The 286,352-nt window shown below is 41.7% G+C and overlaps 1 protein-coding gene across 3 annotated transcripts; it reads left to right on the top strand.

The window, feature by feature from the left end:
- Positions 1-92,541: 92,541 nt before the first annotated feature.
- Positions 92,542-278,569, top strand: TMEM131 (transmembrane protein 131). Of its 3 annotated transcripts, none has more exons than XM_070798242.1 (41): positions 92,542-93,280; positions 150,463-150,524; positions 161,256-161,296; positions 174,154-174,222; positions 199,891-200,014; positions 211,843-211,959; positions 214,547-214,669; positions 219,425-219,505; positions 221,966-222,116; positions 222,208-222,264; positions 223,167-223,228; positions 232,112-232,220; positions 235,613-235,721; positions 236,554-236,707; positions 236,797-236,967; positions 237,953-238,063; positions 238,165-238,299; positions 241,294-241,398; positions 242,673-242,759; positions 244,367-244,519; positions 244,619-244,694; positions 244,851-244,968; positions 246,969-247,107; positions 247,218-247,327; positions 248,517-248,583; positions 253,250-253,401; positions 253,805-253,947; positions 254,386-254,572; positions 255,949-256,134; positions 256,935-257,093; positions 257,704-258,284; positions 263,173-263,348; positions 266,454-266,581; positions 270,877-271,001; positions 271,191-271,340; positions 273,561-273,681; positions 274,342-274,463; positions 274,566-274,662; positions 275,439-275,536; positions 276,112-276,272; positions 277,516-278,569. In XM_070798242.1, exons 1-41 carry the CDS (start codon positions 93,097-93,099, stop codon positions 277,798-277,800), a joined length of 5,586 nt encoding a protein of 1,861 aa, XP_070654343.1. In that variant the 5' UTR covers positions 92,542-93,096; the 3' UTR covers positions 277,801-278,569. The 3 variants fall into 3 exon arrangements, with proteins under 3 accessions (XP_070654343.1, XP_070654342.1, XP_070654344.1); XM_070798241.1 differs by having other exon boundaries at positions 92,543-93,280; positions 273,516-273,681; XM_070798243.1 differs by lacking the exons at positions 92,542-93,280; positions 150,463-150,524 and adding an exon at positions 158,655-159,753 and having other exon boundaries at positions 273,516-273,681.
- Positions 278,570-286,352: the final 7,783 nt, after the last annotated feature.

Below are 286,352 nucleotides of genomic sequence, written 5' to 3'. Positions count from 1 at the left end.
AGCCCTCAGTCTAACATCTTTCATGAGGAACAGAGATTTTAAGCATAACTGTCAAAGCCCTTTGACAATTGCTAGGCTGAGAGCCAAAGAATTGATGCTTTTGAACTGTGGTGTTGGAGAAGACTCTTCAGAGTCCCTGAGACTGCAAGGAGATCAAACCAGTCAGTCCTAAAGGAAATCAACCCTGAATATTCATTGGAAGGACTGATGCTGAAGCTGAAGCTCCAATACTTCGGCCACCTGATATGAAGCACCAACTCATTGGAGAAGACCCTGATGCTGGGAAATATCAAAGGTGGGAGGAGAAGGGGACGACAGAGGATGAGATGGTTGGATGGCATCACTGACTCAGTGGACATGAGTCTGAGCAAACTCTGGGAGATAGTGTAGAACAGGGAAGCCTGGCGTACTGGAGTCCATGGGGTCACAAAAAGTCAGACACAACTTAGCAACTGAACAACAATGTTCAGTGTTAATCAACATTTAAAAATAATAGCTAGAATTTCTTGAAATCCAAGCAATGCTCTAAGCACTATTAATATGTCACTTCATTCAGTACTTACAAAGGCTCCAGGAGGAAGATACCATGATTATCCCCATTTGACAGACAAGTAAACTGAGACATAAGCCCAAGCAGCTTCTCCAAATTCCTCAGCAAGTAAATAGTGGCCCAAGAATTTGAACCCAGGCAATCTGCTTCAACGCCCCACCCTCTTAATTATGTGGTGTGAGGATCAGTTATTGGCTTTAGTTTTCTCCATAAGAAATGTTCTTTCGTCTTGGTTGTACAGTGTTCATTTAGAACTGGATATTAGTGCCACAGTGAAAACCTCACTGGACTTGAATGGGCTTTTAACAGAACACATTTCAGTTTTAAATGGAATGAAACACATCCATTTTCTAATCACCCCTCCTTCCCACACTTCCTATTAATCAACCCCTTTGCAATGCAGTGTTGCTTTTCAATAAACTAGATGCCTTTAAGTCTACAGTCATATCCCAATTGCTGAATTAAGACTTAGATAAATATTTTATCTAAACAAGAAGTCCCAAACACCTGAACATTTTAAATCACTCTTCAAAATAGATACTTATACCAAAAACTGGCAAAACCAACACTCCTGGAATGAGACTTTGATCATATGCAAAAATCTTCAGGAATGGGTCTGAATATTGCCTTGGCTGGGACATGCTCTTCTCGTGGTTCCTAAGGATCAGAGTAGACACAGTGAACAATGGCAACAGGAAATAAGACATTTCCTCATTTAAGGGAGTGGCTTAGTAGTAAAGAATCTGCCTGCCAAGCAGGGGAGGTGGGTTTGATCCTTGGGTCAGGAAGATGCTCTGGAGAAGGAAATGGCAACCTACTCCAGTATTCTTGCCCGGGAAATCCCACAAACAGAGGAACCTGGCAGGCTACAGTCCATGGGGTTACAAAAGAGCTGGACACGATTTAGCAACTAAACACTGCATGAACCCAAGGCAGGGTGAACTACAGGGCACAGGACTCGGGCACAGGTCTAGGGTCTCTCCTTCAAAGCTCAGGTCTCTCCTCCAGATCCTTGCCAAGCCTGGAGGGGCAAACGTGTGACACTGCTAATGTGGGAGGAAGAGAGAAGAGTGTTTGCCCACCAGAAGATGTAAGTTCTGGTTTGGCTGCCCTCTTGTCCCTTTTGTGAAACAGCTAAGTGCCAGAGGGAGAAACACACCTGATGGACATAAACTTAGCCCCATCAGCATCCTGAAGTCTGATCCGATTAGGCCAGTACTCACACTTCCCGAGGAGTGAAGGGAAGAGACGAAAGAGAGGAAGAGGATAACATTAGGCCACTTGGAGCATTCTCACTGATGAATCTAATTGTAAAATTCCCAGGTAAAATAGCAGCAAATGAATTTAATAGAATATTTTTAAATCATTTTTTAATTGTAAACATATATACCTTTCTACCTAGCCATTCCACTTTTTGATGTCCTTGAGAATATATAAAAGTGTTTTTATCATAGCAAAATAATAGAAATCTAAGTGTCCATGAGTGAAGGAGTAGTAGAAATTATGATGGGCTTCCCAGGTGATGCTAGTGGTAAAGAACCTGTCTGCCAATGCAGAAGATGCAGGAGACACAGATTCGATCCCTGGGTTGGGACGATCCCCTGAGCAGGAAATGGCAACCCACTTCAGTATTCTTCCCTGGAGAATTCCATGGAGAGAGGAGCCTGGCAGGCTATAGTCCATGGGGTTGCAAAGAATTAGACACGATTGAAGCGACTTAGCACGTACACTCACTCCAGTACTCTTGCCTGGAAAATCCCATGGACGAAGGAGCCTGGTAGGCTGCAGTCCATGGGGTCGCAAAGAGTCGGACAAGACTCAGCGACTTCACTTTCACTTTTCACTTTCATGCGTTGGAGAAGGAAATGGCAACCCACTCCAGTGTTCTTGCCTGGAGAATCCCAGGGACGGGGGAGCCTGGTGGGCTGCCGTCTCTGGGGTCGCACAGAGTCGGACACGACTGAAGCGACTTAGCAGCAGCAGCAGCAGCACGCACACAATGCAGAAATTATGGTATATTCTCATGGTAATATGATAGCATTACAAAGTTTATTTGTAATAATGCAGAACAGTTTCCAAGGTATGTTACTGATTTACCTTTTAAACAAGTTGCAAAACAAATGCAAACATTTTATGTACATGCACACACACAATTATACTGATGTAGTCGTGTTTGCATCCACTCACAGCCCACTGGCCAGAGCAAGTCACATGGCCCCACCTCATCGGTAGGAGATGAGGAACTATGGGGACCCCAGGCTAACCAGTGGGCAGTAGGAATTTCTCTCTGCCATATAAACCAAGGCTTGGGCTTTTGGAGAATAAAGAGTTGCAGGCTGTGGTTTGGGCTTCCCAAGTGGTGCTAGTGGTAAACAACCCACCTACCAATGCAAGTACAAAAAGGAAGTTTTGAAGGTACAGGAATCAGAGGTAATGGGTCAAGGGGCCCAGGCACTGATTAAACACACCCACTAGCCGTGTGACCTTAGTCAGGTTAATTATACTCTTTGATCATTTTTCTCAGGGGTCATAAAACATTCATGCCTTCATACCCCCTGGAATGTTTTAATGTGCAAATGTGAAAGAAAACAAACTACCCTTCTCAAATACCATACATCAAATAACATTGTGTATCTGAACTTGAATTCCTAGGGCAGGAGTCAGATGAACATGTGTGCGCGTGAATGGGCCTTTAATGGCAGCTCATTCAAGAGAACTCATTCAAGAAACTCATTTCAAGAAAGGGAGTTTCACAGGGAGGAGAAGGAGGCAGGAGCCTTCTTTCTGGGCCCAGACCAATGAGTGTGGCTGCAGAGGAGGAGAGAGAAAACTGTGAATAATGCATAAGCTTGTATTCGATACAGAGAGCCCTGAATGACTGACCCAGAGCGCAAAGCACGGGGAAATACACATGGAAGGAAATTAGCACCTGGAGGAAAGGGGATGAAGAGAGGTGATAAAGAAATTCGGGGAACTCTCCTGGTGCTCCAGTGGTTAAGACTCAAAGCTCCCAAAGCAAGGGGTCCAGGTTCAATCCCTGGTCAAGGAACTAGATCCCATATGCCACAGCCAAAGATCCTACATGCCACAATGAAGATGGAAAATCCCAAGTCCCGCAACCAAGAACTGCCATAGCCAAGTAAATAAATATTTAAATAAGAAAGAAATTTGGGGAAGGGTCTGGTCAGTCTGGGTTTCCTGTGGGTGTCTGTCAAGCTGATCCAACATAGACACAGAAGGATCCTGGCTTTGAACCAGAGGATGGAATGCAAATAGACTAAAGGAAGCCCCCAGCCTGACAAATAGGGTGAAGATAGCCAAATGGATGAATGCCGGCAGTGGGGGCCCAATGGAGCCAACTCTGCAGGGGCTGCACCGGACACCAGACTCCCCGAGAAGCTCAGAATCCCTCTCACTGTGGCCAGGTCTCCCTTGGATGTAGCCAAGATGTTGGTTCAGTGGGCAAAAGGGGAAGCGAGCAGCCATGCTTGAGGCCCATTCGTTGAAGAAATCTGGGATTCTCCAGGCAAGAATACTGGAGTGGGTTGGCACGCTCTCCTCCAGCGGATCTTCCCGGCCCGGGGGTCTAACTCATGTCTGTTATATCTACCTGCATTGGCAGGCAGGTTCTTTACCACTAGCACCACCTGGGAAGCTTTGAACTCTTAAATCAACAGAAATTATGAGAGGCCGGTAGTCAGACAAGGCTCTCTTGGGACTCGTGCAACAGGAAGGAGAGAAAACAAATAACATGTGTCCTTACTAGCTCCTCCAGGGGTGGGGTGGGGGGGTAGTGAGCTGGCTCCTTAAATGCTCTGAGCGTGGAAGGGTGGGAGCGAATCTGTGGATCCTACTGGAGGGGTGGCTTATGTGGTCTGTGCGCCCCCTTGGTGGTTCTGTGTGCAGGGATCCTGGGCAGGGGGATTCTGCTTTTGCTCCCAGCTCCTCAGAAGCTGCAGTTAGTTTGTTGACTTTTTGTATCTTGTACATAATTTGCACCAACTGCTCATGCCTGCAGTTGTTTTAAGTCCCTTATAGTTTGAATCTACTGCTGGAAGAGATATTTGTCCAGGTGCAAGCACTGCAGCAAAGGGTTCCAGGTCCCAGCCCATCTCAAAAAAAAAGTTCTAATTTCTGTGAAATTTTGGATGAATGCTTTGGAAGTCCTAGATAAAGGTGAGTCACTAAATAACATTGCTATGGAATTAGAAATGGGTTAAACCCACCCTGGGGGCACATAACGAGGGGAAGGGACAACAGTTATGCAAATCTAGAAGTATTCAGCTTGTTGATCTTTAAGCTCTATTTCCACATTACAGAGAGTGAAACTAAATTGTTGTTGTCCGTGACATTTTATGAGTGTGATTTTTGAAAAAAATAAAAAGGAGAGAAGCAGCTCTCAGCAGTGGAGAAATAGTCAAAGGAAATAGCCTTGACCTAAAAGAAGATAAAATCATGACTCTCATTCAGGTATAAAAATGAATGCATATTAAGATTATATTAATGCGTCAAAGGGAAGAACCAGGCAGATTAGTGCTTCATAGTAAAGTTTTTAAAAATTATATGGAGTAATTTTGAATTGACTATGTAAATAGACACAGACTGGCGTTTCCACAGGGAACAGGAAGCTGACTTTACCAAATAGAACAGAATTTGCATGTCTGTCAGTTACACTACCTATCTGATCATTTTCCATTGAGGTACAAAATTTTTTTTCTACAACACTATACCAAAAGATTGATGTTCTATCTTTACATGAGCCAAATTAAAAATGAGGTATCTCAGGGGACTTCCCCAATGCAGGCAGCATGGGTTTGATCCCTGGTCGGAGAACTAAGATGCCACATGCTGCACAATTCGGCCAAACAAACAAATGAGGTACCTAAGATTTGTGTATCATTGTTTTATAGTTCCAAGATTTTTCAGTGAACTGGTTAATAATTAGCCCCAATCTCTTGAAAAGGAGAGTCTCAGGTATAGTAGATTTTCTTTCACTAGATGAAAGGACTTAAAGAAAAGCTTCAATATTTCCTAGTTTAAAAAAATGCAGAAATTATCTTTTCCAAATGTTGCAACCTAACAAATGAACTTTATAGTAAGCACTGGGAGAAACTGGGTGAAAGGTACTAAGGACTCCTCTGTACTTTTTTGGAACTTTCTGTGAATCTATAATTATTTCCCCCCAAAAAAGTTAAAAAGCAAAAGACCATTCAAGTACGGGCTTCCCAGGTGGCTCAATAGTAAAGAATCTGACTGCCAGTGCAGGAGATGCAAGAGACGCTTGTTCTATCCTTGGGTTGAGGAAATCCCCTGGAGTAGGAAATGGCAACCCACTCCAGTACTCTTGCCTGGAGAATTCCATGGACAGAGGAGCCTAGCGGGCTACAGTCCATGGGGTTGCAAATAGTTGAACGTGATTGAGCAACTCAGTGTGCACACACACACAGACACGTTCAAGTACAGCACCAAAAAAGACCCCTCTCCCCCAAAGATTGCAGCTTCTCTTTCTGGTAGAATGATGGAAAACTCTTTTGGCCACAGAGAGCAAGGAACAAGGGCGGCCTGCTCTGTGTATTCAAGATGAGGAATTACGTGAACCGCATTTCTCTGCCCAAAGAACGCTTGGTTATTACAAAGTCAAAGAAGCCTGAGCAGGGTGAAGTGTGGAGAACTTAAACCTGGCAGTAGCAGATCTTATTAGGAGACAGGATTCATTCATTTTCTTAGGTTTAAGGACTTCTGGTTCTTACGCTGTCAGATGTCAAAAAGAATAGTGAGAACAGCACCAATGTCAATGTCAATTTCCTGGCTTTGATACAGTTATGCAAGATATCCACACTGGAAGGCAAGGGAAAGGCTACAGGGAATTCTCAGCACTACTTTTACAACTTCCTGTGAGTCTATATAATTATTTAAAAAGAAAAGTTAAAGAATGGTGGCATATATTTCAAAATTGATGGAGCTGACTGTATGAACTTGCACTGACAGAGGCAGGACTGTAATTTCCCTGTTGTGTGGGATCTATTGTAAGTCAGATCACATTTGGGGTAACCATGCGCCAAGTTCAGGTTAGAAGTGTCATTCTGGTATTCCTAGAGCTTTCTCTATCAGTATCTTAAGGTTCATCATTAAAAAGTTAAGAAGTGGAGATATTTTTTTTTAATATCTTCAGAGAAAGACAGACCGAAGAAAGAACTTCCTTCTGCTCAGAATGGTCAAACATCTAGTTGCTAGAGAAGAAGAAGAAAAAAAGGCTCTGATTGTTTCTCTTCTCTCTCTGTAAATATTTTCAAAGATTTGCAAGGGATTTCTTTTCACATGCTCAAAGGTAAACCTAGACGTGGGTCCAACTGTGCCTATTTCCCTTGAGAAAAGCTTGGCATTGGGTGCCCAGTGCCTTTGTCTTTGACACTGTTGTTATCACTGGGCACTCAGCGTTCCTGGTCTTCGTGGATGTTTTTTATGGTCAGGGAAGGGCTTTGTCAGTACAAGGGTGGGCAGTCTCTGGACATTCTTTTTAACTTGCAATGTTAACCTTTGGCTGAATAACCAGTGGAACTTCCGTGACACCCTCTTCTATCTGTCCTCCTCCTTTCCTTGTCTGTCCTTTGTCCTGGAAGCATCCCATTTTTGTTCCCAGTGTGGAAACTCATAGTGAGGGATGGGGAAGGTTTCTTTGCAGACTGAACTAACTGAAAAGGGTCTGTTGTCTGACTTAGAAAAGTAAACAAGACCACCATTGTCTACTAACCATCTTCTTTTAAAACAAGAGCTTTCCTGAGGAACAGGGTATTGTTTTGAGAAAGTAGCTTTTTGTAAAATGTGAAATGGCATTGTCTTATAGTCACTTGTGAGGAGTGTTTTGTGTAATGTTTTCAGCTGGTGTGGGTGCCTTGCTGTTGTCATTGGTTAGTTGCTAACTCGTGTCTGACTCTCTGTGACCCCATGGACTATAGCCCACCAGGCTCCTCTGTCCATGGAATTTTCCAGGCAAGAATACTGGAGTGGGTTGCTATTTCCTACTCCAGGGGATCTTCCCAATCCAGGGGTTGAACCAGCGTCTCTTGCATTGGAAAGTGGAAGAGATCAAACCGAGGCCCCCTCCATTGGGAGCGCGAAATCTTAGCCACTCCACCACCAGGAAGTACCACAGTTCTTCTTCATTTTTTTTTTGGAGAAAATAGAAAGCCAGCAGAGGGGAAGAACACAATAAGCTTATGTCTCAAGACCTGTGTCCCCATTCCATGAGGAATCTGGGGTATTATATAAGATGAGGGCTCCCAGTCAGGAGTAGGTGAAGAGGAATGTAAGGATCTTGTATTCTTTCTGTTGCATTGTTTCAAAAACAGTCATAGGCTGGGATCAGGTAGCCCAGGAATTGGGTCTGGCAGCCCTATAGCCCGGGACTTGGGTCCATTGTCTTTTGTGTATTGTACTGTGGCCTTCTTTCAGCTAATGTTTGGAAATGCCCTGGAGGGTTGAAAATGTGCTGAACCATTTTGACTTCTTCAGTGAAGTCAGATTCAACACCTAAGGATTTTCCTGTACCTCCCAGCCTTATGCTTCTGTGGTTGGGGGAAGGTTGGCCTGCTAGTGCCAGAGGGTCTCCCGTGGAGGCGTGGGTCAGCAGTGGCCAACCCTAGGGATGAGGGTACCGCCAGCAGCAGTCCTGGAAGGTGCCCCCTGATGTAAACCCCCACAATTCTTTTTATGCAAGAAAATAAATCTTCGGTGTGTCTTTAACAGGATTTGTAGTCATAGATGAAAGAATGTCTTCCAGTTTTCCAAAAAGCAACCTATATGAGACATCAGAAAACTAATCTTTTCTGATGTTTCATTTCACTTAGATGAATCTTTTTTGAGGTTTAATTTCACTTCAAATTGCATTTTTGTTGCCAATTTGGATCTTTAATAGTTAAATTCATGCAGCCAGTCACTGTGCTGTAGGCAGATAACTAATCAAGACAAGCACAGTTTTCCCTTAGGGAACTTGCGCCTAAATTTCCAAGCGCTCAATAAAGACTAAATATATATCAAGTGAAGGTTTATAATGGTGCAAAATTATAATCAACTTGATTTTCAAACAAGAGGTCTTGGTAAATAAATCATAGTATACACAAACAAGCCATTGAAAACAGTGTGTAGAAGGCATATTTAATGACTTGGAAAGGGTGAAACACGATTTTTAAGTGAAAACAAAAAGATCTCAATGTAAAATACTATGATATCACCTGAAAGTACAAGGAAGTATAAATCATTGTGGATCAGCAGAGGTTATCTCCAAACGGTATGATGAGGGGCAATTTTCATTTTTTTTCCTTTTTATAGTTTCTAGATTTTCTATAATAAATCTGTATTACTTTAGAATTTGAAAAACTAATGACCATTTCCCCCTTAATTGAAAGGAAATACATTCCTGATGTTCTCTACAATATGAAAATATGAAGCTAGTAAATTATTTTCTTTAAAAATATATATTTGGGGACTTCCCCACTGGTGGTCCAGTGGTTAAGACTTCGCCTTCCAATGCAGGGGGTACAGGTTCAATCCCTGGTTGGGGGGCTAAGATCCCACGTGCCTCAAGGCCAAAAAAACAAAACAAAAAACAGAAGCAATCATGTATCAAATTCAATAGGACTTTAAAAAAATCTTTAAAATAATAATATATATGATGGCTTATCTGTGCACAAATTATCTCTGGAAGGAGACCAAGACTGCAATATTGGTTGCCTCCAGGAAGAGGAAATGAGAGGTTAGGGACACCAGTGGAAAGAAGATATTTCACTAAATATTGTTTTATGTATTCTGAATGTTATAGTGTATAAATATATAATTTATTCAGAAATGAAAGTTTGAAATTTAAGAATTTAATCATATTAGCTTAAAGCAATCTTTAGAAACCTTAATCAAGTCCTTACATTAATGTCATTGGCAATGCCCGGGATCACAACCAATATACCAAGGACTTTTCCCGACTCACTTACTACAGAGTAACTCATAAGAGCATTGTGCATTCCTAAAACACAGTCATGGCTACTCTTCCCAGGAACCTGATTGCTGTGGGTAGAATATTAAACCTAATATGATCTAATGTGGTCTGAGGGCTACAGCTGCCAAAGCAACCTGTCAGTTAATTCTGCTTACTGCACACTTGGTGATTCACTGGGTAGAGAGAAAGGGTGAAGGAAAGTCATGGATTTAATTAACTGGGTAAAATATGTTGACCTCAATGATCAAAATGGAGAGTAGCCCTTAGTAGCATCATTACTTTGATGGCCATACCAGATCTTCCTGTGTGTGATGTTTCTCCATCAGTCCTGGGATGCCCTGAGCCCCCTTTCATGGACCGCTCTTTGGGACACATGTCACTGCAGGGTTGGCTTCTGTTCTGTACTGTTTGCCTAAAGCTCCGTTCAGCTGCCCCTCCCATGAAGCTCCTTCTCATTGCTCTGCTCCTGGGCCTTTCAGGCCACTTGACACTCATGTTGCACCCTGCAGTCTCAAATGAACTGATTGCTAGTGTCCTCTCCCCAGCCACCTCATCTTTCCCTTTTGAACACAGCCCTTAGCCATGTCTAAACATGAAAGAAACCAGTTAGTTTTTTAAATGCATCAGAGAATAGCCAATAACAATGTTTCTCAAACTGGACTCTCAACCCTATATTCCTGAAATTTGTTTTTGGATGTCTGTAAATGTTCTGTGGACATGTATTAATGTTGTTTTCATTTCCATTATTCATCTTTAAAAATACATAGCTATTTCTTGATGAATTCGTATATCTTTGAATGATGTCCTGTCAATCAGTGGGATTTGAAGTGACCATGTTTACCTGTGCTTATTGATGTGTTGCTGTAGCAATAAATGCCTCAAATAAGAAGACAAGAACTGGGAGAATAGCATAATTATGAAATGATGCATTCTGCCCAGTAAAGGCCAAATGATTGTCAAAGTTACCTCTATGCAAATAACTTTCACTGTGGTTTGATAGAGACCAGTGATGGGGAAAGAGAGCCTTCGTGTTGAATCCAGTAGTGAACACTGTACAGGGAACAGGCAAGCCGTAACCTCACTCACAAGAGCACCATATCCTAAGAGATATCAACTTGAATTATACTGGGTTTGGTCCCTTTTTCATGTTTATTTTATAAATTTCTTTTGGTTTCACAATTGTATGTGTGCCATAAGCCCAAGGATTGTTGTTGTTGTTGTTTAGTCACGAAGTTATGTCTGACTCTTTGCGACCCCTTGGACTATAGCCCGCCAGGCTCCTCTGTCCATGGGATTTCCCAGGCAAGAATACTGGGGTGGATTAATTTGTATTGTAAGGCAATAGTGGCTGTTTTCTTTTCTTTCAAGTGAGTCCACATGTTCCTCAAGAAACTCTGGCTGTTGAGAGTCTGTCTTTGGAATGTCCCAGAGGCTAAGACTTTGCATTTCCAATGTAGGGGGCCCGATTTCGATCCCTGATCAGGGAATTAGATCCCACATGCTGCAACTAGACCGAGTACTGCCAGATAAATAAATACACAAATATTTAAGAGTCTGTCTTTGACAGAAAACAAACTTATGGTTACCAAAGGGGGAAGTTGGGGAAATGGGATGAAGGATAAATTAGGAGTTTGGTATTAACAGATACACACTAATATTAATATGTATAAAACAGGGAAACAACAAGGGCCTGCTTGAAACCAATTGATGTCGTTTCAAGGGGGCGTCTGAAGGGCTCTGGTACCATAGTCCTTTATGTCTCGTCGCAGAGAAGAATTCCAGGAGAGCAAGGTGATGGATAAGCAGTGATTGCTTAGAATATAATGCTTGTGAGGCTTATAAGTGGGCGAGAAATGCTGTGCCCCAAGAACTTACTGGGCTACAGTTTCATAATCAAAGGAAAAAGTGTGGAGGGGGAGAAGAACTTCATTGTCTTTCTTGACTAGACATCATGTTTTTATCATCAATTCTTCCTCCAGGTTGAGCAGGGGAGTTTTCTTATCCCCACGTGGTCAAGCTAGGTCTACAAACTATGGTTTTTCCTGTGTGCAGAGAGAATGTCCTAGGGATCATTAACTTACTGAGCTCACTGGCCGTTATGTGGGTCTTGGGCCACCATGGTTTTATTGTTTGGGGGCATGTCCCATGCTTCTATTGCACGATTTTGTTGCTAAGCAAGCCGCTTGGTTTTGTGATTAAGCAAACCTGCTTTCTTGAGTAATCATTAACTTACAAGAGTGTCCCATATTTTTCTAGTTATCAACTAATAAGTCATTTATTTTGTCCCTTCGTTTTGTCCCTATCATACTATATATAGCACAGGGTGCTATATTCAATATCTTGTAATAACCTATAAAGAAAAAGAAGCTGGAAAAGAATAGATATAAATATATAACATTATATAACCGAATATGTAACTGAATCACTTTGCTATACATCTGAAACTAACACAACATTGTAGTTCAGCTATACTTTAGGTTTTTTTAGAGTCTGTCTCCAGACTTGTCTACCATATGCACTGATGTTCTAAAAGTTAGTGACTGTATTTGGTTGGTTTCCTTTCTATATCACCTACTATGGTAGCTAGCAATGTCTATAATCATTATAGACATTATGACAGACAGTAAGTGTTACGTTAGTATTGCCCTTTTACAGTATTTCAGACACCGTGGCAAGTTTCACGTTGGTGTTTTTCAGTGAACCTATCTTCAAGTCCCACATCATCAAAACTATTCCAGAGCATCATTATCCTTTATAAAATCTCTTGTCTTGGTTGGAAAAATCTTAACTGGTATCTTGGCCCTTGGTGATAATTATTCCAATAAATACTCTCTGAGAGAAAATTTTATGGTGCATGCTTTTTATAAATATATGTGTAGGCAGATGGGTCCCTCATCCCCTATTCTCAGCACACACATTATCTCGCTAAGGGCCTCGAGACATCCATTGTCTGATGCCTACCAGCATGTGGTACCAAGCCTGGTGGACCCACCAGACGAAACCAAAGAAAATCAAATAATGAGTGAAGGAGGAGGAATAGCCCAAGAAACCCCCCAAACAGATCTACCTACCAGTTCACGTTCCTTTAGTAGGTTAATTATATTTCCTCACTTTTGCAGCTAAAGAAAGAATTCTCAATTTTGACAAGAATTTGATGAATTTACTCGTATATGGTAGTTCAGAATATGTCTTCTTAAATGTTCTACTGCTCAAAGCAGGTATGGTCAAAATGGCATTCCTTTGTACTCATCAATTTTCAGCTCCTCATTAATTTTGTCATCATTATTCTTGATGATATGATCTTCACTATTACATGGATATGAACCACTTGCTCATGTGTTCTAAGCTCAAAACACAACAGAACAACCTACTTCTTTACTCTTTTTCTCAAGACAAGAAGGAGTTGGCAGTTTCAGTCTCCTGAAACTGAGATCCAGTACTGTTCAGAGTAAACCCAAGGAAAGGGGAAGTGAAATGAACGCTCTTTGTGGCCAAAAGAACTTACTAACATTTGCTCTCATCACTAAAATCTTAGTGAACATAAGTGAGTTCCCAAAATTTCCCTGTTCAGGCGATCTGGCCCACTCCTCTATGCTTCTCTCTCTCCATCCAAAAAGCTGTCATACTCAAGAAAGCTACAACCGTTATCATTTAGGTGCTGAAAATTAAAACTAGCTGTAAGCCATGTACAATCACCACAGTTGTGTGAAAATGCACTAAAATTAGATTAACCAGGACAAACCTTTAGAAATGACCACTTCTTCCAATCAAACTTGTGCTTCAGGGTAGTATGGATTATTAAGATAGTATGGATTATTAAGGTAGTATGGATTATCAGCAATAGCTGAACAAGTTGAAGAGAAACAGTTAATTCTACAGAGGTCTTTTATGACATTTATGTATAATTTCCATAAAAGAGCAGTTCTCAAAATGTGAGCCATGAAACCCTAGGGGTTCCGGAGAACTTTAGTAACTCAGATGGTAAAGCATCTGCCTGCAACGCAGAAGCCCCGGGTTTGATCCTGGAGAATTCCATGGACAGAGGAGCCTGGCAGGCTACAGTCCATGGGGTCACAAAGAGTCGGACACAACTAAATGACTAATATACACACACAAATTTAAAGCTATTTTTATAGTAATATTAAGATTGTCTTCATCACTGTGTTGACATTATTATTGATGTCACAAAAGCAGCAGTAGCTAAAACTGTTAGCATGTTAGCAGGGAGCCATGCAGTGGCTCCACGTTGTACTGGAAGTCATTATATTCTTCTGCACTCTACACAAGCTCCAATACTTTGGCCACCTAATGTGAAGAGCTGACTCATTGGAAAAGACTCTAACGCTGGGAGAGATTGAAGGCAGGAGGAGAGGGGATGACAAAGGATGAGACGGGTGGATGGAATCACCGACTCAATGGACATGAGTTTGAGCAAACTCCGAGAGACCTGAAGGGAAGGGAAGCCTGGCGTGCTGCAGTCCATGGGGTTGCAAAGAGTCAGACACGACTTAGCAGCTGAACAACTACGTACAAGGGGGAAAAAAGACAATTTCACTTGTTTTGTCTTTTTTTGGCTGCACTTTGTACTATGTGAGATCTTAGTTCCTTCGCCAGGGACCAAAACTATGCCCCTTGCATTGGAATTTTGGAGTCTTAACCACTGAACTCCTAGGGAAGTCCCAAAGACAATTTCATTTAAGAATGCCCTTTATGGGCAGTAAATTTATTTGCCTTTTTAAATTTCAACTTTTGAGTTATTTTCAAATTAAAATTATTTATTTTATTAAAACATGTATCATGACAAAATAGGAAGTACATTGCTGTATACCAAAGTAACAATGCCTTTCCGCCCCCCAAAAAATTAATTGAGAGAGTGTGTTGTGAATTGAACTTTTTTCCATAGAACATAGCCACTTTTTTCCCAGAACACCACTTTTACCCAAAAGAACCACTGATAGACAAACTGTGATTATTCAAGATTGGGTATTTGGTTGATGTTTTCTTGGAAGTGAGTAAAATGAGCCTGTCACTTTAAGAATACTACTGACAGTACTTGTTACTCATGATAAAATTTATGATCTCAAATGAAAATCAGAATTTTAGAGGATTACTGTCCACCACCATGAACATGACAGCTTTTCAACATCTAAATATTTTTCTGATGACATTGATTATAACATTAACAGCTATGATTGCTTTAAATATTATCTGCTGAATTATGTCACTATTTGAAATCTCTGTATAACTCCATGAACCAATGTTTTCCGAATGACCAACACATGATATTATAAAATTATGGGTGGTCAAAAGAGACCATTCAAAGGCAGACCAATGAATTTAATATAACCCAGAACAACATTGCTATAGTATTTGATTTCATATTACAAAATCAAATGGAATTTACCCTAGGAATGCAACTTTGGTTCAATGTAATATACTTTATTAATAGAATAAAAGACAAAACCCACATGATTATCTCAATAAATTCAGAGAAGCACGTCACAAAACCCAACATCCTTGTGTGATAAAAACACAACAAACTAGAAATAGAAGGGGATTTTCTCAACCTGATAAAAAGCATTGATGAAAAACCCACAGCTAACATCAGACCATATTGAAAGACTGACTACTTTCTCCTATATCAGGAACAAGACAAGGATATCTGCTTTGGCACTTATATTCAATATTATACTGGCAGTTCCAGCCAAGTCAATAGGCAAATTCATGGAGACAGAATGTATAATAGATTGGCAGTTGCTTAGAGTAGGGCCTTGAGGGTGAAAGATAAGGGGAATTAGGAGTGAATGCTACTGGCTTCCCAGGTTACGCTACTGGTAAAGAACCCATCTGAGAATGCAGGAGACATAAGAGACCCAGGTTCAATCCCTGGGTTGGGAAGATCCCCTGGAGGAGGGAATGGCAACACTCAGTATTCTTGCCTGGAGAATCCTCATGGACAGAGGAGCCTGGCAGGCTATAGTACATAGGGTCGCAAAGAATTGGACATGACTGAAGCAACTTAGCATGCATATTAATGGGTACAAAGTTTCTTCTCAGGGTAATGAAACTGTTCTAAAATTAATTGTGATGGTTATGCAACTCTGTGAACATACTGAAAACTGTTGAATTATTTACTTTAAATAGGTAAACGGTATGATATGTGAATTATATCTCATCTACTTTTGTTTGAAAAAGCAAGAGAGCTCCAGAAAAACATCTATTTCTGCTTTATTGACTATGCCAAAGCCTTTGATTGTGTGGATCACAATAAACTGGAAAATTCTGAAAGAGATGGGAATACCAGACCACTTGACCTGCCTCTTGAGAAACCTATATGCAGGTCAGGAAGCGACAGTTAGAACTGGACATGGAACAACAGACTGGTTCCAAATAGGTAAAGGAGTACGACGAGGCTGTATATGGCCACCCTGCTTATTTAACTTATATGCAGAGTACATTATGAGAAACGCTGGGCTGGAGGAAGCACAAGCTGGAGTCAAGATTGCCAGGAGAAATATCAATAACCTCAGAGATGCAGATGACACCACCCTTATGGCAGAAAGTGAAGAATAACTAAAGAGCCTCTTGATGAAAGTGAAAGAGGAGAGTGAAAAAGTTGGCTTAAAGCTCAACATTCAAAAATGAAGATCATGGCCTCCGGTCCCATCACTTCATGGGAAATAGATGGGGAAACAGTGGAAACAGTGTCAGACTTCACTTTTCTGGGCTCCAAAATCACTGCAGATGGTGACTGAAGCCATAAAATTAAAAGATGCTTACTCCTTGGAAGGAAAGTTATGACCAATCTAGATAGCATATTCAAAAGCAGAGACATTACTTTGTCAACAAAGGTCCATCTACTCAAGGCTATGGTTTTTCCAGTGGTCATGTATGGATGTGAGAGTTGGACTATAAAGAAAGCTGAGTGCCGAAGAATTGATGCTTTTGAACTGTGGTGTTGGAGAAGACTCTTGAGAGTCCCTCGGACTGCAAGGAGATCCAACCAGTCCATCCTAAAGGAGATCAGTCCTGGGTGTTCATTGGAAGGACTGATGCTAAAGCTGAAACTCCAGTACTTGGGCCACCTGATGCAAAGAGTTGACTCATTTGAAAAGACCCTGATGCTGGGAAAGATTGAGGGCGGGGGGAGAAGGGGATGACAGAGGATGAGATGGTTGGATGGTGTCACCAACTCAATGGACATGGGTCTGGGGGACTCCGGGAGTTGGTGATGGACCGGGAGGCCTGGCGTGCTGCAGTTCATGGGATCGCAAAGAGTCGGACATGACTGAGCAAGTGAACTGAACTGAACTTTTGTTCTTAATTACTTCTTTTGGGGTATTCTGGGTCTTCAGACTTCTCAGGTGGCTCAGTGGGTAAAGAATCCACCTGGAATGCAGGAGACATAGGAGACATGGGTTCAGTCCCTGGATTGAGAAGATCCCCTGGAGGAGGGCATGGCAACCCACTCCAGCGTTCTTGCCTGGAGAATCCTATAGACAGAGGAACCTGGCTAGAGTCCATGGGGTCACAAAGAGTCAGACATGACTGAGGCGACTTAGCATGCACGCATGCATGCTGGGTCTTCATTGCTGTGCAGCTTTTTTCTAGTTGCAGTGATCAGGGGTTTCTCATCTCTTATTGGGGAGCATGGACTGTAGGCACATGGGCTTCAGTAGTTGCAGCCCATGGACTCAGTGGTTGTGGCCACCTGGTCTCTAAAGCACAGGCTCAGTAGTTATGGTATGGGCTTAGTCGCTGGGCATCTGGGATCTTCCCAGACTAGGAATAGAACCCATGCATTGGCAGGTGGATTCTTTAATGAGCCACCAGGGAGACCCTCTCATATCATCTTTTAATAAATTTATTTATTTTTAACTGAAGGATAATTGCTTTACAATATTGATTTGATTTCTGCCATACATCAACATGAATTAGCCATAGATGTACATATGTCCCCTCCCTCTTGAACATCCCTCCCACCTCCCACCCTTTCCTACCCTTCCAGGTTGTTACAGAGCCCTAGTTTGAGTTTTCTGAGTCACACAGCAAATTCCCATCGGCTGTCTGTTTTACATATGGTAGTACGTATGTGTCAATGCTACTCTGTCCATTCATCTCACCCTCTCCTTCCTACCGCCTGCCCTTGTCCATAAGTTTGTTCTCTGTGTCTATATCTCCATTGCTGCTCTGCATACAGGTTCATTAGAACCATCTTCCTAGATTTCATATATATATATATGTTATCTGTTTTTCTCTTTCTGACTTACTTCACTCTGTATAATAGGCTCTAGGTTCATCCACCTCATTAGAACTGACTCAAATGCAAAAGTAGATATGAGAATCTAAATGCTTTCTGTTGAGACAGTCATTCAAGAGATTGGCAAAAATGTAAAACAATGCCACGCTTCTCACTAAAATTTTTGTTTTAGAAACTACCCTTATTTTTCTTAAAAATATCTTGTTTATGTTAGCATGTAATGTTTACTGTTGTTTTTAAATGAATGGAATATTTAAAATGTTTTTAGCTTTAACTTGACATATGGTAAATATCAGTAAGTGTAAGATACATAAACTATAATAAGCATGTGAGATAATAAATGAGGCCATGATATGAAAATGTATAGAGAAAGTGAAATGAATTGAATAAAGAAATTCCAAGGTAAGAACATTTAGCATTTACCTACTTGTAATTGTTTTTGTTGTTTAGTCGCTAAGTGGTATCTGACTCTTTCTCGACCCTCTGGATTGTAGCCCACCAGGCTCCTCTGTCCATAGGCTTTTCCAGGCAAGAATAGTGGAATGGATTGCCATTTCCTTCTCCAGGGGATCTTCCCAACCCAGGAATCAAGGCCACATCTCCTGTATTGCAAGCCGATTCTTTACCACTGAGCCACCTTGGGAAGCCCTATATTAGTAGTAGGTACTATCAAAAGAAAAAAAAAATACTGATAAAAAAATTGTTTTCAATTTTTGCCTTCCTTTTATGTCAGTATTCTTTTTATCCCCCAATATTGTATTTTTATTGTAATATAATTGCTTTACAATGTTGTGTTAGTTTCTGCTGTATGATGAAGAGAATCATCCATGTGAGTACATACATCCCCTCCCTCTTGCAAATGCTTGGAACTTTATTTAAAAACAACAAACAAACAAATGCCCTTTTCCATTATTTGAAAAAACATATACTCTCAAAATTTAAAGTATATTTAGAATAACTATAGATTCGTTTAGAAAAAGCCTAACAAAATGAATGTGCCTCTTTTTGTGTATTTTAAGGCTAAATTGTATTCTCCAAGGTATCTTTAAAACTATTTTCATCTCGTGGGGCTTTAGTTAGCTGGTGATGTAATAATAGCCGTGCCATGAAGGAGAACGTCAGTGATGTCCATCGGTCGATGCCAGATCCAACAAATGGTTGCTGTTAGGACAACAGGGCCCAAGTGGACCGTGCCCAAAAGAATCAAGTTTCCAGGCATTCAGTGGACATTTTAGTTTGTTTCTGTTTGCACTGAAAGTTAGCAACCGCCCACAGCAACTCTCCAGGAATTAGAAACAAAGGTCCCTAGGCTTGTCAAACATTCTCCATGGTTATCGAAGCCTTCTTGCTAATGAAGCGTGTGTGACTTCAGTTGACAAAGTCGGCGTACTGGGTGTTCTTTCTCTGGAAAGCTGTGCTGTTCTCCTGCTCCTCCCTAACCCCTGACTCCCAGCCCCTCCTGGCCATCTGCATGGCCACCTGCTCCTCTTTCGTTATATGATGAGTTAAGAGCTGAATACGGCTGACCTTTCAAAGTCAGAGCACAGAACCTCCCCACACACCAGGCTTTCACTAAAAGGTGTGAATTGGGTAGAACTGGGATTGGAAAAGGATTGAATAAAATAAAGGAACAGGCCAATTCAAAGGGACAGAAATTAAACTAATGGCACTCAGGACCTGAGGACGGAAAGAATGGGAAGTGACTGCTAACGGGTTTCTTTTCTGGGAGATGAAAATGTCCTGGAATTCGATAGTGGTGACGGTGACACAATGCTGTAAATATGCTAAAAAACCACTGAATGATACACTTTTTTTTCTTTTTAGTTTTTTTTTTTTTTGGGTGAAGGGGAGGGAATAACGTCTTTCTTGAATCTGTTACAATACTGCTTTTGTTCTGTGTTTCTGGTTTCTTGGCCAAGAGGCATGGGGGATCTGAGCTCCCAGACCAGGGATCGAACCCACACCTCCTGCATTAGAAGGCAAAGTCTTAACGACTGGACCACCAGGGAAGTCCCTACACGGTACACTTTAAAGAGATGGATTTTATAGTATATGTATTAAATCCCAGTCAGTCAATAAATAAGCGTTGGTTCACTGGCCAGAAATAGTGGAGGGAAAAGGGCAGTTGAGTAACATGAAGGGCTTGTTCACAGGGATTTTGGCTGCAGTTTTTTCTTCAACTGAAAACTTGATTTGGGGGCAGGACTAGGTAGTTTAAAAAATCTTTCATGTGAGATAGTTTCTCTCTCTGAAATGGAGGAGAAGGCAGAGAGCTATTTTTCTGATGTTTGAAGATTAGATTACATGTGTATAGATTTATACAGGTTAATACTTGACTTTAGTCTGGGGAAACTATTGAAAGATTGGGTGACTCTTAGGACTGCTCTAATGTAATTTTAAAGCCTATATAGTCTTTTAAAGGCTGTGTGTGTGTGTTTGTGTGTGTGTTAGTCCCTTAGTCATGTCCAACTCTTTACGACCTCATGGACTATAGCCTGCCAGGCTCATCTGTCCCTGGAAATCTCCAGGCAAATATACTGGAATAAGTTGCCATTTCCTTCTTCAGAGGATCTTCCTCACCCAAGGATCGAACCTGGGTCTCCTGCATTGCAGGAGGATTCTTAACCGTCTAAGCCACCAGGGAAGCCCTACTTTAGTGGCTATCTAGATAGCCTTTTGGAGAAGGAAATGGCAACCCACTCAAGTATTCTTGCCTGGAGAATCCCAGGGATGGGGGAGCCTGGTGGGCTGCTGTCTATGGGGTCGCACAGAGTCAGACACGACTGAAGCAACTTAGCAGCAGCAGCAGATAGCCTTTTAAATAGCCTTTAAAATAAAATAAATGGATATGTATTTTAAAGGATATGAATATATTGGGAGCAGAAGTAGACTTCAGGACACATCTCTAGGCAAGAGCAGGAGGCAGAGTTCTCAGTGGAAGGAAGGATTGTTTGGGCCATTTATTCAGAGCCAAACATGAAGGAAATTGGGGCTTCAGCAGCGAGGAGCTCCAACCAACGAGATGTCCCTGCCCCTCAGATTGCCCATCCTCCACCATCCTTCCTTGAGTGTCCAAATCAGGGAAGTAAGAAGATCAAAAGCTCAAAGCATTTTCTAAAACAAGTGTCTGTACCCTAATCTAGTTTGACTTCTCCAGTAAATAGGCTGTTGTGTTGATAAAGAAGAGGGTTCTAAGGGGACCCTGGCCACTACCAGGAAGTAGACCAGAGGGAGGGCTAGCAAACCCACTGGGTGGACTTGCATTCATCCTGGTAGAAGCTGTCCTGGGGAGGGAATTCACCCTGAAGAAGAAGGAGACACAGCAATGTGGAACCAGCATAGATGTTGCCTGTGAATTTGATCCCTGCCGTGCCTTTCCTGGAGAAGGAAATGGCAATCCACTCCAGTGTTCTTGCCTGGAGAATCCCAGGGATGGGGGAGCCTGGTGGGCTGCCGTCTATGGGGTCACACAGAGTTGGACACGACTGAAGTGACTTAGCAGCACCTTTCCTGGACTTCAGTTTGATCTTCAGGAATAGAAGGGGCAATGAGTAAATATCTAGGGAGATATTTGTGAGATAGGGGCAGCTCTAGCTGAATGTAATGCAAAAAGGGGAGTGGCATTCTGATTTCAACGAAGCTAAGCTCACCCCGAGGACCAACACCTGTACTGCTATTTCGGGTATCTCTAGGCTCTGCCAGTTGGACGTGGGTGGCTGCTATGTATTTCCTACCTCACAACTTCACAACCAGATGGTACCTAACGATCGGTGCTAGGCTTAGACCAGATTCTGCCACATGTACAAACTGCATTAGCCAACTAGGCTCCAAAAGTCACACAACCGGTTTTGTGACCTCAGTGAGGTTTCCTTCTCTGTGTCATTTGCTCTGATACACACTGAGTTTGTTTCTTAGGGCTGCGCTAACAAAATACCACAGCCTTGGTGGTTTGAAACAGCAGAAATGTATTCTCTCATAGTTCTGGAGGCTAGAAGTCTGAAACCAGGGTGTGAGCAGGGTCCCCTTCTCTCTGAGATGCTGGATAGGACCCTTCCTTTCCTTTCTTGGCTTCCAGAGGTGGCCAGCAATCTTGGTGCAACCGGGCTTGCAGCTGCATCACTCCCATCTCTGCCTCCATCATCACATGGTCTTCTCCCTGCGTGACTCTTCTCTTCTTACAAGAACACCCACCAGTAATATCAGGTTAGACTCCAGGATGACTTCATCTTAATTTGATTCCATCTGCAAAGGCCTTATTTCCAAAGAGGTCATATTCACAAGTATCAGGGGTTGAGAATGTCAACTAGTCTGGAGGACACAATTCAATCATGACCCACAATTTGGAGAAAGGGTCACTCCAGAACGGACACAATGATGTCCTGACTACACGGCCAGCCAGGCTGCTGGTTAAGCCACATGAAAATGTCCTTGGTATAAGGGAGACCAAGCAGGGTCCTAGATCTTGGTCTAACTGGCAAGTGGTAAGACAGTGGCGTCTTCTGATTTTGTGCCCCCGTTATGCAACAACCAAACTCATAACTTGAGCAGCTTCGATTACCTGGGAGAAAAATAATTTCTAACATCCCTTATATTAATTAACCCTCTAGGGTAGTATTTCTTAAGTATTTTGCATGTGGACCCCTTTGGCAATCCGGAAAAACCATGGACCCCTTCTTAGGAAAAAAAATAGCTTTCAAATGAATAAAATAAAATACATAAGATTATAAAGGAAACCAATTCTATTAAAATACAGTTCTCAATTTTTTTTAAGTTTGTGTAACACTTGATGATCATGTATGATAGTCAGAAGTGAGTGAAGTAAGTCAGAAAGAGAAAAACAAATATTTTACATTAACACATATATGTGGAATCTAGAAAAAATTGGTACAGATGAACCCATTTGCAAAACAGAAATAGAGACACAGACCCAGAGAACAAACATATGGACACCGAGGGGAGAAATGGCGAATGGGATGAACTAGAAGATTGTGATTGACACAAATACAGTATTGATGCTATGTATACAATAAATAACTAATGAGAACCTACTGTACAGCACAGGGAGCACCACTCAGTGCTCTGTGGTGACCTAAATGGGAAGGAAATCCAAAAAAAATTAGGGGATATTTGTATTTGTATAGCTAATTCCCTTTGCTGTACAGCAGAAACTAATACAATATTGTAAAGCAACTATACTCCAATAAATTTTTTTAAAATAAACCAGAAAAAGAAATGAGATCGATGGTTATTAGAAAGGAGGAAATACTTTCAAGACTAGTAATTGAGTACTTAAAAAATAGAAAAATAGGTAACAAGATCTAGTGGCACGTCTAATAATTACTGTGATTTTAAGGTAGGAATGAGTATAAACAATATTTGGTGGTGTCTGAAACCATTGTAACATCAATGCAAATACCTGAGATATTTGCTGGGGCAGATTTGGCACTTTCCTTCTACTGCTGTTTGATGCCTACTTTTACAGTGAAAGTGCAAGTCACTCAGTCATGTCCGACTTTTTGTGACCTCCATGGACTACACAGTCCATGGAATTCTCCAGGCCAGAATACTGGAGTGAGTAGCCTTTCCTTCCTCCAGGGGATCTTCCCAACCCAAGGATCGAACCCAGGTCTCCCACATTGCAAGCAGATTCTTTACCAGCTGAGCCACCAGAGAAGCCCAAGAATACTGAAGTGGGTTGCCTTTCCCTTCTCCAGCAGATCTTCCTGACCCAGGAATTGAACCGGGATCTCCTGCATTGCAGGTAGATTCTTTATCAACTGAGCTATCAGGGAAGCCCTGATAGAAGGGAAATGCAATTTTTCAGTTTGAGGAGAGTGAAAGTGAAGATGTAATTTCCTTCCCATCCAAATTCACAGACTTGATGAATGCTATCCTTAGCCTCCTGGGAGGTCAATGGACTTCAAGTGAAGCAGTCCTGACCCCAGTGGGTACAGAGAGTTTATAGTCCTGATCAGAAAGCTTCAAAAGTTAACCAACAGCCCCGAGGGAGGAAAAAGTTAATGCCATTGCATTGTCTTCCCTGAATCATTTTAATGTGCATGCTCATTCACTCACTTGTGTCCGACCCTTTGCGACCCTATGGACCTGTAGCTCTCTAGGCTCCTTTGTCCATGGAATTTTCCAGGCAAGAATACTGGTGTGAGTTGCCATTTCCTCCTCCAGGGGACCTTCTTGACCCAGGGATCAAATCCATGTATTCTTTGTCTCCTGCATTCTTTATGATTGATTGGGTGGATTCTTTACAATTGCATCACCTTAGGTTATAAATCCTTTAATTTAATAGAATTTTAGGAGGTGAAGCCAGGCAGAAGCTGCAGATGCAGGAGTCCTGGCCAAAATAGGAGGAGTGGGGGTCTCAGAGAAACAGTAGCATTGCCTGCAGGAAGCAAGGCAGAAGTGGACCTAAAAACAGCTGGGAAGTGTAGGAGATGGGCCTGACCAGTAGACAGGGCTGCACTGAAAAATTAAAACTGTAGACATAGTCAACACCATTTGGTAATTGACTAGATGTGTATATAAACTCTTGGAAAATACCCCTGGGCACTCTAGAAATTACCTGAGGACATTCCTATATCACTTGGTGTTTAGCTAAAATCAACGAAGTGTACATTATATTAGAATATTTCAGGTGGGTTTCATCTACAAATAGCACAGTTTCAAAGCTTGAAAGCCTGTCATTTGACAATCTACTCGAGGTTTTTAAAAAACTTAAATTTCAGAATATATCAGCTTGCTTCACTGATGATGCCCTCAGAGAAGTAGGGTTTTTTTTTTTGTTTTTTTTTAAGCAGAAGAGAACCTTTCAGCAAAGAATTATGTGTGGTGTGTGCTCAGTCGCTCAGTCATGTCTGACTCTTTGTGACTCCATGGACTGTAGCCCCCCTAGCTCCTCTATCCATGGGATTCTCCAGGCAAGAATACTGAAACAGATTGCCCTTTTCTCCTCCAGGGGATCTTCCCAACCCAGGGATCAAACCCACGTCTCCTGCACCTCCTGCATCAGCAGGTGGATTCTTTACCACTGAGCCACCTGGGAAATCCAGAGAACCACGGAGTAACTCATTTTCTATTACATTTAATCTGTGGCACCCATTCAGAAATGTTCAAAATAGCCCTTTAGCACATCTTTTGTCATATTCTGCACTTACTCAAGTGTGATGGAGGCTGAGTAAATGGTATTGCTGGCCTTGGTGGGTGGGGCCTGATGGCCAATCTAGTCTCTAAATTTCTTGTTTTTCAATTTTGTCTGGTCCTCTGTTGGCATAGTCTCTGAGGCAGGGGCCTTGTAAAATAGCAAGTAAAGCATCCAGCCTCTGTTTTAGGGAAGATTTCTCCATCCAACCATCTGGGGCTTAATAATCCACTGTCCAGGATCACTTTTCTGAACAGCCGTGCCTTGGAAGACGGCCCAGGCTGGACACCAGGAGACCTGATGTTATAACAGCCTTGCTGGGGATTAGCTATCTGACCTTGGAAAAGTCCTTTAATCTCTTGGGGTTTAAGTTTCCTCTCTACTAAATCACTGAAGAACTTAATCAAAATAGTACTTAAAAATGGAAACTTGGAACTAGATAGAAACTCTTTATGCACATCATTTTAGAGACTTGAAATAAAACAACATATCCAATAGAATTTTAACCAATATGCGTTATTATTAAATTTCAATTACTTTTATTCATTAATAATTGACAGTATTATTTCAATATCATGGCTAATACTGCTTTGCTGGACATAAATTGTTGCTTACAACTGGGATGTAATTTTCCAGAGCACTGCCTCTACCACTGTGTTCGCTTTGATGACTCTGTTCTCCCATCATTCTCTTCTTTTGAACTATTGTGAAACTTTCTTCAAAGCCATGGCGTCATTTGGACTTGACTTTGGAAGAATGCACTGTTTACGTATTATGTTCTCCTTTCTCTTTTCTGCTGAGCCTGCAATTATTAAAGTAAAACAGTATGGCACCAAACGACACTGCGCTCAATGACCATATCTTCACAAGGAGTTGTCCAGATAATCCCAAATGTGTTTGCAGTAGTATTTTTAGTGGGTATTATTAGGTTACCATTGAAATAAAAACCACACAAGCATTTTTTTTTTTGAAATTTTTATTTTGTATTGGGGTATAGCTGATTAACAATGTTGTGATGGTGTCAGGTAAACAGTGAAAAGGCTCAGCCATACATATATTAATACGTGTATCCATTCTCCCCCAAAACTCCCCTCCTATCCAGGCTGCCATGTAACAGAGTTCCCTGTGCTACACAGTAGGTCCTTGTCAGTTATCCATTCTAAATATAGCAGTGTGTACATGTTGATCCCAAACTCCCCAGCTCTCCCTCTCCCACAGCCTTAAATCTGTCCTGCTAGTCTGTGAGTGTTTCTGTTTTGTGTGTGTGCTCAAATGCTTCAGCCGTGTCTGGCTCTTTGTGACTCCGTGGACGGTAGCCCACCAGACTCCTCTTGTCCACGGGGTTATCCCAGCAAGAATACTGGAGTGGGCTGCCTTTTCCTCCTCCAGATCTTCCTGACTCAGATCAAACCCATGTCTCCAGTGGCTCCTGCATTGGCAGGTGGATTCTTCACCACTGAGCCACGTGGAACACCACTTGGGGTGTGTTTTAAGTAATTCATTTGAAAACACAAGCGTTTTAAATTTCTTAAAAATTCACAATTCCCTGCGGTCTCAGTTTGAGAAATTGTTGCATCAGGACTTTATAGTGGCCTTGGCAGAATCTTCCTCTAATGCCTGCATGATACCTCTCAGGAGAACATAACACATACATTAGGCCCTCAGTCCTTCTGAAGTGTTTCTGGAAATCAAGATATGGAACTCATGATCCAGTAGGTTTCCAAATGTCAAGAGACACAAGGTAATGCCCAGAAAAGAAATGCCCGTGTCCTCTCTTACAGAACTCCAATCCCCATTCCCTGCTTTCCAAAAAATATTTAAGAAAGAAAAATAGAGGGACTTCCCTGGTGGTCCAGTGGCTAAGACTCTGCACTTCCAATGCGGGGAGCCTGGTGAGGGAACTAGATCCCACATGCCACAACTAAGAAATGGCCCAGCCAAATAGATAAATAAATGTTTTTTAAAAAGGAAAGAAAGAAAATAGATCAGTAGGGTCCAGAGACCAAAAGGAGTTACTACAGTGAAGAAAAAAAAAAAAGTATGGTATGAAACTTACCTCTTGGCCTCCGGATATGTGATACTCCCTGGAGTTGGGCACAGCAACCCACTCCAGTATTCTTGCCTGGAGAATCCTATGGAGAGAGGAGCCTGGCAGGCTACCATCCATGGGATCACAAAGAGTCGGACATGACGGAAGTGACTTAGCACGCACATCATAGCAAAAGCTCATGAGACTCACAAAGAGAAGCTCATGGTGGCCATTCTGAAGTGTGCTCATGGATGAGAGAGCAGCCTTCACAACAGAGCTGAAGGGCTGCAACCTCTGGAAACAGCTTACAGTACACGAGAAAGCCATCAGCACCTCCAAGGTAGGGCTGACCTTCGGAGTGCAGCCCTGAGGCTCATACCTCAGCGTGAAAACAAGGTGAAGGCGTTGCTCTCAGGCTCAGGCTCAGGAAGGTGCGCTCGGCATCAGAAGGGTTATGACAGGGAAGCCAGCTGCCGCACAGGAAGTGCAGAGTCCACTGGCGGCCTGGCAGGGCGTGTGGATCCTGAGTGACACTGTCAGCCTCGGTAGGAGGTTGGCCACTGTCACAGAGAAGCAGAGGATGTGCCTGTCCCTGAGCTGGGGGAGGAGGACCCAGAGGGCCAGGCCATTCAGTGGCAAAGCAGCTGCCAGCACCAGCGGTAGCAGGAACTCTGGCAAAGTCCAGCCACTCTCAGATTTTATGGAGCACTAAATACCTGGGAAGCATTGGGGTGGGTTGGTTTGTTTGCTTCTCACGGATACACTTCTTGGGACTTTCCTGGCGGTCCAGTGGTTAGTAGCTAAGATCTCATGTGTCGTTGTTCAGTGCCTAAGTCGTGTCCAGCTCTTTAGGACCCCGTGAACTGCAGCACTCCAGGCTTCTCTGTCCCTCACTATCTCCTGGGTTTGCTTAAACTCAGGTCCATTGAGTCAGTGATGCCATCCAACCATCTCATTCTCTGTCGCCCTCTTCTCCTTCTTCCTTCAATCTTTCTCAGCTTCAGGGTCTTTTCCAGTGAGTCAGCTCTTCACATCAGGTGGCCAAAGTATGGGGACTTCAGCTTCAGCATCAGTCCTTTCAGTGAATATTCAGGGTTGATTTCCTTTAGGATTGACTGGTTTGACCTCACCTACTTCATGGCCAAAAACCAAAACATAAAACAGAAGCAATATTGTAACAACTTAAAGACTTTAAAAAATGGTCCACATAAAAAATTCTTTAAAAAACTAAACAAAAAGGGTAGACTTCTTTCTTCTTAAAAAAAAAATTATTTATTTATTTTAATTGAAGGTTAATTACTTGACAATATTGTGGTGGTTTTTGCCATACATGGATATGAATCAGCCATGGGTGTACATGTGTCCCTCCATCCTGAACCCCACTCCCACATCCCTCCCACCTCCCTCCCCGTCCCATCCCTCTGGATTGTCCCAGAGCACCAGCTTTAGGCCTATGAGGACAATTGCTGAGTTGCTTAGTATGTTTAGTCTTTTAAGAAACTGTCACAAAGTCTTTCTGCTGTACCATTTTACATTTCCATCAGCAAGGTGTAAGTGTTATTCTGAGATGTGTAAGGAAAGGAAAAGGAACTGGATGTCTAAAACAATTTGAGAAAGAAGAGTACACTAGGAATGTTTTACAGTTTTCAGTATATAAGGCCTGAATATGTGTTAGATTTACACTTGTTTCTCTTTCTTTAATGATTGTAAATGATAGTGCATTTAAATGTTTAGGTTCCATGTGTTTGCTGTTAGTATCCAAATATACTACTGATTTTTTTTCGGCTGCGTTGGATCTTCTTTGTTGCAAGCAGTCTTTCTCTAGTTGTGCCAAGCGGGGGCTACTCTCTAGTCGCAGTGCGCAGCTCTCTCATTTTGGTGTCTTCTCTCGTTGCAGAGCACAGGCTCTAGGCACGCAGGCTTCAGTAGCTGCAGCTTCTGGGCTATACAGCACAGGCTGAGTAATTGCGCTGCACGGCTTAGTTGCCCCACAGCATGTGGAAGCTTCCTGGGCCAGGGATACAACTGGTGTTCCCTGCATTGGCAGGTGGATTCTTAACCACTGGACCACCAGGGAAATCTTACAGTTGATTTTTGCATATTGATCTGCATCCTGCAATTTTGCTTAACTCACTTATTAGTTATAATTTTTTTGTCTTCTGGTTTCGGTAGGTTCCCTGCAGTTTCCTTGTAGACAAGCATGTCCTCTGCAAATAGGGACAACTTTAGTTCTTTCTCTCTGATCTGTATGCCTTTAACTTCTTTTTCTTGCCTCATTATACTGACCTTCCAGCACTATGCTGAATAAGAGTGGTGAGAAAGGACATTCTTGCTTTATTACTGATCTCAGGGGGACAGCAGTCTTTCACCATTTAGTACAATCTAAGGTATAAGGTTTTGTAAATGTTCTTTACTCCGGAGAAGGCAATGGCACCCGACTCCAGTACTCTTGCCTGGAAAATCCCATGGACGGAGGAGCCTGGTGGGCTGCAGTCCATGGGGTTGCTAAGGGTCAGACACGACTGAGCGACTTCACTTTCACTTTTCATTTTCATGCATTGGAGAAGGAAATGGCAACCCACTCCAGTACTCTTGCTGGAAAATCCCATGGACGGAGGACCCCGGTGGGCTTCAGTCCGTGGGGTTGCTAAGGGTCAGACACGACGGAGAGACTTCACTTTTTACTTCCATGCATTGGAGAAGGAAATGGCCACCCACTCCAGTGTTCTTGCCTGGAGAATCCCAGAGACGGGGGAGCCTGGTGGGCTGCCGTCTATGGGGTCGAACCGAGTCAGACACGACTGAAGCGACTTAGCAGCAGCAGCAGCAGCAGTAAGGTATAAGGTTTTATAGATGTTCTTTACCCAATTGAGGAAGTTTCCCCATAATTCAGTTTTCTGAGAGAGTTCTTATTGGATGCTAAACTTCTTTTCTTCTTCTTTCATTGGTATGATCATGTGGTTTTTGTTCTTTAGTCTGATATTCTAGTAGACTACTATAATTGATTTTTTTATAATTAAGCAGTCTTGCAGTCATTTGGATAACTGAGCAGTCTTGCATCCCTAGAATAAATCCTACTTGTTGTGTCATATGCTTCTTTTTATATATTGTTGAGTTCTATTTGTTAATCTTATGTGAAGGATTTTTGCATTTACATTCATGAAGGATATTGGTATAAACTTTTCTTTTTGAATGTCTTTGTCTGGCTTAGTAGCAGAGTCCCTTGGACTGCAAGGAGTTAAAGCTGGTCAATCCTAAAGGAAATTAACCCTGAATATTCACTGGAAAGACTGAAGTTTCCGTACTTCAGCCACCGGATGCCAAGAGCCAATTCACTGGAAACGACCCCGATACTGAGAGAGATAGAAGGCAAAAAGAGAAGGGGGTGGCAGAGGATGAGATGGTTAGATAGCATCACTGACTCAATGGGCATGAATTTGAGCAAATTCTGGGAGATAGAGAAGGACAGGAAAGCCTGACGTGCTTCAGTCCATGGGGTCACAAAGAGTTGGACTCGACTTTGTGACTGAAAAACAATACTAGCTTCATAAAACAAGTTAGAATGTGTTCCCTCCTCTTCTACTTTCCAGCATAAATTGTGTAGAATCGGTGTACAATCTCTAACCTCTTGGTAGAATTTTTGAAGACTAGTTTTTTCTTTGCAGGGGAATTTTTAAATTATAAATTTAATCTCATAATATTAATAGGGCTAATCGAGTGAGCTGATTCATAAATGTGAGTTGCGGTAGTTTGTGTATTTTGAGGACTTGGCACATCCTATCAACTTCTGTGAGTAGAGTTGTTTGTCGTGTTCTTTTATTATTTTTTGAATATGGAGAGGGTCTGTAATGACAGCCACTGTTTAATTTATGACAATGGTAGTTTGTGTCTTATTTCTTTTTTTTCCCCTTGTCAGTCTTGCCAGAGGTTTTAAATTTTATTGATTTTTTCAAAGAAACAGCTTTTTACTTCATTGATTTTCTCTATTTTTTCTATTTCATTTTCATTAATTTATGCTCTGATAGTTATTAATTACTTACTTCTGTTTGCTTCAGGTTTATTTTTTTCTTATTTTTCTAGGTCCTTGAGGTGGGAACTTAGGCTGTTGATTAGAAGCATTTCATCTTTTCTAATGTTTCCTTTTAGTGCTATAAATCTCCCTCTCAGTACTGTTTTAGTTGTGTCCCATAATTTTGAGTTGTATTTTCTTTCAGTCCAGTGTATTTTTTAATTGTCCTTAATATTTTTTGTCTCTTTAGTTTTTATTTTTGAAATTATGAAAGTATGATAACACATTTACAGGAGACTTGGAAAACACAGAACAAGGTTACATATAGTTCCACTATACATGACAATTATTTTAACTAGATAAATTAAGTTTTTAGTTGAAGTTTCAATATCAAACTCTCAAAAATTAATAGAATGAATATACAGAGAAGTAGAAGGTTATAGTCGGAGAAGGCAATGGCCACTCCAGTACTCTTGTCTAGAAAATCCCATGGACGGAGGAGCCTGGTGGGCTGCAGTCCGTGGGGTCGCTAAGAGTTGGACACGACTGAGTGACTTCACTTTCACTTTTCACTTTCATGCATTGGAGAAGGAAATGGCAACCCACTCCAGCGTTCTTGTCTGGGTAATCCCAGGGACGGGGGAGCCTGGTGGGCTGCCGTCTATGGGGTCGCACAGAGTCGGACACGACTGAAGCGATTTAGCAGCAGCAGAAGGTTATAATAGACCTGAAAAGCACTATGAACCAATACAGTTTTCACACAACAGTAGGGTACAAATTCTATTCAAGTTCCCATAAGCTATAAACTAAGAGACACTGGAACATATCCAGGTACAAGGCATAAAAGTTTCATGGTCTGTTGAAATCATACAGAATCTGTTCTCTTATCACTGTGGATTTATGTTAGAAATCAATATTAAAAGATACTTGAAAATAACCCATGTATTTTCAAGTACAATGTGACATTTACCAAAAGAGACCTTTGACTTAGCCATTGATAGCCTCAATAAAGTTAGAAGGCTGAAAAGACACAGAGGATGATTGCAGTCCAGTATATATTTTTTTAATTTCCCTTGAGAGTTCCTCTTTTATCTACAGATTAATTAAAAGTGTGTTGTTCAGTTTCCAGGTGTTTGACCTTAGCATCTATTGTCTTTTTTTTTTAACTCAGTTTGAGACCTTTCTGATTCTTGGTATCATGAGTGATTTGTTTGTTGACTCCTGGACATTGCAAGCATTGCTATGAGACTCTGGATCTTACTTAAACCTTCTGTTTTAGTTAACTTCTTTTGACAGCATTCCAGCAGCAGTGAGGTTGCCACCTTCTTACGACAGGTGAGGGTAGAGTCCAGCCTCCCAGCTGGCCTCCTTTGACACTCGAGGGTGATGGGACTCTTCATTACTGCTGGGTGGGGTGAAAATTCTGGCTCCTGACCAAGATGCACCGCCCTGGCTGGGAGAAGTAGGAGTCTGTCATGAATTGCTTTCCACTGACACCATCTGGGAATGGCCTAGTTATTGCTGGGCAATAGCCAACACCCTAATTCTCCACTTGCCTTCTGAAACTACATAGGTAGAGGAATTGGGGCACCTGTTTATACCCGGTCAGGTGGGGGTCTAGGCTTCCCACTCAGCCTTTGCTGGAACAGGTGGGAGTGGTCCACGGGCTTTTCTGTAGTCTTCAGCTGGAGGAGAACAATTAGTGTCTAATGGTTTCCGGTCCTGTAGGCGGTTCCTTTCCTGGTCTGCTGAGGTTTTTATTTTGTCCACAGTATTGGCATTTCCAGGCTTCCAGCTTCTTCTACTCTAAACCTGAAATGTAAAAGGCAAACAACAACAACAAAAATCTGGGGAGCTCACTGCCACGGTCATTTCTTGAATCCCAACGCCTAAGCTAGTCTGCCTCCTCCTCTCCACCTTCAGAGTCTCCTTTAGTTTGTTTTGCATATAATGTCAATGTCATTTAGTTACACTTAGTAGGAGGACTTGCACCCACTCTGTCTCCAAGAGGTTCACTGGTGTATCTTTAAGTTTATTTTGGGGGACTTCTCTGGGGGCCCAATGGCTAAGACTCTGTGTTCCCAGAGTAGAGGGCCTGGGTTCGATCCCTGGCCAGAAAACTGGATTCCACAGGCCACAATTAAGACCTGGTACAGCCAAATAAGCAAATAAATATTTTTAAAAATAAAATAATTTGCTGAATTGCAACTATCATTAAGGTCTCAGTCTACTTAAGCAGTGGGAACTTAATTTGAATTACATTATCACAGAATCTATCTGAAGACCTTGTAGGGCCTTAAGCACGTAGGAAGGTCAGCAGGTACATTTTGATGAGAATCAGGAGAACGTGAACCACAGGCCCCAGCCTGGAGCCCAGTTAGGCTGAGCGGCACTGAACAAGACAGCAGGTAGCAAAGGAAGGAGTGTGTTGCGAATTGGAGGAAAAGTTACAGACATAAATAAAAAGGAAACCTGGAAGATAAACAACCTTGAATCAAAATATTACTGGTGGCTGACACTGCCTGCTCAGGGAGCAGAGGCATGAAGACTTTTTCCTCCCAATTTTAGGCATTTTGCTTGAGGCCAGAGACTCAAAAATAATATAACCATAAATGTGAACATGTGTGTTTTCTTCTTATTTTGTTTCACCCTCACAGCATCTCTGAAAAGAAGCTATTTACATGTCCATGGTATAGATGAAGAAAATTCAATTCATGAAGAGAGTTTTTCGGGACTTCCTGGTGGTCCAGGAGCTAACACTTTGCGTTCCCAGTGCAGGGGCCCGAGCTCCATCTGGTGTCAGAGAACCAGATCCCACACGCCACAACAAAGGCTGAAGATCTCGCATGCCACAACGAAGACCCAGCAGAGCCAAATAAACAAAAATTAAAAATAAAAAGATAAGGGTTTTTCAAGGAGCAAGGAGAAACACCACCATCAGCCTAGCTCCTTTCAGAACATTATGCTTGCAGCTCACCCCAGGGGCTGCTGGCACATTTGGAGATAAGTCCTGCCAATGGGAGGTTGAACAGAAAGGATAAGGGATAAATGGCAGAATGGGTCAGCTTCACAGACCCGTGACAAGTGTGACCATGCAGGGCCACTTGTTCAGAGGGGCCTTGATGCTTGAGGCTTCGTGTTCAGTGGTTGCCATCTTGAAATTCTTAATGATTTGTGTTTTGTGAATGAAGTCTAATGGAACATGTGCCAGGGGCTTGGAGCCTCTGCTCACATGTGGTCCCACCTCCTGCTGCCTCCTAGTTACCCAGGGCTCAGTTGCCCACCCCGGGTCCCCACCCAGCAGCCCTTGTTGCCCTCCACCCCTGCTGGGGGCTGGGCTCAGACTCACAGTGTCAAGGTTAAGCACACTTGTCCTGTGCACCGAACTGTGGGTTGAGACCCTGCGCGTCTGTGAGCATCTTCACTCACCCCGTGAAAATCCCCAGGCATGAGGGGCATTAAATACGGAATTTAAAAACACCTTATCAGGCTTCCCTGGCAATTCAGTGGTAAAGAATCCACTTGCCAATGCAGGAGACACAGGTTCAGACACGGGTTCTGGACCCTGAAAGCCACAACCAGTGAAGCCTGTGTGCCCTAGAGCCCATGTTCTGCACCAAGAGAAGCCACTGGAGTGAGAACCTCGAACACCTCAACTAGAGAAAAGCCTGTGTGGCAACGAAAACCCAGCACAGCCATAAGTAAATAAGATCATTTAAAAAACAAAATAAAACAAAAACACCTTCTCAGATAAAGAGAAATATAGAGTCACAATAGAAAGGAAGACATGCTTTCCTCCTGGTAAACAAGGGGTCCCACATTTTCATGTTGCGCTGGGCCCCACACATGATGTAGCCAGCCTTGTCATTAGTGACACAACGTACAGTGTGTATAAGCCACCTGCTCAGCCAAGGAGCCCCTGGGCAATTTGCTGGCACACTTAAGCATGTCAGCCCTGGCACACTGAGACATATCTGTAAAACTAACTGTAGCACCCCAGGGTCAACCAGCATGTCCACACTGCTCTCAATACCCTTCAGTCTTTGCCTTGCTCTGCAGTTCAGAACTATGCAATCAGCTACAGACTCCCACACATAGAGCCCCAGCTCAGCCTTTCCAGCCAAGAAAACACATACTCTTAGCTTTGGAATATTCTATATATAAATAAGGGCTTCCCTGGTGGCTAAATAGTAAAGAACCCACCTGCCAATGCAATAGATGAAAGTTCAATTCCTGGGCCAGGAAGATCCCCTGGAGTAGCAAATGGTAACCCACTCCAGTACTCTTGCCTAGGAAATTCCATGGACAGAGGAGCCTGGTGGGTTACAGTCCATGGGGTAGCAAAAGTGTCAGACATGACTAAATAGTAACAGATACATGAATAAATTATGTGAATTTTGTTCACTGCTAAACTCCATCAGGAGACTCATGCGGAGGCAGATACCAAGTAGTTCTGGGAACTTCCCTGGTGGTCCAGTGGTTAAAACTTTGTGTTCCCAATGCGAGGGACATGGATTGAATCCCTGGTTGGGGAACTAAGATCCTACATGCTGTGTGGATCAGCAAAAAAAAAAAAAAAAAAGGAGTCCTGAGCTCATTTCTTAATGCTGGCCTTCTACAGAAGCCTGGAGAAAACACTCAAGTTGTCCTTCACCTTCTGCCAGCATTTGACCCTTGACTTCCACAGATCCAGGCTGCAGCATTACCCTCATATTCCTGAGTATGTGCCAGCCTTTTCAGATTAAACACTATTGCTGTCCAGAGTGGGGCTCATCTCTGCTCCAGGTCTGCCATGATCTCTCCTGTGGCTTCTCCACTTACTGGTGTTGCTCTGGGGATATTCAGCCCTGCTCTTGTTGTCGCTTCCAGCAACAGCTGACCGGTAGGAGAGGCTCCCTGGGCCTGCTCCCAGACAGCTGGCAGAAGCAGAGGCAGTGCACTTGAGCCCTGTAGCCTGGACACGGAAGGGAAGCAGTTGGGTCAGGCAGGGGCAGCTGGGCTCAGGGGGTTCTCCTGCCCCGTGACTGGCAAAGCTCAGGACACAGAGACCAGAAGGATGTGCCCAAAGGACAGCCACCAGCTTCCTTATTGTCATCCATTTGGGGTCCACTGAGGGGCATAGGGAATATGCTTGTGTTTACAGAAAGAATTAAAGTGTAAATGAAGAGCTTGCCGCTGTGGGAGCCCCAGACGGACCAAAGCCTGTACCCACAGCCAAGCCCACTATGGCTAGAATCTTCCATGGGTCTCCAGAAAATGAGCTCAGCCAACAGGTAGCTCAGCTGGTAAACAATCTACCTACAATGTAGGAGACCCCAGTTCGATTCCTGGATTGGGAAGAGCCATTGGAGAAGGGATAGGCTACCCACTCCAGTATTATTGGGCTTCCCTGGTGGCTCAGCTGATAGAGAATCTGCCCGTAATGCAGGAGACCTGGGTTCGATCCTGGGTTGGGAAGATCCCCCTGGAGAAGGGAATGGCTATCCACTACAGTATTCTGGCCTGGAGAATTCCTTGGACTGTGGTCCACGGGGTCGCAAAAAGTCGGACACGACTGAACAACTTTCACCTTCAACATAAGACACTTGTGTAACCCACTTCCTCAAAAGTCACAATAAAATCTCTGCTCTGGGACTTCCCTGGTGGTCCAGTTGAAAGTTTGCCTCTCAATGCAGGGGACAAAGTTTTGATCCCTGGTTCAGGAACTAGAAACCCACATGCTGTGGGGTAACTAAGACCCTATACAGCCAAATAAATAAATATTAAAAAAAAAAAAACCCTTATGCTTCAATGAGACTGACTGCAAATGGGTATAAGGGATTGTACTGGGATGATAGAAATGTTTGCAAATTAAATTGGTTGTACAACTCTGTACCTTTGCTAAAAGGCCTTGAATTGTACACTTAAACAGGTGACTTTTATGATCCACTGATTATTAGATAAAAGTCTTGCAAGAAAAAAGAGAAGCATACATATTCTCATTCCCTTGAGAATTCCTGTCCATTCAGATCCCAGCTTCAGACTGCATTTATGTCCTTGTTTTTCGATCAGTTTTGAAAAATGGAGGTATAATTTAAATGTATAGCTTGATGAATGTAGACAAGTGTATATATCTGTGTAATCACTGTCATGATCATGATATACAACATTTCTATCCTCCCAAAAAATTTCCTCTGAACTCTCTGCAGTCAATTCAGCCCTAGCCCCAGGCCACCAGTGATCTGCTTTTTGTCACTGTAGATTAGTTCTGAGTTTTCTAAAATTTCATATTAATGTACTCTTTTGCGCCTGAGTTCTTTTGCTCAACATAATGGTTTTGAGAATCATCCTTTGCCCCCTTTAAAATCAAACAAAATAAATTTGTGTTGGTGATTTCTTTAAAGTGAGATGACATCTCTTTGACAAGAACAAGTTTTCTAAACTAAGAAACAACCTTCCTTCATTAGTCTAAAGCTCCTAATTGATAATATTTTTTCTTAATAATGAGTTCAGAAGAAGAAATTTCACTTTAATTTAGAATGAATTTTTATATTATCTTTGTTTAATTTTTTATATTTTTTGGCCATCTTGCATGATATTGGAAGCTTCCCAGATGGCCCAAGTGGTAAAGAATCTGCCTGCTAATACAGGAGATGCAAGAGAAGCAGGTTCGATCCCTGGGTTGGTAAGATCACCAAGGAAATAGCAACCCACTCCAGTATTTCTTGCCTGGAAAATTCCATGGACAGAGGAGCCTGGCAGACTACAGTCCATGGGGTCACAAAGAGTTGGACACGACTGAGCACGCACATACACACACACACACACACACACACACACACACACACGGCACTGGGGACCTTAGTTCCCCAACCAGGAATAGAACCCATGCCCCCTGCAGTGGAAGCACAGAGTACTAATCACCGAACCATCAAGAGATGTCCTCTGCTCAATTTTTTAAAAAATGAAAAAGAAAAAGGGTCAGGCTGGAGGGAAAGAAACACACAAAACAAAAGTATTTTAAACTAAAACAGTTTCTTAAAGATGTCACACATTTAGTTTTCAAGCCCAATGAGTAATTTCCTCAGGAGAGGCAGAACGCTTCACCTTATGGCTGGCAAAAGACACACAAGTCATTGTTGAAAGATTGAATAAGTTTGACGATGTTTATAGGAACAGACAATGTCTCTCCAAATGCACCTAAATTACTGAATGGAGCAGTCAGTATGAAATCTGCCTTTTGCTGTGGGCAAGTTGTGCTCACAAGATAACAAGCAGTCACTGAAGATGCTGAGTGACTTTTTAAAACACCCAAACCAAAGGGAACAAAATGTGGGTGTTGGCTGACAAAGGAGTACACTGAGTCGAAAATGAAGCCACGAGTTGTTATTGAAGCTGAAGGGTTGACCTCAAATGGTTTAAGCCACTTGAGGAAGGAGACAACAAGACCATGAGAATAAGCAGAAGCTGGCTTTGCATGGAGCGCACAGGCCTCCATCTCTGCCTCCCACACTAGAAAAAGAAATGGTTCCATAAACACTTTCCAAAGAGGTTAGGTGTTTCTCTGCACCGTACCCTAACAAAACACCCCATCTCCAGAAGTTTCCAAGAACATGGTCTTAGAAATCTGTTTCCATGACTAACATGTAAACAGACATCTGAAGCTTCTACTTCCCGTTGCCTGTCATTCTAACCAGTTGTATCATTTTTCAAGCATTTTGGCTTAGAAGAGCACCTGGAAATTGGGTCATTTGTCAGGACACAGATGGACCTAGAGACTGTCATACAGAGTGAAGTAAGTCAGAAAGAGAAAAACTAATATTGTACATTAATGCGTATATGAGGAATCTAGAAAAATGGTACAGATGAACCTATTGCAGGGCAGAAATAGAGATGCAGATGCAGGGAACAGATGTGCAGACACAGATCGGGGGTTGAATTGGGCAAGTGGGATTGATGTATGTGCATTGCCATGTATAAAACAGACAGCTAGTGGGAAGCTGCAACAGCCAACCACACCCTCTCTTTGGTATAAAAGAAGCCTGAATTCTCATTTAGTTAAGGTGGGTTTTTTGGGACACTAGTCCAACATCTTCTTGGTCCATTGGCTTTCCAAATAAAGTCACTATTCCTTGCCCCAGCAACTCATCTCTCAACTTATTGGCCTATCATGAGGTAAGCAGCACAAGCTTGGACATCATGGTAACATCACCTTCTCCAGGAAGCCAGCCAGGGTTAGGAGCCACTTCTCTAAGACTGTATTTGATCCTGTTTAACTCCCTGGTGAAATAAGATTTGTTAAATAATAATCTTTTGTTTCCCTGGTAATTTCTCCTAAGCAAATGCTCAGCCTTAATATGGTCAAAGATATGGTAGAATGGGGGCGGGGGAGAGGGAGCATGGGGGAAATACTAGTTAGGTTCTTTCAGACTTTTGGATTCAATAACCTGGGTATCTATGGGAATGTGGAGGATGGAAGCATAAACATTATGTTTGGTAGGAGTGAGGTTTGAGGTATACAGGACTTGCTTCCATTCCTGCCAGGCTCTAGAATATTCCTCCTGGTGTAGCGGGAGGAGGATAAAGAGGGGAAAGAGGAGAGCAGAGGGTTGAAGGGTTTCAGGGAGAGGCTCAATCTGGCTTCCCTGGAAGAGTCTTAGGTAATGTTTTTCTGGGGACAAGTGTTGATGGGGAACAGTTCAAAGCACTTTACAGGCATTTAATCCTCACAAATCCCTGGGAGGGAAGTATTATTATTTACGAATGAGGGATTGAGGTCTAGAGAGGTTAGTGACTTGCACAAAGACTCACCTCAGGACAGCAGGTATGGTAGCCTTTAGCATGTCCTCCAGTGAGCCCAGCGTCCTGGGATTCCTGTCCTTGTGTGGTTGTCCATAGTGAATCAGGATCAGTCTGTGGGACCCAACCAATATGGCAGAAAGGATGGCGTATCACTTTCAAGGCTCAGTCGCAAAAGAAGGAAGCATGAGAGCCAGAATTCGAAGGCTGCTTTTGGAGACACTTTCCCAAGGGCAGAGGGATGAGCTGCAGGAGTCCTTGCCTCACCGGGCAGTGGTATCTGGTCTGAAAAGATTGTGAATAATGCAGTCCCAGAGGTAGAAAGCAAGTTCATATCTGGTCGGGGAATCAGGAAAGTCCGGTGAGGCTTTAAAGGATAAGCAGGATTTTTATCAGCAGAGCTGGTTATTAAGAAAGAGAAGAATTCCAAGTGGAGAAATTAGAAAGAGTGATGGGCAGAGGTGTGCTGAGTGAGCAGCATACACGGCCATCCACATCAGGGGAAATGGGGGGACAATGCTACCATATCATAGTGTTGTCAACTGAAAAGTAAATGCACACCCTCCACGTCGAAAACTGTGTTTTATTCAGTGGACAAAACTGAGACTTTTAGTCCAGCAAACAGCCTCTCATATAGCACTGAGGGACGGCTCAGAGAGGAAAGGGAGGAGCCAGGATATATAGGAGTTTTGCAACAAAAACCAGGTAGTCAAAACATCCAAAGATTACGGTTAATTAAAGAAAACCAGACATTGCAAGTTAATTAATTTAATGCTTTGGTGGCTGAGACAGTAAAAAGACTGCCTGTAATACAGCAGGCCTGGGTTCAATCCCTGGGTTGGGAAGATCCCCTGGAGAAGGAAATAGCAACCATCCAGTATTCTGCCTGGAGAATCCCACGGACAGAGGAGCCTGGTGGGCTTCGGTCCATAGGGTCGCAAAGAGTCGGACACGACTGAGCAACTAACACTTTCTATGTATGGGAAGATGCAAGAGTCTGAGATCGCTGAAATCATTCATTTGATGTGCACCTTAGCTATTAGGGGCTTTCCTGGCGGCTCAGTGGAGAAGGACATGGCAACCCACTCCAGTAGTCCTGCCTGGAGAATCCCATGGGCAGAGGAGCCTGGTAGGCTACAGTGCATAGGGTCGTAAAGAGTCGGACATGACTGAGCAACTTCACTTCACTTCACTTCTAACGGCTCAGATGGTAAAGAGTCTGCCTGCAATGCAGGAGACACAGGTCTGATCCCTGGGTCAGAAAGATCCCTTGGAGAACAGAATGGCAACACACTCCAGTATTCTTGCCTAGAGAATTCCACAGACAGAGAAGCCTGGTGGGTTACAGTCCGTGGGGTCACAAAGAGCGGGACACAACTGAGCGACTAACTCTTAGCTATCTAGGGCCAGCATTCTGTTTTTCTCCATCTGAATCCCCTCAGGGTGCACAGTGGGGATGGCTGCAGGGACTGATGGCTTGATAGCTGCAACATCCTTTGTTTACTGATACTGCAGGGTCCACAGAATGAAAGAGATTCAACTGGTCTTTTGACCCAATTCTTTCAGTTTAGTTTTGTCTTCATGGGGTAGAGGGCTTTGAATGACAGTTTGTAGAATTGCAGCCTTGTTCTGTGAACAGTGAGAAGACAAGGTTTGTTGGACAGCTGGAGTTAGTCGTCATTGTAAGTTAAAGGATTGGTTTTCAATTCAGTAGAAAAAGAACTTCCCTGATGGTCCAGAGGTTAAGAATCTGCCTGCTAATGCAGGGGACATGGGTTCAATCCCTGGTCCAGGAAGATTCCATATGCTGCGAGATGACTAGGCAGGCATGCCATGACTACTGAAGCTCGCACACCCAGAGCCTGTGCTCTGCAAAAAGAGAAGTCACCGAAAGGAGAAGCTCATACACCACAGCTAGAGGAGCCCACATGCAGCAATGAAAATCTACTGATGCCAAAAATAAACAAATTTTAAAGATCAAAAAAAAAATTTAGGTGACACATGCTCTAGAACTCTAGTTTTCCTTTCCAATTGGACCATGTGCTACTTGATTCCTGCATGTGTGTGCGCTAAGTTACTTTAGGCCTGTCCAACTGTGTATGACCCTATGGACTGTAGCCCACCAGATGTCTCTGTCCATGGAATTCTCCAGGCAAGAATACTGGGGTGAGTTGCCATGCCCTCCTCCAGGGGATCTTCCCAACCCAGGGATCAAACCCACATCTCTTACGTCTCCTGCTCTGGGAGGTGGGTTCTTTATCACTAGCGCCACGTGGGAAGCCCATTTGATTCCTAAACCCACGCAAAAATTTCAGCCTTTGAAGAAACTGATGCTGCTCCACAGAAGGAACTGACCTTTTTTACCAGCAAGTTGGATCCCAGCCATTTTTCAGGCCCAACTTAAATGTTATACTCAATTTCCCCCCAGTTTTTCACCAGCTTCCAGGCAGAGGAACACACCATGATGGGACTGCCGCTGCCTGCATCTACGCAAATTCAGCCTGTGTGACAGTTTCTGATGATTTTATTATCCCTTCGATTGAGTTATTTGCATTGGTAGCACCGGGCAAGATTGAATTTAAACTTGAATTTGGTTTCCTAAGCACTATTGAAGACTCTTGAAAGTTCTGTGATGCAGAACTGAAACTAAAAATAGTGTTGTATGCAAAAGACTCCCTGAGGGTGAGACTTCTGGTTTTAAAATGTGGCAGAAAGAGGGCAATTTACCTCTTCTCAGAGAAATCACCGAAAAGCAAGAAAGAATAAGAAACCGGAACAAACTCTAGCTTGAAAGGAATCAAGAGACATCTGTACCCCTGAACCAAAATAGATGAAGTGCGGTGAAAGTCAAGTGGGTGTGTAGGAAGATAATGAAAGGACATCCACAGCTGGAAACATCAGTCGAACCCAGGACAGCGTGGTTCCTCAAAGTAAGGGACAAACCTAAGGGACAAAGCCAACCACCTCTTTCTGGAATGATGGGAGCAGTAGGCTGTGGCCGGTGACTCTGTAGAGTGTTAGACTTAAGTCTTAACAAATAAGAAAGGTCGAACCCAAAGAAGAAGGATGCAGACAGACCATGTTTGCATTCTGATGGTGTGAGCAGTCATCTCATCTGACTGGGGAGAAATAAAGGGTAAAAGAACTCTCACACACACAACTGCATTTCATCTGGGAAATGGCACCAGCCTCTTGGCAATCTAAACCTCCAGGCAGATTTCATCTCTTTATAAAAGAGCAGGTGGCATAATGGTAAAGAATCTGCCTGCCTGAGTCAGGAAGATCCCCTGGAGAAGGAAATGGCAACCCACTCCAGTATTCTTGCCTGGGAAATCCCATGGACAGAGGAGCCTGATGGGCTATCATCCATGGGGTCGCAAAGAGTAGGACACGACTTAGTGACCAAACAACAACAATTTGCTCTTTTAGAAGTCTAAACAATGATGGCATGATAAAGAAAAAGATGAAAGTAACAGTGGGGAAGTGGTTGATGAAAAACTAATATTAAAAAAAAAAAAGACTTGCCACAGAACAGATAAAAAGTTGCTCAAATGTAGTTCCAGGAATTTTAGAAAGAAATGAGTGAAGTATTTGCTAATGAAAAAAAGTACAGGGACTTCCCTGGCCATCCTGTGGTTAAGACTCCACGCTTCCAATGCAGGGGGCATGGGTTCAATTCCTGGTAGGGGAAATAAGATCCCACAAGCCACACAGCATGAAAAAAAAAAAAGAAGGGAAGAAGAGAAGATGTCAAATGAAAGAGTACATGCAACTTAAAAATGTTGAGAGCTATATTTTATTTACTGGACATTTTTAGGACTTCAAGCCTGGGAGACAGTATCTCAAGTAACCCTGAGAAAACTGCTCCCAGGAGGTGAGAAGAGGAGCCAGGTTATATAGAAGTTTTGGAACAAATGGCAGGTAGTCTGAACATCAAAATATTATTGTTCACTAAAGAAAACTAGATATACCAACTTAAGGATTTTAGTGGTTTTCTATATATAGGAAGATGGAAGAGTCTGGGCTCACTGAAATCATTCCTTTGATGTGTAGCTCAGCTATCTGGGGCCCAGATCCTATATTTCCATACCCTGAGCTCCTCAGGGCTCACCAAAGGAAGTGACTGTAGTCTGACGGCTGCTTTGTTCTTGCTCAGTCACCAGGCTGTGTTCAGCTCTCTGCAACCCCATGGACTGTAGCACGCCAGGCTCCCCTGTCCTTCACTGTCTCCCTGAGTTTGCTCAGATTGATGTCCATGAGTCAGTGATGCCATCCAGCCATCTCATCCTCTGTCACTCCCTTCTCCTGCCCTCTATGGCTGCTAGATGGCAGGTGTTCTTCATTCTGAGTTCCCTCAGGCTCACGGGCTCACATCGGAGGGCTGCCATCCCTGATGACTGTGACATCTTTGTTTCCAGATATGGCAGGAAATCTTCCGTGTCTCAGAGCAGAAGAGCATGAAGCAAGACTGGCGCGCCCAGGAAAGAAAAGGTAAGGCGCAGAGGAAGACGGATTATGAATTACCAGAGTACAGGCGACCTGAGGAATAAAAAGTGAAACAACTACAGAAACAAAGACTAAAATGGATGCAGCACTCAAGAGAAGAGGGCTTAGCTGGAAAATACAGCAAGGTAAAAGGAAGAGGGAATCGAGAAAAGTTAGCAAGTGACATTAAAATGACCAAAGAAGTTTACGTGATTCAGAGATATCTCCAGCTCTGATGGAGTAATTTGTATCAGATACACCGTCCCCTGGGAGAACAACAGCAGATTACACACAGAAGAGGGAATTAGAAAACTGGAAAATAGATGAGTTGGAAAAACCCAAATTGAAATTCTGAAAGGAGAAACAAAGAATAGGAAAAATGAGAAAAGAGACATATGGGACATAGGTTTTTTTTTTTTTTTTTTTAAGTTTTCCATGGGAATCAAAACTCAGAAAGAGGGAAGAGAGAGGATGTGACTGCAGAGAATCTGGTTATTAATTTCCAAAAGTGATAAAAGATATATAAAGTTGTAGATTCATAAATCCAGGTAGGATAAATACACAGAAAATCACACCTTGGCACATCATTAAAAGAGCAAAGATTTAAAGGATTAGAAAGAAAGCATAAAAACACCAATGTAAATATCCTATAGACATTAAGGAGATAATGAAAAAATATTAAAAGTAACTTTATGCTGATAAACCTAGACATTTCAATGAAAAGGGACAATTCCTTGAAAGACACAACTTTCTGAGGCTGTGTTGAGAAAGAATGGGAAATATAAATATTTATATTATATATATATATATCTTTTATTCATTCAATGACGTTGAACATTTAATTAAAACTCTTGTCACAGAGAAAATCCCAACCTCTGATGGCTTCAGTGGGAAGATTCTCCAAACAATAGGATCAATATTACACAAACTTGCTCAGAGAAAAGACAAAAACTTAAGAGGCCATCATAAACTTGATCATAATCTTACACTTCAATTAAAAGGTTTACCACTAGGAGAAATATAAATTTTCTAATTAGAAAACACATACACAGGAAGTCAGACACTATCATGAAAAGATTTGAAAAGAAGCAAACAAAACAAAAAGTATAACATAAAATATAACAGAATTGAGGTTAAATTTGTTAGCACAGGAAATATAAACAAGCTCTCCTATTAAAAAGGAAAATAATATCAAATTACCCCCTCCCAAAGCATATAGTTCTAATATACAGAAATATACCTACATGTAAGAAATATGCTCAGAATGGAACTTCCCTGGCAGTCCAGTGGTTAAGACTCTGGGCTTCCACAGCAGGGGGCAAGGGTTCAATCCCTGGTTGAGGAACTAAGATCTTGCAAGCTGCCCAGTGTGACTGAAAGGGAAAAAAACAAGAACCCAGAACCAATTGTTCAAAAGAGTTAAAATTTTTTGAATGTGCAAAGGCCAGGTAGGCAAAGGTAAAGAAAAAAAAAGAAAGCTTCATCACAATCTTTGTTATAGGTAAGTTGAAAATCTAGGACAAAAAGCATTTATAAGCTAAAGAAAAGCATTTCATGATAGCACAATTGTGCATTTCACAAACTGTGGTGAATATCTGTACCTCAAATAACATAATATAGTCAGTGCTTCCAGCTGACTCACTCAGTACAATCTCACTCAACCTAGAGCTCAAAAAAAGATAGAAAGCATGGGACTTAAGTCCTTTGATCAGACTTATCAATAAAAGAATTGGAACATGAATAAGCAGTGGGAGATGATCAATCAACCTCTCAGAGGAAGGGGCATCAGTTAGAAAGCAGTAGGGGAGGCATTCGGTTCTTCTGGGACACAAGGAGGAGTTATTTCTGTCTTATCCCTGGCACTCTGTATAGCAAGTGTCAGATGGCAGCAGCTGTGCAGTTTGGGGCATTGATGTAGTGGGCATGCTCCTTACCTAACAGTGTGTGTTCCCTCACTGTATTTAGGAAGAAGATAAGATCATGTACAGATTGTGAGAGCTGGACCATAAAGAAGGCTGAGCGCCAAAGAATTGATGCTTTTGAATTGTGCTGGAGAAGACTCTGGAGAGTCCCTTGGACAGCAAGGAGATCAAACCAGTCAATCCTAAAGGAAAACAATCCTGAATAGTCATTGGAAGGACTGATGCTGAAACTGAAGCTCTGATACTCTGGCCACCTGATGTGAAGAGCTGACTCACTAGAAAAGACCCTTGTGTTGGGAAAGATTGAAGATAGGAGGAGAAGGGGATACAGAGGGTGAGATTGTTGGATGGCATCACTGACTCAATGGACATGAGTTTGAGCCATCTCCAGCAGATAGTGAAGGACAGGGAAGTCTAGCCTGCTGCAGTCCATGAGTTGCAAAGAGTTGGACACAACTTAGTGACTGAACAACAACAACAAGATAACTTATTTTTTTGGCCTCACAGGTCTACAGATAGAGCAATTGTGCCCACAGATGGACCATGCTCCAGGATCTTACTCATAGATTTACATGTTTTAGAAGATGAGATCTGGGACTTTTTGAGGAGATTTGAGACTTAAAGTTGATATACGAAAAGGTCAAGACTAGGGGGTCTTAGGATGTGGTGAATGTAATTTGCATGTGGAACAGACTTGAATTTTATAGATCCTAGAGGGCAGACTGTACTAGGTTGAACATCATCCCTCCAAAATTCACATTCATGTGGGACTTCAGAGTGTGACCTTATTCAGAAAGAGTCTGCAAAGCAGATGTAATTACTTAAATTCAGATGAAGTCATACTGGATCAGAGTGGGCCCTAAGCCAATGATTAGTGTCCTTATACGAGGAGAAAACAGACACATAGAAACATAGGCACAGGGGAGAAGACCACATGAAGATGAAGAGATTGATTTGTTCATCTGCAAGCCCAAGAACACTAAGGATTGCTAATAACCACCAGAAGCTGGGAGAGATAAGGAAGGATCCTCCCCTAGAATTTCAGAGAGTGCATGGCCCTGTTGATACCTTGATTTCTTTTCTTTTTTCTTTTTAAAGTGTTCAGTCAGTTCAGTTCAGTCACTCAGTCGTGTCCAACTCTTTGTGACCCCATGGACTGCAGCATGCCAGGCTTCCCTATCCATCACCAACTCCAGGATCTTGCTCAAACTCAAGTCCATCGAGTGGGTGATGCCGTCCAACCATCGTATTCTCTGCCATCCCCTTCTCCTCCTGCCTTCAACCTTTCCCAGCATCAGGGTATTTTTCAATGAGTCAGTTCTTTGTATCAGGTGGCCAAAGTATTGGAACGTCAGCTTCAGCATCAGTCCTCCCAATGAATATTCAGGACTGATTTCTTTTATGATTGACTGGTTTGATCTCCTTGCTGTCCAAGAAACTCTCAAGAATCTTTCCCAACACAACAGTTCAAAAGCATCAATTCTTCAGCACTCAACTTTCTCTATGGTCCAACTCTCACATCCATACATGACTACTTGGAAAAACCATAGCTTTGACAAGACAGACCTTTGTCGGTAAAGTAATGTCTCTGCTTTTTAATATGTTGTCTATGTTGGTCATAGCTTTTCTTCCAAGGAGCAATCGTCTTTTAATTTCATGCCTGCAGTCCCCATCTGCAGTAATTTTGGAGCTCAAGGAAACAAAGTCTGTCACTGTTTCCATAGTTTCCCCATCTATTTGCCATGAAGTGATGAAACTGGATGCCATGATCTTAGTGTTTTGAATGTTGAGTTTTAAGCCACCTTTTCCACTCTCCTCTTTCACTTTCTTTAAGAGGTTCTTTAGTTCCTCTTTGCTTTCTTCCATAAGGGTGGTGTCATCTGCATAACTGAGGTTACTGATTTCTCCCGGCAGTCTTGATTCCAGCTTGTGCTTCACCCAGCTGGACATTTCGCATGATGTACTCTGCATATAAGTTAAATAAGCAAGGTGACAATATACAGCCTTGATATACTCCTTTCCCAATTTGGAATTAGTCTGTTGTTCCATGTCCAGTTCTAACTGTTGTTTCTTGACCTGCAAACAAGTTTCTCAAGAGGCAGGTCAGGTGGTCTGGTATTCCCATCTCTTGAAGAATTTTCCACAGTTTGTTGTGGTGGTTAGAGCTCAGAATTTGGAGCTAGACTGGCTTCAAATCACGACTCTCCCATCTGGCTAACTGTGCCCGAGTTACAGAAGCCCTCCATGCTCTCATTCCTTCCTGTGTGAGGACATCTGGGCCCCATTCGCGGGTTGCTGTAAGGACTGCCGGATTCAGGGAAAGCCCTTAGAATGAATGATGCTGACAACACATCAGATATTCCATGTAACCCTCACCCTACTGGTGGCTCAGATGGTAAAGGATCCGCCTGCAATGCAGGAGAACTGAGTTCAACCCTTGGGTTGAGAAGATCTCTTGGAGTAGGAAATGGCAACCTATTCCAGTATTCTTGCCCAGAGAATCCCATGGACAGGGAAGCCTGGCGGCTACAGTCCATGGAGTCACAAAGAGTTGGACATGACTGAGAGCCTAAGAAACTTGAAAGTACTCCTGCTCCTCTCTCCACACCTCTCCCCTCACTCCCATCCCTGCAGTAATGACCTCTCCTTTCTCCATACAGATCCTTCCATTGTGAGGAGATATGGAAAAAGTCCTGGACAGTGTGTGGTACAACTTTAATGCCCTTCAGTTATGAGAAGACTTTCAAACCCAACTCTCTGCCTTAACTCCCCTGAGATAAGACTAAAGTCCAAAGGAGCAGGAATGACACCATTGAGTGGAAACAAGATCTGGGAAAATCAGAGGCAGGTGGCCAGACTCTTCTCCGGCTCCTTGAAGGGTTCCATTCAAAGAATGCAACACACTGGACAGATTTTGTTGTTGTCATTCAATTGCTAAGTCATGTCCGATTCTTTGTGACCCCATGGACTGCAGCACGCCAGGCTCCTCTGTCCTCCACTGTCTCCCAGAGTTTGGTCAAATTCATGTCCATTGAGTCAGGGATGCTATCTAACCATCTCATCCTCTGCTGCCCCCTTCTCCTTTTGCCTTCAATCTTTCCCAGCATCAGGGTCTTTTCCGATGAGTCAATCCAGCAAAAATGTCCTGAGGGCCCACCACATGCTAGGCCCCCAGTTGGATGCTTTCACAGTTATTATCTTTAAAAAATTTTTTATTTTATTGAAGTACAACTGAACTACAATATTGTGTTGGTTTCTGCTGTACAGCACAGTTATTCAGCTATACACACACACACACACACACACACACATACACATCTTCTTTCCCTTTATGGTTTATTACAGGATATTGAATATAATTCCCTATGCTATACAGTAGGTCATTGCTGCTCATCCATTCTATGTATAATAGTTTGCATCTGCTAATCTCAAACTTGGAAGGAAAGTTATGACCAACCTAGATAGCATATTGAAAAGCAGAGACATTACTTTGCCAACAAAGGTCCGTCTAGTCAAGGCTATGGTTTTTCCTGTGGTCATGTATGGATGTGAGAGTTGGACTGTGAAGAAAGCTGAGCACCGAAGAGTTGATGCTTTTGAACTGTGGTGTTGGAGAAGACTCTTGAGAGTCCCTTGGACTGCAAGGAGATCCAACCAGTCCATTCTGAAGGAGATCAGCCCTGGGTGTTCATTGGAAGGACTCATGCTGAAGCTGAAACTCCAGTACTTTGGCCACCTCATGCAAAGAGTTGACTCATTGGGAAAGACTCTGATGCTGGGAGGGATTGGGGGCAGGACGAGAAGGGGATGACAGAGGATGAGATGGCTGGATGGCATCACTGACTCGATGGACGTGAGTCTCAGTAAACTCCAGGAGTTGGTGATGGACAGGGAGGCCTGGCATGCTGCGATTCATGGGGACATAGAGTTCGCCATGACTGAGCGACTGAACTGAACTGAACTGAACCTCAAACTCCCAGTCCATCCTGCTCTGACCTGTCCTCCCTCTTGGCAACCACAAGTCTGTTCTTGTGAAAAGAGTGAAAGCATTAGTCTCTCAGTCATGTTTGACCCTTTGTGACCCCATGGACTGTAGCGACCAGGCTTCCCTGTCCATGGAATTCTCCAGGCAAGAATACTGGAGTAGGTGGCCATTTCCTAATCCAAGGGATCTTCTCAACCCAGGGGTCAAACTTGGGTCTCCCTCACTGCAAGCATATTCTTTACCATCTGAGCCACCAGGGAAGCCCCTGTTCTCCATACCTCACAGTTATTATCTTGTTTCATCCTCACAGTAGCATCATCATCTCACTGCAAACAAATCCCCAAACCTATGCTAAGCTGTAGAGGCTAAATGTCAAAGCTAGAGGATGTAAACCAGTGGTTTTCAAATTGAACACACAACAGAATCACCTGGAGAGTTTGTTAGAACTCAACTGTCGTCAGCAGAGTTTCTGATCAAGTAGATCCCGGGTGGGGCCTGAGAATTTGCATTTCTAACAAGTTTCCGGTTGATGCTGATACTGTTGGCCCCAGGGAGCACACTTTGAGAACCATGGAGGAAATGCTGCACACCATCAGAGATGGTCCTGAATACTTGCATGTTGTGGTTTTTCAAAGGGCAGAGGCTTTAGATTTCTCCATATCTGCTTATGGGCCTTCCTTCTAATACTTCTTCCTTCCTAGTCTAACTCAGTGGTCTAACAAAGGTCCATCTAGTCAAAGCTACGGTTTTTCCAGTAGTCATGTATGGATGTGAGAGTTGGACCATAAAGAAACCTGAGACCCAAAGTATTGATGCTTTTGAAGTGTGGTGCTGGAGAAGACTCTTGAGAGTCCCGTGGACTGCAAGGAGATCAAACCAGTCAATCCTAAAGGACATCAGTCCAGAATATTCATTGGAAGGACTGATGGGGCGGCAGAGAATGAGATGGTTGGATGGCATCACCAATTCAATGGACATGAGTTTGAGCAAGCTCTGGGGGATGGTGAAGGACAGGGAAGCCTGGTGTGCTGCAGTCCATGGGATCACAAAGAGTCAGACACAACTGAGCAACTGAACAATGACAACTTACACTTCAGTGTCCCTGAGGATTTCTGAATGGGGTTACATACATGAAGCCAAGCATGGGTGCTCATGGAAGATTTGAGAGCATTTCAAGGGCAGTTTGGGTTGTGCTTGATTTTGCCTTCTGTACTAATTATAGATCATAGCCTGCACTGCACAATAATACATGGGAGAGAGCGTGAGAAGAAATATTTTACAGACACTCATACACAACAGGTGGGAGAGGAAGGATTTACAGGTGTGAAGGCAAGTATGCTTACACCTGAAGACCTTGGGAGTTCTTGTTAGAGTGGACACTACAGGCAGAGAAACAGCAAGCGCAAAAAAGCACAGAGTCACTGGCGACTTCCTTGGTGGTCCAGCGGTTGGGACGTTGCTTTGCTCCAGATACAGGCCATCACGGGTCATAACTGCTGGCCTTCCAGCTACTGCTAGGGCACCTGCCTGAAGGCAGGGTTCTTTTTAGATGCTGGTGGGAATACATGATGAAGGAGATAGAGAACTCAACAGGCAACCAGAATGCCAGGAGGTGAGTGCAGCAAAAGGTGGAGCCCAGGATTCTGAGAGAGCCCATGGAGAATAGTGCAGTCCTCTCTCTTGCTTAGAGATGGCTTCTCAGAAACGTGGAGGCTGGGCTCAGGGTGAGGGCGAGCTGGAGTTAGTAAGGGAGGCTGGTGAAGAGCCAAGTGGAGGATGTGGCATCCTTTGGTTGTCATGGCGACAATGGGGCCCTGGAAATCACAGCCTGCCCTTGGGCTGCTATTTAATTAAGCCACCCAACCATGGCAGGGAATCACTGTTTTAATTTATTTTTATACTTTATTTCATCCCCAGAAAGAGTTCAGGAGGGTTGTAAGAACAAACATAGAGCACAATAGGATAAAAATAGAAAGCCCTGTGAAGGGAAAATAAGGACAGCTAGTAACATGAACCCAGAGGGCTTCTGGGTTGCTCCACCCTTGGTGAGCTGTCAATTGCTTAACTCTCATGAAGGAGTCCCTGCTCGTGCTGACATCTGGGATCCAAGGCACTCGATACCACTGTGGCAGGGTCGTGGGCAAGCTTCCCCAGGGAACACCTGACCAAATGATTGTCCAAAGATGGAGGTGATTCTGAAGAAGGCAGCACCCTGGAGCCCTCCCATTTACATAAGTGCAGGAAGCAAGAACATGAAACTCAAATCTATGACCTAGGGACTTCCCTGGTGGTCTAATGGTTAAGACTTTAAGACTTCAGGTTTCAATGCAGGGGTTGGGAGTTTGATCTCTACTGGGGGAGCTAAGATCCCACATGTGTGGAGGCCAAAAAAACAAAATATAAAACAGAAGGACTATTGTAACAAATTAAATAAAGACTTTTAAAATCGGCACATCCAAAAAAAAAAAAAATCTTTTTTAAAAAATCTGTGCCTTAACACCTTTTTATGGATTGAGTTATGTTCTCTTTGAACACAGTTCCAGTCCTAAACCCCAGCACCTAAGAATGTGACCTTATTGGAAAATGGGATCTTTGGAGATGCAATCAAGTTAAAATGAGATTTTGAGGGTGGGCCCTATTCCAGTATAATTGCAGTCCTTAGGAAAGTGACACAGAGACGTCCTTGGCTGTGCTGGGTCTTAGTCGTATTAATAACATGCAGAATTTTTAGTTGCTATTTCATTTTTAATAGCTTGCAAACTCTTAATTGTGGCACGTGGGATCTAGTTCCCTGATCAGGGATCCAACCCAGATCCCTTGCTTTGGGAGCACAGGGTCTTAGCCACTGGACCACCAGGGAGGCCCCATGGATCATTTTAAGTTTATCCTATTTGAAGTACACTGAGTTTCTTGGATGTGTACATTAATGTTTTTCATCAAATTTGAGAAGTTTCGATCCATGGTTTCTTAATATATTATTTCTGCCCCTTTCACTTCCTCCTCTTCTTCTGGGCCTTCAGAAGATTCTGTTCATTTTTCTTCCTTCTTTCTCTTCCTACTCTTCAGAATAGACCATTTCATTTGGCATTTTCAAGTTCATTGATTCTTTCTTCTGTCTGTTCAAATCTGCTGGGCCCTTCTAATGAATTTGCCTTTCAATTATTGCACATTTTTATATTTTTCATAATTTATTGTTCAGTTCAGGTCAGTCGCTCAGTCATGTCCAACTCTTTGAGACCCCATGGACTGCAGCACATGGGGATTCCCTGTCCATCACCAACTCCCGGGCTTGCCCAAACTCATGTCCATTGAGTCAGTGATGCCATCCAGCCATCTCGTCCACTGACGTCCCCTTCTCCTCCTGCCCTCAATCTTTCCCAGCATCAGGGTATTTTTCAATGAGTCAGTTCTTTGCATCAGGTGGTCAAAGTATTGGAGCTTCAGCTTCAGCATCAGTCCTTCCAGTGAATATTCAGGACTGATTTCCATCAGGATTGACTGGTTTGATCTCCTTGCAATCCAAGGGACTCTCAAGAGTCTTCTCCAACACCACAGTTCAAAATCATCAATTATTTGGCACTCAGCTTTCTTTATGGTCCAACTCTCATATCCATACATGACTACTGGAAAAACCATAGCTTTGACTAGATGGACCTTTGCCAGTAAAGTAATGTCTCTGCTTTTTAATATGCTGTCTATGTTGGTCATAGCTTTTCTTCCAAGGAGCCTGCAGTCAGCATCTGCAGTGATTTTGGATCCCAAGAAAACAAAGTCTGTCACTGTTTCCATTGTTTCCCCATCTATTTTCCATGAAGTGATCATAATTTATATCATCTTATTAACATTCTGTATTTGGTGAGACATCATCATCATATTTTCCTTGAGTTCTTTAACAGGTTTCCTTTAGTTCTTTGAACATATTTAAAATGACTGATTTAAAATCATTCTTATAGGACTTCCCTGGTGGTCCAGTGGTCAAGGCTTCATGCTCCCAATGCCGGGGGCCCAGGTTCAATTTCTGGTCAGGGAACTGGATCCCACATGCTGCAATGAAGACTGAAATCATGTGTGCTGCAAAAAAAGACCTGGCACAACCAAATGGATAAATAAATAAAATATTAAAAGAAAACTGTTATAACTATGATTCTGGGCACTTGGTTTTTAAGGCTACTATAGAGCTGGGCCAGGAGGAGGGAAAATGGAAACAAAGCAAGTTAAAATACCAGAAAAGCCATTGTTCTTACTCTAACTCAACCTTTTAAAAAAATAAACACTACTTCTGGATTGCTAAAAGTCTGGTTAGTTTCTGAAATTCTGAAAAACATTTATTTTGAAAAGTTTGCCATTTTTCTTTCTTTCTGCTCTATGGAGTTTTTCCCATCCTTACTCTACAGTAATTTTTGCTGACATTACTAGATTTCATTGATTTCTTGTCTTCTTTTTTTTTTCTCAGCACTGCTTTAGAGGCATCCTGCAAATATCGATAAATTGTATTTTATTTTCATTCAGTTACATGGACTTTTTTCCTTTGAGACTTCCTCTTTAACCCACGGATAATTTAGAATTCCGTTGTTTTGTATCCGAGTGTTTAGAGATTTTTCTATTGATTTTTCATGATTGATTCCTACCTTGATTCCATTATCTTCAAAGAACTTACTTTGTATAATTTAAAATCTTTTAAATGTGTTGAGGCTTGTTTTATGGCCCTGGATATGCATGGTCTTTCTTTGTGAATGTTTCATGGGCAATTGAAAAAAGAATGTATATTTTGCTGTTGTTGGGTAGAGTATTCCAAAAACATGAATTAGATCTTGTTGGTGGGTGATGGTGTGCAGATCTTCTGTATCTTTCTGGATTTTCTAATAGCTCTATCAGTTGCTGAGAGTGGAGTGTTGATATTCCAAGTATATTCATGAATTTGTTTATAATATTTGCCTACTATGTATGGATCTAACCCAGGTCTCCTGCATTGCAGGCAGATTCTTTACCATCTGAGCCACCTGCTACTGCTAAGTCACTTCAGTTGCGTCTGACTGTGTGCGACCCCATAGACGGCAGCCCACCAGGCTCCTCTGTCCCTGGGATTCTCCAGGCAAGAACACTGGAGTGGGTGCCGTTTCCTTCTCCAATGCATGAAATTGAAAAGTGAAAGTGAAAGTGAAGTCGCTCAGTCATGTCCGACTCATAGCGACCCCATGGACTGCAGCCTACCAGGCTCCTCCATCCATGGGATTTTCTAGGCAAGAGTACTGGAATGGGGTGCCATTGCCTTCTCCGTGAGCCACCAGGGAAGCCCATATATATCTATATGTGTATATATATTATATATACATATAACTTATCACAGTCTACCATTCAGATCAGATCAGTCACTCAGTCGTGTCCAATTCTTTGCGACCCCATGAATTGCAGCACGCCAGGCCTCCCTGTCCATCACCAACTCCTAGAGTTCACTCAGACTCACGTCCATCGAGTCAGTGATGCCATCCAGCCATCTCATCCTCTGCCATCCCTTTCTCCTCCTGTCCCCAATCCCTCCCAGCATCAGCGTCTTTTCCAATGAGTCAACTCTTTGCATGAGGTGGCCAAAGTACTGGAGTTTCAGCTTTAGCATCATTCCTTCCAAAGAAATCCCAGGGCTGATCTCCTTCAGAATGGACTGGTTGGATCTCCTTGCAGTCCAAGGGACTCTCAAGAGTCTTCTCCAACACCACAGTTCAAAAGCATCAATTCTTCGGCACTCAGCCTTCTTCACAGTCCAACTCTCACATCCATACATGACCACAGGAAAAACCATAGCCTTGACTAGATGAACCTTTGTTGGCAAAGTAATGTCTCTGCTTTTGAATATGCTATCTAGGTTGGTTGTAACTTTCCTTCCAAGGAGTAAGCGTCTTTTAATTTCATGGCTGCAATCACCATCTGCAGTGGTTTTGGAGCCCAGAAAAATAAAGTCTGACATTGTTTCCACTGTTTCCTCATCTCTTTCCCATGAAGTGATGGGAGTGGATGCCATGATCTTCGTTTTCTGAATGTTGAGCTTTAAGCCAACTTTTTCACTCTCCTCTTTCACTTTCATCAAGAGGCTCTTTAGTTCCTCTTCACTTTCTGCCATAAGGGTGGTGTCATCTGCATATCTGAGGTTATTGATATTTCTCCCAGGAATCTTGATTCCAGCTTGTGTTTCTTCCAGTCCAGCGTTTCTCATGATGTACTCTGCATAGAAGTTAAATAAACAGGGTGACAATATACAGCCTTGATGTACTCCTTTTCCTATTTGGAACCAGTCTGTTGTTCCATGTCCAGTTCTAACTGTTGCTTCCTGACCTGCATACAAATTTCTCAAGAGGCAGATCAGGTGGTCTGGTATTCCCGTCTCTTGAAGAATTTTCCACTGTTTATTGTGATCTACACAGTCAAAGGCTTTGGCATAGTCAATAAAGCAGAAATAGATGTTTTTCTGGAACTCTCTTGCTTTTTCCATGATCCAGCGGATGTTGGCAATTTGATCTCTGGTTCCTCTGCCTTTTCTAAAACCAGCTTGAACATTAGGAAGTTCACGGTTCACGTATTGCTGAAGCCTGGCTTGGAGAATTTTGAGCATTACTTTACTAGCGTGTGAGATGAGTGCAATTGTGCAGTAGTTTGAGCATTCTTTGGCATTGCCTTACTTTGGGATTGGAATGGAAAACTGACCTTTTCCAGTCCTGTGGCCACTGCTGAGTTTTCCAAATTTGCTGGCATGTTGAGTGCAGCACTTTCACAGCATCATCTTTCAGGATTTGGAATAGCTCAACTGGAATTCCATCACCTCCACTAGCTTTGTTCATAGTGATGCTTTCTAAGGCCCACTTGACTTCACATTCCAGGATGTCTGGCTCTAGGTCAGTGATCACACCATCGTGATTATCTGGGTCGTGAAGATCTTTTTTGTACAGTCTACCATTAATTATGCTGAATTGCTGTTTTAGTTTTATTTAATTTTAGTTTTTTTATTGAAAAAAAACTATGGCTGATTTACAATGTGTTAATTTCTACTGTAAAGCAAAGTGACTCAGTTACACATATACATACATTCTTTTTTATAATCTTTTCTATTATGATTTATCACAGGATATTAAACAGCACTCTGTTCTATACAGAAGGACCTTGTTTTCCATTCTATATATAATACTTTGCATCTGCTGATCCCAGAGTCCCAATCCATCCCTACCCCTTGCCCTTGGCAACCCTCAAGTCTGTTATCTATGTCTGTGAGCCTTTTTTTGTTTCATAAATAAATTCATTTGTGTCATATTTTAGATTCCACACTTAAGTGATATCATATGGTATTTGTCTTTCTCTTTCTGACTTACTTCACTTGGAATAATAATCTCTTAAATTCATCCAATATATTGCTGCAAAGGGCGTTCTTTTATTTTTAATTAATTGACCTTTTAGTTATAGTGGTGGTGGTTTAGTCTCGAAGTCATGTCCAGCTCTTTGAGACCCCATGGAATGCAGCACATCAAGCTTCCCGATCCTTCACTATCTCCTGGAGTTGGCTCAAACTCATGTCTACTGAGTCAGTGATACCATCCAACGATCTCATCCTCAGTCATCCCCTTCTCCTCCTGCCTTCAATCTTTCCCAGCATCAGAGTCTTTTGCAATGAGTTGGCTCTTCACATAAGGTGGCCAAAGTATTGGAGCTTCAGCTTCACCATCAGTTCTTCCAAAGAATATTCAGGGTTGATTTCTTTTAGGATTGACTGGTTCGATTTCCCCGATATCCAAAGGACTCTCAAGAGTCTTCTTCAGCACCACATCAGCATCGATTCTTCAGTGCTCAGCCTTCTTTATGGTCCAACTCTAACATCCATGCATGACTACTGGAAAAATCATAGGTTTGACTATACGGACCTTTGTCAGCAAAGTGATGTCTCTGCTTTTTAATCCATTGTCTAGGTTTGTCATAGCTTTTCTTCCAAGGAGCACGTGTCTTTTAATTTCATGGCTACAGTCACTGTCCACATTGATTCTGAAGCCCAAGAAAATGAAATCTGATGCTGTTTCCACATTTTCCCCATTTGCCACGAAGTGATAGGACTGGATGCCATGATCTTCATTTTTTGAATGTTGAGCTTAAAGCCAGGTTTTTCACTCTCCTCTTTCACATTCATCAAGAGTTCTTTAGTTCCTCTTCACTTTTTTTTTTTTTTTTTGTGGAGGGCATTATGTGAAGTGAAATAAGTCAGACAGAGAAAGATAAATACTATATCATATCACTTATATGTGCACCCTAAAAGGTACAACAATGTATTAAATATAACAAAAAAGAAGTAGACTCAGATGTAGAGAACAAAGCAGTGGTTCCCAGTGTGTAGGAGAAGGTGCGGAGGGAATATAGGGGTAAGTAAGTGGGAGAAACAAACTACTGAGTGTAAGGTAGGTTCAAGGATATACTGTAAAACGTGGGGAATACAGCCAGTGTTTTGTAATAACTGTAAATGAAAAGTAACCTTTAAAAATTGTGCAAAAAATTTTTTTAAGATGGCTGAGAATTTCCCTAGGGGTCCAGTGGCTAAGACTCTGAGCTACCAACGCAGGGGGCCTGGGTTCAATCCCTGGTCAGGGAACTAGACCCCACATAGCAAAACTAAAGAGTTCTCAGGCTGCAACTAAAGATCCTGCATGCCTCAATAAAGATCGAAGATCCTGTGTGAAGATCCTGCATGAAGACCCAGTGCAACCAAATAACTAAATAAATTTTTTTTTTTTTTTTTTAATTCATGATTCACAGTTCTTTTTCTTAGCATTTAAAAATATTGTGCTACTTCCTTCTGGCCTCTTTGGTTCCTCATGAAGTATCTGCTGTCATTCAAATTAGTTTTCATGTGTAGATAAAGTTGTTTCTTTCCGGATGTTTCAGATTTTTTATTCGTCCCTAGATTTAACTATGATGGGTCCTGATGTGAATTTCTTTGGGTTTATCCTGTTTGGTGTTCACTTGGATTTTTGAACATGTTATTTTATGTTCTTTGCCTAAATTGGGGATTTTTCAGTCAGTATTACTTCAAATATTTTTCATCTCCACTTTCTTTCTTTTCTCCTGCTGCTGCTGCTGCTAAGTCGCTTCTGCCATGTCCAACACTGTGTGACTCCATAGACGGCAGCCAGGCTCCTCTGTCCATGGGATTCTCCAGGCAAGAATACTGAAGTGGGTTGCCATTTCCTTCTCCATTTCTCCTTCTAGGACCCCAATGATATGAATATTAGATTTTCCCACTATAGTCCCACAGTTCCCTGAGACTCTGTTCTTTTTCTTTTCAGTGTATTTTCTCTGTGCTGTTCAGATTGAGTAATTTCTGTTGTTCTATCCTCGATCACACTGATTCATTCCTGTATCATGTTTTTTTTTTCTGGCACCCAATCCATTCAGTGAAGTTTTCTTTTAAATGGGTTCTTGTATTTTTAGTTCAATAATTTAGTTTCCTTTTGGTTCTTTTTAAAAATAGCTTCCACTTCTTTTCCGGGATTTTCTCCTTCTTGTGTTTCAAACATGATTGTAATTGCTTGTTGAAGCATTTTTAAAAGGATGACTGCTTTAGACTGCTTGTCAGAGAATTCCAACATGTGAGTCATCTCAGTGTTGACATCTGTTGATTGTCTCTCTCACGGAAATGTTCATTTTCCTCAGTTGTTAGTATGATGAGTAATTTTCAGTTGTGTTCTGGACATTTTGATTATTATATTGTGAGACATTGAATCCTACTTAATTTTTTGGCCAGACAATCACCCATTTTAGAATTCGGGTGTAGCCTACAGGTCAAGGTGTGGGTGGGTTTTCAGCTCCCTGCCGAACTCTGTTGACAGCATCCTGACAAAGGTGGAGCAGTGACTCATACAGCCTGTGAAGGCAGAGGAGCGGGGCGGAAGTTCAATAACCCTCTTAGCACTGACTCACTCTGCCTTATTTTCTCCCAGTCGGGTATAAGCTCAGCTCCCATCTTTGCCGAGCTGACGCCGGGTAGGGGATGTGAAGGGCCACCTAGCCCCACCACACACTGCCTCCTTCCATTTCACTGATCCCAGGTGGAAGCAGGGGTGCAGCTCCCCACTGGCACCCACTGGCAGTCCCAAAGCAGGAAAATCAGAGCATTGCCTGCTTTGCTGGATGCGAAAGATCAGCCCCCTGTTTGGCCCTGCTAACACCACCAGATGGATAAATCAGAACTTCACTCTTATTTCCTTAAGTCTGTCAGGGAAATGGAAGATTAACTCCTCCTTGGGCCTGGAAGAAACCTTAGGTACGGATACTGACCCATCAATGTTTGGCAGGAGTTGGGGAGATAATGGCTTTCCGTTCTCTTATGCATCTCTTCTTGATCCTTTGTTCAAGGGAAATAGGCTTCTCTTGGAGCCTTTTTTTTTCCTTTTCTTTTCTTCACTGTGCCTTTTCGTGGTTCCATTTTGCAGGTTTCCCCAATGCTCTATTCAGAATATATGGGAGGCAGAAAGAAAAACTAGGGAACTCATGGTCATATCGTTCCTCAAGTTTTGCTGTCCTTAGGAAGCCTGCCTTCTTTTCACCTTTCAGTCTTTCTGTACTTGTTGTGTATAGTTTTTTTAGATTCCACATATAAGCAAAATCATATGGTATTTGTTTTCCTCTGTCTGACTTTGCTTGGTATGATAATCTCCAGATCTAAACATGGTGCTGCAAATGGCATTATTTCATTCTTTTTAATGGCCGAGTAATAGTCCATTGTATATATGTACCACATCTTCTTTATGCATTCTTCTGTTGATGGACATTTAAGTTGTTTCCGTGTCTTGGTGATTGTAAACAGTTGCAATGGGGTGCATGTATTCTTTTAAATCATGTTTTTCTCCAGATATATGCTCAGGAGTGGGATTGCTGGATCACATAGTAACTATGAAGGAAGAGAAGGGGATGACAGAGGATGAGATGGTTGGATGGCATCACCAACTTGATGGACATGAGTTTGAGCAAGCTCCAGGAGTTGGTGATGGACAGGGAAGCCTGGCATGCTACAGTCTATGGGGTTGCAAAGAGTCGAACATGACTGGGTGACTGAACTGAACTAATGGTAGCTATATTTTTAGTTTTTAAAGGAACCTTCATACTGCTGTCCATAAAAAAAAATAGGTGGTACAGTGGTAAATAATCAGCTTATGATGCTGGAGACTCGGGTTCAAATTGCATCCATGAAATTGAGAGACACTTGCTCCTTGGAAGGAAAGCTATGACAAATCTAGACAGAATATTAAAAAGCAGAGACATTACTTTGCTGACAAAGGTCCGTATAATCAAAGCTATGGTTTTTTCCAGTTGTCACGCACAGATTTAAGAGTTGAACCATAAAGAAAGATGAGCACTGGAGAACTGATGCTTTTGAATTGTGGTGCTAGAGAAGACTCTTAAAAGTCCTTTGGACTTCAAGGAGATCAAACCAATCAATTCTAAAGGAAATCAACCCTGAATATTCATTGGAAGAACTGTTGATGAAGCTAAGGCTCCAATACTTTGGCTACTTGATGCAAAGAGCCAACTCATTGGAAAAGACCCTGATGCTGGAAATGATTGAAGGCAAAAGGAGAAGGGGCAGCAGAGAATGAGATGGTTAAATAGCATCACCATCTTAACAGACAAGAATTTGAGCAAACTCTGGGAGATAGTAAAGGATAGAAGAACCTGGTATGGGGGTCACAAAAAGTGAGACACAACCTAGCAACTGAACAAAAACAATATACTGTTCTCCAGAGCAACTGGACCAATTTATATTTCCACCAGCAGCAGTTGGTAGGAGGGTTCCCTTTCCTCCACACTCTCTCAAGCATTGTTTGTAGACTTTCTGAAGATAGTCATTTTGACTTGGTGTGAGGTGATACCTCATTGTAATTTTGATTTGCATTTCTCTAATACTTAGCAGAAAGTGAAGAGGAACTAAAAAGCCTCTTGATGAAAGTGAAAGAGGAGAGTGAAAAAGTTGGCTTAAACCTCAACATTCAGAAAACTAAGATCATAGCATCCAGTCCCATCACTTCATGGGAAATAGATGGGGAAACAGTGGAAACAGTGTCAGACTTTATTTTTCTGGGCTCCAAAATCACTGCAGATGGTTGATTGCAGCCATGAAATTAAAAGACGCTTACTCCTTGGAAGGAAAGTTATGACTTAACCTAGGTATTAAAAAGCAGAGACATTACTTTGCCAACAAAGGTCCATCTAGTCAAAGCTATGGTTTTTCCAGTGGTCATATATGGATGTGAGAGTTGGACTGTGAAGAAAGCTGAGCACTGAAGAATTGATGCTTTTGAACTGTGGTGCTGGAGAAGACTCTTGAGACTCCCTTGGACTGCAAGGAGATCCAACCAGTCCATCCTAAAGGAGATCAGTCCTGGGTGTTCATTGGGCTGAAACTCCAATGCTTTGGCCACCTCATGCGTAGAGTTGACTCATTGGAAAAGACCCTGATGCTGGGAGGGATTGGGGGCAGGAGGAGAAGGGGACAACAGAGGATGAGATGGCTGGATGGCATCACTGACTTGATGGACATAAGTTTGGGTAACTTCGGGAGTTGGTAATGGACAGGGAGGCCTGACATGCTGCAATTCATGGGGTCGTAAAGAGTCGGACATGACTGAGCGACTGAACTGAACTGAATACTTAGCAATGTTGAGCATCATTTCATATGCCTTTTGGTCATCTTTATGAGGAGATAGTTTTTAAAGTTCAGGACCACTGGCTGACCAGTGGAAGACCTTAGCAACCTCCAGGGAGTGGTCAGGATCCACCACAGAAGAGTTAGAATGGACTTATATTTCTGAAGGAGCTAAAGCTTAGACCTTTGATGTTACCTCCAAATAAGGTCCTCAATACAGTCACAGAAATAACCTCAAATGGCATAATAAACCACTTTGTATGTTCTTGTTTTAAAGATATTAATTTATCAAATGGAAGCATTTAAAATACATCACAATTTTTGTAACTCTGATTTAGAGCTTTATCCTTTATACATCAGGAACTTCAAAAAAAAAAAAAAAAAAAAGGAAGTACCTGAAGACCTTTCTTGATCTTTAAGAAGTTGAGGGAATTAGAACCAATATTCCTGGAGTTGCTGATCACAATGACTTGGGATTTGTCCACCATTTTTACCATAGATCCTCCTGGAATAGTGAACAAATGGAATAGTCCTGAGTGAGAATTCATATCAAAGAGGTAGAACTAAATTGCATGTGCTTCTCTGGCCTTATCTCTGCTTCAAGAGATGCCCTTTGGGAGACTTCTGTGGTCCACTGGTTAGGGCTCTGCACTCCCAATGCAGGGGATGCCAGTTCAATTCCTGGTTGGGGAACTAAGATCCTACATGTGGCATGGCCCAAATAAACAAATAAACAAAATGGATTTGTAAAAAAATAGAGAAATGTCTTTTGGGTTTACAAGAGCTCCAGTACATAGGGGGATTTGAAGTACCTTGGCCGAGTTGCATCAGAGAATCCCTTCCTATCATTCGTGAGAGCCTATCATTCATTCATTCTACGAATAAACACAAATAAAAGAGGCATTTCTCTCCAGAAATTTGCTTTCATGCAGCAGAGCGAACCTATGCATAACAAATCTTCTGGGTAACAGATGCTATTCTTGGCTCTGAATGCCACTAAGTCTAAGAAAGAGGGAAAATAGTTTCTTCTGGAAGACACTGATGGTGCGATAGCATTGTCCCAGGGTGCACTTTTTTTTTTTCTTATTTTTATGTGTTCTTCTGTTTGGACTTTTATTGACATAGACCTGTTGGGAAAAGATGATTGAGCCCCGTTAAGTTCACCTAGATAAACAGGATATTTTCCTCACTGTGATGTACAACAGTCTACCAGGACTTTTGCATCGATGGCCTTTGTTCATAAGAATCAATAAAATATGTGGATTTTCCCAACATATTTGCTATTTGGGATACCTTTTTTCAGTCTTTCCCTATCGCTCTGAACAGCCTCAGAAAAAGTCCCATTTAGCGACTCCCCTGGTAGTCCATGTTAACACGCTGTGCTCCCAGTGCAGAGGGCCCAGTTTCGATCGACAGTCAGGGAGCTAGATCCCATATGCCTCGGTGAAGATCAGCTGTGCTGCATCTAAGACCTGGGGAGCCAAATACATTTTTTTAAAATCCATTTATTATCATTTATGTTATTTATTTAACTTCACTTATTGAGAGCTTGCTAAGTGTCAGGCACTGTTCTAGGAGATTTGGGTACAGTGGTGAAGAAAACCAAGGTCCCTCTTCTCATGGAGCTTAATTTCAATAGGAAAAATAAATAAATGAAGAGATATAATGTAGGTCAGGCAATGAAAAATGCTGTGAAGGAAATGAAGCAGTGTGAGGCAATAGAGAGGGACAAGGGGTAGGATCTTAGAAAGGGTGGTCAATGAAGAATTCTCTGAGGATGTAACATAAGGAGTGAGAGAGTGAGCCATATGGATGTCAGAAAGAAGAGTATTCCAGGAAGAGGAACCAACAGATACAACGGCCCTTTGATAAAAGAGGGCCTGGCATATTCAACAGACATCCTCAAGGAGGTAGTACAGAGATTTCCTGGCAGTCCAGTGACTAAGTAAGACTATGCTCCCAAGGCTGGGGGCTGGGGCTCGATCCCTGGTCAGGGAACTAGATCCCACATGCCACGGCTAAAGATCCCACGTGCCACAAGACTGAAGACACAGGGTGCTACAACTAAGACCTGGCACAGCAAGATAAATTCATTAAAAAACATAAATATTAAAAAAACAAAAAACGATGGTAGTATGGCTGAAGGACCGTGAGGATGAGAGTAGAGGGAGGAGATGAAGGAGATGAAGGAGACGTATTCAGGGCTCAAAACAATTAAAGGTGTTTAGGCCACGGGAAGGACTTTGACTTTTATTCTAAATATGATGAGAAACCAGTAGAGGGATTTGAACATGGGTATGACATGGGTGACATACTTTAAGAGGGTCTGTTTGGCTGCTACATGAAAAATGTACTAAAGAGGCCAAGAAAGAAGTAGAGAGACCAGTTTGTGAGCTAACCTGGTCTTACTTGCAACGGTGCGGGTGATGGTCATTTGACCTAAGGTAGTGTATAGAGGTAGTGAGAAGTGATCAGATGCTATGTGTATTTGAAGATAGAGCAACAGGATCTGCTAATGTACTAAACATGGAATATGAGAGGAAGAAAATGCCAAAGATGATAACAGCACCAAGGGTTTTGGTCTGAGAGATGAGATGAGATGTTGCCATTGGCTGAAATGGGGGGATACTAGGGAAAGAGCAAATCTGGAGGAAAAAAAAAAGACGAGTTTTAGACCTTTTGAGCTTCAGAGACCAATTGAAGGTCCAAATGGGGTGGTAAAGTGCACTGCTGAAATATGAGTCCTTATTACTAAAAGTGGGGCTAGGGGCTTTCCTGGTGGCCCAGCAGCTAAGACTCTGAGCTCCAAGTGCAGGGGCCTAGGTTTCATCCCTGGTCAGGGAACCAGATCCCACATGCCGCAACTAAAGATCCCCAAACCAAGTAAATAAATACACTTTTTAAATGGGGATAGAGTTAAATATAAACTTATCTCACTATTCTCAAAGTATATGCTACACAGCTAGCTTCACGTGCTGTTTGATAACATACTGGACTTCCATTTCTGACCATGATAGGGTAATTTATACCAGAAAACCCTCTTTCCATAAACAACTATAAAACTGGACAAAATTTATAGGCAACTGTTTTTAGGGGATGGACAACAGCAGCACGAGACTATAATCCTGGGACCTCGGTCCGGTAATTAAGAATCTGCCTACCCATGCAGGGACATGGTTTCCATCCCTGGTTTTGGGAAGATCCCACCTGCTGAGGGGCAAGTAAGCCCATGGGCCACAACCACTGAGTCCACGTGCCCAAGAGCCCGTGCTCTGCAACAAGAGAAGCCCCCCATAGTGAGAAGCCCATGACAGCAATAAAGACTCATGACAGCCAAAAATAAATAAATAAAAATATTTTTAAAAAGATTGCGACCCCTTAGAAAAAGGAAATTTATAAAATTAGCCTCTTGATTACCCAATTCTCTGCCTTGAGGATGTTTTCCAACTGATAGCAAAGAACTGGAGTCCAAGCAGAACACTGTGATCTATCTGAGTCGAGGAGGTAGGAGTAATGGTCTGAGGCCAGCTGAAACAAGCAGAATATCTGGACTGGGATATGGCAGAGGAGGGACCTAAGGAAAGAGAAAGCCCAAGAGGTACAAATGGAGAGCCCCTATGAATCCGTACATGAAGGTGGACTGTCCATATGCAGGGAAAGACTCTTGAAACTCACAGACAGTAACCGCTATGATTTTGAGAGTGGATCAAGTAGGGATGGAACAGTCCTTGAAGACACTGGAGAAGAGCCCTGCTGGAGTGAAGAGATCTTGTTTACACCTCATTAGCATCCTTGGCGTCCAGCTGAGACACTGGAAAGCCTGTACCTTAGGAATGAGGACCAAGCCTGAGAGTAATGTCTGCTCTAAATTCACCCTAACAGAGGCTAAAGCCAAGTCCCAACAAAGTTCACAAGGGATAAAGGGAGCTTGGAGGCTGATTCCTGCCAAGTTAGAACGGCTTGCGAAGCATCTAAAACTTTTCACGTGTCAGCACTAACCAAATATAAACATAAGACTGTATAAGTTCAACATGATTGTTTGTTAATTAATGAGTCTGCTAAAATAAGAATCAACACCCTTCAGAGAAAGAAAACAAAAACTAGAGTCTCGAAAATGTATGATCACAATGGCTGAGATTCAGAAGTTGGTAGATGTACAAACAAACAGGATAATAATCCATAGCAATTTTTTTTAAAGAAGGTAGTTAATTTCAATAAAATCTAAGGGGGACCAAGATTTTAGTGTTAGCAAAAAAAGACTTTAAAGTAGCTGTTAAACTTCTGATCAAAGAATTAGAGGAAAATATCATACTGGTGAGTGAACACATAGGGAATCTCAACAGAAAAACTAAAACTATAAAAAATGGAAACTCTCTTTTTAAAAAGTGTATTTTATTAACATATAGATTATTAACAAGGTTATGTTCATTTCTGCTATACAGGAAAGTGATTCAGTTATGCATATACATTCTTTTTCATTTTCTTCCCCATTATGGTTTACACAGGGTACTGAATATAGTTCCCTGTGCTACACAGTAGGAACTTGTCATTTATCCATCCTCTGTATAATAGTTTGCATCTGCTAATCCCAAACCCCCAATGCATCCCTCCTCCAACCCTCCCCCCTGGCAACCACAGGTCTGCTCTCTATGTCTGTGAGTCTGTTTCTGTTTCATAGATAAGTTCACTTGTGTCATAGTTTAGATTCCACACAGGAGCGATAGTATACGACATTTGTCTTTCTCTTTCTGACGTAGTACGATAATCTCTAGATCCATCCATGTTGCTGCTAATGGCATTATTTCATTTATTATGGCTAATATTCCCTCAAAATGGAAATTCTTGAGGTGACAAGTGTTATTTGGATATTTAAAAAGCAATTCTGTGAACACTGAAGATGGGAAATTTGTTTCAAAAGAATTTAACAGGTTGGTTGCTGCAATACTTCTTTAAGTCTTTAATATGCTTCCATGCATTGCATGTGTGTGTGTGTGTATTAGTCACTCAGTCGTGTCCGACTCTTTGCGACCCCATGGACTGTAGCCTGCCAGGCTCCTCTGTCCATGGAATTCTCTAGGCAAGAATATTGGAGTGGATTTCCTGCTCCAGGATCTTCCTGATCCAGGAATCAAACCCAGGTTTCCTGCATTGCAGGCAGATTCTTTACAGTCTGAGCCACCAGGGAAGACTTACATGCATTGTGAATACACAAAAAAGATTCTCAGGTACAGTGGTTTCCACACCTAGTTGATTTCAGAACTCACATCACACAGAAACAGTGGTCTGAAGAACATATTTGAAGGTTAGCCTTGGACTCTGTACTCCTATCTCTTCCACCTGTGTTCATTCCCTCACCTGTCATACACTCCCAGACCTTCATGCCCTTGAACACTATTTCCTTTGCTTTGAAACTTTTTCTACATCAGCATCCATCTAATTAACTATTCACCCTTTACATTTTATTTTATTTTAAAATTATTTATTTATTTATTTGTCTGTGCCAGGTCTTAGTTTTTAGCATCCAGGATCTTAGATCTTCACTGTGGCATGTGGGATCTAGTTCCCCGACCAGGAATCAAACCCAGGCCCCCTGCATTGGGAGTATGAGTCTTAGTCACTGGACTACCAGGGAAGTCCCTAAAACTTATTTTAAATCTTCCCTTCTTGCTGAAGTCTTCCCAAGCTCCCTCTCACAGAATTAGCCACTCCATCTTCTGAGATTCCCTAGCACTCTGTACAAACATCCACTGAATCATGAGTTGCCATATTGCATTATAATTGTGTGTTTGCATGACTCTTTTGCTTGTGACCTGCTTATGGGAACCATCATCTCCTTGAAGTCAGCGATCAGTCTGATTCATTTTGACATCCTCAGCCTATGATATAAAGCTAGGATTGGCAACATCATAAGTATTTGTTGAATGAGCAATGTCTTACTTCAGAAGATGACAACCAGTGGAAAGCAGTGATCAAGATACCACATGCTCTAATGTGTAGCAAGTCACTATAACCCTCTGAGGAATGATATTCCTGGTGATTAGGACCACAAACTCTGGGGTCAGACTATAAGCATTTCAATCTATACTTGATCATTTGCTACCTGTGTAACCTAGGACAACTTAATTACATTTCTTTAGCCTGAGATTCCTCATCTAGAAGGTGGGGATACTAGTGCACTCTTCCTTAGAAGGGTATTTGGGGCTTAGATGAGAGATTCATGGAACACAGTTGAATTGGCCAAAACTTTGTTCGGGTTTTTCTGTAATATCCAATGGAAAAACCCAAACAAAGCACAAATTATGGTGCTGGAGAAGACTCTTGAGAGTGCAAGGAGATCAAACTAGTCAAATTCAGCCCAAAAGGGCTGAATATTCACTGGAAGAACAGATATTGAAGTTGAAGCTCCAATACTTTGGCCATCTGATTGTGAAGAACAGACTTGTTGGAAAAGACCCTGATGCTGGGAAAGACTGAAGGCAAAAGGAGAAGGGAGCGGCAGAGGATGAGATGGTTGGATGGCATCACCAACTCAATGGACATGAGTATGAACAAACTCCAGGAGATAGTGAAAGACAGGGAAGCCTGGCACGTGCTGCAGCCCGTGGGGTCACAAAGAGTTGGACACAACTTAGTGACTGAACAACAAAATAGTACAAGCCCTACACGTAGAAAGGACTCAGCGGGCAGTGGCTATTTATATTATTGACTTGTCCTTCTTGTCACCTCCCTGCCACTACCTCCCCTCCACCTTCTTTACCCCTCCCCTGCCCACCCCTCCTCCCCCTGTTACTTCATCTCTTACCAAAACCTATCTTCCCACTCATACCAGAAGGGTAGTATGAATTGTCACCAGGTTCCAGCATGCATGTATCCCTACATTCACTTAGAATTCTTTATGCACACCTCCCTCCGTGAGCCCTCAAGGCCAGATTAGATCTGAGTCTGCCCACAAAGATTTACCAGCTCTTAATTGGAAAAAAGCAAGAGAGTTCTAGAAAAACATCTACTTCTGCTTTATTGACTACACTAAAGCCTTTGACTGTGTGGATCACAACAAACTGAGGAAAATTCTTCAAGAGATGGGAATACCAGACCACCTGACCTGCCTCTTAAGAAACCTGTATGCAGGTCAGGAAGCAACAGTTAGAACTGGACATGGAACAACAGACTGGTTCCAAATAGGGAAGGGAGTATGTCGAGGCTGTATATCACTCTGCTTATTTAACTTATATGCAGAGTATATCATGCAAAATGCCCAGGTAAATGAAGCACAAACTGGAATCAAGATTGCCAAGAGAAATATCAATAACCTTGGATATGCAGATAACACCATCCTTATGGCAGAAAGCAAAGAAGAACTAAAGAGCCTGTTGATGAAAGTGAAAGAGGAGAGTGAAAAAGTTGGCTTAAAACTCAACATTCAGAAAACTAAGATCATGGCATCTGGTCCCATCACTTTATGGCAAATAAATGGGGAGACGATGGAAGCAATGAAAGACTTTATTTTCTTGGGCTCCAAAATCACTGCAGGTGGTGACTGAAGCCATGAAATTAAAAGACACTTGCTCCTTGGAAGAAAAGCTATGACCAACCTAGACAGCATATTAAAAAGCAGAGCCATTACTTTGCCGACAAAGGTCTGTCTAGTCAAAGCTATGGTTTTTCCAGTAATCATGACTGGACGTGAGAGTTGGACCACAAAGGAAGCTGAGCACCGAAGAATTGATGCTTTTGAACTGTGGTGTTGGAGAAGACTCTTGAGAGTCCCTTGGACTGCAAAGAGATCAAACCAATCAATTATAAAGGAAACCAGTCCTGAATATTCATTGGAAGGACTGATGCTGAAGGTGAAGCTCCAATACTTTGGCCATCTGATGCAAAGAACAGACTCATTGGGAAAGACCCTGATGCTGGGAAAGAATGAAGGCAGAAGAGAAGGGGACGACAGAGGATGAGATGGATGGATAGTATCACCGACTTGATGGACATGAATTTGAGCAAGCACAGGGATTTGGTGATGGACAGGAAAGCCTGGTGTGCTGCAGTCCATGCAGTCGCAAAGAGTCTAACACAACTGAGCGACTGAACTGAACTGAACCCAGATAGTGACATAGTTACAATGCTTTAGCAAGAGGCTCTTTAACAAATCACTGTTGACCCAGTGATTTAGAAGGGTTCTTTTCCTTTCCCCTATTCCAAGCCTGTGTGCATGTATGCATGCGTGCTAAACTGCTTCAGTCGTGTCTGACTGTGAGACCCTATGGGCTACAGCTCACCAGGCTCCTCTGTCCGTGGGATTCTCCAGGTAAGAATACTGGGGTGAGTTACCAGGCCCTCCTCCAGGGGATCTTCCTGGCACAGGGATTGAACTTGTGTCTCTTACATCTCCTGCGTTGGCACGTAGGTTCTTTACCGCTAGCGCCACCTGGAAAGCCTGCATTCCAACCTTAATTACAGAAAAAATAGCCCATGGTGTTCTCTCCATATCATTAAAACAACAGGAACTGTTTCGTATAAAATGAAGTTCTAGACATCAGCTGAGTTTAGGAAGCATGCTGCTGCTGCTGCTGCTTAGTCGTTTCAGTCGTGTCCGACTCTGTGCGATGGCAGCTCACCAGGCTCCCCCATCCCTGGGATTCTCCAGGCAAGAACACTGGAGTGGGTTGCCATTTCCTTCTCTAATGCATGAAAGTGAAAATTGAAAGTGAAGCCGCTTAGTCGTGTCCGACTCTTATCGACCCCATGGACTGCAGCCCACCAGGCTCCTCTGTCCATGGGATTTTCCAGGCAAGAGTACTGGAGTGGGGTGCCATTGCCTTCTCCAATGCATGAAAGTGAAAAGTGAAAGTGAAGTCACTCAGTCGTGTCCGACTCTTAGCGACACTGCAGCCCACCAGGCTTCTCCGTCCATGGGATTATCCAGGCAAGAGTACTGGAGTGGGGTGCCATTGAATGTTAAATGTATAAAGACAGTGAATATTAGCCCATATTACAGGAGTTATGTTATCCCAGACATATTAGGTTACTACATACATCTGCATGAGATGAGACTCAGCCAATACTCCAATGGCTAATAATAATAAAACAATCTGAGAGCTTTTAAATGTCCAAAAGAAATGAATAGAACGAGGCAGGAAGAGTACCTTACGGATGGGACTTTCCTGGTAACACAGTGGCTAAGTCACTACACTCCCAATGCAGGCAGCCCAGGTCTGATTCCTGGTCAAGGGACTAGATCCCATATGCTGCAACTAAGACCCAGCATAGGTAAATACATAAATAATTTTTTTATTGACTACCTATGGTTGATTCATGTTAATGTTTGGCAGAAACCAACACAATTCTGTAAAGCAATTATCCTTCCATTTAAAAAATAAATAAATATTAAAAAATAAAAAGAACATTAGAGACAATACAGGAACAAACACAAATTTTGGACATAAATACATAATAAGAAAATTAAAAACTCAATAGACACATTAACTAGTCTGGATGACTAGTGGTTTGCAAGTGGTTTGCAAGATGGGTGTGGGAAAATCACGCTGAAGCACAGAGAGAAGAACAGAGATTGTGGAAGTGAAATCAACGTAATGTGAAGAACAGAATGACAAAATCCAACATGAATCTAATAGCAGATCCAGAGGAGAGAACAGAGACAGGAAGGAGAGACAACACATTGAAGAGATAATGGCCGAGAATCTACCAGAACTGGAGGAGGATGAACACTCAGATGGAAAAAGCACACTAGGTTACAAGCAGGATACAAAAAGATAAATCTACCTGTAGTCACATCATAGTGAAACTGGGGAGCATCAAACACAAAGACCAAACATGAAGATTTTCTTAAGAAAGGGAACTAAAGTAGGTTACTGAGAAGCCACATCCTGTCTTGTCTGGTGGTCTTCTTCAGTTTCCAGCCAGAAAAGGAGCAAGAACTGAGAAACAGTCATTCTCCAAGTGAAGGGTAGGAGATGTGAGCGAGGCATGGGGTCCAGAGGGCTTCCCTGGTGGCTCAGATGGTAAAGAACCCACCTGCAATGCAGGAGACCTGGGTTTGATCCCTGGGTTCAGAAGATTCCCTGGAGAAGGCAATGGCTACCTACTCCAGTCTTCTTGCCTGGAGGATTTCACAGAGGAGACTGGTGGGCCACAGTCCATGGGGTCACAAAGAGTTGGACATAACTGAGCAACTTTCACTTTCACTTGGGTCCAGAAGAAGGTGTTAGTTTAATGAAAACCACTTTGCAAGGCCTCTTGGTTGAGATTTGGTGATCATATGGGTTTGGGGCTTTCATGGCAGGGTGAGTAGGAGGATGCCGGGAATCTAAGAGCCTCTTCAGTCCATCTTTTTCTTTTTAGCACTTGTGCATAAACCCCGGAGCAGGAGTTTGAAACCCAGGCTGCACATGATAACCATCTGCAGAGAATATTAAATACACTAATCCCCAGGAGGACCCAATATGTGCATTCCCGAAAAGCTTCTCAGGTAAATCTCATGTGCGACTGTACTCACAACACCTGAGCCTAGAAGAGGGTTTCTCCGTTTCAGCACTGTTGAGATTTGGGGCTAGATGATTCTTCGTCATGGGGGCCATCCTTTGTGCTGCTGGATGTTTACCAGCACCCATGGCCTCTACCCAGCAGATGTCAGTGGGAACCCCACCCACAGCTGTGACAAGGAAAACCGTCTCCAAATCAACCTACCATTGCTTCTCAGAGTCTCTTGATGATGATCCACAGCTGGACATTCTCACACATCGGAAACAAGTTTCAGAAAACAGTTCTTATGCTTAGTAGAAGCAACATGCTCTGATTTTTTTTTTGCTCTTTTCCACCCTTTCCCATTTGCTCTCTTTCTTTAATGCTCACTGTGATCGACTAGTCACGTTAGTTCGACGTCTGCCTCATAACTTCATCAAAACCTTTCTTGGTGAGATCTGATGGCTTTCTGGTCCAATGGACCCTTTGCCATTCTCAGCTCACCTGAGCCCTCAGCGGCACTACATAGAGTGGACCGCACCCTCCTTCTGAAATCATCTCTTGCCTTAGCTATGATGACTTCACACCCCCTCCTTTTCCTCTACCTCCTCTGGTCTATATGTCTTCATTCTGACTATTCCTTCTTTGTCTGATCTCTACATTGTGAAGTTTCTTAGAGGCGTGTCTTGTCACTTTTTCTCTTGTTCTAGATGACCTTCCACATTGTACGGCTTTCGACACCAACTATATGCCAAATTCATGTTCAGCCCAGATCTCTCTTCTGAGCTGGACATCCACAGATCCAGCTGCCCTCCTAATATCTGGCCTTTGATGTTTCTCAAACATCTCAAACAAGAAACACTTGCCTATTTTTCCAAACCTTTTACTCTTCCAACTTAAAAAAAATGATATATTTTCAGTTGTGCTGGGTCTTTATTGCTGTGCAGGCCTTCTCTAGTTGCAGAGAGCAGGGGCTACTCTTTGTTGCAATGCATGGGCTTCTCCTTGTGGTGGCTTCTCTTGTGGAGCGCAGGCTCTAGGGTGCACGGGCTTCAGCAATTGCAGCCCATAAACCTAGTTGTCCCGTGGCATGTGGTATCTTCCTGGACCAGGGATAAAACTGGTGTCCCCTGCATTGCAAGACAGATTCTTAACCACTGGACCACCAGGGAAGCACCTTTTCCAGCATCTTAAACCTCAGTAAATGTCATCACCAATCCATGCAACTGCATAAGCCAGAAACCTAGAGGTCATACTTGACATTTCCTAGATGTCCAATGGATCAGGATCTGTCAACCTGCAAAATATATCATGAGTCTTTCTACTTCCCTCTATTCCCAAGGCTGTCATCTTACTCCAAGTCACCATCATCTTTCACTGAGAGCACTGCCACTCCTGTTTCATCCTAATCCACTCTTTGGCCAACAGACAGCAATATTCTTAAAATATAAATTTGATCATATATCTTCTCTGCTTAACATCTTCAATGACTTCCCTTTGATTTTGGAATCAAGATCAAAGGTCTCGGGACTTCCCTTGTGGTCTAGTGGTTGAGTTCGCCCACAAATGCAAGGGACACAGGTTCGATCCCTAGTCTGGGAAGATTCCACATGCCATAGGGCAACAGAGGCCGTGCATCACAACTACTGAAGCCTCCACCCTCTGGAGCCTGTGCTCCATGACGAGAAGCCACTGCAATGAGAAACCCACGTGCTGCAGTGAAGAGTAGCCCCTGCTCACTGCAACTAGAGAAAACCCTCACGCAGCAGGGAAGACTCAGCACACCAACTAAAAAAAAAAAAAAAACCATTTAAATTTAAAAGATCAAAGGTCTCAGCCTGGCCTTCATGACCGCACCCCTGCCTGTCTTCCTAGACCCACTTGGCACTGCTCATCGGCTCATCGGCTCTAGCTATACTGACCCACTTTCTCTTTGTTCTATAAATTGCCCGTACTCTTTCCTGCCTTGGGTCCTTGACTCTTGTTCCACCCTTTCCTCACTCTTTGAAAGCCAATTTCTGCTACTCCTTGAGGTATCAGATTAACTTCCACTTGCTTAAAGAGTCCTTCCTTGCTCATCACCTCCCATTCCAATCTAAATTAGGTTCCTATTATACTCTCTCCTGATGCTCTCCATTTTTCCTTGATGTCACCATCAGAGTAAGTAGCTGTGTGATCATTTGTGCTCCCCACCAGAAAGTAAGCTCTATGGAGTAAGCACTTTCATTTTTAATTTATTATTTAGTGAAGTATAGTCAAATTACAATGTCACATTAATTTCTACTCATAGTAAAGGGATTCAGTTCTACATCTATATTCTTTTTCATATTCTTTCCCATTACAATTTGTCACAGGATATTCCATACAGTTCCCAGTACAGTAGGACCTTGTTGTTTATCCATTCTGTATATAATAGTTTGAATCTACTAATGCCTGATTCCCACCCCATCCCTCCCCATCCTCTTGGCAATGATAAGCCTGTTCTCTATGTCTGTGAGTGTTTCTATTTTGCTGGTAAGTTCATTTGTGTCATATTTTAGATCCCATATGTAAGTGATACTGTATGGTATTTGTCTTTCTCTTTCTGACTTTCTTCACTTAGTATGATAACCTCTAGGTCCATCCATCGGAGAAGGCAATGGCACCCCACTCCAGTACTCTTGCCTGGAAAATCCCATGGACGGAGAAGCCTGGCAGGCTGCAGTCCATGGGGTCGCTAAGAGTCAGACACAACTGAGCGACTTCACCTTCACTTTTCACTTTCATGCACTGGAGAAGGAAATGGCAACCCACTCCAGTGTTCTTGCCTGGAGAATCCCAGGGACGGGGGAGCCTTGTGGGCTGCCGTTCATGGGGTCACACAGAGTCAGATACAACTGAAGTGACTTAGCAGCTTAGCGGCAGCTTAGCAGATCCATCCATATTGATGCAAATGGCATTATTTCATCCCATTTCATGGCTGAGTAATATTCCATGGTCTATATGTAGCACATCTTCTTTAACCATCCCAAGAAGTCTTTTGCTTTATTTTTTAAAACATTTTATTGGAGGATAATTGCTTTATAATATTGTGCTGGCTTCTGCCATACATCATTGTGAATCAGCCACAGGTATACGTATGTCCCCTCCCTCTTGAACCTGCCTCCCATCTCCCACCCCATCCCACCCCTCTAGGTTGTCACAGAGCACTGGGTTGAGCTCCCTGTGCTAAGGACTGTCTTTTACACTCACCTTGAGCCTAGGTCAGTATCTGGCATGAATTCAGCATGCTATAAATATTAATCAGATATCAGATGGATGAATGAACAGTGTTATTTTGCAGAAAGAGATAGTGGGAGGAGGCCCAACAGGATGAAAAATAGGTGTTGAGGAGGATAAGGTGGCAAATTTCACTATTCTTTTGAGAAAATTGATGGTAAAGGGGATGTGAGAAAGTAACTACTTGGAAAGGGGCAGCAGGGTCAGAGGAAGTTTCTCATTCTAAACCATCCAGAGAGTGATGTCAGGGTGTAGAGGAGTCCAGTGCTGGCAGGCCGCCTTCTCTAACCACATCCTCAAGGAACTCAGCCTGTATGCCATCAGCTCGTGACACTCTCTGAGCCAAGTCCTTTTAGGTTCAACCATCTACTACAGAGTTGCTGGCCCCTACTCTGAGCCCTCTTCTGACCACGGTTGTGTCCACTGCTTACCCCCCACACCTGTTGTCACCTCAGCCCCCTCTCTGGAGGGACTGCAAGACATTTGAAGACAACCTCCTCTGGCAAATTGTTGTTGTTGTTTAGTTGCTAAGTCACATTCGACTCTTTTGTGACCCCGTGGATTGTAGCCCACCAGGCTCCTCGGTCCATAGGATTTCCCAGGCAAGAATACTGGAGTGGGTAGCCATTTCCTTCTCCAAGGGATCTTCCTGACCTGGGCATCAAACCCACATCTCCTGAATTAGCAGAAGATTCTTTACCGCTGAGCCATCAGGGAAACCCATCTTTGAGAACTGCTAACCTGAATATTAGAGGGTTGGTTCCAATAGGAACTAAGAATTTCTTCATTATTACTTACAGAATTACAAGGTGATGATGAACGTTGAGTTTTGTAATGAGTTTTAAATATTATCAGCCAGAATAGCTTTACTCTGGCCACAGAGTCATAACCTGTTAGAATATACGTGATGAGACTGCCGCTTTCACAGATCGTTTCATTTTTCTGAGCTTCAGTTTCTTCATCAGTAAAATGAATGAGGGACTGGACTAGACTCTTAGCTCTCAGTCCCAGAACACACACGCATTCAGGGTTTTTGAGGATAGAACCAGACCTATATATGTTAGGAATGTTTCTGACACACACTGCTGTTAACTGGCTTAGATTCTTTTAATTTCTATCATTTTATATTAACACCCCCTATTTGCTTGAAGTACAAGACCTTTTAGCACTAACACCCAAAAAAGATGTCCTTTTCATTATAGGGGACTAGAATGCAAGCGGAGCAGGCAATGGCACCCCACTCCAGTACTCTTGCCTGGAAAATCCCATGGATGGAGGAGCCTGGTAGGCTGTAGTCCATGGGGTCGAGAAGAGTCGGGCACGACTGAGCGACTTCACTTTCCCTTTTCACTTTCATGCATTGGAGAAGGAAATGGCAACCCATTCCAGTGTTCTTGCCTGGAGAATCCCAGGGACAGAGGAGCCTAGTGGGCTGCCATCTATGGGGTCACACAGAGTCGGACATGACTGAAGCGACTTAGCAGCAGCAGCAGCAGCAGAATGCAAAAGTAGGAAGTCAAGAAACACCTGGAATAACAGGCAAATTTGGCCTTGGAATACGGAATGAAGCACGACAAAGGCTAATAGAGTTTTGCCAAAAGAACGCACTGGCCATAGCAAACAGCTTCTTCCAACAACACAAGACAAGACTCTACACGTGGACATCACCAGATGGTCAACACTGAAATCAGATTTATTATATTCTTTACAGCCAAAGATGGAGAAGCTCTATACAGTCAGCAAAAACAAGACAGGGAGCTGACTGTGGATCAGATCATGAACTCCTTATTGCCAAATTCAGACTTAAATTGAAGAAAGTAGGGAAAACCACTAGATCATTCAGGTATGACCTAAATCAAATCCCTTATGTTTATACAGTGGAAGTGAGAAATAGATTTAAGGGACTAGATCTGATAGATAGAGTGCCTGATGAACTATGGAATGAGGTTCATGACATTGTACAGGAGACAGGGATCAAGACCATCCCCAAGAAAAAGAAATGCAAAAAAGCAAAATGGCTGTCTAGGGAGGCTTTACAAATAGCTGTGAAAAGAAGAGAAGTGAAAAGCAAAGGAAAAAAGGAAAGATATAAGCATCTGAATGCAGAGTTCCAAAGAATAGCAAGGAGAGATAAGAAAGCCTTCCTCAGTGATCAGTGCAAAAAAATAGAGGAAAACAACAGAATCAGAAAGACTAGAGATCTCTTCAAGAAAATTAGAGATAGGAAGGGAATATTTCATGCAAAGATGGTCTCAATAAAGGACAGAAATGGTATGGACCTAACAGAAGCAGAAGATATTAAGAAGAGGTGGCAAGAATACACAGAGAACTGTACAAAAAAGATCTTCACGACTCAGATAATCACGATGGTATGATCACTGACCTAGAGCCAGACATCCTGGAATGTGAAGTCAAGTGGGCCTTAGAAAGCATCACTACAAACAAAGCCAGTAGAGGTGATGGAATTCCAGTTGAGCTATTTCAAATCCTGAAAGATGATGCTGTGAAAGTGCTGCACTCAATATGCCAGCAAATTTGGAAAACTCAGCAGTGGCCACAGGACTGGAAAAGGTCAGTTTTCATTCCAATCCCAAAGAAAGGCAATGCCAAAGAATGCTCAAACTACTGCACAATTGCACTCATCTCACACGCTAGTAAAGTAATGCTCAAAATTCTCCAAGCCAGGCTTCAGCAATATGTGAACCGTGAACTTCCAGATGTTCAAGCTGGATTTAGAAAAGGCAGAGGAACCAGAGATCAAATTGCCAACGTTGACTGGATCATCGAAAAAGCAAGAGAGTTCCAGAAAAACATCTATTTCTGCTTTATTGACTATGCCAAAGCCTTTGATTGTGTGGATCACAATAAACTGTGGGAAATTCTGAAAGATGGGAATACCAGACCACCTGATCTGCCTCTTGAGAAACCTATATGCAGGTCAGGAAGCAACAGTTAGAACTGGACACAGAACAACAGACTGGTTCCAAATAGGAAAAGGAGTACATCAAGGCTGTATATTGTCACCTTGCTTATTTAACTTATATGTAGAGTACATCATGAGAAACGCTGGGCTGGAAGAAGCACAAGCTGGAATCAAGATTCCTGGGAGAAATATCAATAACCTCAGATATGCAGATGACACCACCCTTATGGCAGAAAGTGAAGAGGAACTAAAGAGCCTCTTGATGAAAGTGAAAGAGGAGAGTGAAAAAGTTGGCTTAAAGCTTAAATGTTGATTCAGAAAACAAAGATCATGGCATCTGGTCCCATCACTTCATGGGAAATAGATGAGGAAACAGTGGAAACAATGTCAGACTATTTTTTTGGGCTCCAAAATCACTGCAGATGGTGACTGCAGCCATGAAATTAAAAGATGCTTACTCCTTGGAAGAAAAGTTATGACCAACCTAGATAGCATATTCAAAAGCAGAGACATTACTTTGCCAACAAAGGTCCGTCTAGTCAAGGCTATGGTTTTTCCAGTGGTCATGTATGGATGTAAGAGTTGGACTGTGAAGAAAGCTGAGTGCTGAAGAATTGATGCTTTTGAAGTGTGGTGTTGGAGAAGACTCTTGAGAGTCCCTTGGACTGCAAGGAGATCCAACAAGTCCATTCTGAAGGAGATCAGCCCTGGGTGTTCATTGGAAGGACTCATGCTGAAGCTGAAACTCCAGTACTTTGGCCACCTCATGCGAAGAGTTGACTCATTGGAAAAGACCTTGATGCTGGGAGGGACTGGGGGCAGGAGGAGAAGGGGACAACAGAGGATGAGATGGCTGGATGGCATCACCAACTTGATGGACATGAGTTTGGGTAAACTCCGGGAGTTGGTGATGGACAGGGAGGCCTAGCATGCTGCAATTCATGGGGTTGCAAAGAGTCAGACATGACTGAGCAACTGAACTGAACTGAACTGGCAACCTGGCTAATAATAGTGCTAAAATTTCCCTCATGAAATTTTGGCCATGGTTGCATATAAACTGAGATTCTTTTTTTTCTCAAGAGACACTTTGTTCAGATGAATAATTCATTTATAATCAAAGAAACTGGGACTTCCCTGGTAGTCAATTGGTTAAGAATCTGCTTGCCAATGTAGGGTCACGGATTTGATCCCTGCTCCGAGAGGATTCCACACGCCATGGAGCAACTAAGCCCCATGTGCCACGACTACTGAGCCCGTGCTCTAGAGCCTGCAAGCTGGCTACTTGAGCCCATGCCTGAGAGCCCATGCTCTGCAAAAAGAGAAGCCCGTGCACCTCAACTAGAAAGCAGCCCCCACTCACCGAAACTAGAGAAAAGCCCGCAGGCAACATCCAGCACAGCCAAAAATAAATAAATAAATAGAATGTGAAAAAAAAAAAGAACTTATAAAGAAATAAATAAATGAAAGAAACCCAAGTACTAATGTCTTATTCATCTATACGACTCTAATACATTTCCATCATTTTAATGAAACTAAATCCTTGATTTAGGAAGACTTCTACTGCAATAAAGGAGATATCTTAATCAGGAAATGTCCTATAACATTCATGAGGAACAAGGGCAGCATAAGATTTTCCAAGCTAAATTGCCTCCTTTTATTACCAGACCTTTCAGAGAAGGCGATGGCACCCCACTCCAGTACTCTTGCCTGGAAAATCCCATGGACGGAGGAGCCTGGTGGGCTGCAGTCCATGATGTCGCTAAGAGTCAGACACAACTGAATGACTTCACTTTCACTTTTCACTTTCATGCATTAGAGAAGGAAGTTGCGACCCACTCCAGTGTTCTAGCCTTGGGAATCCCAGGGACGGGGGAGCCTGGTGGGCTGCCGTCTGTGGGGTCACACAGAGTCGGACACGACGGCAGCAACTTAGCAGCATTACCAGACCTTTAGGCCTGAGAATCAGAGGAGAGTTCTTCTACGGGGTAGGAGAATAAAGAACTGAAACTTACTATGGAATTGAGAACAGAAATTACAGGCCTGCTTAAAAAGCAGAACACAGTGGTAGGGAAACCACCTCCTTCTAATAGAACCCAGAGGGTGAATCAGAGAGCTGATGAATGAGAAATCCCGGTGGGACAGGCCCAGAGCACTGATGGCTGAAGTCTCTCCAACTCACGCAGACAGGCAGGAGCTGCCATCTGTGGAGAAGTCAACCCTCCACCCCACCATGGGGTGATAGAACCCCCATCTCCCACTGCTGACAAAGGTGGGGCAGGACAGGAACTCTACCTCGGCTGAGTGCCTCCATCATGCCAAAACCAAGCCTCAAAATTGGAATTGGCCTGAGGTATAGAAAGTAATCCAGAGAAGGCAATGACACCCCACTCCAGCACCCTTGCCTGGAAAATGCCATGGATGGAGGAGCCTGGTGGGCTGCAGTCCATGGGGTCGAGAAGAGTGGGACACAACTGAGCGACTTCACTTTCACTTTTCACTTTCATGCACTGGAGAAGGAAATGGCAACCCACTCCAGTGTTCCTGCCTGGAGAATCCCAGGGACGGGGGAGCCTGGTGGACTGCTGTCTACGGGGTCGCACAGAGTCAGACACGACTGAAGCAACTTAGCAGCAGCATAGAAAGTAAAATGGTATAGGGTTTTCCATTATATAGCATGGAAAAACCTGAACAAGTTGTTGGCCAACTCAATATCTCTTGCACACTCAAGCTTGTGGACTGTGGCCCATCTCTGCCACAGAGTTGCTATGGTCATCACCTTTGCTAGTTATCCCAACCTTCCTGCCAGGAACCTTTTCACCTCTGCTCTGTGGCTTGAGAGCAGATGACAAACATACATGGAGTCCTTCCTGCTCAAGTTCCCATCTCTCCTTCTATTTCCCCAGGTTTAAATTGCCCTCCGCCTTCCTCTCTTCATGAATAGCAGGGTAATTCATTCATTCTCTCCTTCATTTCATGCATTCATTCTAATATTGCCATGTGGTAGAGACTACTTTGGTAATAAAAATACAGCAGGGAATAGACAAACTTCTGGGCTTTTCTAGTGGCTCAGACGATAAAGAATCTTCCCACAATGTGGGAAACCCAGGTTCGATCCAATGCCTGGGTTGGGAAGATCCCCTGGAGAAGGGACTGGCTACCCACTCCATTATTCTTGCTTGGAGAATTCCATGGACAGAGGAGCCTGGTGGGCTACAGTCCATGGGGTCGCAAAGAGTCGGACACGACTGAGTGACTAACACACATACACACACAGATAAGCTCCTTCTTGCCTGAAGATTGCATTCTGAAGGTGAGGGACAGACAGTAAACAAATAAATATATAATGTGTCAGGTGGTGACAAGTGCCCTGAAGATAAATATAGAAGGGTAGAGGAATGAAGAGACACAGGAGACAGATGCTATTTTAGAGGTGGTCAGGGAGGCCTCTCTGTCGAGCTGACATTTGAGCAGAGAGTTCTGGGAACTTATAAAAATGCTTTATACACATAATAACCACAGATAATCAGCCATCTGGCACAGTAGGGGGACCTGTTCCCTTGGCAATATACCCAGAGCCCTGTCACAATGTAAGGCTGAACCAAATGACTTCTTGACCTCTAAAAGACAGGTAAATGCCATCTGGATGCACAGATTCACTGATGAGAGAGAAACTGACCAAAAATAACCACAGCAGCAGAAACGGACTTCTATTCAAACCAATGTTCCCTAAAACGTATATGAAATTACTCAGCCAAGGAATGGTTCTGACAAAATCTGAATACCTAAAATTAGCCACCTGGCATTTCCAAATAGTGTTTTCCCTTACTCTGTATTGATTTGGAAAAGTTAAGAGAAGATTGAGAAAGACAAATACCATATAATATTGCATATATGTGAAAATCTAAAGAAATGGTACAAATGAAGCTACTTAAAAAACAGAAGAGTCACAGATGTAGAAAGCAAACTTGTGGTTACCAGGGGTGGGAGGGGTATAAATTGGGAGAATGGGATTGACATATACACACTAAATATATATATAGAATAATGACCAATAAGAACCTGCTATCTAGCACGGGGAATTCTATTCAGCACTCTGTAATGATCTTTATGGGAAAAAAATCTAAAAAAGAGTGGATATATGTGTATAACTGAAATCCCTGGGGGTCTGTGAGATATTCCCTTCTTCTTATAATAATGTCTGCCTTTTCGGCTAATCTGGCCTGAGTCAGTTTATTTTACCTTCAGTGGAAATGTCCTCATGAACCCTGGTAGGATCTGCAAGGTCTCAGACTATGCTGACTTGCTGTCACAGTCCCGGCATGTGGTAGGGACTCAATTAACATAAATTGAATTAATGCATGAAGGATGCCCTGGGCAAGCGTGCCCTGAGTGGGAGGAAAGGGCAGGAAAGTAGCATTGCCCAGCTAAGTGGGAATGATGGAAGAACGGTGGTGCAAAGTATACAAGAGAACACACTCAGAGGCCTAATACTTGGTTGGCCAAAAAGTTCATTCAGACTTTTCCATACCATCTTACAGAAAAACCCAAATCAACTTTTTGGCTAACCCCAACGTGTTGGCAGTCAGGAACCTAACCAAAACCCTATAAACATCCATCCATATTTTGATGACATCTCAGATTGTGAACTTACCTTCAACTGTAGGAGTCAGATCTTCACTTTCTTAGCCTCTCTTTCCACTGGAATACATAGATTTGATTTGGATTCAGCAACTAAGCACGCACACACACACACACACACACACACACACACACACACTCAGATGAAATCAGTGTGAGCCACTGTTTGCAAGGCAACTCCAAGAGGAAAGGGGCAGGACACAGGGCACCCGCATGCTCTCTGTTGGACGGAGGGAGAGACAGCCTGGTTCTGGGGATGGAGCTTCCTGATCAGGTTGGTTCTGTGAACAGATTATGGACAATGTCTCTAGAATGTCAGCCCAATGTGTCCCCTTAGGTCTTCTAAGGACGTGTGTGCATGTGCTCAGGTGCTCAGTTGCTCAATTGTGTCTGACTCTTTGCGACCCCATGGACGGTAGCCCGCCAAGCTCCTTTGTCCATGGAATTCTCTCGGCAAGAACACTGGAGTGGGTTGCCATTTCCTTCTCCAGGGGTTCTTCCCCACTTGGATTGAACCCACATCTCTTACATTGGCAGGTGGATCCTTTACCCCTTGCCACCTGGGAAGCCTGTATATATACATGCATATAAATATATACATATTTGGTGGCACTAGATTGTCTCATGGCACCTGGAAATGCTGAGCAACCAGCCCTGAGGGCAGCTCCGGGGACTCTGCAGCAGGGGGTTGGAGATGGCCCTGTGTAAGCTCTGCCATTTACTTATCTCCTAATTCATCCTCAATGTTCATATTTCTTAATCAAATATTAATCAAATATTTCAAGAGAATCTGATTGGACCAGCCTGGAGTTTATAGCTAATCAACTATGGCAGGAAAAGCCAAATGATGGGGGGTAAAATGCCTGACTGGAGGTCTGTGGGCAGGGGAGCAGTGCTCACCGAGACGGGGTGGGTTAGTGTGCCAGGTGTCACCCTGGTGATGCTCACAACAGCGTTTGCATCAGAACAGGTTGGCAGTGACTGAAGCTGAGAGTGGACTGGCTCAGGGGAGAAAGTCTGAGCTGATGACCAGGGACCTTAGGCAGCAGGGAGGAGCATTCACAGTAGCCCTGTGTCAGACCACAGGTCTGTGTCTGGCTTAGGTTCATGCTCCAAACATTTCTGCACTCCTCAGAGATCAAAGGTGTCTGTACACCCGGTTAATGACCAAAGGAACTTTGGTGTCCTGCCGGGGCCACAGAGGACCCTGAGAAGAGGAATTCAGTTCCAAGCTGGACTCAAGTCTGAGGTGTTGGACGGGGCCAGTAACTGTGGCCCCAGGAGGCTCTGAGCACTTGGCCTCCTCAGGGGGCAAGAAGAGGTGCTTCTGGGGTCCTACCAGATGTTGCCAGGCATGGACACTACCACCCTGGCCTAAGTTTGGTTGCTTAAAATATTTGGCAAGTGCAAAAATTCTTTGGATGAAAGAAGACCTGGGGTTTGATGACAAGCCCCAGTGGCACCAGAAATGGTCTAGCACTCTCTTAGCCATGTCTAGAGGAGCCAGATCTGGGGCTAAAGCCTATTAATTTTTTTTCAAATAGAAAATTCCGAGTATACCTAAAAGTAGAGAGACTGGCATAATGAACTCCTGCACTAATCACCCAAGTGCAGCTGATCAAGTCATGATTAATCTTTCCTCTGTAACCCTACCCACTGCTTCCACTTGCCCTGTAGATTGCCTGCATGCATGCTCAGTCACTTCAGTCACATCTGACTCTTTTGCAGCCCCATGGGCTGTAGCCTGCCAGGCTCCTCTGTCCATGGGATTCTCCAGGCAAAAATACTGGAGTGGGTTGCCATTTCCTCCTCCAGGAGATCTTCTAGACCCAGGGATTGAACCAGTATCTCCTGTGTCTCCCTCACTGCAGACAGATTCTTTACCGCTGAGCCACCGGGGAAGCCCACCTTGTCGATTATTGTGAAGCAAATTCCATCATATAATTTCATTCATAAGTATTTCAGGATGTATATCTAAAAGATAAAGCCTTTAAAAAAAAAAATCAGTAATCATTAACACATCTAAGATAATTAAAAATTCTTCATAAAAAATCCTGTCAGTATTCAATAGTCCCTGTTATTGCCTTTTTAAAGCACAAACTCTAAAAATTAAAATTGGAATTCCCCCAACTGCTTTTAAAAGCATTCATTGGTGACAGTATTCACAATGAGTATTCAAATATATTAAACCACCAAGCCAAAAAAGGCATAAATGATTAAAAAAAAATTGTTCCTTACAACATGATAATTCATGAGACTAAAACCAGTTTCCACTATCTTTTCTCAGGCTTCTGCTTCTTATTTTCCAAGAAGAAAAGGAAAAAAGGTTAAAGCCTGAAGTCATCACTAAGGCTATTAAATTGTCCTCCCCCCCGACTTTCCATCACTGAAAAGATTATACTTCCTCAGTTCCTCAAAGTGAGATGTGGCCAAATGACCTGTTCTTACCAGAGTCGTGAGTGGAAGTAATGAAATGTCAGTTTTCATCAGATAATTTAATTTCCACTAAGGGCCCCTCTGGAGCACTCTTTTCACTGTGCTATAGTGAGTGACTCAGGTTACTATATCAGCCAGGATCCTGGATGAACAGGTAGCAGACGAGAGAAACAAATGTGTTGTTTGAAGTCACTGAGAGTTTGAGATTGTATGTTATTGAGATATAACCTGGCCAACCTTGACTCATGTAAAGTACTTAGGATTGGGATCACTGTAGCAGTCCAGTGGTTAAGACTCCATGCTCTCAATGCAGGGGGCATGGGTTCAATCCCTGTTCCAGGAACTAAGATCTTGCATGCCACATGGCATGGTCAAAAACAAAAGTGCTTAGGCTTGAGCTCATAATTTCAGGGAAGGTCAAGCTATGGCTAATAACCACTTAGTGAGAGCCCTCTTGAGGGATCATTGGAGTCACCTCTTATGATCTTACTGAATTGATCTGTGCTATTGTTTAGTTAGAGCAGTGGAATTTTAATTCTTCAGGTTTTGATATTATTATAAGATGAATACAATAATTAAAAGAGTACTTTGACAAATTAAGCACTGAAGATGCATAAAATATTAAATGGACCTGAGAATGAAACAGAAGATGAAAACCCTAGCTTGGAGCATCATGTCTCTGCCCTGCCATTACGTTGCCCTTTGTTTCCAGGCCTCAGTTTCCTGTTTCTTGATGATAATCAAGATTAAAACAGTGACACCATTGGACATCTTCTATGTCCAATAGTTTCATGGAACTTAGTTTATTCAATCTTTACAACTATCAGTAGTTAATTTTTTGTTCTGTTTTTAAAACACAAAACTGGAAATATATTTATGGAGGTTGCATAACTGCCCAACAGTAGCTGGAGGTGGGCACAGGTTCGTGCCATGGTTGGTTTCAAAGCCATCCTCAATGAACGATCGAAGGTCCATCTCTTTTTCTAAACCCTGTGGATTTTTTGGTATGAGGCTGGCTATTCATTATGAGTAAGACCACATTGTCAAAAAGAAAACATTTTCTCCAACAAAAAGAATTGTTCTTTTAATCACATTTTCTATTGTGTAACAACACACATATTTTATAAAGACCAAGGAGTCTGCTATTAATATTCCCTGGCCTGTATACTATCAACGGGATTCAAAGAATCAAACCTTTATGATAGAATACAGATGCTAACCATAATGTAGACTAACTCTGAAACACAAATATTCCCCCTGAGAGCTTCATAGGCTCTTTTTTTTTGGTAAATTCTTTTCTTTTTTTAATTGAAGTATAGTTGATTTACAACGTTGTGTTAGTTTCATGTGTACAGAAAGGTGATTCAGGTGTACATACATATATATTTTTTTTCAGATTCTTATTCTTTATAGGTTATTACAAAATATTGAGTATATTTCTGTATGCTATATAGGTTTATTTGCCCTCCCCTGCTGCTGCTGCTGCTGCTGCTAAGTTGCTTCAGGTATGTCCAACTCTTTGCAACCCCATGGACTGCAGCCCACCAGGCTCCCCCGTCCCTGGGATTCTCCAGGCAAGAACACTGGAGTGGGTTGCCATTTCCTTCTCCAATGCATGAAAGAGAAAAGTGAAAGGGAAGTCGCTCAGTCATGTCCGACCCTTAGCAACCCCGTGGACTGCAGCCTAGGAGGCTCCTCCGCCCATGGGATTTTCCAGGCAAGAGTACTGGAGTGGGGTGCTATCGCCTTCTCTGTGCCCTCCCCTAGGCTATAGCAATTTATCTGGTAATTGAATAGATTTAAACCTGGGGCTTCATGAGTTGATGTTTTTTTTCTTTTTAAGAATGCAGAGGGGGCTTTCCTTGTGGTCCAGTTGTTAAGAGTCTAGCTTGCAAGGTAGGGGACACCAGTTCGATTCTTGGTCTGGGAAGATTCCACATGCCCAGAGGCAAGTAAGCCTGTGCGCCACAACTAGGGAGCCCTTGCTCTAGAGTCCAGGAGCTGCAACTAATGAGCCCATGTGCTTCAACTACAAGCCCGTGCTCTGCAACAAGAGAAGCCACCACAATGAGAAGCCAGAGCACTGAACTAGAGAGCAGTCTCTGCTCTCCATAACTAGAGAAAACGCTTGCAGCGACAAAGACCCAGCACAGCCAAAAATAACTAATAAAAATTACCACAAGAGTAACTGTAAACTCTAAAAAAAAAAAGAGAGAATTGAAGGTTCCTTAAAAAGATAAAAATAGAGCTATCATATGATCCATTGAAATTAACCAACCCTAGAAGAGTCCAGTAGAAATTGAAGTCAAAGATAATAGGAGGTGAGATGGGGGGTGGGGTAGATTGTGTTAGAGCCTTATGGCCCAGCAGAAGAGCTCTGGTTTTTACCCTGAGATAGGAGTTACTGCAGGAGACACAAGCGATGTCATGTTTTAGATGGTCATTCTGCTGCTGTGTTGACAATAGACTACAAGTTTATGTCAAAAAAAGAAAGCAAAGACCACCAGAACTTAAAAAAAATAAAATCAAGGCTGAGTTTATATACTCATCAGGCAAAGAAACATATCAGTGAAGAAGTTTACTGAGTAATTCATGAATTGGGAAAGGTCAGGGTTTTTTTAGAGGTGCTAGAAAGAGGAAAGGGGGTTGGTGGGGGTGAAGCTAATCTAAGACTGAAAACCGGCATGCTGGATAGGAATGGACAGTGCTGGATCAAACAGAGCCCTTTGTTCACTGGATAGGAACAAGCCTTCAGCTAGGCCTAACAAGAGTCTGGCCTAGGGGTCATTCAGAGTTCACAGTCCTTTATCAGCTTCAGTTGGTTTGAACCAGACGAGGTATACCATCAACTTTCCTTGGCAAGAGCTGTAAGTGGAAAAATTTTCCTTTTACAGTTGGGAACAGAGAAAGCTGTTAGGAAGTTCTTTCAGAAATCCAGGCAGAATAGATAGGGCTCATCCCACAGTGTATCATAGAGGTGATACACCGTGGGGTGTGTATCACCCATCGGTCATTGGTTGCTTGGGGTGGCTCTAGAGACAGAAAAAGCTGTGGGCGGAGAAGGTTTAGGGAGCAGATTAAGAGTTCATGTGAGTTTAAGATGTCCAGAGCTGCAGCAATAGAAACAGTGAGGTCTGGCTGGTGATATAAACTTGAGACTTGAAAAAGAGTATAGGTGATGTTGAACGTCAGGAGACCCATGTGTAGTCAACCAACGAGCCAGTGAGATGGAGCCCTGGGGACTCCAACATATTTCCCCCTCCAAGTCCCAAATTTTAATTCATATATATTTTTATTACAATGCAAGTATTCTTGTAAGCCTCCTCAGATATTTTGTGGGACTATAAACCAATAAAGGGCTTCCCTGGTAGTTCAGTCAGTAAAGAACCCACCTGAAATGGAGGAGATCACCTGAAATACAGGAGACCTGGTTTCAATCCCTGGGTTGGGAATATTCCCTGCAGAAGGCAATGGCAACCCACTCCAGTAATCTTGCCTGGAAAATCCCATGGACAGAGCAGCCTGGTAGGCTACAGTCCATGGAGTCACAAGGGTTGGACACGGCTTAGTGACTAAACCGCCACCACCGTAAACCAATCCATGATCCTTGGAACTTTCACTGAGCTTAATACAGTTTTTTAATTTCTCCAGATTTATTAGATATCATTTTACAAATAAGGAATTTGAGGCCAGAATAGTTGAGTAATTTGCCTAGCCTCATATAACTAATAAAAGCAGGGCTAGGATTTAAGCCTTAAATTTACCTGAGTCCCTTTCAACTCTGCTTCCAGTAGTAGTTTATTAATCTGGGTAGACAACAAAGTGAGCAGAAGGTGAAAAGTCCTAACAGTGTGTTGTTCCTTGCATGTGTCAATTTGGTGCAATAGTCTTCAAACTTGAGTGTGTCACCCGGTGGCTTGTAAAAACACGGACTGCAGGACCTCAACCCAGAGGCTGATTCCGCATGTCTTGGATGTGATCTGCAATCTACATGTCTAACAAGTTCCCAGGTGATGCTGGTCTGGGGATGATACATGGAGAATCACAGGTTTAGCTGGTTTTCCCTGATTCTGCCAGCTAAATAGCCTGTCTCCACTTGCCAAATGCCCAGGTCTAACTCCCCAAAGGGGATTAGGGAGATCTGTTGCTAATTGGAACTTCAGAAAGGTCCTTGGTGACAGTTCCTTCAGTTTCTTTTCTTTCTTTCCTGTTTATGTGTGCACAGCTTGCAGAATCTTAGTTCCCTGACCAGGGATGAACCTGGGGCCCACTGGTGGTGAAGACTCAGAGTCCTAATCACTGGACTGCCAGGGAATTCCCAGTTCCTTCATTCTCTCCTTCCTAAAGAACATGGCTCTGGGGGGAAAGAGAAGGATGAGGTGATGGCAACTCTGGGTACTCTCCAATACAGTTTACCAAACTGTATGGTCAGTTCTTCTTTTATTATTATTCTCCCAGCAGTCTCAATGCCCTTTCCTGGGAACAAACTTCTATCATCACTGCTCTGGCTCCCAAAGTCCATCAGGCACAGGGAGGTTCGGATATGGTAGGCCCTAAATGCCTACACAGCTATTGGGGTTTGGGGGCTTAAATAACAAGAATACGAGCTTATAAGCACAGTTAGATGCAGAGACCTTTGGAAGAAACTTGTGCAAGAGAAAGGCCCTAAAGCTTAAGCTTCATTAGCTTCATGGCAATCAGCCTCTGATGAAACAGGTCTGTATATGTCTAAGCTCCAATTACAGATATTTGCTTAGTTCCCATGGGGCTCCTGAGCCTCAGGCTAATCAGAGGACTTGGTTGATTCCTGTGTAAGAGAACCTAAGCATTTAATGGTTGAAGAGGCTTGTCTGCCTTGAAACTGGTAATGGGGGAGGAGTTACAGGCTCCTTGCACATTGAAGGTAAGTTTTGACCCTGCACTCACATACTTATCTTTGAAGTCGATTTCTTCAGTGAGTTGAAAGCCTTCGATCTACAAACATGGAAACGCCCACTTAGAGATGATACTAATTATTCCTATTTAATTACATCAAGAACAAAATTCAATTAAATTCTTACTCTAAAAATCAGAAAAGTAAAATTGCTTTTCAAAATCAGGGTGAAGGCTCTTAAAAAATATAAAGTGCTTGCTTGACAAAGAAGACGACTGCAGAGGGTAGTACTTTTGAGTTTCTTTTGTATAGCTTCTTGAAATTTTATTTTTCCCACGTAGTTTGTTTCAGGACGTATTAGCGGTGGACTCAGCTTTAGTACAACATTCACTCGACAAATCCAGCTCAGCCTAAGTGAACGGCTCTGTAGTTAGGGGAAGTTACTAAAAGAGTTACTAAATTAGGAGTGAGGGGAAGTTACTAATTGATTAAAGAGAAAGTTTGTAGAGAACAGCCACGCCCAAGAAGAACCTTGACCTAGGATGAAAAGGGCCTCTAAGAGGCCCAAATCAGGTGGCTTTCTGATTTGTGCTGGGCCTTGAAGGAAACAGGTGAATAAAATGTATTAAGAATTATTCCAAGTTGGAGAAAGTCAGCCACTGCCACTTTACACACACACACACAGCAAAGGGCTTTCCCACAGCAAACTCGGCACAATCCAAGTGCAGGAGAATTCCACGAAGCGTTCCAGAGTGCTGTATCTTCAAGAGTGCAAAGATGAACAGTGCAGGTCCCCGTCCCCAAGGCAGCGCCACCGGGAAACTGAAACAGGTCCCGGGTATTCTCGAAACGGCTGAGAAGCGGGGGTGTGGCCTGGAAGAGACACTGGAATGGATTTTCCGCGCTAGACTTCGAGGTCCGCGCACTCAGTTCTCTGGAAGGCTCTCGCAATGCAGTACAGGGGATGCAGGCGTTTGTTGCCTGCTTCTCAGCTGCCGCCCTGCCTCCCCCAGCGCCCCGAAACTCCGCCCAGCTCCCGCCCCCGCCCCAGGGCGGCTGCGCGACCAAGCCCCGCCCCCCGTCCCCACGTGATCGCCGTCCCTGCCTCCGCGAAGCGTGGGCCGCCATTACAAGTTCTGGCGGCTGGGCCCCGGCCGGCCTCCCTCCTCCCCCTCCCCGGTGGGGCACCGGTGACAGGTTGGATTTGTGTTGACCCGTCCCGTCTGGCGTTTGGAGCCGTGGGCCTCTGAGAGCAGGACGAGGAGTTCGGACTGAACTCCGGGGCGGACAGACAGACCGGCGGGCTGCTCAGGTGACGGCACGGCGGGGGCGGTGCCCAGGGCCGCGCCCCGCCCCTCGCAGGCCAGCGCCCAGAGCCCGCCGCCAGTGCCCGTTTCCAGTATGGCCGCCCGCCGTGCTTGACCCGCGGCCTCTCCGCTTCGACTCCCCGTGGGCGATGCTGAGGCGGAGGCCGTGACTGACACGCTCGCTCACACGCACGCACGGACCCAGACCCACGTCCGGAGCCCGAGCCCTGGGCCCGGAACCGCTGTCTCCCCCAGGCGCCGCGGCCAGAGCCCGGACCACGGCTCCCGCGCCGCCGCCGCCTAGCCGAGAAGGACCGCGCCGGACCTCGAGCGCGGCGGCCCCGGGCCGGCAGGGATGGGGAAGCGGGCCGGAGGAGGAGCAGCGGGATCCGCCGCCGCTGCCTCCACGTCCGCCGTGGCTGGTCTGGAGCCCGCGGCCGGCCGCGGCGGGGGCCCGCGGAGCGCAGCCGCCGGCCTCCTGGGAGCGCTGCACCTGGTGATGACCCTCGTCGTGGCCGCGGCGCGGGCCGAGAAGGAAGGTGGGTGTCAGCCGGCCGGCATCTCCCGGGCCCGGCCCCGCGCTGTCACCGCGCCCTCGCGGAGGCCGCTGCCGGGCTGCCACCGGGGAGGAAGGGCCGCGGCTCGCGGCTCGGAGGGCGGCCGGGCTCAGGGCTCGGTCCGGCGCGAAGTTGCTCGGTCGAGTCTCGTCCCGAGCCGGGAACTCGCAGTTCGGATGCCAACTCGCGGCTTTGACCGCACGGAGTTGCTCTTGTTCTCCGTGATTCATTCCCCTCGTCTCACCCCCGTCTTCCCCCTTGTCTCCTGTCACTGCCATTTCAAAACTTCCTGAGTTCTCGTATATTCTTGCCACTTGGCTCACTAGGTAGGAGGGGCATATTTTTAGACTTGATTGTTGTTAATAAGCAAATTTCAGGACACTTTTTTTTTTTGGTTGCGGTTTTAATAACGGCGTGCGAACAGAGCTCACTTTAAATTGTAAAAATAGCGACACTGGGGGACAGCTTGCCAAATTTTACTTTAGATTTGTTTAAACGTTTTCGGAGGAGGAATCTTGTATCTTTAGCTTCCCTCTTAAGTATCGTTTTGCAGTATTGATGATTGTTCAGCTAACAGTTCTCTAATATTTTTTACATGTCTTAAGATACGTAACTGGGTGTCATTGTTTTTAATGTGAAAGACTTTAAAAACCAATGTCAAGTTTCTAGCTTGCGAACCTTTACCTGTAATTTACAATTAAGGGCTAAGTGTTATTTTTTAGGAAACTCTAGTTAGCATTGTATGATTGTAACCACGGTGCTTTTCCGGGGTTAAAAATGGTTTTGTAACCTAGAAGCCCAGATCTGTACTTTCGTTGGCACTACCTGTTTTTTGAACCTGAGGAAATGAGTGACCACAGAGCCTTCATGAAGAAATCACTAAAAGTGAATGGTTTTTAAAAAGCTAAGCGATATTTGTTAGTTTAGCTTTCGTTTCACACTGAACTGCCACTGCAAGGAAAATAAGTTCTTGCCACAGTGAGTTTAGGGTTGACGTTCTACTTCACAACTAAAGTCACTTTTTATTGTTATAGAAGGCAACAGCAAAGCAAAGCAAATTCATGTTAAAGTGCCAGGTGCTTCAGTTTACTGTTTTTTGTTGTTGTTCAAAACGGTGCAATGAACTCTTAAGCAGTTTGTGTTAACATAGGAGGAAGTCATTCAAAGAATTGCTGTCTGTAGAAAGGATTCATCTACAGAGGCAAGATTATTTCTTGAATGAAATATTGCTGCTTTAGGACTAGTCAGGCCTGGGGTTGTCACAGTTCATCTTTGGTTACAGATCTGCAGTTGATGGGTTCTCGTGTGGCCATTGGCACCCAGCACAGCCTGGCATGTAGTTGGTGTGTCCAGTAAAACTGCAATGGTCCAATAAGTTAAGGTCTCCTTGAATTTGAAGTAGTGCTTGGCAGGTGTCCTGGTTCTTGTCTTCCTTGGATTACCTTGCACAGTGCCAGGCACACAATAGGCATTTAACATTTGTTTGAGGAAGTAATTATATTCATGGGTCATTAACACAGGGATCTAAAACGATTGAAAAACGTTAAGTTTTTCAGTAAAACATCCAGTAAAACATTAAGTTTGTATTGTTCTTCTGCTTATTTTTCCAGCAGCCATTTTTTATGCTAATTCTTGGTGTATACTTAAGAAAAATCCTTTGTTTGAGAAATGTCAGACTAATTTATATTTGCGAATTTCCCTTTTGTATGGTTTTTAAGTTTTAGTACATCTCTCTAATACCCATAAATGTAAGGGTCAGGGGAGGAGAATTGGGGCCCCGGTGTACAAGAATGAAAAGATGGGGTGGAATCAGCCAGTGGTCCTGAGAATCAGACACCTTTTGTGGCCTGTGTTGTGTCTATATGAACAATTTGAACAGAGAAATTAGCTATTGAAGATAATTGACATATCTTCTGCCCATCATCAATGGATCTGATTCTGACCAAATATTCCAGGAAGAAAGCTCCAAAATTGACCAGTGCTTTCAGTCCCCTTGGTGATCAAATTCTAATAGTTTCTGTTTGAGTAAGTAGGAGAAGTGAGATTGATTTTCTTACATGAATGTGATACCGCAAGTTTGGCCCCGTTTGCCCCCCAAAGGGTGCTGTTTTGAGTTTTTTCTCAGCAAATCTGAGCAGACTTCTGAAGGCAGCTGAATTCACTCTGTCCATTTACATCCTGAGGATTTTTGGTGTGGTTTTATTTTGGTAGTATAAACTACCTTAACTTTTTGAAGCTAAGACTTACCTGCAATTTTAATGATGGTTCTCTGGGTATCTCGTATGTTAGTATATTTCTATTGCAGCCGAATTTCACTGGAAAATCTTCGAAACTAAGTAAAACTCATCATCTTCTAGAGAAAAGCAGCAGAAATTCCTAGATTACCTAATGCAGATTTCATGTTTGGACCAGGTGTTGTTAATTTTAAGTCAGACGCATGAGGCAACCTTTGTCTTAACATCCTGTATGTCTTCAGTTCAGTTCAGTCACACAATCATGTCCGGCTCTTTGTGACCCCATGGACTGCAGCATGCCAGGCTTCCCTGTCCATCACCAACTCCCGGAGCTTACTCAAACTCACGTCCGTTGAGTCGGTGATGCCATCCAACCATCTCATGCTCTGTTGTTCCCTTCTCCTCCCGCCTTCAGTCTTTCCCAGCATCAGCATCAGGGGTCTATTCCAGAGAGTCAGTTCTTCGCATCAGGTGTCCAGAGTATTGGAGCTTCAGCATCAGTCCTTCCAATGAATATTTAGGACTGATTTTCTTTAGGATTGACTGGTTGGATCTCTTTGCAGTCCAAGAGACTCAAGAGTCTTCTCCCATACCACTGTTCAAAAGCATCAGTTCTTCGGCTCTCCGCTTTCCTATATGTCTTAACACTGCTATATCTTAACATCTGTCTTCACTGATCTATGAGGGTGTGTTTCACTAGTCTAGAGAAAAGGGGACCTTTGAGGATGTTTTGACTGTGCTCTGTAGTTTGTAAGGACTTTGAAAGAGTTGTCCAGGGTAGAAGTTACTGTAATTATTACAACTTAATTGGTTGTTTTGGATTGCTGGCAGTTTTCCTTGAAGCTAAGATCTAGATATTCAGAAGAGTGAAAATAGGGGGATGGTGTAGTGAAAATATATTAAAAATATAGTGAAAATATGTGTGTATATGGTAAACGTCTAACATTTAGTAGTATTTTTATTTGTAAGTCTGCCCATTCATTATTACCAACAAATAAAAGCTTTTTAAAAAAGCATCATGCATGCAAAGTCACCTCAGTTGTGTTTGACTCTTTGTGGCGCTATAGACTGTAGCCCTCCAGGCTCCTGTGTCCTTGGGATTTCCCAGGCAAGAATACTGGAGTGGGTTGCCATGCCCTCCTCAAAAAAGCATCATATATCATCTATAATATAGTTTCATTGTGAAACGTGTTTGTGGGGCATGGTTGTCTTTTAATTTTTTATAAATATCGAGGTACATTTTATGTATCTAGTAAAGATGAAGTTGGGTAAGTTTTCAGGAATGTGATTGTTTTAATCTGTAACAATTTCACATGTTATTATCACTAGTGATTTATGGCAGGGTGAAGTTTGATAGTCTTTCTTAGGACTTTTAAGTTTGTCTACCAGATACTTTTGTTTCATGCACAAATTTTTGTTTGAAGCTGTGTTTGTGACAGAAGTGCAGGAGGAGGGTACAAAAGTGTTCTGTCTCCAAAGCATATGAACAGAAAGTGCTTAGGAATAAAAGCAGGAAGAAAAGAGATTAAAAACCTAATTTGGTGAGTTTTTTTATTTTAGATGGTAGATTGATCAGGAGTGGTATTTACTTTCTTCTTATTGAATTTTTACTTTATAATATAAATGTGTTTTTTAAGAGTGATTTTCTAAAGAGTGAGATGTTTTCATTCTTTGCATGAGAGTAGAGTGATTACTTTTTAATTTAGAGCCTAGTAAGTAGAATATTCATTCATGTTGTTATTTAGTCGCTGAGTCTTGTCTGACTCTTTTGCGACCCTATGGACTGTAGCCCACCAGGTTCCCCTGTCCATGGGATTTCTCAGCTAAGAATAGTGGAATGGGTTCCCATTTCCTTCACCAGGGGATCTTCTCCACCCAGGGATCAAACCCAGGTCTCCTACATTGTCAGGAGGATTCTTTATGACTGGGCCACCTGGGAAGCCCATACTCATTCATAGTGCTCCATTAAGGAACTTCTGTCGCTTGCTTTTTACTAAAAGCTGTTAATTACTGCCCAGATCTGCACCGGGCAGCAGTGAAATGCTGTTCTTGAAAGCAGTGTGCTCCCTCTTTCTCTTGCTGAGGACTGTTTTCCTCCTCTTTGTAATCCTCGCCACCATCCTCAGAGATCCATGCCCCCCCAAAATCAACTTTGGGGGAGTAGGTGTAAAATCATTAATTTGTTATCATCCAGAGTAGAGTCATAAGCCAAGCTACTCTTGGAGAAAAATGAAATCATTGCCAGGTGTTGATATTTTTTAAGTTCTCCTTCATCTGCCTGTGGCTTGAGCTCTCTGATTGGCCCGTCAGTGGGAGATGCCTTTTTTCTCTGGCTGAGTTTTTCCTTATCTGTGGTAAGCAGCATTGGGCACTGTCGATAGCTTCTTCTTGGAACTTCTCTCCCTTCATTTCTGTGACTTTGTACTTCTTGGTCATCATCCTGCCCCGCTCTCAGTCGCTGCTCTCTGGATGCCCGTTGGCTGTCTTCCCTCTCTTGCATGTCTGGCGACCAGCACACACTGCTTGTGTCCAGAGCAGAATTGTCTGATGCCACCTCCAGTTTCCCAGTTTTTATTAACGCCATAATTATTCTGTCTGCCGCGTTGGTCTCGTTTCTGACCATTTACCAAGTGGCATGTTGGAGTGTTAACTTCCTTGGGCAGCTTGCCCACAGCCTCCAGGCTGGGGCACTGCTGGGGGTCCTCACCTCCCAGCTGTCTCCACTTCCCTTCATTCTGCCATCCATTCTCCAAATTTGTATTGTCTTTGTTACTCAGCTGTCATTCATTTTGGTGCTTAATCAGGTACTGCCTCACTGAGCTACCTAAATTCCCTAGGGGGGTCCTTCTTCACCCAGACCAGAATTTCTGTGGGGCAGAACCTCTATCAACATCTGCAGTGTGGACAGGGCGGGCATTTAGTTTTAAACAGAAGTTTGCCTCGAATAACCTCATCCTCCTGTTCTCATATCTGAGTTCTGGACTGAGAGTCCAGAGTACAGGAAACCTGTACTTGAACTTGGATTCAGGTACCATTAGCAGTGCTGCTCTGGTAAGACTTAGAGCGACGCCACGTTATTCTTCCCTACATGTTGCTTTCCCTTGTAACTAAAATGAGTAACATACATTTATCTAAACCATCACTTTTGTTACTTCTGGATTTTAAGATTTTAGATCCTCATAAAACCCCAATTTACATATCATGAAACAGGCACAGGGAAATAAAGGAATGTTTCCAAGGTAACAGAGCCGGTAGGCATTTAAGCTCGGGTTCCTTTGCAGGCCATCTCTTCCTTGAGCCAAGCTAGTCAATCCTAAATGGGTATATAAACTGGTAGGTTTTGTTGTATATCAAGTGGACTTCCCAGTGATCTAGTGGGTAAGCATCCACCTGCCATTGCAGGGGACGGGGTTTAATTCCTGGTCCAGGAAGATCCCACATGCTGAGGAACAGCTAAGCCCATGAGTGACAGCTATTGAGCCTGTGCTCTGGAGGCTGGGAGCTGCGCCTGACTGAAGCCTGTGCACCCAAGAGCTTGTGCTCCCCAACAAGAGAAGCCACTGCAATGAGGAGTCAGTGCTCTGCAATGAAGAGTAGCCCCGGCTCACTTCATCTGAAGTCCTCACACAGCAACAAAGACCAGAGCAGCCCCAAAAATAAAAATAAATAAAAATTATTAAAAAAAAAGAACTGTCCTGCCAGTTTGTGCAAAACCAGCATGTTAAGTATTCAAGTGAGGTGCAGTTTAAAAAAAAAAAACAAAAAAAAAACCCATAAACATCCATAACACTTTCTATCAACTTCTCAACCATTAAAATGATCATAGGCCATTTGGATTGTGCATATTCTTAAAAATGCACAGGGAAGACCCATGAATGAGTAATCCGTGTAACATGCATTCGATATTGGAAGCCACTGACTCGACTCTTTGCTCTTGATATTTTGGTACTTGGTATATTGCTTAGGTTAAAATTAACATTGCATATGGGACTTCCCTGGTTAAGACTTCGCCTTCCAACACAGGGGTCATGGGTTAGATCCCACTTGCCTTTCAGCCAAAAAACCAAAACATAAAATAGAAGCAGTATTGTAGCAACTTCAGTAAAGACTTTAAAATTGGTCCACGTTAAAAAAAAAATCTTCTAAAAAAATGACATTGCCTTCTGTGAATTCACATACTCCTTAGTTCTAGATTGGTATGCTGCTGCTGCTAAGTCGCTTCAGTCGTGTCCGACTCTGTGCGACCCCATCCCTGGGATCCTCCAGGCAAGAACACTGGAGTGGGTTGCCATTTCCTTCTCCAGTGCGTGAAAGTGAAAAGTGAAAGTGAAGTCGCTCAGTCATGTCTGACTCTTAGCGACCAGGCTCCCCTGTCCGTGGGATTGGTATGACAAGTTAGTCAAGATGTGTGGATAGTCTCAGAAACTGGACCTGTGTTAAAAGGAAATGGAGATAATCCAGAGGCCAGTAGTGGCATCAGTTTTTGACAATGGTGAAATCTTGTTCAGACTTATTTATTTGACTGCACCAGACCTTAGTTACAGTATGTGAAACCTAATTCCCTGACCAGGGATTGAACCTGGGCCCTCTGTATCGGGACCGTGGAGTCTTAGCCACTGGACCACCAGGAAAGGCCCTCAGACTTCTGTTAGAAGTCTTGGAAGGGACTCCAGAAGTTCATTCCTGGTGCTTTGTTCATTCTGGTGAAGGGATTTTTTGGATTAGGCAATCACTATCATCTGTACTAGATCAGTTTTTCTTTCATTCCTGTGTGATTTCTTTAGAAAGATATTTAGTAAACTATTATTCTTTGCTTGTTTCATTCTGTTGAATATAGCACTTAGAGCAAAGGTTTGAAAAATGTCTAAGGTCTAAGGTGATCCTTGACATTATCTGTCATGATAGAGCATCAGACCCAGTTTCTTTCTTTTTCTATATAATTGTGGTTAAAACAACAACAACACATAAAATTTACCATTCTAACCATTTTAAAGCTCGTAGTTCAGTAATTTTAAGTCAAGTTCACATCAGTGGGCAGTTGGTCTCCAGAACTTTTTCCATCTTGCAAAACTGATACTCTACCCATTAAACAATAACTCTCAGTTTCCCACCCAGCCCCTGGAAGCCACCATTCTACCTTCTGTTTGTTATGAATTTGACTACTCCTGATACCTAGTATCAGTGGAATCATGGAGAATTTGTCTTTTTGTGACTGGCGTAGTTGACTTAGCATCTTGTCTTCAAGGTTCATCGTGTCATAGCATGTGACAGGATATCTTCCCTTTTTAAGGCTGGTTAATCGTGTGTGTGTGTGTGTGTGTAATTTTTCCGTTTTGTTTATCCATTTATTCATCAATGGACATTGGACTTCAGGGTTGCTTCCACTTCTTGGCTGTTCTGAATAATATTGCTGTGAATAGGTGGGCAAATGTCTGTTTGAGATCCTGCTTTTAATTCTTTTAGGTATATACCCAGAAGTGGGCCTGCTGGATCATATGAGAGTTCTATTTTTAATTTGTTGAACAACTGTCATACTGGTTTCCATTGCAGCAGTGCACAAAGATTTCGTTTCTTCACATCCTCACCAATACTTGTTCTTTTTTGGTAATGGCCATCCTAATGTATATGTGGTAATATCTCATTGTGGTTTTGATTTGCATTTCTGTAATAATTGATATTGAGTAGCTTTTTTTCATGTGCTTGTTGGCCACTTCTATATCTTTTTTGGAGAAATAATTGTTCAAGTCCATTGCCCATCTTCTAATTGGGTTATTTTTGTTGAGTTGTAGGAGTTCTTTATATATTCTGGATATTAATCCTTTTCAGTTAGATGATTTGCAGGTATTTTCTCCTATTTTGTAAGTTGTCTTTTAGGATTGTATTCTTTGATGCACAGAATATTTTTATGTCTGATGTAGTCTTATTTATTTTTGCCTTTGTTGCTTGTGGTTTTGATATCATTTCCAAGAAAACATTGCCAAGTCCAGTGTCATGAAGCTTTTCCCTATAGTATTTTCTTATAGGAGTTTTACAGTTTGAGGTTTTAACATTTTGATATTAATTATGAGTTAGTTTTTGTCCATGATATAAAATAAAGGTCCAGATTCATTGTTTTGCACATGGATGTCCAGTTTTCCCAGCACCGTATGTTGAAGAGACTGTCCTTTCCCTGTTCAGTGGTCTTAAAACCCTTGTTTGAAGATCCTGTGACCATGTACATGAGAGCTGATTCCTGGGTTCTCTGTTCCATCCATTGATATGTTTAGCTCTCTTGTTACTAGTACCAACCACACTGTTTTGATTACTGTAACTGTGTTTTGAAATCAGAAAGTGTGGGACCTTAACCTTTGTTCTTCTCTTTCAAGATTGGCTGTTTGAAAAGAGACACTGATGTATAGAACAGTCTCACGGACTCTGTGGGAGAGGGAGAGGGTGGGAAGATTTGGGAGAATGGCATTGAAACATGTAAAATATCATGTATGAAACGAGATGCCAGTCCAGGTTCGATGCACAATACTGGATGCTTGGGGCTGGTGCACTGGGACGACCCAGAGGGATGGTATGGGGAGGGAGGAGGGTTCAGGATGGGGAACACATGTATACCTGTGGCGGATTCATTTTGATATTTGGCAAAACTAATACAATTATGTAAAGTTTATAAAATAAAAAATAATTAAAAAAGATTGGCTGTTTGGGTTCCTTTGAGATCCCATATGGATTTTAGGATGGATTTTTCTATTTATGCAAAAAATGCTGTTGTGGTTTTGGTAGGTTTGCATTGAACCTGTAGATTGCTTTGTGTAATACTGGTACCTTAACAGTATTACATCTTGGAGTTGTGATCGTGGGATAATCGTCCCACCTTTTTGTGTCCTATTCATTTCCTTTCAGCAGTGCTTTGTAGTTTTTGGTGTACAAGTCTTTCACCCTCTTAGTTATTGGATTTATTCCCAGGTGTTTCATTCTTTTTGATGCTGCTCTAAATCAGAGTGCATTGTATGATTAAGAATTGTGAACTTCTAGTTTTTGATAAAAAGAACTATGCTCTGCTTTTGAGACATAACTTCTGCATGCTTAAGTTATTTCCTTAGATTACTTGCCCATAAAATGAAATATATTTTAAGCTCTCTCAAGTTTTAACAATTTGTGGCTATGTTTTTAATCAGTTATGATTATAAAATGATATGACAGTCTAACTTTGATTCTTAACAACTAATTTTATTCCTGTGTAGTTGCAGTATACATTTGAATCAAAGCATGAACTGGTAAAAACCCATCTCAGCAGTAAATTTGAGAAATAGCCTAAGCCAACTGTATTGATACAAGTTAATTTGCAGTTTGCATTCATGGTACAGCACAGGCACTACTTAGATTTTCTTTTGGGGGGAATGAGTACATTGGAAGCAGCAGATCTTCCTAGGGAATTGTTTCTGGTACGAAGATGCTTTCTAAAACTTAAATGTATTATATGAAGAGCTTTGAAATATGGTTTACATTTGTCATTCTAAAATTTTGCTTGGTGTCTAAGCAGTGTGTGAGAGAGGGCAGTGTGCTTTTCAGACAGGATCACCTTTACTAAACTTTTAGATGTGGCTCTTTTTTAAAAATAAAAAAAGTAATGTTTTGCTGTGCTGGGTCTTTGTTGCTCTTCAGGCTTCTCTCTCGGTGTGGCAAGCAGGGGCTGCTCTCTCCTTGTGTTGCACGGGCTTCTGTTGCCGTGGCTTCTCCTTGCAGAGCACAGGCTCTCGGGTGCACAGGCTCCGGTCTCAGTTGTTGCAGCACGTGGGCTCTGGTAGTAGGAGCTCCCTGGCTCTAGAGCCACAGACTCAGTAGTTGTGGCATACAGGCTTAGTTTTGCTCCTGGGCATGTGGGATCCTCCCAGATCAAGGATCAAACCCATGTCTCCTGCACTGGCAGGTGGATTCTTTACCACTGAGCCACCAAGGAAGCCCTGGATCACTTAAAAAATACTTCCATGAGTTGGTGACATGGGCTCGTGTTGAAACATTGCTCCTTGATGCAAATGGAGAGTGGAATAGCAGTTAGCACTGTCAAGAGGTAATGTCTTTTTTCAGGGTTAGCACAGCAGTAGTAATGTTTCACAGGTAGGGAAGTTAGTTCATGTTTATAAGTTGATCTCACCATGCTGGGGACTTCTCTTGGGTTATGGCTGGACCCAGAAATAGGTTACTGAGAAAAGTGTTGACAAGAGACGAGAGTAAGAAGGGAACAGGCTGGCAGTTAAATCTAATTTTATTGGAATCCTAGAAATTCTTGTAAATAGAAAATAATTTCTGAAGATTGTCAGTTTCTTCCCGGCTGCATCTGAGTTTATTTATGGTTGTATAGGGTCTTGAGCTTCCGGAGGTTAAGGAGTAGGGTCATAGTCCTCCCGGACCTAGCATTTTAAGGAGTTCAACACAGTGAGTTCTGACTTGGTAGGAGAAGCAGTAAACCATAAAGATGGTTCGTAAAGATGAACCAGAATGAAGAAAAAGTATATATGAAATGATGCTACTTATACAAGTTTGTTTTTGTACAATTTCAGCATATTAATGTAAGCAGTTATTGCCTGTGATTGGTAATGCCTAGAATTACTTGATGATGATTGCTGATGTTTATCTAGTACTTTCTTTGTGCCAAGCACTGTGCTGATTGCTTTACAAGCCTTATCTCTCTTAATCTTCACATTATGCCATGTGGGGACCACCGCAGTTGTTCTTCCTACTTTCCCTAAATCTGTTTGTTCTTGACTACAATTCCTCTGTTGCCGTCAGTACTGCTTGGAGTGGGGAGGGGGTGGTGGTGGTGTGTGTGCTTGTTTATGATAGTATAAAACAGAATTTTAATCTCCAGTAAAATGAGACAGTATAATACGTAATGGTTCTTCTTGTGCATGCAACTTAGAGGTCAATTTGGAAAAATTTTTAATTTCACAAAAAATTTCATGTTGGTTATAAAAATGAAACATTGTAAAATATAAATTGAGAAAGGGCTTCCCTCCTAGCTCAATTGGTAAAGAATCTGCCTGCGATGCAGGAGACCTGGGTTCGATCCCTAGCCGGGAAGATCCCCTGGAGAAGGAAATGGCAACCCACTTCAGTACTCTTGCCTGGAGAATCCCATGGACAGAGGAGTCTGGGGGGCTACAGTCCATGGCGACTCAAGAGTCGGACACAATTTAGTGACTACACCACCACCACCAAATTGAGAAAATTTCTGTGATCTGTCAAGTAGAAAGAACCAGTATCAGTCATGATCTCTCTTCCTTCTCCCCCTTCCCCTGCCCCCCCACTCCCCGTTTAAAACACAGATACTGCCATGTTGTCTTGGAAATATCACTTGGGGCATTTCAGCAGCGTCGTGTGAGGGTGCCAGCTTTCCCACATCAGCTCTTATGTGTGTGTTCAGTCATGTTTGACTCTGAAACCCCGGGCTGCTCTGTGCATGGAATTTTCCAGACGAGAATCCTGGAGTGGGTTAGTTTTCTTCTCCAAGGAAGATTCCTGACCCAGGGATTGAACTTGTGTCTCCTTCATTGGCAGGTGGATTCTTTACCACTGAGCCACTGGGGAAGCCCTTCTTTAAAGTCCTTGGTCACTTGGCAGTAAATTTGTTTAGTTGATTTTTAAATATTGCTCAGTTCAGTCATTCAGTCTTGTCCGACTCTTTGTGACCCCATGCATCGCAGCACACCAGGCCTCCCTGTCCATCACCAACTCCCAGAGTTCACTCAAACTCACGTCCATCGAGTCAGTGATGCCATCCAGCCATCTCATCCTCTGTCGTCCCCTTCTCCTCCTGCCCCCAATCCCTCCCAGCATCAGTCTTTTCCAATGAGTCAGCTCTTCGCATGAGGTGGCCAAAGTACTGGAGTTTCAGCTTTAGCATCAGTCCTTCCAAAGAACACCCAGGACTGGTCTCCTTTAGAATGGACTGGTTGGATCTCCTTGCAGTCCAAGGGACTCTCAAGAGTCTTCTCCAACACCACAGTTCAAAAGCATCAATTCTTCTGTGCTCAGCTTTCTTCACAGTCCAACTCTCACATCCATACATGACCACAGGAAAAACCATAGACTTGACTAGACGGACCTTTCTTGGCAAAGTAATGTCTGCTTTTTAATATGCTGTCTAGGTTGGTCATAACTTTCCTTCCAAGGAGTAAGTGTCTTTTAATTTCCTGGCTGCAGTCACCATCTGCAGTGGTTTTGGAGCCCAAAAAAATGAAGTCAACCACTGTTTCCCCTGTTTCCCCATCTATTTGCCACGAAGTGATGGGACCAGATGCCATGATCTTCGTTTTCTGAATGTTGAGCTTTAAGCCAACTTTTTCACTCTGTTCTTTCACTTTCAACAAGAGGCTTTTCAGTTTCTCTTCACTTTCTGCCATAAGGATGGTGTCATCTGCATATCTGAGGTTATTGATATTTCTCCCGGCAATCTTGATTCCAGCTTGTGCTTCTTCCCTGAATGATGGAGTAGGTATAAGATGTATCTCAGGTTCAGAGAGAGGAGGGATAGAGCTCCAGGTGAGATACTGAGATCACATAGGCTTGAAATTCTGGGTGACCCATGGTAGGATTCTGCTTTTGAACCCAAGTTGAAGTGTATCATGAGAAAGGAATTCTGGGAATCACCATTCCACTGTGCATGGCAAGGAGATGGGGTAGGAAGAACATACCAGACTCACTCTGTGAGTTATCTACATTAATGAGCGGAAGTCCAGAAGAGGTAGACAGTTAAGAGGTAGAAACAGTGGTTGAGAGTGTGGCTCTGGTCGTCTCCTGCTTTCTGGCTGTGTGAGGGCAGGTGAGCAGAGTTAACCTCCACCTGTCTAGGTTCACTATCTTTAGGATTGGGGAATTAAGAGATAATAGTACTTCTTTCGTGGAGTTGGACTTCCCAGGTGTCGCTAGTGGTAAAGAATCCGCCTGCCAATGTTAGAGTCTAAGAGATGCGAGTTCCATCCCTGGGTCCGGAAGATCCCCTGGAGGATGGCACAGCAACCCACTCTAGTATTCTCACCTGGAGAATCCAATGGACAAGAGCCTGGCAGGCTATAGTCCGTGGGCTTGCAAAGGGTCGAACATGGCTGAAGCAACGTAGCATGCATGCTCATGGAGTTACTGCAGAGATTTACCACAGTACTGGGTGTCAAGCCCTTAGCACAGTGCCCAGCACGTTAAAAAAAAAAAAATTGGTAAGACTGAACACTTACACATTTGCTGGCCATTTGTATTTCTTTTCTGTTGTTTGATCACATCTTTGTCAATCTTTCCATTGATGTTTGAATTTTTCTATTTGACTGAAATGAACATTTTAGGAGTTCATATTTTTCCCAGTTCCATTAACGTTTGGATTATTTGTTTTAATTTTCTATTTATTGTTATTATTTAAAAGTTTATTGACCAAATATGTCACTCTTTTCCTTCTTGGTTTCTGCTTTTGTTGTTATGTCTAAAAAGCTCAGTGCATAAAGGTGAGAGATTCACCAGTATTATATCTTCATGCTTCTACTTTTAAATGCAAATCTCTATATCTTCACAGTTTGTTGCTATTAGGGAATCTATTTTTCTCAAATACTTAGTTGTCTTAACACCACTTATTGAATTGTACACAGTATTTCCTTTTCATGTAAATTGTATTGCATTTTTGGATCTGTTTCTTGATTTTCTGGTTTTTTTTTTTTTCACAGATATATTTGTATGTTTCTGTTTTAAATTTAAGTACTACATCTTTCTGCGACATACCTCCACACTGCCCAGTTTAAATAAAGACCTGTATCCTGTCCCTGACGGGATAATCACATAAAACTAATCAAATTGATCACATGGACCACAGCCTTGTCTAATTCGGTGAACCTAAGAGCCGTGCCGTGTAAGGCCACCCAAGATGGACAGGTCATGGTGGAGAGTTCTGACAAAACGTGGTCCACTAGAGAAGGCAATGGCAAACCACTCCAGTATTCTTGCCTTGAGAACCCCATGAACACTATGAAAAGGCAAAAATATATGACACTGAAAGACGAACTCCCCAGGTCAGTAGCTGCCCAATATACTATTGGAGAAGAGGGGAGAAATAACTCCAGAAAGAATGAAAAGACAGAGCAAAAGTGAAAACAATGCCCAGTTGTGGATGTGACTGGTGATGCAGGGTCCCATGCTCTAAAGAGCAATATTGCATAGGAACCTGGAATGTTAGGTCCATGAATCCAGGTAAGTTGGAAGTGGTCAAACAGGAGATGGCAAGAGTGAACATCGACATTTTAGAAATTGGTGAACTAAATAAAATGGACTGGAACGGGCGAATTTAATTCAGATGACCATTGTATCTACAACTGTGGGCAAGAATCCCTTAGGAGAAATGGATTAGCCATCATAGTCAACAAAAGAGTCCTAAAGACAGTACTTGGATGCAATCTCAAAAACGACAGAATGATCTCCGTTCGTTTCCAAGGCAAACCATTCAGTATCACAGTAATTCAAGTCTATTCTCCAACCAGTAATGCTGAAGAAGCTGAAGTTGAACGGTTCTGTGAAGATATATAAGACCTTCTAGAACTAACATCCCAAAATATGTCCTTTTCATCATAGGGGACTGGAATACAAAAGTAGGAAGTCAAGAGATGCCTGGAGTAACAGGCAAATTTGGCCTTGGAGTACGGAATGAAGCAGGTCAAAAACTAATAGAGTTTTGCCAAGAGAGCGCACTGGTCATAGCAAACACTCTCTTCCAGCAACACAAGAGAAGACTCTATACATGAACATCACCAGATGGTCAATATCGAAATGAGATTGATTATATTCTTTGCAGCCAGAGATGGAGAAGCTCTATACAGTCAGCAAAAACAAGACCAGGAGCTGACTGTGGCTCAGATCATGAACTCCTTATTGCCAAATTCAGACTTAAATTGAAGGAAGTAGGGAAAACCACTCGACGATTCAGGTATGACCTAAATCAAACCCCTTATGACTATACAGTGGTAGTGCTTCAAGGGATTAGATCTGATAGACAGAGTGCCTGAAGAACTATGGATGGAGGTTTGTGACACTGAACAGGAGGCAGTGATCAAGACCATCCCCAAGAAAAAGAAATGAAAAAAGTCAAATCGGTTGTCTGAGGAGGCCTTACAAATAGCTGAGAAAAGAAGAGAAGCAGAAGGCAAAGGAGAAAAGGAAAGATATACATACCTATTTGAATGCACAGTTCCAAAGAATAGCAAGGAGAGATAAGAAAGCCTTTCTCAGTGATCAATGCAAAGAGATAGAGGAAAACAACAGAATGGGAAAGACTAGAGATCTCTTCAAGAAAATTAGAGGTACCAAGGGAACATTTCATGCAAAGATGGGCTCGATAAAGGACAGAAATGGTATGGACCTAACAGAAGCAGAAGATATCAAGAAGAGGTGGCAAGAATACACAGAAGAACTATACAAAAAAGATCTTCATCACCCAGATAACCATGATGGTGTGAGCACTCACCCAGAGCCAGATACCTTTTAATGTGAAGTCAGGTTGGCCTTAGGAAGCATCACTATGAACAAAGCTAGTGGAGGTGATGGAATTCCAGTGGAGCTATTTCAAATCCTGAAAGATGATGCTTTGAAAGTGCTGCACTCAATATGCCAGCAGATTTGGAAAACTCAGCAGTGGCCACAGGACTGGAAAAGGTCAGTTTTCATTCCAATCCCAGAGAAGAGCAGTGCCAAAGAATGCTCAAACTACTGCACAATTGCACTCATCTCACACGCTAGTGAAGTAATGTTCAAAATTTTCCAAGCCAGGCTTCAACAGTATGTGATCCGAGAACTTCCAGATGTTCAAGCTGGATTTAGAAAAGGCAGAGGAATCAGATATCAAATTGCCAACATCTGTTGGATCATCGAAAAAGCAAGAGAATTCCAGAAAAACATCTACTTCTGTTTTATTGATTACACCAAAGTGTTTGTGGAGATCACAACAAACTGGAAAATTCTTAAAGAGATGGAAATACCAGACCACCTTAGCTGCCTCCTGAGAAATCTGTATTGCAGGTCAAGAAACAACAGTTAGAACCGGACATGGAACAACAGACTGGTTCCAAATTGGGAAAGGAGTATGTCAAGACTGTATATTGTCACCCTGCTTATTTAACTTATATGCAGAGTACATCATGCGTAATGTCGGCCGGATGAAGCACAAGCTGAAATCAAGATTGCCAGGAGAAATACCAATAACCACAGATATGCAGATGACACCACCTGTATGACACAAAGTGAAGAGGAACTGAAGAGTGTCTTGATGAAAGAGGAGAGTGGTAAAGCTGGTTTAAAGCTCAACATTCAGAAAACTAAGAGCATGGTATCCAGTCCCGTCACTTAATGGCAAATAGATGGTGAAACAATGGAAACAGTGAGAGACTATTTTCTTGGGCTCCAACATCACTACAGATGGTGACTGCAGCCATGAAATTAAAAGATGCTTGCTCCTTGGAAGAAAAGCTATGGCCAACCTAGACAACATGTTTAAAAGCAGAGACATTACTTTATCGACAGAGGTCCGTCTAGTCAAAGCTGTGGTTTTCCCAGTGGTCATGTATGAACGTGAGAGTTGGACCATAAAGAAAACTGAGCACCGAAGAATTGATGCTTTTGAACTGTGGTGTTGGAGAAGACTCTTGAGAATCCCTTGGACAGCAAGATCAAACCAGTCAGTCCTAAAGGAAATTAGCCCTGAATATTTGTTGGAAGGACTGATACTGAAGCGGAAGCTCCAGTACTTTGGCCACCTCATGCAAAGAGCTGACTCATTGGAAAAAGACTGATGCTGGGAAAGATTGAAGGCAGGAGAAGGGGACGACAGAGGATAAGATGGTTGAAAGGCATCACCGACTCAATGGACATGAGTTTAAACAGTCTCCGGGAGTTGTTGATGGACAGGGAATGTGTACTGCATTCCTTGGGGTTGCAAAGAGTCAGACATGACTGAGTGACTGAACTGAATTAAATTGGTACAGCCACTATGGGAAACAGTATAGAGGTTCCTCAAAAAACCAAAAATAGAGCTGCCATATTATCCAGCAGGTGCACTCTTGACCATATATCTGCAGAAAACACTAAATGGAAAAGATACATGTACCCCAGTATTCATAGCTTCAGTATTTACAATGCCAAGACATGGAAACCACCTAATGTCCATCAACAGATGAATGAATAAAGAAGGGGTATGTGTGTGTGTGTGTGTGTGTACGTGTGAATATGTTAGCAATATTTTGTAGTTTTCAGTGTAAAGGTCTTAAATATCTTTCTTTGGTCAGATGTGTCTCTAAGCATTTCATATTTTTTATACCATTCTAAATGGTATTTTAAATTCTGTTTCTGATTGTTTATTGCTAGAATATAGACATAAACTGATTTTCATATATTAATCTTGTATTCTCTAATCCTCGTAAAAGTTTCACTAGTTCTAATAGGTCTTTTGTAGATTTCGTTGTAACTTTCTACATAGATGATTATTTATGGAAAATAAAGGCAGTTCCTCTTTCCCAGTCTGTATACTTTTTACCTTTCTTGTCTGATTGTACTGGCTGTAACCTCCAGTGCAACCTCCAGTGCAGTGTTTAATAGAAGGAGTGGAAATCCCTGATGTCTGGTTAGAGAGGTTTTAATAGGAATGTACGTTGCATTTATCAGCTTTTTATGTAGCTGTTCGGATTTTGTTTTGTTTTTAATAATACAATGAATCACTAACCTTGAGTTTCTCAACCTAGACCATGATGTATTATCCTTATAATATATTATTGTTTTTTTTGGCTAAAATTTTGTTTAGCATTTTTTGTGTCTGTAGGCATGAGGAATAGTATTCTGTTGGTTTTTTTTTTTTTGTAATATCTTTGCTTTTGGTATCAGAGTAATACTGGCCTCATAGAAATAGTTGAGAGGTATCTTCTCCTTTTTAATTTTCTAAAAGAGTCAGCATGGGATTGGTGATATTTTCCCCATAGTATGTGGTTACCAATCAAATGATACCATTGAAATTGTCTGGGCCTGGAATATCTTTTCATTTTTTTTTTTTAAACCATAATCTCAACTTTTAAGACATAGGGCTGTTTAGGTTATCTGTCTTTTTCTAGTGAGCTTTGGTAACTAAAATCTGTCAGAGATTTTGTCTACTTCATTTAAGTCATTAGATTTATTGAAAAAGTTGTATGTCGCGTTCTCCTGTTATCTTGAATATTTGTAGAGTCTGTGCTTGTGACACTTCTGTCATTCTTGATATTTTTAACTTGTGTCTTCAAATTTTTCTTGATCTGTCTGGCTAAAGTTTATCAATTTCAGTATTCTTGTTAAAATAGATTTCACCTTTTTTCTCTCTCCGTTAATCTTTCATAGTCTATTTCTGCTAAGACTTTACTGTTTCCTTTTTTCAGCTTCATTACTTCTGGTGTTTTAAGGTGGAAACGGAGATCTTTTTTTGATGCCTTTGGGGATTTACCAGCAATCTTTTTGTTATAGCAATACATTGTTACTGTTTTTGATTTTCATTTAAACTGTCAATGATTTTTTAAAAAGATTTGCATATGTATGTACGTGCATATACATACACACATTTATTTGTATATGTTTATTTACATTTAGTTTATATAATTTAATTTATATAATTAACCTATAGTTACCTTTTCTAATGGTTTTCATTCTTTTGTATATTTTCACCTGGTGTCATTTTCTTCTGCTTGAAAGATTTCCTGTAACAGTTCTTGAAGTGTATCTGCTAATAATGATTTCTTTGATCTTTGTATGTCTGAAAATGTCCTTTGCTTTTATTTTTAAAAACTATTTTTGCTGTGTATAAAATTACAGGTTGAAATGTTTCTTTCTTTTAGTACTGTGGAGTGACCTTCCCTATCTTCTCCCTTGTTGTTTTCCATGAGAACCTTGATGTTCGTCTTTTTTTTTTTTTTCTGCGAAATAATTTTAATACTTTGTGCCTATTGATGTTCCTCTTTATCTTTGTTCCTATGTATGTAATATTTCTTTTCTTTTGATGAATTTAAGATTTCCTTTTTGTAACTTGTTTTAAGCAGTTTGACTTGATGTGCCTTGGTATAGTTTGGTTTTGTTTTTTCCATGTTTGTTGAATTTCTTGATCTCTGGATTTATTTTTCACTAAGTTTTGGGGAAACTTCAGGTATTATTTCTTCGAACATTTTCCCTGTCATTTTTGAGGACTCCAGGTATTCATGCACGAGGCAGCTTGGAGTTGTTCCCACAGCTCACTGTGCTACAGTTTCTGTTTTTCATTGGGTTTCATTTTGGGTAGGTACTGTTTCTATGCCTTCAAGTTCATCAGTCTTGTCTTTTCTGCCTTTTATTCCATCCAGTGTATTTTTCATCTCATACATCATAGTTTTCATCTCTAAAAGTGTTTGTCTTTTTTATATCTTTTACTTATCTGCTTGTTAATTTTCTGAACATATGGAACACATTTATAATACTCTTCAACTGGTCTTGTCAGCTGATTCTAACATCTGTGCCAGTTCTAGGTTGGTTTCAGTTGGTCATTACCCCAGTGGTTCATGTTTTCTTACCTCTTTGTGTGGTTGGTAATCTTTAACTGGATGCCAGACATTTCAGATTTTACTTTGTTGGGTGCGGTGTTTTGGATTCCAAGGAGTATTCTTGAAAGAGCTTTGTTTTCTGATGCAGGTAACTTAATTGGGAACATTTTGTGATCTTTTTGTGGTCGCTTTTAAGATTTGCTAGGTGGGTCACGAGCAGTGTTCAGGCTCCAACTGGTCATTTTCCACAGCTGAGGTGAGACCTTCCTGCGTCCTCAAAGCAGAACCCCGTGATGTGTGGTTTTCCAGTTTGACTGGTGGGAGCAGGCACTGTAAGTGGCTCTGTGAGTTGCCCAGCACTGTTTCAAATACTTTGGGGTGGCTCTTTCCCACCTTAGGTGTTGATCCGTACTTTACTCAGTATGAAGGGAGACCCTCTGTAGTTCTACGAGGCTCTCTCCTTCCTGGTATGGACTCATAGAGCCCTATGAACTCTCATTGCCTTGGTTTCCTTGGACTTTCATCTCTGTCTTATCAACTCAGAGAGTCCACCAGGCTCTCACAGATTCCTCTCGCTGTGGCCTAGTAACTCAAGGCAGTGAGCTGGGCCAGTCGTAGGGCTCACCTTGTTTGATTCCCATCTCTTAGAGGTTGTCGTTCTCTGTTGACTGATATTTAGGGTCTTTTCATGTATTTTATCTGAGTGTTTGGTTGTTTCAGGTGAGAGGATGTGGTTCCTATGACTCCTTCATGCCCAGAGATAGAAGTCTAGACATCTGTGTTAGTTATTCTCCAGTGTAGCCAGTATTATTACTTTCAGGTGTTATTCCCAAGCCTGTTACTACAGAAGAAATTTTGATAATTAATGTCAGGTGGCTCAGTGGTGACAGACATGCCTGCCAGTGCAGGAGATGGGGGTTTGATCCCTGGGTTGGGAAGATCTCCTGGAGAAGGAAATGGCAACCTACTCCAGTATTCTTGTCTTCTCCTTATGGACAGAGGAGTCTGGTGGGGTACAGTCCATTGGGATCACAAGGAGTAATACACAACCTAGCAACTGAACAACAACAATTAATATCAGATCAGATCGTATAGTCAAAGCTATGGTTTTTCCAGTTGTCATGTACAGATTTGAGAGTTGGACCATAAAGAAGGCTGAGTGCCAAAGGATGCTTTTGAACTGTGGTACTGGAAAAGACTCTAGAGAGTCTCGTGGACAGCAAGGAGATCAAACCAGTCAATCCTAAAGGAAATCAACTCTGAATATTCATTGGAAGGGCTGAAGCTGAAGCTCCAGTATGTTGGCCAGCTCATGCGAAGAGCTGAATCATTGGAAAAGACCCTGATGCTGGGATGGATTGAGGGCAGGAACAGAAGGGGATGGCAAAGAATGAGATGGTTGGATGGCTTCACCGACTCAATGGACATTGAGTTTGAACAGACTCCAGGAGTTGTTGATGGACAGGGAAGACTGGCGTGCTGCAGTCCAAGGGGTCCCAAAGACTTGGACACGACTGAACAACAGTGGTGTATTAGTTTCCTATTGCTGCCATAACAAATCACCACAAGCTTAGTAGCTTAAAAGAACACTAATTATCCTGCAGTTGTGGAGACCAGAAGTCTAAAATGGATGCCACAGGTGAAAATCAAGGTGTCGGTAGGTCTGCGTCTTTTTGTGAGCTTCAAGGGGAGAAACTGTTTGCTTGGCTTTTCAAGCTTCTTGAAGCCACCACAGCCCTGGCTTCAGCCAGGTCCTTCTTAGGCTGCCATCTCTCTGCTCCTCCCTTTTCTGCTTCCCTCTTATTTTAAGAAATTTTAAGGATGGTGGGCCCACCCGGATAATCCAGAATAACCTTATTATCTTGAAATCAGCTGACTTCATCTTAATTCTGTCTGCAACCATATTCCCTTTTGCTTTGTGATTTAACATATTTGCAGTTTCCTGAGTTAAGGACATGTGCATCTGGGACCGGGCTGGGGGGTGCATTATTCTCCCTCCCACAGATAGATGGCTCTCAGCATCCTTCTCTGCCTCACATGTTTTTCTTTCTTTTTACGGTGAAGAAAAATCTACTAGGGATTTTCTTCTTAACCTACATACATTAAAAAAAAAAGAAATAGTGAGCGCGCAGTCATGTCCAACTCTTTGCGACCCCACAGACTGCTGCCCGCCAGGCTCCTCTGTCCATGGGATGTTCTGGGCAAGAATATTGGAGTGGGTTGTCACTTCCTCTTCCAGGGAATCTTCCTGACCCAGGAAGCAAACCTGCGTCTCCTGCACTGGCAGGTGATTCTCTTCCACTAGGTGCACCTGGGAAGAAACGGTGGCACTCCATAAACTACACTTTTAAAATCGTGTTGGATGTAGCTTGTCTACCATACATAATATTTAAAGGTAATTTATCTTAATTTCAGGTACAATTCATATATTTGTATGGATCCCTTGCTCAAGTTGTGAATTGAGAACTTTTCAGCTCATTGTATGTGGCAATCTATAGAAGCTTCTCAAGTTTATGAAGTTAATTTCTTGCCACAAATGTAATTTTAGGCAGGTGTCAACCTACCTTATACAGCAGTGTTTTTTCTGTTAAAATCGTTTAATAACATATCTGTCCAACTCCCCACTGCCCGATACACACTTAACAGTTAACTTCTCATGATGTTGCTTTTTATCACGCAGAGCAGTCTCAATTGGCTGAACAATCTGTTCTTCCACCTGGCTGGGTTCTTCCTGGGGTCTGGTGCCTGGTAAATAGACAGGATGAAGGCTTTGCAGACAGATGACTTTACTTCACATATTAGTTTATTATTTACTAGCTGTTTGTGTCCTGGGGACAAATTATTTAATTGTGGACTTTTCTCAGCTATAAAATTGGCATACACATGCTTAATAGAGTTGCTAAGGCACTTTATGGAGGAACTCAAATGTTAGTTTTTTATATCTTTCTTTCTTACATTTTTTTCTTCTTTTTCTACGCTGTTTCCTTTGGCCTTTGTCTCTGTTTTCATCTTCCCACCCCTTTCCCCCATGTACGAAAAAAGAAATTGTGCCTAGAGCTTTTGTCTCTCAGGTCAGATCTTAATTCCCTCTTACTGTTTATTGAGCAGTTCCTTGGGGACAAGGGAAGCCCAAGGACACACCCCACAGAGGTGGTGATTTCTTTAAGGTACTGAGTTATATTTTAATGATGTATGCAAATTTTGCATTCCATTTTATGCTGAAAACACCTTTTCCTAAGTAAATGTTCCTGGAAGATGTTTCTTGTTTCCTACTTCTGGTTCACAGCCGTACGTACATTTCTGGGAGCACTTCTTTACTCGCTATAGCAGTGCTATTATAAAGTAATTCTCAGTCAACACAGAGAAAGGAATGGAACATTGCCAGGACCTTAGTTTGCAGTGGAGTCTCACCTGGATCCTTCCGCTTCCTGCACAGCTCACCACTGGGCAAGTCGTAAGGGACTCTGAGTAAAGTTTAGAGAAGTGGGCGATTCTGCATCCCTTATGGTCACGTCAGGCAGTCCAGTGTTGCGCACCAGACTGTTCTGGAAGTGAAGGCATGTGGTGGCCACCAGCTACTTGTGGGAAAAGGTGTTTGGCTTTCAGTTTCGTGGTTCTTTTCTTATAGATTCTTCCTACATCAGTTTCTTTTCTTTTTTAAAAATTTGAGCAGGTTGTATATAGGTCATATGGGTGATTTTCACCACATGAGTATGTTGGTAGATTTCTGAATCATTGCATGAGTGCTCCAAGCCCTTTCAATATCTATGCAGAAAGATACATCCAGAAGTATCAGAGAAGGCCGGAAGTGTCTTTCATCATATTCTGAAAAGGAAATGTTTTCAGAAACATAAAATAGACATTTGGGTGTCTACAGACAGAGGGGAAGAAAGAAATAATAGGCTAGCAGATGGAGGTCTGTGGAAGGAGTTGGGTGGGTAGCAGAAAGACTGCAACAAGGTGAGCTTGGCCTGGGGCCCAGAAGAAACTGGTCACAGAGCAGCAACTGTCTAACCTCTCTCCCCCACTTCAGAGGCGGGTGCTGATCTTAAGATGTTCGAGGTGATTTCTCTTCATAGCTTTTGTACGATTGAAAATAAAAGTCTTAATTTATACATACTCTCTGGTCATAACATCAACAAAGTACACTTTATCAAATTAAGTCAGCTAATTCAGCAGCATAAGTGTTGTTATTTCCTTTTTGTTCTCATGGGAAGGCTACACGTTGGAAACTGGCCTGGTGGTGAGTTGGGAGAGGGGTCCCATCCTCCCTGGTGGCTGCTCTCTGTCTTCACTACACACAGGCCAGTGGAAGCTGTTGGGAGTCACTCTTGCTTTATGCATGCTTTCTCACAGGCACATACCAGCACTGCATGGCAGACTTTCTGATTTATGTTTTGGTCTGAACATCTCCCTTCTGGGCTGGAGCTCATTCTCCAAGGTCTGGTTGCAGGGAGATAGGAGTGCCCACTGTTATCTGCCTTGTGCATGAGCATAGCACGTGCTTAGTACGTGTGACTCAGTGGGAAATTGAATCACAAGCTGACAGGCCATTTCACAGCCCTCTCTGTGTTCATCTCAGAACTTCATGTTGATCTCTTTAAAGTTGTGGTTGTTGTTCAGTCGCTAAGTCATGTCCAACTCGGAGCGATCTCACGGACTGCAGCACACTAGGCTCCCCTGTCATTCACCATCTCCCGGAGCTTGCTCAAACTCATATCTGTTGAATCAGTGAAGCCATCCAACCAACCATCTGATCCTCTGTCGTCCCCTTCTCCTTTTTCCTTCAGTCTTTCCCAGCATCAGGGTCTTCTCCAATGAGTCAGCTCTTCACACGAGGTGGCCAAAGTATTGGAGCTTCAGCATCAGTCCCGCCAATGAATATTTAGGGTTGATTTCCTTTAGGAATCTGTTAAACGTTTCATACTTAAAATATTAAAACACCACATTGGTTTATTTGTTTGTTTTTAAACACCACTTTTACCTGGTAGTCACATCTCAGTTCTTTTTTGATCACCAGATTAGGCTGAACATTGGCACATTTCTTTTATTTTTATGCAGTGGACACCATGTGCTCGGTGTCTAGAAAGATAAAGACACAGTTCTGGCCCTGCAGGAGCCTCCAGTGTCAGGAGTGAGCAGGCCTGCAGACAGACACGCGCATTCCAGGTCACAGGTGCCCAGGCCAGGCCAGTTGGTTTGGGTAGGTCTGTCCGAGTGTAGATGACAGAGGACCTCAGCTGGGAACCGTGAGAAAAGATGCTCATTGTGGTCCAGTTTACATGTCTCTCACCAGGACCATTGCTTCTCATAAGCAAAATGTTGGGTTTGAGTAGAGCTTTTGGAGTCTCTAATCAACACATTGAACTGCCCTTGCTTAGAATAAGTAATTTATTTTGGGGTCTTCGGCTTGACACTGTAGCTTTGTTATGATGTATCTCCCAGAGGAAGTTTTAGATTTCTCTTTCCTCCTCCCTTCCTTCCAACTTAAAAACAACCCTGAAAAATGATGTAAGACATCCCAACAGGATGTTTCATATGGGAACACAGCATGATTTGATGAAAAGCAGTAAGGCTCTAGTTCTTACTCTTCCTGTGACTTTGGTCAGATTTCTGACCCTGTTTCCTCTTAGGAGAGGTTGAAGAGATTAAACTTCTGGTGTGAGGTTGCTTAATAGATCTGTCTACCATCACCTTTCCTCCTCCAGTATCGACCCTCCTGAGAAATTCCCCATTGTAAGCTTTGGATTAATAAGTGTACAGTCTTTAATTATAGGTAATTTGTTAATTACCTATTAAAATTCCTTACTTCCATGTGGTCTTTAGTACTTTAAATTTTTTATTCCCTTTCCCTTTCTGCCAGTTGGTCTGTACCCAGAAGATATACGTAAGTGGAGCCCTCTCGAGCCTCCCATCCTGTCATCACATGTGAACGTTCCCCCACCGTCCAGTTTTCAGCAGTGCTTCCTGTTCCGTCAGTATACATCTGTCATGCAACCAGCGTTCAGTGAGCCTGCAGCTGGGCTCTGGGGGTGTGTTTGGGACTAAGACATAGTCATTGGGTTCCAAGAATTTCTTATTAGAGACACAGGCATAAAGAAATAAGTACAGTATAAGGTTAAAGCTGCGTATCAGGATTGTGTGTTTGACAGGAGGGACTTGGGTGAACCGTGTATATAAGCCTATGCTGTTCACCATGTGTAGCGGAGAAAACAGTACCAGAGAGGCTGTCTGGTCTGGAGGACCCAGGCTTACAGTGAGTCAGAACACGGCTCTGTAGTTCCATTCAGCCCATCCTGTCATCTTTGTTGTTTCACGCCGTGGCAGGTGTGGCTGAGTTCAGACCTGTAAACACTCCTGGAAAAGTCCGTCACAGCAGGCTCCCATCTTTCTGGTAAGTGGTCAGTCTCGTCATCTTGCCTGAGGAGCCTGGCTGCCTGTGTAGAGACTAGACTTGGGAATACTGCCTTGACCGTGACCTTGAGAGGATTTTCTAGCCCTCGTGCCTCAACTTCCTGTTGTGCTTTAATGGGGAGGGTTGGCGCACCTCCTTTCTCGGTTTGGTACGAGGACTGCATTGGGTCATCTTGGCATGCAGTAAGTGCTAGGGGACTGCTGGCCCTTATTGGTGTCACACGTTCTTATTACGCACCAGCCTGGACGACTTGTGTAATCCCAGGAGAGCCAGACTGCAGTTTCGTTCAGTTGAATCAGACTGGCTCCTTGGCCTGAAGGTATCCGTGTATTCAGCGCAGCAAACATGTATTGAGAGCCAAGGAGTGTGTCCAACACTGGCTTGGTCGTTGAGGCTGTGGAGATGAATAAGAGGTGATTTCTAGCCTCGGGTACTTTACACTTTTCATTAGTAGTGGACTCTGCCAGAGTACTTTTGAGATCAGGACACTCAAAGAATTAGATTTGAAAAGTGGAAGAAATAAAAAAAGTAGAAAAGTGTTCTTTCAGAGGACAATACCAAGTAATGTCAGTAAAATTGTTCCTTCCAGACCTTATTAACCACTCCAGAAGGACTTCATCTGAGTTGGATGCGAGAGACACAATGCGGGCTTAAGATCTGCCGAATTACTGGTGCATTGGGCAGAAAATCAGTCACCTTCCTCTGAGGTTTCTGTGTTCAGTGTGCATTCTGTCAGCTCTAGTAATCAGGTGGTTTGTCGTACTAGATATCCGTGGTAGAATTTTCTTTTGTGACAAGGGAAGAAAAATATACCCCTGTCAACTTAATGATGACAGGTTCAATTAAAAATTAAATTTAATAGTCTTGCTTGTAAAGCTTCTCTTTAGTTTCTAATTTCACTTTTTTTTTTTTTTAGATTCTCTCTCATGCTTTACAGAATTTTCCTTACATTACTCTTCTTTCTCTACCCATTTAGATTTTTAGATCCAGTTGAAAAAGCCACACCAGGAAACTTAGTTAATTCTATTTCTAAGAATTCTATTTCTATCTTTTCAGTTAATACATTTCTCCGTGGGGAGACTCGAGAAAGGTAGAAACTAGCTTTCAGAGCTAACTAGGTTACAGTCTAAATTCATTGGAGAATTTCTTCAGATTTCCAGAAGCAGTGATTTTCATTACACTAGGGAATATTTAAACAACCTGTGCTGTTTGTGAGATCAGATGGATTGTTACCCAGTCACAGGGCTTGTCACACCATCCACATTCATTCTTCCTGGTTTCCACTGTGTGCTTAGCTGAATGGCCCCATAAATGGCGTTGATAGTTGGTGCTTAGTAAGTAGAGGCTATTATGTGCTGGACACTGTACACAGCAGTGCCTGTTTAAACAAAAAATATAAATGCATATTTTATAGATGAGGAAGCTGGGTTTTAAAGACCATGAGTCAGTGTTTTCCCAGACTTTGCTGATAGTAGTTAATCATGCCTTCCTATTTTAGAGACTAATATCTTCCTTCCCAGTATTTGTTGGGATTAAATAAGGATAGTGCATGCAGATTTGTCTAGTTCAGTTCTCAGTATGTACAAGACATTCAGTAGAAAATGTTAGAGATTTTACTCTGGTTATTTTTATCTTCCAGTGTTTTTCTGTCTGGAAGTGAAGGTGTGTAAGGCAGCACAGTCTGATTGCAAAAGGATTGATTTAGTCAGGGACATTATTTCTTAAGTATGTATTTAACAAGCTCCATTCTTAGTTACCTGTGATCTTTGCTTTCTTTGGCAACATGTATATGACTGTTTTAAGGAAATTATGGAAAATGTTGACTTCTTCCTTAACTGTATTCCCCTATGTGGGACTAAATTTACTCTAAAGGGGAGGTATGTGCCTTGCATACCGATGTCAGTAATAGGAAGTGACATGAGCAAAGTTGCAAGGAAATTGAGGTCAAAGATCAGTTGTGAAAAAAATCAGTGTAAAAATAGTGTCATAACAATTCTCCCAATTTCCTAAATTTAACAGTAGTGTTTTTTAACTTGTCAGAGTGGTCTCCTTTATTTTCTTTTTTTCTGGGGACCTAGGAGTTCTGATTGAGAAAGAAAAGGAAACCTTTGACGCAGCTGTATGTGGTGAGGTTGTGTAAGGATTGTTACCATCCCATTGGCAGACCCGTCAGGAGTGTGAGCACTTCATTTACTGGTTTTCTTGGAAGTAGTTGGAGTATTGCAGAACATTATTACACGTGTGTCACTTTTGTGTAAGCCTGTGGGTCAGAAAACTGGATTGAGGAAAATGTTTATGTTGGAAAGGACAACTTATTCTTTCAAACATTAATTCCATACCGGAACAGCTTGTACTCTTAATAAAAATTTACCGTGATGCACTTGCATAAAATGAAAACCTTGTTATACTTGATGTAGTACAAGCATTTAGTTTTTAGTGAAAATTGTATTGTTCTAGCAATCTTAAAACTTTTTAGAGCTGACTGCTTACTGGGACCTTAAAAAAAAAAAAGGCCATTGAGAAGCAGCACAACTCCTTTTCTCTCCACTTGACACAAGAGATTAAGACAGAGACTAGGTGAAGCTGTGTGCCCTGCTGCTGCTGCTGCTAAGTCGCTTCAGTCGTGTCCGACTCTGTGTGACCCCGTAGACGGCAGCCCACCGGCTCCCCCGTCGGGGTATTCGTTTAGAGCATTGTGGCTGTAGTGATAGGTATCTAAAGCAGCCCTGTAACTTTACTGAACTTGTGCCAGCTTTCCTTTCTTTATGTTTAAGCAGCTGTATTGAAGTATAATATGCATATAATAAAAGACACCAGTTTTAAGTGATTAGTTTCACAAACATACACAGTCATAATACTTTTTTCGGACTGCATTTTCACATGTATGTTCCATTGTTATCTCAAGTCCTGTTATGTCCACAGTTGGATTAAGCCTTTTCCTTTCATCATCCTCCCCTCAAAGCTGGTTATCACTTGGCTTCAGTTGAACAGACATTTCAGTCAGCATCCTGCAAAGCTTCTGTGTTATACTATAAAATGCAAAATCCCAGGAATGTGATTCTTCAGAAGTAGGCCCCGGATCTCCATCTTACTGAATATTGAGCCATTTTGATACAGGGATTCAAGGATGCCACTCTGAGAACGGCTGTTTCAGCAATTAATTTAAAGGTTGGTTCTTGTATTAGTTCACCATGGGATTCCTCTACCTTCAAGAAGTGAGTCTTTTTTTTTTTTTTTTTTTTAACTTTCTATTTTGCATTGGGGTATAGGGCTTCCGTGGTGGTTCAGACGGCAAAGAATCCACCTGCAGTGTCGGAGACCTAGGTTCAGTCCCTGGGTTGGGAAGATCCCCTGGAGAAGGAAATGGCAACCCACTCCAGTATCCTCGCCGGGAGAATCCCATGGGCAGAGGATCCTGGTGGGCTACAGGCCATGGGGTCTAAGAGAGTCTGACACAACTGAAGACTTAGCCCACAACTTAGCCGATAAACAAACAATGTTGTGATAGTTTTAACTCACCTCCCGTCCAGGCTGCCACATAACATTGAGCAGAGTTCCCTGTGCTATACAGTTCTTCAAGAAGCCAGTCTTACTGAGGGATACCCTGGAAGTGTGGAAGATTGTTGAGAAGCAGCCTGAACTTAAACTCTGCAGACAGGAAGACCTGAGCTCTCAGCTTGACCTTGTTGTTTACCTGCTGTGTGACCTTAGCGAATACTAGACAAATGGAAAAATAGCAGGTAACTTTCAGGGCTTAGCATGGGGGTGTGGCTCAGCCTCAGCTTCCCTATCCATCCTCTTCTCTGGTTGCTTCCAGTGCTGCCTAAATCCAGACCTGTGAAGATGACGTTTTCTGAGAGTACCATAATTTCTTACACGTCCGATGCCTGCGCTCTGTGGTGCTCTGGTAGGGGGCCCTGCCTTAACCTTCTCTCTCACTGGTTCTTCACACGAAACTGCTACTTGGAGACGTTTCAAAGCCTTGTGGCCGAATTCGGTGCCCCTCGTTCTTGGTTTGCTTGCGTTCCCTCTGAGTCTATAAGCTTGAACGCAGGCAGTGTGTGGCCCTCCGCCTTGCGCAGTGCCTGAGTGTAGTAGCTTCCTGTTAAAAGTTTTCTTGTTTCATTTTTTAAAAAATAAATTGTCGTAGTGCCTTCTATCGCATTAGCTAATTGCATTTTGGAGGCCCTTTTCTGAAATTTTCTTCCTCGTTTGATTGTCAACATACTTGGCAGCCTTGTGAACAGGCAGAAAACTTTCCAGTACATTTTTGAAACAGAAAATGTATGTCCTTTTGGAATACAAGTTTTAGCAACTTCAGCACATTTCTCCCCCTAGTTTTGAAGAGTTAACTTGTTTCTTGTTTGAGTCTGTAATTGACTCACCCCACATGAGATCATAAATTAACCTTGCCCCTCCCCATCCTAGGAGTTAGTTGGTATTTTTTGTTTATGGCCAGTAGTTAAAATGCCAAAAATGGTATCCCTAGCTTAGAAGCAAGCCGGGCAGAGTAGAGGTAAATTAAGATTTGTGCTTGGTTACTTGAGAGGAGAAAATAGGCATAATGACATTTCTATATTCATGTAAGGAGAAGGCAATGGCACCCCACTCTAGTACTCTTGCCTGGAAAATCCCATGGACGGAGGAGCCTGGTGGGCTGCAGTTCATGGGGTCACTAAGAGTTGGACACGACTGAGTGACTTCACTTTACTTTTCACTTTCATGCACTGGAGAAGGAGATGGCAACCCATTCCAGTGTTCTTGCCTGGAGAATCCCAGGGACTGGGGAGCCTGGTGGGCTGCCGTCTATGGGGTCGCACAGAGTCGGACATGACTGAAGCGACTTAGCAGCAGCAGCATATTCATATAATCAAAAGTAAAACACATGAATAAATATAAAAATATATAAAAATTCATTGTAATATTAAAATTTATATTTAAGTAAAATATATAATACTTGGGTACAATAGGATTTTTTTAAAAATTTGGAACCTGCCAAATTGGTGTCTTAATTTTTACTCTTGTAAAAAGCTTCACATTTATTCAAATATCCAATTTTATGCGTGCGTGCTCAGTTGCGTCTCTTTGTGACCCCAGCCAGGTTCGCCTTTCCATGGGATTTCTCAGGCAGGAATACTAGAGTGGGTTGCCAGTTCCTATTCCAGAGGATATTCTCGACCCAGGGATGGAACCCAAGTCTCTTGAATCTCCTGCATTGGCAGGCAGATTCTTTACCACTGTACCACCTGGGAAGCCCTATCAGAGACTAGTAGTGAATAAAATTATTGAACCATACATTTACAAAAGTTCCTAAGTTGTAAAAACTTCTGATCTGCAAAACCTGGATCCATTTTTTACCCTTGGTATATACCCAAGAGAAATTCGTGCACATGCAGAACAGAAGACACGTCTGAGAATGATCCTGGAAGTACTGTATGTAACAGCACACATAATCAAAGGCTGTGTGTGTCTATGGGCAGAAGTGTAGGTAAAAACAATGATACATTCATGTATTTGAGTACAATATATGTTATAATGCATAAGCTTCAGCTGCATAGATAAATTTCAAAACATACTGTTAAGAGAGTGAGTTGGAAAAATAAATTGAAAAAAATTTATTTGAAAAATTTAGTTGAAAAAAAATAGTATCTGCAAGATACTATTTATGAAAACTTTATAGAAATGGGAAAAACTAAAAAAGATATATTCGTAGAGCTTTCTATATATGTTAAAACTATAAAGAATAGCAGGGTAATGGGAAACATAAAATGCAGGGTAGCTGTTGCCTTGGTGGTGCAGGTAGGAAGGAGTATCAGTGGGGGAGACCACCTGGGTGATGGCAAAGTCGTTTTTAATACTTCATTTCTGAAACTAGATGGTGGGTATACTGATGGCGTTGTTAATAATCTTTAAACCATTCATGTTGTTTGATAATGAAAATTTCTAAGAGTTTTAAAAACCTATAGCTAAAACTCAGTAACTTCATTAAGGGGGGTGACTGGCAAAATAGCCCTGTTCTCATATCATGCGTTCCCTTTGCTGATGGTGAGACAATCACATTAATAAATGTTATTTAAACTATTCTGACTTAAATCAAGTTAATTTCTGGAGCGTAATAGAGTAAGAGTGGGTTGCAGCCCTTGAAATAGTCAGTTATTTTGAATATATCTTAAATTTCTGTTCAGATTGTCAGGTCTTAAGGGCCTGAGATATGAAAGGGGAGGCTGTTTCAGAGAAGTTACTTAACATGTCTGCGTCCCAGTTTTCTCAAAAATGTTTACTGTTTATGTCCCTTGACTTCCTGATATCCAAATTTGTTCCTCTTGCCTTGCTTAGGATGGAACACATGGCAGGCGCACATAAAGGATAACTGTGGCCCAAGAGATGTCATCATTGCATCCACAGTAGGCCGCAGCTACCTGGAGTAGGAATGTGCTCTGAGAGGCACTCAGGCCGCTGTCGCCTCTGCTGAGAGTCTTAAGCGTGCCTGGATCCCTAAGCATGCCTGGACCCCCAAGCATGCCTGGACCCCCAATGCCCTTCATGCTGGGGCTAGAGATAGAGGACCTCATGTCCTTCTTAGCTTTCCTTTTGGCTCAGCATCTGATCAGTGAACTTCTTGCCTTCAAGAACCTACCAGTTTCTAATGCTGAATTTGTTTTAAAAATTTTCTTAAATAATTTTAGGTACTTAGATTTGGTTGCTCTTGGTCTTTGTTGCTGCGCCGGCCTTTCCCGAGTTTCGGTGAGCGGTCTTCTCAATTGTGATGGCTTCTTGTTGTGGAGCCCAGGCTCCAGGGCGTGCGGGCCTCAGTAGTTGCGGCTCCTGGGCTCAGTGATTGTGGCACACCAGCTTAGTTACTCCCCGGCGTGTGGATCTTCCAGAATTGAACCCATGTATCCTGCATTGGCAGGCAGGTTCTTTACTTCTGAGCCACCAGGGAAGCCCCCTGATGCTTAATTTAATATTAGATCAGTTAGGGACAAGTGGACTAGGATACATACGTATTTTTTAAGCAAATGCATATAATCCATTCTGCAAAAAGTTTCCAGGAATGCCATAGAACGAATCAGACCTATCTGTGTCTTTCCTGCCCTCTATCAGAACATTAAGGAGCATCCCAGAATCAGATTTTGAAGTAGAGCTCTTAAATGTCTGCCATGCTTCTCTCTCATGAAATGTTATTAAAACTTTCTAGCTTGTTGAAAACAGATTATTTCCCCTCTCCCACCTTAACTATCTCTGTGGCTTTCGGTAAGTGAATTAGTCTCTTTGGGCACACTTTTTTCACATAAATTGAAGCAGTTGCATTATAATTCTCTACACATTCAGGTAAATAGAAACACTCCCTCTGATTGTAAATGGAATTAATATAAAATTTAATGTGTCTCTTGCTTTATTAGCAAACTTACTTTACCATAGTATGTTCCTTTGTGTGATAGACTATTTCAAGAAAATATATCATCTGTTTTCTAAGGCCTTTGTCTAACATTAGCTCAAACTGCTTTTTACTTTGCCCTTGAAATAGGTTCACCTAAATAGTATTTTCCTTGCTGACCTCAACAGCCTGACATAGTATTGCTTTTTGAGTCACCGTCCTCCTTTTCATTTCCAATATTTTCTTAGCCATACTTTTTAGAAAAGCCTTTTGTGTAAATCCACTTGGAATATCACTAGCTCTTTATTTTCTTTTCTTTGGAAATTGTAAGTATTGTAGTTAAATTACGGGGCTCTTACTCTTGCCCCAGAGACTTGACTCCATCCATATTCATTTCCTTTTTTCCTTCTCTCAACTCTAGATTGTTTTTAAAACTGTGGGTGTCCAGTTTAAAAATCCATTTGGTTAATTTTTCTTTATCTAATTCTGACAGATAAAGCCCTGATGTTTCCCCCTTAGCAGTTGAGCTAATGAAAGCGTGAGCAGGACTGCAGGCCGAATGATCTTGAGAGGGAGGAGTGGGAGGGAAACCTAAAAAACAAAAGTGTCTTTAAAACGAGACGATGGTCTGGCTGTTCGCTGGGTAACAAAAGCATCAGTGGTCATGATTTTTTCATCACTGAAGTTAGATTTTTCTTAATTTTAAAGAGTAGTATAAATTAACTTTTAATGAAACAACATTACTTAGATATGCCTTCTCCAAAAATGAAATTATTCATCTCCTAGAAGATTACACTCTAAGACCAACATGCAAGATAGATAACTATTGACATTTTATATATAAACAAGTTCTTTTTATGTGGATTAACTCTTCTAACTCCAGTGCTCATCGGTGAAGTACACACCTCCTCCTTGGCTTAAATGACTTGGAAGATGGGAGGAAATCCAGTCTTCTAGAAATCTGAAAGAAAAATAGCAACAGCAGCAATGATAATGATAAAATAATTGTAAGGTTAATATCATAAATCCTTACTCTGTGCTTGAAACTAGCATTTTGTGTGCACTGCTGTACTTAATACTTAGGAAAACCTAAGAATGTACACTGTGTCCCTGTGTGCATATTGTAGAGGAGGAAACCGAGGTTTGCAGGGGGTTTTGTACATTTTTAAGATCACATACACAGTGGGGAAACTGGAATTTTATGCAAATTATTGTCCCGGAAAACAAACATTTAATCAGTTCTCTGTCTTGTAAAGAAAGAAACAAAAGGCTGTATCTTGAAAGGCAATTGACAGATGTTTGGATATAAAGTAAAAATAATATATGAATCTATACAGACAATAGACAGCATTTAGGAAAGTGGATTGCGACTTCCTGGCTTTCCAGTGGTTAAGACTTCGCCTTCCAATGCAGGGGATGCAGGTTCCATCCCTGGTCAGGGAACCAAGATCCCACATGCCTCAGGGCCAAAAAACCCAAAACATAACAGAAGCAATATTATAACAAATCCAATAAAGACTTTAAAAATGGTCCACATCCAGAAATCTTAAAAAACAGAAAAGTGGGTTATTTTTCACTTTTGTTCACAACTCTGGGTAATGATACTTAAGAACAGATTTTTACTAGTCTAGTATGCTTATTGAAGATAAAAAATTTAGTGCTGTTTGAGAGTCTTGAGTAAATGAAACTCGTCAGTTCCATTGATCAACTAGGATCAGCTTTCCATCGACATGGAGAATTTTCATGAATTGTTTCTGTAGTCTACAGAAAACCTTAGCTGAGTTTAAACTTAATAGATTTCTAGTTTCTAAAGTCTCTTAATTCCCCCTCTTGCCAGAAGATACACTTTTCTCCTCAGTGCCCCAATCTAATTTAGTTTGTGCTCTGATCCTGGAGCCTAAAATAGAAGGCAGAACATTCAAGTAGTAAATAGACGAATCCATTGAAACAAAGTGAGAAAATGATGACAATGTGATCTCAGAGCAAAAATGTGAAGAAAAATTTAACTGACTTGGGGCTTCTTTATAGCAAAGAACGAAGCAAAACATTAAGCAAAATAGAAGAAAACAGTTCTGAATATGAATATTTCTTAAAAAATACCATACAACCAGGGGATGAATTAAATCTCAGTAGCATAAGACAAAGATTCTAGATTAAAATATACCTGAGAAGTGAGATAGAGGAAAAGAACAATTGACTTGATCATTTTTTAAAATAAATAAATGCGTTTGTTTGTTGACTGTGCTGGGTCTTCGTTGCTGCGAATTTTTTCCGGTTCCAGCAAGCAGGGGCTCCTCTTCATTGTGGTGTGCGGGTTTGAAATTGCAGTGGCTTCTCTTGCTGTGGAGCACAGGCTTAATAGTTGTGGTTCACGGGCTTAGTTGTTCTGGAGCGTGTGGTATCTTCCCGGGCCACGGATTGAACCCGAGTCTCCTGCATTGGCAGGCGGATTCCTTACCACCGAACCACCAGGGAAGCCCCCTGATCACTCTTAATGGAGATGAGTCTGCTGAAAAGGGCAATAGATGACACCCACTCTCTGCAGCAGAAGGGTGTGATATATGTCAGCCCAGGAGGACCAGGGTCTTCAGCCCCACTCCCAGAGTCTGGAGAGAACATAAGGATAGGAGAGAGAGTAAAGATCTGAGTCCTGCAAAAACTGGAGTGTACCTGCCCCAAGTGTGGAGTCATCTTGATGTTTACAAATAGAAAAGCTGTTAACTATAAAGTTAATCACAGCATACAGGTAAAAAACCCTGTTCTTCTGTTAGCCAGCTGTTTCTCTCAGGGAACTTTGGGATACAGATATCTAACGCCACATTGTCAAGGGTTCTGACCATTGGGAAACAGTGATTATTGGATAGGATGTCAGATAGACAGGAAGCGAAATTGGCTAAAATATTTATTGGATCAGAGTCTGCAACAGAGATAGCTAATCTGTGTTCCTCTTCTGCTTACTAATTGCTTCTAAAATGACTTTACTTGTTTTTACATGCAGTTATTGGATACAACTATTAAAAACATGCAGTTTTAAATCACTGCAGTCTCGAGAATGTGCTAGGAGTATTTTTGGGATAAAGATCTCTATTATGTGTATGTTAAAATAGTCCTCTCGTACAGAGATATTTATTGGAAAACATTATTTGCAATTGTTCTGATTGAGTCTTCTTTGATCCTCCTCCCATCCTTTCTTTTTTTTCTTCTCCATTTGATACTTAAAATTGATTTTATTTATTTTTATTTTTTGTTAAAATTGATTATAAATTAATGTCTATTATCTCCTTTCTCCAACTATGACACTACTCTAAGATTTGAGGAATATTTTAGGAAATGGAAGGTGTATACTTACATAAAGTTACAATTTTGGAGAACACACAAATGTTTGTCATTAAAAGGGCTAGTTTAAATGTATTAAGGTTATCATCTTTTCCTCTATATTCAGAGTAAGGATTAATCTTAAACATTATAAAAATATAGAATTAATTAAAACTTGAAGAAATAAATGTGTTACTGTTAATGGAATTCTTGCTGTAGTTACCTTTGCAGACTAGTATTAATGAAACTTTAGATATAGTGAATGGATTTGGGGAATTGAGATATCTATTTATTTTCTTACCTGAGATGCCAGGATAATCATCTTCGTGAAATAAAGAGCCCAATTAGGGGCATTCTCATTTGTAGATGTTGATGAAGTTTACACAGACTGCTAGGATTTTTAATGTCAGAATGCACTGAACAAGGTCAGTGAGTGAGAAAGGGAAGCACCTCTGTGTTTCGAAAGCCTTTCGCCTGTGGAGCAGAGGGGCATGCTCATGTGCTGGAGCCACGTTCTGCTCCTGCCCTGACCTGGCTTGTGGTCCCTTTCCCAGGTTGGTATCTCTAGGCGTTGCCAGGCTCTAAGTTGCCCTAGAGAAGGGAAAAGCTGCTTCAAATGTTACTCATTTTTGTGTGTTCATCTTATATCCTCCTACTGTGCTGAACTCACTTATTCTAGGAGTTTGGTGATTTTTCCCTTTCCTTTTTTTCCCCTGTAGATCCCTTTGAGTTTTGTACATAAACTGTCATGTCATCTGCAGATAGGAACAATTTTATTCTTCCTTCCTGATCTGTATGCATTTTACTAATTTTCCTTATTGCAGTGGCTGTAACTTCTAGTACTGTGCTCTAACAAGATTTGTGAAAGCAATATCCTCACTTTTTTCCCATTCTTCAAGGGAAACCATTGATTCTTTTACCATTAAGTATTGATGTTAGCCATAGATTCTTGCAGATGCTCTTTATCAAGTGGAGAAAGTTCCACTCTGTTGCTAGTTTGCTGAGAATTTGTATCATGAATGGGTGTTGGATTTTGTCACATGCTTTTCCTGCATCAGTTGTTTTGATCATATGATTTTCTTATTCAACTTTTGGTATGGTGAATTCTCTTGACTGATTTTCACATGTTTTGCATATATGAAATCTCATTTGTTCATGGTATATAGTTATTTCTACATATTGCTAGACTCAGATTGCTAGTATTTGTTGAGCGTTGTTCTAAGTTAATGAGGGATATTGGGCTGTGCTTTAAATTTTTTAAATCTGTATATTTGTCTGACTTTGGTATCAGGGTTATATTAGCCTTTATAACATGAGTTGGGAAGTATTCCCACTTCAATTTTTTTTTGGAATAGATTATGTAAAACTGATGCTAACTCTTCTTTAAATGTTTGATAAAATTATCCAGTAAAGCCATCTGTGCTTGAGAATTTCTTTTTTGAGGGAATTTTTCTATTGCCGAATTCAGTGTGTTTAGTGGCTACAAGTGTATGTGGGCCTTCTGTTTCATCTTAGCTGAGTTTGGGTAGCTTGTGGGTTTTGAGAAATTGGTGCTTTTTTGCTGTTGTTGATTTTTTGAGCATGGAGTTCATAGTATTCTCTTATAGTGCCTGCAGCAGTTACAGTGCCATGCCCTGCTTTATTCCGGTTGTAGATGACTTGGGTTTTCTCTTTGTTTCAGTCTTGCTACAGGCTTGTCAGTTTTGTTGATTTTTGTTTCATTCATTTTTTGTTATTTTCCTATTTTCAATTTCATTGATTTCTGTTCTTATTATTATTTCCTTCCTTTTATATCCTTTGTGCTTATTTTTCTGCTTTTTCTGGTTTCTTGAGGTGGGAATACAGATTATTAATTTGAGACCTTGTTCTCTTCTCTGATGTGAGCATTTTAATGCCATAAACATGTTCTCTTTTTTTTTTCCTGTTCTTGATGTATTACATTTTTGTTTTTATTCATTTCTCTGTGTTTTGTTTTTTTTTTTTTCCTCTGTGTTTTTAAAATTCTGTTCCTTTTTGGCCCATGATTTATTTGAAAGTATATTGTTGAATGTAGAAGTGTTAGGATGTTTTTATGTTGCACTTTTGTTATTGATTTGTTGTCTGATTCCATTGTGATTGGAGAACATACTCTGATTTCAGTGCTTTTTAAGTTGTTGATGTTTGTTTTATGACCCAGGAGTTGTCCAAGGAATTGTCCTGTCTTGAGGACTTGTCCAAGGTGTCTTAAAAGGAATGTGTATTGTGTTGACAAAGGCTATGTTGCCTGTGAATGTCAGTTAGATCCTGTTGGTTGATGGTGTTCTGGGTTTTTAGTATCTTTTAGTTATATGTATATATATTCTATTATATCTTATGTATCTCTTAGTTTTACCAGTGAGATGTTTGATGGCTGAGATGTTGAAGTCCTTGAATATAACAGAATTTGTCTATTTTTCCTTTTGGCTTTTCCAATTTTTGTTTCATCATTTTGCAACTCTGGTGCGTACACATTTGGGCACAGTATTTATTCATGGTGAATTGATTCCTTTATCTAATGTTACTCTTTGTCCCTGCTCTGAAGTCTGCTATATCTGATATTTACATAGCAATACCTTTTAAAAAAAGTTAGCATGATAAATCTCTTTCTACCCTTTACGTAATACAAAATGTTTCTGTTGTGTTGAAGTATATGGTTGAATAATCATTTTAATCATTCTGTCACTTCCTGCCTTTTAATTGATGCGTTTAAACCATTTACTTTAAAGTGATTTTTGATATGTCAGTGCTCAATTCTTCTTTTGTTTCTTATTTTACTATTTCTTTTTTTTTGTCTTTCTCTGAGTTCAACATTTTTTAGAATCCATCTTGTTTATATATATATTTTAGTGTATCACTTTGTGTATTTTTAAGTGGTTGCTAACATTAAATTGTGTATTTTAACTTAACACAGCCCCCTGATATCAATGTTTTACAACTTGGCAGTATTAAAACCTTGATTTCATTGAGATTCCATGGCCCTTAGCACTTTTTTTCCCCTTAAATAACACCCTTACCACTTTAAAAAATATAATTTCCTAAAGTGTTTCTTCTCTATACATTCTGTTCAACTGGTGTCATTATAATTTTATCTCAACCATCAAGTATGATTTAAGAGATTATTATTATTTTAATGTTGGGTGGGGTTTTTTGTTTGTCTTTGTTTTTTTAGTTTTATAGGTTGGATTCCCCCCCACCTTTTGTGAATGTTAAAAGAACTATTGCATTCCTTGGTTAAACCCTATGTGGTGATGGTGTATTTATCCTTTTTATACATTAATGGGTTAAATTTGCTGAAATTTTAATGAGAATTTTTGCATCTGTAATAATGAAGAATGTTGATCTGTAGTTTTTCCCTTCTTTTAATGTCTTTGTTTTTGGTATCAGAGTAATGTTGGCTTCCTAAAATGAGTTTGGAAGTTTTTCTTCTGTGTTTGGAGAGAGTTTGGGTTGAACTGTTATTTTTTTCTTCTTTAAATATTTGGGAGAATTCATCAATTTATGTGAATGGGCCTAGAGTTTTCTTTGTGAGATTTTTAACTGCAGAGTAACTTCTTTACTGTATATACGGCTATTCACGTTAACTGTTAATTTTTTTTAAAAACTGATCTTTGGCATTTTGAGTCTTTAAAGAAATTATCCATATTATAATCTGAATTGTTGACTGTATTGACAGAATTTTTAATGGTATTCCTTTACTGGCTTTATATCTATAGGACGTGTAGTTGTGTCTACTCTTTCATTTCTTACATTTCTAATATGTGACTCCTCTTTACTGTCAAGTCTGACTAGAGGTATATCGATTTTATTCATCTTCTCAAACAAAACTTTGACTTCTTTGATTTTTATTTTCTGCTATCTTGTTGATTACATTTATTTTAGGTTTAATTTGCTCTTCATTTTCTAATTTCTTATATTGGTCACTTCTTTGGGCATGTGGAAAAAGAATTATATTGATAAGACATGGATGATTCTTACCTAATACTTAGAATATAATGCGTACTGTACACATATCTGCAGTGCAGGCATCACATGTATACACCATACGTCTCATAGTGTATGATTGCATGTTGGACGTACTCACAAGGTACAATCCCTGCACGATACCTGAGTTCACATGTTGATTGACAGTTTTAAGATGGCTGCAATATCACTTTAGTCACAGACACTTAAGCAGTTTATTATTTTTGTCCCAATCTGTGGCAGCAGGTGGTATACCAAACGCCTCTACAACCAATATCTCCAATGGGCATAAGTAATGAGATTTACTTACTTTTATTTTATTGTGGTTTTATTTAAAAGTGACTATGTTTAAACATTCAAGTTTTTATAAGTCTTGTATAAATTATTTCCTTTTTTGTAGACTTTTTATTTGGAATATTTTCAAACATTCAGGAAATTTCTAAGGATCAAAATAGAATAAAAAAACATGGACCTTTACGGCGCTTCACCTGTTGTTGACAGTGTGCCCCGTGTGCGTTATCATTTGCTGTGTATTCTCGCCTCCCACACACCATGTGTACATCAAAAAATGCATTTCTATACATGAAAGGACTACACAGCTTAAAGCTCTTCTGGAGTAGTATTGTGTCCCATGGCTCCACAATATTTAAAATGCCATTCAGGCAACCTATTAAGTAAAAAATTAGGGAATAGAACCAAGACCATGCACTGTCTTTTTGCTGTGTTGAATTTTAAAATATTGAGATATAATCCCATATCATAGATTCATGCTTTTAAAGTATACCATTGAGTGTTTTAGTATATTCACATTTTGTGCAACCATCCCCATGATCTAATTTCAAAATATTTTCAGCACCCCCAAAAAGAACCCTCATGTACATCAGATTCACACCCCACTTCCTCCTAGCCCCTAGTGACTGTTAAATCAACCTTTATTTCTATGGATTTTCCTATTCTGGACATGTCGTGTAATACATGTGGTCTTCTGTGTCTGGCTTAGTTCACTTAGCGTTATGTTTTCAAGGGTCATCCATGTGTAGCATGCATCAGGAGTCCACTGTGCGTGCGCGGCTGAGAAACGTTCCATTATGTGGACTCACCACATAATGAGTCGTTAGAATTGTCTGTTGTTCATCTGTCAGTGGACACTTAGGGTGTTTCTGCTTTTTGGCTATTATGAATAGTACTGTTGGAACATTTGTGGGTAAGTTTTTGTACATATGTTTTTAGTTCTCTAGTGTATATATATGAGTAGAATGGCTTTGTCTATGGCAGCTCTGTATTTACCTTTGGGAATAACTGCCAAACTGTTCTCCAAAGTGGCTATTCCACTTTTTACTCCAATCAGCGACTTAGAGCTTTGCAATTTATCCATGCCCTTACCAATACTTATTATTGTTTATCTTTTTAATTATTGCTGTCATAGTATGTGTGAAGTGGTACCTTGTTTTGGTTTTGATTTGAATTTCCCCGAGGACCGATTTTGAACATATTATGTGCTTATTGGCAATTTGTCTTCTTTTAGAGAAACGTTTATTCAGATCTCTTGTCTTTTTGTTATTTTTAAAGTTGAAATATTCGTCTTTGCGAGGAGGGGGGCAAGTTCCATATATTCTGTGTACATAACCCTTAACAGATAAATAATTTGCAAAAATCTTCTGTCCTCTGGGTTGTCTTTTCACTTTCTTGATAGTGCCCTTTGAAGCACAGGAATTTTAATTTTAATGAGGTCCAAGTTATGTGCTTTTCTTTGCTTAGCTATCCTAGCTTCAGAAACATTGCCTAATTCAAGGTTATGAAGATGTACCCACAGTATCTTCTAAGAGTTTTAGAACTTTAGCTCTTACACCAAGGTTTTTGCTCATTTTGAGTTAATTTTTACATACAGTATGAGGTAGGGTCCAGCTTCATTCTTTCACATGTAGATCCCGGTTGCCCTAATGCTACTTACTGAAAACACTATCCATTCTTCTTTGTGCCATAAATGAATTGATCCTAAATATGAGGGTTTCTTTCTGGATTCTCACTTCTGTTGATCTCCATGTTTATCTTTATTCCTAGTAGCACACTGTCTTGATTACTGTAACTTTGTAGTAAGTTTTGAAATCATGAAGTAAGAGTTCTCCACTGTGTTCTTCTTTGTCAAGGTTATTTTGGCTATTAAGGATTTCTCTCAGTTTCTTAAGAGCTTTAGGATCAATTTGGGGGAAAAAAGTGGGATTTTGATAACGGTTGCATTGAATCTAAGATCAACTTAGGGAGTATTACAGTCTTTACATTGTTAAGTATTCCAGCCTATGTCTTTCTATTTATTTAGGCCTTTAATTTCTTTCATTGAAGCTTTGTAGTGTAAAGTATATTAGTCTTACACTTCATCATGATGTATAAGCCTCTATATATGTTGCTAGAAGCGTATTTTGTATTTTCTTGCGGACTTGATATCCATATGTATAAGGGATATTGAGCTATAGTTTGCTTTTTTTGATAACTTTATCTGATTCTGGTATCAGTATTAAGGGCTCAGAATATGTTGGGAAGTGTTTTCCCCGTATGCTTTATTTTGGAAGTTTGTGAAGCCCTGGTATAACTTCTTCTTTAAACATTTGGTGGAATGAAACCATTTGTCCCTAGGTTTTCCTTTGTAGGAAGGTTTTTAATTAGAAATTCAGTCTCTTGTTACAGGTCCATTCAGGCTTATTCTTGACTTAATTTCAGTAGTGTGTGTGTGTGTGTGTGTGTGTGTGTTTTCCAGTTTATTTATTTATTTATTTTTTTATTTCTCATGTGTTCCCCATCCTGAACCCTCCTCCCTCCTCCCTCCCCATACCATCCCTCTGGGTCGTCCCAGTGCACCAGCCCCAAGCATCCAGCATCGTGCATTGAACCTGAACTGGCATCTCGTTTCATACATGACATTTCACATGTTTCAATGCCATTCTCCCAAATCTTCCCACCCTCTCCCTCTCCCACAGAGTCCATAAGCCTGTTCTATACATCAGTGTCTCTTTTGCTGTCTCGTATACAGGGTTATCGTTACCATCTTTCTAAATTCCATATATATGCGTTAGTATACTGTATTGGTGTTTTTCCTTCTGGCTTACTTCACTCTGTATAATAGGCTCCAGTTTCATCCACCTCATTAGAACTGATTCAAGTGTATTCTTTTTAATGGCTGAGTAATACTCCATTGTGTATATGTACCACTGCTTTCTTATCCATTCATCTACTGATGGACATCTAGGTTGCTTCCATGTCCTGGCTATTATCAACAGTGCTGCGATGAACATTGGGGTACACGTGTCTCTTTCCCTTCTGGTTTCCTCAGTGTGTATGCCCAGCAGTGGGATTGCTGGATCATAAGGCAGTTCTATTTCCAGTTTTTTAAGGAATCTCCACACTGTTCTCCATAGTGGCTGTACTAGTTTGCATTCCCACCAACAGTGTAAGAGGGTTCCCTTTTCTCCACACCCTCTCCAGCATTTATTATTTGTAGACTTTTGGATCGCAGCCATTCTGACTGGTGTGAAATGGTATCTCATAGTGGTTTTGATTTGCATTTCTCTGATAATGAGTGATGTTGAGCATTTTTTCATGTGTTTGTTAGCCATCTGTATGTCTTCTTTGGAGAAATGTCTATTTAGATCTTTGGCCCATTTTTTGATTGGGTCATTTATTTTTCTGGAGTTGAGCTGTAGGAGTTGCTTGTATATTTTTGAGATTAGTTGTTTGTTGGTTGCTTCATTTGCTATTATTTTCTCCCATTCTGAAGGCTGTCTTTTCACCTTGCTAATAGTTTCCTTTGATGTGCAGAAGCTTTTAAGTTTAATTAGGTCCCATTTGTTTATTTTTGCTTTTATTTCCAATATTCTGGGAGGTGGGTCATAGAGGATCCTGCTGTGATGTATGTCAGAGAGTGTTTTGCCTATGTTCTCCTCTAGGAGTTTTATAGTTTCTGGTCTTACGTTGAGATCTTTAATGCATTTTGAGTTTATTTTTGTATATGGTGTTAGAAAGTGTTCTAGTTTCATTCTTTTACAAGTGGTTGACCAGATTTCCCAGCACCACTTGTTAAAGAGATTGTCTTTAATCCATTGTATATTCTTGCCTCCTTTGTCAAAGATAAGGTGTCCATATGTGCGTGGATTTATCTCTGGGCTTTCTATTTTGTTCCATTGATCTATATTTCTGTCTTTGTGCCAGTACCATACTGTCTTGATAACTGTGGCTTTGTAGTAGAGCCTGAAGTCAGGTAGGTTGATTCCTCCAGTTCCATTTTTCTTTCTCAAGATCGCTTTGGCTATTCGAGGTTTTTTGTATTTCCATACAAATTGTGAAATTATTTGTTCTAGCTCTGTGAAGAATACTGTTGGTAGCTTGATAGGGATTGCATTGAATCTATAAATTGCTTTGGGTAGTATACTCATTTTCACTATATTGATTCTTCCAATCCATGAACATGGTATATTTCTCCATCTATTAGTGTCCTCTTTGATTTCTTTCACCAGTGTTTTATACTTTTCTATATATAGGTCTTTAGTTTCTTTAGGTAGATATATTTCTAAGTATTTTATTCTTTTCGTTGCAATGGTGAATGGAATTGTTTCCTTAATTTCTCTTTCTGTTTTCTCATTATTAGTGTATAGGAATGCAAGGGATTTCTGTGTGTTGATTTTATATCCTGCAACTTTACTATAATCATTGATTAGTTCTAGTAATTTTCTGGTGGAGTCTTTAGGGTTTTCTATGTAGAGGATCATGTCATCTGCAAATAGTGAGAGTTTTACTTCTTCTTTTCCAATTTGGATTCCTTTTATTTCTTTTTCTGCTCTGATTGCTGTGGCCAAAACTTCCAAAACTATGTTGAATAGTAATGGTGAAAGTGGGCACCCTTGTCTTGTTCCTGACTTTAGGGGAAATGCTTTCAATTTTTCACCATTGAGGATAATGTTTGCTGTGGGTTTGTCATATATAGCTTTTATTATGTTGAGGTATGTTCCTTCTATTCCTGCTTTCTGGAGAGTTTTTATCATAAATGGGTGTTGAATTTTGTCAAAGGCTTTCTCTGCATCTATTGAGATAATCATATGGTTTTTGTTTTTCAATTTGTTAATGTGGTGTATTACATTGATTGATTTGTGGATATTGAAGAATCCTTGCATCCCTGGGATAAAGCCCACTTGGTCATGGTGTATGATCTTTTTAATGTGTTGTTGGATTCTGATTGCTAGAATTTTGTTTAGGATTTTTGCATCTATATTCATCAGTGATATTGGTCTGTAGTTTTCTTTTTTTGTGGGATCTTTGTCAGGTTTTGGTATTAGGGTGATGGTGGCCTCATAGAATGAGTTTGGAAGTTTACCTTCCTCTGCAATTTTCTGGAAGAGTTTGAGCAGGATAGGTGTTAGCTCTTCTCTAAATTTTTGGTAGAATTCAGCTGTGAAGCCGTCTGGACCTGGGCTTTTGTTTGCTGGAAGATTTTTTATTACAGTTTCAATTTCCGTGCTTGTGATGGGTCTGTTAAGGTTTTCTATTTCTTCCTGGTCGAGTTTTGGAAAGTTGTACTTTTCTAAGAATTTGTCCATTTCTTCCTCGTTGTCCATTTTATTGGCATATAATTGTTGATAATAGTCTCTTATGATCCTTTGTATTTCTGTGTTGTCTATTGTGATCTCTCCATTTTCGTTTCTAATTTTATTGATTTGATTTTTCTCCCTTTGTTTCTTGATGAGTCTGGCTAATGGTTTATCAATTTTATTTATCCTTTCAAAGAACCAGCTTTTGGCTTTGTTGATTTTTGCTATGGTCTCTTTTGTTTCTTTTGCATTTATTTCTGCTCTAATTTTTAAGATTTCTTTCCTTCTACTAACCCTGGGGTTCTTCATTTCTTCCTTTTCTAGTTGCTTTAGGTGTAGAGTTAGGTTATTTATTTGACTTTTTTCTTGTTTCTTGAGGTGTGCCTGTATTGCTATGAACTTTCCCCTTAGGACTGCTTTTACTGTGTCCCACAGGTTTTGGGTTGTTGTGTTTTCATTTTCATTCGTTTCTATGCAAATTTTGATTTCTTTTTTGATTTCTTCTGTGATTTGTTGGTTATTCAGCAGGGTGTTGTTCAGCCTCCATATGTTGGAATTTTTAATAGTTTTTCTCCTGTAATTGAGATCTAATCTTACTGCATTGTGGTCAGAAAAGATGCTTGGAATGATTTCTATTTTTTTGAGTTTACCAAGGCTAGCTTTATGGCCCAGGATGTGATCTATCCTGGAGAAGGTTCCATGTGCGCTTGAGAAAAAGGTGAAATTCATTGTTTTGGGATGAAATGTCCTATAGATATCAATTAGGTCTAACTGGTCTATTGTATCGTTTAAAGTTTGTGTTTCCTTGTTAATTTTCTGTTTAGTTGATCTATCCATAGGTGTGAGTGGGGTATTAAAGTCTCCCACTATTATTGTGTTATTGTTAATTTCTCCTTTCATACTTGTTAGCATTTGTCTTACATACTGCAGTGCTCCCATGTTGGGTGCATATATATTTATAATTGTTATATCTTCTTCTTGGATTGATCCTTTGATCATTATGTAGTGACCTTCTTTGTCTCTTTTCACAGCCTTTGTTTTAAAGTCTATTTTATCTGATATGAGTATTGCTACTCCTGCTTTCTTTTGGTCCCTATTTGCATGGAAAATCTTTTTCCAGCCCTTCACTTTCAGTCTGTATGTGTCCCCTGTTTTGAGGTGGGTCTCCTGTAGACAACATATGTAGGGGTCTTGTTTTTGTATCCATTCAGCCAGTCTTTGTCTTTTGGTTGGGGCATTCAACCCATTTACGTTTAAGGTAATTACTGATAAGTATGATCCCGTTGCCATTTACTTTATTGTTTGGGGTTCGAATTTATACACCATTTTTGTGTTTCCTGTCTAGAGAATATCCTTTAGTATTTGTTGGAGAGCTGGTTTGGTGGTGCAGAATTCTCTCAGCTTTTGCTTGTCTGAGAAGCTTTTGATTTCTCCTTCATATTGAATGAGATCCTTGCTGGGTACAATAATCTGGGCTGTAGGTTATTTTCTTTCATCATTTTAAGTATGTCTTGCCATTCCCTCCTGGCTTGAAGAGTTTCTATTGAAAGATCAGCTGTTATCCTTACGGGAATCCCCTTGCGGGTTATTTGTTGTTTTTCCCTTGCTGCTTTTAATATTTGTTCTTTGTGTTTGATCTTTATTAATTTGATTAATATGTGTCTTGGGGTGTTTCGCCTGGTGTTTATCCTGTTTGGGATTCTCTGGGTTTCTTGGACTTGGGTGATTATTTCCTTCCCCAGTTTAGGGAAGTTTTCAACTATTATCTCCTCAAGTATTTTCTCATGGTCTTTCTTTTTGTCTTCTTCTTCTGGAACCCCTATGATTCGAATGTTGTAGCGTTTAATATTGTCCTGGAGGTCTCTGAGATTGTCCTCATTTCTTTTAATTCGTTTTTCTTTTATTCTCTCTGATTCATTTATTTCTACCATTCTATCTTCTAATTCACTAATCCTATCTTCTGCCTCTGTTATTCTACTATTTGTTGCCTCCAGAGTGTTTTTAATTTCATTTATTGCATTATTCATTATATATTGACTCTTTTTTATTTCTTCTAGGTCCTTGTTAAACCTTTCTTGCATCTTCTCAATCCTTGTCTCCAAGCTATTTATCTGTGATTCCATTTTAATTTCAAGATTTTGGATCAATTTCACTATCATTATTCGGAATTCTTTATCAGGTAGATTCCCTATCTCTTCCTCTTTGGTTTGGTTTGGTGGGCATTTATCCTGTTCCTTTATCTGCTGGCTATTCCTCTGTCTCTTCATCTTGTTTAAATTGCTGAGTTTGGGGTGTCCTTTCTGTATTCTGGCAGTTTGTGGAGTTCTCTTTATTGTGGCTTTTCCTCGCTGTGTGTGGGTTTGTACAGGTGGCTTGTCAAGGTTTCCTGGTTAGGGAAGCTTGTGTTGGTGTTGTGATGGGTGGAGCTGTATTTCTTCTCTTTGTTCAGTCGCGCTGTGGGGAGGGAGGGAGGGATGCTGCAAACAAATAACACTGGCGTGCGCTCGCAGTGCCTCAGCCACACTGGGTCTGCCCCCGCTCACGGCGCGTGTAGCCTCCCTGCCCACACTGCTCGGGCTCTAGGTTGCTCCGCCGGGAACAATCCGAGGCTGGCCCTGGGTTGCATGTACCTCCCAGGTCCAAGCCGCTCAGGTTCAGGCACTCGGGTAGTCCTCAGAGGCGCAGACTCAGTTGGGCCTGAGTTTTGTGCTCTTCCCAGGTCCGAGCAGCTCAAGTGATGAGGTGTTTGGCGAGCGCCAATGCTGCGACTTATCGCCTCCCCGCCACTCGGTTATCTGGGTGTAAAACCGGCGCACCTTCTCAGGCAGATGTTAACCGTCCAGACCCCCAAAAAGTTTTAGTTAGCAAAGAAGCCTGCTTACAGTTTTATAGATAATGTCTCTCTGGGGCTGCGATTGCCCCCTTCCGGCTCTGGCTGCCTGTCACCGGAGGGGGAAGGTCTGCAGCCGGCTATCTCTGTTCAATTCTTTGTTCCGTGCGCGGGCCTGGTGGTCTTAGGTTAGGGCTGGTTTTTCGCGTGGTAGATATCCCACAGTCTGGTTTGCTAGCCCAAATTATTTCGCTCAGATAGTGCTCAGGGTATTCAGGCCAGATTCTTACTCTAAGCGATGCAGCCCGCGCTGCGCCTCCCTGCCCAGCCCTCGCTTGCTAATGGCGCGTGCAGGCGTCTGCGCTGCTTCTCCGCTGGGGGAGTTACCGTAGGACTCGCAATCTTCGAGTTTTAATTGTTTATTTATTTTTTCTTCCTGTTATGTTGCCCTCTGTGCTTCCAAAGCTCGGCACAGATTCGGCAGTGAGAAGGTTTCCTGGTGTTTGGAAACTTCTCTCTTTTTAAGACTCCCTTCCCGGGACGGAACTCCGTCCCTCCCTCTTTTGTCTCTTTTTTTGTCTTTTATATTTTTTCCTACCTCCTTTCGAAGAGTTGGATTGCTTTTCTGGGTGCCTGATGTCCTCTGCCAGCATTCAGAAGTTGTTTTGTGGAATTTTCTCGACGTTTAAATGCTCTTTTGATGAATTTGTGGGGGAGAAAGTGTTCTCCCCGTCCTACTCCTCCGCCATCTTGGCTCCTCCCTCAGTAGTGTGTGTTTTTCCGGGTGTTCGTCCGTGCATCTAATTCGTTGGTGTACAGTTGTTCCTAGTTATTCTCTTTTTATAATCTGTCTCTATAAGGTTGGTAGGTGCCTTTTATTTCTGTAAAGTCGATAGCTGTTCATTCGCTCTGACTCTTTGGGACCCCATGGACTGCAGCGTGCCAGGCTTCGCTGTCCTTCACTGTCTTTCAGAGTTTGCTCAAACTCATGTCCGTTGAGTTGGTGATGCCATCCAACCGTCTCATGACATATTTCTACCCATTATTTACAGCATTCATTGTTTTCATGACTTATAGAAGATGTCTGGAAACAAGCACTGTCTAGTCATCATTTGCCATATTCAGAAAAAAGAATCTCTACCTAAAAAAATTTATATTATAAAAAATTAGAATTATAATTTATAATTATAAATTATAAAAATTATATTATAAATTATCCCTAATTATAGTAGAGAAAGATTTACCTTTAAAGTGAAGATATTTTTGTCTTATTCTTTACTAAAGTGCAATGGGGAAGTAAACTCAATTTCTGATCTTCTGTTTTGAATATAAGTGATTAAATAACTGACACACTGAGATTTTTTCCACAGAAAATGAATGTCTTTGTTACTCTCAGACATTGTAGTGATGTAGGTGAATATGAGAAGCTTAAAGTGCATCCTGCTGAGCTCAATTTCATAGAGCAAATGCTAGTAGGACCCTGAAAGCCAGAAGTTAAGCCCCTTGTGTTTATGTATCCTGCTTCCTCCCTTTGTATAGGAATATATGCCTGATCGTAAAAATTAGGTTGATTGAAGGTACTGCTGGTTGTGAGCATTAGCGTCACTTTATTTTGAAAGTAAACAGTAATGGGTGTAGAAGCTTAGGTTCTGAAGTCCCATGGTTGAAATTTATGGCCCCTCTCAAGCCACTTTCTTGCTGAGTGACCTTGAGCCTAACCTCACTGAACCTTTATCTTCAAATGGAATCCATAATATCTATGTCATAAACTTAGTTTGACGTTTAGTAACACAGTGACCGATGATTATCAGCATTTTTTCCGCACTCGGTCTTTGCTGCGGCACTCAGGCTTTCTCTAGTTACAGCGCACCCGGGTGCTCCAGTTGCAGCGTGCTGGCTTAGTTGCCGTGCAGCGTGTGGGATCTTAGTTCCCCAGCCAGGGAGCAAACCCACATCCCTGCTTTGGAAGGCAGATTCTTAACCACTGGACTGCCAGGAAAGTCCCCTAGACATCATTCTTTCTTCTACATCTGGTTGCTGCTCTAACTGGAAAACATTGGGACAGTTTAGAATTCCATTAGTGTATAAAATAAGGGACAGAAATTCTCAGGAGAGGAAGTAGCTGTCCTTGGTGGTTTCCAATCTAGAGATGTGGCCATATGGGAATTTGACTTGCTTGGGTTCCTTTTTGTAATTTATACCTTAATAACTGTTAACACATTAAATGACTAAGTGCATATCTAGTGTCACTTCTGCTTTTCTAGACATATAACTTAAAGTTATTAAGATCGATCACTTAAAGTAAAATACTCTAATTAATTTTATTCCAGAGTTGAATCCTGTTCATTTCTACATGCTTTAAGGAAAGCTGTTGATGTATAACACAGTATTCTCCTTTCAGGACTTTATAATAGCTGCTGGTCTTTTTTTTTTCCCCCCACCTAAGGTATCTCATGTATTTTTTCTTAAAGCTCCTACTTACATTATATTAGGTATTATATACCCAAATTATATTACTACTTTTCTATATTTAGGAAAGCTCTCATCAGTTAGATAAAGGTCTGACCTTGGTTGTTGATGGAATCTTACGTGATGGTTGTTGTATCATAACTAATGTTATTTGGTGACTAAGTTGTGTCTGACTGTGACCCCATGGACTACAGCACGCCAGGCTTCCCTGTCCTTCACTAGCTCCTGCAGTTTGCACAAACTCATGTCCATTGAGTCGGTGATGCCATCCAGCCATCTCATACTCTGTCGCCTCCTTCTTCTCCTGCCCTCAATCTTTCCTGGCATCAGAGTCTTTTCCAGTGAGTTGGCTCTTGACAGCAGGTGGCCAGAGTATTGGAGCTTCGGCATCAGTCCTTCCAATGAATATTCAGGGTTGATTTTCTTTAGGATTGACTGGTTTGATCTCTTGCTGTGCATGGGACTCTCAAGAGTTTTCTCCAGCATCACAATTTAAAAGCATCAGTTCTTCGGCTCTCAGCCTTCTTTATGGTCCAACTCTCACATCTGTACATGACTACTGAAAAACCGTAACTCTAATAGCAGCCACCAAATACAGCTCATTTCTGTTACTTTTTTTGTTTGTTTGTTTTCTCTGCTAGCTAAATGGAAAGCTTCTAACTGGGAGTTGGTCTCCTCACATAGACATCTCAGAACTAGCAGTGACTTTTTGTCCGTTACCTTGTGGGTGTCTGGCTATTTCAGTTAATTCTTGTTAGGTCATTGTGTCCTTGCATCAGTATACCTGTTTTCAACAAGAGCATAACAGAAAGGTTTTCTGGATCATCTAAAATGTCACCTTATGTTAAAAGGAGGGGGAACTGATGAGAAATGGATGAGTATGCTGGGCATAACCTTTTATTTCACAGTCCTTTTTTCTTAACAGTCTGTTGCTTTATTTGGATACATTTTTGTGTACTCCAGATGTACTCTATGTCAGTAATTCCCTTGTAGCCATTAGCTCTGATCTTAGTTTGGAAATTCAACCTCAACTAGGACTAGAGAGAATCAGAAGTAATTCATTTGTATCAGTGGATGCAAATAACCAGTACTTGTGCCTGAGCAGAAAGATGAAATTTCATTCACACACAGAATTGTTGAATGTTCTCTGTATATGAAGAACTGGTGAGGAATGCCCCTCAGAGTAGAGCAAATTGGCACTGAGGTTGAAGAGAAACACAAGAAATGGAGGGATAAGGCCTTCCACAAAATAAAATCAGGGTGCTCTTATTAGAGTAAGAAGAAATGGATGCTCAGCAGGCAGCAAAGACATCATCCAAGTAGGTGAAGTGATGTAATTATTTCACTGGCATCTTGGCTGCCCCATGACTTTCAGCTTTGGTCACACTGGAAAGCCAGGTACATGGGATTAGACGGTAGCCTTCTTCCTGAATACACAAAGACCAACAAAGAGGAGTCAGGGAGGGTCATATTAAACCAAATAAAACACCACTGTTTTGTGGGTTTTAAAAAATAGGCTTTCATTTTAGAACAGTTTTAGATTTACGTAAAAATTCCAAATAGAGTGCAGAGTTGCCATACACCCCTGGCCCAGTTTGCCCTGTTATTAACATCTCATACTTATGTGGTCTTTTTTTTTTTGGCAATTGAACCAGTTTTAGTACATTATTATTAAGTTCATATTTTATTCAAGTTTTCTCAGTTTTTACCTAAATGAAAAGTTTTTCCCTTTTCTTTTCCAGAATGCCACCCAAAATACAGCATTACATTTAGTAATCATGTCTCCTTAGGCTCCTTTGATCTGTGACAGTTTCTCAGACGTTTCTTATATTTGATGACTTCAACAGTTTTCAGGAGTGTACTGCTCAGGTGTTTTTCTAGAATGTCCCTCAGCTGAGATTTGCTGATGTTTTTCTCGTGATGAGTCTGGAGTTACGTGATTTTAGGAGGAAGACCATAAAGTGCCATTTTTGTTTCAGCATATCAAGGGCACTGTCCCCATGGCTTTCACTGTGGATGTTGACCTTGATCATCTGACTGAGGTAACATTTGTCAGGTTTCTCCATTGTAAAGTTACTCTTTTTTTCCTCTTTTCAATACTGTTTTCTTTGGAAGGGGTCACCATGGGCATCCCATGCTTAGGGAGTGGACAGTTATGTTCCACCTTCTAAGTAAAAGAGCTTCTACATAAATTATTTAGAATTCTTCTCCCCCATTATTTATTCATTCATTTATTTATACAAGTATAGACTCATAGATACTTATTTTATACTTTGGGTTTTAATCCAGTACTACTTGACATGATTGCTCAAGTTGTTGCAGCTTTGGCCATTGGGGAACTCTTCCTGTTAACTCTTACATCTCTCTGACATAATGGAGGGTTTTTTGTTTTGTCTTGTTTTTTTTTTTAAGCACTTTCTTTCTGGCACAAGTTTCACCTTTTGTATCTCTCCCCCGACCCCAGTCCTAGATTCAGCCAAGCCCCCGTTCCTTTTATTGGAGAATGGTATTAGGACCCAAGATCTGTGTGCTGTATATGTGCTTCTTGCTGTTAGGTTGTAATGTGTGTGTGTATACCCACCAGTGTGTAGGCACATCAGTAAATGTTTCTGTAGGTAACCATCTGTAGCTTTGTCATGCTCAACATTAGTTTGTGCTGATGTTGTTAACTCTAATCCATTACCAGGTGGATCAGTCTAGCCTCCTTCCCTTGCTTTTTTGTGAACTCTTATTCAAAACTGAGAAGTCTTGACAGTCACCATCCACCATCCATATATTTAATGGTTGAATTCAAGAACACATGTAGAGCAGCATCAGGATGGTTAACCCAAACCCCTGTGGAAAATAACTTTATCACCTAAAGATAGTGCTTATGTCCAGTTTCATTTGCCTTTAGTCTTACTCATTCTACTCATTTCCAAATTACTTAGGTCAGCACCTTTCACCTCACCCCCTTCTGTGAGATGGTTTCGTACTTTTAGAATAGAAATAAGTGGTTTTGTCATATTCTGCAGTCTGCCCTGGGATTCCTGATCTCCTAAATGATTTTTTTAAATTGCTTACAGTAGGTTTACTATGTTGTAAAGTTCTGTTTTTAATAAATGCATAGGGTCATATGCATCTCACATTACAGTATCATATAGAAGACTGCTTTGAAAAGTTCCATGTGGTTTCCTTATTTCACTCTTCCTTTCTCTCCAAATGCCTCAAAACCACTGATCTTATTACCATCTCTCTAGTATCGCTTTTTCCAGAATGTCATATACTTAAAATCATAGAGCATGTAGCCCTTTCTTTTACTTTTTATCACTGAGTAATACTCCAACAACAGACTGGTTCCAAATAGGAAAAGGAGTATGTCAAGGCTGTATATTGTCACTCTGCTTATTTAACTTATATGCAGAGTACATTATGAGAAACACTGGGCTGGAAGAAGCACAAGCTGGAATCAAGATTGCCGGGAGAAATATCAATAACCTCAGAGACGCAGATGATACCACCCTTATGGCAGAAAGTGAAGAGGAACTAAAGAGCCTCTTGATGAAACTGAAAGAGGAGAGTGAAAAAGTTGGCTTAAAGCTCAACATTCAGAAAACGAAGATCATGGCATCTGGTCCCATAGCTTCATGGCAAATAGATGGAGAAACAGTGGAAACAGTGTCAGACTTTATTTTTTTGGGCTCCAAAATCACCGAAGATGGTGACTGCAGCCATGAAATTAAAAGACGCTTACTCCTTGGAAGGAAAGTTATGACCAACCTAGATAGCATATTCAAAAGCAGAGACATTACTTTGCCAACAAAGGTTCATCTAGTCAAGGCTATGGTTTTTCCTGTGGTCATGTATGGATGTGAGAGTTGGACTGTGAAGAAGGCTGAGTGCCGAAGAATTGATGCTTTTGAACTGTGGTATTAGAGAAGACTCTTGAGAGTCCCTTGGACTGCAAGGAGATCCAACCAGTGCATTCTAAAGGAGACCAGTCCTGGGTGTTCATTGGAAGGACTGATGCTGAGGCTGAAACTCCAGTACTTTGGCCATCTCATGCGAAGAGTTGACTCATTGGAAAAGACCCTAATGCTGGGAGGGATTGGGGGCAGGAGGAGAAGGGGATGACAGAGGATGAGATGGCTGGATGGCATCACTGACTCAATGCACATGAGTTTGGGTGAACTCTGGGAGTTGGTGATGGACAGGGAGGCCTGGCGTGCTGCGATTCATGGGGTCACAAAGAGTCGGACACGAGTGAGTGACTGAGCTGAACTGAATACTCCATTGTATGGATAATCTGCATTTGTCTCTGTTGTTGTTGTTGTTTAGTTGCTAAATTGTGTCTGACTGTTTGTGACCCCAAGGACTGCAGCATGCCAAGCTCTTCTATCCTCTACCATCTCCCAGAATTTGTTTATATTCATGTCCACTGAGGAGGTGATGCTATCTAACCATCTCATCCTCTGCTAGCCCCTTCTCCTTTTGCCTTCAGTCTTTCCCAGCATCAGAATCTTTTCCAGTGAGTTAGCTCTTTGCATCAGGTGACCAAAGTATTGGAGCTTCAGCTCCAGCATCAGTCTTTCCAGTGAATATTCAGGGTTGGTTTCCTTTAAGATTGACTGGTTTGATATCCTTGCAGTCCAGGGAACTCTCAGGAGTCTTCTCGGCACCACAATTAGAAAGCATCAATTCTTCAGCTCCTAGCCTTAGATGGTCCAGCTCTCACATCTGTACATGACTACTGGAAAGCCATAGCTTTGACTATATGGACCTTTGTCGGCAAAGTGATGTCTCTGCTTTTTAATATGCTGTCTAGATTTGTCATAGCTTTCCTTCCAAGGAGCAAAACCTCTTTTAATTTCATCACTGCAGTTACCATCTGCAGTGATTTTTGGAGCCCCTGAAAACAAAATCTGTCATTGCTTCCACTTTTTCCCCTTCTATTTGCCCTTAAGTGATGGGACCAGATGCCATGATCTTAGTTCTTTTAATGTTGAATTTCAAGTCAGCTTTTTCTTTACTCACCTATTAAAGGACATCTTGATTGTGTCCAATTTTTGAAGGTTACGAACAAACCTGCTTATAAGGAGTTGCTTGCAGATTTTTATGTGGACATAAGTTTTCAAATCAGTTAGGTAAATACTTGGAACACAATTACTGCAGCTAGTTGAACTTAATTTCCTACTTTCTGGCAGTATAGCAGGAATAAATATTTTGTGAGTGGCTTACATAGTTTGTAGGTTGTTAAAACTACTTTCTAACTGGATTGTTTTAGTTCAAGCATTTCATTCTGAAGTATTAGTTATATTTTCTTCTTTAACCATTACCATCAAGCAGTAGTATGTTTTAAAAGCATTAACTTGTAGCAATTAATTTTAAATTAAAAGATTTTATTTAAATGAAATTTCTTTCCTGTTAAGTGACAATCTGTTTTGTTTCCATCACAGCATTTATTCAGTCGGAGAGCATAATAGAAGTGCTGCGTTTTGATGATGGAGGGCTTCTACAGGTAATTTTATTTTAAGTTTGAAGAATTATTTAAGGCTCATTGTCAAGCCTTGAATAAAATCTGATTATTATTTTTCTTTTAAAATGTAACTGGTTCAAAAAAATAAAAAAATAAAATGTAACTGGTTCAAATGCAATATATTTTATGAGCTTTATATGCAGACAGGTCAGTAGAGTCATGGGTAATAATACAAACCTTCTTAGCTGTGTGAATTATCTTTTAAATTAAATATTTGTAGGGGATGTTGGGAGGATAGGTGGCGAGTGTCAGATCAGGAGCACTGGAATTGCTGGTAAACTGGATTATAGAGTATGGAGCCAGTGAGGAAAACACATGAATTTGGATGTTGGACCGTAGATACTTATCTGGAAGAGAACTCCAAAGGGTGTATGTACTGTGGATTTACATTTATGTCATCCTTCCCGTAGCCATCCTAAGCCATGTCTTTAAATACATTGTGCATAAAATTAGAAGATGTAATCTGATAAAAAGCCTATCCTTCCTTTCAGATCTAGCTCACATATCACCATGAAGCCCATTTTAGTCTTCCCAGCTCAAAAATCAGTTCTAGGATTTCAGAGCTGAATGAGACAATAAATGACATTTTAACCACTCCTGATTTTCATGGCTGATTTTCACCTTTCTTCAAAACTTTTACCATATTTTGTGCTTATTCTATAGCATTACCACCTTCATCATAATAACATGTGTTTTCAGGTGTCATGTTATTTGGTAACATGACTGATAATTTTTTACTTTTTATATTCAAGGGAAACCAAGGTTTAAAAGATTTAGAAAGTTGCTCAAAATTTCGTGACTTTGCAGTAATGGGACTGGTATTGGAATTCTGTTCTTCTCACTTTGGGTGTGGTAGAAATACATTGGTGATTGTTCGTATCTCTGTTACATGATGCTGCCAATCATGTGTTTGTTTTACTTAATTATAAACTAAATACATGACTTAAATATAGTTCTGAAAAAAACATTTCCTGAAGCTCATAATGAGGGCAGGAAAGTAAAAATTAAAAGTTTGATTAAGGCAACAGAGAAATAATTCTGCTAGGAGCCTGGAGTAAGATTTCTATTTGTGTTGTGGTGTAAATTTAGGTTTTAGGCACTAAGCCAGACAAGCAAGAAAAAAGGTGATCGGTCGTAAGGTTCTTTTTCTCTGACAGTGAAGCAGATCGGTGCTTTGGATGACGGCTCTTTCCCTGCTTCTAAGTTTTTAGATAAACTTACTCTACTTTTACCCAGGAGATGTTAAGAAACACATACCTCAGGCACTGGCTGCACTGTGCTTACAGAACATCTTTGTGTGGCTTTTTATATTTTAAAAGTGAATAAAACAAGATATATAATGATCTCTGGGTTTGTAAAGCCATCTCGTGAGAAAGTGATCTTAGTCTCTTTTTTCCAGTTCTTTAATCTCTTGCAGGGTAAGAACTTGGAGAACCTGTAGGAGTGACCATTTAAAATATCTCCCTTTGGGTGATTTGTAGGATCTAGAGAGCAGGCAACTCAGTACTGAATTTCTGAAAACAGTTCTCCAAATGTAGTTATTTATTACTGATTAAAGGTGGATTTATGTCTTTTAGGAACTAGACATATGGGTTGCAAGTGGAAAATTCTGAAAGCTTGGCGTGTTTTGCTGGTGGTGGGAGTGGGGGGCTGTCAATCCATATCTAAAAGGACTCCGGTATGGAAGAGCTTGTCACCTGGGATGTCATTTGCTCATACTCTTTGGGTCTGCTGCTATGCTGGGACCAGAGCTTGGGGGTGACCTCAGAGTTCTATACCAAAGACAATTTTAGACTGCAGTGTTAAGGGCAGGTAGTACTAAAGTGGTAAACTCAGCCACACTGAAACGGCATTGAGACTCCGGCAGAGTGCCTGATGTTGGGGTGCTATACAGAATGGATTATATATCTTCAACTAACAGAATATTAGACCCTTTGAATAGAAATGTGTAAGAATCATTCATTTTAATGTTGAAGGATGTTTCCTAGGAACAGCAGTTTTGATTTGACATAATGTCATTCTTTCTGGCAATAATTTGCCATTAAGTTCAGCTGTTTCTTAAACAGCTCCTGGTTTCTTGTGATTAGAACAACAGTATATACACGTAGTATTTCTATGGCAGAATACATATCAGGTTTCTCCAAATTAGATTAAAGCTAAAGTAAGGAGAGAGTCAAAGCAGCAGCTTTGTTTGACATGATTTAAAATTAGAATTTTGCCTGAGAGCATTCCCTCCCAGATTGTGGAATTTATATTTTTGTGTTTTGGCTCATAGTGATTTTTTAAGTCCTAGAAATTAATTGATGGTAAGTCAGTAAAAATTGTTCCAACTCATAAAAAATTTGCTAGAAAAATTGGACTTGATTTTCTTGTTTTCTAGAAATAAGGAAGACGAGGCTCATAAAAGTTAAATAATTTGCTCAGTGTTCAGCTGTTAGAGCAAGAATCTGGCATGTAGTACTTACGCAGCTTCCTGGTATCAGAGCTCTTTGCACAGCAGGACACGTGTGCAGCTCTTTCCAGTGCATTCCTTGTGTTAGCACTGGTGACACCTGGGTATGATTAGAAACCGTAGCCGTCCTCTCAGCCGTGTGTTCTGTAGGTGGTGCTTTGGCTGTTGTCATTCCTGGTTGACAGGGCTACTAAGCTTTGGTATATAGAACAAGGAAGCTGAATTCATTTCTTAGATGAGAACAAGATGAGCACAAATACTTGAGGATTTTTCCTCAGGATCTTGCTGAGAACCCCAGCTGACACATAACCATAAAAAAAAAATCTGTTGAGGAGCAGTATGGAAAACATCATAGTAGAGAGCAAACTTAACAGCAAAATGCTACAAGTTTTATCTCTGAGATGAAGACTGGGTTAGAGATGCCCACTAAATACCACTGATACTCAACATCTCCTAGTTGTAGCCAGTAAGGCAAGAAAAATAATCAAAAACTTAAAAGGATTAGAAAGGAGGAAAGAAAACGTTATTCACCTCAGATTATGGTAAGTTTATGGAGGTAATCCAGAGTCTGGAGATAAGTTGTTAGATTCAGTAAGCACTTGAGCAAGTTTTCTGGTTAACAGTTGATATGTAAAACACAAGCGCATCTCTACATTTTATGTTGAACCATATGAATTAAACCACTTTTATGGATCAGAAAAGGCAACAGAGTCCAGCCCAACTCATACATATATGGATACTTGATTTGTGAATCACTGAAGAATGTTGGGGAACACTCAGTAAAGGGTGCTAGAACAAGTGAACATCTATATGGGAGAGACCTCCCACCGATAACAAAAATACTGTAACTTTTTTGGAACTCTGGAGTCTTTTGAAGGCTTGTAACTTCAAGGGGAAGGCTTGAGGTAAGTTAAAGTAGAATATAGTCCGTAAATTAACATAGAATATAGTCCGTTTCAGCGTTTAGCATAAAAGCAGTTACCACCCTCCCCCACTGGCCCGGTGGCAGGCAGCTGTGCAGTGTTTGTCAAACAGCTTGCCCACAGCCTGCAGGAGCCTCGGTGGCCAGAAAAGGGCTCTGTCCTCCAAGTATTGGGGATCCCTGTCCTGACTGCTGCTTTTGATCTCAGAGGTTAGACAAAGAGGCAGGTGGCCATTGTTGTTGCAACTCCCCCACTGTTTAAAAGTTCCTCATCCTTAAGTGACCCAGAAGATTTTTAAAGGTCTAACAACCTTCAAAAGCTATTGCATAATTGGCAGAAATTAGAAAAATCATTTTGAATGTTCAGGGAAGGGCCTGGGTTCATAAAAGACCTGAGAAGACCTTAAGATCAGACCTCAGGTTTATCTTTGCATAGACACAGCCTGCAAAAATTATAAAACCAAAAGCAATAAACAGAAACAAGCAGGCGGCAAACTCTGGAAAAGGAGGAGAATCTCACATCCAGACTCATTCCTCTGGATGTCAGAGGAATGTTATTAGATTCAGATATCCAGTTTTAAACAAAAATCACAGTGTGTAAAAAAAAAAAAAAAAACATGAAAAATGACTCAAACAAAAAAAATAATCAACAGAAACCGTCTCTGAAAAAGACCTGATAGCAGGTCTACTGTACAAATTTGAAGTAGATATACTTTAAAAACAGTCATTTTAAGGATGCTCAAAGAGCTAAAGGAAGATGTGGAGAAAATCAAGAAAACAATATATGAACAAAATGAAAATATCAATAGAAATATAGAAAGCCTTGTTCAGAAACACTGACATGACAGTAACTTTTGATACCAAAACACTTGAAGAGAAATTAGAATCCACCTAAGAAGCACAAGTACCCCTAGAAGGGCACAAGCCAACAGCAATCAGATTTTTCTCATAATAATGCTGACTTTTCTTTAATCATTCATCTTTTTGTTCCTCAGGATCCAGAATTTCCATAGTCTTATCTTCCAGTTTGATGATTCTTTATCCTGCTTGCTCAAATCTGCCTTTGAATCTCTCTAATGAAGTTTTCATTTCAGTCATTGTACAACATTTAAGTTTTGCGAGATGAGTAAGTTCGGGAGATTTAGTGTACAATATGGCTGTAATTAATAATACTGTGTTATATGCTTGAAATTTGCTCGGCTAGTAGTTCTTAATCGTTCTCACAAAAGAAAATTTTATGAAGTGATCATTTCACAATGTATATGCATATTAAAACATCACATTGTATGCTTCAAATGTAAATAATTTTTATTTTCCAATTATACCTCAGTGAAGCTGGGGAAAATAGAAATCAAAAAGAAAATTGAGCTGAAAGTACAGTAACTGAAATGAAGAACTCTTGATTCTGAGGAACAGAAAGATGAAAGATTAAATAAAAGTCACTGGATCCTATGACCATCAAGTGGACCAACATATGCAGTGTCCTAAAAAATTAAAAGAGAGAACACTTGAAGATACAGTGGCTGAAAATGTCACAAATTAATGTGAATGTGAGCATCCAAGACGCTCAGTGGACTCCAAGTAAGGTGAACTCAGAGATGCACACCGGGACATGCTACATCAGACCTTTAAAAGACAAACCCTGAAAGCAACAAGAGAAAAGGGACTCATCGCGTGAAAAAGATCCTCAATAACTTATTAAGAGATTTCTTATCACACACTTTGGAGACCCGAAGGCTATGGGCCCCATATTCAAAGTGCTGTAAGGAAAAGACTATCAACCAAGAATCCTATTTCTGGCAAACCTGTTCTTCAGAAGTGAGGGAGAAATTAAGACATTTCCAGATAAATAAAAGCTGAGGAAGCTTATTACCATTAGACCTAACCCTTGCCCGAAATGCTGGAGAGAGTCCTGCAGGTAAAAATGAAGGAACACTAAACACGGTAAAGGCGTGAAGAAACGAAGATCACAGTAGAATTGAAACGTGGGCAGTTTACAAGCGGGTTTTATTGGAACAGTGGTTTCAAACTCCACATTTTGTTTTCTCCATTATTTAAGAGACTAATACATTAAAAAGAAACAAAACCTAATAGTCTAAAAGCAATGATTAGTGCCACTTTGGTTTGTAACTTCGCGTTTTGGTTTCTACATAAAGAATAATATACTTAAAATAATTATTTGGTTTTAGATACAAAGTATATAAAGAATAAATTTTGTGACACCAACAACTGAAAGAAGTAGGGATGGAGCTGAAAAGAAGTACACGTTGAGTGTGATTGAGTTAAAGCTGATAACAATTCAAATTAAAGTATTACAACTTTAGGATATTTGGTTAATCCACATGGTAACCACAAAGAAAATAGTATAGGAAATACACAAAAAGAATTTAAACATTTCACTTCCAAAAAGTCACCTGAGACAAAAGATGACAGGATTAAAAGAAATGAAGAATGAAAATAGTATAGGGCATTGTAGAAAACAAATAGCAAAATGACAGAATTGAATCGACTATTGAAGCTAAGCTGGTGTTAATTCAGACAAGTCTGTTGTAAATTTAACATACAAATTACAATCTCCACTTAGGGTAATACTAAGAAAATAACGTAAAATATGTGTAAAAGGAGATGAGTGGCCAGCTTCAGCACAAGCTGAACAATTAAGCTTAGACAATTAAGCTAAAAGAAGTCAGTTTTAGGCATACAGAGTCTTACCAAGGATATGTTGGAAATTCCCTGGCAGTCCAGTGGTTAAGACTCTGCACTTCTACTGCAAGGATGCCTGGTCAAGGAACCAAGACCCTACAACCTGGCACAGCCAGAAAAATGAAGTCTCTGAATGTTGCCAAATGCCCCTGGAAGACAAAAATTGTCCCCAGTTGAGAACCACTAGGTTAAGGGATAAACATATTTTTTTTATGATAAGCGAATTTAATAGTATTTGAAAACATAGCACATATATATGTTTGCAGAGTCTTTTCCATTTGTTTGGAAGAATTTCCTCTCTATATCCCTGTGGGATGCTCTCAGAGAGAGAGACAGTGCTCAGACTCCTCTGGAATGTGGGGCCTAGCAGTGAGGTAGGCTGAGATCGGAGCCCTTAAATGCTGTGGAAGAGTGGAATCTGAATTGTGGGCAGGAAGGAGTCTGTGCTTATCTTTGTAGACAGACACAGTGAAAGATCATTTGCAGTATGTCAGGCGGCACCAACTTCATGTGTTTGTGATTCAGTGACGTTTACTTTGCAGTATTGTAAGTATGTCTTCTGTTTGATAGACGATACAGAAATACATGGCACAGGCATTTTCTTGGGCCCTGAGTACTCCTGACAGACCCTTATCTCTGAGCATGAAGCTCAGAGGTTTCTGCTAATCACATGGTAAAATAGGAAATCTGAGTTTCTTGTGGGGATTGCTTCACAGTTTAGAGAGCTAGCCATCTTTTTCATATGATCACTGGCCATTCATTTTTCTTTAAGTGAATTGCCTCTTGCTCTTTGCTTACGTTTCAGTTACAGTTTTCTTTCCCCCAGTTTCTTTATTTTTATTTCTTTTTGCTGTTATAAAAATACTTGCACACGGTACCAGGATCTTTTCATTGTTGCTAATATAACATTTATTTGCTTGATTTTTCTCTCCTTTTTTGGGGAGAGAAGGTGGAGGTATTTACCCTGTTTATTTTTGCTCATTCTTCAGCTTTCAAGATTTTCTGCATCGTTTTGTATTAGGTATTTACAGTTCACAGTTGGACTTTGCTTTTTTGACATGATCCTTTTGTTTTTCTTAATAGAGAAGTTTGTCTCATTTAATCATACTATATATGTGTTTAGTCCATCTAATTTTTATACTTGCCTTTTTATCTCTTGATTTAGAGGCTTAATTTTGGTATGTATTTAAGATATTTATAAACCTTTATTTCTTAAGTTACTTCACACACACAGTAGTGTCTATTATGATTTTCCCTTTTCTCTCAATATTTAGAGTTTTATTATTGGCATGTGCTGAGATCTTTATTCTTGTTTATTATAGTTAAATGACTTTTCTGTTTTGTGGCTTATACTTTTAAAAACAATGTTTACTTTTGGCTTTGCGAACCTTATTTCCACAGTTCCTTTACTGTATCTGCTTATCTTTCACAAGACAGCTTCCTTATTTGCAATTCTTGATGAGTAATCTTCTTGGCCAGATTTTCTTCATGAAGATATTTTTTTCCCCTTTAGAAAGTATGCATGGATGATACTTAAGTCTCCTTTCTGTCGACTCCAAATGGGGGCCACAGACCTGGAATTCTTCGGTTGTACTTTTTAATTGAAGTAAAAGTGACATATAGTAAACTGTTTAAAGTGTACAGTTTGGAAAGTTTAACTATACCCCTGTGAAAGCATTACTACAGTCACGATAATAAATACATGTATCGATGGCCCCCAGAGTTTACTTGTGACCCTTGGTAATTACTTCACCCTCACTCTCCATCTCTAGGCAACTACTCATTTGCTCTCTGATACTATCAGTTTATATTTTAAATCATTTTATATAAACAGAATCATACAGAATGTACTTTTGGGGAATTTGACTCAGCATAATTAAGAGTCATGAGTGTTGCATATATAATAGTTTATGCTTTTTTTTCCCATTCAAATGTTATTTTCTGTTCTTTGAAAATAAAAATATTTTTCCAAGATCATAAAGAAATATTTAATAGAAAAAAAGAAAGGTTTCCAGTCTTTGCGTTTACTCTTTATTGCTGAGTGGTATTCCATCGTTCATACCACAATCCATGTGTCAGTTCATCTGTTGATGGAAATTTGGATTGTTCCAGTATTGGACCTACCATGAATAAAGATGCTATAAAAATTCTTGTATCTGTACATATGCTTTTGTTTCTATTGGGCAATTATCTAGGAGTGGAGTGGATTGGTCACATTTGTAGGTGTTTTAAGTTTAACTTTAGAAATTACCAAGCCTCTTCTAGAATGATGATTCTGTTTTACATTCCCACCAGCAGTGTATTAAAAGTCTATTATTGCACGTTCTTGCCAACCCTTAGTATGGACAGTCTTTTCCGTGTTGGACATTATTGTAGGTCACCATGCCTTGATAACTGATGCTGAGCATCATCTCATGTGCTTCACTGACGTTTGTAGAATTGCCCATTTAAAAATGTTGAGTGGTTTTCTTATTATTCAGCTTCATAAGTTTGCCATATGTTCAGGATACAAGTCCTTCATCAAATAGGTGGTTTGCAAATATTTTCTCTTCAGTATGTGGATTGCCTTTTCATTTTTGTAACAATGTCTTTTAGTGAGCATATTTTCAAAAATTCACTGAAGTCAATGTGTATTTTTTTTTTCTTCAATGACTAGTGTTGTTTTTTTTGTACTGTTTGGAAAATCTTTGTCTATTAGAATGTGGCAAAGATAATCTCCTGTGTTTTTCTGTTGAAGCTTTATAATTTTATGCTTAGAACTGTGATTTATCTAAAATTAATCTGATTGCATGGTCTGATACAAGGATAGTGAAAAGTGAAAGTCATGTCCAACTCTTTGTGACCCCATGGATTGTAATCTTAACAGGCTCCTCTGTCCAGGGAATTCTCCAGGCAAGAAGACTGGATTGGGTTGCCATTTCCTTCTCTAGGGGATCTTCCCAACCCAGGGATCAAACCCAGGTCTCCTTCAGTTGCAGGCAAATTCTTTACCATCTGAGCCAAAAAGGCTAAAAAGCTCATTTTCTTCCACACAGCTTTGTCCAGTTGTTCTAGCACCATTTGTTGAAAAGATGTATGTTTCTCTGTTGAATTACCTTGATGCCTTTGTTGAAAATCAAGTTGACCATAAATGTGTGAGTTCACTTTTGACCCTTCTCCAGTTCCATTTATCTGTTTGTCTTTCTGCCATTGCCACACTGGTTTGATTACTGTAGCTTTTTTTATTTTGGTAGTAAAATATACATAACATAAAATTACAGTTTTAACCATATTTAGATGTGTATTTCAGTGTTGTTAAGTACGTATATGTTTGTTTCTGCATCACCACCATCTAGCTCCAGAACTTTCTTATTCATTCTACACTGAAACTGTGCCCATTAAATGATTCCCCCTTCCCTTTACTGCAGCCCCTGGCAACCAACATTCCACTGTCTGTCTCTGACTTTGATTGCTCTGAGGATCTCATGTAAATGGAATCATGTAGTTTTTGTCCTGGCTTATTTCATGTAGCCTAAGTGTCAACTTAGTCTTCAGGGCTCATACAGGTAGTAGTGTGTATCAGAATTTCCTTCCTTTTCAAGGCTGAACAGTATTCTTTTGTATGTGTAAGCCACACTTTTTTTTTTTTCATTTATCCATCAATAGACACATGAGTTGCTTCCATGCGTTGCAGTTGTGAATAATGCTGCTGACCATGGGTGTCTAAACACCTGCTCAGTCCCTGCTCTGTGTTTTTCAGTTCTTTTGGGTATACACCTAGAATTGTGATTGCTGGCTCTTCTAATCCATTTCCGACACTATAGCCAGAGTAATGTCTTTAGCACTCAGGTCGTCTGGACCATGTCTGTAACTGTCTCCTACAGCTTCAGACCCCTTGTACTGCATTTAGAGAACAGCACAACCAGACTTCTTAGCAGGGCACAACGTAACAGGGTGCTGCCTTGCCTGCAGCCTCATTGCTGCTGCTCTCCCTCCTCTCTCTAGGCTCCAGCCAGATGAATCTGCCATCTTTCTTGAGCACCCATGCTCTTCCCTGTACCAGGACCCTTGCAGGAGCTGTTTTCTCCACTGCCACACACTGCCACTGCTCTTCAGTATAAATGTTATCTCTTCAGACAGGGCTTCCCTTGTGACATATTTAAGCATGTTACCTATTATTTTCGTTCATAGTGTCTTTCCAATTTCATAGCAACTTTCTGAAGTCCTTGATTCAGTGTACAAATATGTATTTGTTTAGTTTTAAAATGACTGACTCCCCCATACCTCAAGCTCCATGATGGCAGGAACCATACTACACCAGTCCCTAAACACAGCCGGGAAGCAGTGAACAGTGAGAGACACACGCAGCCTCACAGGGGACTCTTCTCATAGGACGCACTGGTTTGGCAAACTTCTAAAAATTAAATACCGGTACTTTGTATTATTTCCATGTCGGTTTAAAATTTAATCCAAATTGTTCTCTCATTTGAATAATAATGGTGTGACAGTTCATTTCACATGATTTAGGGATCAGATGTAACCTGAAAGTGAGTATAAAATCAAAGTTGAAGCTGTAATAAAATATGTGGATATTCTGTATGTCTATAGTATAAACATTTGGTTTCTGTGTTTTCACCATCATTTTCTTCCTTCACAGACTGAGACAACACTTGGACTCAGTTCATACCAACAGAAAAGGTAAGGAAGTAATATACATGTATTTCTTTTCCTCTTTTTTAAGATTTATTTTTAATTGGATGATAACTGCTTTTTAAAAATATAAAGTTTCATATATTCACTAAGATACTGACATACTTTTAGTTCTTTCTGGGAGGATTCCTGCTGTCCTTTTCTCTCATACTTGTTTGGTGAAGAGGGAAAAGCAGATTATAAATCACATCATATCATGTATTTCAAGTATTGCATATGTAAAACCAGGTTTAAATCTGAGCTTGCATGTCATCACATACAGAGTGGTTTACTTGTAGCTGAAACACCCCTCGTTTGGAAGAGGCTCAGCTTTACAGCTCCCTAATGACGTCTCCTGTGGTCCAGCCACTTTTTATGGTCTTCGCTTCTGTCTTCAGTTATCATCAAGGGTCTGCCTGCAGGCGCCTAGAGGAGGAGGTTATCCTGTAGTGAGAGAGAGTTCTCATCTCAGAAGACCCTAACTGGTTGTCTTGTTGAGCCCCCTTGTTTGATACATGAGGACTCTTAAGAGTCTTAGAACCAAGGGATGTGCTAACCAAGGTTAGACTGGCAGAGTTTCAGATAGAATTCCTTATCTTCTGATTACTAGCCCTGTATTGCATTCTCTTTGATGTTCTTAAAACGGAATCCTTCAGCATTCACTATTTTCTCTTTTAGCTGGAAGAGAAATATAGTGTTAGTTAAGAATTAGAGGAGGAAGTGCTTTGAAAGAGGAGCAGAGGAGCCAGGGAAGGCAAGTTGTCACAAGGGAGTTTATACTGTAGGGAAGTGGGGTGAGCATCTACACAGTCGGCTTTTAGTCTGCTCTGTGCTGGGGCTGAGGATACACTCCCTTCCTTGACACATCTTGAAGGACAGTGGAGACACCACTTCTGATGAGCTTATGAAGCACAGGTATGGATGAAATGACAAAATGCATACACTTTGTGAAAGAAGGCAGCTTACTTGAAGAGTATATTATAATCAGATGATAGAAGCCTAAGACACATTTGTGTGCCTCACGTGGCATCTTACTCTCATCATCAAATCAGTCCACAAGGCCCAGGTCACAGCTGAGGTGAAGTTAGCTTAAGACTGCAGCTTCTGGTCGCCACTCCTGGGGTGCTGCCTCCCCCAGGTTCTTCTTGGGGGAACCCCCCAGTTTCCACTTGGCAGAGAGATTGCTGAGATGAACACTGTGTCTTTTGACCTCCTGTAGTCATTTCTGTGGCTTTCCTGATGGTTCAGTAGTAAAGAATCCACCTGCCAATGCAAGAGACGTGGGTTTGATCCCTGGGCAATAAGATACCTGGGTGGTAAGATCCCCTGGAGGAGGATCCCACCCCATTATTCTTGTCTGGAAAGTCCCATGGACAGAGGAGCCTGGGATCACAAAGAGTCGGACACGATTTAGCGATTACATAGCAGCAGTCGTTTCTGCGCTGATCTCTCTCTTTTTGTGTCCCAGCTGTATAGCCCATGTGCTGCTTGGTGACTTTCTAGTAAGCCGAGAGCTTCAGCCCCATCCTTCCTTGTATCGCCTCTGCGTGATGTCCTGAGTGAAAACCCTCAGTGTGGAAGTGAAACGGAACCCCTGCTCCAGGGAAATTTATCACATGAAAAGCTTAGTCCCCTTTCCCGCTTTCATCTGCTTCATCCCCAAGGACTTGCAGGATCTTCTGCAAAGACATGAGCTCTGCTTGCTTGATCTCAGGATCATGGGAAGTAGAATTATGAAAGACAGAATTTTCCAACATACTTTTATTTATATTTTTCTCCTTCCTGACTCACCCTTTTGTTTTAATACAGTCATCAATTACTTGATAATGTTTTGTTTAAAGACGTGCTGACTGCATCATATAATGGCGGATAATGTGCCTGCAGTGTTCTGTCAGTGTTTGTTTCCGCCGAACACCAGAATGTTGTGATGAGTATCAGTAATGGTTTAATATTATTGACACGAGGCCACCTTTTATAATGCCTTCTCCTAGGGTTGTGGAGCCATGTGTTGGGAGATTAGAAATCAAGATCCTTGAGTTCTGTGTTCACCAGCTGTGTAGCCTTGAGAGAAACTACTAAAGTTCTGAGCACAACTTTCATTTCCAAATTGGGGAAGATCACTTCTTGGCCTGATATGTCTTATATGTGATGTAAGGTTATGCTTTATATAAGGTTGCTGTAAGGATCAAATGAGAAGACTTATTCGGCATCAGCAGTTGCAAACATGAAAACATTATATGAATGTAGGTTGTGGGTATTTGCTAACGTATCTGTACAGTCATTCAGCAAATATTTACTGGGATCTTTACATACACCAGGCATTATAGTAAGAATTGATATGGGTGAATTTAACTCAGATGACCATTATATCTACTACTGTGGGCAAGAATCCCTTAGAAGAAATGGAGTAGTCAACAAATAGTCAACAAGAGAGTCTGAAATGCAGTCCTTGAATGCAGTCTCAAAAATGACAAAATGATCTCCGTTCGTTTCCAAGGCAAACCATTTAATATCACAGTAATCCAAGTCTGTGCCCCGACCAGTAATGCTGAAGAAGCTGAACGGTTCTATGAAGACCTACAAGACCTTATAGAACTAACACCCAAAAAAGATGTCCTTTTCATTAGAGGGGACTGGAATGCAAAAGGTATACCTGTGGCGGATTCATTTCGATATTTGGCAAAACTAATACAATATTGTAAAGTTTAAAAAAAAAAAAAAAAAACCTGGGGTAACAGGCAAGTTTGGCCTTGGAGTACAGAATGAAGCGGGGCAAAGGCTAATAGAGTTTTGCTGAGAGAACGCACTGGTCATAGCAAACACCCTGTTCCAACAACACAAGAGAAGACTGTACACATGGACATCACCAGATGGTCAACATGAAAATCAGATTGATTGTATTCTTTGCAGCCAAAGATAGAGACGCTCTATTCAGTCAGCAAAAACAAGACCGGGAGCTGACTGTGGCTCAGATCATGAACTTCTTACTGCCAAATTCAGAATTAAATAGAAGAAACTGGGGGAAACCACTAGACCATTCAGGTATGACTTACATCAAATCCCTTACGATTATACAGCAGTAGTGATTCAAGGGATTAGATCTGATAGAGTGCCTGAAGAACTATGGACGGAGGTTTGTAACACTGTACAGGAGGCAGTGATCAAGATCGTCCCCAAGAAAAAGAAATGCAAAAAGTCAAATTGGTTGTCTGAGGAGGCTTTACAAATAGCTGAGAAAAGAAGAGAAGCGAAAAGGAAAGATATAAGCATCTGAATGCAGAGTTCCAAAGAATAGTAAGGAGAGATAAGAAAGCCTTCCTCACTGATCAATGCAAAGAGATAGAGGAAAACAATAGAATGGGAAAGACTAGAGATCGCTTCAAGAAAATTAGAGATACCAAGAGAACATTTCATGCAAAGACGGGGTCAGTAAAGGACAGAAATGGTATGGACCTAACAGAGCAGAAGATATCAAGAAGAGGTAGTGAGAATACACAGAACTATACAAAAAAAGATCTTCATGACCCAGATAATCACGATGGTGTGATCACTCACCTAGAGCCAGACATCCTGGAATGCAAAGTAAAGTGGGCCTTAGGAAACATCACTATGAACAAAGCTAGTGGAGGTGATGGAATTCCAGTTCAGCTATTTCAAATCGTAAAAGATGATGCTGTGAAAGTGTTGCACTCAATATGCCAGCAAATTTGGAAAACTCAGCAGTGGCCACAGGTCTGGAAAAGGGTCAGTTTTCATCCCAATCCCAAAGAAAGGCAATGCCAAAGAATGCTCAAACTACTGCATAATTGCACTCATCTCACACGCTAGTAAAGTAATGCTCAAAATTCTCTAAGCCAGGCTTCAGCAATACGTGAACTGTGAACTTCCAGATGTTCAAGCTGGTTTTAGAAAAGGCAGAGGAACCAGAAATCATATTGCCAACATCCGTTGGATCATCGAAAAAGCAAGAGAGTTTCAGAAAAACATCTATGTGGATCACAACAAACTGTGGAAAGTTCTTAAAGACGTGAGAATACCAGACCACCTGACCTGCCTCCTGAGAAATCTATATGCAGGTCAAGAAGCAACAGTTAGAACTGGACATGAAACAACAGACTGGTTCCAAATCAAGAAAGGAGTACGTTAAGGCTGTATATTGTCACCCTGCTTATTTAACTTATTTGTGAGTACATCATGAGAAACACTGGGCTGGATGAAGCATAAGCTGAAATCAAGATTGCCAGGAGAAATGTCAGTAACCTCAGATATGCAGATGATGCCACACTTATGGCAGAAAGCAAAGAAGAACTAAAGAGCCTCTTGAAAGCGAAAGAGGAGAGTGAAAAAGGTGGCTTACAGCTCAACATTCAGAAAACGAAGATCATGGCATCCGGTCCCATCACTTCATGGCAAACAGGTGGTGAATCAATGGAAACAGTGACAGACTTTATGTTTTTGGGCTCCAGAATCACTGCAGATGGTGATTGAAGCCATGAAATTAAAAGATGCTTGCTCCTTAGAAGAAAAGTTATGACCAACTTAGCATATTAAAAAGCAGAGACATTACTTTGCCACCAAAGGTCCATCTAGTCAAAGCTATGATTTTTCCAGTAGTCATGTATGGATTTGAGAGTTGGACCATAAAGAAAGCTGAGTACAGAAGAATTGATGCTTTTGAACTGTGGTGTTGGAGAAGACTCCTGAGAGTCCCTTGGACTGCAAGGAGATCCAACCAGTCCATCCTAAAGGAAATCAGTCCTGAATATGCACTGGAAGGACTGATGTGAAAGCTAAAACTCCAATACTTTGGCCACCTGATGTGAAGAACTGACTCATTTGAAAAGACCCTGATGCTGGAAAAGATTGAAGGCAGGAGCAGAAGGGGATGACAAAGGATGAGATGGTTGGATGGTATCACCAACTGAATGGACATGAGTTTGGGTAAACTCCGGGAGTTGGTGATGGACAGAGAGGCCTGGTGTGCTGCAGTCCATGGGGTCGCAAAGAGTCAGACATGACTGAGCGACTGAACTGAATTGTGCGTGTTTGCTAACACCCACAATTTTGTTGGTCATTCAGCAAATTTGTTCAGTCATTCAGCAAACATTTACTGGGATCTTTACATACACCAGGCATTATAGTAAGAATTGGTGATTCAGTCATTGTGTTTGTTGTCTGTTGCTTTGTAATAAATTACCTCCAAACCTAGAAGCTTAAAGCGGCAGTTATCTTTCTGTTTCTGAGTAAGAAACTTGAGAACAATTCTAGCTGAGTAGTTGGGGCTCTCACGAGGTCTCTCATGTGATTCCAGCCGAGACATGATTTGGAGTTGCAGGCATCTGAAGATGTAGGCCCAGTGGGTCCTCTCCAAGATGGCTCACTCACGAAACATTAGCAAAAGGCCCCAGTTCCTTGCTGGCTGTTGGCAAGAGACCTTCATTCTTTACCATGGGGACCTCTGTGCCATGTGTCACAGCAGCTGATGACGCTAGAGCAGGAGATCGAATAGAGAGCACAAGGAGAAAGCCATGGTGTCTTTTCTAATTGAGTCCTGGAAATCACACACAGCCACGTCCACCATGTTTTATTCATGGGAAGTTACCCCCAAGGAAAGTAGAATTAAGCCCCCACTACTTGAAGAGAGGCCTATCAGAGAATCTGTGATCATATTTTAAAACTAGCACAGAGCTAAATAGACCAGATAGTCAAGACTCCTGCCCTGGTAAAACCTGTCTGCTAATGGGGAAAACTGCAGGCCATCAAGTAAATGAACAAAATGTCAGCTCAAGAGAAGTCTGGGATAGACAAGACTCTCTTACTTCTTCAGATTTGACCATAAGAAGGTCTCTCTGAAGTGGTAGTTCAGCTTACCTGGTGAAGTCTTAGGGCAGAGCGTTTCAGCAGGTGAACAGCTAGTGCAGGTATCTGATGTTGGGCGCAGTGCTGATGTTATTATATTGTGTTGTTGTAACAGCTGGAATTGTTACTGTGTGCAGTTAGGTAGGAAGAGATACATGTGTATATCTGTGTGTGTATGTATATATGCAGTGTCCACAAGAAGAACCAGAGTCTTCTGATCTTTTAAGTTTCCTGGTACCTGTAGGATAAAAGCCAAAAACACTGGACTAGGGAGTACTTTTCAAGTTTAGGATGGTTGGGGTTCTTTAATTGTATAGTTTGCTGTTCACTAATACTGAGTACAGCCATTTTGGTTGCCTGTGGTTAACCATCAGCATCTAGAAGGTTGTAGTCAGATCCAGAACTTGCTAATATCTGTTTTAAATTCTGTGAAAAAATTAATGTTCTCAAATTGTTTCTTAAGATTTCATTTGGGTATGTACTTAACATTTATTTTATAGCTCTGGAGCTTTTAGCTGTACATGAACTGACATATATGCAAAAAATAGTACTACTTTGCATACATCTTGAAGACTGTAGTAATTTGATGGTAGACTTAATCCCAACCATATCAAATATTACAGTAACTCTGAGAGGTTTCAACACTAATTGTCAGACTATATTAAGGAAAGATCTAAGCATATATTGTCTACAAGAAATGTACTGTAGTTTTCAGTTTATATTTAATTTTTTAACCATTTGTTTTGAAATAACTTAAGAAAATAAATGCAAAAATAGTACAAAGAATTGTGCTACTGACCTAGATTGATTCCCCTAGTAACATTTTACCACATTTGCTTGATCATCATCTCCTTCTCCACCACTTCTTTCCTTCTCTCTCTTTCCCTATCTCTATATATGTATATGTGTAATTATTTTTCTGAATTTTTTCAGACTCAGTTGTAGACATGATACTCTTTTACCCCTAAACACTTCAATGTATATTTCTTATAAATATGTACATTATGTTATAAATCACAGTAAAATCAGGAAATTAGCATTTACATATAGTAGTATTTAATCTACAGACCTTATTTTAATTTTTTCAGTTGGTCTGCTAATGACTTTTATTTTAAAAAGTAAAGAAATATTTATTAGAAGGGGCTAGAGTGAACTACCCTCCCCCCAAAATTTTGTTTGTTCAGTGAAGTCTCTCCTTCATTTCTGATTGATGGCTTTGCTGGGTATTGTATTGTTGTTTGATAGTTATTTTCTTTCAATATTTTAAATATGTCATTCCACTGTCTCTCTGCCTACAAAATTTCTGTTGAGAAATCCACTTGTACAGTAGCTCCTCCTTACCTGTGGGACATACATTTCAGACACTGCTCTGTTACTGCAGGTGGTACCGAACACTGAATATACTCCACTTCTTCCTATACTGACACTAGGTCACACATACAGAAGGGTACAGGGACAAAGGGGAGTCATGTCTCAGGGCAGAGCCAGACACACGAAGTTGCCCCGTGTTCCTCAGAGAGGTGTGCAGTTTAAAACGTAAGTGTTCTTTGTTTCTGGAATTTTTCATTTAGTGTTTTCAGACCACGGTTGAACGCATGTAACTGAAACTGCAGAAAATGAAACCACAGATGGGGGTGCCTACTGTAGTCTATGTGGTGGGGTGTGCTCCTTGTGTGTGATGTGTCACTTCTGCTGCTTTCAAGATTCTCTCTTTGACTTCTGACAATTTAATAATAATGTGCCTTTTCAAGTTCAACCTATGTGGGGTTCTTTGGGCCTCAGAACCCTGGATGTCCTTTGATCTCCCCACAGCACTAGGGGAGCTCAATGTCTCCCTTGGGCTGACTCCGCCCCTAGAGAAACTGCGGTACAGGGGCCCTCTCAGTGCCGCGCTGCCGCAGCCTGGCGCTAAGGAAGCGATATGAGCAGACTACGCCTTTTCTCTTACCGTTCTAATACACTGGGGGCTTTGTTTGCTTTTGAGTTTTTCTTTCTTTTCTCCTCTGTGGTCCAGGGATGTTCTCTGGGCTCCATACTAGAAGTAAGCAATCAGACTCCAGAGGTGCAGAGCCCTGGAATCTGCATTTCTACAAGCATCCTAGATGATTAAGATGTAGGTAGACCACAAATCATTCGTTAAGAAATACTGGGCCAAAGAGTACCTTTGGTTTAGGTAGTAATTACCCCTAGGAAAACATTTTAAATTTCATAGTTCATGCACATTCCCAAAGCTCTCAGAAGGTACTGTATGCTTTATTTGGGAAGGTCTTGTATGCTAATAATCATTGATGGTGTGAGCACTCACCTAGAGCCAGACATCCTGGAATGTGAAGTCAAGTGGGCCTTAGAAAGCATCACTATGAACAAAGCTAGTGGAGGTGATGGAATTCCAGTTGAACTATTTCAAATCCTGGAAGATGATACTGTGAAAGTACTGCACTCAATATGCCAGCAAATTTGGAAGACTCAGCAGTGGCCACAGGACTAGAAAAGGTCAGTTTTCATTCCAGTCCCAAAGAAAGGCAATGCCAAAGAATGCTCAAACTACTACACAATTACACTCATCTCACATGCTGGCAAAGTAATCCTCAAAATTCTCTAAGCCAGGCTTCAACAATACGTGAACCATGAACTTCCAGATGTTCAAGCTGGATTTAGAAAAGGCAGAGGAACCAGAGATCAAATTGCCAACATCCGCTGGATCATGGAAAAAGCAAGAGAGTTCCAGAAAAACATCTATTTCTGCTTTATTGACTATGCCAAAGCCTTTGACTGTGTGGATCACAATAAACTGTGGAAAATTCTGAAAGAGATGGGAATACCAGACCACCTGACCTGCCTCTTGAGAAATCTGTATGCAGGTCAGGAAGCAACAGTTAAAACTGGACATGAAACAACAGACTGGATCCAAATAGGAAAAGGAGTACGTCAGGGCTGTATATTGCCACCCTGCTTATTTAACTTATATGCAGAGTACATCATGAGAAATGCTGGGCTGGAGGAAGCACAAGCTGGAATCAAGATTGCCGGGAGAAATATCAATAACCTCAGATATGCAGATGACACCACCCTTATGTCAAAAAGTGAAGAACTAAAGAGCCTCTTGATGAAAGTGAAAGAGAAGAGTGAAAAAGTTGGCTTAAAGCTCAACATTCAGAAAACTAAGATCATGGCATCTGGTCCCATCTCTTCATGGCAAATAGATGGGGAAACAGTAGAAACAATGTCAGACTTTATTCTTCTGGGCTCCAAAATCACTGCAGATGGTGATTGTAGCCATAAAATTAAAAGATGCTTACTCCTTGAAAGGAAAGTTATGACCAACCTAGACAGCATATTACTTTGCCAACGAAGGTCTGTCTAGTCAAGGCTATGGTTTTTCCAGTGGTCATGTATGGATGTGAGAGTTGGACTATAAAGAAAGCTGAGTACAGAAGAATTGATGGTTTTGAACTGTGGTGTTGGAGAAGACTCTTGAGAGTCCCTTGGACTGCAAGGAGATCCAACCAGTCCATCCTAAAGGATATCAGTCCTGGGTGTTCATTGGAAGGACTGATGTGGAAGCTGAAACTCCACTACTTTGGCCACCTGATACGAAGAGTTGACTCATTTGAAAAGACTCTGATGCTGGGAAAGATTGAAGGCAGGAGCAGAAGGGGATGACAGAGCATGAGATGATTGGATGGCATCACCACCTCAATGGACACGGGTTTGGGTGGACTCTGGGAGTTGGCGATGGACAGGGAGGCCTGGTGTGCTGCAGTCCATGGGGTCGCAAAGAGTCAGACATGACTGAGCGATGCTTAACTTTGACCTTGATAGTTCACCAAGAAACATAGATTTCTTGTATCTCTCCAGTTGTTCTCTCACTTGAAATCAGAAAATAGTCCTTATTCATCTCCTTATCTCGAAATAAGCAGTTAATATTTTCATGAAAATAAAAATTATATTCAGGCTTCTAAAACAAATGCAATCACTGCGGAAAATATAAGATCATGTATTACTTTTTTAATGTCTCAGATTCTGTTTCTTTGGAAGTGACAAAGGGCACCGTTTTTCATACTGCTTCTCCAGTTTATTTTTCACCCTTATGGATTCGTAGACATTTGCTTTTTAAAGCACTCAACAGTGTCATGGCCATTCTAAATAAACAGTAGCGACCATTTCAATCAGCTGTGGGTACACAACAGCTATGTTGTTGGATTTTTTGTTTTGTTAAAATAAGTTTATATGCCTATGACAATTTGTGTTGTACCTACTCAACTGTTAAATTCTTCCTTAGATACAGATCTGCTGTTGTCTTGAAAATACACATTTATTTATGAGGTAATCGTCTTTTATATATTGTTCCCTCTATCTCATATTCTGGGAGCATCCTGTAAATGTCACAGTAACAATTGCTGGACACCACCTCTTTGGAACATTTTATGGCAGGTCTTAGCCCACTTGAGGCATAACAAAGGAAAACAAGGTCTGAGGATTTAAAAGGAAGAAACAGAATTGTTGTTACTTGCAGGTGATATGTCTATAGAGATATCCAAGATAGCAGTCATCTTAGCAACACCACATACAATAGCAGGGGAAGGTCTAAGAGAATTTGTAGATTGTTAGAATTGACTCAACAAAATGACTAGATTTACGATCATTTCCTTCAATCAGTAACTTTTTAGTATAAAGCAGTAACCATGTGATCTATTAATATCTGTGTATTTGACATATCCATCTAGATAAGTGTAAATGTCTGAAACAATACTCCTGAATCCCTACCCACTACCCTTCCCTGCTTCCAGCCCACTCTCTCCTGTCATGGCTGAGGATCCAGTTTCTCGGGCCAGAATCTTAAGTCATCCTGATGCCTGTCTCCTTTCCCTTACTCTCCACAGTCAGTCCCTCAGCATGATGTCTGTAGCTTCCACCACCTCTCTTGCCATCACCCTGGGCCTCGGTGACCATCCCCTCCTCTCTGAACAACTATAGGGCTTCCCTCTTGGGCTCCTGCAGTCTTCTTCACACAGCAGCAGGAATTGACCTTTTAAATGTGTTAGTTTAAAGGTCATGTTACTTCTTGCTTCAAACACATAGAGGCTTATTGTTACACTGAGAAGAGAATCCAAACTCCTACAATGAGACCTGGCCTCTGTACCTCTCTCATCTCAGTTCTGGTCTCTTCCCCCTGCTTCCAGCACTCCAGCCAATTCAGCCTCCCTGTTCTTCAGCATGCCAAGGACATGCCTGCTTTCTTCTTCCGATCTTCACCTCTCCGGTCTCAACTGCAGTGTCCCTCCTCAGAGAGACCGTCTCTGTTTCCTGCTGTGTTTGATCTGTCTTTATATGTTGGACATCATCACGTGATAGGTTCCACGTTTGTTTTTCCTACTGGGATGTTCGTGCCATGAGAACAGGCTCTGTGCCGTGTTCCCATAGCCCCAGCCACTGGACAGCCCCTGACATTCAGGCTATTTGTGTCAAGCGAATGGGATGTGCACTTTTCTGCCCCCCTTCCCTGACCACTTCAGACATTTCCACTTGCAGTTCTCAGTTCTGTGAGAGAAAAAAAAAAAAATGTCTTAATCTCCTTTGTATCTCTAGCTTCTAACACAGTGTTAATATATATAAATTAATGACTTATACATAGTTATTTTTACATTGCACTTTTTTCTTGATTGGATGGAGGTTTAGGTAAGTTTGAGGTTCTTACTGTTAAAACTGGTGAACTGATCAGCATCATTATTTTAAAGCAGCAGAAGAGTATTCTTATAGTATGTTTTTTAAGAAGAGCAGAAATCAGCAGGGAGTAGATTCTGTACCTCTGGCTATAACGTGGCAGCTGTCTTGTGAGGAATTGTCTTTCGTTGTCCCAGGGTCTTTAGTTTTGCGCTCTAGTAAAGTATAATCTTACACTTGGCCTTTCCCTTCTTGTGTTTGTCATCTTTAATGCTCAACACATGTAGAAGATTATCAAGCAGCACAGAGGAATGGTCTTAATTGGTGAGACCGAAAACACCTTTAACCTTATTTCTTTAAGCTCAATTATTCCAGTACTTAAAATATTTACTCTATATTGAATTAAAGCTAGATTTTCTACATTTTCTGTATGTTCTTGTTAATTTATAATGTATTTCCTAAATGAAATTTCTCTATCATTTGAAGCTTGTGCTCTTCTGAATTATGGAGGTAATGAAATAAAATAGTCTCACAAAAATAAGTTTTGCCCTTCCATCATTTCTTAAAATGCAACAGAAAGATAATCTACTATTTAGAAACTTTAGTGGCCAACTTTCTCACTTTCTTAGTTTCTAAACAGATGACTTTAGGTACGTGGATCACCCCCACCAAAGTCATTTTTACTTTGCATCAGTATTTGGTTGTGATAATGTCTAGTAGGTTTGCTAGTCAGGGATCTGTTTTAGTGAGAAGTTCTAATATCAAGTGAAATAGTTAGAAATGATACTCAGATATTTAGGCCAAGACGTCATAGATCAGTATGTCCTGAACTCTCAGATTAAAGATATTTCAGTTCCTGGAAACTTCTATCCCCAAATTGATTTTTGTTTAGTTCTTTGCCACTTTAGTTAAAATGGGATCGCAGTGTTTTTTCTATATATATTGCCTCTGGGTACAGTTACTTGTGCACTTTAGTTAAAATGGGATCCAGGTACAGTTAGTTGTGTTAACTATTGTTCATTGTACCTCTGTCAGAAAATCCAAATGAACATGTAAGGTATATAGTTACCAGTTACATCAGCCAAATAAATTTCAGCAGTCTACTGGAGTATTTTCTGTTTCCATGTACCTTTGAATAGGAAAAATACTTGTTTTTTTTTCTTTTTTAAAAACATGCATTTATTGATTTATTCTAATATAAAAAGTAACACATATTTCTAATACATTAGACTCCATTTTTCTAGATACTCTCTCATGAAAAAAACTCAAGTGTCTGGCTTTGGTTTAGGGAAATACATAGTTTGAAAAATTGCTTCTTAACACTGTTTTCTTTTTACTTACAGTATATCTTTGTACCGGGGTAATTGCAGACCTATACGGTTTGAGCCACCAATGCTGGATTTCCATGAACAGTAAGTTCAGAGTTGTTTTTTTTAACCACAGTTTTCCATTAAACCATTATATGTATTTTATGCATGCATGTGTCTTGGCTTTTGCCTGTGGTATCTTGAATGAGAAAGTTACATGTTCAAGTCATCAGGAAAGTAAATAACCTTGAATACAGTTTGAACATGGGAAGTAAGTATCTATTATGAGTCTAGCGTATACTCTTTTAACTTTTGAAGTTCAAAAAATATTTACAGTTTGGAGTGTCTGGTTCAGAGGATCCTATCTTTAGAAGCAACATTAAACTTAGGGTTACCTTTCTGATTAGCACTTAATTTCCATCTTTATTATTTAACATTTTTTCCTTGTGGATATAGAAGAGTATATTTGTTTGATACATGTACTTGTAAGGTACAAACTTTTATATGTCATCAAATAAATAATATTATCAACCCAGTAAGCCAAACAAAAGCAGATCCTATAGGAAGCTGTGGTTCAACCGCAGAATTACTTCCTCAAACCTTGTTTCTGCTTACCTTCTACCTCTGGGTCTTGGGTTTTGCACATCTCAGGTACCCTGAGGGGAAGACAAGTCTTCAACCTATATTTGGTTCCAACTCAATTTAGCAGTTAGGAAAAGAGAACATCTTAAATGATATAACTACTAGAGTAATGCTACTCTGATAAGTAAACAGAAGAAGATGATTTTTTTAACTTAAATTTTTTTGTTTGCCTTTCTTTTTTTATAATTTTTATTAGAGTAAGATTGATTTACAATGTTGCGTTAGTTTCAAGTGTACAGCAAAGTGAATCAGTTACACATGTACATATATCCATTCTTTTTTAGATTCTTTGCTCTTTTAGGCCACTACAGGGTATCGAGTAGAGTTCCCTGTGCTATACAGTTCAGTTCAGTCGTTCAGTCATGTCCGACTCTTTGCGACCCATGAATTGCAGCACGCCAGGCCTCCCTGTCCATCACCAACTTCCAGAGTCCACCCAAACCCATGTCCATTGAGGTGGTGATGCCATCCAACTATCTCATGCTCTGTCATCCCCTTCTGCTCCTGCCTTCAGTCTTTCCCAGCATCAGAGTCTTTTCACATGAGTCAACTCTTCGTATCAGGTGGCCAAAGTAGTGGAGTTTCAGCTTCCACATCAGTCCTTCCAATGAACACCCAGGACTGATATCCTTTAGGATGGACTGGTTGGATCTCCTTGCAGTCCAAGGGACTCTCAACAGTCTTCTCCAACACCACAGTTCAAAACCATCAATTCTTCTGTACTCAGCTTTCTTTATAGTCCAACTCTCACATCCATACATGACCACTGGAAAAACCATAGCCTTGACTAGACAGACCTTTGTTGGCAAAGTAATATGCTGTCTAGGTTGGTCATAACTTTCCTTTCAAGGAGTAAGCATCTTTTAATTTTATGGCTACAATCACCATCTGCAGTGATTTTGGAGCCCAGAAGAATAAAGTCTGACATTGTTTCTACTGTTTCCCCATCTATTTGCCATGAAGAGATGGGACCAGATGCCATGATCTTAGTTTTCTGAATGTTGAGCTTTAAGCCAACTTTTTCACTCTTCTCTTTCACTTTCATCAAGAGGCTCTTTAGTTCTTCACTTTTTGACATAAGGGTGGTGTCATCTGCATATCTGAGGTTATTGATATTTCTCCCGGCAATCTTGATTCCAGCTTGTGCTTCCTCCAGCCCAGCATTTCTCATGATGTACTCTGCATATAAGTTAAATAAGCAGGGTGGCAATATACAGCCCTGACGTACTCCTTTTCCTATTTGGATCCAGTCTGTTGTTTCATGTCCAGTTTTAACTGTTGCTTTCTGACCTGCATACAGATTTCTCAAGAGGCAGGTCAGGTGGTCTGGTATTCCCATCTCTTTCAGAATTTCCCACAGTTTATTGTGATCCACACAGTCAAAGGCTTTGGCATAGTCAATAAAGCAGAAATAGATGTTTTTCTGGAACTCTCTTGCTTTTTCCATGATCCAGCGGATGTTGGCAATTTGATCTCTGGTTCCTCTGCCTTTTCTAAATCCAGCTTGAGCATCTGGAAGTTCACGGTTCACATATTGCTGAAGCCTGACTTGGAGAATTTTGAGCATTACTCTACTAGCGTGTGAGATGAGTGCAATTGTGCGGTAGTTTGAGCATTCTTTGGCATTGCCTTTCTTTGGGACTGGAATGAAAACTGACCTTTTCCAGTCCTGTGGCCACTGCTGAGTTTTCCAGATTTGCTGGCATATTGAGTGCAGCACTTTCACAGCAGCATCTTTCAGTAGGTCCTTATTAATTCCTTATCATCTGTTTTATATATAGTAGTGTGTATACGTCAGTCCCCAATCTCCCAGTTTATCCTAATCCCTCTTTTCCCCCTGGTGACTGTAAGTTTTTCTTCTCCATTTGTTACTCTGTTTCTGTTTTGTGAATAAGTTTATACCATTTTTTCAGATTCCACATATAAGCGATACCATATGATATTTGTCTTTCTTTGACTTCACTCAGTATGGCAATCTATAATAATCTCTAGGTCCATCCATGTTACTGCAAATAGCATTGTTTCGCTTTTTAATGACTGAGTAATATGCCATGTATATATGTACCACGTGTTCTTTATCCATTCCTCTGCTGATGGGCATCTAGGTTGCTTCCATGTCTTGAATATTGTAAATAGTGATTCAGTGGACATTGGGGTGCACATATCTTTATGAATTATGGTTTTCTCTGGATATATGCCCAGGAATGGACTTGCTGGATCATATGGTAGATCTATTTTTAGAGTTTTTTAAGGAACCTACTAGTAGCTATACTAATTTACATTTCCACCAGCATTGTAGGCGGCTTCCCTTTCCTCTGTACCCTCTCCAGCATTTATGAGAAGAAAATAATTTAAAGGGATAGGTAATAGGAACTGTACGCAGATCTATTGAGTCAATAACTGAAAATACTGTCATTTCTTTTTAATGTTGTCAGAGTTGTCATTAACCATTTTCTACTAGTAAAGACACTAAATTTAAATAATTTCTTTACAATCTCAAACCTAGAATACTCGACTATATCAGTCATACTTGTATAGAACCATGGTAGAGCAGTTAGCAGAAGAGCTGCTGCTAAGTCACTTCAGTCGTGTCCGACTCTGTGAGACCCCATAGACGGCAGCCCACCAGGCTCCTTTGTCCCTGGGATTCTCCAGGCAAGAATACTGGAGTGGGTTGCCATTTCCTGCTCCAGTGCATGAAAGTGAAAAGTGAAAGTGAAGTCGCTCAGTCTTGTCCAACTCTTCACAACCCCATGGACTGTAGCCTACCAGGCCCCTCCGTTCATGGGATTTTCCAGGCAAGAGGACTGGAGTGGGGTGCCATGTCCTTCTCCAAGCAGAAGACCTATGTGCTAGCAACTCCATCTTCTCAGGTGTTTATATTCTTACAAAGATCGTGGATTTTGGAGGGGATAAAGAGAAGTTTGTATGCTTCCTTCTGTACCGGTAGGTGGAATCAGTGTTTGCAGATAGTTGTTATATGAAGAGTAAAACGACTTGTGGGTGTTGGATTTAAAGACCATAATGTTCAGATAGGAAATACATCACTCTTGTTCCTGTCGTGTAAAAAAGTTGAGGTACGATGTTGAGGCAAGAAAACATAAAGTTTTTAATGTGACCCAGTCTCCTTCTGTCAAATGCAAGATATTTAATGAAACATGCCATGCACTTTGATCTTCAGCAAGAACGTTCATTATTTTTTAAAAACAATGTTGAGTAAAACTGTCTTAAGTTTGTTCTCATCCTGAGTGAATCAGGAGAGAGGCTGATGAGCTCCAGTCTAGGACTGTGGCAAGGGCCATGTTTATGATGATACCATGAGCCTGGGGACAGATGAGATCAATGGACAGCAGCAAAACTTAAAATCTAATGTAGTGAGTTTTCTTATTTTGAAAAGCTTAGCAATAACAATCTCTAGAGAGATTGTTTCAGAAGTTATACCCAGTGTTTTTCACTTCATTTTTTAAAGGGAGTTTTAAAAATTTCACGAATCCTTTAAGATAAAGAAGTGTTCAGGTATACTAAATATCTGAATCGGAATTGGTAATGCCTATTTCAAATTATCTGTCACTCAACACTTGAAAAAATACACCATCCTCCAAATAGAAGAAATTGAGATAAAATCAAGCAAAATTCTAGACTAGTTTTAACCCTTTCTGGATCATGGTGTTGTGTTTTTTTAAGAACAGATGAAAGCTATGGCAACCTCTTCCTTCCTTTCCCCAATGCTTACATACACACAAAATAACATTTTGCATACATGTTCAAGGGTTTTATAGCCATCCCCCTCCAAGTCCATATCTGAATCCGTAAGAGCTAGTGAATTCCTGGTCTAGACCACAGATTATTAAATCACTACTACAGAATTTGCTGGGGTTTTGCCTGATGCACTAGCCATACATATTCACTGTAGTAAACTTAGAAAATGCTTATTAAGAGAAAGAAGAAAAAAATTACCAGTTATCCAGCCACTCAGAAACATTAACACTGAACTTTTATCCTTTAAGTCCTTTTTCTGTGTATCTGTATGTATTTATTGAGTTACAGAAATATAACAATATTTTCTGAACATAAACTTTATAATCTCCTTTCTAAACATAATATACCATGCCTTTTTTTATTCCGTCAAATTTTATTTTATACTATGTATACATTTTAAAAATTGCATAAACAGCAAATTGTATGTATGCATTTTTAAAATTCATTTATTGTTTTAAACTTTTTGTTTTGTAATCAGTACTGAAACTAATGCTTTAGACACAGCCATGACTTTCAGAAGAGAGTCCAAAATAATGAGATGAAAAGATATGCAAAATGTGAAACCTTTTTAGTTAAGATTTAGTCTAGAGAATAATTGAGTGTCATGCACAAAGAGAACGGATAGGAATCAGTGAATTGATGTACAACCAGAGAGGACATAAATGAGATTTCTTTAAGAGACTGGTGCTGACCCCAGAGAACTGGAAATGTCCTGAGCTGAGAGCAGCTGTGGATGCTGTGGTGAACATGTGCGGACAGACAGAGGAACCCCAGGACAGACAAGGGTCAGGTCATGTAGGAAGAGTGCGGGAAGCCGCACGTGTGCTCTTAGGGACAGCACAGTCACACTGGACTGCTTCGCGAAGCAACACGTTTATGTGCTGCTGCCAGAAGTCGAAATGAAAAACAAATTCTGTCCTTAATTTAGACTTGTCTGTGTCCAACCTGAGAGCCCTGAACAGAGTTTGTTTTTATCTCATAAAGTAGATCTCACAGAAGTGAATCAGTAGAAGTAGGAGTTGGGAGCAAATGTGAACAGGTGTATTAGGATTCAGTCAGAGGGATAGATCCAGTCAGAGATTTTTATATGTGTGTGTATGTGTGAGAGAGAGTATATGACTGTATGTGTTTATGTATGTAGAGTTTTTGAGGAATTGACTTACATGAAAATAATTGCTGGAGCTGGTTAAGCAGGCCCACAGTGTACAAGGGCAGGTACCCAGGAAGGGACAGTTGCATCAGACTGGATTCCAAGGAAGCAGGGCGATCACAGATCCAGCTGTTGTTGGGAGCCTCTTAGCTAAGACGAGGGCCAAACTCTCTTTCAAAGCTCCAGATGTATTATACGTACTTTAAGAGGCTCCTCTCCCGGAGGGGAATTTTTCATGGATGGTTTCATGCAACCATACAGAAAAGTAGAACAGATAGTAAATATATTTTTAAACTAAATTCTGTAATTAAAAATGTTCCTATGTTCATATTTTTACTGATTTTTAAAAATCACTTGTAGCAGACGTAATATTTCATTCCTGTAGGTTTTGGCAAACATCTCCACATATAAAGGGCATTCTCCATAACCATAGCACCAAGCTCGCCAGGCTCCTCTGTCCATGAGGGTTCTCCAGGCAAGATACTGGAGTGGGTTGCCATCCCCTACTCCAGGGGATCTTCCCAACCCAGGTCTTCCACACACTGCAGGCATATTCTTTACCACCTGAGCCACCAGGAAAGCTCATTATTGGTATTCTAAGAAAATGAACAATAATTACAGAGTGCCGTAATTCCTCTATTTTGGTCAGCTGCAGTGCTGTAGTTGTTTGGTTTGAAGTGACAGAAATCTAACTGCAAAGAGTTGAGGCAAAGATGAGGATATACTAGAAGGAATTCCAAGGACCATTTGTAGAAAGTTTAGAGTCGCGGTGGGATCTGGAAACAACAGGATGCACGTTATCCAGTACCCAGACCCTTCTCCCTGTCTCTTATCTCCCCTCGCTTGCTGTCGGCTGCTTCTGTCTCACCGCCCGTATCTTTTTCCTACAGTGATGGGAACAAATCGACTGACTGCACTTCAGACCCACGTTCTTGTAGCCTCCGCCCATCAGGGAATAATAAAGCTGCTTTTACTTTAGTTTGAAAAATCTCAGAGTAGAACAGTCAACACCCTGGCACAGGTGAAGTAGCCACCCCACCCTACCCCTCAGACAAGGACAGTGTTTGGTAGTGAATGTATCTTCCACATTGTGGAAGTGGATGACACCTTCCACAGTGGGGGTGTCTCTGTAATTATCAGGGTTTCACTCAGAGAAAGAGTAGTCCACTGTGGGCAGCAGCTCCAGCTGAAGTCCATACAACTTCCCTGGCCTGGAGGACCGCTGATGGCCTTCTAAAGCATGCCTTCCCCTCCCTGCTTCTGTGCTCTTGTGTTCACTCCACTGAGCTGGGTTGGATCCCCACCCCAAAGCTGGTTTAGTGTCAAGGCTAATCCACCAGGTGGCTCAGTGGTAAAGAATCCGCCTGCTAATGCAAAAGACATGGGTTCCATCCCTAGTTTGGAAAGATCCCCTGGAGGAGGAAATGGCAACCCACTCTAGTAATCCTGCTAGAGAATTCCATGGACAGAGGAGCCTCACAGACTACCATCCTTGGGGTTGTGAAAAGTTGGATACAACTTAGCAACTGAGCATGCAGTAAAACTTTATGGGGAGAGCAGGGTAGGCTCCCAAGATCTGAAAAATGGCTTGAGAGAGCAGAGAAAGGAGACTGGCTTGAATCCTGTGGTTAGGGGGTGAGGCTGGGTGGACTTACATGGTCTGAATTTCTCAATAGATCCAAGAGAGAAACTATACAGGCTTTCCTTTAGGCTTACCCAGATGTGGGGCATAAGGTGAAGGGACACTGTGGGGCTTGAAAGCTATTTGTAATCAGGCATCAAAACTAGAGTTGAATTCTTCATTATACTTGACATCCTCTACTGCTGCTGCTGCTGCTAAGTTGCTTCAGTCGTGTCCAACTCTGTGCGACCCCATAGACAGCAGCCCATCAGGCTCCCCCGTCCCCTGGGATTCTCCAGGCAAGAACACTGGAGTGGGTTGCCATTTCCTTCTCCAATGCATGAAAGTGAAAAGTGAAAGTGAAGTCGCTCAGTCGTGTCCGACTCTTCTCGACCCCGTGGACTGCAGCCTCCCAGGCTCCTCCGTCCATGGGATTTTCCAGGCAAGAGTACTGGAGTGGGGTGCCATCGACATCCTCTACTAACTTCTGTCAAAGCGTTAGTTGTTGTTCTAATAGTTTCTTTTGATGTCTGTTCTCCTCCCAGACCAGACTATCAAGATGAATTTGTTGTTGATCAGTTGCTAAGTTGTATCTGACTCTTTGTGACCCCATGGGACTATAACCTGCCAGGCTTCTCTGTCCTCCACTATCTCCCAGAGTTTGCTCAAATCCGTGATACACACTATTTAGCTGTTTAGCCTGTATTTCATACTTAATATATGCCATACATTATCTTCAAGTCCAACAAGATCGTCTGCTGATTTCTTCTGCTACAGTTAAATTTGTTTTGTTTTTAAGTGATTTGCTGGACTTCAGTAAACATTTGCTATACCTTTACTTCTTGATCCAACTATGTGCAGATTTAATTAACGCCCATGCTGTGAATGTTTCATTAGCTTCATATGTCTGAGTAATTTTAAGACTTGAGAAGTACCCTTAACCAAACATTTTATTTTTTTTCCAGAAATTGTTAAGTAATCAGAAATCATTGCTCACTATACTGTACTTTTACTTATGCACTGAAGTTTTTGCCTTATGTTTTCTGTGAACTGTTTCTACTGCTTGCAGTCATTTTTGCTAAACCAGAAGTCACTCTTCATTTTAAAACACCCTTTATGGTATCTGGAAGAACTTTTCAATTGGATGAAATTTACCACTCCAGGTTGTCAACAAGGGTCTCCAAGATGGTTTCCCGTCCTTCAGCAAAGACACAACTCTAGTTCTGCGGCTGCTGCCTAAACCTCCATGGCCTGAGTCCTCTCACTACCCTGTTCATCCCTACTGTCTGCTAGGTCTTCGATGTTTGATCAAATTAACTTTCTTCAAAAGTAGGCTCTCTTTGTTTTCATACATTTTGTTTAAATGTATTCTTTAATTCTGCCTTTTTTCCCTTTCCCTTACCTTTCTCTCCCCTTCTTTTCTTTCCCCTTTTACTTCTCTGTAACACTTAGCCTGGAGAAATCTTGGACATGACCACCCTCGCCTTTACTCACCCCCCTAGTTACGTATGCCAGTGCTGGTAAATATTTTTCTGTTTCCGTAACAACTCCTTTTTTTCAAACATTTACTGTAGTTTTAAAAGATTCTTTGGGTGAGGACTTGTTTCATTGAGTTCTTTGGTTTATGTAATCAAGTGCAGAAAATCTTGGTTTCAAGTCTTAAGTTTAAAGGAGAGACTTAATGGCTTTCTAAAAAAGTGTTAATTGAATAAACTTGCTATGGAGGTCTTTACTGTCAAGTTAAAGTCAGTTTATGAGAGCCATTTCTCCCTAATCACTTTCTAGTATTCCCAGAAAATCAGGTAGGCCATCTCTTCTAAAGGGCTGTTTGGTGCTTTTTAGCTTTCCAGTTTCCCACTGTTCTGCCAACACCCCAGTTCAGCCTGAGGGTGCTGTGCTCAGACGCTCAGTCGTGTCCAACTCTTTGTGATCTCATAGACTGTAGCCCACCAGGCTCCTCTCTCCCTGGGATTCTCTCAGCAAGAATACTGGAATGCATTGCCATTTACTCCTCCAAGGGATCTTCCTGACCCAGGGATCAAATCTGCATCTCTTACATCTCCACTGGCAGGCAGATTCTTTACCAGATGTGCTTGAGACGATGGTTGGGTTTTGTGGTAGTTGAGTGGTACCGAGTACTGCATATTGATTTGGCGCAACTTCCTGCCAGAAGTGATGTTAATAGACCTCTCTGTCACTGCCATTCATAAAGTTTGTCTGAGGGCAGCTGCTCAGCCATCTCTTCAGCTGTTCTGTGGCATTGCATTGTCATCTTTCTGTGGCTAGAAAAATTGCCATTGACCGCAAAATTGCAGCTAACTTTCCAAGCTCGTCTCTAATTCATGAGTGCTTCTTCCTAATTCTTTCGGGTCTCAGACTCTTGTAAAATATGGGCAGTTAGTCAGAAGCTCTGCCCTGTCAGCCCAGAGAACAGCTGTATAATCAGCTTGATTTATCTCTAAATAATTCACAGTAACCCTCTTGGCCCTACTTTGAAGCAGCTGATAATGGAAACAAGCAGGACCAGCACTAGCAGAGCTTTGAAAATCTTCGTCTTATTTTCACGTCTTACCTGTCTGGCCAAGCAGTTGCACGTGACGTTGTGACAGGAGGAGTCTAAGGTGGCCTCCAGGTTCCTAGTCCCTAAGGAGCACATACACCTCCTCCCAATCATATTCAAGCAAACACTAACCTAGACATTGCTGTAAAGAATTTTGAAAGTGTAATTGAAGTCCCAAATCAGTTGACCTTTAGGATTGGGGAAGTAATCTGGGTACTTGACCTTATCACACAAGCCCTCTAAATCTGGCTGTAGCAATCAGAGACAGAAAGAAATGTCAGAGGTTTGAAGCTTGAGAGGTATTTGATGCAAGGGAGTTTCCTTGTGTTGGTTTTGAAAATGAAGCGGCCATATGGCCAGACACTGAGAGCAACCCAAACTTTGCCAACAACCTGCATGAACTTCGAGCTTTGATGCCCGAGACCCCAAGCAGATCAGCCTGTCGTGCTCTGCCTCGACCTGTGCCTGACAGAGTTGTCAGATGATAAATGGGTGTCACTTTCACCCTCTCAGTTTGTGGTACTTCGTTAGGCAACATAAAAAACGGAGGTCTTACTTGACAGTAAAGACCTCCATAGCAAGTTTATTTATTTATTTACAAGTAAATTTGTATTAGTACTTGACCATAGTTTTCCACGGTTTTAGTGTGGCCTCTCTCCTTAGTCTCCTACTTTATCGAGGAAGCTGAGGTGAGGGAGAGACAGGGAGGGCTGTTTGTATGAGCTCTGTAGGCAGGTCCATCCAAGGAGTATGGCCTCTGCTTCCATGATGTGGACCTGTAGCTGCAGAAAGCCTGCTCCCATGAGATGTGTGACTGGAATAGCCTGCTGACATACTCCGGATGTCTCTGAGCAGCATAGGAGATGACCCTTCTCCCCTGAGCAAGGGTTCATTTCTGGAGGGTGTGGCCCAGGGCCTCCCCTCTTTGATCGCTAGAAAAAGAGCACAGCCAACTTCAGCAGCACTGTAAAGCAAGCTTTCTGACCCACCCCCACTTACAGTCTCCTGGCATCTCTAGGCTTGTTTCCTTACCCACATCCTCTCCTGTAGCTGGCCATCTTCAGTCCAGTCTTCTTCAAGGATCCTCCAGATTACCTGTCTGTCTGACACCATGTCTTTTTCATCTAAACTGAGACTGATTGCACTGACATCACAGGAGGAAAAACATTAAGAACAAATTCATAGAAGAAACACTGGTTACCAAGTAGTGTATAAAATATTTGAATTTTAAGAGCATATCTGTTGAAAGGGCTTCCCTGATGGCTCAGACGGTAAAGAATCTGCCTTCAGTGCAGGAGACCGAGGTTCAGTCCCTGGTTTGGAAAGGTCCCCTGGAGAAGGAAATAGCTACTCACTCCAGTATTGCCTGGAAAATCCCATGAATAGAGGAGCCTGGAGGGCTACAGTCCATGGAATCACAGAGTTGGACATGATTGAGCGACTAACACACACACAAACAAATTTGCTGAAAAAAGCATAATTGGTGAACTTACAGGGTGGAAGGAGGACATGTTTATTTCTCTGTATTTTCATTTCACTTACATGTGTGCATAAGGCTTGAGGAAGAAGAGTTTTCCCTTCCATGTTGTCTTTGTAAAGCTTCTCCTTGTCGCAACAAGGCCAAAGTTTGAAATCCCAGCTGGATCTGTACCTGCTTTTATTTTGTGGTTCTGTGACCCCTGCCTGAGATCAGTGAGCCTGTTGGTTAAGAGGTCTGATTCCTGAGGCAGGCGGAAGCCCACGCACTGGGGATCCTCAGGACACTTGGCCTCCTGCTTCCTTACCATAATGCATTGTTCCAGACCTGCCTCTGGGTGCCCTCCATCCCTGCCTCAGGAACAAACCTTGGTTCATCTTTGGATCTTTCCCTCATGGCTGAGATTTAAACTACAGAAAGATTTAGGGCCTCATGATGGCTGAGAGTCCCTTGGACTGCAAGGAGATCCAGCCAGTCCATTCTAAAGGAGATCAGCCCTGGGATTTCTTTGGAAGGAATGATGCTAAAGCAGAAACTCCAGTACTTTGGCCACCTCATGCGAAGAGTTGACTCATTGGAAAAGACTCAGAGGCTGGGAGGGACTGGGGGCATGAGGAGAAGGGGACGACAAAGGATGAGATGGCTGGATGGCATCACTGACTCTATGGACGTGAGTCTGAGTGAACTCCAGGAGTTGGTGATGGACAGGGAGGCCTGGCGTGCTGTGATTCATGGGGTCGCAAAGAGTTGGACACAACTGAGCGACTGATCTGATCTGATGGCTGGGCTATAAGCTATGGAGCAGTTCTGGACCAGGTTTCTGCTTCCCTGCAAAGCAGGAAACTCTTCTGTGGGAACCCACCTCTCAAGGGCCATCTGTGGGCACAGCCTCCTAGGGACTGCTAATGGAGTGCGTCTTCTCTACAGCCTTCCCACTTTGGGCAAGAGCTGGCAGCATCTGCAGTGCTGAGCTCTGAGAGTGGGGAGTATATCTAGGTTTAAGCTTTAGAGACACCAGAAGGCATTTAACATCAACAGCAACAAAACTTCATGTCAGCATTATAAAGAAATTCTCAATGGTGTTTTAAATGAAAAGCAGCACAAATCATCATCAGACCCTTAGAAACTGTGTTAAATGTTGACAAAAGACAGTGAAGAGTTCTTATTTATATAGTTTGTGGACCATATGCATATGAACCTGACTTTTTAGGGTAGTATGGGAAGATTATTTACCATTGAGCCACGAGCAAAGCCCTAATATGGAAAGAAGGTGTTGTTCTCCCATCCTGGAAAAGGCAAAATGTGTACAACAGTCCGAGTCAGCTGTAGATGATGCTGCAGAAGAAATGAATAAAGTGGTGGTATGTTACATTTGATGTTAGTTTCAGTGATACAGAATATGAGAATAAGTGAAATGTGACTTAACGTACAACTTTAGATGTAGTGGTGTCTTCTTCATCACTGCTGATATTGATATTATGCCTTCTCTTTTTTCTTTCTTAGTTTTGCCAAGTAGTTGATAATTTATTAGTCTACCCCCAAAATTGTAATTTTTGACTTCATATATCATCTCTATTTTATGTGTTTTACTTCATTGATTTCCACTCTTATTTCTATTATTTCTTTTCTTCAACTTTCTGTTGTTTAATTTGCTATTTTTCTAATGACATGGATGCTTAGCTCATTTATTTTCAGGCTTTCTTCTTTTTAAATATGTATATTTACACATAAGAATTTTCCTTTAAGCACAACTTGAACTGTATACCACAAAATTTTAATAGTTAATTTCTTCATTTTGATTCATTTGCACGTGGTTTTTGATTTTCATTCAGACTTCATCTTTGATCCATGAGTTGCTTACACATGTTGCTCTGTTTATTTGTAGAGAATCTGTTTATCTGATTTCTAGTTTAATTGGGCCAGGACTAGAAAATTCTGCATGTAAAGAATTATGGGGGCTTCCTTGGCTCAGTGGTAAAAAGAATTTGCCTGCCAATGCAGGAAACTTGGGTTTGATGCCTGGTCTGGGAAGATCCCACATGCTGCAGAGCAACTATTGACCCTGTGCTCTAGAGCCTGGGAGCTGCAACTAGTGAGCCCATGCGCCCTAGAGTCCATGCTCTGCAACAAACCACCGCAGTGAGAAGCCTGCACAGCAGTGAAGACCAGGCACAACCAAAGATAAATGAAAATTATTTTTTTTTTAAATTACGGGGCAGTCCTAAGATGGCGGAGGAATAGGACAGGGAGACCACTTTCTCCCCCCCTAATTCATCAAAAGAACATTTAAACGCTGAGTAAATTCCACAAAACAACTTCTGAATGTCGGCAGAGGACATCAGGCACCCAGAAAAGCAGCCCATTGTCTTCAAAAGGAGGTAGGAAAAAATATAAAAGACAAAAAAAGAGACAAAAGAGGTAGGGATGGAGCTCCGTCCCGGGAAGGGAGTCTTAAAATGAGAGAAGTTTCCAAACACCAGGAAACGCTCTCACTGCCGAGTCTGTGGCGAGCCTTGGAAGCACAGAGGGCAACATAACAGGGAGGAAAAATAAATAAATAATTAAAACCCACAGATTACCAGCCCAAGGAGAAGCAGCGCAGACGCCTGTACCCGCCACTAGCAAGCGGGGGCTGGGCAGGGAGGCGCGGGCTGCATTGCTTACAGTAAGGACAGAGCCTGAATGTCCCAAGGGCAATCTGAGCGAACTGACTTCGGCTAGCAAACCAGACTGTGGGATAGCTACCACGCACAAAGCCCTAAGACACTGCCACGCCCTCTCACAGAACAAAGGACTGAACAGAGGTAGCCAGCTGCAGACCATCCCCTTCTGGTGACAGGCAGCCAGAGCCGGAAGGGGGCAATCGCAGCCCCAGAGAGACATTATCTACCAAACTGCAAGCAGGCTTCTTTGCTAAGACTTGTTGGAGTTCTGGACATCCGCCTGCAAAGGTGTGCCAGTTGTACACCCAGGAAACCGAGCGCAGGGACGGGGGAGGCGATAAGTCACAGCGACCACGCTCACCAAACACCTCATCACCTGAGCTGCTCAGACCTGGGAAGGGCACAAAACACAGGCCCGACCGAGTCTGCGCCTCTGAGGACTACCCGAGTGCCTGAACCTGAGCAGCTTAGACCTGGGAGGTACATGCAGCCCAGGGCCGGCCTTGGACGGTTCCGGTGGAGCAACCTAGAGCCTAGAGCCTGAGCAGTGTGGGCAGGGAGGGCGCACGCACCATGAGCGGGCAGACCCAGTGTGGCTGAGGCACTGCGAGCACACGCCAGTGTTACTTGTTTGCAGCGTCCCTCCCTCCCCACAGCACAACTGAACAAGTGAGCCTAAAAAAGTGTGCACCACCGCCCTCTTTTGTCAGGGCAGAAATCAGACACTGAAGAGACCAGCAAACAGAAGAAGCTAAAACACAGGGAACTGCCTTGGAAGTGACAGGTGCAATAGATTAAAACCCTGTCGTTTGTACTGACTACATGGGAAGGGGCCTATAGAGTTTGAGAAATATAAGCCGGACCAAGGAACTATCCAAAAATGAACTGACCCCCACACTGCCCACATCACCACCAGAGGAAGTCCTAGATATATTTTTACTATTTTTATGATCATTCTTTTTTTTTCCTTTTAATTTTTAAAAATTTTTAAGTCCTCTATTACTCCTTTAATTTTCATTTTTATAACCTACTATTACTTTGCAAAAAAAAAAAAAGACCCAATTTTTTTAAAGCAAACTTCATATATATATATATTTTTATATAATTTTTGTTGACTATTTTTTTCTTCTTTTCTTTAATATTGTATTTTTGAAAATCCACCCTCTACTCTAGATTTTAAATCTTTGCTTTTTGGTATTTGTTATCAATTTTGTACCTTTAAGTACCCAATCTTCAATACCCATTTTTACTTGCAAGATTACTGGCTTGACTGCTCTCTCCCCCTTTGGACTCTGCTTTTTCTCCACCAGGTCGCCTCTGTCTCCTCCCTCCCCCTTCTCTTCTCTGCCCAACTCTGTGAATCTGTGTGTGTTCCTGACGGTGGAGAGCACTTAGGGAACTGATTACTGGCTGGATCTGTCTCTCTCCTTTTGATTCCTCCCTTTATATTCCTGGCCGCTTCTGTCTCCTTCCTCCCTCTTCTCTTCTCTGTATAACTCCGTGAACATCTCTGAGCAGTCCAGACTGTGGAGTGCACATAAGGAAGTGATTACTGGCTAGCTTGCTCTCTCCTCTTTTGATTCCACCTCATCTCATTTGGGTCACCTCTAACTCCCTCCTCCCTCTTCTCTTCACTTAACTCTGTGAACCTCTCTGGGTGTCCCTCACTGTGGAGAAACTTTTCATCTTTAACCTAGATGTTTTATCAACGGTGCTGTATAGAAGGAGAAGTCTTGAGACTACCATAAAATTAAGACTGAAAACCAGAAGCAGGAGGCTTAAGTCCAAATCCTGAGAACACCAGAGAACTCCTGACTCCAGGGAACATTAATCGACAGGAGCTCATCAAACGCCTCCATACCTACACTGAAACCAAGCACCACCCAAGGGCCAACAAGTTCCAGAGCAAGATATACCACGCAAATTCTCCAGCAACACAGGAACACAGCCCTGAGCTTCAATATACAGGCTGCCCAAAGTTACTCCAAGCCCATTGACATCTCATAATTTACTGGACACTTTATTGCACTCCAGAGAGAAGAAATCCAGCTCCACCCACCAGAACACCAACACAAGCTTCCCTAACCCAGAAACCTTGACAAGCCACCCATACAACCCCACACACAGCGAGGAAACTCCACAATAAAGAGAACTCCACAAACTGCCAGAATACAGAAAGCCACCCCAAACTCAGCAATGTAAACAAGATGAAGAGACAGAGGAATACCCAGCAGGTAAATGAACAGGATAAATGCCCACCAAACCAAACAAAAGAGGAAGAGATAGGGAATATACCCGATAAAGAATTCCGAATAATGATAGTGAAAATGATCCAAAATCTTGAAATCAAAATGGAATCACAGATAAATAGCCTGGAGACAAGAATTGAGAAAATGTAAGAAAGGTTTAACGAGGACCTAGAAGAAATAAAAGAGAGTCAGTATATAATGAATAATGCAATAAATGAGATCAAAAACACTCTGGAGGCAACAAATAGTAGAATAACGGAGGCAGAAGATAGGATTAGTGAACTAGAAGATAGAATGGTAGAAATAAATGAATCAGAGAAGAAAAAAGAAAAACGAATTAAAAGAAATGAGGACAATCTCAGAGACCTCCAGGACAATATTAAATGCCCCAACATTCGAATCATAGGAGTCCCAGAAGAAGAAGACAAAAAGAAAGACCATGAGAAAATACTTGAGGAGATAATAGTTGAAAACTTCCCTAAAATGGGGAAGGAAATAATCACCCAAGTACAAGAAACCCAGAGAGTCCCAAACAGGATAAACCCAAGGTGAAACACCCCAAGACACATATTAATCAAATTAACAAAGATCAAACACACAGAATAAATATTAAAAGCAGCAAGGGAAAAACAACAAATAACACACAAGGAGATTCCCATAAGGATAACAGCTGATCTTTCAATAGAAATTCCTCAGGCCAGGAGGGAATGGCAAGACTTACTTAAAGTGATGAAAGAAAATAACCTACAGCCCAGATTACTGTACCCAGCAAGGATCTCATTCAATATGAAGGAGAAATCAAAAGCTTTACAGACAAGCAAAAGCTGAGAGAAGTCATCACCACCAAACCAGCTCTCCAACAAATGCTAAAGGATATTCTCTAGACAGGAAACACAAAAAGCGTGTATAAACTCAAACCCAAAACAATAAAGTAAATGGCAACGGGATCATACTTATCAGTAATTACCTTAAACGTAAATGGGTTGAATGCCCCAACCAAAAGACAAAGACTGGCTGAATGGATACAAAAACAAGACCCCTATATATGTTGTCTACAAAAGACCCACCTCAAAACAGGGGACACATACAGACTGAAAGTGAAGGGCTGGAAAAAGATATTCCATGCAAATAGAGACCAAAAGAAAGCAGGAGTAGCAATACTCATATCAGATAAAATAGACTTTAAAACAAAGGCTGTGAAAAGAGACAAAGAAGGACACTACATCATGATCAAAGATCAATCCAAGAAGAAGATATAACAGTTATAAATATATATGCACCAAACATAGGAGCATCGCAATATGTAAGACAAATGCTAACAAGTATGAAAGGGGAAATTAACACAGTAATAGTGGGAAACTTTAATACCCCACTCAAACCTATGGATAGATCAACTAAACAGAAAATTAACAAGGAAACCCAAACTTTAAATGATACAATAGACCAGTTAGACCTAATTGATATCTATAGGACATTTCACCCCAACACAATGAATTTCACCTTTTTCTCACAGGAACACGGAACCTTCTCCAGGATAGATCACATCCTGGGCCATAAATCTAGCTTTGGTAAATTCAAAAAAAAATTGAAATCATTCCAAGCATCTTTTCTGACCACAATGCAGTAAGATTAGATCTCAATTACAGGAGAAAAACTATTAAAAATTCCAACATATGGAGGCTGAACAACACACTGCTGAATAAACAACAAATCACAGAAGAAATCAAAAAAGAAGTCAAAATATGCATAGAAACGAATGAAAATGAAAACAACCCCAAACCTGCGGGACACTGTAAAAACAGTGCTAAGGGGAAAGTTCATAGCAATACAGGCATACTTCAAGAAACAAGAAAAAAGTCAAATAAATAACCTACCTCTACACCTAAAGCAACTAGAAAAGGAAGAAATGAAGAACCCCAGGGTTAGTAGAAGGAAAGAAATCTTAAAAATTAGGGCAGAAATAAATGCAAAAGAAACAAAAGAGACCATAGCAAAAATCAACAAACCCAAAAGCTGGTTCTTTGAAAGGATAAATAAAATTGATAAACCATTAGCCAGACTCATCAAGAAACAAAGGGAGAAAAATCAAATCAATAAAATTAGAATTGAAAATGGAGAGATCACAATAGACAACACAGAAATACAAAGGATTATAAGAGACTACTATCAGCAATTATATGCCAATAAAATGGACAACGTGGAAGAAATGGACAAATTCTTAGAAAAGTACAACTTTACAAAACTGAACCAGGAAGAAATAGAAAATCTTAACAGACCCATCACAAGCACAGAAATTGAAACTGTAATCAGAAATCTTCCAGCAAACAAAGCCCAGGTCCAGATGGCTTCACAGCTGAATTCTGTCAAAATAGAGAAGAGCTAACACCTATCCTACTCAAACTCTTCCAGAAAATTGCAGAGGAAGGTAAACTCCAAACTCATTCTATGAGGCCACCATCACCCTAATACCAAAACCTGACAAAGATCCCACAAAAAAAGAAAATTACAGGCCAATGTCACTGATGAATATAAATGCAAAAATCCTTAACAAAATTCTAGCAATCAGAATCCAACAACACATTAAAAAGATCATACACCATGACCAAGTGGGCTTTATCCCAGGTATACAAGGATTCTTCAATATCCACAAATCAATCAATGTAATACACCACATTAACAAATTGAAAAATAAAAGCCATATGATTATCTCAATAGATGCAGAGAAAGCCTTTGACAAAATTCAACATCCATTTATGATAAAAACTCTCCAGAAAGCAGGAATAGAAGGAACATACCTCAACATAATAAAAGCTATATATGACAAACCCACAGCAAACATTATCCTCAATGGTGAAAAATTGAAAGCATTTCCCCTATAGTCAGGAACAAGACAAGGGTGCCCACTCTAATCACTACTATTCAACGTAGTTTTGGAAGTTTTGGCCACAGCAATCAAAGCAGAAGAAGAAATAAAAGGAATCCAAATTGGAAAAGAAGTAAAACTCTCACTGTTTGCAGATGACATGATCCTCTACATAGAAACCCCTAAAGACTCCACCAGAGAACTACTAGAGCTAATCAATGAATATAGAAAAGTTGCAGGATATAAAATTAACACACAGAAATCCCTTGCATTCCTATACACTAATGATGAGAAAATAGAGAAATTAAGGAAATAATTCTGTTCACCATTGCAATGAAAAGAATAAAATACTTCGGAATATATCTACCTAAAGAAACTAAAGACCTATATATAGAAAAGTATAAAACACTGGTGAAAGAAATCAAAGAGGACACTAATAGATGGAGAAATACACCATGTTCATGGATTGGAAGAATCGATATAGTGAAAATGAGTATACTACCCAAAGCAACCTATAGATTCAATGCAATCCCTATCAAGCTACCAACGGTATTCTTCACAGAGCTAGAACAAATAATTTCACAATTTGTATGGAAAAACAAAAAACCTCGAATAGCCAAAGCAATCTTGAGGAAGAAGAATGGAACTGGAGGAATCAACCTGCCTGACTTCAGGCTCTACTACAAAGTCACAGTCTTCAAGACAGTATGGTACTGGCACAAAGACAGAAATATAGATCAATGGAATAAAGTAGAAAGCCCAGAGATAAACCCATGCACCTAAAGACCCCTTATCTTTGACAAAGGAGGCAAGAATATACAATGGAGAAAAGACAATCTCTTTAACCAGTGGTGCTGGGAAAAGTGGTCAACCACTTGTAAAAGAATGAAACTAGAACACTTTCTAACACCATACACAAAAATAAACTCAAAGTGGATTAAAGATCTAAACGTAAGACCAGAAACTATAAAACTCCTAGAGGAGAACATAGGCAAAACACTCTCCAACATAAATCACAGCAGGATCCTCTATGACCCACCTCCAAGAATACTGGAAATAAAAGCAAAAATAAACAAATGGGACCTAATTAAAATAAAAGCTTCTGCACAACAAAGGAAACTCTAAGCAAGGTGAAAAGACAGCCTTCAGAATGGGAGAAAATAATAGCAAATGAAGCAACTGACAAACAACTAATCTCAAAAATATACAAGCAACTCCTGCAGCTCAATTCCAGAAAAATAAACGACCCAATCAAAAAATGGGCCAAAGAACTAAATAGACATTTCTCCAAAGAAGACATACAGATGGCTAACAAACACATGAAAAGATGCTCAACATCACTCATTATCAGAGAAATGCAAATCAAAACCACTATGAGGTACCATTTCATGCCAGTCAGAATGGCTGCCATCAAAAAGTCTACAAACAAGAAATGCTGGAGAGTGTGCAGAGAAAAGGGAACCCTCTTACACTGTTGGTGGGAATGCAAACTAGTACAGCCACTATGGAGAACAGTATGGAGATTCCTTAAAAAACTGGAAATAGAACTGCCTTATGACCCAGCAATCCCACTGCTGGGCATACACACCGAGGAAACCAGAATTGAAAGAGACACGTGTACCCCAATGTTCATCGTAGCACTGTTTATAATAGCCAGGACATGGAAGCAACCTAGATGTCCATCAGCAGATGAATGGATAAGAAAGCAGTGGTACATATACACAATGGAGTATTACTCAGCCATTAAAATGAATACATTTGAATCAGTTGTAATGCGGTGGATGAAACTGGAGCCTATTATACAGAGTGAAGTAAGCCAGAAAGAAAAACACCAATACAGTATACTAAGGCATATATATGGAATTTAGAAAGACGGTAACGATAATAACCCTTTTTGTGAGAGAGCAAAAGAGACACAGATGTATAGAACAGTCTTTTGGACTCTGTGGGAGAGGGAGAGGGTGGGATGATTCAGGAGAATGGCATTGAAACATGTATAATATCATGTAAGAAACAATTCGCCAGTCCAGGTTTGATGCAGGATACAGGATGCTTAGGGCTGGTGCACTGGGATGACCCAGAGGGATGGTACAGGGAGGGAGGTGGGAGGGGGGTTCAGGAAGGGGAACATGTGTACACCTGTGGCAGATTCGTGTTGATGTATGACAAAACCAATACGATATTGTAAAGTAAAAAAATAATAATAAAGAAATGATAAATGGTTTAAAAATTTTAAAAAGTATGAACAAAGAAGAGATATGACAAATAGAAAATAACTAGCAAGGTGATAGACTTTAATCATAAAAAATTGCATTTTTTATAAATAGTCTAAACACACCAGTTAAAAGACCAAGATTGTCATATGAAAAAAGCAAGACAAAACTAAACACATGACAGAAATCCAAAATACAGGAAGCAAAATTGACAGAACTAAAGGGGAAAACAGACAATTGAGTAGTAATAGTTGGGGACTTAGATACCCCACTTTTGCTATGGCATTTGGAAAGAAGTAAACTATATATTTTTAGATATTATCTTCTTATACATACAAATTCTAAGCAGTCCACTTTTTAAAAATACAGAATAAATGAATTTAGGGAGGTTGTAGGATATCAGATCAATAGGTTGTTACTGTTCTGTTGCCAAGTCATGTCCGACTCTTTGCAACCCCATGGACTGGAGAACACCAGGCTCCTCTGTCCTCAGCTGTCTCTCAGAGATTGCTCAAATTCATGTCCTTTGAGTCAGTGATGCTACTGAACCATCTCATTCTCTGCCACTCCCTTCTTTTGCCTTCCATCTTTCCCAGCATCAGAGTCTTCTCTAGTGAGTCAGGTCTTCACATCAGGTGGCCAAAGTGTTGGAGCTTCAGCAACAGTCCTTCCAAATGAATATTCAGTGTTGATTTCCTTTAGAATTGTCTGGTTTGATTTCCTTGCAGTCCAAGGGACTCTCAGGAGTCTTCTCCAGCACCACAATTCTAAAGTATCCATGTTTTGACTCTGCCTTCTTTATGGTCCAACTCTCACATGCCTACATGACTACTGGAAAAACCATAGCTTTGACTATACAAACATTTGCTGGCAAAGTGATGTCTCTACTTTTTAACACACAGTCTAGATTTGTCATAGCATTCCTTCCAACGAGCAGGCATCCTTCAGTTTCATGGCTGCAGTCACCATCTGCAGTGATTCTGGAGCCCAAGCAAAGAGAATCTGTTACTGCTTGCATTTTTCCCCCTTCAGTGATAAGACTGGATGTCATAATCTTCGTTTTTTTCAATGTTGAGTTTCACACCAGCTTTTCCACTCTCCTCTTCCACATTCATCAAGAGTCTCTTTAGTTCCTCTTCACTTTCTGCCATTAGAGTGGTATCATCTGCATGTCTGAGGTTGTTGGTATTTCTCCCAGAAATCTTGATTCCAGCTTCTGATTCATCCAGCCCAGCATTTCGTATGATGTACTCTGCACAGAAGTTAAATAAGCAGGGTGACAACATACAGCTTGGTCGTACTCCTTTGCCAGTTTTGAACCAGACTATGAACCAGACCGTTGTTCCGTGTCTGGTTCTAACTATTGCTTCTTGAACTGCATACAGGTTTCATCAGGAGACAGGTAAGATGTTTCGGTACTCCCATCTCTAAGAATTTTCTGCCGTTTGTTGTGACCCACACAGTCAAAGGCTTTAGTGTAATCAATGAAGCAGAATTATATGTTTTTTTCTGGAATGCCCTTGCTTTCTCCATGATTCAGTGAATATTGGTAATTTGATCTCTGGTTTTTCTGCCTCTTCGAAAGCCAGCTGAAACATCTGAAAGTTCTCAGTTCACATACTGTTGAAGCCTAGCTTGAAGGATGTTGAGCATACCGTTGCTAGCATGTACAATGAGTGCAATTGTATGATAGTTTGAACATTGTGGCTCAGTGGTAAAGAATACTCCTGCCAATGCAGGAGACATGGGTTTACTCTCTGGGTTAGGAAGATCCCCTGGAAATCCAGTGTTCTTGTCTGTGAAATCCTATGAACAGAGGAGCCTGGCAAGCTACAGTCTGTGGGGTCTCAAGAGTCAGACACAACTTAGCAACTAAACATCAGATACAGAAATATTTTATTTCTATATACTAACAGTGAAGAGTCTTAAAATTAAGACAATTTCATTTATAATATCAAAAATAATAAAATATTTAATACTTATATACAAACTTAACAAAAGTAATACTATAAACTAAAAATGACAAATCATTATCAAAAGAAATTAAAGAACTAAGTATATAGAATCTGTCCCATGCTCATAAATCAGAAAACACAAATGAGAATGGCAGTACTCCCTAAATTGATCTGTGGATTCAACACAGTCCCCATCAAAATCACAATTTACTTTTTTGCAGAAATTGGCAAGCTGGTCTTAAAATTCACATGGAAATAAAAAGGATCCAGAATAGCCAGTCTCAGTGTTTTAAAAGGAGACCAGCATTGGAAGACTGACAGTTCCCAATATCAAAAACTTTCTACAAAGCTTTAGTAATCAAGTAACTCTGCAGTGTGGATAAGTGGGGAAGAATTTATATTCCAGAAATAGAACTTTACATGTATTGTAAATTGATTTTGACAAGGGTGCCAAGACTGTTAAATGGAGAAAGAATAATCTTTGCAACAGATGGTGATGCTAAGACAGCTAGATATCCACATGTAAAAGAATTAAGTTGGATCTCTACCTCATACCCTACACAAAAATTAATACAAAGTGTGTCATAGAACTAAATGTAAATGTAAATGTAACAAAGCTAAGTTATAAAACCTTACAGGAAAACAGTGGAATATATCTCCATTTTTGCAGTGGTTTTTGTGCAGTGGTTTCTTAGATATAGCTCTAAAAGTAAAAGTGACCAAAAAACATATACAAATTGGATTACATAAAAATTAAAAACTTTTGTGCTGCAAATGACACCATCAAGAAAATGAAAAGATAGCCCACAGAATGGAAGCAAATATTTGCAAATATCTCCTAAGAAACTTACATCCATCATGTATGAAGAATTCTTACAGCCTTTTAAATTTTACTGTGTGCATAAGTGCAGGGTTTCCTCATCTCTCCTTGTTGACATTTCATAATCAATCAATTTCTTTTTTAAAATTTTGGGTTTTACCCATTTTTTGTCCATATTCTTCAGATATTCCTACACTCTATTTTCCAAATATTGCCACTTCTAGTTATGCCCTACATATCTGTTTTTCTTTTTCTTTTTATAGCTCTGTCTTTTAAAATGTTCTAAATATGTATTCTTTCTTGCTGAATTCTGAGCTAAATTGTCAATCTTATCTTGTCAGTCATGAAGGGATTTTGTCTCCCTAGCCAATCTGTTACCTATGTTTATTGCTAATATTTTCTCTCATTTTTCTATATGATTATCTCATTTTGCTAGTATCTTGCCATATCGCTCTACATATACTCCATTATGCTTATTTTTAATTCTTGGTTTAACTTTTCCAGCTTCAGGAGTGCACTGTTCCGTATATAAAGCAATTCTAGCTCTGCCAGCTACTTAAAATTTGCGGTTTATACAGATGAAATAAAATTTCAGAAAACATAGGACAAAATGATTGTATAAGAGGATCTTGTAAAAGTGTAATTGAATTAGAACATGAGGGTTTTGTTTCACACAGAGGGTAGGCAGGAAAGCAGAGCAGAGACGTTGGTAAAGGTGTGGGGGTTGAACACGGAGCCAGCCTGGCCCAAGTGGCAGAGACGTGGGGAGCCACGGTTAAGGCTGACGCCAGGTAACAGGGACTTTCATAACCCTGAGGTAAAGATTGGGGAAGAGTGGGCAGGCTCTCCCACGCACACTTTCACCACATGCCTGGTTCTGTGCTAGGCTATATGAGGATACACAGTGCGTGTATGACAGAACCTTTGTTGTTAGAGTACTGATTATCTTGTTGAGGAAATAAGATAGGTGTCAGATAAGTAGGGAGCACTCTGAAAAATAATTTATATTACATTATATTATAGAATTCTCTTAAGCTGTCGAGTGAGACAGCCTGTACAAACGTGATTAGCAAAGGAAGAACCTAAAGGACTGCATACTGAGGAGGGTTCACTTTTAAGACAAACTATACCTTGGATCCTGAGGAGAACATTAAAGAAATCTGTGGATATCAGATCTTGAGTGCGTGCTTTTTATTGTTAGAGCAGGGACCAGAGCCAAATGCCTTGGATTCAAATGAGGTTCCAAGTGTGCCTTTAGGCATGTTATTATGCTTTCTGTGCCGTAGTGTCCTCGCCTGTAAAATGAAGATAATAGCTCCTAACTCATGAGGCAGATCTACTCACATACCTTTGCCACTACAGTTTGCCTTCTAAATTGAAGAGCATTTATCAGTGGGAATTTGGGGAGAGAAGGAGAAGATTCAGAATTAGAGAGGCAGGTAGTGTTGCAGGAAGAAAGGGATCTGACCATTTGGTTCCTTGCCTGCCTCCTCCTAGACTGTAAGCTTTATCTGAGTGGAGACTTGCCCCCTTACCTCCCAGTACCGGACTCAGCGTGGGACATACACTTGGCACTCAGAAATTTTATTTGCTGAATAGCTAATGAATGCATTTTATGTATAACTTTAGATATAAATCAGTGTAATAAGTCTGTATATTTGGGTATTTTGTATATATATTGGGTATATTGGTATATTTGTCTAAATAATTTTGATGATTAATTTTTTAACAAGCAGAAATTAACTGTAGCACTTTAAATTGTCTTTGAATATTTGTGACCATTTTCTTTTTGTTTTTACAGACCAGTTGGAATGCCAAAAATGGAAAAAGTTTACTTACATAATCCTAGTTCTGAAGAAACTATTACTTTAGTATCAATATCTGCTACCACATCACATTTTCACGCATCATTTTTTCAAAATAGGGTAAGTTTCTCCACTACATTTGACGTTTCTTGAGTTTGAAAGTCTAGATGTTTTTATTTATCTTATTGTAACTAAAATCTAATTTGAATGTTCCATATTTATTCTGGACTTCAGTTTGCCCCATTTCCTGAAAATTACCACTTCTGCTCTTCAGCACACATTGGTTTTCTTAACATGAAACAGCCTGACAAATCAGCTTTGAAACTTAAGCACACTGGAAAATGCAGTATTGACGTCTTCAGTTGGTTTTCCTTTCCTTCCTAATAATAGGTAAATCCTCAGCGCTGTGTTGGTTCTCTTTTTGTGAGTAATAAAGCACCAGAAACACCCACCCATTAGCTTGTGGTTCTGTAAGTCACCTTTCAGTGGGTTCTTTGCTCCAGCTTTAGTAAGGTTTTAATTAAGATGTCAGCTGGGCTGAGTCCTTGACTTGAGATTTGGGAAATCCACTTCCAGATTCATTCACACGGTCAGCAGACGTCAGTTCCCTGTGCTTGTAGGACTGAGGTTTCATTGCTGGCTGTTGGCCAGAGACCTTTCCCGGTTCCCTGAGGCACCCACTCTCCTCGTCACCATCTTCAAACCAGCGCTTGTGTGTCACATCTTGCTCATGCTCCAGAAATCTTTGGCTTCCTCTTCCACCACCAGTGGAGAAAACTCTGCTTTCATCATGTCATTAGGTCAAGACCACCTGGCAGTCTCCTTATTTTATTAACTTAGAGTGAGCTGACTGATAATCTCATTGTATCTGCAGAATCCTTTTTATCAAATAATGCAAATCACAGGTGTGACATCTCCCCACATCCACAGTCACAAAGTGAGGGCAGGAAATTTGGGGGCCTGTTTAGAATCCTACACACGCATCCTCTAAAATTTTACTTATAATCATTTTTATAGATACTGTGCAAACTTGTTTCTATAAAAAAAAACCTTGACAAAAAATTGATATGAATAAATTTTGAATTTGAGAGAATGCATTAAGCTTTAATACATAGACTTCCAAAATAATTACCTAAATAGCAAATATCAGAGGAAAGTAAATTAATGAAGTCTAATTTCATCTTCCCAGGATTTTCCCTGACTCCTTTGAAGAGATAAAACTAAATAATTAATTTTTAGTGTATAAATTTTCATCAGTTATTTCAATTTTTGCATTTCTTTCTAAAATCCTATTTCATCACGTTGTCCTTAAGTAGCACCTTCTAGTGTAAAAACAAGGCATATAATCTTGACATTTTTTAAATTGAAAACTATCTTGTAAACAAGGAATGGATAAGTTGGCATATTTTGATGGTAAAGTTTTAATTTGCTTATTGTGCTGAGTTGTTCTTTGTTTATTTTTGTAAATATACTGATGGTCTGAGCACTTGAATCCCAGTGCTAGGAGAAACGTGTGTGTATGTTCATTTGGCCTGGTACCCACGTTCCACCAATGAAGAGCTGGACCCTGATGGCTTTGCCTGTCGTCCTGCAGTTAGTGACAGGAATCAGTGTGAAGGTCTAGGTATGCCGCTGGCTTCCCTAGGGATTTGTGTCATAAGAAGCTGTGGTGTGGCTCATGTATGTTAGTCTGTGTATGGAGACACACTTAGGTACAAATGGAATCATCCAGCTTTCAGGCATTGCCCAAGTGTAGAGACATGCTGGGTTAAAAGGCAAAATAGTAAAGTGACATGAAAGCAGTTTAAAAGTAGTTTACAACTACACTACAGATTTTATTTTTATCTTGTTAACTTAATTTGCTAGTTCAAGCAGTGTTTTGTTGTTTCTAAGCATCAAGCTTCATCCTTGTTAAAGGCCGGGGTTTTTACATTTTTAATGTTCCTGTCACAATACACAGCAGCCAAATAGATAGCAGAGTTACAGATAGGTTCTTAAGGGGCCGTGTAGACAGTGCAGACCAAGTGGCCAGCGAGGTGACCTGCAGAGCACACGGCCCATCCAGAGGGACCAGCCCTTACTCCACTCTAGCCAGCGGTGGCCACAGGGGAATGTAAGCTCATGCACAGTTATGATTTTCCAAGAAGAGTCAGAAGTAGGGACTTGTGTATGATAATCTCCTGATATTTACAAATGATAAATGAAGTCAATTTTGAAAGACAATGTAGACCAAAGAAAACTAGTTAAAGGTCACCAATTTGACATTTCTGGACTGGCTCTCCTAGGGACTTATTTCAACACATGAATCTTAGGCAAACAGAATAGTCTCTCTGAAAGTTCTTCAAAAGATAAACTCAATGTGTATGTAGTCAAAGAACAAGTTAAAAGCCAGTCTGTGTTTTCCACTGTCAGGAGGTGGAATTAAACAATAAAATAATTTACACCTATCAGAATTTACGTTTAGGTACTCTAGATTTAGCTTGAAAGGAGATAGCCAAAATCTGTGCTGTCTTAAGTTGTTATTTTCTTATTCTTCTTGATTTTCATCTTTATTCCCTACAGTAAGATACTGACTTCAGAAGCTCAAGAAGTGGAAAGGTGGAATTAACTCTTGAGAAGAGGGAACCTTATTTCTCTTCCACTTAATTTTATGCCTATCATTGGAGCCTTTGGGGAAAAATAAAGAGAGTTTCTCATGTCCAAGAGAGCAGGCCCTTTCTATATATTTATCCTAAGTCTAGTTGTCTTGTCATCTTTAGAATTCCTGGTCAGATCATATTTCTTTGAGAATAAAACATTTTCTGTAACTCACTTAGGTTTTTGATTATTAACCAGTATCATACATGCATTAACTAACCAGTAGGAAACACAAAAAAGAGTAGTCATTATTTAAAAGGCCAAGTGTTACACAACCATTTTTTTTAACCCCATATAAATAATACATATTACCTGGAAGTCAAGAACAAGGGTAATAAAAGGAATGTGGTTGTGTGACAATTTATTTTTCTATATATAACTCCTAATAATTATTTGTGGTTATAATTATGTTGATTAACTGTAATTGTCTAATTATAATTAAAATTACATAATATTAAAACTGCAATTGAGACCTATTCATCTCCATGTCTAGACCTATTCATCTCCATGGCTAGACTGCATATTGACCATAAAATACATAATGTATGGCTTGTTATAAAGAATACAGATATTTTTAGTACTCTGTAATAGTCAAATTTTGATTAAGATAAGATTTGGGTCCCTTATTAGTAAGCAAACAAGAACTATTTTTCCTTGGTCGTATAGAACTTTTTGTTTGATTACCTTTTTGGGTTAATTAAAGATTAACTAGGATAACTTTGCTTCAACCCATGGCTAAAATGAAGTTTTTACTCATTTAGTTATGTCCAACCTAGATAGCATATTCAAAAGCAGAGACATTACTTTGCCAACAAAGGTTCGTCTAGTCAAGGCTATGGTTTTTCCTGTGGTCATGTATGAATGTGAGAGTTGGACTGTGAAGAAGGCTGAGCACCGAAGAATTGATGCTTTTGAAGTGTGGTGTTGGAGAAGACTCTTGAGAGTCCCTTGGACTGCAAGGAGATCCAACCAGTCCATTCTGAAGGAGATCAGCCCTGGGATTTCTTTGGAAGGAATGATGCTAAAGCTGAAACTCCAGTACTTTGGCCACCTCATGCGAAGAGTTGACTCATTGGAAAAGACTCTGATGCTGGGAGGGATTGGGGGCAAGAGGAGAAGGGGACGACAGAGGATGAGATGGCTGGATGGCATCACTGACTCGATGGACGTGGGTCTGAGTGAACTCCGGGAGTTGGTGATGGACAGGGAGGCCTGGCGTGCTGCGATTCATGGGGTCGCAAAGAGTGAGACATGACTGAGCATCTGATCTGATCTGATTTTAGTATGTGTAATAATCTCTTCTCATGGGTTGAAGGTCATTACTGGCAATTAATCATACTTTTTAATTATATATAAAGACCTGGACATTTTTAATTCTATTTCAGCTTAAATTCTGGTATCCATGCATGTTATTGGAAATTGAACAAAATGTGGTAGAGTCAGTAATATGCAAATATTATTATACAGATAATAAAAAGAATCAGATTTGTATCTGTTTATATGGAATAATATGTTAATATGTAAAAAAAAAAAGCACATTGTAGAATAGAATACGATGCCATTTTTTATAAAATGTAAAAAATGTTCCCTCAAACAGCATTCATCCCCTTAAACAGCCTGTCTCCAATTTCCCCACCACCCAGAGTCTGATAGCCAACATTCTGCTCTCTGCTTTTATAAGTTCTATGTGTTTAGGTTGCACGTAGAAGTGATTGTTTTTCACTGTCTATCTCACTTAGCATAATGTCCTCACGGCCCTCCATATCACAAATGGCAGGATTTTTTTTGTTGTTATGGCCAAATAATATTCCATGGATATGAATATACAACACAACTTCTTTATCCTTTCGTGTGTTGCCAGACACTTAAGTTGTTCCCGTATCTTAACTATTGTGAATAATGCTGCAGTAAACGTGAAAGTGCATGTATCTCTTCAATATCCTGTTTTCATTTCCTTTGGCTTTATACGCAAGTGGGATTATTGGATTATATGGTGATTCTATTTTTAATTTTTTGAGGATCTCTATACGCTCTTGCCTGGAGAATCCCAGGGACGGGGAAGCCTGGTGGACTGCCGTCTATGGGGTCGCACAGAGTTGAACACGACTGAAGCGACTTGGCAGCAGCAGCAGCATACTGTTTTCCATGGTGGCTGAAACAATTTACAGTCTTACCAACAGTATGAAAGGACATCCACATCCTTACCAGGACTTTTCTGTTAATGACAGTTGTGAGCTGATATCTCATTGTGGTTTTGATTTGCATTTCCTGGTAATCAGTGATATTGAACATCATTACATGTATCTGTTGGCCATTTAGATGTCTTCTTTGGAAAAATGGTGGGTTAGTTCCTCTGTGCATTTTAAAATCAGATTGGTTTTTTGTTATTGAGTTGTGTAAGTTCTTTATATATTGTGGGTATTACCCTCTTATCCATTATCTGGTTTGCACATATTTTTGTTTATTTATTTTCGGCTGTGCTGGTCTTTGTTTCTGCATATGGGCTTTCTCTAGTTGCACTAGGTAGGGGCTGCTCTCTAGTTGTGGTGCACAGGCCTCTCACTGAGATGGCTTTTCTTGTTGCAGAGCACAGGCTCTTGAGTGTTCAGTTCAGTCGCTCAGTCGTGTCCAACTCTTTGCAACCCCATGGACCGCAGCATGCCAGGCCTCCCTGTCCATCACCAACTCCCAGAGTTTACCCAAACTCGTGTCCATTGAGTCGGTGATGCCATCCAACCATCTCATCCTCTGTCATCCCCTTCTGCTCCTGCCTTCAATCTTTCCCAGCATCAGGATCTTTTCAAATGAGTCAGTTCTTTGCATGGGTGGCCAAAGTATTGGAGTTTCAGCTTCATCGTCAGTCCTTCCAATGAACACCCAGGACTGATCTCCTTTTGGATGGACTGGTTGGATCTCCTTGCAGTCCAAGGGACTCTCAAGAGTCTTCTCCAACACCACAGTTCAAAAGCATCAATTTTTCTGCACTCAGCTTTCTTTATAGTCCAACTCTCACATCCATACATGACCACTGGAAAAACCATAGCCTTGACTAGATGGACCTTTGTTGGCAAAGTAATGTCTCTGCTTTTGAATATGCTGTCTAGGTTGGTCATAACTTTCCTTCCAAGGATTCAGCGTCTTTTAATTTCCTGGCTGCAGTCAGCATCTGCAGTGATTTTGGAGCCCCCCAAAATAAAACCAGCCACTGTTTCCACTGTTTCGCATCTATTTGCCATGAAGTGATGGGACCGGATGCCATGATCTTAATTTTCGGAATGTTGAGCTTTAAGCCGACTTTTTCACTCTTGTCTTTCACTTTCATCAAGAGGCTCTTCTTCACTTTCTGCCATAAGGGTGGTGTCATCTGCATATCTGAGGTTATTGATATTTCTCCCGGCAATCTTGACTCCAGCTTGTACTTCTTCCAGCCCAGCATTTCTCATGATGTACTCTGCATATAAGTTAAATAAGCAGGGTGACAATATACAGCCTTGACGTACTCCTTTTCCTATTTGGAACCAGTCTGTTGTTCCATGTCCAGTTCTAACTGTTGCTTCCTGACCTGCATACAGGCTTCTCAAGAGGCAGGTCAGGTGGTCTGGTATTCCCACCTCTTTCAGAATTTTCCAGTTTATTGTGATTCACACAGTCAAAGGCTTTGGCATAGTCAATAAAGCTAGAGTGTTCAGGTTTTGGTAATTTGGTGCATTGACTCAGTAGTTGCGACTCATGGACTTTAGAGCATGGGCTCAGTAGTTGTGATATAAGAGTTAATTTGCCCCTTGGCATGTGGAATCTTTCTGGACCAGGGATTGAACCTATGTCCCCTGCATTGGCAAGTGGATTCTTAACCACTGGACCACTAGGGAAGTCCAGTTTGCAAATATTTTTTCCCATTCCATAGGTTGCCTTTTCATTTCATTGATAATTTCTTTTACTATGTAGAAGCTTTTTAATGCATTCTCTTACTGATTTTTTGCTTTTGTTCCTTCTGCTTTTGATATCATATTGTCATCATTGTACAGACCAGTGTCAAGGAGTTTTTTCCCTATGTTCTTCTAGGAGTTTTATCCCTGTTTTCTTCTAGGAGTTTAGTGGTATGAGGTTATATATTTTAAATCTTTAATCCATTTTGAGTTATTTTGGAGAGTGCTGTAAAATACGGGTCCAGTTTCATTTTTCTATGTGTGGTTATCCAGTTTTCCTAACACCATTTATTAAAGATACAACCTTTCCCTATAGAGTATTCTTGGCTCCCGTGTGAAATATTAAATGAACAGTATATGCAGGGGTTTATTTCTGGACTCTGTTTGTCCGTTGGTCTACATGTCTGCCTTTATGCCAGAACCATACTGTTTTAGTTTCTTTACCTTTAAGGTGTGCTTGGAAAGCAGGAAGTATGATGCCTTCAACTTTGATATTCTTACGATTGTTTTCTATTTCTGTGCAAATTTTAGGATTGTTTATTTCTGTTTAAACTGTCATTGGTTTTGATAAAGATTGCGTTGAATCTGTAGATGGGTTTGCTTAGTATGGAAAGTTTTAAAATACTAACTTTTCTGAGCCACAAACAAAGGTTATCTTCCCATTTGTTTGTGTCTTACAGTTTCTTTTATCAAGGTCTTACAGTTTTCATCATACAGATCTTTCGCCTCCTTGGATAAATTTATTACTAAGTATTATTTTTGATACTACTATGAATAGAAAAGCTTTTTTTCTTCTTCAAACGTTGCATTATTGGTGTATAGCCTGTACACCAGTATACCAGTACATTGGTTTCTATGTGTTGATTTTATCTCCTGCATCTTTACAGAATTTGTTGGTTAGTTGTAGTAGTTTTTTGTTGAGTCTTCAGGATGTTCTCTATGTAATATTGTATCATCTGCAAATAACAACTTTTTCTCTTATTTTCCACTTCTGATGCCTTTTATTCGTTGTCTTGCCTCAATTGCTTTAACTTAGGCCTTCCAGTACTGTGTTGAATAAGAGTGGGCACCCTTGTCTTGTTTCTGATCTTAAAGAAAAACTCAAATTTTCATCACTGAGTGTGATGTTAGCTTTGGGTGTTTGTATGTGGTCTTGATTATATCAGAGTATGCTTCTTCTGTACTCAGTTGAAGGTTTTTATCATGAGATATATTTTTGTCAAGTACTTTTTTGTTGTGTGGCGGGATTTACTTTGCTGATAATTTTTGAGAATTTCTATGTCTATATTCATCAGGGATATTGTTTATAGTTTTCTTGTAGTGTCCTTGTCTGGCTTTGGTATCAAGGTAATGCTGGCCTCATAAAATGAGTTTGGAAATGTTCCCTTCTCTTAATTTTTGAAGAATTTGAGAAAGACTGGCATCAATTCTTCTTTAAGAATTTGATAGAATTCACCAGAGAAGCCATCTGGTCCTGGAGTTTTCTGTTTGGGGAGGTTTTTGATTACTTATTTGATTTCCTTACTTATTATTGGTCTACTGAGATTTTCTATTTCTTCCTGATTCAGTCTTGGTAGGTTGTGTGTTTCTAGGAATTAATCCACCAGGCTGCTCTCCTCTCTTCCCCCCAACCCAGGAGAGGTCACTGTCTCATGCAGTATTGCCTCAGCATGGGTTGGGGAGTTGGCCCTGGGAAAATTCCTCTTACTGTCTCCACTGCAACCAGGTTCTTTTTTTTTTTTTTTTTTTTGCTTCCAGTGGCATGCTGGAATACCTCCTTGGGAAAGGTAGACTCTGCAAGCTGTCTCTTGTCCAGTGGTATCTTCCCAGGTCAGCACTCTGCAGGTTCTTTCCCAGCTGCAACTAGACAGGATGGGGTCGGTTCATTGGTTCCGCAGCCTGTGCAGAAGTCTGTTTGCCTGTTTCCAGGTACACAGGTGGGCAGGATGGCTCCCAGGTCTTCAGGTGTATGGCAACAGATCCCACAAGTCCCACAGAGGCACTTCTGCTGTGGATGGATATCTAATATGTTAAAGGGAACAAAAGGGAGGACTGTCTTACACCACCAGATTTAAATAGGAGGGTCAGGGAAGACTTCATTCAGAAGGTGACAACTGAAGACTGAAGGAGATGTATACAGGGAAGTGGAATATATGGAGGACATTTCATACAGAGGGCTCAGTCGTGAGGTCTCTGATATGAAAGCATGACTAGTGTGCAGGGGACCATGTGGCTAGACCAGAGTGAGCAAGGGTGAGGGGGGGAGTAAAGGGGTTGTGGGAGGGGACAGGCTGTGAAGGGCCTTATACGGTGTAATAAGGATTTGGGCTCTGATCCTGAATGACATGGGAAGCTATCACAGGTTTTGAGCAGCGAAATGAATGATAGCGTTACGTTTTATAAAGGATCACTGTTTATCAGAGATAGAGTCAAGAAGGGCAAGGGGAGAATAAAGGACACTAGTTATCTTGGCTGTTGCAGAATATCAGGGTTATTATTAGTTTTAGATTATTATTATTATAAACTAATATCAGAATATCAAGATTGCTCTAAGCAGAGAAGAAATGAAGAAAGCTGTCAGATTTGGGATGTATTTTGAAGACAGCAGCAGAATTTTCTGAGGTGGGATAGAGAGGAAGTGAAGCATCAAGAGTGACTCCAGAGATTTTGTCTTGAGCAGCTGGGAGGACGGAGTTGCCATCAACTGAGATGGGAAAGGCTGAGAGTAGAGCAGGTTTCAAGAGTGTAGCCAGTGGTTCAGTTTTGGACGGATTAGATTTGGCGTATCTCCTGGACGTCCAGGTGGAGGTGCAAAGTAAGCAATTGATATTTAAGTTTGGTGTGTGAGGGAAAGGACTAGGCTTAAAACAGAAGTGTAGGCAACACTGTAAATCAACTATACTTCAATTAAAAAATTAATTTAAAAAAAAAGTAGCTTTACAGTGATCCCCTCTCCCCCTGCAGCCACTGCTCTCAAAGGAAAAGGAGATGCATTCACTGGAGGGAGGACTATTCAGAGGCTTTCATTTGTTGGTTTGTTTTCACATTCTGGTTTGAGTTTTTCCAATTAAAATCAAGAAATCTAGGGGAAAAAAAAGACAAAGTGTAGGAGTCACTGGTAAAGATGGGAAGCCCAGACCTAGGTGAGATCACCAAGGGAGCAGGTGGTCAGGGACTGATGTGGTACAAAGATGAATAACTTCACTGCAAATAATTTAAAACTGAAGTTAGCATGCGATGTGCTGCCTTCATTGCCTTTTCCTACTGTTTTCTTTTTTCTTTAGTCATACTAAATTTATTTTAAAGTTTGCCACAAAGGGAACAAAAAGATAAATTGCAGCAAATCTGATGAATTTTTACAAGAAGATTACATTCCTGAACCTGAGTTTATTGTTCTGTTTCCTCACCGATTTGTTACATCCTTAAGTGTCTTTTGGAAGTAGATTTTCCTTGTTATTTAGAAAATGAAAAAAAAAAAAGGAAATAATTGTTCTGTGTATTTCTTCAGGCATCTTTTTTTTTCTTTAGTTGAAGGGTAATTGGTTTACAATATTGTGTTGGTTTCTGCCATATATCATCCTAAATCAGCCATAGATAAGCATGTGTCCCCTCTCTCAAACCTCCCTCCACCTTCCACCCCATCCCACCCCTCTGGGTTGTCTCAGAGCAGCAGGTGTGAGTGCCCTGCGTCATACAGGAGATCCCCACTGGCTGGCTGTTTCCCACGCGGTAGTGTATATGTCTCAAATTGTCCCTCCCTCTCCTTCCTCCGTTGTGTCCAGTTTTCAAGTCTTTAAGTAATAAAGAGTTGATTGGATATTGGGAACTATCAGAGAACCTGTACTCTTGTATCCAGGCTCCTTTTCCCCCTAGGATATAAATGACATCGTGAAGTAAAAGCTTCATCTTCCTTTTTACTCTTGGTCATTCTATCTGGGGTTTTATCAGTTTTGCAGACCTTTTTGAAGCATCAGCTTTTGGTTTTCCTGATTTTTCCATTTTCTATTCCATTATTTTCAGCTCTTGTCTGTTTTAGTCTTCTTTTGCTTATTTTGGGTTTAATTTATTCTTTTTCTAGTTTTTCAAGGTGGAAACATCAATTATTGATTTGAGACATTTCTTCTCAAGATAAACATGTAATGCTATAATTTTCCTTCCGAGTATTTCCTTTAGCTCAGCTCACAAATTTTGATATGCTGTGTTTTCATTTCCAGTTGACTGAATGTTTTAAAATTTCCTTTGTGACTACTACTTTAACTGGTGGGTTACTTAGAAATGTATTGTTTCATTTTGAACTGCTTAGGGGTTTACCATGTATCTTCCTGTTACTGATTTTTGGCAAGTGTTACCTCCATCAGACTCCAAAGCTTCTATGTACCGTGTTGTGTAGCCCACACTCAACGTTTAGCAATGCATAAAAATTTTAGCTGAATTCATTTTACTGTCTTGAATGCTAACCTCATCTTCTTCCCATTATCTGCCATACTTAATGTTACCATCTCTTCTTGAAGGTGTTTGTCTTTCATTAAATTGGGGGCTGGTTGATACACAAGAAAGGTTACCATTTTTCAAATGATTTTTGTTTTTTATAATACAGGAAAGATGCTCTTCCAGCTTTCTATATCCAAAGCTGTAGACAGAAGTCTCAGTGCCATAGATTTTAGGCTATAATTTGGGGAGCATTTAGAGTACTAGCCACAGAGGCAGAATGAGAGAAGTTAAGGACTTTGCATATTAAAATGCATTCTAAGGCTTCATTGCAGGCAGAACTGCATTCATAGTCTCAGAGGCTTCGTGAAGCAGCCCTGTTGTTCTGCTGTAATAAAATTTTTATTTGCAAACCACAGTGACATTCTCAGTTTGCTCAAGGTCAGAGGAGGGGTCTCCTCTCCTCTCCTTTCTTTTATAATGTAAGTTGCTGGCACTTTTTGTGCCTTGTGTGAATGGGTGACAGAGGTTGAGGCTGGGCTTGTTTACTTATTAGAATAGTACAAGTGGCTGCTTAGGAGTAGAGTAGAACATCTATATAAAAAGCTTGGCTTCAGCTCATCTCCTCCTTGATCGTCTGATGTTGAAGGAGCCAGTAATTAGGCACTTCATTCCAGCCTGGTGATTACTGAATGAACAGAATCCAAGGGAACCATCTGCTGTACAGGGTTTTAGAATTGTGATTGACAAAGATATGTGAAAGCCGATGTGAAGACATCTTTTTTTTTCCATTGCAAAATAGTTTGGCTAATTTAAAATGTAAACCTTTGGGAGGAAAAAGCTAGTTTGTGGAAATGATTCTAAGACGTTTTAGAGAATTTTAGCTGTCTACTTATAGTCACTATGATCTGATACTTTTTTTTTTCACTAATTTAACTTACTACTTTTCTTTTTCAGAAAATTCTTCCAGGAGGAAATACATCATTTGATGTAGTTTTTCTTGCAAGAGTAGTGGGAAATGTAGAAAATACTTTATTTATTAATACATCTAATCATGGGGTATTCACTTACCAGGTAAGAATCAGAATAAAATCTTTATTATTTATAAAATACAGTTTTCATCTTCATCCTATCACATGTTGGGAACTCTTCAAAAACTCATGATCAGGGAAAATGTAAGAGTTTAGAGTTAGAGCATTTTTATACTTTACAACTGCATTTGTGAATATCCCTATTCAAATCAGACTGAACAAATGATCTTTAAAAGCTACAGCTAAAGTGTTAATATAAGATTGGTTGGCAGAAGAACAGTTAAAAATATTTTCACAGTGCCTCTAGATTTTTTTTAATTTTTACTTTTTGCACACTTATGAAGTGATAACATTTTCAGGATTAAAAGATGTGTGCCTGTTTTTCTTTGGTAATTATATTGTTTAAATTTTTCATCTTCCCTGGTGGCTCAAGTGGTAAAGAAACTGCCTGCAGTACAGGAGACCCAGGTTCAATCCCTGGGTCAGGAAGATCCCCTGGAGAAAGGAGTGGCAACCCACTCCAGTATTCTTGGCTGGGAAATCCCATGGGCAGAGGAGCCTGTCAGGCTACAGTCCATGGAGTCTCAAAGAGTCGGAGACGACTGAGCAGCTAACACTTTGTATGTACAATCATGGTTTGGATTATTAAAGAAAGCTAGTGTTTTTGAATCGGAATTTTTTATATAGCAAGATTGCAAAGAAATAATTTATTTGGCACAGTTCTACGCACTTTACGTGCACTTCTGCCTGCGTTACAGATACTGTCCTTCTCATTTTTTTAGATGAGGAAGGTGAAGTTTAAAAAGGGTAAACAATTTTGCTTATGCTAATGGTAAGTTGTTGAGCAGGGATTCAAATCCATGTCTTTATAGCTACAAAGACCATCCTATTAACCACTGAGCTGTACTGCCCATGGAACTCAAATCCTTACTTAGCTAGTATCTTACTTTACAGTTTTTATGCTTGTTTTTGAATATTTCTTCTCAGTTACCCAGAATGCTTCATGTATTTTGTAAATTATTTGTGTATTTTGGAAATCACTGTCAGAGTAAGCATTCGTATTAGTCAGACATCATATCTTATGCTTATTTATGGTGAGTAAGTCTTTAATAGTCATTTGATAGGCATTGAGTAAACTTTGGAAGCCAGTATGGATGAGTGACTCTGACGTGCTATACAGAGCACTTGGCATATACTTGTTGAGTAAATCAAAAGACCTCCATGAAACTGGAAAGACCTGTGCCCTCCAGAGGCACCCCCAGCTGACCATGGGTGACCTGAGGTTGTGGTCGGGTTGTTCTCAAGGTGCGCCTCGCTGCCATCCATCTTCACCTCCCCACACCTAGTCTTTCACCACATCTTGCTGTTAAATGTCTCTCTCCTCTCCAGCACCACTACTGTCTCCCAGGCCGGCCGGCCCTACCTTTCCCTGGGTGACACAGAGCCTCCTGACTGTCTTTCCTCTCCTCCACAGCCCCTGCCCTGGTCCATTGTTCATGCTGTAGCCGTGATGATCTTCTCTGAACATAAACCACATCCAGTCAGCCCCTCATGTAAATCTTTATGCTTTGACACTGCTCTTAGAGCAAAATGCACGCTTCTGAGCAAAGCCAGCAAGGCTCTAAGGATCTGACTCCCATATTAGCTGTCCCATCTCATCCCATTTGACCATGATTCTCAGGTTTTTCTTTGTCTTCCAACAAGCCAGGCCTTTTCCTGCCTCCAGCCCTTTGCCTATATACTTGCCCTTGGTGAAGAGTCATCGTTGCTTCTTCTCGTCGTTCAGGTGACATCAGCTCACATCACCTCCCCTGGCCACCCTCTCTGAAAGAATTTTCCCATCCTTACTCCAACTGTTTGCTCTATATAACATTATCCATTTTTTAAAAACCTTTTTATTGTTATCTGTCCCTCATACTAGAATTTAAGTTCCATAAGGACAGGCACATTATGCATCTTGTTCACTGTTGAATTATTCACAACTGTACATGCCTGTGCCCAGCACATCATAGGCACTTAATAAATGTTTGTCATTTGAGTGATTGGCTCACCCTGTTGGTCAGCCCACATTCCCATGTAGGAATGACCTGGGACTGGGCTTGGTCGTTAAGAGATTGTCTGGGCCCTAGAGCCATCTTCAGGTGATTGAAACAGGGAAATCAGGATTCTCTGTTTTTCTTTTGTCTTTCCCATGACTTCATGAAGGACTGCTAGCATTTTAATTTCTAATATATTATAGAAATCATTCCAAATGTATATGTATGTTATTTAATGTATATAAATATGAATATATATATTCTTAAGTGAAAGTGAAGTCGCTCAGTCATGTCCAACTCTTCACGACCCCATGGACTGCAGCCTACCAGGCTCCTCCATCCATGGGATTTTCCAGGCACGAGGACTGGAGTGGGGTGCCATTGCCTTCTCCATATTCTTAAGATATATGTGCATCTCAGATCAACTGATAGTCAAGTACAGAAACTACATGTGTGTTCCTTTTTAAAAGAATTAAGATTTTTCCATAAGTAAACTCACCAGTTTTCCCTAAATCAATCAGTTGTAACTATAAAAATGTTATCTAAAACTATAAAAGCTACTCAGATTGCTTTTTTTTTTCTACTTGGAAACAGGTATTTGGTGTTGGAGTTCCAAATCCATACCGATTGAGGCCATTCCTTGGGGCCAGAGTCCCTGTGAATAGCAGTTTCTCACCCATAATAAACATACACAATCCTCACAGCGAACCTTTACAGGTGAGTTTATAGCAGTGATTTTTTTAACGTGTTTCACTTCAGTGGAAATTAATGCTTAGTGTGAAATCTCAGTCTTTTACAGTTTTTAGATTACCTAAAACAGGTTTTTAAAATATATGCCAGTATGTAGTACTGAAGCAAGGTATTCTTTTAATGCTGCTTGTAGTCTGAACCTGAGGTTATATCAGTGTGGTTATTGAATTTTTGGAACCATTTTTAAAATGACTGGTTTCTCTGGTGTTAGTTTTAAGTGGCTCTGCATTTAATTTAAGAAGAGTTTTCATCTATATGAGGCCCCTACTTTTCTTTCTTGGGCTCCTTCTGGCCCAGTTTAAAATTTTAAACCCACTATTTGTATTTATTTCTAGTAATACTAAATATTGGGTGATGGCAGCCTGGAAATTAAAATCCAAGGAAAGGATAATATAGAACCATTGATTAAAAGCCATCTTATTTTTTTACTTTGAAAAATCCAACTCCTGATCTTACGCAGTCTTTTAGTAATCATATTTCCACCTTTGAAATCCCTCCTCACCCAGCCCTTGTCTCTAACACGGTGGGAGTGGCTGGTGTCGCTCCTGCAGGTATTTCCTCAGATCCCCACCCCGGCTCCCCAGTGACTTCCAGCCATGGACACTTGTTGCCATTGTAGCTTCTAGCTGTGTTGTCTGTGTGGAAGGATATATGGATACTTTCCAGAATAATGTTTACTCCCAGGGCCCATGGAGTTCTTCAGGACCAACACTGAAGAACTGAGCAGTAGCTTGAAAATAGCAGGTGAAGGATAAACACTGTGTGTTGTATGAGCCGCTGAGCTTTGACGACGAAAGTGGGTTTTGTCATCCTAGCACTCCCTGGTAGAAAGGCTCATAAACGGTGAAGAGGAAAACAAGGGAGAATACAATGAGATATTCAGATCTGGGTTTGTGAAATGCCTGGGAGTTGTATGCTGAGGTAGCAAGCAAGGGTTCCCTGCAAACTCAGCTGCCATTGGGTGAAGATAGCCATTGATAAAAACACTGCCTCCAAATTCTGGTTATATGTAGCTGAGGATCTTCGTCGTGAAAGAGGAAAGTGCCTTGTCTCCTGCTTGAGACAGAGTTCCTCTCCATCATCAGTCTTCGTTTATATCCTTTTGCTGCTTTGGGGAATGGTGTACTTTCCCTGTTTCAGCTAACTTTTACCACAAAACTATACAGAAACCTCGTAAATTCTTGCTGCTTTCTTTTCTTGACTATTTTTGAGTCCAAGAAATAAGAACTGTCCTCTCGTTCTCTCAGGCCCTGCTGTGTGAGCTGCCATGTGCAGCTGCAGCAGCAGTGTCACAGAGCCCCAGGGATGCACCGCCTCCGTGGTCACCCCACCGCGGACTGAGGGTCTTGCTTTCTGCTGGGAAAGATGGAGGTTACAGACTCAGCAGATGTTGGCCAGCCTAGTTAAAATACTTAAGTAGCCTTACAGTCTGTGTCTTTGCTCCTCAGCCTTTTGAGTCCTCAGACTACCGTCGAGAACAACTGTCTCTGAATTCAATATTGAGTTTTTTTCTTTGGCTTGTCTAGTCCTTTTCCAGTCACGTAACACTTCAGTTCAGTATTATCACAGTACGCTTTTCATCAATGCACAGGAGAGCAAATGGAAAGCCAGGGTTGCTCTCTCAGAACCAGTAGATTGGGATCTCCCTGGCAGTTCAGTGGTTGAGATTCAGCTTCCAATGCAGGGGCACTGGTTCGATCCCTGGTCTGGGAACTAAGATCCCACATGCCACAGGGCCCTGTCAAAAAAAAAAAAAAAGAAGAACCAATAGATTATCTCTGGAAGGCAATTTTTTTGGTTGCTTTTGAGAGAGAAAATCCAAGTCCCTTCTTGATGGACACTGTTTACTTGAGGTATAACTGCCATATAACACTGTGTTAATTTCAGGTGTACAGCGTAGTGATTCTGTGTATATCACAGAACGATCACCACGGTAAGTCTCGTTAGCAACATCACCACACATAATTACAAAACTTTTTTTTCTTATGATAAGAAATTTTAAGATCTGCTCTTTTAGTAACTTTGAAATGTGCAGTTACAGTGTTGGTATTAACTATGGTCACTGTCCTGTCTGTCACATGCCCGGAACTTAATTGCTTTTTAAACTGGAAGGTTGTGTGGAAGACACTCTTAACCTGATAGTCCTGTGTGTCATGAACTTGTCCTCAAATTTAAGAAAGTATTGTAAAGCAAGAAATTACACCTCATTTGTTCTTTATACAACACTAACACACAAGTATGTTCTCACTGAAAACTATTAACAGTTCAAATGTGTAAGGCGGAAGTCCCCTTGAACTTGCTGCCTTCCAGTCCAGTACGGTCCCGCAGAACTTTCTGGTGCGATGGGAGTGTTCTGTATCTGCTCTGTCCAGTACAGGAACCGCCAGCCACTGGGGCTGCTGAGCATGTGAACTTGTGGCTAGGGTGGCCGAGGCCCTGAACCTTCAGTTTTATTTTATATCAAGTGATTTAAATGACTGTTGTTATCACAGCTCCTGGCCAGAACCCTTCCTCACTGATAACCTTCGTGTAACCTCGGTGTGTCTCCTCAGGCCTTTCTCTGTATGCTTGTGTACACGTACGGGGGCACTCTGAAATTAACGTTCCTCCTGGTATTTTGTTTTTAACATAAATTATCATTTGTATATATCATTGGCATCCTTTTCCCCCTAAACTTTATTAAATTAGAAACAACTAGCAGGGGACTGAAAATCAGGAGTCTGTTGTTCTAGTTTCAATGTTATCTTCCCTTTGATTTTATAATTTAGCCTTTATCTGTCCACATTTCCATATTCCCTTCCCTCTTGTCAGGATTCAACCTTTTAATCTTGTTTTCAAACTTTGTTAGGCTTGTTTCCTTAATACCTTGGAAGATTTCTAAATGAAATAACACACGGTGTTTTCTGGTTTTACAGAAAAAGTCCTATAAGTCACCCCATCAGTTAAGGCGCTGTTAGCACAGTCAGTACTGAAGGGGAACAGTAATACATTGGAAGGCAAGTATTAAGACACAGACAAGACCGTAGCTCCTTAGTCTTGGGTAAATCGTTACAGTAACAACCACACCCACCAGAAACAAAAGCCTTTAAGCATATACTAAAGTATTACTGTCTGTCCTGCTTTGTCCTTTTTTATGTACTCCTGGTTTGTGATAGACAAGGAAAGGTTTTCCACCCATTCTCATTCTTCACCCCAGATTTGCATTTAATTAAATATATTCTTTATTTTTAAGAGGTAGGATAACCTTCCTTTAAACAAAAGGCTCCTTTTCTTTATATGAGCAAAGAGGCATACGACCCTTCTGTTCCTTGCTGTTTACCCAAGAGAAAGAAAAGCAGATGTCCACACAGAAACGTGGTGTGCATAACAGCTTTATCTGTAATGACCAAAAAACTGGAAACAACCCAGATGTTCATCAGCAAGTGAATGGATCTAGAATTGTGGCATATCCATAAAATCAAAAAAGAAATGAACTGTTAGTAAAAAAACAACGTAATAGATCTCAAGATAATTACACTGAATAAAAGCAACCAGACATGAGTATACACTGTATGCTCCCATTTATATAAAATGCTAGAAAACACAGACTAATTTTGAGTGGCCAACAGCAGCTCAGCGGTGCCTGGGGATGGGAAAGGGCCGAGAGTGGCAGGTGGATTGCAGAGGGTGTGAGGAAACTTTGGGAGGTAAACGGTTTACTTAATATCATAATTGTGATGGTAGCTTCATTCCATCTTCATGTACATGTCAGAATCTATCTCGTTGTACACTTTCAAAATGTAGAGTTTTATTGTACATGAATCATACCTCAGTACAGCTGTTTTTTAAAAATGTGTAGTTATGGCTGATTTGCATTGTTGTATAGCAGAAACCAGTGCAACACTGTAAAAAGAAAAAAAAAATTAAAGAAATTATTAGCTAAAAAAAAAATGGGTGTAGGTACAGGCCACAGAGATATTAATAGTACCTGTGATTTTGCTTGCACAACACATCAGATATTTTAATCCTGCATTGATACTGTTGCCTATCAATATGATATGCACTTCACTGTGTCACAATTAGGATTTCCCAGGTGGCTCGGTGGTAAACAATCTGCCTGCCAATGCAGGAGACACAGGTTCAATCCCTGGGTCGGGAGTATACCCTGGAGTAGGAAATGACAACCCACTCCAGTATTCTTGCCTGGAAAATCCCATGGACAGAGGAGCCTGGCAGGTAGGCTGCAGTCCATGTGGTCACAAAGAGACACGACTGAACGACTGAGCACGCGTCACAGTTACAGTGGTTAATAGATCTGCTACTGGGTCTTGTTGTTGATGTGTGAATAAAGAAGAACTTGTATTACTATAAGAAATACAAAATGTGTGTTTCTAAAATTTGATTCTTTCCAGAAGCTGTTTCCTTGGGAAAATACAAAAATATATGTCCTCCAGATGGATTTTCTAAAATCCAGTCTCTGAAACAGCTACACTATTTTTGAGTTTGATATTTTGAAGTTACCTGTTTAATTAAATATTGCACCAGTGCTTATACATACGGGCACTGCCTCTAGTGCTGTGACGCCATACTTATCCTGCCAATACTTATCCTTTGTATCTGTAAGCATTTTTTTAATTTTTTCTGATAGACGCAATTAAGCCATCAAACATTTCTACATAACAGCAAATCACTTGCATCGAGAATATGATTTTTACTTAACCATCATGTACTCTTCTGTCTCAGGTTGTAGAAATGTACTCTAGTGGAGGAGACCTTCACCTTGAACTTCCCACAGGGCAGCAGGGAGGCACCAGGAAGCTGTGGGTGAGTGCAGACATGTTCTCGCGTGAGAGCGCTTGAAACCAGTTATTTCCTTACATGCACCAGAAAACACATAACTGCTTATCACCCAAAGAAATACGGGTGATGTCTCCATAATTACTGTCTTAGCATTAAATGTGTATCAAATATATTTGAAAACTGGAGAGACTGAGAGTAGTAGAGTGGTATTAATCATTTTTGGAAAGAGCAGTGAACAAAATTGGTGGAACCTTTAACCCCCTGTGTGGAAAGGAAGAGATTTTAACTATTCTTCTACAGAATAATATTGGTAAAGTTGTTTCTGAATCTAATCGTTTATAATATGCTTTACACTAAAATTGAAGAAAAAAAAAAAGAAAAAACCATGGAAGGGATTCATGGTATTTTTAAAGGTACATAATTGAACATTCAAACTTATTGTTGATGGCGGAGATGGCGTTTGCAGAGGGAACATAGGCTCTTGTGATGACTTAGAGACTAAGTTCTTAGGTGATCTCTCAGTACATCCACATTTAATGCTGTTGAAGATGTATCAGTAGTTTGTGTAAGTGGTGAGAGAACCACTTTCTCTTGGAGAATATTAGCAAATATTAACCAGATTAATGAATAGGTAGCCATTACCTAATTTGCAAAGGTTCCTGCCATAGGAGGATTGTTTTTATTCTTTAATGTTGTCTACTCAGCTTTAATCAGAAAAGGGAAAGGCATAGAATATGTAGCGCTTGTCGCTAAAATCACTGCTTATCCATAATTGAAGACACGTAGACTTCACCACATGAATAAGTTCTGAAGATCAGAGTTTCTTTGTTAATTGCCCTGTTAATTTAAAAACACACCACCTCTTGATTCTGTCATCTGACCAGTCTCAACCAGGGAAGGAAGGGATGTGCAGGGGACATTTTTTAGGATGTTAACTTGAACATTTAGAAACCAAATTGTCAGTGACTAAGTTAACTCCTAAGATATAGAAACACTCTAGCTAGTAGAAAGGTATGTAATGGACAGCCTTTTTATATCCTTTCACAAAAGTGTTTTGCCTTGAAATTATGATTTTGTTTGAAAAGACTTTGGGAGAAATTGTGTATAAAGCAATGCTTTATATAATTGATTATAAGGTATTAAATTCGTGTTATAATTCTAAATAGAAGAACTAAGAATTTACTGTGATGGGCTTCCCAGGTGGCGCTAGTGGTAAAGAACCCGCCTGCTAATGCAGGGGACATCAGAAACACAGGTTGAATCCCTGGGGGAAAATCCCCTGGAGGAGGGCATGGCAACTCACTCCAGTATTTTTGCCTGGAGAATCCCATGGACAGAGGAGCCTGGCGGGTACGGTTCATAGAGTCACAAAGAGTTGGACACGACTGAAGCAACTTGGCACACACGCCGAAGTGGATTCTAATAAACATTAGAGAATTCAGATTTCTAATTAAGAACTGTAATGTAGCAGACATGGAAAATTGCTTTAATATTCTTAGCAGCTGCAAGAAAAAATAGTGATTCTTATTCCTACAAATCTAGGGTGGGATTGGCCTAGAGAAGGCAGCTGGCCTTGACCTCACTCCCAGCCTGTTTCAGTGAGCAAACCCCAGTCAGCTCCTGGAGATGGGGGTGTGGGCGATCCATCTCTCATGGCCCCGAGAGGGTTCCAGTCACCTCTTTTCTACTTTGAGTCTAGAAAGTTAAGAGAATGGAGGTAAATGAAGACCAGTACATTCTGAACCACAGGGATTTCCTAAAATAGGCCAAAAGGTATGTGCAGAGAAACTCTGAAACTCTGCCCAGTGAAGCCAGTTTATTATAAAAGCAGGAAAAGATTTGTACCTCAAAAAAAAGTGTTTTTTCCAGTGCCTCTTCCTTCTAGTGTATATGTTGTATTCTCTTCCCTCTAGTGTATATGTATGTTTTTACGAACCTAAAAAGTTATGCTACTTTACACGCTAAGAGCCTTACTGAACACATTTGTTGAACTGTGGATTTGCTTGGGAAGCTTGTTCTGTTAGGTTTTAAACGAAAGGAGAGCCAAGTCTGTGTTCCCTTAGTTATCATTTAAAGAGAGTCCTGTGAATGTCTGGGAAAGCAATTTCTCTTTGATGGTGATGTGTTTATTGTTTAGAGGATTTGGACTGAACTCCTCTAAACAAGCACACCAATACAGCAAAAAAATTGGACTCTACCTTTTAATGATGGCTTTGCAGCTGACAGTTTGTTTTCATATAATTTTATCTCTTTTTTGTTTTGCTCAAATTTATATACCAAACTTCATCAATTTTAAGATACACACATTTGTATCATTTAACATCCTCCAAAATTGGACTGTGCAGTATAATCAGTGAAATGAATGTGTTTGTTTAATTGGCAGTATTTTTTTCTATATAAAATAATAATGCATCTTTTAGGTGATGTCATCTCATTCAATAAACTGTAGTGGTTTTGCTACATTCTGGTCTGTTAACTTGTCAGGAAATTCCTCCTTATGAAACCAAGGGAGTGATGAGAGCCAGTTTTTCATCTAGAGAAGCAGATAATCACACAGCTTTCATAAGAATAAAGACAAATGCTTCAGACAGCACGGAGTTTATCATCCTTCCGGTTGAAGTGGAAGTCACAACAGGTGAGTAGATGACTAAAGGAGCATGGTTTGTCTTCAGCACATCTTACTCTGGCAAGATGAAATATAATTGTGTACTCTTCTTTTTTCCAAGCTCCTGGAATTTATTCCTCAACTGAAATGTTAGATTTTGGCACACTGCGAACACAAGGTAAAAAAAAGAGATAGTGTCATGAAGTCTTTTTAAAAAATCCCTGTATTCATCGCTAAATGGCTCTCCTTTAACTCCTCTGTAATTAGTTCAGCTTTGAAAGTTATTTCTCAGTGTATTACATGATCTTTAGAAGTCTGCTTCTGGGAAGTCAGAGCCCTTAGGGGTTTACACCCCATTCTTCTGAGGGATGCCATTGCTTACCAGATGGGAAAGCAGTGTCATGGATAACTTAAGTCAAGTCTTCTTAATGGAAGATTGAGGCAGAAAGTAGTTTCTTAATCCAGTTTCTCACCTATTTAATTATACTAAATCTTTCAATTGTAAAATAAAGGAAATAGATTTACTTCTGAATTTTTGTTTAGATATGGATTAATTCAGTTGCATTATAATAATGTAATGTTAGAAATCAGTCCCTGAGGTCAGAGAACGAATTCAAATTCTAAAATTGAAAATAACCAAAGAGGATTTATTAAAATAAAAAAAGAAGGCATGTAATACAGGCTTCCTCCTATGGGGCCATATGTAATTGAAATTTGGTTGTTTAGGATTGAAGACCCATTCTTGAAGGTTAGATTTGGTTTTACTATAATACTTTCATATTGTACTTTATTGAATTGCTTCATTGTGCTTTGCTGGAAAACTGAAAGATTGGTGATGATGTCAATTTCACTGGAAAAGTTTGTTTTTTGATCTGATTGTTTAGTTCTTACAGTACTCACTGTCCTTAAAAGTAAGGCAGTTCCTGTCTAGGAATGTTATTGTCACATTCTTTTTATAAATGTGATTGTCATTCTACTTCACATTCTAAAATATATTTAAACTGATAGAAGAGAAAGATTCTAACTTGTTATAGAAAACATACCACTTTAAGAAATGTTTCTTTTCCTTAATTTTAACAGATCTACCAAAAGTTTTAAATCTTCATTTATTAAATTCAGGAACAAAAGATGTACCAATAACAGTAAGTTTTTGCTTACATTTTTTCCTAATTTATATATTCTTTGTTTTTAAACTTATATCAAAGTTATAAAATAAACTCCTGCTGTAAAGGATATCTGTTTTGTGGTGACCTGGTGACACTTTGGTTCAAAATAGAGTATAGGAAACCTGTTCTGCCTGTCTGATCAGATTTTAAGGATGAGAAGGGCATGTGAACAGTCTTCTCCAAGGACTCTGAACTAGCGTTCATGAGGTTCCTATTTAGGCCTGTGGATTCTGATGAATCCTAGGATCTGTGTGCTGTGTATAAAGAAAAATAGGTTGTTAGACTTAAGGTATGGTTAAGTAAAAAAGAGATATAAGATTCAGATGAGTTGAAAGGAGAAATCAGGAAGCAGAGAGATGTGATAGGTAGTGGTCGAGTGCTGTTAACCTGTGACACAGGGGCCCCTTCTGACTAGCATCGGCCATAGTTACCTCCGTAGCACGCTGGAACCAGGGTCCTCTCGCCGTCTCACGCATACGCATGGAACAAGTGACTTTGATGCCTTGTGTGGAATTGGCATGCCATGCGATGGTTTGAGGGAGCTAGAGTATCCAGATTTTGCTTTAGCCCATGACCTCACCTCCTGGTCATGGAGGTGAGATCCCCAAGTTACACAGAGAATAGTGGAAGAGGAAAGCAGTGTATTTTTATTATAACTTGTGCCGGTGTCAGAAAACCTATATTCAGAGAACTCTGATAAAAGTGAGATAGATCAGATGGGCTTTGAGACTTAGAAACCATTGTCCATTTCTACCCAAACCCAGAATTTACCACCAACTGATGGAGTAGAGACCGAGAAGAAGAGGGTACACAATCCCCAAGTAATGGGAGAGATGGTCACCCCAGGCAGCCACATTTTAATGCACAGTGACCTTGCTTACTGGGAGAGTTGTAGATTAAGCAGTGTCCTGTCAGACATATGACCTAGTATTTCTTGCTTGGTAGGAGAATTGGGAGTGAGTGAGGGGAATGGAGTCTGTAAAGAGCTTCCCCTAGGATACAGTGGAGCTGAAACTACCCCAGCCTGCGGTTCCTACCACTCCAGTGTTAGACCTGCTAAGTATACTGGGGTTCAGGCCCCTGCTCCTCAGGGAGGTCTTCAAGGGCCGGGACCCTTCCATAGATGACAAGAAACAGCTCCTTTGACCCTGCCACCCTGATAATGTATTTTTCTTTAAAAAACAAACAAACAAAATGCTGACTGTTGTTGCTATATTAAGGGGTTAGGGATTATTTGATCTGTATTGAAGTTTTCACGAGTCTATAGAAAAATGAGCAATGTAAATGTTTATAAAAATATGAGTGTGTGTATATGTCAACATAATTAATATAAAGTTATAAACACCCTTTCTGGATAAGGACCATTCTGATATAATATACTTACTTCTTTGACGTTAAAATATTTGTTGTTTTATAAATAAAGGTAATACATAGTTGGGGAGGATTGTTTGGAGTTTTGTTTTGTTTTGTTTAATAGAATGAGTGGGAAAGTATTCTTTCCTCTTCTGTTTTTGGGGAGAATTTGTGAAGGATTGGTGTTAATTCTTCTTTAAATGTTTGGTGGAATTCACCAGTGAAGTCATCTGGACCTAAACTTTTGTTCATGGGATGTTTTAAAATTATTAATTCAATCTCTTTACTTGCTATAGGCCTATTCAGATTTTCTGTTTCTTCTGGAGCCAGTTTCAGTAGCTTCTGTCTTTCTAGGAATTTTTTCATTTCATCTAAGTTACCTAATTTGTTGGCATACCATTGTTCAGTGTTTACTTATAAAGCTCTTATTTTCTGTGAGGTAGAGAGTAATGGCCCACCTTCCATTCTTGATTTTAGAAATTGTGTCTCCTCTCTATTTAAAACAATTTTCAGTCTCTCCAAAGGTTTGTCACTTTTGTCGACCCTTTCAGAGGACCAACCTTTGGTTTTGTTAAATTCCTCTAGTATTTTTTGGTTCAACATTAAACTACCCTTTGTTTTATGAACAAAGGTAGAACTACGAGAGTAGGAATTTCTCCTTTTTCCCCTCATCCCCAACATCCTCACATTTGCAAAAATAAAAAGTTAGACTTCCTTACAGACACAGACACACATTTCAGGTTTTACCAGGGAAATGAAAAGGCCTAAGAATCACCACTCTATTATAACATTTCAGAATCTCACTTTATACTCGGAGTTGTGATTCTTTTTCTTCAGACTTTTCCAGTTTAGTGTTATCAGAGTCTCCTCTGTCACGGGATGTGACTCTTTCTGCTCAGTCTATCCAGGTTGCTTTGGCTACAGCCTGCTTTTGTTCTCTGAACTTCTGGGTCCAGAATTTCTTCTGGAGCCCAGCTGGCAGCAAGGAGCTCAGTTACCACATACGTGATGCTGTGTGCACACCTCCCTTTCCGGCCCACATGCTAGAGGCCTGGCCTCTGCAGGACCTCCTGAAACTCACCATCTGGCTTCATTCTGGGAGTCCCCTTTAAAGTCAGTCGCGCACGTGCGTACAGGTCAGACTCTTGGCTGTGGGTGGAGGGCCTGCTGTTGCCCCAGTTTGAGACATCAGATAATTGTTATTATTTTGTGTGTGTTCTGCCTGCTGTCTGTCTCTTACTGGTTTCTTTGATCCTGTGGATTGTCTCACACAGTGTAGGAGCTCTCATGCTTGTTGGGCAGATTTCAGGCCTGAAGTCCTGTCTCCATATGTACAGGCTTGGGGGCTTCCCTGGTGGCTCAAATGGTAAAAGAATCTGCCTGCAATGCAGGAGATCCAGAGTCAGTATTCTTGGCCTGGAGAGTTCCATGGACAGAGGAGCCTGGCTGGCTACAGTCCATGGGGTCACAAAGAGTGGGACACAACTCAATGAATTTCATTTCACTTCAGACGTTTATTGGGGAGGTGCCTTTTCTTAGCCCACACATTCTGGTCTAACTTTTTACATACAATGAATGGACCCAAATGTCTTGAAAAATAAACATTTTCTAGAAAAATGAAATCAGCAATTCTAAGAATGTGAATGAAAAAAATTTACTATTTAATTCATTTACAGTAAACATAAGTATAAACAGGCCCACGTTCCTACTTTTCTCTTTTATTAAGGAGTTTTAGAATACATTGTAAGTGAACATTTTTGCTCTTACCATGAGTTAGGCTTTATGGTAAGTTCTTTACATGGATTATCTTATTTGATGCAACTCTCCTGTAAGATACACAGGTCCTTCTTTTCCAAATAGGGAAAATGAGTCAGACCTTTTAAAGTAACTAAATTCAGCTATATAAAATGCAAAAATTCAGTTCCCTCAGTCGTGTCCAGCTCTTTGCGACCCCATGGACTGCAGCATGCCAGGCTTCCCTGTCCATCACAAACTCCCGAAGCTTGCTCAAACTCCCCATCCTTTGAGTCGGTGATGCCATCCAACCATCTCATTCTCTGTCGTCCCCTTCTCCTCCTGCCTTCAATCTTTCCCAGCATCTGGGTGTTTTCCAGTGAATCAGTTTTTGCATCAGGCAGCCAAAGTATTGGGAGTTTTAGCTTCAGCATCAGTCCTTCCAGTGAATATTCAGGACTGATTTCCTTTAGGATTGACTAGTTGGATCTCCTTGCAGCCCAAGAGACTCTCAAGAGTCTTCTCCAGCAGCACAGTTCAAAAGCATCAATTCTTTGGCTTTCAGCTTTCTTTATAGTCCAACTCTCACATCTGTCCCATGACCACTGGAAAAACCATAGCTTTGACTAGATGGACCTTTGCTGGCAAAGTAATGTCTCTGCTTTTTATTATGCTGTCTAGGTTGGTCATAACTTTTCTTCCAAGGAGCAAGCGTCTTTTAATGTCTTGGCCACAGTCACCATCTGCAGTGATTTTGGAGCCCAAAAAAATAAAGTCTGTCACTGTTTCCATTGTTACCCTGTCTATTTGCCATAAAGTGATAAGACTAGATACCATGATCTTAGTTTTCTGAATGTTGAGTTTTAAGCCTACTTTTTAACCCCTCTCTTTCACTTTCATCAAGAGGCTCTTTAGTTCTTCTTTGCTTTCTGCCGTAAGGGTGGTATCATCTGTGTATCTGAGGTTATTGATATTTCTCCCAGCAATCTTGATTCCAGCTTGTGCTTCATCCAGCCCGGCATTTCGCATGATATGCTCTGCATATAAGTTAAATAAGCAGGATGACAATATACAGCCTTGACATACTCCTTTTCGTATTTGGAACCAGTCTGTTGTTCCATGTCCAGTTCTAATTGTTGCTTCTTCACCTGCATACAGATTTCTCAGGAGGCAGGTCAGGTGGTCTGATATTCCCATCTCTTTAAGAATTTTCCAGAGTTTATTGTGATCCGCACAGTCAAAGGCTTTGGCATAGTCAATAAAGCAGAAATAGATGTTTTTCTGGAACTCTCTTTTTGATGATCCAGCAGATGTTAGCAATTTGATCTCTGGTTCCTCTGCCTTTTCTAAAACCAGCTTGAACATCTGGAAGTTCACGGTTCATGTACTGTTGAAGCCTGGCTTGGAGAATTTTGAGGATTACTTTGCAAGTGTGTGAGATGAGTGCAATTGTGCGGTAGTTTGAGCATTCTTTGGCATTGCCTTTCTTTGGGATTGGAATGAAAACTGACCATTTCCAGTCCTGTGGCCACTGCTGAGGTTTCCAAATTTGCTGGCATATTAAATGCAAAAGTTACTTGAAAGTATATTAGGTATACTTATCAATCAAGTTTTTATGACTATATCATTTTGATTTTATATTCAGTATTCCTATTAAAAGCCTATTGGTTTATGTACCTGTCCTAGATCTACATCTGTGCCTACCTGTGTATGTTTTCTTCTAACACCTGAAGCCTATACTCTTGCTTGTGTTATGGTAGACTTATTTCCTCATTCATTCATTCATTCCCTCATCCACTCATTCAGTAAATATTCAGTAAGTATCAGCTGTATGCCAGCTTCTGTGCTGAGTACTCAGGATACAGCAGGGAACCAAGGTCTTGCCCTTACTGAGCTCATTTTTTTTTAGTTGGGAGACAGACAAACAGGTATGCAACATTATTGTAAACTGAGAAATAAACCGAATGGCGTGTAAGTCGAGGAAGGAGTTGGTTTAGGTAGTGCTGTCTCTGAGGAGCTGACATTTGAGGTAGTAACTGAAGAGTGAGAAGCAGGCCCCCATAAGGAAAGCAGAGCTGGTGGACAAGTGTTCCATCACAGGGATGAGCAAGTGCAAAGACCTGAGGGCAGCTGCAAATGTTGAAACTCACTGGGCTCAGATGCAAAAGACGGGCTGGAGGGTCGAGCAGGGTTTCCCGGGCTCCTGGGAGGGGTTTTGGTTTTACTATAAGGGCAATGGAAAATTACGGAATTTTAAGCAAGGATGTGATATCATTTGATCTATGTGTTATTAAAGTCACTGTAGCTGCTTTTTAGAGAATGAACTGAAGAAGGTTAAAAATCTGTTGCAGTGGTCCAGTTGAGAGATGATGATAGCTTGGACTTCTTGCCTGATCAGCCAGGGGATGGACCCGTCTGCCATGGAAACTGAGTATTAAGAGAGCTTCCCAGGGTTCTTCCGTAGTATGCCAGACCTACAGACTGGTGCATATGAGAAAGGTCCCTGCCTCCCTCCCTTCAGGGAATTCAGTGTCTCTTCACTTTTCAAGATATAAGACTACTTCCCAGGTGGAGCAGTGGTAAAGATTCCACCTGCCAAGGCAGGAGATGCGGTTTGGGAAGATCCCCTGGAGAAGGAAATGGCAACCCACTCCAGTATTCTTGCCTGGAAAATCCCATGGACAAAGGACTCTGATGGGCTACAGTCCATGGTATCACAAAGAGTCTGACATGACTGACCACACACACACACACACTAAAGTAAGCAATTCCTAATATAAGCTCCTCACCATCAGTAAGCAAGATACCCAGGTTCGAGCCTTCCTGACACAGCTCGTCTATAGTGCAACTTTGAAAATATAGTTTTCCTCAACATTTATAAAACATTAATGCTGTATAAATAATGGAGTAAGTTTGCTTGAGATGTCTTAAAACACCTTTGTATGACATTTCCTTGCTAACTAATAAGAAATCATAGATGTTCTTAAATTTTACCTTTGTCAACTTGACGTGAGCCTTAGAAAATCTGTGCACCTACTATTAACAGTACAATTGCTGTATACCAGAAGGTTGTTTTTTTTTTTTTTTTTTTTTTTTTGCTTGCTTGCTTAAAGCAGTTGAGTCGTTTCAGAATGTCCTGGGCCTGGTATCTCACTTGAGAGTTACTGAGCATAGTTGGGTATGAATGTCGTGAGAAAGACTGGAACTATATTTAGAGCCTATGCAAGCTGCCTTTCCTGGGAATCTTGCCACATTTTTTCCACTTCTCAATTATCTTTAAGTAAACAACAGTTAGTGACTGATGCTGAAATATATTGTTAGTATAAATATGCTTATTACAAGTTTCTGATTATTACTTTTCATTTAAAGCCACCAGAATGAGCCAACTGTTTAAGTCTTTCGTTTGTTTTGCTTTGTTTTTGTTTCCTTGAAAAACGGGTTTTTAACTGATTGGGGTATTTTTTCTTTGAATGGTAGTAAGTGAACACTTCAGACCATTTGTACAAAACATGAGTCAATTGAATATTATTTTACTATTAGTGTAAATAATATTACTATTAGTAATACTACTATTGGTAAAATAATATGACTGTTATTTTAAGGTAATATTAATAATACGGATATAAACTTTTCCTCTGGTAAGGAAAGTCTTAAAGTGTGTTTCATACAAGAAAAGCATTTTTTATCATCAACTAAGTTCTTACTACTTAACAGTGACTGTGTGGTAAGAAGTACCATTGCTTAGCTGTTTCTGGCATAGGCTCGTGCTTACTACTGATGAACTGCAGCTTACAGTCTTTAAGCGTGTTTGAAAATGGTCAAGGTTCCATTGCTGCTGTATCACAGTCAACAGAGCAAGTGAAAGAATTAGGGACCAAATGTGTCCTCTGTAAACTACAAAGCTTTACGTGATCATTTCTCAAAATAAATCCTGACCTCGGGATGAAAAGAAAGTGAAAGTGAAGTCGCTCAGTTGTGTCCGACTCTTTGCGACCCCATGGACTTGTAGCCTATCAGGCTCCTCCGTCCGTGGGATTTTCCAGGCAAGAGTGCTGGAATGGATTGCCATTTCCTTCTCCAGGGGATCTTCCTGACCCAGGAATCGAACCCAGGTCTCCCGCATTGCAGGCATACGCTTTTACCGTCTGAGCCACCAGGGAAGCCCTCAGGATAAATACGACTAATTCTAAGAAAAACAACAAAATTAATAGAATCACATTTTTTAGATAGATGAAAACTTTGTTGTTGTTGTTTAGTTGCTGAGTCATGTCCAGCTCTTTTGCTACCCCTTGGACTGTAGCCAGGCATGGATTTCTCAGGCAAGACACTGGAGTGGGTTGTCATTTTCTTCTCCAGGGTATATTCCTGACCCAGGAATTGAACCTACATCCGCAATGGCAAGTGGATTCTTTACCACTGAACCACCAGGGAAGCCCCTGATGGAAACTTAGAAAATAACCTAATCCCGTCCCCTACAATTTTACAGGAAGAAACATGGCCCAGAGTAAATTGCAGCTTACAGAAATTTACACTGCAGGTTAAATAGTTAAAATTCTTTTGTTGTAAACTCATCACTCTGGGTTTCTGTACTGCTTTCCTTTCCTTCTGAAAAAATATAGTAGCATAGTATGACGAAACCAAATGAACTTTCTCCAGTTATCTTATAGTCAGGCTGCTTTGTTTTACTGTTAAAAATACATATCAATACATATACACATGCATACCCTTCAAGGAAGGAGAAGATTCATACTTTAAATGACTGCTAATAACAGCAGGATTATTGATAGCAAATATATTGATATGAACCCGTCAGCACCCCCATCCCCTATTAGCGATTCAGAAGCAAAGTAAGAGTTCTCAAAGAAGAAGAAAGAGATAAAATGCTGGGAGAGCCTGCAGCCAAGAGCTAAGGCAATTAAGATTTCCAGCACAGAAAACCACAGGGTCCTCCTGAGGACCATCATCCAAGGCCCAGTAAAGACACCCTGACAGCTGAGTCACTGACCAGCAATGGGAGGGGCTGACTGGAACTCAGAAGCAGTATCTGTCATCTCTGTAGGTAAGCAACTTTGTTTTCCTGTGATTGAACATGGTGCGAGCGACAGCGTTCCTCTCACTCTCCTAAGATGCTTCTTGTGCCTTCAAAGGACTGTCCTTCTTTCTCTTTAGGCACATTTGTTGCTTAGTCACTAAGTCATCTCCAACTCTTTTGCAAACCACAGGGAATCTTTCTGACCCAGGGATTGAACCTGTGTCTCTTGCATCTTGTGCGTTGGCAAGCAGATTCTTTGCCACTGAGCCACCTGGAAAGCTTAGCTTTTTGAATAGAAAATTCAAACTCTCTTAAATTCAACTCTTTTAAGTTGAAAGCATTCTGACCTGTTTTAGGTTGCACATTCCTGCCATCCACTTCACCATTCAGCCCCTCAGCCCCTGTTGTAAACCCTGAAGATCCTCTTTTCTTATATGTGAATTAGACATTCATTTTAAAAAGAAATCTTTTTTCTTTATTATGTATTTATACTCATTGCCCTAGTTTGACTTTAGATTTTTTAATACTCACTTGTCTATCACACATTTTTCCTTCTGGTCATCATTTTATTTCATAAAGACTGTCTATTGAAATTGAGATTTTATCATTTAGCCTACTCCATTTAAAGCAACCACTTAAACTTTTCAGATTTTGATTCTGCTTCACTTTTCCAGTACACTTTTCAGTATAAACTGGACCACTAGACTAAAATAATGCAGTGTAAATTTTTCTCTTTGCAGAGTGTTCGACCTACACCACAAAATGATGCTGTCACTGTACACTTTAAACCAATTACATTAAAAGCTTCAGAAAGTAAATATACCAAGGTAGCAAGTATTAGTTTTGATGGTAAGTATTCAACTTTTTCTAATAGAGTGGTCTTATTTTGATAACTTAGACGACATCTGTGTTGACATCTTAATATAAAAACCCAGACCATTTTACAGTTAGATTTTATAATACTAGTCAGATTGGTTTTTCTTGTAAACCATCATGAACTCTTATTTGATTGTTTCTTGAAAGTAAATATTATAATTTCATAAACCTGAATTAGTATTAGCAAATACATTAGGATTGCAATTAAATTTTTTTTAATCTAGGCTCTTTCATATACGTATCTATTAAGCTTTGTCTTAATTATGAAGTCATTAATTTTTGTAATTGATACATACTTGAATTTCAGAAGCACATTTGAATTTTAGAGCAGAAGTAAAGTATTTTCTGTAACATTTCCATATTTTGGCTTTTATAAACAAGGCAGGCAGTCCTATCTAAACTAAAATGACAGCCTTTATCGTAGAATTGTCAAGTTAAATAACAGTTATTTCAAGCATGTATATTGTGTATTTTGACTTTTGAACTGTTAACTCAGACTTTAGCTTGTTTTAATAGCAGGTTTTTATTCAGTTTTGCCTACTTAATTAGAAGATGTACTGCATTTGCTATCATAAAATGTTTTGAGTAGTAACTTAATGGCTGTCTAAATGTGTGATTAAATTTAATGAAAGCTGAAACTCCAAATGGGGCTTTTCTCATAATGGCCTATCCAAGTGAGGAGCCCTGAAGCTTGAGCTTTGGCCTCATGATAAAGCCATCTTTGCTCATAATCCACATTTTATAGCTAAGCTCCTCATCAGGAGAGAATGTTTGGCCACTGCGGACCCCCCTGAGTGGGGCCAGTGTCTGTGAGGTATCTGTGCTCACTCCTCTCACATGGAAGGCCTGGAGCAACTGCACACTTGGCTGCCAACACAGCATTCATCCCACAAGCTCCGAGAAAACGCCTGAAGAAATTGAGATTATACACATGGCGCACTTTCATAAACCAGCTGTCAAAAAATAATCCGTATTGAAGGCTTGATGGCACAGATATTTCCAAATGTGTGATGAGTGGTCTTCTGACACCAGCCATGACCGCCAGTTATCAGTGTCAGTATCAGCAAGTACATTGCCTTCCCTTACTGAGAAAGAGTTTCTGACCCTAAGAACAGACAAATCTGCTAAGTCCAAGAAGGCCAGGGCACACACTAGGGCAGTGCAGCTGTGCTGTGTGGTGCCCCTCGCCCTTCTCCAGCGCCTGTGCTGACAGCCTGGTGACTGCTCCCACTCATAAATGAATGTCAGGAGTGGTGGTTCTTCTGAGATCACAGAGTCTAAAATAAGTGTTTCTTAAAGAAATTATGTAAAATTTAGCACAAAGACAAGAGAAGGCATCTTTTAAAGAAAGTGCTACATCTCTTAAAAGTGCTTTTTATTTGTTATAAAAACTGGCAGATTTATTCTGCAAGGGCCCATTTTCAAGAAGCTCAAGGTGAAGGTGGGAGAGGAGAGGTTTCCTCTGCTTCTCCTCCCCCTCATCTTTGAAAGTGGTTTTCATCATCATGGAAAAATCCCTCCACTTCACACTTGCTCCCTCCTTCCCCACCACCACCCCTAGATTACAATACAAATCTCAATACTGAGATTCCTGTGAAAATCATCAATCAAGAAATGCACTTTTCACTTAACTTTGAAAATGTTCAGGGGGAATTCCCTGGCGGTCCAGTGGTTAGGATTCAGCACTTTCACTGCCATAGCCCTGGTTCAGTCTTGGTGGGGACGCTAAGATTCCACAAGCCCCACAGCACAGCCAAACTAATTAATTATAAAAATAAACATAAAAATTTCAGAACGTGCCACGAATATTCACTCTGCAATGTTGACTTACCATGTAATCATTTGTCTCTTAAAGTCATGATTCCTTATGATTTTTAACTGAATTTTCTTGACACTTTAACCACTTCATTTGCTAAAATATAACTTGATAAGGTGCTACTGCAGCTAAGTCGCTTTAGTCGTGTCCGACTTTGTGCAGCCCCATAGACGGCAGCCCACCAGGCTCCCCCGTCCCTGGGATTCTCCAGGCAAGAACACTGGAGTGGGTTGCCATTTCCTTCTCCAATGCATGAAAGTGAAAAGTGAAAGTGAAGTCGCTCAGTCGTGTCCGACTCTTAGCGACCCCATGGACTGCAGGCCACCAGGCTCCTCCGTCCATGGGATTTGCCAGGCCGGAGTACTGGAGTGGGGTGCCATTGCCTTCTCCATGATAAGGTACTATGAAATGCCTAAATTATGGCCCTTGTTACCAACCTTGCTGCTGCTGCTAAGTCGCTCCAGTCGTGTTCAACTCTGTGCTACCCCATAGACGGCAGCCACCAGGCCTTATGTCAGAATAAATAGCAAAAAAAAAAAAATAAGCATCCAGAAACGGCTGTACAGTAAACAGAAGGAAATGGGGCTTTATGGGAGGTGTAAAAGTCTGAATGCACACTGCCTGTACACAGCCACGTACTAGATGTCATACCATTATTTTGTTCCTTTTTTATGCTAAAGTTGGATAACACACATTTGCAGACCCTACATATAAAATTCCTCTCATAAGTGGAAGTGTTCCTGAAGTACTTTAAAGGAGATAAACATAAACAGGTTCTTTATTTGCTTTGAAAGGAACATCTAATGGGTACCCAGATTGGATCCAACTGACTATTTCTGTAATTCCAGAAGGAAAATCACAAGTGATCCAAAATTTAAAGGTTTTAACTTCATCTGTGAGAACAGTATGATGGCAGGGAGAGTGTATGTCTCATAACTCTTGGCATTTCTTGCACCAGGCTACTTTATCGGTATTTATAGCAAGATTCTGACCACACAAGGAATGTTATTTCTTAATTAGCTGTGAAGCAACAGTTCTCAATTTGGGGACATTTGGCAACATCTGCAGACACTTTTGGGTAAAGCAGCTGATGTCTCACAGATAGAAGCTGTTTTGACAGCACTGCCCAACATCCCACAGTGCACAGGACAGCCACCCCACCGCCACCGCACCCCCCACCCGCCAGCAGAGTTTACCTGACCTGAAATGTTCACAGCACCAAGGTTGAGCAATCCCTGTTGTACGTAAAGCCAGAGCTTATGGTGAGAGAGAAATAGCTCAGATTATAGCATTTTCCCTCCTGAATGGTATTCACTTGCTAGTTCCTTACCTATTTATCCCGTTCCAGGAAAATTGAAATATCTTTCCATTTTTGAATGGAAAATGTGATATTTGACTTAAAGTGTTGTCACTGTATTCTGTGTGCCAGTTTGAAAGCTCATTGTCTTTTTAAGACTTCTATCCATCCACGCAGAGTCACCCTCATCCTCCTCTGTGTAAACTCATTGGTAGCAGAAGGTGGCAGATTATCTTCTGTGCTTCGTTTCAGCATCAAAGGCGAAAAAACCATCTCAGTTTTCTGGGAAAATAACTGTGAAAGCAAAGGAAAAGAGTTATTCTAAACTTGAAATACCATATCAAGCAGAGGTTTTAGATGGGTGAGTTTCTGTTTTAAATAAACTTTGTAACTTTTTACTAATCAGTAAGTTCTGTTTTCCTACTCTCTGACTTTAGCAGAAGTAGTAGGCAAATTCACATAAACTCCATGGAATTAGTATTAAAAAAACTTCAGCCATAAAGGAGAAAAATCTTCTGTATTTTGTTCATTTTTTTTTTTTTTTTTTTTTTTTACTTTTAGAAGAAAGAAGTAAATGGGATGATATGATTTGGGCTTAAATGAAATCCTAATGATTCCATAATGCAATAGAAAAGTGAATCTGTGATTTTTAAATCACTTGAAGCATTTCATTTCTGTAATTATTTTTGTAACATGCAGATGACTATACCTTGTTTATTAAAGTATATTGTCACTTGAAACAAAGTCATTTTTATTCCTTTATAAACCCATTAAACACTGTTCTAAAATTATAGCTTTTTACAAATAGGTAATAATATATGTAGTTCAATTTTCTACTTTAACCAGTAATAGTTTCATGTCCAGCTTAGTAGGGACTTGTTTTAACAAAGCTGGTTGCAACTGAATGATGAACATGTTTTTTTTTTTTTTTAATAGCTTAAAACTTCTTTTGTTAGTACATTCTTGATGTTCATTGGTTGGTTACATATAATGTGGTAGCAAATAGTTCTTTTTATTACACTATAATAAATTTTCTTTTAAATCATATGGTCAATCACTAAAATATTTATAGTCTTAATTCTCTAACAACAGTCCTTATTGCTAAACGTAAATTATTACACACCACTAAAGAACTTGCATTATAAATTAACATGTGAAAATAAAAATGATTTGTTTTTGTTTTTTTCAAATAGTTATTTGGGATTTGATCACGCTGCAACATTATTTCACATTCGAGACAGTCCTGCTGATCCTGTGGAAAGGCCAATTTACCTTACTAACACTTTCAGCTTTGCGATCCTCATTCATGATGTGTTGCTACCAGAAGAAGCCAAAACAATGTTTAAAGTATGTTTCTGACCCCTCATACTTTTGATTTTACCAGTCTCCCAAGCAAACGGTACTGACATGGTTTTTTCTCTCCCATCATCCCCTAGGTTCACAACTTCAGCAAACCAGTCTTAATTCTACCAAATGGATCAGGCTACATTTTTACTCTATTTTTTATGCCATCCACATCGTCCATGCACATAGATAACAATATTTTACTTATTACCAATGCCTCTAAGTTTCACTTACCTGTGCGGGTATATACAGGCTTTTTAGATGTAAGTATGTTACCTGCCTTTTAAAATTTAAACTCCCTCCACATCTTTGTTGTTTTCAGCTACTATTAAGTAGTTGTGTTGCAGACACTTAAATTTTGCTGTTTTTGTACTTAACAAGTTGTTGTAATTCCTCCCTAGTCTGTGCTTCCAAGATATTCACCCTCCCAGCAGCTGTATCTCCTCATGACACAGTTGACCTCTCTAGCTACACCTCTGTTTAGATCAGGTCCACTCCTCTTGATTTTGCTTTTAAATGGTTACAGTCATGGGCAAGCTAAAAACAAACTAAGCAGAAGAAACATAATAAGCAAAAAAAAATTAAAAAATACTACAGGGCAAGTGAAAAGGGAATTATGTAGGGAAGAGGTGACCAAAACTGAAAACACAAGACTGAAGAGAAGAAATCAGATAAGAAACAGGGAATCGGGTAGAAAGACACAGATGGAATAGTCATCTAAATAACTGCAGGAAAGGAAACAGAAGTCTTTCTAATACAGAAAATAAGCCAAGGGGGAAACCCAAGCAAAGTTGTCCTTAGGGTAATCCATGAAAGAAGTTTGGGAAAGAAAGAAAACTGATAGATGCAAAAGATGAAAAGAAAGCAAAAAGATAAGAAGTGTGGTCCTCCAAAAACCTAGCATCAGTAAGAACTTTAGAACCAAAGGGACCTGCGGTATCATACCACTGACACTCCTTCTGCATTTCTTCTGCTTAAATGATTGCTGGCTTGTAGCTGCTTTCATGAATGCGTGAAGTCTGCTGAGACTGGGGACTTTTTGCCTAAATCTCCAGGGCTCCACTTAATCTCACCTAGTACTCAAAATACTTCCATTATACAAAGTTCTTAATTATGTATTATGTATGTGTATATTTACATAAAAAGTAGGAACCTTAGTGTACCTTAATATAGTTAACTTTTTCTTGAAGTGTTACTGTTACATAAGTGTAACTTTACATCTAATCTGGTTCTTTTCTGTCTTTCCAGTACTTTGTATTACCCCCCAAAATAGAAGAACGTTTCATAGATTTTGGTATACTGAGTGCAACAGAAGCAAGTAATATTTTATTTGCCATTATAAACAGCAATCCAATTGAGGTAAGAAAAGAAAAATCTGTTGTTATTCTAAATCACATTTAGAGATTTTATGCTGCAGTTATAGTGCTGCAATAATTGCTTCCATATCTTTCTCTTTTAAGTTGGCTATAAAAAGCTGGCATATTATAGGAGATGGTTTATCAATAGAACTCGTAGCTACTGAAAGAGGCAATAGAACTACAATCATCTCAAGCCTTCCAGAGTTTGAAAAATCCTCTCTATCAGACCAGTCATCGGTAAGTAAACTTTTCTATTGTTTCCTTAAACTTAGATGTGTGTCTAAATCGCAAATAGAAGACTATTCCTCATGATATTATTTTTAATATTAATTTATTTATTTGACTGTGCTGGGTCTTAGTTGCAGCATGTGAACTCTTAGTTGTGGCAAGTGGGATCTAGTTCCCTGACCAGGGATCAAACCCAGGCCCCCCTGCATTGGGAGCACAGAGTCTTAGCCCCTGGATGACCAGGGAGGTCCCTCCTCGAAATATTATGAGATTCATAACAGCATTGGCTATTTGATGTGGAAAGGACCTTATAGGTAATCTACTTAAACTCACTGCTTTCATGATGAGAGCACTTGAGACTCAAAGGAGTTAAGATAGAGCACAGGTACCATTACAGGAGAAGTTTCCATGGGTGCTAAACTGAGTCTGTTCATTGAGTTCACTAGGCAAGAGAAAGAACCCTGCAGGTTAGTAGAAGTTGTTTTCAGTTCTGCAGTACTGCTTCTGTTCAGTTCTCTGTACTGATGGAAGACAGTATCAGTGAGACAAACAGCATTTGTTTGATCTCTGTGTGGCTCTCCCCATACACTTTTACTCTGTCTTACGTACAGTTGGTCATAAAAGTACATGAGACAAGAGCAAGTGAATGTATCAGTCTAGGCCCTCACCACTGCTGAAAAGCGATCTCAGAGTTTAAACTTACTCAGAGCAGAGTTAGTAGAATCACCTGTGCGACTTGGAAGGAGCAGAATATAACCTCCTCTGAAGGTTAGGATAGAACTTCTCATGGCAGTTTTACAGAAGGAAAAGCAGATGTCCTTATGCACAGAGATTGTTGACAAAGACCTTTCCATGGAATGCCATAGGCCATAAAAACGTATTTAAACATTTTGTATGAGAAAGATTCCCCAAAACAGGTTTTTTAGAGAAGAATTTGGCAATGTATACCACTCCTGGGACTTCTTCCTGTGGAAGTCATTTAAAGAGCCAGAAGTGGTGAGAATGCAGATGTTTGTGATAGTAGTAGTAATAATTGCAGATAACCACAACCAAATGTATAAAGTCGTGATTTTATGGTTGCATATTAAAGCAGATAAGCTGTAAGTAGGATTGTATGTAAAAAGTTTGAAAAAGGACTTATGAAAAAGTGGGAAACAGTACTGGATAATGTGTATACTGGATAATGTGTATTCTAATTGCAGCTGTGTGGCATTCAAGCTCCATACAGATATTGTGATGGATACATGAGTGTTGGGTATTTGTATTTTAATAATTTATGATGTTTTAAATTTGACTCATAAATAAAGTCTCCTTTTAAAACAAAAAAGAATATGCCCATGACAAGTAATATTTGTCACTCCAGCTGAGATTTTATTTTTAATACAAATGGAATGCTGAAAAAGGATAATAATGAGACCAGCTATTAATATGTTCATTTCAACAACGAAGTTAAAGTAAAATTGTATATAGATCTAATCCGAGATGGTTGAATTATACTGTTTTTCATAATACATTATAAATTAGTAATCTTAGGACTCTGGATCATTTCCTCCTACAATAGCACATGTTAACACTTATTTAAAGTGTTTGAGGGGTCCACTCAGTAACATGAAACCTGCTGGAAACTTCAGGGTTTTAGAATTCACTTTTATATAAAACTATATGAATATAAGAGATGGGCATGTACACACTGCCATATTTAAAGTGGATAACCATCAAGGGCCTTCTGTACAGCACAGGGAACTCTGCTCACTGTTTTGTGGCAGCCTGGATGGGAGGGGAGTTTGGGGAGAATGGATACATGTATGTGCATGGCTGAGTCCTTCTGTGTGCACCTGAAACTCTCCCAGCATTGTTAATGGGCTGTACCCCAGTACAAGATAAAAACTTAAAAAGAAACTACATAAATATAAGAACCAAGGGATAGAAAGATGAGATCATTTGTGTGAACCCTTCCTTACTTAAAATAGGAAGTTGTAGTGAATTGCCAGCTTCAAAATAACAACTCTGCAAAATGTGGATTTTTTTTTAAGTTTGTAATTTGTAAAGTTTAAGTTGTAAACTTTCAACTGTTGTCCAGCTATTTTCCAAAAAGCCAAACATATGAACTAAATGAGCGTCCTGTTCCTTATGAAACACACACTGTCAACAACTCTCCATGCTCTTCAGACACATGCTCTGATTGGGGTGGTCACAGTCATGATGAAAACGTTAGAAATGCATAAAACCAACATAGAAATGCTTCTAAAGGGGGGAAGTGGATATGTTTGGTATACCCACATTTGTTATTTTGAGGTAAATGTAAATTCTAGGTAAAGTATAACTACTACTGACTAAAGTACAACTTCACAAAATGAATTTCATGGTTTTTTTGGAAGTTTCTCGATTGAAAAGATTAAGCACCAGAAATATCAGCAGGATAGCTTGAGAAAATAAGTAAGATCCATGTTCTGCGTTCTGCTTTCTTTCAAACTTGCTTTGCTTTTCCTTCTTTCCTTGATTTTTTGATGTTTTCGTGTGACCCAGTCTCAGTTGATCTGAAGACATGGGTATTAACACGCCAAAGTTAAATTCAGAACTGGAAGCAGAACCAACTTTGTGTGTACTTGTGCCCTGACGTGGCTTCTGAAGGGTAGGGGAAGGCTGTATCCGTCTGCTGTAGCCTGCGCTCCCTTTGACCATGCAGGTATATGACTTGGGGATGAGGCCCACACCCCTCCCCAACTTAGCAGCTGAGAATTCAGCTGTTCCTTGGGGAACCAGTATTCTCAGTAGCCCATGGAATAAGTATAATAGATAAACATCCAGAGATGGGCGTTATTTACTTTGAGATATTTGTACATGATGATGTGTTAATTGTATGTTAGTTAGGATTTTGAATTCCTAACCTATATGAGTTAACACTGATTTAAAACTGAAGGGTTTTTGTAGCTTTCTTTTCCATTTTAATAGAAAACTTCAATTAGCAAGGCTAACGAAGGATGTAATTTCTACTCCATACAGGTAATACTAGCTTCAGGATACTTTGCAGTGTTCAGAGTCAAACTTACTGCAAAAAAACTGGAAGGAATTCATGATGGGGCTATACAGATCACGACAGACTATGAGGTAAGGACTTTATTTACGGGGATTCAGGTCAGTGGGGTCTTTCTGAAAAATTCAGTCCTTTTTTTGTTTTTATAACTAAGTTTATTCAAAAAGTTACAGTTTACCTATTTGATACTTTTAAAAACTTAAGCTTCTGAGAATAGTTTACAAAATAATGGTTTTTTATTAGCTCATAGTTTTCTGATAAAACCTGAATCTCTTGACTAAAAGCAACTTTAGGAAAATGCATTTGGCCCTTTTAGATTTGCTGTTAGCATGGCTTACAAATGGCTGTAGCGTTACATGGGCCCTGGCTGAAATTCTTGAGGTTAGATCTCTCTCTTTCTGCGGTCATAAATATCCTGCTGTGTAACGTTGCCAAAAAGGAAGATACAATCAGGAAATCACATCTTAATTTGAGTTCTCACAATTATGTTTACATGAGTCATTCTAAGTCAGGAACCAAACGAAAATCAGTGAACTTTTTTAAAGACTTTATGTGGGGTTGACATGTTGCATTCAATGAGATTTTGAAGGGATATGTTTCTGCCAAGTCTAAATATTTGTATGTGTTCTTGTAAAGCTCTTGGGAAGTTGAGCACTGCTGAAGTCAGCAAGCTACTTTTGTTCTCCTACCTGTTTTTAGCACATACAACCCCTGCCACCCATGAAAGCAAACTCATTCAGAATAAACAAAATTGATCTTTTAGTAATAAATCATATGTTGGGAGTATGTCAAATTAATTATCTCCGAAAGTGAGGAATCCACATTTATCACTTTTGATAGAAATAAGTACATTTCCTTAGCAAAGTATCCTTGTGAGTTGCAAATAGAGTGTGAGTTGAGATTTAAAACTTGGAATATTCAGCTTGTTTTTTAAAAAATCAGGTTGACATTAATTTATTGCTACGTACAAAAAAGTAGAGAGCTATGTAGCTTTTAAAAATGCTGGATTTTTCATGCATTGTTTTAAGAGTATAGTTGGACTTTCCTTTTTAAATTAATAATCTGCAGAAAAATCCATTCTTCATTCCTTCCCGTTTTTGGTCTTATTTCCCTTGTTTTCAGTGAACCTCTGAGAAGTACATGGAAGTATATTTCAGTGCATTTTGTACAGTACATGGATAGATTAAACAGTATGCATGGGTGATTTTAGTTTTGCTTACCAGTTGGTTATTGCTCATGTAAGTCCCAAGATTGATTGTTTTAAATCTCCTAAAATAGCGCAACAACTGTCAGGTCAGTCTAGGATTTACACACTTATTTCTCTGCGGTTTGCTTCTTCCCTCCACAGATCCTAACAATTCCTGTGAAGGCTGTGATCGCAGTGGGTTCTTTGACTTGCTTCCCAAAGCACATGGTTCTTCCACCTTCCTTTCCAGTAAGACAGTTAATTTGTAGACTTCTTAGCATTTTTCTAATAATTATTTTTCTTTCTACTGCGTTTTACTCTGTTTAGACTGTATATAATAAGAATTAGATTTAATCTCACCATCATTCCCTGATAGCTCAATTGGTAAAGAATCCGACTGCAAATGCAGGAGACCCCGGTTCGATCCTGGGTCAGGAAGATCCACTGGAGAAGGGATAGGCTATGCACTCCAGTGTTCTTGGGTTCCCTGGTGGCTCAGCTGGTAAAGAATCCACCTGCAGTGCAGGAGACCTGGGTTCAGTCCCTGGGTTGGGAAGGTCCCCTGGAGAAGGGAAAGGCTACCCACTCCAGTATTCTGACCTGGAATACTATATAGCTATATACCATTGGCTCTGTAGTCCGTGGAGTCACAAAGAGTCAGATACGACCCAGCGACTTTCACTTTCACTTTTCACCATCATTGAACTCTTTTTACTATGCATTCTCTTAATTTCTTAGTCTTTTAATACCAAATTTTAGACCAGTGGGTATGATCATTTTAGGTGCTCAGGCTCCTCTGTCCAAGAGATTCTCTAGGCAAGAATACTGGAGTGGGTTGCCATTTCCTACTCCAGTGAATCTTCCCAACCCAGGGATCAGTCTCTTGGCATCTCCTGTATTGGCAAACAGATTATTTACCACTAGTGCCACCTGGGAAGCCCTGATCATTTTAGACTTCTTTAAAAGTCTAGGAATCAGGTTATAAGATTCTGGTTCTATATTCAACAAAAAAAAAAAAGGAAAAGGTTATGATTTTTATTGATGATTATTTCAATCATATATATATTTTTTTAATCTGGCACCCTGGGACTTCCCTGACAGTCCAGTGGTTAAGACTCAACACTCCTAATGCAGGGGCGTGCGTTTGATCCCTGGTCAGGGAACATGATGTGCTCCATAACAAAAATATAAATAAATCTCTTTATAAAAAAAAATAAATAAAATTGGTACCCTATCACAGGAAGAGACATATAGCTGATCAGCACGGTCATTGGTAATGTAATGATTTAATCCGTATGCTTCATTTTAATACGATGCCAGATAACCTATGTTTTTAAAAAATAGTCTAATTTCTCTTTGGCACAGATAGTATTTTTTTTTTTAATAAAATACTTTTTCTGAGAAAAATAAATCTTTTTTTTTGTTTGTTTCTTGTTTAGCTTTGGATTTTTAGAATTCAGTGATTTCATAATTTTTTCATCCTGAATTTGGAAACTTTTAAGGTAGCCTGGCCTTGGTATAAACAAACCTTTCTTAACAAACTGATAGTGACTCTTTCCTTTATTCAAAGCTAGTTCTGCACCTTTGTTATGTGAGCACTTTTACTTTAATTCATTTTTACAGGATTGCAAAGATTTGTCTTGCTAATTTCTCTGTAACAGGCCTTAAAAACAATGACGAAATACATATATTTGGAGGAGGGGCTCTGATTACAGATTTAAAGCTTACCAACTTCTGAACGTTCTAAGGGTACTTTGAGCTTTGGTCTTCTGTAAATATGTCTGTCAGTTCTAAAGTGTGTGTTCTGAAGAAAATCCAGCCATTTACAAATGAATTTGTTTGTTTTCTTCCTTCAGGGGAAAATAGTTCATCAGAGTTTAAATATTATGAATTCCTTCTCACAGAAGGTAAAGATCCAACAGATACGATCTTTGTCAGAAGACGTGCGTTTTTACTACAAACGATTGCGGGGTAATAAGGAAGACTTGGAGCCAGGGAAAAAATCAAAGGTTTGAACGCGTTGTATTTGCAGATTCCCATCTTTTGTCCTTTGTTATTGTGACCTTCCGTGGATTGGACATTCATGGTTCTCCTGTGCCCCTTTATAGATTGCAAACATTTACTTTGATCCTGGATTGCAGTGCGGGGATCATTGCTATGTCGGCTTGCCTTTTCTGTCCAAATGTAAGTCATCTTACTCTTCTCTCACGCCTTCACTCCCTCCCCAAGGTACTCCCATTAATGATAGGCTGCTGCTTCTAAGGCCCACCCCTACATCTCGGTACTGTAGAAATCATTTGAGGGGCAGAGTATGTCATACCATTTGTGCCTGTGTTTTAGCTGAACCCAGAGTCCAGCCTGGCATAGCCATGCAGGAAGATGCCTGGGACACCGACTGGGATTTGCATCAAAGCCTATTCAAGGGATGGATGGGAATAAAGGAAAACTCAGGTCACAAGTAAGTGGTTTTGCTGTATGTAAGTATTTGAGCTACCTTTACCAGTTTGAAACGTGATTTTCTAAAGATATTCCTATATTTGGTTATTTTACTTCTCTATACTGCTGAAAATGTGCCTAATCTTCAGAAAACCGTAATGAGGCATCTTGAATGGCCATTGTGATTGTGTATTTCTCAGAAGGACACACGCTACCATTTTTGTCTTATTTCCCGTGCTCTAGATGGAAAGTCACAGAAACTCGATGAAGTTGTCCTTGTGTAGGATGAGTTCTGTGTTGTGCTTAGTGGATTAGTCATGTTCAGCTCTGCAACCCCATGGACTGTAGCCTGCCAGGCTCTTCTGTTCATGGGATTCTCTAAACAAGAATACTGGAGTGGGTAGCGATTCCCTTCTCCAGGGGATCTTCCAGACCCAGGGACTGTTCCTTTGTCTCTGGCATGCAGGTGGATTCTTTACCATCTGAGCCACCAGGGAAGCTCAGTTTCCGTATCAGACAGTCATTTGCGTAAGAAAGAGTCTAACTGCCTCTGACTCGCATTCAAGGCAAGGAAACACTTTAGAATTTGAATCTCACCATAGGAGGAGTGTCTCTGCTCCTTGTGGAAGGAACTGCCTCCCTTTCTGGTGCTGAACCTGCTAGGGCTGCACAGGGCTCAGGTGGGAGTATGCACATTGACAGATCAGCACCGTGGCTGGGTTCGGAAGCACAGACACACTTGGACGTGGCAGTTTAGAAATTGGCCCTCTCTGTGTGCTTCCAGAGAGGACTTGATCGGAAGACTGATGAACACTGTTCTTCCCCCCATTGGCTAATTTGAGATGCATTTGTCAGCATCACCAAAATCTTCCGGTTTATTCTAACCTAGTATTTTCAAGCCCTGAACAGTCAAATCTGCAGGTTTCTGTGTATCTGAACTACCTGCTGTGAAAGGTTTTCTTAAGGCAAAAAGAGAGGTAAATTTTACCTTTTAAATGGTTAAAATTAGTACAAAGAGACTTCTTCTAATGAACTCACTAAGAGAACACTAATTCAGACACTCCTTTGTTCTCCAGTTCCCACGATAGACGTTGTAATGTACAGGTCGCCTCTGTATTTTAACCCCCAGTTATGAATAAATGACTGGTAGTGCTGCCCTTGGCTCACTCTTCGCCTCCCACCCACCGAAACCCCCGCCTTCCTCTCTGTGAGCCTAGTGTTCCCCACTGAAGACCCAGCCTCCCTGCCTGCCCTGAGCTGCCAGGTCGCAGCTGCATAGTGAATGCGGCATTCTCCCCGCTCCTGCCTCTGTGTTACCTTGTCAACATGCATGTCTCAGAAAACTCATTACCAGTCTTATAAAACTGGTACTCTCACCAATATTAGGTATCATAATTCAGTCCTCTTATGGTATAAAATAGGCTTCAGTGTTTAGCCCCATCTGTAATACTGTTTCCGTAGGGAATGTGTTCTGAGTTCTAAACAGCTGGTTTATAAACACTTCTAAGTAGAGAAATAGTCGGATGAGGTCCTGAATATTGCTTCATATATATGTCTACACAAAACCCTCATATGTATTATTGTTTCAACTGACATCTTCATTGCATAGTAAGATATTGTGGCTTTTTCCTCAAGTGGGAAAGGAGCCATACGCCAAGCAGTGCGCTACCTTCTCATTAGTTCAGCTGAAATATTTACCTGCTGTTGGTGTCTAGACCTTTCCCCTAAACATGCAGGATCTTTAGGATCCCCATTCCATCCTGTCATCTGTGTATGCCTGGCTGGTCACTTACACCTTCAGTATGGAAACAGGGCAGGTGATTGGTGATAGTTAGCTCTCTGTGCCAAAATAGAGACCTCTTCATGTGTCTGAAAACAGTAAGATGTCAGGAGCAGGTAAACCTGTGTTTATTCAAGGCCAGAATAAAATTTCACAAGAACACACGCCTAACAGAATTTCCTGTATTGAGAAAGCTCAAGCATTTCAATTCGATACAGTGATTTAAAAATTGTGTTTTCTAGATTGAGCGCTATGTTTGAAGTGAATACAGACCTTCAGAAAAACATCCTGTCAAAAGTTTCTGCCGAGCTCTCCTGGCCATCCCTCCTCAGCTCCCCCCGGCTCGTGAGGTTTCCCCTCACTAATACAAACTGCTCTTCAGTAAGTATCCAGGTGCCATGGGCCTTTGGAAATGCATCATAGTGTGAAGTATCTGCTCTTTCTTCTAATGGGGCAGATCTTTCACTTACCACCTCTTTATTTCATTTAAGGAAGAAGAGATTATGTTAGAAAACCCTGCAGATGTTCCCATCTATATTCAATTTATCCCCCTGGCTTTATATTCCAGCCCTTCCATCTTTGTAGATAAGTTAATATCAAGGTAAGCATTGTTTCAGATCATCAAAATGTTTCCATATGAACAGTGAATGATCACTTTACACATTTAAAATTGCGTTGTTATTCAGTCGCTAAGTCTTTCTGACTTTTTGTGACCCCATGGACTACAGGTGTATTATTGTCCATAAAGTAAAAATATCAGGATGTTTTTAAATTAATGATTATACAGGATTGACTCCTTTGTGGCCACAGCACTCTGGATTATATGTATCCCGTAGAAGGTGTTCTGGGGTCTTACGAGCATTTACCTCCAAATCTTTTGTCTGATAGAAAGTTGTCGGTGTTGTTCAGTTACTAAGTCATGTCTGACTCTTTGCAACCCCATGAACAGCAGCACACCAGGCTTCCCTGTCCTTCACTATCTACCAGAGTTTGCTCAAACTCAAGTCCATTGAGTCGGTGATGGCCATCCAGCCATCTCATCCTGTCTCCCTCTTCTCCTGCCCTCAATCTTTCCAAACATCAAGGTCTTTTCTAGTGAGTTGGCTCTTTGCATTGGGTGGCCAAAGTATTGAAGCTTTATTGCAGCTCATAAATAGTAGATTTGCTTAGAGAAATCTTGCATCTATAATTGAGGTTGAGAGAAAGTTCTAGGGAGAGAAACAGATATTACATTGCTGCTGCTGCTAAGTCGCTGCAATCGTGTCCGACTGTAGGACCCAATAGATGGCAGCCCACTAGGCTCCTCTGTTCTTGGGATTCTCTAGGCAAGAATACTGGAGTGGGTTGCCATTTCCTTCTCCAATGCATGAAAGTGAAAAGTGAAAGTGAAGTCTCTCAGTCTTGCCTGACTCTTAGCAACCCCATGGACTGCAGCCTACCAGGCTTCTCCACCCATGGGATTTTCCAGGCAAGAGTACTGGAGTGGGTTGCCATTGCCTTCTCTGAGATGTTACATTAAGCATCTGGAAAAGCTTCCAGTTGAAGACAAAAAGAAATCATAAAGAACTCCTTCCTAAAACAGTGTAAAGAGGAAGCAGGTGAAGCCTTTCAAATATTTTAGTTTCAAAAGTGAAGAATAAACTGTAAGTTGTAGCTACTTTTTGAAGGCTATTAATCTGGTAATATTGATCTCAAAATCTGCTGAAAGGTAAACAACCTTGGTAATTACTCTGCAACTGCTTTGACTATGATGCTGTTCTCAAAGAATTATGTGTGTTTTTTAATTTCAGGTTTAACTTAAGTAAGGTGGCAAAGATCGATTTAAGAACACAAGAATTCCAAGTCTTTAGAAACACTGTAAGTATTCAAACTTCATACGATTGCAAAGAAGTAATTTTATGATATGACCGATGCAATGTGGAAGAAAAACATTAACCATCCTTAAACTGCCTGAAAGGCAGATTACTGAAGAAGTTTAGAAGAGTCCAGTAATTCTTTTAGAGGCATAAAGCCCAGGAGGAGTGGGTGGGATTTAGATCAACAGGCGGCATGCTGTGTAGAAGGTCCTGTTTGTGGGCATTAAACGTTAAGCCCATAATAATGGCTGCCAGAACCTCTGAGAGGATGCCAATGAGGTGTATAGACTAATACATGATTTCTTTTTATTAATTTCTTTTTATTTTCTTTTCAAAATATTGAGCTTGGTCATTTAAATTTTTATTTTGGAAACTTTCTAATAAAACTGTAAACTCCATGAAGCCCAGACCTGTGGCTGGCTGTATTCGTACTTAGCACAGTAGCACTTACAGTTTTCCCTCAACAGATATTTTTGAACTGCTGAGTGTATACACAAGCTGGTTTGTTCTAGGACCAGATAGTCTCTGTCATGCAGGCCAGGCTGAGCAGCCACTAACCCACTCACAATTATGTAGGAACTTAAAACTTTCTTGTGTCAGTCAGGAATTGGCACTCGGAACTGACGCCACCTGCAGATCGGCCCAAGTCCCTTGGCCTCCGGGCCCTTCCTTCTGCCCAGCTCGTCTCGTCTCCTTAGACAGCCTGTGCACACCAGCCCCGCGGGCTGTGGACCCTCCACCAGTTCAGCCCTCTGATTTTCCCTGACTCTTCATTTACACCTGTGTTAACTTTGGTGTTTGTTTTTCTTGTGTGGTGCCGTGTTTCCCAAATCTGGGTATAGGCTCCTTGAGGACTTGTCTTCTATTTATCTTAGTTTTTCTCACATTTATAAAACGAAAGGTGTTGAATGAATAAGAGTGAGAATCTAGTTAATCTCCCATCATCTGACTGACTTTGATGGGAACAGTCGTCTGCCCCTCCTTTCTCTCCTCGCTGTGGGCCCTTGCAGTGCACAGGTCCCAGTCGGTCAGGGAGCTGTGACTTGGCTGCTTCCCATTTGGAGCAAGGGACGTCGGCTCCTGGGGTCCTCATGCCTGTGTACCTCCTAGCTTGGTCACCTCGACCAAGCGTGTCAACCTTTCCAAACTTGAGCCTCTGTTGCAATGTGAACTTAATAATCTGGATGTCACAGGGGTTTTTAACAGATGAAACAAACCAACATGGAAGCCCTTAGATGAATCGCTTGGCGAATGGGAAGCCCTCGGGGAATGTGGACTGCATGAGTCAGTCTGTGGCTCACAGGCGAGAATGAAAGGTTTTCAGCATTCCCTGAGTAGCTAGTATGTGTCAGCACCATGTCGGGTGCATTCACGTTTGTAATTTCGCATAATCACTACAACAGCCTGGCTGGGCTATCACTAGCCACCCTGAGAGATAAGTATTTCACATGTACTGCTGGTGGTGGAAGAACAGAGCTCAGGGAGAGGAAGTACCTTGGCCGAGTTCATACCTGTGATGGCTGGCAGGGCCAAGTTCACATGTAGTTCCCCCAGAGTCGGGAGCCCTTGCCCAGGCTTATGTGACACATGGGCATTACTGGTTAGGAATCACTAACTACTCTCCAGCCACATGTTTTATAGTTTTTCAAGTATTTGTGTTCTTTCCCATAATTTTATGTTTTAATCTATAAAACATATATTAGCCAGACCTTTATGGAATACTTTTTATAGATCTATTTTTAAGTCAGTCTTATATAAGAAAGTTATTTTTCTAAGTAATTTTCAATTTTTTTTTTCCTGCTGAGTAATAGGTAGAACACTAGACTAAAATTTAGAGAGTCTCATATTCTAATCCATGCCATTCTCTTGGAATCATTTTTAAAATTTTCTTTGTTTCTGTCCATAAAGATACCATTAAAAAATGCCATAAAAATAATAAGTTCAGGGTTATCCAAATATCTAGATATTATCCAGATATCTAAATGATAATATCTAGAAAGTTCAGTAACCACAAATTCCGTTCACTCTGCACTTATAAAGAGAGAAAATAAACATAAGAAGTAAATGACCTAGTATTTGCCTTTCTTATCTTACCAAATCTTTGGTGGTACCTATAAGATGTAGGTATTATAAGAGGTAGGAAGATGAATAAGAATGCCCTAGATCCCAGAAATTTATTCTAAATAAGAAATTCTGGAGGAGGTCTTCAGTTCAGCTTCAAATAAATTCTCTCACAGTTCTCTACGGTGCTGTAAAACTGTGGATCTAAAATTATTTGATCTCAGGATTCCTTTACAGTCTGAAAAATAATTTAGGATTTCTGCTTTATCTCAGTTTTTAAAAATTATTAAGGACTCCAGAGAGGTTTTTTGTTTTTGCAGGTTATATCTGTCAGTATTGACCATATTAGAAATGAAAACTGAGATCCTTAAAATAGTGATTTAATTCATTTAAAATAATGATAAGCCCATTCTGTTTGACAGATAATATAAAAATGAAAAAATAGATATGTATTTTTAAAAACAGTTTTGCAATAAGAACAGATTGTTTTACATTTTTACAGAGTTCTTCAGTGGCTCTCAGACTTAATATACAGATAGATTCTCATGTCTGCTTCTGCATTCAGCCCCTTAAGATGTATTGTTTTGGTTGAAGTATATGATAAAGATCTGATCCGACCTGACACATGCATGTAGTTGCAGAAAGGATGTCTTAATTTCCTTTTTAGCTGTCATAACACTATATACACCAATCATTTGGAAAATATTGGTCACTAACATATGCAGAGCTTCCAAATGTTGATACAGTTCACTCTGCAGTATCCAAAAAATCATGTTCATCCCTGTAACCATGAATCTCATCAGGGAATTCTTTAACTATTGGGAAGCTCTCAAGTTCACAAGGCCAAAATTCTAAATTACACTCAAACAGTTGAATTTTACCATTGGCGACAAATGCTTCAGTTGCTTTCCTTAAAGGAACAGATGGACTTCATTTTTGTGGAAATGTCTACTAAATACTCCAGTCTGAATAGTCATATATTGACTCTCAGTCATTTTTCAAATAGAAATGGAGCCCCTTGAGGAAGGAGCTAGTTCTGTTGGCATCTCAAATAGCTCTTCCAGACGGCATGGGCCAGCCTGCTGCAGGGGCGCTTCAGGCATACCTCATTCTATCACACGGTAGTGAAGAGCCTCATGCTCAAGGGTTGAGATTTAAGATTAATATTTATTACTAGTTAATCAGTCACAGGTTTTGGTTTGGGTTTTTGTTAGCTGTAAGTGCCTGGCAGTGAAGAAAAGCCGTGGCTACCAGGGAGGTTTGATAAGGCTACCTTGCTTCTAGCTAAAGGATCAGCAGTTTAATTACCCACCATTGCTTTTGCTTGTGCTAATGTTAACACAGTGAAAAAGGCAAAGAACTTTGGTCTGTGTTGTGAAAGTAGTTTTGACACACCTAAAAAGACCTCTCAGATCCCCAAGGGTCCGTGAATCCCTCTTCAAGAACCACCACTATGAAAATTACTGAGTGTTAGCCCAGAGGTATCACAGAATCCTAAAGTATTTTCCATGTCATCAGAATTTGTTTGTTGGGACTATAGGTATAGTGTATAATCTGCTTGTCAGTTACTCAGAACAGTTTATTTAAAGGGAACCTACTCACCAGCCATTTGGGAGCAGTCAGAACATTGTTGTACTAGGAGACATTGACAGAGAAGAATTTTCAATGCAGGAAAAAAACAGCCGCCTCAGAAGAGAGAGCTGAAAAGTAGTGTGCTTCACAGAGTTTATTAGCTATGAAATTATGTCCATAGAATCATGCTGTTGAAATAGATCTGTGTATAGTAGAAAATCATAGAAAATTCACTCTCCTCCCACAGGTTAGCAGGTATATAAAGTGCCATGGACATTTATACCCAAGTTACTACCAGCCCTTCCGCCCCCAAAAAAGTTTAAACTTAATGTTACTTGAAATCAGAGCAGTGTTAACTATGATTTTTTTTTTAATAAAAAGCAAATCTTTTTAATCTTATCTGTAACTGTCAAGAAGTCATATTTTGATTATTAAACTGAACTTATTTGAACTTTAAATCATTAAGTGTTTATGAAACAATAAGGGGCTTAGCTTTCAAAATAAAATTCAAAGATAGATTGATATGAATTGGAAATACCTTCATAAATAAAATGATGTGGCCTTAAAACTCTGCAGCCAGTAGCCTTCTGAGGGGAGAGGCAGGAAAACCATGACTGACAGGTGAGGGGCAGCACCAGCAGGACTTCAGGACGCTGGGCGCTGGCCACTCAGCTGTTTGCTTTGTGTTAAAGCGTTGAGCTGCTCATCTCTTGGGTGTGTGTCCTTTTCTGGTTTTTTATGTCATGTTTCAGAACCTTTAACGTTAAAAGATCTGTACACAAAAACAAGTGCTTAGTACAAACATGAAGACTCTGGTGACCTGGGGAATAAAACCCCTTTGGGGACTTAATGCAGAATATGAAGTTGTCATCATCGGTTGCTCTGCTTGACAGCTATCCAGGATCTAAATCATAAGGGATAAATTTGTTTAGTCATTTTGAGAAACTAATACTCGGCTGTGGATGGGGTAAAGGGGAAAAATTTTTTCCAGAAAATATACTAATGACTCTTGTTTGTTTGCCCAATGATTCAAGGCTCACCCACTGCAGAGTTCAACAGGATTCACAGAGGGCCTCTCCCGACATTTAGTTTTAAACTTAATTTTAAAACCTGGAGAAAAGAAATCTGTCAAAGTAAAGTTTACTCCAGTTCACAATAGAACTGTTTCTTCCCTAATCATAATCAGGTATGTTCTGTGATTTAAGTGTGGGTTGACTTCTGGTACTTATATAAGACTCCTTTCTTGATTTGTTTCAATATTAATATTTGCATTTATTTATGAAACAGGGTATTCATTTTGTCCAAAATATGTGCACACACGCACACCAAACCTCATGAAACATAACATTGTGATTATATTTTTAGCTAAAAGACATGACTAGTGTCTACTGTACATGTGTGACTCTTGAAAATGTAAAACTCTTGCTCTTCGTCATGTAAACGTTTTTAAATTTTTCAAGTGCCAACGTTTGACCGTTCAATTTACTGTATTAATCTTCACATTGTTTATAAAACAGCAGTAAAACTCAAGATCAAAAGATTGTGCAAATTTAAGGGGAGGACAATCTGGGCTTCTTCTTCTTATGTAGAAATAACCTGACTGTGATGGATGCCGTAATGGTCCAAGGACAGGGGACAACCGAGAACCTGAGGGTGGCAGGCAAGCTTCCGGGCCCAGGGAGCTCCTTACGCTTCAAAATCACAGAAGCACTGCTGAAAGACTGTACGGAGGGTGAGTGTTCTTGTCGTAGGCACGCGCACGAATATCAGCGCTCCTTTTCAACAGTAAGTGGTTCCAGAAACAGGAACACTGTTTCTACATGGGCATGTGCATGTATGACTGATGAGCACTTGAGACTTTAAGGGAGCACCTGAACTCGCTGTCAGAGTTGCTGCATTTGGATCTTATGAGCTTTGAAGTATCAGTGTTCATTGCATACCTTAGCTGATTTACTCTGAATGTGAAATACAAAGCCTAATTAAACTTCCGCCATCTAAAATGACTTAACAAATAAGAGAACTTCCTGATGAAACCTGGGTGGTGGCTCATCCCTTTGGCCTGACGAGCTCCGTCATAATCTCTGGGATACGTTCGTGAAGGATGTGTTATCATCACTTGGACCTGGTGCACGGGACAGCAAGATTTACACTCCTCATTTTTTCCCTTTAGGTATGAGACTAAGGGAACCCAATTTCACATTGAAAAGAACATTTAAAGTAGAGAACACAGGACAACTTCCAATTCACATAGAAACCATTGAAGTCAGTGGGTACTCCTGTGAGGGATATGGCTTTAAAGTCGTCAATTGTCAAGAGTTTGCACTGAGCGCCAATGCCTCTAAAGACATAGTCATTCTGTAAGTATTTTCTCATAAGATGATGAATCACTAAATCTTTTTTTTTCCCACTTAGTCTTTGGTTATTTCTTCATTTCTTTGTTTTCAAAATTGTGGAAACTCCAAAGTAGATCAGATAAACTAAGAAACCAATTTCAAAATTATTTTCGATTTTTGCACCTTGTTTTATGTCCCTGGATATGTTCCAGTGTCTCCTGGTTCATTGTCTATGGAAAATTGAATATGTATCCTGCTGTTGTGTAAAAACTATAAATTTTAAATATGTTGAATTGGTTCATAGTGCTTTTCAGGTCAGGTCTACTATATCCTTCTGCTTTTTTGCCTATTCTTTCTATTAGTTTTTGAGCGCTTGATATTGAAACTCCAACTAAAAATCTTATCTACTTAAAAAGTAATTATATAGTGGAACTATGGGGTCGCAAAGAGTCGGACACGACTGAGCGACTGATCTGATCTGATCTGATAAGTATATATGTGTGTGTGTGTGTATATATATATATAGTGGGACTATATGTAACTTTATTTGAAGTCTCCTGTAAATGTGTTATCATGCTTTCATAATTTAAAACATACTTAATTTTTTAAAAACTCTCAAGTTTTTGTAGAGAACCAACTGTAAGATCATTCTCAGTAGAGCAGACACTGGGTCTCACACATGCAGTTTTCCCAGGTCATGTGAGAGTTTGGTCAGAGAACAGTGGTAATGCCTACATGGGTAATAGTTGCAGCACGTTTTAACAATTGACAGCTTGTTATAAAGGTTCACTAATAAACGTAACCACCGCCCCTTAGTCGAACGCTCACTCCATGGTTCACTCCATGGTCCTCAGCGGGCGTCTTCTTCGTTAGTGCCTCTCTCACTCGTGTGAGGCGCAGCACTCTGCACCTGCAGGTTCAGTGGGGAGTAAGACACCTGGCCTCAAGGTGCAGGTCGTGTGCTTGGAGAGCTTACAGTTAACACAAAAACTAAATAATTGGGACAGAAAGCAGTGCTTGAGGAGATGTACATCAGTAGGGCTGGGCTGGGTTTCTTGGGGGGAAAAAAGGCATTATTGCGAGTATATCATGGGAGAGGAGAGGGAATTAAATACAGGAAAAAAAAAAAGGAAAGGAAAGAAGCTCAGAGACTTCTTTCTGAATTACTGATTTTGGAAAGTCAACCATTGTTCTCTTTCTATGTAGTTTCTAGTTATCCACAAAATAAAGTTGTTTTGGTTATTTAACCTCATAGGACAATACTTTGTCCATCTGAAAATGAGAAAGTTGAATAAAAGTGCCAATCTCTAAAATTCTGTGCTCTGTTTCAAATTATTATATTTAAACTGCTTGCAGTATATTTTTAAAAACCTAGTCTCACTGCCACCTTTGCATTTTAGGTTTACTCCTGATTTCACGGCTTCTAGAGTCATCCGTGAACTGAAGTTTATAACAGCCAGTGGCTCTGAGTTTGTGTTTGTATTGAATGCATCCCTTCCTTACCATATGTTAGCAACCTGTGCAGAAGCCCTGCCCAGGCCCAACTGGGAGCTGGCTCTGTACATCATCATCTCAGGAATAATGAGGTACTTGTGTTTTCTTTCGAGGTTGGTGTGTATGTATCACTTGACGCTGTTGATCACGGCTCCCCCTGGGTGCCAGGCACTGCTCTGATTGCCGGGGATCCACCCAATGGACAAAAGAGGCAGCCCTGCCTAGTCAGGCTTACATATACCAGTGGGAGCAGTCAGACCTAAACCCCTCTTGGATGACATATGCAATAAACCAGAGTCTTTTCTACCTATAAAATTTGTTACACACATACAGTACAGCTTAATTTCTTAAAGGAAAAAAAAAGCCTCATAATTTACCAGGAAATTACTTGATTTGGGCATATGAAATGTACTCAAACATAATAGGGTATGCTAATTGAGTCATATCATACCTAAAGAATGTAAAACTGATGAGAAATGTTTTTTAAGCCCTCAGCATCCTCATCCTTTTTTCAGTCTGTTTCTTTATTTTTTAAGAATGAGATCTACTCGCCTCTCAATTAACTTGCATGTTTACCCAACCCATCCTTCAAGGGAAGAGAGTTGGTCTGGAGAGTTAGAACTAAAGAGCTGCTGCTTGGCAGAAGGAAAGGTGCCCTCCAGTGTCTGTTCTGATTCCAGTGGTTATCTCCTCCGTACAAGCCTGCCTGTACACTGGCACGCTGGAGAAGTCTGTGGGCAGACTTTTATCCCAGATGCTTTTGCTCGTCACAGGCATTTTGTTTTTTTATATTGTTGTGTACTTTACCAAGAAACTCTGCCCTTAGTATCAAATCCTGCTGCTCTCGCACTAACACGTGAACCCGGATTCTCCATCTTTTCTCTCCCTGCAGTGCGCTGTTTCTCTTGGTAATTGGAACAGCCTATTTAGAAGCTCAAGGAATTTGGGAGCCCTTCCGAAGGCGGCTGTCCTTTGAGGCCTCGAACCCGCCCTTTGATGTGGGGAGACCATTTGATCTCAGGAGAATCGTTGGTATTTCATCTGAAGGAAAGTATGTGCACCTGCTGGAGATAAATTCTCTAATATGCATAGATTTGGCTGATGTAATTAAAAGAAAAAATAAGTTTCTTCTTTTCGTCTTTGCTCGGGGGAAAAAATTGTAATGCCCTGTGTATCACTCTCAGTTACTGAGAACTCTTAGAAGATCCCATGTTTTTATTACATTAATGAGGGTTAAAATATTCTACCTGAGGCCAGTGACTTACTGCCCAAATTTTCAGATAGAACAGACCCAGTAGAGTTGTGAAAAGTATGCTATTTCTTGTCACGAGTAGAACTACCCAAGGGTCATTCATATATGCAGTGGCTCTACTGATGAAGTACGTATAATTTTTTTCAATTTACTTCTGTACTTCGACGTCCCGGGTCTTAGTTGTGGCACATGGGATCTTCGTTCGTCCCTGAAGGCATGCAGGATCTTGGTTGTGGCATGCAGACTCTGAGCTGCAGCATGTGGGATCTAGTCCCCGACCAGGGTACAAACCTGGGCCCCCTCCGTGCGTTGGGAGCGTGGAGACGTAGCCACTGGACCACATGAATGTCCTGTAATTTTCTTTTAATGTTAGATCTCACAGTTTGCTATTACTGATCATTTTTTTCAGCTTGAACACACTCAGCTGTGACCCCGGTCACAGTCGGGGCTTCTGTGGAGCAGGTGGCTCGGCCTCCCGGCCCGGCGCAGGGAGTCACAAGCAGTGTAGCCCGTCGGTCCACCCGCACAGCAGTCACAGCAATAGAAACTCGGCTGACGTGGAAAACGTCAGAGCCAAAAACAGTGCGAGTGCCTCTGGCAGGACTAATGCCCAGTCGGCGAGCAAAGCCAGCCCACTGGTCTTCGAGTCCCACAGCATGGCCCAGGGTCACACCGCAGGCCGGAAGTCCAAGGGGGCCAGACAGGGCCAGCACAGCAGCCAGCACCATGGCCACAGCCCCCTGGAACAGCACTCGCCCCCGCCGCCGCCGCCAGTGCCTCAGCAGCAGGAGCCACAGCCCGAGAGGCTGTCCCCTGCGCCCCTCGCACCCCCGCCCCACCCAGAGCACCCCGGCAGCACCCGGCACAGCTCCGAGGACTCAGACATAACCAGTCTCATCGAAGCCATGGACAAAGACTTCGAGCACCACGACGCCCCGCCCCTAGATGTGTTTACAGAGCAGCCGCCTTCACCCTTGTCGAAAAGCAAAGGTAACCATACCTTCTCACTTCTGGGACAGTGTGACACTCAAGGGGACAGCCAGTGCGTGTGTAGGGGGCTATCTCAGTCGTAATTGTGATGAGCAGCTAATTTAGCAGGTGTTCTTCTGGCTCACATTCATCTCTGCCCTTGGACTTCAGCTCTTTCGCATCAAGATGCAAATAGAAGTATCTGAGTGTCATAAAAGATACCCATATTTCTCTTACCAAATTACTAAACACTTACCAATTCAGGAATTTGTTGGACACCTACTGTTTTTATTTTCACTGCCTGTGATGACTATGTTACTGTGGTAGGTTGAGCTTTTTCTTTTCCATCATTAAAATAGTTTTTAACACAGTGGTAAATGGCAGTCATCTGCCTTTTGACCCAAAAATAGGATTTCTGTACAACCTGCGCTTTAGAGCAGGGATTGGCAAACCACAGCCCGTGGACAAAGCCGTCACCTGTCCTCGGGCCAGCGTGCCTGTTCGTTCACACGTCATCTGTGCGGCTTTCGTGCCGCAGCAGCAGAGGCTGTCAGGGCGGAAACCTGAAGGCGCTTACTGCCTGGCCCTTCCCAGAAGCGGCCAACCCTGCTTTAGAGCTCCTTATGCTGTTTTCACCCCAGGTGACTCAGTGGTAAAGGATCTGCCTGCCAGTGCAGGAGACGTGAGTTCCATCCTTGGGTCAGGAAGATCCCTTGGAGGAGGAGATGGCAGCCCACTCCAGTATTCTTTCCTGGAGAATCCCATGGACAGAGGAGCCTGGCGAGCTATAGTCCATGGGTCACAGAGCGTTGGACATGACTGAGCATGCATACATACGTGCTGTATTAATCATCTGTCTGTAAGCAACAGATTGCCCCAAAACCCAGTGACTTAGACCCCATCATTTACTAGCACAGTTTCTAGGGGTCAGGCATCTGGGCACAGCTTGCCAGGTTCTCACAGAACGGCAGTCAAGGTGTCGCCTGGGGCTAAAGTCTTTGCAAGGTTCAGCTGCTGGTCACCTGCTTCCAGGCTCACTCAGGTGGCTGAGAGCAGGATTCAGTTCTTCATGGCCTGTTGGACTGCTAGTCTCAGTTTTTTGCTGACTATGGCCAGCAGCCTGTTGGGTCCTCTCTGTAGGGCAGCTCAGTGCAGTTGGCTTTACCAGAGCAAGCAGGCAAACATTCGAGAGAGAGAACAGGCTGGCGGACAGAAGTCTCGGTCTTCTGTGACCTACTCTTGGAAGTGACCTCCCATCACCTCTGCAGTGTCCTCAAGAGGAGTGAGGTCACCCACACTGAGATAGTTCCATGAGAGCATGACGTGGGGCTGCCTTCACAGAAGCCTACACACCACACATGCACTGCTGCTGCTGCTGCTGCTGCTAAGTCGCTTCAGTCGTGTCCGACTCTGTGCGACCCCATAGACGGCAGCCCACAAGGCTCCCCCGTCCCTGGGATTCTCCAGGCAAGAACACTGGAGTGGTTTGCCATTTCCTTCTCCAGTGCATGAAAGTGAAAAGTGAAAGTGAAGTCACTGAGTCTTGTCTGACTCTTTTCGACCCCATGGACTTCGGCCTTCCAGGCTCCTCCGTCCATGGGATTTTCCAGGCAAGAGTGCTGGAGTGGGGTGCCATTGCCTTCTCCGCCACACATGCACAGGCGGGCTTATTTGTAACTTCCGGAGTCCATATGTGAAAAACGGTAAATGGCCTCTGGCTGTATCTCAGTTTATTCCCTGTACAGCCTGAACTTTTTTGTGACTTACTCTCTCTTCTGTGGCAGCCATGCTGTGTTATTCTGAGCCTATTTCAGTACCCCCTCACTGATGTACCAGGAATTGCCTTTGGTTTGAACAGGGTACTTGGCAGCCCTGAGAAGCCAAAAGAAACCTGACCCTCCAGAGTCCAGGAGTTTTAGAAAATTTCTTAATTGCAGTGATATGAAGACTGGTTCTATACAGTCTTCATAGAATTACTTGCATTTGGGTTTATAAGATAGTCAAAAGTCTTGAATAATATTTAACTTCTTCCACAGAAATCTTCTTTGTTGTTATCTCATTTTTCTAACACATTATTGACCAGAGACATATTAATACGTCTTTTATTACCTGAACATTATTGACCAGAGGTGTTTCAGTATTCACTTACATAAGAAATTGCCAGCCACTGGCATTCATTTCTGCAAAAATTCCCTGGTCAATAATGAGTAAATAGAGCTTACATATTTTAGGGTAATTTTTACAGTAATATTAAATGGATGCTTAAGGTTCCTCTTTTTAAAATTAGATCTGGTTACATAATGTGTTTTTCCCTTATCTAGAGCATAAGAAAATAAATATATATTATCTTATCTTAGCACAAAGAGAGGCTCTAGCAAAATGAACCCCTTGTTCCTTGGTCTAAGACAGCCCTCTGACACCTATACAATGGGCCCATCTTTTCTTTTCAGCGTCATTCATCTAGAACATAAGTTCTTTACTTTTCACGGTGGTCCTAGAGTCAACCTACTAAAAGCTATTTAATGATGGAGGTGATTCTTGAGGCCACGAAGAGACAGTGACTGCCGGCTTCACACGAGCAGCCACCGCTTTTGATATCCTTCCCAGCACTGCTGTTGGGAAAGAAGGAATGAGCCAGGTCTTCGTGTTGTTTTTTTCTTCAATAAGTGTTTTTATTGAAGCACAACATACATGTAGAAAATCAGTCTTTTAAATGAACTTTAAACGATGGGCATTGATCTTGGGGTTGCAGAAGAGTGCCACGGCGCTCATTTGCTCAGGAGTGTCCAACTCGTTGCAGCCCCATGGGCTGTAGCCCACCAGGCTCCTCTGTCCATGGAGTTCTCCAGGCAGGAATACTGGAGTGCGTTGTCATTTCCTCCTCCAGGGGATCTTCCCAACCCAGGGACTGAACCTGTGTCTCTTGCATCTCCTAATTGGCAGGCGAATTCTTTACCAGTACTGCCACCTGGGAAGCTCTTGCGGAACAATGGTATTAATATATCATAAAACCATCAGCTGGTGGAACCTTTATCATCTCTCTAAAACTTAGCCCAGCACCCCTGCCAAATAGCCTGTGTGTTTACGTTAAATATGTAATGTTTCTTTCCATTCTTTGGCACTTCTCTTTCCAGAAGTGCCCTGTTCTCTCCCCCGCCCTCCCCAAAATCTCAAAGAAATCTTCTTGTAATGAGCTTCAGCGATGTCTGGCTTTTGTAGACTGTTGAGAATGACCCCTTGTCATAGGAACAGGGTCTCCCCAGCCCTCGCCTTCTCTGAGTTAGACAGCTTGGAGTTAGACATCCCATCTCTTCTCTACCACCCCTGCAGTCACTGTCCCTCATGGAAGAGGGGCCCCAGAAATACCCTCCTTTCGTGGCTGGCCTGAGCAGGACCTCTGCAACTGGACAGCCTAGATTCTGTATTTCTCTGGTTTTTCCTCCCGTAACACGTGAGCCCTGGGGACTGGCTGGGCGCATTGCTGGATTGAGGGTTAAAACCCGAGAATGCGCTAAGCCAGGTGCGGCCACTTGCAGTGTCTGTATGCACTGCAGAAACCGCAGGATCTGTCGCCACCCTGGTGTCTGTCTGCTGTTGGCAGTCTGAGGGGCGGCTTTATCTTAGTTGGGGGGGTGCCAAGTGCCATGGGGTGGTGAGGCCAGGCTCTGCCTTCAGGCAGACCCAGATCACATCCTGGCTCTGCCACTTACTAACTAACTCTGTGATTTGGAGAAATTTAATTTAAAGTTTGAGTCACTGGCATCCATCAACAGTCACCATAAGGCATCGGGGTTTTCAATAAGGTATATTAAGGAGATACATTTTTAAATGACATAGAATGGGTTCAACGGTGGCAGATGTGGCTTCTGCAGCTGTGCCCAGCCTGCCTGCCCAGGTGGCTTCATGGACGTAGTCTGAGGGGTCGGCGTCCTCCCATGGGCTTCTCTGCTGCTCTGTTCCAGTTAGGGTGGAAGCTCCTTGAGGGCAGGGATTGTGTTGATGGTTCTCACTGCCGTATTCCTAGGACACACAGCACTGCAGCGCAGCGGGCACTCAGATGTTGTGGCTGTTTTCTTGTCTGTCTTGGGAGCGTCCACATTAGTTAAAATAATAGGCCTTTTGTCACTCTGTTTTACCTTCTGCCCATACATAGCAGCGGCTGGACACTGTCCAGGGGCTGCCTGTAATTCCTCCTCACAGCACTGTGAGGTCATCTCGCCGAGTCTGCAGATGAGAGGGCGAGATCAAGGAGCTACCAACGGGAGGGCCGGAATTTGTACTCAGCCGCCAGGGTTCTCGGCACCCCGCAAGTGACACGTGTGGCAGCTCATCCCGTGTCACCGTCAGGCTCCCATCACCAGAGAGGTTGACAGAATCTCTGGTTTTCACTCCTCTGACTTCTCAACGCTGTGTCATCTCTGGGATATAAAAGTACAGATGACCCTTGAGCAGCAAGCGTTTGAACTGCATAGGTCCACTTTTATGTGGATTTTTTCCAGCAGTAGAAACTACAGTACCACAGGGTCCCCAGTTGGGTGAATCTGGTTGCAGAGGAGCCACAGACGTGGAGGGCCGGCTGTAACCTGTATACGGATTAACCCCCTGTTGTTCAAGGGCCAGCTGTCTTCTAGAGACACATAGATTTGTGAAAACTAGTGAGTTGCCAAAACTCATTGAACTGTACACTTAAAATGGGCGTATCTTATTGTATATCACTTATGCCTCAAAAATTGTTGATCTTGTAAAATATTCTAATCAGAAAGTCAGATGTTAATTTGAGAAGCTTTAGAGAAGAAACAGAGAAACTGTTACTAATCAGAGTTCAGCCTCTTCAAAAAGAGTTTGAATGGCTGTGTTTTCCAAGCTGTTGAAATATCAAGGGCTCTTTTACTTTGACTCTCACCCGCAGGGAAAGGAAAGCCTCCTCAGCGCAAGGTGAAGCCCCCCAAGAAGCAGGAGGAGAAGGAGAAGAAGGGAAAGGGGAGGGCCCTGGAAGACGAGCTGAAGGACTCCTTGGCTGACGACGACAGCTCCTCCACCACCACAGAGACCTCCAACCCAGACACAGAGCCTCTCCTCAAGGAGGTAGGGTGGCCTCGTGGGGCGGGGTGGGTGCAGAATGGCCGTGCTCGGGGCATGTGCCCGCCCGGGTTACCTGTCTCTCCTGCACAGGCACCACAGCTCCGGGCGAGAATAAGTTCCTTTCCCCGGGGGACAGGTCAGGAAGCCTGCTAATAAGGTGGAATAGTTAGAAATTGGAAAGTTAGGGTCTGTCTGAAATAGTAACCACTCTGGCTCATGAAAATTGTCTCAGATTTTAAGTATCAAAAAAGGATGGGAAGGAGTTACCCCACTTTGTTTTGATTATATTGGCTGTGTCCTGTTGTGCCGCCGCTGGCACAGTGAGCCCTGGGAGCAGGCAGAGCAGTGGCTGTGACCCAGCCCCAGGGGCCCCCTAGCTCCGAGCACTCCCCCAGCACACCAGAAAGGCATCCTCACTCCCCACGCTCAGCTCCAAGGGGGTCGTGGGCATCAGGAATCGTACTGCCAAATGCCTAGGCACCATGGCCACGAGGTGGATGGAGGGTGATGTTACTGCTGTGGCTGTGTCGGAGAGCGTGTGTTACAAGGTGTGAGGAAAAGTGAGGGTGTAATTCCCTTTGGACCTTTTTATTTCTAAATGACCATATTTCAAATGTAAAATGAGCCAAATAGAGCCTTTAATACTGTGGGGCTGAATTTCTGTTTCGGTCTTAATCTAGTGGCTTAAGGAATCATTTCTTACAGATATCCAGCAGTGTCATCCTCACCTGTTAAGTTTTAAAGTCAAGTCTGCACATGACACTTCCTGTCACTGCCCTCGCCTGTGCGTCCCTGAGGCCTGGCAGCTGCTCTGGGCCCATTCAGCGCCGTCCATGGCTGGGGCTGGCACTCTGTGCCAGCTGCTACAGAGGAGCAGACGGCCAGCTCGTGGTCCTCAAGTGGGGTCTCAGCCCCTTGAGACAGGAACCTGGCCTTTCTGTCCTCGGCAGTTTCTCAAGCACCCAGCACGCAGATTCTCAACACACGTTTGCTGAGTGCATGGGGAGAAGAGAGCTGGAAAAGACACGCGTGCACGAGCAAATGACCTGCCGGGTTTGTAATCTAGTTGGGAAGAAACTAGAGCGTGTGTTTCACACACAAAACAGGCGAATGCATCAGTAACAAAGGAAAAACAGCAGAGGAACTTCAAGCATCTGGACAGCGTTCTCAGCACAGACTTGCTCCCCAGCTTTGCTTGCCTTCTTTCCGCCTTTCCAGCATTCGCCTGAGCACTCGTCCGGCACTCTCCTCCAGCCGAGCACCGCCGGCACTCTGTCCCCCACACCCTCCGGCATCATCCTCCCTCCTCTGCGATTCATTTCCTCCTGGTCGTCAGCTCTTGCCCCGTCATGTGCTTTCTCACAGATGCTGCTCCAGTCCGGCCACCTCCATGCCTGTTGCCATTCTCGCTGCTAAGCAGTTTTTATTCCTCCCCCTCAGCGCTCACTGCTGCTGCTGTTGCTTTCAGTCACATGCGGGATTTACTTCCCCGTCCAGGGATTGAACCTATGCCCCCTGCGGTGGAAGCTCAGTCCTAACCTCCAGACCACCGGGAACGTGCCCCTCCGCGCTCTGGCCTCAGCTCCGCGCTCTTGTTTCTTTGTAACTGACACATCCGCCTGTCGTGTGTGTTTTCTTCCCAACTAGATTACGAGCTTGGCAGGTCATTTGCTCATGCATGTGTGTCTTTTCCAGCCCTCTTCTCCCCATGCACTCAGCAAACACGTGTTGGGAACCTGCATAGTGGGCGCTTAAGAAACAACCATGAAAATAAAAGAAAAAACAACTGTGGACAGAAGGGCCAGGTTCCTGTCCTCGGGCTCACGGTCTGCAAAGTTCTCCATGAGTCGGGTGGCCCCGGAACACTTCCTGCATGACTCAGCACAGTCTCAGAAGGTGCTGGGGCAGGAGGGCGTTGTACCCCTCTCTGCCATCAGGCGGATGGGTCTATGTGACCTGAACTGCAGCCTGACCCTGTCTTGTGGACACTCACCTGCCCTTTGGTGGGAGCTCTCCACCGCTCGCAGCAGCTCTGGCCTTCAGCCAGGGTGTCTCCCCGCAGTTGGCCCTGTGCACCCTGACACAGAACCAGGCTTCTGTTTTTTCCACTTCACGCCCATGCTGTGTGTGGTCTTCTGCACGTGAGCAGCGCACGCCCGCTTTCCAGGTGGCTCCAGGGTGGTCACCAGTGCCTGAATGGTGTCTGCCCTGTTTAGAGACTAGTCCCCGGGCTCACGGGTGGGTGTAGCGGCGGCTCCCCTTAGTCTGGAGCGCCTGGTGTAGTTCCCATGCGCACCTGAACTGGGACCCAGGGGCAGCATCGCTGGGCTCGTCGAGCAGCACAGCTCTGAGCAGCACCTGGGCTGTGGCCTTTTCAGCCGACGGGATGGCTCCTAGGCTCCAGTCCCAGCCAGTGAACACTGCTGCGTGGACGCAAGTTGATCTGTGTCCGGTGTCTCCCTCCTGTTAGACTTCACCATCCTTGAGGGAAGGGACTGGGCCCTCTTGGTAACCCCGTTGCCTGACACCAGCGGGGCGACCAGGGAAGGATGGCTGAATAAGTGACTGAATGGCTGGGCCCCTCCCCTGGATGGTGCATCTGTTGGCTTCCCAGCCGCCGCGACACTGTGACAGGCGTGCGTTACCATGAACACTTGGGGGGGACACGCTTTCGCCTGTGCTGTCTTCTCCCTGGGGGCTTCCTCGTGCGCAGCATGAGGACCATCACCAGGAGTGTGTCGCTCTATCCTGCTGTCCTGCCTTGCCTTTTCTTGTAAAAAGGGCAAGGCTTTGCTCCCCAGTGCTTAACAACAAGCTATCAATCTGTTGCTACGACTGTCACCTCCTACTCTAGTCAGGATGTGAGTATAATTTTAAGTGACATGCCTTATAACTCAGACCCAGTAAAACATAATTATAATAAATCAAAGGCTGGAAAATTGACAGAACCACGTTGAGAGCGATTTGAAGAAAGGAGCTTATCATTTGTATACTTGTGATATATGTATCTTTTCCATCTTTGGTGTTGTGTCTCTGCCTTCAAATTAGGACTATATCAGGCATTTTTAATTTTACTCAGCAATTAAGTATACTTTTTTTTTTTTACAGGATACAGAAAAGCAAAAGGGAAAACAAGCCATGCCTGAAAAACATGAAAACGAAATGTCTCAAGTGAAACAAAAAAGCAAAAAAGTCTTAAATGTTAAGAAAGAAATCCCAGCAGATGTGAAACCCAGGTAAGAAAAGTATATGACTTCAGAGAAATGAGGTGTAAGTAAGAGGAGTTATGTGAGAACTCGTAATGGTTGTGTCTGCTTGACTGGTTTTTCTGGGGTTTTTTGCAACAAAAGCTATGTTCCTCTGGGTTTTTTCTGCTGCCCAGCGTTCACTGTGCCTGGGGAGGGACAGGCACATGCTTCTGAGGTCAGACATACAAAAGGCAGAGTTAAAACTTGTAAAAACAGAAGAGGACCAGTGGTTAAAACACCTTGCTTCCACTGCGAGGGGCATGGGTTCAACCCCTGGTCAGGGAACTTAAGATCCCACATGCCACGTGGCTCAGCCAAAATATGGGTGGGGCGGGGAGGAATGGAGGAGAAAAATACAGTTGGTGATTTGCTCCCAGACAGAGAGCCATTTCACTTCTGCCCAAAACTGGACTTGATGTTCCAGCTGCAGGTATGACCATAATTTCTCTCAAAGGAGCTCTGGGTCTGCTCACTCACCCGGGGCTGTCATGGGGATCTGGACTCCAGGCTGTAAAACTTGGAAAAATGTATTCTTGACCTGTGATTCCCAGGTGGTACCAGTGGCAAAGAACCCGCCTGCCAACGCAGGAGGCTTAAGAGACCTCAGGAAGCTTCCCTGGAGAAGGGCATGGCAGCCCACTCCAGCATTCTTGCCTGAAGACTCCCACAGACACAAGAGCCTGGCAGGCAGCCATCTAAAGGGTTGCAAAGAGTCAGACACACTGAAGCAACTTAACACACGGCACATACATTCTTACCTTGTGAAAAAAAAGTGCTCAGGGCAGATATTACCACCAGACAGTTGCCAGGGTTCTTGGGCCCCTCAGGGAGGGCGCCCTACAAAATGTTTCCCCAAGGAAATGAATGATTTGAACTATTGGGTTATTATTTCCTAAGGTTACTTCATACTTCCATTAACTTTGGGTCTAATAAACTAGTCCTGGTTTTAGAGTTGCTGACAGTGCTGTACTAGTTCATCGTACAAGATGGCCATCTGCATGGAAGCCAGTGTTGACCTTCTTCTCTGATAAGTGGACATCAACCCAGGAAGTTGAGGGAATTATGTATACGTTAATAAAGGAAGACATGGTTTGTTGTCATCAGAACTGACCATAGCTTTGCAGAAAGTCTGTTCTTACTCAGATTCTAGGAATAAAGCTTGAACTCTGCAAAAACACCAGTAAACTGGACTCTGTCCTTAGATGATACAGCTTAACTCAACAGGGCCACCTTGTCCTGTAGAAACAGAAGCTAATCAGAAATTAGTGATTACTGCATAAAAATGTAACCTTGTCCCTGAACTTAAGAAGCAACACAGTACATGGCAATATTAGTAATGGAGTGTTTATACTTAAAGTTACCCTTTTGTGCAAATGTCGGTTGAAGTAGCCTAACTACACAGCTTGTCGAGAAGGATCTGGCGTGGTTAGAATAGAGTAAAGTGGAATAATGGCACTTGACTCTGCCCTGAGGGAATCAGCCTGAGGCACTTTGGTGCTAATACTCTGGCTCCCCAAGACAGGAATAACAGCCCTAGTCAAGTGGCTAGAGATTCTTCTTCTAGGCCTTTTTCAGGCTTAGTTGACTGACCAGATGTTGTAAAGCGTTGTTGTTCAGTTGCTGAATCATGTCCGACTCTGCGACCCCATGAACTGCGTGCAACATGCCAGGCTTCCCAGTGCTCACTATGTTTTTAAAGTAGAAAAATCCAAATTATGAAAAACCTTAAAAAAAAAAAAAAAAGAAAAACCTTAATTTTTACATATCCTGAGATCTTGTGAGAATGGAATGTTGTGCTGTCATTGTTAGGATCATAAGTTTAAAAGCCCAGCTTCTGAGGATTATCTTAGTGAAACCAGTCCATAGGTGATTGTCACCATGGGGAAACCGTTTATTCTCCTTGACGCCTGAGCTCAGTACATTTAAAAGAGATTGTACGTATGCATTAATCCTCTCATCCTTCTTCCAGTGACTTCTGTTGTATTCTGACCTTTCTAGGAAGTCAGTTGACTGTTAGCAGGTTTGACTTTGAGGATCTGTGAAAGACTGCGTTTGATGCCGTGACTCTGCAGGGGGTATTGAGGGAGTTTGCTGGTATTCCCAGAGCCAGAGCTGCCCACTCTCCAGCCCCCAGTCAGGAGGCAGAGTGAGAACTCACATTTTTTTAAAGATTCATTTATTTATTTGGCTGCACCAGGTCTTAGTTGCAGCATGTGGATCTAGTTCCCTGACCAGGGATCCAGCCCGGGCCCCTGCATTGAGCACAGGGTCTTGGCCACTGGACCACCAGGGCAGTCTCAGCTCACGTCCTCTTGATGTGTGTAGTTAACAGAGATCATTACCAGAAGGCAGTTTAAGCAATATGCTCTAAAGTGTCTTTTTAAATTGTCTTTGTCAATCGTAAGGAGAAAGCCAGATGTATAAAGCTGCAGCCCTAATAGGCTCACCCATGAACAGTGCATTGTTTTCATGTCGGTTCGTTAGCCCACCTAAAATTCTACTCATCTGGGTGAACCGAGCCCTTTGGATTTTTGGTTAGCCTTTATATTAATTCCAAATGTAACAACAATTTATGATAGAAAATTTGTGAAATATAAAGAAACAAAAGAATGAAAAGAAAATGACCTTTGACCAACTACCTTATATAATGTTTATAAAGCACCTCTGTTAAAATTTGTTTATGAAATCATGCTTTATATACCATTATATATATATATATATATACGTATATATATATATATAATCTGCTTACCTTTTTGAAAGAAGGGGACATGTGCTAGTGATGGACACTGGGGTGCCACTGGATATAGAAAGTCTGAGCCGTCCTCACATTTGCGATCTGGTGTGAGCTAGCTTGGACAGTGCCAGGCCCAGAGCCCAGCAGAGATCTGCTACCCCCTAGGAGGGTGAACTCGGAGGGGTAGTGGAAGGAGGATGTGGCGCTTTAAGAACCTGAAGGGGGGGGCTGGGAGGGGGTGGGGGGCAGAGTGCTGGGTCGGAATGACACCCCTGGAGGCTGGGGTAGCAAGTGCACTTAGGTGGAAAATGCCAGACACTGCCCACTTGAAGAACGTTTATATTGATCAGTGAACTGTGAAGTTTTAGTGGAAAGCCAGCTATCAGCTCAGCCTCGAACTGACAGCTTTGCGGCCGTCACCAGAGCCCACTGATGATTTTTAGAGTAATTCTTGTAAGGGGCCACTGGGTTGCCTCAGCTGAAAGGCGTCCTTCTGCTGGGCCGCGTCAGTCTGGCTCCTGTCAGCGGAAAGGCCTCGTGATCTTGGTGGGCAGCACAGAGGCGACTTGTGAAGGTTTTATGGTTCGCGTGTTTCTAAGGCTCACCATACTGCCTCTGTGGGCCATCTCCCCAGGTCATTTCTCCTAAAGATCACTTCTCTCTCAGCAGACTTCAATGTTTTCTTCATCGGGCTGTGGAAACTTAAAAATAGCCCTTAAAACTTAAACTTGTCTCCCGTTTTGCCTTGCTGACAGGAAGTTCAGAGCCAATTAATTGTCCTATTTATACATGTTTATTATGTTAAGCTTGCCTCTTAATATTTTAGAAGTAATATACTCTAAATAGACCAGTGAAAATAATATTTAAGTTTTGGCCTAAGATGAACCCTGAGTTCAAGAATAGAGAAGAATATTTATCCTACCCACTCAGCCTAGACCTTAGACAAACAAGAGAGTCCTGCCGCCCTGCCGTGGGCTTTGGGGGATTTGTAGGTCACTCAGGAACTAGCCCTGGTGAATTTAGCCCTGGTTCACTGCATGGTGTCCATGGGAAAACAGGTTCAGAGTTTTGAGTCACGGAACCTTTGACAGTTCTGAGACCTTTCAGCGTCTCCATATTCAAGAGTCCTGCAGGCAGTGCACACATTGGGTGAGGATCTAGGTGCTGGGTGAGGAGGCTTCAGGTGGGGTGAGACCTGCTCACGAGCAGAATGACTGCACTTAGCAGCTCCTACAAGGCTAGTTTGTACAAACAGCTTCCTACACCTTATCTGAGGTAGGTGCTCCGACCCGTTACACATTATTAAATAATGGACCTCAGTTCCCTGTCTGCTGTCAGAATAGCAGAGGATAAGTCTGTCCATGTCTTCTGAGCAGTATTAGAAGTGCTTGGAAGGCAGCCAGCCCTCAGGACGGTGGGTGGATAATGCATCAGGAGGCCAAATGAGTCAAAGAAGCTGTTGAGATTGTAGCCGGATCAGTGACTTCTCCTCTCAGCCCTGAAACAAAGCGTTGTGTTTGAATGTCCCACCGTGGTTGTCTTTCAGTTGCTTAGAGCTACCGTATACTGCCCCCTTGGAAAGCAAACAGCGCCGAAATCTCCCAACCAAGATTCCTCTTCCAACTACACTGACCAGTGGATCCAAACCACGAAACTCCCAGAAAACAAAAGGTATTTTCCTTTCTCGTCGTACAGGCGGCCTAACAGTTCGTTGTACTAGTAGTTGTTGGTTGTGAGTTCACAGTATTCAGGAGTCGTCGGGCATAGGTGGATTCTCATTCTCATCAGAAGGTTTTTTGAAATTGGCCCCAAGAAAGGGATGATCCTCCCTCATGGCTTTCTTTTCTGAATTCTGGACAGGTACAAGTAAGTTAGTGGATAGCAGGCCACCTGCCCTCGCAAAGTTTCTCCCAAACAGTCAAGAACTAGGCAACACCAGCAGCTCAGAAGGTGAAAAAGACTCTCCACCGCCAGAGTGGGATTCCGTGCCTGTTCACAAGCCCGGCAGCTGTAAGTACGGTGCTCCCCACAGCCGCAGCGCATCCGGGTCTGGGCGGGAAAACTGCAGGGCGTCTTGCCAGCAAAGGAGACCCAGGGTCTGTGTGCCGGAGCCGGTTTGTAGCAGCCAGCAGCCACGTCGGTAAAGGGCCTAAAGTGTGATCAGCCGTAGAGTAAGCGTTCATAGCAGAGCAGTCAGACAGTTCAGGGAGCTGCTTCACCACCTGCTTCCCTCTGTACGACATGGAAAGTTCCAGTAGAGCAGTGAACCATCCGGAGAAGGCCTGGCATCCCGGCCCCTGGTTAGTTCCTCGTATGTCTACAGCGCAGCCCCTTTTGTGAGAATTCACTTTGTTCCCAGTTTGCCGCATCTTCTCCGAAGACAGCCGTGTGAAGGCGTTAGTTTTCTCACCAGCTTCCTGACCTTGTTCCCCGGGTCTGGCCTGCAGGAAATCATGGCAGGAGCACTGTCTCCCAGAACAGGGTGGGGGCCCTCAGGCTCTAGATAGATAGGACCTGGAAGAGGAGAGACCGGCGCAGCCAGGGCCGGGGGGCAGGGCATTGGCAGTCAGCTCTGTAGGGCTGATCTGTCTGCACTCAGCCACCATATCACAGTGACTCCATTGGGCCCATTTGCGCCAAAGGGAAAATCTGGGGTGAGTACCAGGTTAGAGGTCACGGAGGTTTAGAGAAGAGGGGTGATGGGAGGCCAGTGAGTTGAATGAGGGCGAAGAACTTGGGTGAGGTGGGCGTTGAGCACAAGCCTGTGTAAATACTCCCTGAAAAGAGACACTCCCTGGGTTAAAACCTGCAGCCCCATATTTGCTATGAAACTTTCTGGAGCCTTTTTAGTACTTTCTTCTTGCTTGAGATGAGGGAGAGTCCGAAATCCCTGGTCATTCAAGAAATGAGTTGAACGAGTCTCTGGGTCATCCTGGGGTCCAGGCTGCTGCTCTCAGGTCCTTAGATCCCCTCCGAGGTTTCAACAGGACGCTGGTGCTCGGATTGTACCCTGTGACAGGGGCCGTTTCCCCACAGGGAGTAAACTCCATGTTCCCGGGGAGCCGGTTTCACTGGGCTGTGTGAAGCCCAGCGAAGCCTGGGGGATTCTCCAGGGACGCAGTGTGCGTGTCGGGTCAGCAGACATCCGGGCAGGTGGGGAGGGGAGATTCTTCCAGCGAGCGAGGGTGAGGGGACAGGTGGAAACGGCAGGTGACTAGGGGCCAGCCCCGTGGGGGAAGCGTGGGGAGAGCTTTTAGGGCAGGTGCACAGCTGAAGGTGGGAAAACTAACTCGGGCTTTGAAGAGACGGGGGCCTGGACACTACCAAGATCACGTGAGCTCACCTGGGCCCAGCCCCTTGCCTGTTGGGAGAGGCACGCAGTGCTGGAGGGAAGGGGAACCACCCACAGAGCCAGCTGGATTCTGAGGGTGAGGGGTACAGGCCCTACCGGGTGGGTAGGGAGCAGAGCAGCCCGTCCTTGCTCTGGAGGCTCGAAAGGCCAGCCAGAGGGACCAGGGTGGCAACACACTGAGCTGGGCAAAGAGACAAGCGGGATGCTCGGCCAGAGGGGTTGTGCCAGGGTAACTGGGCAAGTAGGGTCCCCCAGAGACTGAGCTTGTGGAGGCCAAGCCCTCTCCTCGCACCTCGCGTCACAGCACCAGGGCACACGTGACGGACATGCAGGGTGGTACCTGTTTCTGATAAGTTACGTGTTTCCATTGAGTGAATGCAGAATCTGTCTTATTTTCTGTTTAAAATTTTTGAAACAGCTGTGCTTTAAAGGGCAGCAGAAATGGAGTATCCTTGTAAAACAGGGACCTGGCAGGCCCACGGAGCACAAGGGTCCCCCTGGGGGAGCTGGGGTGCTCTCCCGGCCCCACACCTGTGAGGCTGGGACCTGTGTGGTACTCCAGGGTCTTCCAGGTCCAGGCAGAGACTCCACCTGCCCGTCCCTGCGGACAGGGGGAAGCTTCCTGCCAGCCTGAGGAGGGAGGGGCCTCACCCCCCAGGAAGGGCCTGCAGAGCTGGGTCACGTGGGAGATTCTGCAAAAGGCAGAGAAAGAGCACACGTGAAAGCTGTAGGCTTTGCATCACTGCCTTTGATGTTAGAATATCAAAAGCAACTATTTTTTAAGACTAAAAATTGAAATGTCACAATTGAGACTTTTTAATTTTAATTTGCAGCTACAGATAGTCTTTATAAACTCTCTCTGCAAACCCTCAACGCAGACATCTTCCTGAAACAACGCCAGACCTCGCCGCCGCCCACCTCCCCCTCACCGCCCGCCGCACCCTGCCCGTTCACGTCCCGGGGCAGCTACAGCAGCATCGTCCATGGCAGCCCGGGCAGGTGGGCTCGCGGCCGAGCTGGGGCCGGGTCGGGGGGACCCTCAGAGGCTGCAGGGCCATCCCGCCTTGTGCAGGCTCAGCCCCGCTCCCCAGCCCTTACCTCAGGGCGGCCCCGTAGAGTCAGGGTCTGGTTCAGAAGCCAGAAAGCACATCCTGAATGAAGCCCCACAAGCTGTGCTGAGAGTCGAGGAAACAGGCTTATGGGTCATTTGCTCTGAGCCTGTGGCGGGTGAAGGTCACAGTGACAGGGCAGGGCCTGCAAGAGCCGAGCACACGGGAGGCACAGAGCCCGACCGTTAGTGTGACCATGGCCTTGACGGGGGGTGCCGCTCGCAGACTGAGGGCCTGCGCTCCTCCCCGCCCTGCGTCCTCCCGGCCGGGGCTCCTCACCCACAGCCGGCACGGGGACGCGGCAGCCGTGGTCGGCCCTTCCTGCCTGGCGGCCTGCTCCTTGTTCCCTCTAGAAAGGGCTGCCCCGGCTCTTTTCCTTCCCTTCTCTCCACACCCCTGACTTTCCACCTGACCGCAGAGTCTCGGGCTGGCCACCCCCAGCCCTGCTGGAGCCACAGCCCCTGGGCCACGAGTCCCTGGGACGGCCGGGGCCGGAGTGGGGGTAGTGCCAGCAGGACTGAGGGACTCTCGCCTTGCTTCTTCCCTCCAGCGACTCTAAAGCAAAGCAGCCAAGCGGGAGCAAACACAAACTGACAAAAGCCGCTTCTCTCCCGGGCAAGAATGGCAACCCCACTTTCGCTGCGGTCACAGCTGGGTATGACAAGAGCCCAGGTGAGTGGCTTGGCATCAGAGACCAGGCACCACTGGGCCTTGGGCCTGGGCACATACCTGTGGCCCAGCTGCCTCCCGCTGACTCGGAGCCCGTTATTACAGGTGGGAACGGCTTTGCCAAAGTTTCTTCAAGCAAAACAGATTTCTCTAGCAGCCTTGGCATTTCACACACTCCTGTTGACAGCGATGGCTCAGACAGGTATGGCCGGCCCGCCTCAATCGGGGTGGAGGCAAGCGGGCTTCTCAGGCTGGGTTGACATCTTCCAGCTGTTCGTGTGCTCTGAGGCCCCTAGATGACAAGCAGATGTTTGGTGGGGGTCTCTGCTCCCTCCTGGGCCCCCTGACAGGGGAGGAGGCACCCGCAACACAGCCCACCCCCGCGGAGGGGGCAGGTGTGTGACCGCCTTCTAAGTCTCTTGTCGTCCCTCTCCGTTGTCATGGTCATTGTGGAAAGGCTGTGACCTCACCATGAGAAGCAGAGGAAGCAGACTGTGAGAGGAAGGGCCCAGGAGCAGACTCCAGGCAGTCACTGCACTGTCGGGCTTTGACCCAGAGCAGCCACAGGGGCCTGGTGGTGTGCAGGCACTGCCTCGGTTCACTTGCCTGGATAACATTCCCACAGTAAAATAATAAAACTTCAAGTAGACTCTCAGGTTCACCTACCTGATACTAACAAGAAAACGAATCCTAGATTTGAAACAGTTTAATAAATCTTCCATCACTGAAAGGTAAATAAGGAAGAAATACCTCTTTTCTGCACAGAACACTTGCTCTGAGCCAGGCTCCCAACCTGTGGCAGAGTGGCCTGAGCTCTGGGCCCTCCGGGCACGGAGCAATCTCCAGGTCTCCCTGTTGTCTGTGACACGCACGCGCCCATTGGAGCAGGGCCTGCCATGCGCGCAGCTGTGAGCGCTGGGTCTGTCTCCATTGACCATCACGTTCTTGTGTGTTGTGTTTTTCTCTCCCAACATTCAGCTCGGGTCTGTGGAGCCCCGTGAGCAACCCCAGCAGCCCTGACTTCACACCCCTCAACTCGTTCTCAGCCTTTGGGAATTCTTTTAACCTAACTGGTGGTGAGTGTTTAAACCCTGGACCATGACTAGTGAGCCATGGACAGATGGAGGGAGGAGACTGTGGTGGCCGTCTGGGGGACGTGTTTGAAAGATGCATTTCCCTTGCCAGCTCTGTCAGTCAGCCGTAGGCGTGGGCACGGGGCTGACTCCCAGGAGGTGGGTCTGTCTCTGCTGCCCTGTCCTGGACGGGCCCCTCCCCACACCCCAGCCTGAAGGTGCAGTGGGTCTGCTCCATGCAGTGGGGATCCCCACTGGCTTATGTTCTGCAGACCTGACTTCAGAGCTTCAAGAAAGTTCTGTGTCTGAGAGGTGGCTCCTGGCTACGCTGGAGCTCCTTATTTTTCTTGCTGTTGAGAATTAGAATTCCCATTAGCTGTGATGGTGTTTGCACGTGACGGTCCAGTGAAAGGCGTGGGTGAGGTTCTGAGGTCATGGGCAGGGGTGCCCCCGACACCCCACCGTGAATGGTGGGGGCTGCTGGAGTGGGTGCGATGCAGACCCCTGAGAGACACCCGACCTGCCCCGGGAGCACGGCCGGATCCAGCGCACACTCGCCTTTCCTTCCTCTCTTCCAGAAGTGTTCAGCAAGCTCGGGTTATCGCGATCATGCAATCAGCCCTCACAGAGGAGCTGGAATGAGCTGAGCAGTGGCCCCTCCTACCTCTGGGACTCGCCGGCCACAGAGCCCAGCCCTTCCTGGCCAGCCAGTTCCAGCTCCCCGACCCACACGGCCACAGTGAGTCCTGGGCTTGCTCGGCCTGCCTGCTCAGGCAGCGTCACAGCTGCCGCTGTCCCTGGGGGTGACGCTGACAGAGATGAAGGGTAACAGCAGTGTGAAGGCATGGGCACGCTCATCCTGTCCACTGCTGCGTCTTCATTTCTGCCAAAGTGACCATCAGTTCTCTTCAGAGCCGAGATGGTCCAGAAGTTACAGGAGGAAGGCTGAGACGCTGAGGCTTGATCTCTGAAGTCTCTCATTTCAGCCTCTCCCGACCTGTAAGTTAGACTCAGGGTGACTGGGGGCCCCTCTCGGATCCCGCCACCTCCAGGTCAGACGGTGCCTGAGTGTGGCACACACTGGGTCCCAGGAGGCCCGTGTCTCGACGGCGCCTGAGCGCGGCACACACTGGGTCCTGGGAGGCCCCGTGACTCCGGCTTTTTCTAGGTGCATCTGTTTATTTCTCGGCTAAATGGTTCTGCAAAGGTCATGTGCCACAAAGAGTAAATGACTCCTGGTTTCAGCTTTGACAAAATCATGACAGAAAAATAGGATCCCATTGTGATCACTTCTTCATCCTCAGGAAGACTCAGTTAGATGTGCAAGGTTTGACCAGGAGATGTTTTAACTTCACCAGTTCCGAAGTTTGTCTGCACTCGTAATCATTCTGGCTTCAGTTCTCCAAGTGTCTTAACCGTTCTTTTAAAATGGGGTAGAACCCTTTGAGACCTTTCAGGCCATTATTGATGGGTCTCCCCTGGTGGCTCAGAGGGCAAAAGAATCCACCTGCAATGCAGGAGACTTGGGTTCTATCCCTGGGTCGGGAAGATCCTCTGGAGGAGGAAATGGCAACCCACTCCAGTGTTCTTGCCTGGAGAATCCCAGGGACAGAGGAGCCCGGGGGGCTTCAGTCCGTGGGATCATGAAAGAGTCTAAGCAGCTGACACCGCCGCCTTCTCCTCATTGCTGGTGCACCTGCCCAGCTCCTCCACGTGCTGCAAAGGTGGCGGGGCGGCTCACGGCCCCGTGAGCTTCACCTTCTGAAACGGGTGGGCTGCGCTCAGCCCCGGCTGTGGTGGGCACCCTTTAAAGTTTCAGAACCATCTGCTCAGGTGCTGAGGCGGCTGTGTGTATGAAACATCCACTTTAAAGTAGACAGTGAGAGGAGCCTGTGTCCTAGCCCGTCGTTAGCTTACCTTCCCCGCTCTGCCATCTGCCCCTTCACGTCTGATGCTCAGCGTCCTCTGTTTTGTCTCGTCAGCCCATCCTTGGCAGCACCAGCAGCCTGTGGTCGTCCACTCCGTTCAGCAGCTCCATCTGGTCCAGCAGCCTGCACAGCACCCTGCCCTTCACCAGCCCCACCAGCGCGTTGCCGAGCATCAGCCTCATGGGCCCCGAGAGCGCCCCGGCAGCTCACGCGCCCTCTGCCGCCAGCCCCTCCGACGACCTGGGCCAGACCTACAACCCCTGGCGGATATGGAGCCCCACCATCGGACGGAGGAGCTCAGACCCCTGGTCGAATTCGCACTTCCCTCACGAGAATTGAAATTAGGCAAAAAAAGAAAAATAAAACGGTGGTGGCCCCTGGTCTAGACCGTGACGTGCCCGTTTCCGAGACATCTTGAAGGCTCTCCCCGCTGTTGCTGCCCACTCCTCACCCTCCTCATCTCTGCAGGGCAGGCTTACACCACTCGCTTCTTTCAGATCTTTCTTGCAATTATGATAATACGAGATTTGCTGTTGTGCTTTTAGAGAAAAGTCTGGACTCAGCCACAAACTCCAGTAAGACCTGTACATCTGAAAACCTTACCTGTTATCAGCTGCCCACCACCTGTCTTCTCCCACCTTATCTGTCTGTGTGAACACCAATTTGATATTACAGCAAGGTGACAACTCAAGTTGATTTCAGAAGTCCTGGCATGTGACAATTTTATTAAATTACCAAGGTTGGTTTTTTAATAATTTCACAATATTATACGCCAAGATCTAATTTTAAAAATGTATGAGGACTTTGTGCTGAAAATACAGAGTATTTTTTTAAAATAAGGCTGTCTCGGTTTAAAAGCAGATTACAGAAATGTTAAGTCAACTTTAAGAACAGTGAATGAATGTTAAAACATTCGGTTGAGACCATATGCATTTTCTGTGCTGTTTGTACTTGAGGTATGTAACATTTGTATACCTGAATTTATTTTCAAGATAAACTGAAATGCACATCGCCAAGTCTTGAGATACAAGATTGAAGGTGTATTTCTTAAAAATACAACTTTATGTTGTACTTTGAAATAAATGATGCTTTTTTCAAAAGCCTTGAATTTGTTGTGTGTCTTTTTTTTTTTTAAACACAGAATATGCATCTGTTGGAGCTGTCTCACACTAAAGTAAGTCATTCTATCAAGTGCCTCATTCTGTGGAGTTGGACTTACTGTGGCTGGAAGCTCTGTGGCCTAATTAAATTCTGAGTATTTCCAGAGTATTCCCTAAAGGCCCTTGAGAGGAAAAAAAGCTCACACATCTAAAAAGAAGTGCTCGACCCTTTCCAGTTTTCATATTCCCACAGCTCCTCCAAGTGGTGCCTGTAAAGATCACAGTTACCGGGCAGGTTCCACAGGCCGTAACACATGAGTTTGGTTTAATCTCTCAGAAAGTGCTGCCTGCTTCAGCAGGCTTCTCTTGTCATCCTTTTCCTGGCCTGTAAAGCCAGCCTCTGCTGGGGTAACCAGAGATGCTAAATGTGAACATTCTGTGTGGGGTCAGTCACAGCACAGGGAAATCCAGCCTTCCCCATGAAGGTCAGCATGTGGAGCTGAAGCGTCGTCTGGAGAGACGCTGAGCCTGGCCTTTTCCGTATTCTGTCTGAGACTCTGACACCAGCTTCCTGTTCATTCAGAGCTCAGGCGTGCCAGGCTCACGGAAGACCTGGGCCCTGGACCCGCATCTGCCTAGCAGGCGCTTCTGTGCAAGGGCAAAATCAAGACGCAGTTAAGGCGTGGGGTTCTTCTACACCACAGCAACTCATAAGATGTTACAAAGCCGCTGACCCACTGAGCGTCACACAAACCCTAGTTTACAGAAAGAAAAAAAAGGTTTTGTTGGCAAACCTTACCTCAGTCAGTATCTCAGGGATCCTAAACTTGCATCTTTGGAAGAATCACCTGAAACTCCCAAATGCCTTCTTTGACCCCGTAGGACCCTCATCCTCAGGCTTGAGAAACATGTGGAAAGGGGAAAAGCACAAAGCGTCTGCTGTTACCTGGGTTTTTCAGATAATCCGGGGCAGGTATTTGAGAGGCAACCTACTCATCAACCAGACCCAAGCCTTTGACCAGATGCAGCCTGACAGTTACCTGCAAAACCAGGCCGCATAGTAGCTTGCTCTGTGCTAGGCCAAGGCTGAATTCAAAAGTTTGTAACGTGGGTTTCCCCGGCGGCTCAGATGGTAAAGAATCCACCTGTAAATGCAGGAGGCCTGAGTGCAAGCCTTGGGTTGGGAAGATACCCCCGGAGGAGGAAATGTCAGCCCACTCCAGGACTCTTGCCTGGAGAATTCCTTGGACAGAGGAGCCTGGCGGGCTACAGTCCATGCGGTCACAAAAAGCTGGACACGACTGAGTGACTAACACTTTCATTTCAAATATAACAATAAATAAAAACAATATATTGGTTATAAATTTTTATAGATTACTGCAATTCCTGAAAACGGTATGTTAACAAAATATCCAGATTAACCTTAAAAACTTAGACTAAAATTAGTCTTTAAATGTTGTTTCTGAAAAACTGATAGAATTTTAATTTGCCCTCATTTTATGTCAGTGGGGAGCAAAATATGCAGATGGTTTTGGATGATAGTATGTTTTTGCCATCTCAAAATTTTAGAGTAATTGAAATAAGTACTCATAAAATATTAACTTGACAGTTTTTATACTTCTGTCTAGAAGGAAGTCTTATGTCTGAAGAAAAAAGTACAGGTTGATTACTATTATGAGTCATAATTAATGTAGATAGTGATACTGCATGCAGTAATGCAGAGACTTCACGTTATATGCCCAGGATAATAGACGATGTGATTGTCTTGATTTTTTTTAAATTCATCTTAATAATTTAATGTGATACAGTGCTAATACTGAAAGGTTAATATTTTAAAGCTACAGAAAAACTAAATCATCTATTTATGTTTGTGTGTGCTCAGATGCTCAGTCCAGCTCTTTGTGACCCCGTGGAGTGTAGCCCACCAGGCTCCTCTGTCCATGGGCTTTCCCAGGCAAGAATACAGGAGTGGGTTGCCCTTTCCTCTCCAGAGGATATTCCCCACCCAGGGATTGAGCCTGAATCCCTTACATCTCCTGCATTAGCAGGCAGAGTCTTTTTTTTTCTTTATTTATTTGGAGGATAATTACAACATTGTGATGGCCCCTGCCATACATTAACATGAATCGGTCATATGTACACGTGTTCCCCACATCCTGAACCTCCCTTCCACTTCCCTCCCCACCCTATCCTAAGTCATCCCTGAGCACTGGCTTTGGGCACCCTGCTTCATGCATCGAACACACCCTGGTCATCTACTTTACATGTGGTAATGTATATGAAAGGGAAAGTCACACAGTCGTGTCCGACTCTTTTCGACCATATGGACTGTAGCCCGCCAGGCTCTTCTGTCCATGGAATTCTCCAGGCCAGAATACTGGAGTGGGTAGCTGTTCCCTCCTCCAGGGCATCTTCCTGACCCAAGGATCAAACCCAGGTCTCCTGCATTGCAGGCGGATTCTTTACCAGCTGAGCCCCCAGGGAAGAGGTATCTGTTTCAATACTATTCTCTCAAATCATCCCACCCTCGGGCACTAGTATTATATATCTTACACTAGTATTTATATATCTATATACATTTAAATGCATACAAATAAATGCATATTAATCCTTTTTACATTTGTCTTATGTAAATAATGTACCAAAAGAGTAAAATTAGTATCTGGGTTTTTTTTAATGTAAGATGACTTGGTAAGTATGCCAAATGAAGAGACCAAACTGTTAACTCAGCACTTTTTTTTCCAAATACTTAATAATTTTGTTGGGCTTCCCAGGTGGCTCAGTGGTAAAGAATCCACCTACCAATGCAGGAGATGCAGGTTCAATCCCTGGGTCAGGAGAATCTCCTGGAGGAAATGGCAACCCACTCCAGGATTCTTGCCTGGAGAACCTCACGGACAGAGGAAACTGGCAAGCTACTGTCCATGAAGTCTCAAGAGAGTTGGCCACGTCTTGGCAACTAAACAATATATAATTTTGTTAGAGTCCTTAGAACAGCCCTGACTTAATTTTATTTGTTCCTAAAAGAAAAGCCTATCACAGACTTAAATTCCCTCTTAAAATATAGACCTATCTGAGAAATTAAATCATACTCTGATGGCTGAAATATTTGCCTATACCTGGACAAGTTGGCAAAAAACCCTAAAAGCAAATATTTGTACTAGTCATTTAAATAAATGGGGGTGGGGATGAGAGGGTGTCAATCCACCAAATTTGAATGGTTTAGAAACAAAGAGGCTTTTTTCCGTTTGCCTGTACCACAGGCTTGCAGGATCTTAATTCCCTGAACAAGGAAGCAAACCAGGACCCCTGCAGTGAGAGTGCTCAGTCCTGACCACTGCTCCATCAGGTAATCCCACAGAGAAGCTTCTAAGTTTGGCAAAGCCTATAAAGCATGTGTCAGCTACAGATCGGTACTTGCCTGCCATCTACCTTCTACCTCTGCAAAGATTAAATGACATGCTGCTGCAGCTGCTGCCCTTCAGTGTCCCCTGCAGGAGTTCAGGCTGGGGAGCAGAAATGAGGCCTCCGTGCTAAGGGGGAAACGGGCAGGACAGGTTTTCAGATAGTTAGATATTTTTGGGAGCTGATTTTATGAGCCCAATTCTTGTATCTCCCCATATCTAGAAAAGCACTAAAATCCTTCATGGTGACAATTATTCCTCGTGACTAGCAGCGCTTCATGAGACTAGTAGAAACCTTTTGCAAAATACGTGCTTGATTGCATGTACTCCCCTTCACCAGACTCACATAAATACTGACCTGCCCTGCCTCTTCGGAGCAGCGTCTCAGAGCTGAGGTGCTGTCTCCCAGGCTGAAGTCCTCATTTTGCTGCAGATAAAACTGTGCTCACAACTCTCATGTCGTGCATTTTCTTTTAAGTCAACAGTTGAATGACAAAAACATTTTAGATGCTTTTCTGCTGTTTAAGAAAATACCTATAGTGACAGTAAAAGAGGGCTTCCTAAGTGGCTCAGTGGTATAAAGAATCCACCTGCAATGTGGAGACTCAGGTTCAATCCCTGGGTTGGGAAGATGCCCTGGAGGAGGAAATGGCACCCCACTCCAGTGTTCTTGCCTGGAGAATCCCACGGACAGAGGAACCCGGTGGCCTAGTCCATGGGGCCACGAAAGAGTCAGACACGACTTAGTGACAAAACAGCAGCAGTCAAAGTCACAAAGACTCTGATGAGGCTCAGGCTGGCCACCACACCAGAGGGGAATTCGCCCATCTCACTGGCGAGAAAAGCTGGGGAAGTGCAGAGACGCTGTATACTAACTGTCAGAGCAGAAAAGATTAGGAAAAAAGATGGGAGAAGTCACGATGCACATTATATCTTAGGATAGCTGACTTACGCACCAAAAATATTTACAATGGAGTTGAACAAAATTTTTCATGATATAACCCATAAGAGCAGAGATAGATTGACAATATTCATCCATCACTCATAGGATAATGTTAGAAGTATTACCAGGGATGTCTCCACACTATCCTCCCCCAAAGCAAAACAATCCTGACAAAGTGTAAAGGAGCCCAGGGGCAAAACCAGAGGCTTGAAGGTACTTTACACACCTCCAAGGGAATGTCAAACACGTGCCTCCTGCCAGGGACTACAGATGCATTCTGACTGGTGTTTATTTTCAACCGTAGATTGAAATTTTCCTTGTGAGGGCACCACAGACCTAACTAAGGCAAAAGAAACCCAAGACTGCTTGTTTCCCAACCTGGAAAATTCCTGCTTACCTCTCTGATAACAGCATCTTTTTTCTAGTACTGTTACTAGAAACCCTGTTTTGCCTTTAATCCAGAAACTTCACTCTCTTTATGTCTACAATCCTCTAAAAAAAAGAAGAACTAATGATATTTTAAAAATAATAACAAACCTCCCAGAAACCTTAAAAAAATTTTAATGTAAAAAGATTACCCTAAGACTTTGCTGGTGATGCGGTGGATAAGAATCTGCCTGCCAATGCACAGGACACAGGTTCAATCCCTGGGCTGGGAAGATCCCGCATGCCACAGAGCAACTAAGCCTGTGCTCCGCAACGAGAGAAGGCACCACAGTGAGAAGCCCAAGCACTGCAAAGAAAGAGTAGCCCCCGCTCTCCACAACTAGAGAAAGCCCACAGAAAGTAACACGGACCCAGCACAGCCAAAAATAAATTATTTTTTAAATTAAAAAAAATTTAAAGATCACCATTAGCATAGTTTATAAAATCGATCACCTCCAGGGCCCAAGCTAGCTCCCTGTGAATTAATAACATGCCACCTCAGGGACTTCACTGGCAGTCCAATAGTTAAGACTCCATGCTTCCATTGCAGGGGACGTGGGTTCAATCTCTGGTCGGGAACTCAGATCCCGCACGCTGCAAGACTGAGGACAGGAGGAGGAGGAGACGACAGAGGAAGAGATGGTTGGATAGCATCACTGACTCAATGGACATGAGTTTGAGCAAACTCCAGGATACAGTGAAAGACAGGGAGACCTGGCATGCTAGAGTCTTTGGGGTTGCAAAGAGTCAGGCCACACAACATGCACTGCTGCTCTTATTACAAAAGTCAAGACAGAAACAGCAAATCTTCACAAACAGATCAAAGCTTAAACAAGATGCCCTACATCTATATGCTGGATTGTTACCCAGTCATTAGAGACCGGCATCGAAATTAGGAAATGATGCCCCTGGTGCCACAGGGATGGACCTTGAAGGATCAGCACTAAAGGACCTCTGCCAGACACAGGAAGATAACAGCATATGACGTCCTTTCTGGGCAAGAGAGAGAGAGAGAAACAAAGGAACAGATTTACAGCCCAAAGAGAAAACCTGAGAATTCAAACTCAAACAAGGGTCCCCCCAAAAAGAAAAAACTTAAGGGCCAGGGGTCAATTACAAGGTGAGGACTACCATAGACACAGAGATCTGTATCTGTAACAGATAATGCTCACAAATTATCAACATCTTTGCATCTTTCCACATACACAGAGCTTTCTGTCCTTCACCCATACACAGAAAGGTGGATCTCTAAGGGATAATGCACAAGGATATCTATTCTGTCCTTCCGCATGTACACTGAAAACTGCCTGTGAGACAGAAAATTCGCAAGGGCCTAATATTCAGCACCATGTTCGACATTTTGCAATAAACTCTCCTGCCAAAGAATCCAGGAAAGAGTAGATATACTCCATGGTTGCTTCACTGCTGAATCAGGGGGCTGTACATGGACAAGGAGCACAGCATGGCCCATGGACGATACTTCAGCATGTCATTGGCTTGTTGTTAAAGAAAAAGAAGGAAATGTGGGAACTACTGTATTCCCTCGGACGTCCCCGAGTTGATTTCAATTGCTTGCCAGAAACCTGAGCAGGCTTGGGTTCCAGGGATGGACTGGGGTGAGCTGGAGACAGCCTGGCAGCGTGCCCTTAATGAAGCCCCTTTTAAAATCTATAATGTCTGTTTGTCTCTGGCTGGGACTGGAGTGCTGAGACAGAGGCCTTGCCGACTTGGAGGTGATATTCAGCTAGCCTGCAAGTGAGCTCGTGCTGGAATTCCCAACGCAAGCCTCCCTCCTGACAGTGTAACCTCCTAGGCACCATGGCACCCTTAGCTGGGTGTTGTGGCCGGGGCTTACATTAGTCTGAGGGTTCGGGGTGTGAAGTATTAATGGAAGGACGGGTGAGACACAAGTCCATAAATGTTTGCTCAGGCGTATTTCACTCGAATTCAAAACCCAGGAAGCTGGCCCTGCCTAAGGCTCCGTTTGACCCAGGAACCAGAGGTGGGTGGGACTGGTGCTGCCACCTTGTGGACACTGCCTGTAACTATACCGGCACCACACTAGCTTACGCGCGCCTCTCACTCACAAGGCCGGGGGGCTGTGAACGGTAACAGCTGCCCTCAGGACCGGTTCTGCAGCGCATATTGCAAAGATAAATTCCAAACACAACGGACATTCAGGCGGCTAGTGGCACAGGTACATTCACACAAACTTTAAGGAACGACAAAAAGCACAATACCACACTCAGGACAAAATGCTCAGTCTCCCTAATGACAGGAGGAATGCCAATCACACGGACAATGAGGCATCGCGTCCTCCCGGTCAGATTAGGCATCCTCATGGGGCTACAAGCGATAAATGCAGGAGAGAGGCTGGAAAAATGGGAACCTCCCACACTGTCAGTGTGAATGTACACCGGCAACTCCCAGTAAAATGGACAGTCTCCAAATGCCTGCCGAAAAGCTACCGAGAGAGGCAAAGCCTAGGACCTGACATTCCACACCTGGGCCTGGATCCCCAGAAATCCATCATTCGAAAAGAGACGTGCACGTCAGCATGCACCGCGCAGTGTTCACAGGAGCCAAGATAGACAGCACAACCCTCACCCACACATTAAAGCATCAACAAGATGTGCTACATGTACAGGATGGACTGTTCCTCAGCCACAGAAAACCGCCACTGAAAACATTATGTTCCCTGGTGGCCACAGGGATGGAATGGAAGGATCATACCCTAAAGGGACTCAGCCAGACAGCGGAGACCATCCACACGATGTCCCTTCTGGGCAAAAGAAAAACCAGAAACATAGGATCGAATTTACACCCAAAGAGAGACTTCTAACTCATAGCGAGGGTTCCAGAAAAAACAAAAGTGAAGGGATGGGGACAAATTAAGGGGTTGAGGCTAGCGTAAACAGAGAACTCTGTATCTGTCACAGATAATCCACCAGGACTATCAGCTTTCTTAATCTTTCATTCATTTCTCAGCACACACACAGAGACCTCTGTCTCTGACTC

The sequence above is a fragment of the Bos indicus genome, chromosome 11, assembly GCF_029378745.1.
Source record: "Bos indicus isolate NIAB-ARS_2022 breed Sahiwal x Tharparkar chromosome 11, NIAB-ARS_B.indTharparkar_mat_pri_1.0, whole genome shotgun sequence".
NCBI classification, from domain to species: Eukaryota; Metazoa; Chordata; class Mammalia; order Artiodactyla; family Bovidae; genus Bos; species Bos indicus.
The sequence above is the reverse complement of the archived record's forward strand: the minus strand, read 5'-3'. Positions and strand labels throughout refer to the sequence as shown.

Bases quoted from the DNA above. Each gene is read 5' to 3' on its own strand.
- TMEM131 (XM_070798241.1), top strand. From the start codon at position 93,097: ATGGGGAAGCGGGCCGGAGGAGGAGCAGCGGGATCCGCCGCCGCTGCC. The intron at 242,760-244,366 runs GTAAGACAGTTA...TTCTTCCTTCAG, and splicing joins TTCTTCCACCTTCCTTTCCA to GGGAAAATAGTTCATCAGAG. The intron at 244,695-244,850 runs GTAAGTCATCTT...CCTGTGTTTTAG, and splicing joins CTTGCCTTTTCTGTCCAAAT to CTGAACCCAGAGTCCAGCCT.